This window comes from Diabrotica virgifera, chromosome 1 (genome assembly GCF_917563875.1).
Source record: "Diabrotica virgifera virgifera chromosome 1, PGI_DIABVI_V3a".
NCBI lineage: Eukaryota > Metazoa > Arthropoda > Insecta > Coleoptera > Chrysomelidae > Diabrotica > Diabrotica virgifera.
This window is the reverse complement of record NC_065443.1, coordinates 131,804,017-132,092,374: the sequence shown is the minus strand read 5'-3', so window position 1 is coordinate 132,092,374 and position 288,358 is coordinate 131,804,017. Positions and strand designations below refer to the sequence as shown.

The window sequence follows — 288,358 nt, the reverse complement described above, 5'->3', positions numbered from 1 at the left end:
TTTTTATTTTATTCAATATAATTATAATATTTAGGCCCGGTACTTTATGTCTCGGTTAACAGCCGGTTAGTTAACCGGGGTTTAATCGGGACCTCTTTAGGGTCTCTTGCGTTGTAGTAAATGCTATTACAAGGATTATTATAATTATAAATACGTATAATATTAATTATAATTGCATTTATTACAACGCAAGAGACCCTAAAGAGGTCCCGATTAAACCCCGGTTAACTAACCGGAATTTAACTTAAGTTCGAGACATAAAGTACCGGGCCTTAATATGTAAGTTCGTGCAACTGGATGATTGATTACGTAAGAGGCCATTGAGAAAAAGAAGTTTATGTGAAATTTAGAGGTTACCTCTGTTTTTATTTGCTGTGAGTTTCATCGGCTCTCTTGCGGTTTGAAACTTATACTTTTCTTGTAGAATTATTCAAATTATTCAAATCCCCTCTACTACTCATCGACTCACAGCAAATTCGCACTCTGTACCAATTTTGTAGTCTGTTCATTGATACAATTATTAGTGTGGTTAAATGGCACTGCAAAAGATTTTTTGATTGTCTGTTGTTTCTACTATGTAGGTACTTTAACCCCGGAGTAGTCGCGCTCACTTCTGTAACGAGAATAGTCGCGTGTTAGATTCTATCTCAAAATACGAATTTACAACAAATTTTTATTTTATAGTATTTTTATTTACTTGTTATGTAAAATATTATGTTATGTTATGTAAAATATTATTTCTAACAATTATTAAAACTAATTGGCTCTCCTCAAAGCCATAAATTCCACAAAAAGAAGAAGAAAAAAATAAAAAATAAATAAAAAATTCCTACGCGTACGCATTACTACATTCTTCCTCGAGGTACTTACGAAATTTTTTCGAAATTGCAAAATTTTTCATCAAGTTATCGAGAAAAAGAATAAAATGTGAGATTCTATCTAACGGAGCGACTACTCCCGGGTTAAGACTAACAAGTGATAACAATTTGAGAGCAAACATAAATCTATCAAGATCCTCCTTGACTTAAGTGTTGGTAAATCAAGACTGTCTCTTACCCACTGATAGTCATATTTATTTTAGACCATTTCAATCTGTTCTCTGTATGATCCATACTCTAGAATGGGCCCGGCGACACTACAATAAAGTCTTCTAAATGTGAACAAAGACAGGCCTACAGATGTGCATTGGATAAATCCCAGTACTTTCATCTCTCTGTTACTTGATTGATGTGACTTGAGAATGACAGTTTGGTGTCTAACCAGATTCCCAAGTCTGATACTTCATTTTTGGAGGCTCATGGCATAAACAAATGTAATTGGTTTCTTTGCCTCGAAAATGGCATTTTATAACATTATTTGTTTTTTAAGAGCCATTTTGTTTAAACTGCTCCAATCATAAAATTATGGCTTTTTAAAAGGATATAAACATTAAAGAAAGCTTTATACAATCTAATATTTTGACTTATTTCACTTTTTAGTTCATCAACGTTTCCAGAGTTGTTATATTAAACCAAGATCAAAGAAGACAAAAATTCTATGTGATTAGAGTCCCAAAAAGAAAAAGCAGTAGATTCGAGTGTTATATTTATTTAAAAATATCAGTAAAGTGTTTATGAAACAAAGCAGAATCAAGAAATAACCCTTAAAAACATGCATATTAGTTTAAGCACCAATTACTAAAATAGAAAATATTGCTGATAATAATAATTTCATTAAAATATCCTATGTTTACTATGGTCTAAAGTGATAAGTCATTGATTAGATATACAAGTTACAAACTGTTATCACTACCAAAACAAGAGGTATTGATTATAACATAAGTTCTTTTATTTATTCTGTCACATATAATATGTTTGTTAGATAGAACAAATAATGTTCGTTACATTTGTCTGTATCTATCTATTACACATAATTAAACAATTTAAAAATTTGTAGACAGAATAAAGTAGCTAAGAAAATAAAATTTATGTGCAAAATACCTAAAATGAAAATACTATTATCATAGTCTTACAAAATAATATGCTGGACCATATTAGTCCATCTAATTTGTGTTCTCTTTATCATCTGTAATATATACAGTGATGAGCTCACTAATAACCGGCAAAATAACGCAAAAGATGGAATACATATTAAGTTGTGAGATAAAAAGGGATGAACCTAGTAGAGGTGTTAAATTTAGCGACAATAACTTAAAAATTGACATTATATTGATTGTTTCCCACCTTTAGACGTATCCGACGAGTTTGAGAAATGCCACTGTCAGAGTGATAGTTTTAGTTGACATTTGACATACTCCTCTGATACGTCCAAAGGAGGGAAACAATCAATATAATGTCAATGTATATGTTACTATCGCTAATTTTAACATTTCTACTAGTTTTACTTCTTTTTATCTCACAATTTAATATGTTTTCCATCTTATGCGCTATTTTGCTGGTTATTAACACGCTCATCACTGTATACAGTTATTAGGTGTCAACACCCTACCGGTAGGGATCTATGGAGTTTAGGCTGATCAGACACCAGCCTATTCCAGACCAAGCCATAGATTCTTTAGAATTTTATGCTACTGCGTTAGCCTTTTTTTTTCTATTCGCCGAGCTGGGGCTCAAACCTCGAAACGTAAATCCACAAGATTTGTTGATCGAGTTCCTCAGACCGCTTGGCCGTCTGACCGACATCATCTGTAATTACAAGCTCTAAAATTATAATTATTTTATTCCATGCGTTGTCCTTCTGCCTCAGGGTATGCCCAGTTTTTTTTTTTTCATTATGGTTATGGTGTTCACAGTACTACAGTAAAAAATATGGTGTAACCTCCAATTTCCATTAATACACATCGATTTTGATGAAAGTTTTGAATAAACCTTTATTTACTTCAAAACCTACCCTATGCCAAAGTGTGCTTTTACCTTGGACTGGAATCCATCCTAACTGTAGGGTTGGAACCTTTATATTGAAAATAGCCTCAAGAATCGATAGAAAAGTTTATTCTTAGTAGAAAATGTATCGAAATATTAATACTTAGACTTATTCGTAACTGAAGATTTCAATTTTAACCAAATAATGATTTTATTAATAGCACACTGTTAAAAATGGCAAAACTTTATATTGAATATTAAGAAATATGGATATTTATAGATATGCATTGCAGCTATCTACCTACCATAAAAATCTCAATAACAAACATTATCTCTTCTCGTTGGTAAAAACATGTAACCTTTACGTTTCCCAATATGTTTTTCGTAACAATTTTGCTCTTTAAATTTAAGTAAGGTAATAAAAAATGCGTACATATGCATTTATTTTGGAAATAAGTATACACATCCATTTACACAAAATCCAAATTACCAACGATCAGAACAGAGTACCTAGACTCTTTTGGGTGGCCAACCCTGAATATACACTAAGCAGCAAAATTAATGTACCACCTTAAAAATGGGAAATTTTTGATCTCGTATCTCCTAAACCTGTTGTCCGATTTGAGTGATTTTTTAGTATGTTATTATAGCCTTATTCTTTAAGAATATCGGTGTAATAATATTTTTGCTAGATAGTTGAATGTCATTGTATACCGGGTGTAACAATCATACTGTGTTTTTTCCTCAAAGTTCGGAACACCCTGTGGAATGTTCTAGCATAAATAAAATATTGAAATTAAAACTTAATTGTAGCCTTAGGCTTTCTTAACATATTGTTTTTTTATTCATTTGCTTATGTTGGATAATAAAAAGTTATGTACGTTAACAACTAACCATATATTTCATCAATAAATCCTTATTTTCTGCATAGTTTAATAAACAAGCCTAAAGTAAGCTATGAAAATTTAACAATTTGATAGATGTCAACAGTCAAAAAGTTTCAATTAAGTCCATAATTGTTTTTCTTGGTTGGTGGAAATGAAACGTACGGCAAAGAATTTGATCCTACTGTAGTCGTTCATTTCTCTACTCTAAAGTATTGAACAATACGGGAACTTTATGTATATGAAACACCCAACCTACGATCGATAGCATGGTAGCTAAGCTCTTCGCTGTGTAAGGTCACTGCTTGAATGGGTCAATGTCACCCACTCATAATGGGTCAAATTCCTTGTAGTACATTCCATTTCCACCCAACAGGAAAAACAATTAATTATTGACTTAATTGAAACTTTAAATAATAAATCTACTAATTTTCACAACAAACCAGATACTTTTTGACTATTAACAATTTGACTGACATCTATCAAATTGTTAATCTCTCAAAGCCTACTGTAGGCTTGTTTATTAAACTAAGCAGAAAATCAAGATTTATTGATGAAAAACATGGTTAGTCGTTAACGTACATAACTTTTTTATTGTCCAACATAAGCGAATGAATAAAAAACACAATGTTAAGAAAGCCTAAGGCTACAATTTATTTTTAATTTCAATATTTTATATATACTAGAATATTTCACAGGGTGTTCCGAACTTTGAGGAAAGAACACGGTATGATTGTTACACCCGGTATACAATGAAATTTACCTGTCTAGCAAAAATATTATTACACCGATATTCATAAAGAGTAAGGCTATCACTCAAATCGGACAACAGGTTTAGGAAATACGAGACATCAAAAATGTCCCATTCTTAAGGTGGTGAGTTAATTTTGCTGCTTAGTGTATTAGGCCATATATTATGTAGTTATCAAACAAACCTCATATTATATAGTCGGTTCGCTAAACTCAGACACAACTGGCTAATGATTTTAGTAGCTATTTTTTTTTGTTTTTTGCCAATTTTGTCAAAATTACTGACTATTTAGTAATAACTATTTCGTATTTATTTTTTTGCCAATTTTACTAAATTGGCAAAATTACTTGCTAAAATCACTAGCCAGTTGTGTCTGAGTTTAGTGAACTGACTACACTGTGAGTTCGTACGTAGAGGGGATATTTACAAATTCGCGAGCGCCAGTAGTGAAGTCTGTAAACGTTTACCGGAAATTTGACATAAATGTCAAAGTGATTAATTTAAAATTAAAATTAAAAACATTAATTATAAAAAATATTAGTTGGTCAAAGCTGTGGTATGGTTCTTTTCATGAGCAATTTTCAGTGCGTCACAAATGATAGAAAAAAAGGTTAGTCCGTGATAAATACACATTTATGACATTTATTCTAACATGACATTTTAGTTAAATCTGACAGTTCTCACATTTTATTTGCAATTTGGTATAAAAACAAATCAATTGTGTTTATTGCATTTATAAAATGGTATTTTCTTTGATTCGTATAGTCTTATAAATTGTACAGATTAAATTTTTTTTATATAGAATAATATAATATTATTTAATAACATATTATTAGCGCCATCTATTGTCAACTAGATTAAATGTTATAAATGTCACCGACGAAATGTAATCAGCGACGTGCGTTTTTTTCTGTCACATACAATTTAATACGTTAGAGAGAAATCTAAAAACTGTGACGCACTGAAAAATGCTCATGAAAAGAACCATATATATTTTTACCTTGAATATACTTACGTTTAAAATACTGAATTTAAGTTTTTTTAGGGCCGGTTGTTCGAACGCTAATCAACAATGATCACTATCAAATATTTAATTACTGTCACCAACTGTCAATGTCAACTTTGATTGGGTTGCTGAAAACATAATTGATTATAATTATGAGATTAATTAATCAATTAACATAACAATTATTAACATAATTGATTAACTAATTTCATAATTGTAATCCATAATTATGTTTTCAGCAACCCAAACAAAGTTGACATTGACAGTTGGTGAGAGTAATTAAATATTTGATAATGATCATTTTTAATTAACGTTCGAACAACTGGCCCTTAATGTTCCGTAATATGTAATTATAAATTAATCTATTAATCTTAGCGCCATCTACACGATAATTGTGAAAGTATCCGAAGTAAGAAATTCATATTTTATCAATAAAACGTCAAAATGATTAGCAAAATCTTAAAAAAATCGATTACAATTTAATTACTTTTTTGCGTTGTAAATATTAAGCGATAACAATTAAATAATAAATTTAAAAATTACCGGTGAAAGTTGAATTAGTAATCCGCTAGAAGCGACACCAGCTAAGCTCTGAGTGTATAATAATATTTATCTACTCTATCTCATATTGTGCATAAGTTTTTAGTTTGTGAAAACTGTCATTATAGATACTTAGCAGTGCCTGAAGGATTTAAAGTGTGCGTGAAGTAATAATGTATTTTAAATGGGGTTTACTTTTTCGCACTGTTTTTTTGGCACACTTTGCCCTGCAAAAAATTACGTAGGTATGTTTTGTTTTAATCTGAATTTATATCATTGGTTTATCAATTAATTTTGATTAACATTATAAAACATAAAAGATCAGTCAAAACCTTTAACACAGAACTTTAATCAAAAATAAAAAGAATTAACAAAATTATAAGTAACAATAATAAATAAAATCAAACAATATGCTGTATATGTCCCCCACCAACATCTATACATAACCTAACTTTTCTTGGTAAGTTGACGTACACTGCAAATGTGAGGTAAACTGGAAAGTATATCTGAATTAAGAATAGACATGTACTGTATAGCTATCTCTGTCGTTATAAACAAATATCCTTAACTCGCGTTGTCATGGTGATGACATTTGAGCAATAAATAAAAGTTTTGACAGTTTTGTGGTTTGAAAGAAGTTAGAATGTCAAAGGTCTAAAAATTGTAGAATACAAATGAATTACAGTGACGAAAAGTTACAGTTTTTTTTAATTTGTTTATCGTAGATAAAATATTGTATGAAACTGTGCGTGAAGTACTTTTTGCGAACTTACGCGATATATAGCAATCGTTCCGCTGTCGCTCGTGCTCTAAACACGCGTGCGTTCGCAAAAAACATACTTCACGAACTGTTTCAAATATTGTTCGTCCGCTATAACTTTTCCCATGCGGCAGGATTCAATTTCAAACAAATTAAGTCAAAACATAAAGTGAAACGAACGTTGATGTGTATATACATTTTGTATACTATATACTAACTACACACATCGGCGTATGTTTCACTTTATGTTTTGACTTAATTTGTTTGGAAATTTTTTGCTCAATTAGAAATCCAATGAAATCAATTAATTTGTGGTCACCTGTTTGAATACAACCAACATTATACTGAAAACAGATCCCATGGGCTGTTTTCACTCAATCATGTAGCTATGGATACCTACATTTCGTTTTATTTCGATTTTGACATTTCAAATATTCAATATTTCAAAATGTCACGATTTGGTTGTAATACTGATGAGAATATTAATGAAATTATCGAATCAAATATACCAAAGAATACTGTTTACAGTAAAAAATTTGTATGGAAAGCGTTTATGGACTTTTGCAACGATAGAAAATATGAATTAGATGGAAATCGGACGGTGGAAGAATTGAAATATAACATCATAATAAAATTATTAACAGCATGCGTAGTGGAAATACATCTTCATCAGTTATAGAAACTATTGTCCTTTTCATGATCATTTTTCAGTGCGTCACAAATGATAGGAAAAAGGGTAAGTCCGTGATAATACACATTTATGACATTTATTCTAACATGACATTTTAGTTAAATCTGACAGTTGTCACATTTTATTTTCAATTTAGAATAAAAACAAATCAAATGTGTTTCTTGCATTTATAAAATGGTATTTTCTTTGATTTGTATAGTCTTATAAATTATACAGATTATATTTGTAATATTATTATCTAATTAAAAAAAATTATTTTTTTTAAATTATGGCGCCATCTATCGACAACTAGAATAATCACAGAACTAGAAGTAATCACCGACGTGCCTTTTTTTCTGTCACATACAATTTAATGCGTTAGAAAGAAATCGAAAAACTGTGACGCACTGAAAGATGATCATGAGAAAAAGAATAACATGTCTGGATCTTCATTAAATTTTTCTAATTGTTCCTTTGTTAATTGCACATTTAAATAAATTTTTTCTGCTCTGTATTTTTTTTTTCATAACCAGCAAAAAATTTTCTATCCGAATAACCCTCGAACATTGATAAATGCTCAAAAATTTTTTAACAACTTTCTCAAGCTTGTTGCTTACAGGCAACAGACCTCCGCCTACGGCGTCGGTCTGTTTCCAAGCAACAAGCTTTCGAAATCTGTTATAAAATTTTTTCGAACAATTATCAATGTCCTTGGGTTATTACTACTGAAAATGAATCGTGACGCATGTCAAAAGTTATAGCGGAGGAATAATAACTATTCTTTTAACATTACATCATGTTATCATAATCAACATGCTTTCATATATCTGGTAACTCAGTAGACTATTATATGTATCTATTGTTGCTTAGACAGTGGACGATGCTGGGCAACGATGTACTCCTCTTATGATAGCCGCAAAAAAAGGACATGATAAAGTTGTGAGATCGCTCTTAACAAACTACGAACCTAATTTGGAAAAGGAAGGTATCGTCAGATTTGACGGATATGTTATAGATGGTGCTACTGCATTATGGTGTGCTGCCTTTGCAGGTACGTTTGTGATGAAAAATAAACTTTTACTAATATTGTTTTAAACTAATATTAACGCTTGTTTATATGTTTATGTGCCTGAGGCAGTAGATACGATAGACACCTCTTCTACCAAGATTATTTTGTGCTCATGGTTCATTATTTTTAAATGTTTAGTTTAACTCTTAAGGCCATCGGTACATAATACATATTCGCAAATATTTTACGGCTATCCCTACTTTTTCTGTTTTTACACGGCAAATTACGTGTAGTAAAATTCACACTGGTATGGATATGTAAACATTACTAGAAGGTCATTCTACTTGACAATGTCATCATTAACTTTAAAGAGATGGCTTTGAATGTTCTTGGATAACTGTTATTTGTATAATTGCAAATTATTAATTCAGTTAATAAATGTGATAATTTTTTCACTAACTATGTATTCAGTGATTGTAATAATTTATATGTACAACAAAAACTAATACTCAATCGAGAAAAGAGGAAGTGTTAAAGTGATTTTTTAATAATATATTGTTACTATGGAACGTTTACAATTTTGAACGTCTTTAACAAAAAAATACTTGGATCACAGAATATATCCTGATGTATTCTCTGCTTGGATCTTCCATAAATAATAAACAATAAATAACTTTTTATTAAGTTCACGTCTTAAATCAATTGTTTATCAAATACACTATCAATATTATTTAATCAACAACTCAAAATATTCCCGATGCCATCTCAAATATTTAAAACTGTCACTGTCTTGTCATCATATTCTATTTGACTCAGTGCGTTGTATGACAAAGATAGCGAATGTTCGATTTGGAAAATATCACCACGGACATGGTGTCCATGTTTTTCTAATCTTGAAAAAAAAATAATAAATATTTTTAAAAAAATTAAACGCAGAATGAAAGACTAAATTATTATCGAGGGCCGAAAGTCCCTTAGAATAAATAAAAAGTTGTTTCTTTTGAATGAGATATTCGAAATTAAAAATCACACTACATTTTCTCTTAGTTTTTCACCCCTGTAATTTATTAAAATAAATATTATAGAAGTTTTCAGGGACTTTCGGCCCTCGGTAAAAACGTAATCTTTCAGTCTGTGTTTAAATTTTTCAAAAATACTGAATCCCCATTTGAATAGCATTGCAGCCGAAAATACGTACCCATCCCCTTAAGCACGAATCACCAGATATCTCAAAATTACCCAGCCCACCATAATGAAATATATCACTAAACAACTGTAACGTTATGCTTATTCTTGTTCAGGTGCAAATCGTTCTCCAGGTCTCCTTCATACACGTTTGCGTCCGTCTGGAGATCGTAAACAAAAACGGAAATCGTCAGAAAATATTACAACACTCAATTGCTGAACAGTCCAGTCTCTGTGATCATTCGTAAATTTCATCCTGTTAGCTCGATGAGTCGCTGTTAATTTAGGGCATGGTACTGGCTTATGAGAACGTAACCACTTTCATGTAGAACTCTTCTTACAGTTCGTGCAGGAATATGAGTTCCTCGAGCTTCTAACAAACTAGAGATGGTAAAGAATAGCATTCTTCGGTAATAGGTTGGAACCGAACCTATGCCAAACAAATACCTATTCCAGAAACCTAATGCGAGTTTCTGAACCGAGGTGAAAAGACGATATATCGATCGCCGTAGCTTGTTCCTAGTTGTGCCACTATTGTTTGTGCTGCATCAAATTTAAACGATCAAACTAGTGGGTACCTATAATTTTGTATTTTTAATATAGAGGATGTATTTAATTTGATTTTGAAATATATTTATATTTCTTACCGTGTTTTTCCTACAATTCGTAAATCTATTTAACAACTATAAAAAAAAAATTTTCTTACATGTAATTATGGGTTTCTAAATTACTTAAAGTCGAGGTTGAGGGGAAAATGAAGACACTAAGTTATTACAGAAGATAGGATCGATTAGAGATTAGATTATAGTCATATAAATAAAAACATAATGCGAAAGAGTCAAAATTTTAACAGTTTTAAGTGACAACTATACCCGCCATAAATTAGAAATCTGTTACAAACGTATCGACTTAAAATTCTTTTGAACCCATCAGATTAAACAGATGTGAGATGTTGGAATCGAAACAGACGTCGCCGATTCGTTTCTCTATGGTACCTATTGCGAGAGATCAGTTCAAGTTTCATTTCAATTCTCTTGCCCGGTGGTTCCGGAAAGTGTACTCAACTACGAGAACGGCTGACGCTGGAATCGAAACCGATGCCGGCAAAGTTTTGTCACTTGTAATGCGTGGAATTAGTCGATTGAAACATATTCCGACGTACCCGCTCCAGTTCCATAATGCGATTCCTACTCGATGTCTAAATGGCTGTGCTAAAACCTATTCCGAGCGAGAGCGAGAATCCAGTTCGAGTTTATTGTAAATTGCGGATTGCGGTCGATGCGGCGCCGTTGGAATCGAAACCGATGCCGTCGACTTTTTATCACTGGTGCGTGGAATAGACGATTGGAACCTATTCCGTGGTACCTGCTCCAGTTCCATCATGCAATCTCTATAACAAACGACTAGCGAGAACATTTGACGTTAAAGAGAGTTCCGTAATGCGGAAATTAAAAAAAAAAAAAACGTTTATCATGCTGATCTCTGCACTTTTTTCTTCATGATCGTGGTCTTCTAGTGTATTTTTCAGTCTGACGATATTTCGTAAGAGCATGCAATCGACAAGGTCACATACTCACCAGGATGCTCAAAAACAAAGTTCCATTCCCTCCAGTCAATCTTCTAAAATTGGCCAGAAACGAACTTCCTGATGAGTATGTATTACGAAATCCTAGAACAAATCTCCTTAATATATCGCAGATAAACAAGAGCCGTTCCTTAGTATTAGTAGCAGCTTTGCGTCCTTGCTGATTGGTTTGGGCAAGTTTACGGCAACTTTTCTTCTCCTTCATCTCTATAGCTTCTGCGCTAAAACAACACCACCTTCTAAAGCCCCCGCTTCACTAGCAATTTTGCTCCTGCACTTAAATCATTCTAATACTCACATACCAGTTTACTCATATCGTTTCTTCACTACTGAAAAGGAGTTTCCAGTACCCTGAAGAGGCGCAAGCCTAAACGGGGAATAAATAACGTGTTTCGTTCGTTCGTTCGTAAGAGCATCATGGATGGTACTTTTGGTAATATTCAAATGTTTTGCAATATAACATATATGTACTGCGACAATCTTCATGTAGTGCCCTAACTTTTGCATTATTTTTGGGAGTCATACTAACACGATTTGAAAACATTAATGAACAGTGATCTGAATTTATCAGAATAAACGTGAAACTTATCGTAAATGCAAAAAGTCTGTAGCTTGTAAATAAGATAAAGTATTATTGTTGCCAATTGTCAATAATTTGTTTTTATGGTGACGCAATCATTTAAAAACGTTAAAAGAACCGTTGATATTGTTATGAATGAACTTTTTTTATTAAAATGTGTACTTGTTATTTTACTTAAGTAGAAGCCAGAGACAACCATAATGGCATTAGAAAAAGCCCAAAAACACCTTACTGATCATGGAAGTCGGAAACCAAGATCCGGCAGGAGAGGTACACTTGAAGAATATGAGGCCTCTCAGGTCGTTAGCAAACGAAACCCTCATAATGAGAAGGAAACCAAGAAAACCATTGGTTTAGAAAAAATAGAAAAAGGAAGAACCCTAAGACTGGCCACATGGAACGTGAAGAGTTTATATCAACCAGATAAGCTCGATAACCTAACAGCTGAAATGGATCGCCTTAACATAAATATATTCGGTATCAGCGATGTTCAATGGCCGGATTCAGGAAAACTAACCACAAACAACGGCATGATGTATTATGTTGGTAACAATGATCCAAGACACCGATATGGAGTTGCCATACTTGTAGACAAAGAGACAAACAAATCTGTCGTTGGTTTTACCCCCCACTCAGAGAGATTGATGATGATTCAGTTGCAAACATTCTCTAAGAAGATAAACGTTGTCCAAATATATGCACCTACTGCAGACAAAGATGAGGCCGAGATAGAAAGGTTCTACATGCAATTGAACGAAATCATAAGATCCACAAAAAAAGATGACATATTGTTGGCGATGGGAGATTTCAACGCCAAGATTGGAAAAGGAAAAGTGGATGGATGTGTGGGAGAATTTGGCTTGGGAGAAAGAAATGAAAGGGGGGACAGACTTGTCGAATTCTGCCAAAGCGAGGAGCTGGTAGTAATGAATACATTATTTAAACTACCTAAAAGAAGACTTTATACCTGGAAATCACCGGCGGATTCGGAAGATCACATTGTAAGAAACCAGATAGATTACATTTTAATCAAATCCAGATATAAAAACACTATAAAGTCTGTGAGAACATACCCCGGAGCTGACATAAATTCAGACCATAATCCACTAGTAGGCGTAATGAAGATAAAATTAAAAAAGATCCAAAAACAAACAAATATACCACGATTCGATGTCTCAAAGATAAAAGAAGAACCTATACGTCAGAGTTTAAAACAAGAAATAAATGATAACTTAAAGAAAATCAAACAAGACGTGATAAAGACAACAGATGTTAATGACAAATGGAACATGATACAAGAAACGTTAGTAAAGGCAGGAAAGAAAATATTACAGACAAAAATAAGAAAAAAAACAGAGATGGATGACTTCAGAAATCCTAGAGTTAATGGAGGAAAGAAGAAAACATAAAGGCAGGAATAAGGCAAAATACAAAGAAATACAGAGGTTAATAATAAAGAAAATAAAAGAGGCCAAATCCACCTGGCTGACAAATCAATGCAGTGAAATAGAGGAATATTCTAAAAAACATGATAGCTTTAATATGCATAAGAAAATAAAGGAAATCACAAATACACAGCGAAAAAAGAAAGATGGCCTTCTTAAAGACATAAATGGAAAAATTATTATACAGCGTGTCTACTTGAGTTGGAAACATATGGGAAACTTTTTTATTATTAATTTTACGAAAAAAAGTTATTCTTTATAAAAAGTTCTGCATGCCCCATAACCTAAGATCCAATTATCAGATATCAAATTTTCTCAATATTATACGAGGTATGTCAAAAAATATGAACTTCGTTCAAGAGTAAAGTACCTTTATTTCTCTCAATATCGAAAATTCTTATTATGAAAAGTTGTTTGGAAATAAAATCCAAGCTCAAATATGTAATTACATGCTTCTAATTGGAAAAAAATATTTTCCACATTTTTCTCAAATTTATTCATACTAACTTCGTTTTTATTCATTACACATACGATAACTCTTTTATTATTACTTTTACGAAAAAAAGGTATTCTTTATAAAAATCTCTGTATGTCCTAAGACCGAAGATTCATCCAACAGATATGACATTTTATTAATTTTATACGAGTTATGTCAAAAAATATGAATTTCACTCAAGAGTAAAGTACCTTTATTTTTTACAATATTGAAAACGGTTATTAAAAAAGTTGTTTAGAATTAAAAACTATGTGTCAATATGCAATTACATCCTTCTAATTGAAATACTGTGAAATATAAAGGTGCTATAATATTGAGCGAATTTCATATTTTTTGACACACCTCGTATAAAATTAATAAAAGTTGATATATCATGGTTGTGTCTTAGATTTTAGACCATGCAAAGTTTTTTATGAAGAATAACTTTTTTTCGTAAAATGAATAATAAACGAGTTATGATATTTGTAATAATTAAAAACGATGTTGGGTATCCATAAAATTGAGAAAAATATTTTTTTTTCAATAAGAAGCATGTAATTGCATATTTCATCTTAGTTTTTAATTCCAAACAACTTTTTATCATAAGAATTTTCGATATTGAGAGAAATAAAGGTACTTTACCCTTAGCCGAAATTCATATTTTTTGACATAATATTGAGAAAATTTGATATCTGATAATTGAATCTTAGGTTTTGGGGCATGCAGAACTTTTTATAAAGAATAACTTTTTTTCGTAAAATTAATAATAAAAAAGTTTTCCATATGTTTCCAACTCAAGTAGACACGCTGTAGAAGTCAAAGAGAAATTAAAAAAGTGGAAGGCGTACATAACAGATCTGTTTGAGGATAATAGACAAGAACCGGAAGAAATCGATAGCGAAACGGGACCAGAGATCATAATGGAGGAAATCGAACAAGCAATACGAAACGCAAAAAACGGAAAAACTGTAGGTCCAGACGAAATACCTGCAGAATTACTGAAATGTCTAGACGATGAAACTCTACCTGTACTACTGGATCTGTTTAATGAAGTATATAAAACCGGAAAAATACCAGGAATGGTTGGTGTCCACCTTTGTAACAATACCTAAAACAATATATGCCAAAGATTGTTCAGACTATAGGACAATATCACTAATAAGTCATACCCTCAAAATATTTCTAAAGGTGATTCATGGAAGATTATACAGAAAGCTAGAAAATGATATGGATGATACCCAATTTGGATTCCGCAAAGGACTTGGAACAAGAGAGGCATTGTTTGCATTTAATGTCCTCTCTCAAAGATGCTTAGATATGAACCTGGATATTTATTCCTGTTTCATCGACTTCGAAAAAGCGTTCGACAGAGTCCGACATGAAAAACTAATAGAATTATTGGAAAACTAATCTGTATTGGAATCAAAAGGCCAATATAAAGATAGACGAACAAGAATCCGAGAATATTGATATAAAGAGAGGTGTAAGACAGGGTTGTGTACTGTCGCCGCTACTGTTTAACGTGTACAGTGAAGCCATATTTCAGGAAGCGATAGCGGAACTAAGTGATGGAATCTCTATAAACGGAAGAACAGTAAATAACATAAGATTCGCTGATGACACCGTTATAATGGCAGACACCCTTGAGTCGCTACAAGAATTGTTAAATAGAATTAACGATTATTGCATTCGATATGGACTCAAAATAAACAAGAAAAAAACTAAATTTATGATTGTCTCAAAAACACAACATGGAAATGAAAGGTTAATACTAGAGCAAACCCAAATAGAAAAAGTAAAGGCATACAAATATCTGGGAACCTGGGTTGATGACAAAAATGACCAAAGCAAAGAAATTAAAGTCCGAATTGAAACTGCAAGGCAAGCATTTATAAAAATGAAGACACTGCTTACAAACAAAGACCTTCAGTTGCCTCTCAGATTGAGGGCTCTAAGATACTACATATTTTCTATATTATTATACGGAATGGAAGCTTGGACATTGAAAAGGCAACATATAAGAAAAATAGTAGCGTTCGAAATGTGGTGTTACAGAAGAATGTTGAAAATTCAGTGGGTTCAAAGGATTACCAATGTTGAAGTGCTACGACGTTTAAATAAGGAGTTAGAAATTATGAACAGTATAAAAACAAGAAAACTAGAATATTTGGGTCACATTACCAGAGGAGAGAAATATGAGCTGCTGAGAGTTATTATGCAAGGAATGATCCAAGGAAAAAGAAGCATAGGAAGAAGACGCATCTCCTGGCTGAGGAACCTTAGAGAATGGTTTAACTGTAGTTCATTACAACTGTTCAGAGCAGCAGCCAACAAAGTGACCATAGCCATTATGATATCCAACCTCCGCTAGGAGATGGAACTTTAAGAAGAAGAAGAAGCCAGAGGGTGGCCAGAGTAAGAATGCAGTGTTGGGCTTACGGCGCACGTCGATGCCGCTCATGACGGCACAGTGGTAGGTGCGTGTATACAACCCATATACAACCGATGGCAATTGTTGTGTTCGTGTATACATATTTCAGTGATATGATTCTTAAATCCGGTCCTAATGCACCGCTCGGGGCAAACCGACAACGTGGTCGGCCGTTCTCCGGCAAGAAATACATTGTCCGATGCTACCTGCACTGCTAATCCGGTCAGACATCAAAATGCTTGGCAAATATCAAAAATTGCCGGAGAGCCAAATTTTGGTGGAGAGCTAGGGTATACCATAACAAATAAAGTTTAAAAAGTCCCCATCAATCCCATGTGTGCGTCAAAAGTTATTCGGGGTCAAAGGTCAAAATTTGAGATTTTTTGGATTTTTTTCGAAAACGGTAAGTTTTATCAAAAAAAAAACCTCAAACCAAAGTTGTAGATCTTAACATTCTCTACAAAAATTGTCCTTACAATTTTTTTCCTAAGAGTTACCATTCCTGAGATATCGTGATTTTAAAAGTTACTTTATACATTACACATATAAGCCACGTATACAGTGAGCACGTAAAGGTTGGAATAAATTAATTTTCTAGAGAACGGACAATTTTGGAAAAGAATCCCGAAACAGGTCAATTTTTATTTTTAAATTACGACTTTTTGGCATACATATCATACTAGTGACGTCATCCATCTGGGCGTGATGACGTCATCGATGATTTTTTTAAATGTGAATAGGGGTAGTGTGATAGCTCATTTGAAAGGTAATTTAATTCTCTATTCAGTAATATAAACATTTACATAATTACTTGTACAGGGTGTCCAAGAAAACATTTTTTTAATTTAATTTATTGACATAAAAAGAAGAATGCATGTAATTTATTTAATCCAAAATACATTTTACTGCTCTCAGAAAACAGAAAAAAATGTTTATTTAAAAAATATTCATTGTTTTTCGCTTAAACTAAATGTTCAAACTGTCCAGAGGAAGGTGGGTGGCGGCTTTGATATTGAATTTAAGCAAAAAACAATATTTATTTTTCAGATAAATATTATTTCCTGTTTTTTTATAGCAGTAAAATGTATTGTGAGTTAAATAAATTACACACGTTCTTCTTTTTATGTCAATAAATTTAATTCTAAAATTTTTTTTTGGACACTCTGTATAAATAAATATGTTAATGTTTATATTACTGAATAGAGAATTAAATTACCTTTCAAATGAGCTATCACACGACCCCTATTCTCATTTAAAAATTTTTAAGATGACGTCATCACGCCCAGATGGGTGACGTCACTAGTATGATGCATATGCCAAAAAGTCGCAATTTAAAAATAAAAATTGACCTGCTTTGGGATTTTTTTCCAAAATCGTCCATTCTCGAGAAAATGAATTTATTCCATCCTTTACGTGCTCACTGTATACATATCAAGACAAGTATAAATGCCTATTTGTGTCTCTTTTATATAGTATATTATACTATTCTGAAAATATTTCTTCAACAGGTAATCAGTCCCAAACTGAATTTCCTCTATCCACGTGGCCTTGAAAAACATTTGGCTATACCATTGTTTAAAAAAGAACATATTGTCTATTATAGGCAATGGCTACAGTATTGTCCGTAGGTCTGGTTCATAATATTATCTGTTTCTTTTAGTGCTAAGGTGATGATAAGATTAATTGCCATAAAGCTCGTGAAGTTGGGATTGTTTCGATTGCTAAAATGACAGGTGAAACATTTAATAATATAAAATTAAAACGCTCTGAAAAAGTACTCCCTCTTTTAGCTGCGAGTAGCACCGTGAAAGTTCACGAAGAAGAAGTAGCTATAGATCCTGTATTATTATTTCAACGCATGAGTATCACTGAAACTTTTGAGGATGAGATTGAAAAATTTTTTGAGTATGAATTAGCTCCTTACCCCTTATCACTTTTCGATGCAGCTGGAATGCGTAAAACAACAAAGTCAGCAATTTATGATTGCTTTGAATCAGTCAATACTGAGGTTGATCGTAGAAACGCTACTTACATTATTGATGGAGGGTACCTACTACATCACGTTGTGTGGGATCAAGAAGAAACCTTTAGCGTTATTTTTGATAAATATGTTCAGTATCTACGCAGACATTACGGGCTTACAGTGACAGTGGTATTTGACGGCTAGAATGACTCGACAAAGAATATTAAAGCTGCAGAGCAACGTCGTCGAACTACAAAAACATCATCGGGTTCCGAGATTATCTTTGATGAAAATATAACAGTTCCAGCGAATCAATAATTTTTCGCCAACATTAATAATAAATCTTGTTTCATTTCCATGTTAACTGACAAATTAACAGCTGCGAATATTGAAGGGAAACCAACTAAAAATGACGCAGATGTCCTTATAATTGAGACAGCAATTGAAAAATTTAAGGCAACAAACACAACAATTGTAGTTGGTGAAGATGTTGATTTGTTGGTACTGATTACTGCAAGGACTCCAGTAGATGAAAGTTATTTATTTTCTGAAACCTGGAAGGGCTCAACAGCGAACAGAGATATATTCTTCGAATAGTTTATCGGCTTATCCCAAATGCCAAAAGTACATTTTATTTTTACATGCGATAACCGGCTGCGACACTACGTCCGCAATGTACAGAAGGGGCAAAACGTCAGTACTTAAATTATTCCAAAAAAAAGATTTGACTGACTGCTGTAAAGTTTTTACAGAACTTGATTCTACACCGCAAACAATAATTACGGTAGGAATTCGCTTTCTTCTTGCGGTTTATGGAGCTCCAAAAAATTATTTGTCTTGATAAATACCGATACTTGACTTTTGTAAAAAATACGCGAAACAAGAAACAAGTACAACTATCATGTCTTCCTCCAACATCAGCATCTGCTTTTCAACATTTTTATCGAGTATATTATCAAGTTCAAACATGGCTAGGCAATGAACTGAATCCAGAAGACTGGGGTTGGAGATTAATAGATAATAATCTGGAACCGATTAAAACCTTACTCCCACCTGCTCCAGAAAAACTCCTTACCACTATTTTTTGCAATTGCAAAAAAGGTTGTAGTGCCAAATGTGGATGTAAAAAAGTTGGGTTGCTGTGTTCTCTAGTGTGTACTACAATAATCAATATCAATAATAAGGTAATATCTAGAACTTGACCGGTATTGTTTCCTTAAATTATCCTAAAATTGTCAAAACAGTTAGTGGATGGAGTGGGCCTACAGGGGAAACCACGGTAAAAAAAAACGCGCCGAGTACACTACCTCACAGGTGGTGTGGAAACGTGTGCATATCATGTATAATGTGACTCTTTGAATCGCGATATCACAGGAATGGCAACTCTTAGGAAAAAAATAGATAGACTATTTTTGTAGAGAATTTTAAGATCTACAACTTTGGTTTAAGGTTTTTTGTTGATAAAACTTACCGTTTTCGAAAAAAATCCAAAAAATCTCAAATTTTGACCTTTGACCCCGAATAACTTTTGACGCACACATGGGATCGATGGGGACTTTTTAAACTTTATTTGTTATGGTATACCCTAGCTCTCCACCAAAATTTGGCTCTCCGGCAATTTTTGTTATTTGAAATGTCTATATAGACCGGGTTATGCATTCTAACTACTGTGGCTTATACTTTAGTACAGCGGTTCTCAATCTTTTTGAGTGATGTACCACCTACAGTTATTTTTATTATTTTTGGTACCACCTATATTTTTAAATTGTATTATCAATACTTACTAAGTACTACTATTTTAATTTTTTCTGTGTTTTGTGTACCACCGCTAATAATGATATGTACCACCATTGGTACATGTACTACAGATTGAGAATCTCTGCTTTAATATATAGGGTGAGACAGATAAACGGCCTATTAGAAATATCTCGAGAACTGAAGGCAACTGAATCATGAAAATTGGAATGAAGTAGTTTTGAAGAGTGATCTATTAAATGAAAATATTTTCATCTATTTGCTACTTCCGGTTGTACCGGAAGTTGCTTATAACTTCGTTTTTTTTTAAATGGGACACCCTGTATATTTTTTAATTTTTGGATTCTGCTCGATTTCTCCTTTCTTAAAATATGTGGTTTTGTAATATTATACAGGGTAGTTTAAAAGGTAATTACGTTTTTTTATTAATTTCGTAGCAACTTTCCCACCCTGTAGAATTGTAGTAGCTTGACATCAAAAACTCTTTTTATGTTCAAATGATTTTTAATATAGTCTACTATTGTTAAAAATTATTAGTATAGCTAAATATTTAATTTTAATATACAGGGTTGGTCGAAACTCGTAATTAGTATTTTCTGAGTTTTCTTAAATGGAACACCCTGTATTTTAGTATTGTAATGAAATGATATTTTATGGTATTTTTTTATTTCTTAAGCATTCCCTTTGCCCTATACCTAACTGCTTTAATTTGTGCTTAATTGTTAATTGCACCAACAATCTTAACTACGTAGGTATTTTGATAGATCAACCATTATTGGTAATTTTAAGGATCAGTCTAGCTAGATTAATATGTATTTATTTCCGAAAAATTATTTGTGATTGAGTATTTTCACGGCCAACCTAATAAAATTTGACGTATTTTTTGTTGCGATTAATGTTTGGTTTGAATCACCAATAACTCATAACTCATACTATAAAATATCATTTCATTACAATACTAGAATAGTGGGTTGTTCCATTTAAGAAAACTCAGAAAATACTCATTCTGAGTTTCGACCAACCCTGTATACTAAAATTAAAAATTTAGTTAAACTAACGATTCTTAACAATGGTAGACTATATTAAAAATCATTTAAACATAAATAGAGTTTTTGATGTCAAACTACTACAATTCTACAGGGTGTGAAAGTTGCTACGAAATTAATATAAAACGTAATTATCTTTTAAACTACCCTGTATAACTTACAAGACCTCATATTTTAAGAAAGAAGACGTCAAGGAGAATCCAAAAATATACAGGGTGTCCCATCTAAGAAACGGAAGTTATAAGCAACTGCCGGTATAACCGGAAGTAGCAAATATATGAAAATATTTTCGTTAAATAGATCACTCTTCCAATAGGTAACTTGCATAACATTTTAAATTCGAAAATATTTTATAAATCACACCAGAACATAATTTAAAACATGTATCAAAGATAAAAAAGTTTTGTTTGTCTTTTGTTTGGCCCCTAAAGACGATTAAAAATTCAAATTATACCAGCCAGCCCAAAACGCGTCGTGACGTCATCCGGTTATATGTTTACATTCTACACCAACAAAGTAAACAAAATTGTATATAATTTTAAATTAGATATTATAAACGTCAGTAGAAAATACAGTTATGTGACGTTACAAGTGTTTTTGATCGTTTGAACTATTCATAGAAAACTTGTACTTTTACAAAATGGTTTTATTTTCCATAGTAAACCTTCTTTCCTTTCCTTCAAAAACTGTACCAAACTCCAATCTCAACAAACTGGTGTATATTATTACAATGATATACGATAAATGTCATTAGAATATAAATATTTTTCCCTTAGTCCGCGACAATGAGCTGGCCAAATACCCAAGTAGGTGGAGGCCAAAGAACTAAAGAAGAAGAAAAATATACCTAATTATAATCATAATCATAACTAAGCTTTTATATAATAAAACTATGTGACGTCACGGGTCGTTTGAACTATTTTATACCGCAGAAGACTTTAAATTTGTATTTCTACGAGTTTTTGAAGCGTGAAATTTTGGAAATCTCATTTTTAAACAAAACTGAACATTATTATGTAATAAAAAAAATGTGCAAGTTCCCTATTCCAATTTTCAATAATTCTGTTGATATCTTTAGTTCTCGAGATCTTTCTAATAGGCCGTTTATCTGCCTCACCCTGTATATCTTTTATCATCTTTGTGACACTTTAATTCTTATTTTAGGCCACCTAAGTATTTGTAAATATTTAATAAAAGCCGGTTCCGACGTAAACCACGGAACTAAAACTGATTCTACACCTCTCCGTGCCGCTTGCTTCGATGGCCGATTAGACATTGTGCAATATCTAGTACACCACAAGGCTGATATTAATAAAGCTAATAAATATAATAATACGTGTTTGATGATAGCTTCTTTCAAGGGACATTTAGAAGTGGTAAGTACATTCACATGAATTATAAATATGAACAACTATGTTATTTTTGAAGTGAAAGCTTCTTTAGCGGCGTTGTGCACTTTTTGGATGGGGAAAAAGCATTGAATTGGCGACCGTCATCGCTTCGTCGAAATAAATTCTATAACTTTTTGTTAGTAAATTTTATTTCGTCGGTTATGGTAGGGGAGCCCAAGCGGGGATTTTTGCAGGTACTCGAGCGCGTCATATTATCACATTGGGAGAAACATTTAAATCTACAGCTGGTTCCTAAAAAACTGATACGACTCTTAGTAAGATTTGATCATTTTGAGCAGTGTATTTGATTGGTCTGACATTATATTATATTTATTATGACAGACAAATAATAAAATAAACAAACAACTGACTTCATATTTATGTTAAAATTGTAATAATTATTAAGGTCTAAATTTTGATATTATTTTGAATTCCTGCATTTTATAAAGAGTATATAAATGATAGTTTTTACATAAATTAGAATAAAATATATTTTTTGCTAAATAAAATATTAAAGCCACCATTTTTGAGGTTGAACAGAATAAGTTATCTGACAAATTTTAAGATTTGACAGTGACAGTATGTAAATAATAAGTATTTATCCTTCAAAATACACTGCTCAGTTTTCTACAAAATACGCTTTAAGAGTCGTATCAGTTTTTTTAGAACCAGCTGTAACTCTTCCATATGGCTTTTAATACAGGCAGGCCCGAAAAAAAATATATCCTTAGAAAAACTCGAAATTATAGATTAAGATAAGGTAAGTTAAGTACATGCGAAACAGTCTATATTTCAAAAATCTGACGTGGAAAGTAACTTTTATTAGAGACATTTTTTCGAATTATGGATAGATGGCGCTATGATCTGAAAAAACGATTGTTGGAAATGGAACATTAAATTAGAAAATGGAATGTCCCCCACTTTATGGAAAACTTAACTTTTTTGGTTTTAGGACCTACTCTTCACAACCCAATAGGTCCCCATAACGCTCGAGTAACTGCAAATTTAGCACACTTTCCTCCCCTACTATTAATAATGATTCAGAGTTAAGTGTCCATCAAATCAAGTCAATATGACAACACCGGTAAGTTACACAAAATTTGCGGAGATAAATTTGAACAATCCAAAATATGGAGGTTTTTGGGAAATGTAAACATCTGCCTAAAAATACGATCTCTTCACATTATTCGCAAAATTTTCCAAATATATCCAACCATAATAAAAAAAACCGTAAATAAATTTTATCGACGAAAAAATTCCTACACAATTAAATTTTTTGTACGGTGATATGTAGCGCTTTAAATTTAAGTGTGAAAGATTGATACATTATGTGTTATATATCTGGAGAGTGTTTATGGAAAGATACGATGGATTTATATAACTGTCTTGTTCAGTGGTGTCATGGCAAAATTAGCAGTGCGGGAACGCAGTGCCGGAACGCATTGCTAATTTTTGTTTACAAAACCTAAATTCTCTATTATTTTTTTTCTTTTCTTAACCAGTGTGGGAACGGCGTTCCCACGCGTTCCCACACCATGACACCACTGGTCTTCTTGTTAATATCATGTAATTGGAACGAAAATAAACCAATGCCCGACTGTTATACAGAGTGAGTTTTATGTATGGAAACACTCAATTATCTCGGAAACAGCTTGCACGAATTTTATAAATTTTGGTGGGTAAGGGTTTTATAATGCGGCGGATATTATAGTGGTAATTACACTGTTGTCAGATCTTCCGTTTTTCTGTAAATCGAATTAACTTTCTTATTTCAAATGGAACACTCTGTATATTTTTGCGTGTTTAAGTCCTTAAGAAATACTGATTATTTTCATGTTATATTCCTTATACCTAAATGCCAAAATTTCGGAGTTATTGCTACATTTATTACAAAAAAAAATTCTCAACAGATTATAAAAATCAATTTGTTCGGCCCGGGTAGACATCATTTTAGGTTCTTTGGCTCATTAGGGACAAAAAAGGTCTTTTTTTTCGTAATGTTCAAAAACACAATATATACAATATAACACAATAATTTTCAATGTTCAAAAACACAAATAAAATACTAGTTTTAAAACTATGAAGTGCCTAAATTTAAGATCAATCCTTATTTTATCAGCTACCGATAAGTTGCATGGGCTTATTTCAGTTTAAAATATTGTTTTTTACCGATCGCCCGTCCTGTCATATGCGCTTCATTAACAATTAAAAAAATAATGTTTTAGAATAAAATGTGTCAAAAATTCTTACGTGGAGCTGGTAGAAGAAGGTTAACTTGAATTTAGGTATTTCGTAGTTTCAAAAAGTATATTTTTTACTTGTGTTTTTGAACATTGAAAATCGTGATTTTTCGTTTTTTTTTAAGTTTTAAATTGTTTATAACTCGAAAGCGAATAACTTTAGAGAAAAATTACAAAAGATTTTTTTTTGTTCGCAATGATCCAAGGAACCTAAAGTAACGTCTACTTGGGCCGAAAAATCGATTTTTAAAATTTGTTTAAAATTTTCATTTTTAGCAATAACTCAGAAAATATGGCATCTAGGTATAGGGAATGTAACATGAAAAATAATCAGTATTTCTTATGGACTTCAAAACGCAAAAAATATACAGGTTGTCCTATTTGAAATAAGAAAGTTCATTAGATTTCAGGAAAAACGGAAGATCTGACAACAATGTAATTACCACTAAGATCAGCCTCATTAGAAAACCCTAAAACATATAAGAATCGTGCAAGCCGTTTTCGAGATAGTTGAGGGTTTCCATACATAAAACTCACTGTGTATTCATATATGTACATAATGTATAATAATGTTGGATTAATCATAATAAATTTAATCACAACACAAGCGACTAGGATGTGGAATAACTTAGTTATAAGTAAAATGTTTATGTATTTATGTATAAGCATATACAGAGTGACAGGTCTTTATAGTTTCAAACAGGCTTATGATTCAATTAATTGTGCAACATTATGGGAAGGCAATGATCGAGCTGGGCGTACCCAAGAAACTAACTGCGGTAACAAAAATGTGTGTAAGTAACTCCTTTGCACAAGTTAGAATAGGGGGGAAAATATCAAATGCTTTCTGCGTAAATTCCGGACTGAGACAAGGAGATCCGTTGTCCCCATTGTTGTTTAACCTGGCCCTAGAATATGTCATGCGAAAAATTTATCCAAAAATCAAACCAGACGTTACTGCTCGGGAAGCAAAAATCATACTCGCCTTTGCCGATGACGTAGATGCACTGGCACAATCAACATTAGAAGTTAAAGACATTTTCTTGAGTTTTGAAGAAGCTGTATTAAACATCAGGCTAAAAATTAATACATGGTCGTCTCAAAACAAGAGCGATTACGAATAAGGCAAAACATTACTATAAACGATGATAACTTCGAAGTGGTTAAAGCATTTAAATATCTAGGAGCAACAGTCACAAATGACAACAAAATAGATCGAGAGGTTGAAACTCGACTAATGGCAGGAAGCAGATTTTTCTTTGCAATGCAACATCTAATAAAGTCAAAATTTCTTTCAGGAGGTGCAAAAATCCAGATATATGAGCAGTCGCGTATGGAAGCGAAACAGAGAACAAAACTAACAAAAAGAGAAGTAAATAAATTGCTGACGTGGAAACGTAAAATCCTTCGAAATTCACATACTTAGGCTCCCTGATCACCAATGAGAACGTCATGACGGAAGAAATGAAGCGAAGGCTAATCCTAGCAAACAAATGCTATTTTGGACTGAGTAGACATATGAGAAGCAGAAACTTAAGCCAAATAACAAAAATAACCATATACAAAACCCTTATACAACCTGTGTTGACATATAGATCGGAGACATGGACCATCTCCAAGGCAGACGAAAATCTGCTTATTGAACGAAGGATCCTGAGAGGAGTATTCGGTGGCATCTGTGAAAATGGTGTTTGGAGGAGGAGGTACAACTACGAGGTATACCACAGATATAAACATATATTTGGTGGTAAAGACGTAGTATCTCTTATAAAAATAGGAATACTCAGATGGGCAGGACGTCTAGTAAGATCATAGCAGAACAACCCTCCTAGAATCCTTATGTTACAACCTGTGGGAAGTAGAGATAGGGGTAGGCCAAAACTCAAACGGAAGGATGGTGTAGATGAGGATGGGAGAAAAATAGGTGCAGCAAACTGGCAACGGTGGGAAATGGATGGGACTGACTGGCGTAATAGACTTGGGAAGGTCGAGGCTTTTTCATAGGGCTGTAGCACCATCGATGATGATGATTTGGTCATCCATTGTTGTATTTTGTGACGGGTAGCTCTTTCAGAGCGACATACCCAGTAAAACACAGGTTAAAATAAAGTAAATACAGTGAAACTTGGATAATTCGAATCTCAGGGTACCGTTAAAAAAATTCGAATTATCCAAAAATTCGAATTAAAAAATAAATCTACAAAAACAAGGATTACCTACAAAAACATCTGCAAATGATAAATATCAGTAGTTGATCAGCAAAAAAACAGTAGTTGATCATGTTTATCGCTTGGAGAGGTTTTTGTTCCTATTCTTGCCCGAGTTTTGTCAACCTAATAAAATTGGCTAACAAACTTCGGCCAAAAATACCAATTAAAACATTTGCAAGCTATAAAAAAGACCGACTTTATTTTTTTCCAAAGAGATCCGAAATTTTTAGCTGCTTTTTAGAATTTAGCTTCTCAGCAATGACAAAAGATTCAAATATATTCAGAAAAGATAGCAGAAAAGTTCGAATTATCCAAAATATAATTTGAATTATTCACGACTTTTTACCATTACTTATATAGGAAATGCTAGGGACCAGAATAAAAATTCCAATTAAAGAAGATTTCAAATTATGGAAGTTCGAATTAAGCAGGTTCCACTGTATATTCAATATATTAATATACAGCTCGAAATTAAAATTACAAAATAAAACGTAATTCTATCTTGCGCCATTGCGGAGAATGCCCCTTTGATGGATGTCTGCAAAAGAAAAATAAAATTACAATTATTATTATCAAAAGAAAATATCCTTACACTTCACTACAGTGTAAGGCATAAACAGTGACGCAATTAAAATATTAATAATTATACGGACATCCATAAGACTATTCCTGGTGAAGTATGGAGAGCATTGGGAGAGACAGGAACAAGGTGGCTAGCAGATCTATTTAATAGAATTATGGAAGTTGGACAAATGCTAGACGAATGGAGAAGCAGTATACTGGTACCTGGTTACAAAAACAAGGGAGATATACAACAATGTACAAACTACAGGTCTATAAAACTGCTTAGCCACACCTTGAAAATATGGGAAAGAGTAATTGATAGACGGATACGTGAGGAGACCGAAATATCCGAGAATCACTTTGGCTTTATGCAGGGTAGATCAACAACAGATGCAATTTTCATTATAAGGCAGTTGATGGAAAAATACAGAAGTAAAGAAACAAACGCTCATATGGTATTCATTGATATTGAGAAAGCATATGATAGAGTTCCTCGAGAGATTCTGTGGTGGGCACTCAATAAGGAAGGAGTCTCTGGTGAATATGTAAAGATTGTGAGGGATATGTATGAGGGAGTAGCGACTAGTGTTAGGACAGGTGTGGGAGAGACTGATAAATTTCATGTGAAAGTAGGATTGCACCAAGGCTCTGTGCTTAGTTCGTATTTATTCTCATTAGTTTTGGACCAGATAATAGCGAAACTACAGGGTATCATTCCATGGTGCTTAATGTATGCTGATGATGTTTTAGTAGGAAATAGTGAAAGAGACTTAGAACAGAAACTAGTGGAGACAAGCTCTGGAGCTTGTGGTGTGTTGTGTGACAGAAAAATTCCAATGAAGCTGAAGGGAAAATTCTATAAAACAGCCATAAGACCGGCTATGATGTACGGAACTGAATGTTGGGCAGTGAAAAAGAAAGAGAAACAACGAATGCATGTGACGGAAATGAGAATGCTTAGATGGATGAGTGGAGTGACAAAGAAGGATAAAATTAGAAATGAGTATGTTAGGGGAAGTCTAGGTGTGGCACCAATTGATGCCAAAATGAGAGAGCATAGGTTAAGATGGTTTGCTCATGTTCAACGTCGAGACGTTAATCACCCAATACGAAGAATAGCTGAAGTGCAGATTCCTGGAAAGAGTAGAAGAGGAAGACCAAAGAAGACCTGGGGGAGACGATAAGGCAGGACATGTTGGTAAAGGGGATTAACATTGATATGACCCAAAATAGAATTGTGTGGAGAAATGCAATTAGGGAAGCCGACCCCTTATAGGGATAAGGCAAAGAGAATGATGACATCCATAAGACTCTGATCGGAGCTGTCGGTAGCTGTTAACTCCACGGCTACTGTTCAATAACGAGCAGCGAATCTCTTCAATATGGAGTTTTACCACTCAGGTCGGCCTGTCTGTTCAATCCACTGGCTGGTCTGGGAGCCCAGAGCTGGTTGCTGCAAGACTCATCCTTCTTCGCTCGGTAGTCACCTTAAGTACGCTTTCGGTCTCGAATGTTTCGGAGAAGTGGAAACGAGTGGCGTATCGTGTTGCGCGAACGTTGCAGCGCCAACGGTTCTCTCTGCCGATGTCGTTCTGAAGACATAGTACAATTTTATTTAAGTTTTTTGTAAGATTTCTGTAGCTTTAGGAGATAAGTTCTTTGTAGGAGGCTATTTTGGGAATTTTATGTTTCAGGTAAAATTTTTATTAGAAAATGGTGCTAACGTCAACGAAAGAGCTCTCTGTGGCGGCACAGCTCTACATTTTGCTGCTGAATCTGATCACGTCAAAGTTGTCAAAGAATTACTTAAGTACGATGCTATATTCTCAACCAACGAAGCTGGATTGACGCCCATTAAATCAGCTGCAGAGAAAACGAAAGAGAGGGTAGTGGAATTTTTAATTAGTAGGGAAGATATAACAGTCGAAGATAGAATCGAGGCTCTAGAACTGCTAGGTGCGTCGTTTGCTAACGATAAAGAAAACTACGATATTACTAAGGCCTACAAATATATGCTTTTATCAATGAGACTTAGGTATGTAGCATTTTTGAAATTTCATATTTATACTTTATTTGTTTGCAACTGGCAGCTCCTTAGAGACTATTGTGCGTCCCACCTTGACTTTACAGTACAGGTTCTTATGACCAACAGTGATGCCAAATTTTATCAGAAACAGGTTTTAAGCAAACATACTTTTTTCTATAGGATAACTATTAATAACTTAAAAATTAATATTATTGACATTTTGTGGCTGTCAGGGGTTCTAAAACATTTTTTTTTCGAAAAATACCTTTATGTGAACAAAATAAAAATAATTTTGGATAAAACATTTATATAATAATGTATTTAAGCGCATAAATATGTTAAACCATAATAAATACGTAGGTACCTACAGAAATAATTAAAATACATTTAAACTATAGATTTTAGCTTCTTTCTATAATCCCGTCTTCCTCACTTTCTCTGCCACTGTCGTAGGGTGTAAACACATTAAAATGACATTAATTTCATCTTGGAAATCAGTCATTAAGAATAACAATAAACTGCAATTAGGATCCAAATTTTCCAAATAAGCAATGAGTTACTCAATACAATGTTACCAGTAATAATTTTAAGCTTATTTAATATTCTTTGTTATAATTTAATTTAGGTGAACTGACCATCAACAATTATACTTTATTTATTCTCAACTGTAGGACCTGGTAGGACAATATAAAACTTTACTTAAACTTGACTGACAATCTATTTTATATTTTTTTTGACATTACTTCAGAACTGTCTATACTGTCAATACATAAATTAACAACTATAGAACAACATACACTTTTAATGTTGAATATTCTAACATTCTTAACCAAGAAAAGTCATTACGCATATCGATTATCAAATTGCTGATTACTTTTCCAAAATGACTATCACTCACAAAAAAAAAACAATGAAAAATATTGTTTTACTTGACTGTAATGGGTTAGTTTTAATTTAACATTTTTAGGGGCCTACATTTTTAGGACCTTGGTAATGTCCGATTGAAAATTCTTTTGAAGAAAATCGGCATCGCCGCGCTAAAAACTCCCATAAGGATTGCATTGCCATATGTTCGTGTACTGTAAAATCAAGGTGGGACAGATATTAGGAGCCGGTATAGGTGAAATTTGCTAATCATTTTAGGCACGATAAGACCCTATAACTTAAATAGTAGAACCTAAAAGAAAACGTATGAACACTGTGCCGTCACTTTTTAGTTACACATGCGTCGACAGTGGTGCATCAAACTTTCGACTTATGGACGGCATAAATAAATTAAAAAGTACCCTGTCTTACTCCCAGAATTCATTTTTTTTCATGTTTTTAAGTTCTATGTGATTAAATAATAAGACAGTGTAATTTTAACCCACACCCCCTTCCTCCTTCCCCCACCATCAAAAACTTTATTTTTCGTTTTTATTTTTTTAGGTGGGATGAAATCAATTTTAAAATTTCAAAAAATTCATAGGCATAGTTGAGGCTTTTACAAAACACGTTTATTTTTTATAGATCCGTAGGATGAATGTACATAATCTCAAAAAATTAAAAAAAAAATGCAAAAAAAGTGTAACTTTTTTTTTGAGGTGGCCGGAGGTCTAATTTTTTTTCAATTTTATGTATTTTATCGAACACTATGCTTTTAATTTTTTCAGATTTTTCCGTTAAGTTCGCCACCTTAAAAAATCCAAAAAACTGTTTTTTATGGGGTTTTTGGGGTGTTGAACGTGTTTCTCCCATTTTTAAATGTTCCAAAGGATTCAATTTCTTCAATTTACGTATAGCCTATACAAAAAACATTGATTTATCTATTTTGAAGTCCATAAACTAGGGAAAATCCCCAAAAAGCTAAAAAACAGGTTTTTTTTTATTTTTGAAGGTGACGAACCTTTCACGGAAAAATCTGAAAAAAAATTAAAAACATAGTGTTTGATAAAATACACAAAATAGAAAAAAAATTAGACCTCCGCCATCTCCAAAAAAAAGTTATACGCTTTTTTCCAAAATAAAAATTAAAAATCTTTTAGAGGTTATGTACACTCAAGATACGGATCTATAAAAAATAGACATGTTTTGTAAAACTATGCCTATAAATTTTTAAAATTTTAAAATTGTACATCTCACCTAAAACAAAATTAAATCGAAAAATGAAGTTTTTAAAAAATTAAAATTAAAAAAAGAACTTAAAAAATAAAAAAAAAATGAATTTTGGGAGTGAGGGAGGATACCTTTTAATTTATTTATCCCTTCCATAAGTGGAAAGTTTGATGCGCCACTGTCGACGCATGTGCCACTAAAAAGTGACTGTATGTAACTAAATAAATTAATACATAACTCGTAATTAAAAAAAAACTTGTTGGTTTCAACTACATCCGTAGGCGTAGAGCAATGGTTTATGCCTTGACGGCAACCCTTAACCTCTATTTGAAGATTTGCATTTGTAATGAGCTGTCAGTTGCAACCAAAGATACACTAAGCACCAAAATTAACGCACCACCTTAAAAATGGGACATTTTTGGTGTCTTGTATTTCCTAAACCTGTTGTCCGATTCTAGTGATTTTTTATGTTATAGCTCTATTCTTCAATAATATCGATGTAATAATATTGTTGCTAAACAGATAAGTGTCATTGTATACCCTGTGTAACAAGAATAGTGTGTTTTTTCCTCAAAGTTTGGAACATCCTGTGGAATATTCTGGCGTATATAAAATATTGAAATTAAAACTCAACTGTAGCCTTATGCTTTCTTAACATTATGCTTTTTGATTCATTAGCTTATGTTGGATAATAAAAATGTTAGGTACTTTAACAACTAGCAACGTTCTTCATCAATACAGGGTGTTTCTTCTAAATAAGTGCGACAAACTTTAAGGAGTAATTCTGCATGAAAAAATAATGACCGTTTGCTCTATAAACATATGTCCGTAAATGCTTCGTTTCCTAGATACGGGATGTTTAATTTTTTCTTACAAACTGACGATTTGCTCTAAAACCGGTTGCGATACGCAAATAAAATTTGGTAGGTTTTAAGTGGTAGTTATTGCGCATTTTTTGGCATACAATTAAGAATTTTATATTCACCATTGGCGTGCGTACGGGTAATATGACTGGGTAATATGACCCGTAAGCACGCCAATGGTGAATATAAAATTCTTAATTGTATTCCAAAAAATGCGCAATAACTACCTCTTAAAACCTACCAAATTTCATTTGCATATCTCATCCGGTTTTAGAGCAATAAATAAGTCGTCAGTTTGTAAGAAAAAATTCAACATCCCGTATCTCGGAAACGAAGCATTTGCGGACATATGTTTATAACGCAAATGTTCATTATTTTCTTGTGCGGAATTACCCCTTAAAATTTGTCGCACTTATTGAGAAACACCCTGTATTGGTGAAGAACATGGCTAGTTGTTAAAGTACCTAACTTTTTTATTATCCAACATAAGCTAATGAATCAAAAAGCGTAATGTTAAGAAAGCATAAGGCTACAGTTGAGTTTTAATTTCAATATTATATATATGCCAGAATATTCCACAGGGTGTTCCAAACTTTGAGGAAAAAACACCCTATCATTGTTACACCCGGTATACAATGACACTTATCTGTTTAGCAACAATATTATTACATTGATATTCTTGAAGAATAAAGCTATAACATATTAAAAAAATCACTAAAATCGGACAACAGGTTTAGGAAATACAAGACATCAAAATTGTCCCATTTTTAAGGTGGTGCGTTAATTTTGGTGCTTAGTGTACTTTAGTACTTAGCACTTCAAATAGATTGAGAATGGTCTATCACAAGCGCTACAAAAAGATAACTAAATTTTTATCCTCTCCTTTGTAGGTACAGTGATCCAGATAATCCCATAAAAAAGAAGATCATAAAACCTATTGCTGCATATGAAAACTGGATCGAATGTCAGACAGTCCAAGATCTACTGGCAATAAGTGAAAATCACAACAGTCTTCACATGGAGGCACTCACAATTCGCGAACGGATACTGGGTACTCAAAACGTGGAAGTTCCTTATTCGGTTATATACAGAGGAGCCGTTTTTGCTGATAATGCTCGCTTCGATAGATGCATTGAGTTGTGGTTACATGCTTTACGGTTACATAAAAAGACCAATGTTTCAATAACGAAAGATCTGTTACGATTCGCACAGGTATTTTGTCAGATGATACACGTTGGCGTTACTTTGCCATATAATTACTTAGACGAGGTTCTTTGCTCCGCAATCGAAGAATTAGTAAAAAATAGAGAGAGGCTAAATAAACCAGTAACACATGATGGTCACGATGTGATCACGGTAAGTACAACCACTTATTATGTTTTCTGTATTTCTCTTAAATATTTAGATGCCATTTTTATTGTATTGAAAGACTTAGTCTTTACTAAAAAAATATCAAAGGCCATAAGGTCATTCCTAGCAGCTTCTATTAATGCTACCAATAGGGAACTTGCATAAAATTTTAAATATTAAAATAATATTAAAAACATAAGGTAACATGATATTAAAACGCTTGCATGCGAAAAAAACAAATATTTTTAACTCTTACGCTAATTACGACGCTTTGAAAATGTTGTAAAATTCAAATATCTTAGGACGCTCTTGAACGTCCTTCTATTGGTCTGACGTCACCGACCACGGTCAACCGGGCTAGCAGTCGGAAACAACGCGATTAGGGTAGGTATTACAGGTATTGTGCATTACATTTTAATCGTATGTAAATGGAAATTATCAGTTATTATTTGTATTCTTGCCTAGTTCTACAATCAGTTTATTTAGTTTCAAAGTGAAATTTATAAATCTTTAGAAATTACTAACGTATAAGTACTATTACTCACGAGGGTTTTTCAAAAGAAAGCGATTAGGTTATAGGTCTGGATCCCGCGTATGAAAAAAATAGTTGATTAATAGCAAGCTGAAAATTTGTTAATAGCTTAAGGGTGTCTAGTCGGACAAACTTTGATATATAGGAACATTAGAACAGGGGAAGTTTTAATTGTGGAACAGGTTAAAAATTTGGAACGGTCAGACCACGAAAACGTCACATGTATTTTGTCCAACAGAACTTCCAATTGATTTGATACCCTTTCATTAAACTCTCATGCAAAAATCAGGCTGCTATTTATCACCAAATGGGAATTATAATGAGTGGAAAACGTAGAATATATCAAATGACAGGAATTATGACGCCCAATATTACGCCCATTTGGTGATAAATAGCAGTCTGATTTTTGCATGAGAGTTTAATGAAAGGGTAACAAATCAATTGGAAGTTCTGTCGTACAAAATACATGTGACGTTTTCGCGGTCTGACCGTTCCAAATTTTTAAACTGTTCCACAATTAAAACTTTCCCTGTTCCAGTGTTCCCATATATCAAAGTTTGTCCGACTAGACACCCTTAAGCTATTAACAAATTTTCAGCTTGCTATTAATCAACTTTTTTTTCATACGCGAGATCCAGACGTATTATTCTGGGGATTGTATAGTACATTTTAATCGTCTTTAATTGAAAATTCTTAGGTATTATGTATGTTCATCTTGTAAAGATGTACATATTTTGTAAAGAGTTTAAAACGCATAATATAACGGACGAGGGGTTTTCAAAAGGTGAATCTGACAATTTACCTACCGTTGATGTCTTCATGGTGGCAAATTTTATAAATAGTAGTGAAAGCTATTCTATTGGAGAAATGCGAGGTGTTAAGGCAAATAAGTAAGTATTATTAATAACCATGTTTAAACCGTTTATAACAATAGTTTGGTACCATTATATTATAGTATACGGTTTACCCCGTGGGTTTGAGCTATCTACTAGGGATGGCGGTTTTTGACAAAACACCGGTTTTCGGTTATACCGGTTTTTATTGCTTACGGTTTAACCTGGCGGTTATAACCTTATTGCTTACGGTTTAACCTGGCGGTTATAACCGGCCAAAAAAACCGGTTTTTGGAAAAACCGGTTTTTCGGTTTTTTTAATCCAATAGGTTACAAAGTTACATTTACAATACACTTTAGTTTGCGATACTCCATTCGACTCGATATCAATGTGATCAAAATTAGTACTATCGAAAGAACATGTATTACTTTTAACACGTTTGTATATTTGTAGAATAGGTACGTTTTAACTCATTTAATACTTCCTGTATGAGTGTATCGTTTTGAAAACGTAGCGAAATTCTTGGAGATTCGTATTCATAATCAGTAATTCGATCTTCATAGTCAGAGCATTATTTTTGGTAATCAGAAAAAGTCATTCACCCACTTTCAATGTCAAGAGTTAAGTGTGAAAAATAGATGATGTTTGCGTCTAATTCAACCAGATCACTTCTTATGTAAATATTATGATTACAAATACCTTTTCAAGGAAATATTATAATAAAACTTAATAATTGTTTCTGACTGATGTGAGATTGCACTTTCAGTTTGCTTCTGTATTTTATAAAATAAAATAAAATTTGAATTATTGTTTTGTTTGGAATAATTACTTGAGAATAATAATTATGATTGGGATCCAAAATAATACCTAACCTAATCCTAATCACCGTAAAAACCTAATAACCGGTTTTTACTTTAAAAAGAAAAAACCGGTTATAACCGGGACAAAAAAATAACCGGTAAAACCGGTTATTGCGAAGTAAAAAAACCGGTTTTAGGTTTAAACCGGTAGGTTTTTCCCATCCCTACTACCTACCCCTAATCGAAGGATTTCGTATATCCTAGAAAAGATTACGGTGTAATTTGCATAATAATAAAGAAACTAAATTTTATAAAGTTTATTATATTTTATTGTAATGTTTATTAGTACTTAGCAATTACCATTTCGACTACAAAGGAGCAAGAATGTTTGTTGGATGTTCTGACAGTTGTGATTTTGCATCCCGGCACTATACAGTACTTATATTGTGCAGATTTGTTTTCCATTTTGATAAAGTATATTACACACTAAATACACTAAACTACACTAAATACAATAACATAAATACCGAGCAAACAGCACATTTATTCGACAAGCACAACTGGCAATGGCAAACTGCATTCAATGCAATAGCCCACCGAACGGGAGAACGATACGAGTGGTCTGTGACGTCAGACACCAGCTCGCGCCTTTGAAGTTGTTTGAAACGGAAATATTGAGCGCGGAACTATTATCAGTTGTTGTACGTACACTATTCATTGTTAAGACGTAATATTTTGAATATTATATTTTGAATATTTTGAATAGACGTAATATTTTGAATATGGGGTGTAATGCTAGTTCGCCTCCATGTGGTGCACCCTGGGTAACGCTAAATGAACTAGCAAAAATTTGGCGGCAGACGAACGAAAAACAAAAACAATATCCTGCCAACATCATTAACATCGAGGGCATAAGCCAGGCAAAATGCCAAGTGTTGCAAAAAATCCTACACGATAACGACATTGACCTGGTTGCCATACAAGAGACCCATACTGAAGACAAAGTCCAGCTTGATTTAAGGGGAAAGATACCTGGCTACGATTTACTGGGAGCCACCTATGATAAACATTACGGCGTCGCAACCTACATTCGCTGCAATATAGAAAATGGTTTCCTACTTTCTGCTTCCAATGAAAATAATATACATGAAGTAGTCACCAAGATTGGAGATATTACCGTAGTTAACATATACAAACCTCCAGCCACTACATGGAACCCAGAAGAGCTAAAGACTCATCCACATCCTACTATATACATCGGCGACTTCAACAGCCACCACGAAATGTGGAAGTACACCACGAATGATGAAAATGGGGAGGCACTAGTAGAATGGTCCGAAGAGCAAAACACATATCTAGTTTTTGATGCCAAAGACAGAGGAACATTTAAATCAGCTGCATGGAGAAAAGAATATAACCCAGACCTATGTTTTGTCTCAAAAGATACCAATGACAGACCACTAACAACTGCGAGAAGTGTCCTTGCAGACTTCCCACATACTCAACATCGTCCGGTGCTTATCACCATCGGAATATCAATACCAATAATTAGATCATATCCTCGACCCAGGTGGAATCTTAGAAAAGCAAACTGGAAGAAGTTCTCTGAACAACTAGACCGGACCTTGAGCTGGGTCCCTCCAACCAGCAAACATTATGAGAGGTTTGTGGGCGCAGTAATAAGCACTGCCAAGAAAACCATCCCTAGGGGGTATCGCAAAGAATATGAGCCTGGATGGACTGAAACATGTGAAGACTTATACACGAAGTTTCTCGAAAGTGGTGACCGAGAAATAGCCGATGAGCTTTTACACAACATCGATACAGCTAGACGCCAAAAATGGATAAAGACTGTCGAAAACCTTGACTTCAAAAAATCAAGCCGGCAGGCATGGTCCTTGTTGCGGAAAATTGGAGGAGCTAACCAGCTGGAATCCAGAGAGTCTAAAATGTCTCCTAACAAGGTTGCCTCCCATATAGTATCTCTATCCAGAGCTCCACGAGATCGAACACATACTACCAACGTGAAAAGAGACTTAAGGGCATTAAAACAAATGAACAGAACGAACTCTGAATATTCAGCAAGAATACTTATTTCTGAAATCACACATGCGCTGAAAGAAATGAAATCAGGTAAAGCACCTGGCTTTGATGGTATCCATCCAGAGTTCTTGATACACAGTGGTGCATACACGAAACAGTGGCTTGCAATGTTCTTTAATGATATACTTCAGTCAGGTAACATTCCTTTCTCACTTAAGCGAACAAAGATAATTGCAATTCCGAAACCGGGCAAATCAAACGATAAGCCAGAAAACTACCGCCCCATAGCTCTACTCAGCATGGTATATAAACTATTAGAAAAGCTTCTCCTCAACAGAATTAGTCACAGGATACTAGAAAATGTCCCCATTGAACAAGCTGGCTTCCGCCCTCATCGAAGCTGTACGGACCAAGTCCTGTCATTAACAACTTTTATAGAAGCTAGTTTTCAAAAGAAACAAAAGACAGCAACAGTATTTATAGATCTAACAGCAGCATATGATACTGTTTGGAGACAGGGATTAATATATAAACTGGCCCGCATTATCCCCTGCAGAAAGATAATTAACCTCATTGACAACATGCTGACCAACAGGGCCTTCCAGGTTATAATGGGAAAGGAGACGAGTAGACAGATGAAACTTAACAATGGTCTTCCACAGGGTTCTGTCCCTTTACTTTTCAGCCTCTATATTGCTGAATGCCTGAAACCGAATCTCGGAAGTTTGGATATGCTGACGACTGGACCCTTGCAACAAGCCACCAATCTTTAGAAACTACAGAAATCACTCTCACGAGTGACTTATCCATCCTCAGCGAATACCTTAAGAAATGGAGACTACAGCCAAGTACTACAAAAACTGAAGTATCAGCTTTTCATCTAAACAACAAGTTGGCAAACAGAGAATTTCGAGTGTATTTTAATAACAAGCTGTTAAAACACAATAAATACCCGAAATACCTTGGGGTTACTCTAGACAGAACGCTCACATTCAGAGAACACCTGACGAAAACAGCAGCAAAATTGAAAACACGCAACAATATAATACAGAAACTCTGCGGCACTACATGGGGGTCCACAGCATCAACATTAAGATTCTCTGCTTTTGGCCTGATATATCCGGTGGCAGAATACTGTGCTCCAGTGTGGCTAAATAGCAGGCATACCCACCTGGTCGACACCCAACTAAACCGTACTATGCGTATGATAACAGGCACAATTAAGCCCACCCCTACAATGTGGCTACCTACCCTTAGTAATATAGCACCACCCAACCTACGCCGCGAACATGCATTGGTTAAAGAATATAACAAAATAATGGACAGTCGCCAGCTTCTAGTCCACAACGGCATCCCCGATATTCTTGGAAACCGTCTCCGATCCAGGTTACCCCCTCTACAATCTGCTCAAGCGCTGCAGCAATCCAACTTTGACTTAAATACCCGATGGAGAGAAGATTGGGAAAGTAGGACAGATCCGCATTACCATAGTCTACCGGACATCATAGGGAAACCTGGCGAATTTGAACGTCCCCGTAAGATTTGGGCAGCCCTTAATCGAATTCGAACAAACTGTGGAAGATGCGCCGACTCCCTCCACAGATGGGGTAAACTCCCCTCGCCTTCTTGTGACTGCGGCGCTGCAAGACAGACGATCAGTCACATTGTTCAGGACTGCCCACGCAGAGCATACACAGGCGACCCTATAGACTTTGTAATGGCAACCGAAGGGTCAATCGAATATATAAAAAAATTGGACATCTGTTTGTGATGCATTGTATAATGCATAAATCTAAATATATTCTGTGATATACTTAAGCCATACGCTAAATAAAAATTTTGAATATAACATTTTTAAACATAAATTAACAATTTTATGCAAAAAAATTTTTTAGCGCAAATTCCCTATTGCTTCGCTACCAATAGGAGTTTGTTAGGGAAATAGCCTGGAGAAACCATACAGGTGGTATAGTTTACTATTTTACGTTGAAAATAAGCCACAATAGGGAACTTGCACATTTTTTTATTACATAATAATATTTAATTTTGTTTAAAAATGAGATTTCCAAAATTTCACGCCTCAAAAACTCATAATAACTTAGAAGTACAAATTTAAAATCTGCTGTGTATTTAAACCATTTAAAAACGACCCAGACAGAAGAAATAAAAGAAGCCTTATTAGAATCAAAAAATGGGAAAGCATCAGGACCTGGAAATATCCCCATCGAACTGATAAAATATGGACCAGACATACTGCACGAAATACTGACGGAACTCTTCAGCAAATGCATGTTGCAGGGAGAAAAAATACCAGAACACTGGAATTGTGCATACATTAGCTCGATTTACAAAAAAGGAGACAAGACGTTGTGCAAAAACTACAGAGGTATAAGTATAACCAGTGCAATGGGGAGGTTGTATGGCCGAGTATTAAAGAAAAGGGTGGAATTAGAAATTCAGGACATGGAAGAACAGAGTGGTTTTCGCGCCGGTAGATCGTGGTGCGCAGATAACATATTCGTGATGCAACAAATAATAGAGAAAAGAAGAGCAAGGAATCTGTCTACTCACCTAACATTTATTGATCTGGAAAAAGCCTACGACACGGTACCTTTAAAGAAACTCTTTGACATGTTGACCACGATAGGCATAAGCGAAGCATATGTGCGAGCAATTCAAAATATGTATCAATATCTGAAAAGCTGTATTAAGCAGGGAAAATCTATGTCGAAACCATTCCCTGTTACAAAAGGTTTAAGGCAAGGGTGCTGCTTGTCGCCAACACTGTTTAAAATATACATCCAGAAAGCTCTGGAGCAATGGATGAAAACAGTTGCTGGGATGGGAATAATGATTGAAGAAAACTGCTTAACAACTTTGTTTTTTGCTGATGACCAAGTAATTCTTGCCAACGATGAACATGATATGGATTATATGCTAAGAAAGTTACAGATCGAATATGAAAAATGGGGCCTATGTATGAACATGAAGAAAACGGAATATTTGAGAATAGGAGAGGAAACCGAAGATCCGGAATTAGAGTTAAGAAATATAAGGAAATGTAAGGAATATAGATATTTAGGAAGCATAATATCAGAAGAAGGAACTACAAAAAGAGACATACAGCATAGGATACAGCAAGGAAGGAAAGCAACTAGTATTTTAAATGGTCTACTATGATCTAACAAGGTGAAGCTGAACACAAAGTTAACAATCTACAGAACAATTGTAGAACCTATTATAACTTATGGAGCAGAGTGTTGGCAACTCACAGGAAAGGAAAGGAAAAATATAGAAGTAGCGGAAATGGATTACTTACGTAGAGCATGCAGAGTATCTAGATTAGAACATGTACCAAATGAGGAAATAAGACGACGGACAAATAGTTTATATTCCACGGTTGACCATATAGAAACAAAGAAATTGCTATGGTATGGCCATGTTATGAGGATGTCAGAGGAAAGATGGCCAAAAAGAGCATTAAATTACACACCCATAAATAGAAGAAGAAGAGGAAGGCCTACAGAAACATGGAAGAAAGGCATAGAACAGTCTATGGCAGATAGAGCTATTGACGAAAACGAATGGGTGGATAGAAAACGATGGCGGACGAAATGTGGGATGCGGAGGAGACCGTAGGAACCCCACTACTTATATACAGAGAGAGTCTGTAAAGTGGAATAAATTCAATATCTCAAATACTAATTGTTTTTTTGGAAAATGCTCAGACCCGTCGATTAGTATTTCAAATTGTCCTTTTTGACATTCAATAATAATGTATACAGGGTGTCCCAATTTAGAGATATGACGTCATCGTCGATTTTCTTAAATGGCAACACTGTCATTTTGATAGCTAATTTGATAGGGTTTGTAAAGTTATACATAACTGCAAAATATCAAATTTTTATTCTCTACCATTTACAAGATAATAGAAAATAACAAAGTTATATCTGTAATTTGGAATATATTCAATAATTAAAATACTAACTGTTTTTTTGAAAAATGCTCAGACCCGTCGATTAGTATATCAAATTGTCCTTTTTGACATATAATAATAATGTATACAGGGTGTCCCAATTTAGAGATATGACGTCATCCTTGATTTTCTTAAATGGCAACACTGTCATTTTGATAGCTATTTTGATAGGGTGTGTAAAGTTATACACAACTGCAAAATTTCAAATTTGTATTCTCTACCATTTAGATGATAATAAAAAATAACAAAGTTATGAAAAAGAAGTAATCAACTAATAATTGAATTTAATTATTTCAATAAATTAAGCAAAAACTCATAATGTTGCCCTCAATTATTGTCAAATTGTCAATGGGCAACGTTATGAGCATTTGCTTAATTGAAATAAATAAATTCAATTATTATTTGATTACTTCTTGTTCTTCATAACTTTGTTATTTTTTATTATCTTGTAAATGGTAGGGAATAAAATTTTGAAATTTTTCAGATGTGTATAACTTTACACACGCTATCAAAATAGCTATCAAAATGATAGTGTTGCCATTTAAGAAAATTAACGATGACGTCATATCTCTAAATTGGGACACCCTGTATACATTATTATTATATGTCAAAAATGACAATTTGATATACTAATCGACGGGTCTGAGCATTTTTCAAAAAAACAGTTAGTATTTTAATTATTGAATATATTCCAAATTACAGATATAACTTTGTTATTTTCTATTATCTTGTAAATGGTAGAGAATAAAAATTTGATATTTTGCAGTTATGCATAACTTTACAAACCCTATCAAATTAGCTATCAAAATGACAGTGTTGCCATTTAAGAAAATCGACGATGACGTCATATCTCTAAATTGGGACACCCTGTATACATTTTTATTGAATGTCAAAAAGGACAATTTGAAATACTGATCGACGGGTCTGAGCATTTTCCAAAAAAACAATTAGTATTTGAGATATTGAATTTATTCCACTTTACAGACTCTCTCTGTATAAAAACGACCCAAAAAGCGCGCGAACACTTGTGATGTCACATCATTATATTTTATAATGACATTTATTGTCATTGTAATAATATATGGCTTAACAAAAACACTCAAATATTACTCAGAAATAGCAACTATCAAAATATTTATAACACTGAGTGTCATAACGAATGCCAAACCTAATGAATTAATGGCGAGGACATCAAATACTATAATGATATGACGTCACGACCAATGAGGGCGCGTTTGGGCTGCCTGTTATAATTTTTCTCTCGATTTTAATCGTTTTAGGGGCCAAACGAAAGACAAAAAAACTTTTTTTTTCTTTAATACTGTTTTCTTTGATGATATTTTAAGTTATGTTCTGTTGTGATTTGTAGCATTTTTTCGAATTCAAAATTGTATGCAAGTTCCCTATTAAAAATGCCGAAGAAAAGACAATTTAATAAAAAACCATGACGTAGTAAAAATTTCGTTACCTCCGAGATGGTACGCGTTTTCTATTGACTTCGGCTTCGACTTTTTCAAGTGTTTTTTCGGCTTTGTCTCCTGGGGTAAATTGGATACATTGATTACAAATAACTCTCAACGTTTCTAGACTCCTTCTTTTAGTTTCTTGGCCTCCACCTCTTAGGTACTTGGCCAGTTCTCGTGGAAGGGAATCCTCTTTTCAAAGGGTCTGGATTTTTCCATATTCCCTTCGTTAAATACATTGTAACATGATTGTCAAATAACTATTTTATAAAAGGCAAAGGCAAAATTTTCAACCTAATAGAAACATTAATAATATTGAAAAATATTAAAAATATTACTAAAAGATTTTTAATTGAAAACTTATTGGTCCATTTCTCTGGTAACACCTCCATGGTAACCACATGAAGCGAAGAAGACAAGAGGGAATTCAAAAACTTACAATTCACGACCTCGTCTGTTCAGCTGGTAAATTCCAACGGAAAATGGAGCTAGTTACTCAAAGGAGTAAAGACAAATATAAAAATAAAATAAAAATTCCATTTTTATTCAGTTGCAAGGCGAAGGCAAAACCGTCTTATTTTTCACTTAAAACAGGGAGCGCAAACCAGCACTCTAAATCGACGAATTAGAGTGCTGCTCGACGAAGTCGATTTAGAGTGCTGGCCTTAGCCTTGCAACTGAATAAAAATGGAATTTGTATTTTATTTTTAACTATTTTATATTTTAATTTGAAATATTGTTATACATTGATTGATCTCTTTCTTAAAGTCTGGCCATTAATATTATGTAGGAGATTTTGTATTGAAATGGGGGTTGGACTTCCTATATTAAAAAGTTCCTGATACAGGTAAAATTGATTTGTTTTGTTAATTGGGCATTCAAGTAACATATGGGTTATACTTCCTATTTGTCCACATTCACAAAAAGGAGTATCACTACAATTGATTTTAAACAAATGGTATGGTGTGAGGCAATGACCCGTTCGCATTCTAATAATTGATGTCTAGACTCCTCAAAAATATATATTTTTTAATCGATTCATATATGATTTTTTAATTACTTAATTACGTATTATTTAATTCACTATTTTGTTGGGAAATAAGCCACAATTGAATTTAAAAATGAAATTTATTGACGTTTCGACTTCCACTTCGGAGGTCGCTATCGAAATACAAAATATTAATAAATTGAACAAATCTTGTTGCTTAATAAAAAAAATTCTAATTATTTATTTATTTTAATTTAATATGCCTGAATTGCCGATATGAATGAGTCAGATTAAATTAAATTATTAAAAGATTTTTTTTTACTAAGCAATAAAATTTTTTTGTTATTAATATTTTTTATTTCGATAACGACCTCCGAAGTGGAAATCGAAACGTCAATAAATTTCATTTTTAAATTAATTTGTGGCTTATTTTCCAAAAAAATAGTAAATTGTATAATAAGCCACAAAGACACAATTTCAGAACAACACATATTATTTAGGGTTAAAAGTTTAATTTTAAAATTGTTTTAGGACAACATTGAAAACAACATTACGACGATATTGTATTTACTTACAATTATAACAAAAACAATGAAGAATTTTTCAGAAGAAATAAAACATGACATGGAAAAACTCGTCTTTAGTATAAACCGTTTAAATATGACGTTACGCAATGGACAGTCCCTTCTACATTTGGCCTGTAGTTCAGATACTCCTGTTGATGATTTTCATATAACAGATATTTGCAAGTTAGTAAAATGTTTTTTATTCTATTTTTCGGTTTCAAACTTTTCATGAACAAGTTGATTATTAACGTTTAATAGTGTTACGTTTTTACTGATTTATTTATTAACTCTATTTTAATTGAAAACACTTCTTTATTCATTAATCTTTATTTTTAAACTATTTACACATACTTAATCATACAGGGTGAGTCTGTAATTTGGAATAAATTTAATATCTCATATACTAATTCTTTTTTTAAAAAATGCTCATACCCGTCGATTAGTATTTGCAATTTTCCTTTTTGACATACAATAATAATATATACAGGGTGTCCCAATTTAAAGATATGACATCGTTGATTTTCTTAAATGGCAACACTGTCATTTTGATAGCTATTTTGATAGGGTGTGTAAAGTTATACATAACTGCAAAATTTCAAATTTTTATTGCCTACCATTTACAAGATAATAAAAATAACAAAGTTATGAAAAAAAAGTAATCAAATAATAATTGACTTTAATTATTTCAATTAAGCAAATGCTCATAATGCTGCCCTCAATTATTGTCAAATAGTCAATGAGCAACATTATGAGCATTTGCTTAATTGAAATAATGAAATTCAATTTTTATTTGATTACTTGTTTTTCATAACTTTGTTATTTTTTATTATCTTGTAGATGGTAAGACAATAAAAATTTGAAATTTTGCAGTTATGCACACCCTACCAAAATAGCTATCAAAATCACAGTGTTGCCATTTAAGAAAATCCACGATGACGCCATATATTGGGACACCCTGTATACATTAATATTGTATGTCAAAAATGAGAATTTGAAATACTAATCGACGGGTCTAAGCATTTTTCCAAAAAACAATCAGTATTTGAATTATTGAATTTATTCCAAATTACAGACATAACTTTATTTTTTATTATTGTAAATGGTAGAGAATAAAAATTTGATATTTTGCAGTTATGTATAACTTTACACACCTTATCAAAATAGCTATAAAAATGACAGTGTTGTCATTTAAGAAAATCAACGATGACGTCATATCTCTAAACTGGGACAACCTGTATACATTATTATTGTATGTCAAAAAGGACAATTGGAAATACTAATCGACGGGTCTGAGTATTTTTCAAAAAAAAAAACGATTAGTATATAAGATATTAAATTTATTCTAAATTACAGACTCACTCTGTATAATTTATATGCTTTTGAAAAAAGGCAAACCCCCAACCAACGTGGAATCCTATAGACCAATCTCTTTAATCAACACTCTGGGTAAAGTTCTTGAGCTAATCCTAAAAGAGAAGCTCAATGACTTTCTCGAAAACCACAATATCATACCAAAATTTCAATACGGATTCCAGTCAGGTAAATCTACCAAACATGCAATAACTGATTTCACTACTAAAGTTACTCAAACCATCAACGATGGTTCATTCGCCATAGCCACATTCCTGGATGTGCAGAAGGCTTTCGATCAGGTCTGGCATGACGGACTTGTTCGGAAACTTCTGGACATCGGGCTACCATTACAATTTATCAAAATTGTACACTCATACCTCCACAACCGAACTGTCAGAGTGAAAATAAGTGATCAAAAGTCCACCCCCTTCACTCCACAAGCTGGAGTCCCCCAGGGTTCAGTCCTAGCACCGCTGTTGTACATCATCTACAACAGCGATATCACTAACCAAAATATCCCAGGCACTCGGCTGTTTCTCTATGCAGACGACACGGCTCTGCTCACAACAACCTCTCGATACAACCCAAGACTCCTCTTCAGAAGAGCCCAGGCTCTGTTGGACGGAGTTGGTGAATGGTGTTGTAAGTGGAGAGTCACGCTGAACGCGAACAAAACAACAACAATTGTGTTTCGCGCTCCTTCTGTGTCACATAGAATCATAATTAATGAAGACGACCAATATCCTCTGAGACTGTTAGGAGAAAGGCTTGTTGTTAGTCCGACTGCAAACTATTTAGGAGTTCTGTTCACCAGGACTCTTAACTGGAATGTAGATCTAAAGGCAACTTTAGATAGGGTAAGGAACAGGGCCAGACTTCTCAACTCTCTCTCTGGACGAATTGGCAAGACACACAAGAAGACTCTCATTCCCACTTACAAGACCTTTATTCGACCCGTCATGGAGTACAAATCTTGCCTCTACTCTCTTTGCGCTAGATCAAAGCAAGAGTGGTTGTTGAGCGCTGAACGTAGAATCTTGCGTAGATGTAACTATGAGCACTGGCGATATCCCTCAAACGAAATCCATAACATCTCGAACATCCCCAAAATCACCGAGAGAATAAACTCTCTGAACAGGAACTTCACAATCAAAGTAATCAACGGCCCCCCCTCCGACACACAAGAATCTCTCAAATGTTCCTGTTCATCTTCTGGCCACGTACTCCACCGAAAGCCCAAACGCAAAAAGATTCATTTATCGTCCGCTCTAATGCAAACATGCATTGACGAACTCCCGGTGGAGTACGAAAACATCCTCGAGGCTACCCCGTTAGCCTTCCGTACCCACCTTTAACATCTCCTCTTCCCTACCCCGAACAGGGAGAAGTTGGTTTTTTGCGGTTTCCCAACTTCATTGCACAATTATACCTGTTCGTCCCAAGAAAATAGCCGCAACTATTTTCTCCACTCGAACGCACACTGTCCACACTGCGCTCAAAGCCACCTCCTGACCGCCGACGAGGGACGCAGGTTCGCCTGTCGTTGTACAATGGTTTCTAGGGAGATTGGTCTAGAGCAAAGCACGGACAGTACACGTAAATGTCTATGGAACCAACAACAATCCATCAAACTTTCTTCTCTGTTGACTTCTTAGCCTTCTGGACACCACCGTCCGGCATAACCCAGGATCCAAAAAACACCAGGATACGGCGCTTGCCCCAGTGTGTTTTTCGGACTGTTTGCTTTTGCTGCCAACATTATACATTCACTACAAACCCTGAAGAGGACAAAATCCTAAACGGGGACAATCATTGATCGCATTTCTACATAGCATTATATCTATACACGCAAATCAAACAATGATAGTAGTGTATAATTTATATATACAATTATTTATTTACAATTGAGGCCATGAGAGCTAGAGCGGCCTAACTGATAATAACATTTCTTTATATAACCAAAGACGCAGGTACACAGGTTAACCAGAGAATAAACACAAGAAGACGCGCTGAGCTGGCCACCAGCCGTCTTACACTATCGGCCAAGAAACGCAGATACGCCCAATACTCCACTAGGAGTGATGGTCCAAGAGAGAGAGAGAGAGAGAGAGAGAGAGACAGAGAGAGAGAGATATATATAACCAAAGAATACAATCAGAAGCTAACAATGTCCGATTGTTTTAGTAATTGTATGTTGACCAAGAATCATTCTTGGTCAACATACAATAATTTTTCGGCGATTCCCTCTCAAACATCGAGAACTGCTTTGATCCTTTAAGGGGCAGGTATTATTTGGTACCTGCGTTAAGCTAACTCTCCACTTGAGAGAAAATCTCGAGATTAGTGTCAAGGTGTTGTCAATTTGAGATCAAGCCAGAGCTAAGGTGGATAGATAGCATATGCTTTTTCTCATGAGCATTTTTCAGTGCGTCACAGTTTTTCGATGTCTTTCTAACGCATTAAATTGTATATGGCAGAAAAAAAGGCACGTCTGTGATTACTTTGGTAATTATTCTAGTTCGGTGATTATTCTAGTTGTCGATAGATGGCGCTATAATAAAAAAAGAATGTGTGTGTACTTTGTACGCACGTAAGAAGTTATACTTCTATTATATAATTTAAACGAAATTAATATACTTTTTATTTATATTTTGTTTAAATATTAAACTAATTGATACTTACTACTTCTCAAACATTTTTATTAGAACAGTGCCAAAAATTAAAATAATAAAAGAATAAAACACACACAAACACATTAAACAAGCCACAACTGATGTCTGAACATTAATTCAGGAGCTTGGAGGAGTAAGGGCGAACCTGAAAAATGGTCATTTCAAAAATACTCTCATTTTCCTCACATACTTTTAAAGAATGCGTCTGTTTATTATAATAGCATTTTTCGCCCTTCATACTCCTAAAATTTCGTAAGAAATAATATACCAATCCATTCATGTCAGAAACTGAACTGCATAATCGTCTAGAAGAGTAAGGGCGAACCCACAAGCTTTCGTTGCGTTTCCGTTCAAGGTTCGCCCCTTCTCCTCTGTTAACGCGCCGGTGTTTCTGTGATTTTGTAGCTTACTTAGTAGCTTTAGTGAGATACATAAAACAAAGCAACCGTAGACGATGAAAATCAAATTGAATTCAATTGAAGCTTTATTTGTGAATTTTATTAAAAACACTAGAGATGTTTATTTTTATAGAATAAAAAGTATTAAACTTCTTTTTTTATTTCATAAAAATCTTGCAAAATCCTCTTAAGTTTTTAAGATATACCTGAAGGATTTCCATACCGTAGGAAAAGATTAGGGTGTAATTTGCATAATAGTAGAGAAATTAAATTTGCATAAAGTTTATTGTATATTGTAATTTTTATTAGTACTTGACGATAAACTTTCCGCTTACAAAGGCGCCTTTTATTATTCTGTTTAACGTTTCTGAGAAAAGATTGTAGTGATGAGCCCATGTACTGATAGAACGTGACACCCACAAAAACCATCTTTACAAAGGGAATATAAGGCATATTTTACAATTTTACAAGTTAATACTTTATTATATCAATTAACTATTTTAGTTGGGAACAAGCCATAAAATTAAAATAATAATTCCTAAGATTTACACGTTTTATTCACTTTGTAAAGATTTTTTGTCGGCATTGTAATAATACACATTGTACACCGTATCCCTCGGTAGACCGCACGCTATAGTAGAAATGCGACGATAAACCGCATAATCTAGTAGCATCACTGGTTCGCCCTTACTATTCTAACGTGTTTGTAAACTTTAACTCAGTTTTCCCGAAACATCGTTTTTGCAGTTCGCCCTTACTCCCCCAAGCTCCTGAATTGTCGAAAATTTTTTTAACTAAATACGTATTTTCTGAAAATACAATTATATAATAAATATACTTACAATCATAAAATGTATTAAAAAAAAAACAAAAAAGAAAGTTTCTATTGGGACTCGAACCAGCGCTGATAAGCGCGGTTGGTATTGGAATTCATTCGCCTTCAACGCTTAGCCACGGACACTATGTGTCATTATTTACGAAGATCGACTAACTAAACGGATTAAACTTGTGATATTTTGATATTTTGAAAATTGATCAAATTATTTTAATTTTGAATTGAAATGATTTAGAATTGAAAAAATACAACAAAACATATAGTAAGAAAACAATATATTAGGTGAATATTGATAGAAATTTTGATGATAATCAAATTATATAAATAAAAGTATTACATACTATGTATTTTGGCAGATCAAGTAGGTAGGTTTATACCCATGATACATTAACAATTATTACATACCTGTTGTTTGTTTCTGTCCTAACAACAATAAAACTAATATATTATACATTTGTTTACCTTTACCTTTACCTCCAAACCACAGCTGTCCTACAGCTGCCATATCGGATAATTTTTGACATGTCATTTGAACATCCAATCAGAACAAAGTTATAATGCGCATGCGCCGGGCTGATAGGTTTTAACATATAAAAATTCACCCTCTATCGCCGGTAAAGAAGTATAACTTCAAAAAAATTATTTACTAATTATATAATATATCTACGAATATAATCTGTACAATTTATAAGACTATACAAATCAAAAGAAAATACCATTTTATAAATGCAATAAAGACAATTTATTTGTTTTTATGCCAAATTGCAAATAAAATGTGACAACTGTCAGATAGACAACTAAAATGTCATGTTAGAATAAATATTACAAATGTGTATTTATCACGGACTTACCTTTTTTTTATCATTTGTGACGCACTGAAAAATCCTCATGAAAAGAACCATAACACAGAATGCTGGGAAAATCGGTGCTGCCAACTGGAAAACTCGAGAAAGCTTTATAAGTTGGAGGCCCTTAAAGGGATATAGCGCTGTGATGATAATATGCTAGAGTTGTGTTTTGCTTTTAATTGGTACGTTCAATTTGAGTTGTTAATAAGTAGATATACTGCAGACCCTTTAATAAATATATGCTATTCTGTCTTGTTCAGATATCGTGCCATTTTCTTAGTTAAGCATTGGTTACAGGTTTTTGAGATTTCTTGTCTATTAGACAGTTTATTATAATATGAGAACACCACAATCTAATGTAAACACTTATATCCATCTCTCGGTCACGATACTCTTGACTTTAGTACCGAATTAAACAACACCTGATCGGACCATTTTGTCAGACGACAACTCTTCGACCAGACGTCAAAGATCGACTTGTCATGATAATTATTATAAAAAAATTTAATTCGTATGAACAATAATAGTGATTTATTAAAATTGATAAATTTGTAAAAAACATTGTCTAGTTTCTATGTGCAACACTTTTTCTCTATTTTATAATATAATAATATTGTAGGTTTCCTTGCAAAGAAACAACCAAATTGTTAATTCAATGTGGTGCTAACGTAAATGCTATGGATAATGAAAGAAATACTCCACTTCACATAATTGTACAATACAACAAGGCTGTGTCTGATTTTATCACAATGCACTCGATTATTACAGATCTGATTGAAAACGGCGCACATTTGGATTGCGTGAATAAATATAATGAAACGGCACTGGATATTTCTGCCACAGGTAATTTATATGACTTACAATTTAATCTTATAAATTAATTCGCTGTAAAAAGAAATTAAGAGACATCTTATATTTCAGTTTGTTCAGAGAGCACCATAAAATCCCTTTCTTTCAGTTCTATCTTTACTCAGATTGTGAGTACTAAGAACCATTTATTGTACCTTTTCCTGTATTAAGGAAAAAGGCTCTGTCTCTTCATAGACCAAGAGGCAGCGCTGAAAAATCTATTTGAATTTATTAAAACTAGATTTTTCACAGTTGATTACTGTGAGTGTGTAGAGAAACATACTGCGGTCGGTCAAGCGAAACGTAGAACAGGTGTTACTGAGAGGGTATCAAAGTTGCTTTCCTACGAAGGTAATTAATTCCATTTACTAAGGCTGAAAAAATAGACACGTTCTAAATTAAATATAAATAAAAGTTATTATAGTCGGTCAGCTGTATGACGAGACAGAGCCGGTCGGTCGGCCGCAATAGTCGATTGAGGAAATGAAGCATTTTGGCTCGCAATTTTTTCGTCCAACATGGATTTACTTGAAATTTTCACAGAAGGTAGGGAATAGTCCAAGGATCATTTTATATATCATGCCGCTATCATCTGCTAAAACCTTGGGGTGGTTGCCACCCCATCACGGGGGTGGGAATTTTTAATTACATTTTAACTATGTAATTCGATGGAAAAAGTGATTCTAAGAAAAAAATGTTTTTTACATTTTCTTAGTAAAACTAATATTTTTCGAGTTATTCGCGCTTGAAAATAACAGTTTTTCGACGAAGAAATCGACTTTTTTAGGTTTTTTGAGAATACCTCGAAAAATATGAATTTAATCAAAAAAACTGTAGATATCGAAATTGTATCTTTTAGTAACATAAATCAAATTCTTTTCCTATAATATCTTTAAGACCAATATAAACCGAGATACGGCATGTTAAAGGTTAGCTTTTTTCTTCAAATGCATAATTTGAAATATTCAAGGCCAAATAATGGAAAAAATTTGCATTTTTCGAGGAAAACTTAAATAATATTTTTTCAAGTATACAATTAGACCTTAAAAAAATAATAGAAAGTTTCTAGCATGAAAATTAAGCGACTTATAATCAAAAAAATGTCGGTACCTGCTTTTCTCTACGAAAAAATCAGTGAAAACAACCCCCTAACTACCTTCCTAATTCAAAATTGGTCTTCACCTTTCTGTAGTTCCTTTTATATTAATATTATAAATATACTCAAGGAGTTTGACCTATTTAAAATGCCTAATTTTGGAAAAATTGGAGTTTAAACAAAAATTGATTTTTTGCAATTTGGTATTTTTTACCTTTTACTTCAAAATATCTCCAAAAATACTGAAGATACGAAAAAAAGTAAAAAATACTAAATTGTAGCTTTTTTAATGACTAAAATTACCCTTTACATAGATTTTCATTACAGTAAACCGTTAGAAAGTTATAGCTGTTTAAACCTCTATTTACCAGCAAACACCCCCTTATTCGAGCCCTTTAAACCTGCCCCAATTAAAAACTAAGGGATCTTACGCAATTTAATTTACACAGTCTTACATATCTTTAAAAATCCTACAAAATCATTTTTAAGAAACTTTTTGTCGCCAAAAATGTATAGTATATTTTTCGAGGTATTCTCAAAAAACCCTCTTGATCGAAAAACTGTTATTTTCAAGCGCGAATAACTCGAAAAATATTAGTTTTGTGCTAGATACAAGATGTTTGGCCCAATTTCAGGAAGGATATTAACTTCTGCTTCAGTCGGATGTGCACTTTTACAGATTCTGGCCATATTTTTTTTTTCAAAATGAAATGTTTTAATGTCTTCTTTTTAATTGCAAATTTCAAAAATTTTCTCTCCAGCTAGCCGTTATAGCGAAACGTTTTAGGCCGTATATCGAAAACGTCCTTAATTGAAGAGGGCCGTTATAGCGAAATGCCGTATAAAGAGCAGCCGTATAGCGAGGTATGGGTGTTAGTCTGGGCAGATTATCGGAGAATAGGCCATTTTTGGGAAAAGTTATTTACCAGCAATTTTATTGATGGAATCGAATCTTATGATTGTATATATTAATAATACAGGTATGCAAAGTCCGCAGATAGTGTGCTACTTGTTTTATAAACAAAATGGCGCCCGAAAATCGTATTTTTTTCAATTTTTGCTCTATACTCCAAAGATTTTAACCTTACACCAAAAATACCCAAATAAAAATTCACCGTAATTAAATTCTGCATAGAGACGTGTTTTTCCCGATTTACTTCGACGAAAACTTTCCCCGGAAAATGCGGGGTGTTTCCAACAAAATCTTTAATTTTCAACTAAAATTTTAGATAAGTAATTGTTTATCAATAATTAAATACTTTGGTTATATAAAAGCTCTTTTTGTATAGATTATAATTCCAGAAGCCGATGGAAATTGAATGAACAGTTTAGCAACAATTGAATTGTTAATTAAAAAATTACGGTCGCTATAATAACCACAATAATTATGATACATAAGAATAACTATGATTTTTGTATAAAAAGACACTATAGCTATCTAATGTACTTTGCAGAATTGAAATTGGACTATTTAAGCGGCTTTGGGAATATTTTAAAATTAAAAACAATTTTTTGGCTTATAAACAAATAGAATATCTCGGGATATATTAAATTAAATTAAATTATGAAAACTATATTGGAAAAAAAGCGGCAGGACGCTTCTTTTAAAAGAAAAAAATTTAATTGTGATAAGTGGTTCCTGAGATACAACCGGTCAAAGTTGACCGGCATTTACGGCAAAGATATAAACAATAAGATCATAATTTTCGAACCATCACCTTTTTATTTCGGTCCTCTTTCTGTACACCAATTTTCATATCTTTAAAGTACTCATAACATATATTATTATAATAAAAACTATCGATATTACGAGTGAAAATTGCCAAAAATAGCAAAATTCCAATCAAAAAGTAGGTTGGAGAAAATGTAATCTCAAAGTTGAAAATCGGTATACGTTAAAAAAATGCATTTTCTCGACTTCCCATGGAGCAATTTTCTTCATTCTTTTTTTGTTCGTAAGTAAGTCGAGTAGAGCCATTTAACTAACGCATTATTACTCATTATTAAATGTCAAAGTTGCTTTTGTTTTGTTATAATAAATTTATTTATTTATTATAACAAAAATTTTTAATTTTTTTAAATAAAGATTGTTTAAATAATTATACAGCTTTCAAATGAGAATATTTGTATTTCTAACATTAAAAGGTACACTTGTAGTAAGTTCATCAAAAAAAAGTCTACAACTGAAAAAAATATGTAGTTTTCTTTTCTAATAAATAAATTAGTATATTATAACAAAACAAAAGCAAGTTTGACATTTAATCATGCGTTAAGAGGAAACAGTAGCGATCAACAGGTAGCGAAAACGCGTTCCAAGATTGCGGCTGTAATTTTGAATATTTTTTCGAGATATTTGGCACACGTATTCGTAATATAATAAAGAATGGCGGTACAGAGCCCAATTTGAAAAATATATTAATATGTGGAAATTACTCTGTAATTAATACAATATTAAAAAAACGAGCCTGTACCGCCATTAAGAAGAACAAAAAAATACGCTTTCTTCAAATAAACTTTTTTATCCGATGCTTAGATTTTGTGTCATTTTGGAACTACTAAAATTTTTTATTTCATTAGTAGTTCCAAAATGACACAAAATCTAGGCATCGGATAAAAAAGTTTATTTGAAGAAAGTGTATTTTTTTGTTCTTCTTAATGGCGGTACAGGCTCGTTTTTTTAATATTGTATTTAATTACAGAGTAATTTTTACATTTTAATATATTTTTCAAATTGGGCTCTGTACCGCCATTCTTTATTATATTACGAATACGTGTGCCAAATATCTCGAAAAAATATTCAAAATTACAGCCGCAATCTTGGAACGCGTTTTGGCTACCTGTTGATCGCTACTGTATCACCTTAAGCGTTGGTTTCCTCGAAAGCGGCACCGATCAACTGCGACCGTAACACTGCGATGAATTACGTCAGATTACGGTGAAAAATTCAAGGTTCTTCACAGCGGCAATGTAATGTGCAAACTCAGCAAGCGGTGGCTTCCAACGCATCCTTGGAAACCAACGCTAATATTTTGCGTGGTATAGTTTTCTATGACGTCATTCATCGTAGTGTTACGGTCGAAGTTGGCCAGTGCCGCTTTCGAGGAAACCAACGCTTTAGTTATATGGCACTAAGTACTCGAGTTACTTGGGAACAAAAAAAGAATGAAGAAAATTGCTCGATGGGAAGCCGAGAAAATGCATTTTTTTAACGTATAGCGATTTTGAACTTTGAGATTACATTTTCTCCAACCTCATTTTTGATTGGAATTTTGCTATTTTTGACAATTTTCACTCGTAATATCGATAGTTTTTATTATAATAATATATGTTTTGAGTATTTTAAAGATATGAAAATTGGTGTGGAGAAAGAGGACAAAAATAAAAAGGTGATTGTTCGAAAATTATGATCCTATTGTTTATAGTTTATACGTTTGCCGTAAATGCCGGTCAACTTTGACCGGTTGTATATCAGGAACCACTCATCACAATTAAACGTTTTTTCTTTTAAAAGAAGCGTCCTGCCGCATTTTTTCCAATGTCGTTTTCATAATTTAATTTAATATTTAACGAGATATTCTATTTGTTTATAAGCAAAAAAATTGTTTATAATTTTAGAATATTCCTGAGGTCCCTTAAATAGTCCAATTTCAATTATGTAAAGTACATTAGATAGCTATAATGTCTTTTTATAAAAAAATCATAGTTATTCCTATGTATCATAATTATTGTGGTTATTATAGCGACCTTAAATTTTTAATTAACAATTCAATTCTTGCTAAACTGTTCATTCAATTTTCATCGGCTTATAAAGTTATTTAATTATTGCTAAACAATTACTTATCTAAAATTTTAGTTGAAAATTAAAGATTTTGTTTGAAAAACCCGCATTTTCCGGGGAAAGTTTTCGTCGAAGTAAATCGGGAAAAACACGTCTCTATGCTGAATTTAATTACGGTGAATTTTTATTTGGGTGTTTTTGGTGTAAAGTTAAAATATTGAAGTTGTTTTTGCATACCTATATTATTAATATACACACACCGGCAAAATTTGCCGAACACGTTAAAAATGGGACATGTTTGATGTCTCGTATTTCATAAACCAGTGGTCCGATTTGAGTGATTCTTTTAGTATGTTATAGCCCTATTATTTAAGAATATCGTTCTAATAATATTGTTGCTAGACAGGTAAATACCATTTTATACCGTGTGTACTAATCATACTGTGTTTTTTTCTTAAAGTTTGGAACACCCTGTGGAATATTCTAGCATATGTAAAATATTAGAATTAATACTCGATTGTAGACTTAGGCTTGCTTAACATTTTCCTTTTCGATTCATTTACTTATGTGAGATAATAAAAAAGTTATGTGCGTTAACAACTATCCATGTTTTTCATCAATAAATCCTCATAGTAGGGGAGGAAAGTATACTAAATTTGCAGTTACTCGAGCGTTATGGGGACCTATGGGATTGTGAAGAGTATGTGCTAAAATCAGAAAAAGGTTAAGTTAAGTTTTCCATAAAGTGGGGGACTTTTCATTTTTTAATTTAATTTTCCATTTGAAAACAATCATTTTTCTCCGATTATAGCGCTATCTATCCATAATCCGAAAAAATATGTCGAATAAAAGTTGCTTATTTTTACGTAAAGAATCCAAATCTGCAATAAAAATTGGGGGCTCCTATTTAAGATTTTAAATTAAATCCCCCACCCCACCTCCGTGGGGGCTCGTGACACCCCACGGAGAGGGGTGGGGGGTAAATTAAAAATTATAAATACGAAACCTGCGATATTTTGCGAAATGAACATCAGATCGTAAAACTGCAAAATACACCTAATCAATATTTTTCAAAAATCTACCGAATGGCACCAAACACGACCCCCCACGGAGGTGGGGTGGGGGGTTACATTAAAATATTAAATAGGAGCCCCCAATTTTTATTGCAGATTTGGATCCTTGACGTAAAAATAAGCAACTTTTATTCGCAACATTTTTTCCTATTATGAATAAATGGCGCTATAATCGGAAAAAACGATTGGTGGAAATGGAAAATTAAATTGAAAAATGGAGAGTCCCACACTTTATGGAAAACCTAACTTAACTTTTTTTGGTTGTAGCACCCACTCTTCACAATCCACTCCAGGTCCCAAGAACGCTCGAGTAATTGCAAATTTAGCATACTTTTCTCCCCTACTATGAGGATTTATTGATAAAAAACATGGTTAGTTGTTAAAGCACATAACTTTTTTATTTTCCAACATAAGCAAATAAATCAAAAAAGAAAATGTTAAGAAAGCATAATTCTACAATCGAGTTTTAATTTTAATATTTTATATGTGCTGGAATATTCCACAGGGTGTTCCGAACTTTAAGAAAAAAACACAGTATGCTTGTTACACCCGGTATAAAATGACATTTACCTGTCTAGCAACAATATGATTACACCGATATTCTCAAATAATGAGGCTATAACATACTAAAAGAATCACTCAAATCGGACCACTGGTTTATGAAATACGAGACATCAAACATGTCCCATTTTTAACGTGTTCGGCTAATTTTGCCGGTGTGTGTATATACAATCATAAGATTCGATTCCAGCAATAAAATTGCTGGTAAATAACTTTTCCTTGTATTTTGCTAATTAGCCCAGATTATGTAATGATTTCAATCCCTACGCCCGCCCCCCCCCTTAAGAATAGCTATAACACGATTTTGATAGGCAACCCATGCAAGTCGTATTTGTCTATGTATGAAATTTAATAAAAAAAATATTTCATTCTGAAAGCAAATGGGTGCAGGTCGACCTATATTCGGATCCCGTACTATTAATACAATTCGAAGTTTTGTTTCCGTAGAAATAAAATCTCCAATGGGACTAAATTTATGGTTATCAAACACTAATTTTGTATTTCTTTTAGGAGTTGCCGAGATCATCTTAAAAACCCAAATGAAAATCAGTTTACGATGTATTGCAGCCAACGCTATCAAAGCGTACGCTCTTACTTATAGGGGGCAGGTACCCGAAGCTTTAGAATCCTTCATTGAACTACATGGCTCAGGAGTTAAGAGGAAGAATAAGTAAATAATTTGTATATATATAAATGTGTTCTTTTAATCTAATGTGACTGTTTTTTACTGTGTTGAATAAAAATTTTATTCTTTTTATATTTGTGTTTTAGTTGACATATTGACTCATCAAATATTTACTATTGTTTTAATCTTGTGTTCGATGTTTAGATTGTTTTTGTCTTTAATTTCATATCGTTATGTCAGCTTATCCGCAAGAACAGGCAGATCAATTTTGTGATGAACTATTCGCTCCGTGCATGACTGACGCGACAACTAGCGTAATCGCCTGAAATTTTTGGCGAACACAATTTGACGTTAAACATATGATACACATATGACATATTTGATGTTAATGTAATATTTATTTACCATTTTTGATAAAATTTATTATACAAACAATAAATTCGAGTGTCAAATAAACGTCATATTAAAAAGCGGATATTTGTAAGTTCTCTGAAGCAAATATCAATTTTAACGGATTTTCTTCACTTTTTCGATATAGTTTAGTTGTCGGTGTTAACATTAATTAAGTTTACATCGAGAGCAATTAGGAAGTGTGAATTATTAGTGGTTACTACATTTTAACATTAGCTGGGTCTATTGAAATGGAAATAGATGACGATAGGAATATACCACCAGATTGGGGAAGAAAAGAAAGTCAGCATGAAAATATAAATAATAAAAATCAAAACGGCAATAATAAGGTAAGCGGAATATCTATTGAAAAAAATTATTATTCAATCATTATTCGCCAAAGTGGTCATTTTTCGCCGCTACGGGCGCTGGCATAGTTTCGTTTATCCACACCATGGTCACGCACAGAGCGAAAACAGCACTAGAAAAAGGACGCCCGATATTTTCATAATATATCTGTGTGTGTGTTTTGTGTTTTATTGGCACTGATTTTCACAACCAAGTGGCCAGTCAATTTCATAATGATTTTTTTAGACTATAACTTATCACTAACTCAGGGGAGTAATGTGTAGTGTGTGTGTGTGTGTGTTGAGTAAGTGTCTTGTTATTCTGAAAAGTCGACGTCATTGTCTTTGCAAAGAGACGCTAATTGTATCCGAACGTCTGCGGTCCCTCCGGTGAGTACCGATCCCACAAGAACAGAAACTATTTTCATTTATTAATTTATAATAAACGAAAAATTTCAGACCCTGGTGAGATTCGAACTCACGACCATTCGGACCTTTCCATCCAAAAGTAGGCGCTCTTACCACTAAGTCAGGGAGGTACATAATATATCTATAAACGTCTTGTAAAAATACTATGCAACTTTCTACTTTAAACACAAGTAAAAAATAAAATGCCAAGAATATACAACCAAGAATATTCGTATCTCGTCTATCTGTTACTCTATTAAATGAATTTAACTCTTTTAGTTCTTAGAATGATATTTGGCCCTCAAATAGATGAATTATGACAGGAAAGTGCGAAGGCGCCGTAATGCTGGATTTGTGACTCTGTATGGTACTGAAAACATCGTCAGATATATAAAAGCTAACCGTATATGATGGGCAGGTCATGTGGTGAGATGAGAGGAAAAAAGAGTGGTTAAGACAGGATCTTTTGAGAGACCAGACGGTAGATCAGTAGGTTGCCCCAGCAATAGATGGACGGATGATGTTAAAGTCGATTTATTCGTAGAATTGGGGATATCGTAGAAGATGGAGGGCTATAGTGGATGCTGCGAAGACTCAGAGTTGTTAAGTCAGTCAAGAAGAAGAAGAAGTGTTTTGAGATAGTCCGATACAGCTTGCTGGTTTGGACGAGATGAGAAACATAAATATCCATTTGTATATCGGTTCAGTCCGTAACAGACTAGTGTTCTCTGAATTAAATAGAAGCAAACCAAATACAATGACATTATGTTCTTTTGTTTAAAGTAGAAAGTTGTAAATTATTCTTATATGACAGGTGCTTTCAAATAGTTTATGAAAATAACAGGCGCCATCTAGTGTCATTTAAAGAAAAGGAACAAAAAATGTCATTGTAAGGCGACAGTTCGTAAACGGACAAATGGTAACAGCGACAGTTCGTAACGTCCAAATTGAATTATGTATTCTGTTTATTTTTGTTAACGTGGAAACCAACTGTTATTACTGCCAAAGCCAATTATAAAAAAAACTGTTATTACAGTTATAAAGGAAATTATGTTTGTCCATTTAACGAATCAGTATCAGGATAAACAGTTTTAAGGCATTTCCTATTTCGTGTTTCAGAATGTAATAAAAGTATTTAAACCAAGTATCAAAAACCATGCCTCTTTTCAACTATATTCACACAGGATAGGGGGAGGGTAGTTTTCTACCTTCATTGCACAATGATACCTATACCTAGATGAGGATCTAGCCACAGCTAGACTCCACGCGATTGCCAAAAGAAAATAAAACCCAAAACCTGAAGGGAACCGTTTGTTCATGAGCTTGGGTATTCGTTTCAGGTTTGGTACCGACACTAGGGGAAAAGTAGAAAGAAAAACCCAAAAGAAGAACTCGTCTTGGCGGTAGTACCAATCACAAGATTTATTATATTAACAGGCGATCCTAACCTTTCCTTTACAAAATGTTTACTTAGAAAGTTGGGAATGTCTTAAGACGGTTTTCGGCTTAAAGATTTCACGAATTTCTTCATTATTCCTTTGTCTAGGTATGTATATGCAAATTTAAGGAACAATAAAAGGGATAAACTTTTAAAAATATTGTTAAAAGTTTGTATGTATTTAAATATTTGTTTATGTTTATAAGACTTTTAATATATTCTAAAACACGAAATATAAAATGTGTTAAACATGTTTATTCCCGGTACTGATTCGTTAAATTGATAAACATAATTTCAATTATAACTGTAATAACAGTTAGTTTCCACGTTAACAAAAATAAACAGAATAATTCAATTTTGACGTTACGAGCTGTCGCCGTTACCGAAGTGTCGCTGTTACGAACTGTCGTCGTTACGAGTTGTCCGTTACCACTTTTCCGGTTACGAGATGTCTGCGTACGACACTATCAAGAGAACTGTACTAAACCAATCAATGCATGAGTTTGGTATACTAGAAAAACTTATCCAACTCACGCGAATAACAATGTCTAACTTAACAGCAAGTGTTAGGATACAGGAAGAGATTTTTAGAACTTTCTGAGATATACTCAGACAAGGGGATGCACTGGCTTGTGTCTTATTTGATATTGTTTTGGAAAATGCTTGTCCTAGATACGCGAATCAGAGACGGCGCACGGCGGTTTACTTTATTTACAACTAGATCGATACAAATCATAACATTGACATAATAGGTCGTAGCAAATGTGAAGCTCCCAAGCCCGTTCTCAATCTGGACTCTTCGAATTAGCCGATAGCGAGTTTTATTCTTTTTTTTTCAAATGCGAGGCAAAAACTTGTTTACTCTTATTTAATTTATTCGATTCCTTCCAGAAAATACTAGGTTAACTGTAAATGATATAAATACAAACGATTTGGTATTAGTCATTCAGTCTAGAATAATTTTAAATGTCGGGTGCTAATATTTTCAAAAATAAAACAAGCATTTCTAAAATTATATTAATGTAATGTTAATAAATATTGTAGTTTTTACAACTTAGTCTATCATACGCTAACACTGCATGCAACGTAACAAAATAAACAATGACATTATATGACGGTTAAAATTAAAACATTGTACTATTTTTTGGAATTGTTAGGAATGTGATTGATTGTCCACGGGAAGAAGAAACGACGACGTCTGTGCAACCACATTACCACCACAAGTTGTATATCCGTTATGGAACATTTCTGGAATTTGTACTAACGTTTCGCTTAGCGCGTTTTCGTCCAAAAGAGAGTCTAGAAGGCCCTGAGATTGGCTCAGCTTCTCCAAGGATTTTACGTCGTTATCAACGGCGGCCAGCGCCTTTTCCAATTCCTCCGTTTCTTCCCTAGAAGGTTCATACTCCCCATTTCGATTAACTGAAATAAAAAATATATACGTATTTAACAGAAATAAGGAAATTCTAACTAAAACTATAGAATGAAATATTTGCTCCTATTGAAATAATTATTATCAAAGGAAAGGACAACTGAGAGAACATCATGAACAACATGAGAGACATCGGACAATTTGGACTTGGAGAAAAATGAGCGAGGAGACCGACTGGGTGAATTTGTAGTAGAAGAAGAGTTTGTGGGTACTAAAACTTACTTCAAACTCCCATACAGAAGATTATATACATGGTAATCTCCTCAAGATACTCCAGGCCACATGGTGAGAAATCAAATAGATTACATTATGATTAATAAAAGATTCCGTAACAGCATAACATCTGATAAGGTATCAAGTCAGACCATAACCCACTGATTAGCAAAATTAGGCTCAGGCTAAAGAAGGTTAGACGTGGTGTCAATCCAAAATTCGACATCAGGCTATTAGCCCAATAAACTCGTGTTTAAAATAAGCCCGGAAATGGATAAATTGACTGATTATAAGCAACTTTTGTTCTATAGAGTTTTTTATGTAAGTCAATATTTTTCGAGTTATTTGCGATTGAAAATGTTTATTTTTTGACAAAAAAACTACGTTTAGACGGTTTTTCGCAAATAACTCAAAAATGAAATTTTATAGAAAAAATATTTTTAGCAAAAGTGTAGCTTATAAAAAACTAAACAAAAATGTGTATCAGTAAAGTCGTTAACCCAAGTAAAAGGAAAGTTGTAGTTCATGAAAAATACGTTCTTATTCGTCTAATTCCAAATCGAATATTTCAACGTGAAATCACCAAAAAATTAAGCACTTTTCGGGAAAAACTGATGAACATTTTTTAAAGTGATTAAAAAAGCTTTATTTTTATTTTTTACTAAAGTCTCTAGCATCAAAAATAAACGAGTTACGCTGAAAAAAGTGGGCCCCTGTATTTTTGGTAAAAAAAAAATCGTGAAAATCTCTCTCTATATATTTAGCAGCCTAAATAAAATTAATCGTTACCGTTTTACCATCTACTTTAAATGTATGTATATTGTTTATATTATGATCTGTAAGTTAGACCGGTTTGATGTGCCCATTTTTTAAAAAATTTGGTATTTCAATAAAAAAAATTTTCTAAAAATTTTGGAAATATTTCCTTCTTTCAAAATAACTTAAAAAGCATTAGTGATACGAAAAATCTCAAAGTAAAAAATGTAGGTTTTGCTGTTATTGCTACTTTCATTTTTTTTTCTGTAGGACAAATATTGGTTAAGATATGGCTGCTCAAAGTTTGCATACATTCGTGTTTAGTGACTCGTTTAAGCCCTTTCAACTATAACCCTTTCAAAAATAAGCACTTTAAACGTGTGAAACTGACAGATCATATAAAAAATAGATAAGTAAAGTAAATTGTTTGTAAAGCGATAACGCTTAATTTCATCTAGGAAGCTAAACACAATGTTTTTTTACCAAAAAAAAGGGGGCCAACTTTATTTTGAGTGTAACTCGCTTATTTTTAATGCTAGAAACTTTTATAAACAATTAAAATAAAGCTTTTTTTTAAACATTTTAAAAAAGTTTAAATCGGTTTTCCCGAAAAGTGCTTCACTTGTTGGTTATTTCACGATGATATATTCGATTTGCAATTGGACGAATAAAAACGTATTTTTCATGAGTTACAAATTTGCTTTTGCTGGATCGATAGACTTTACGAATACACAGTTCTTTTTGTTTTTTCCTATGCTACATTTTCGCTAAAAATATTTTTTTCTATGAAATATTTACTTTTTAAGTTATTTGCGAAAAACCGTCTGAAAACGTAGTTTTTTTGTCGAAAAATAAACATTTTGATTCGCAAATAACTCGAAAAGTATTGACTTACATAAAAAACTCTATAGAACAAAAGTTGCTTACAATCAGTCAGTTTATCCATTTCCGGGCTTATCTTGAACGTATGTTTTTTCACCCCCGAGAAGGGGTGACTGTCACCCTTTTAAGTAAAAGCAACCAACGGCACAAATTCAACTTTGAAGTGGAAGGTAAGTAGAACCTAAATCCAAATTTTCATGCAATTCGGAGTTGCCCCTGAAAATTACACGGTATCGCCGTATTTCCCGTTAATTTACTGGGCTATATTAATAGACCAATACACAGAACAGAGTGTAAAACGGCATATACAGAACAACTTAAATACCGCTATTCAATCGGATGTAATGGATCAGGAGCTAGAAAAGTTGCATGCAGTTGCACAAGACAGAGAGAGAGAGAGAGAGAGAGAGAGAGAGAGAGAGAGAAATTCCTCAAATTATCAAAAATAAGGAAGAAATCGTGGATGGCAAACGAGATTCCAAAGATCAGGACATGCCAATAGATAAAGAGATCAAAAAAGCAATTAGAATGGCTAAGGATGCACGACAAGAAAACAGTGTGCGGAAATACAGCAATTGCAACATAAACACGATTCACCCAATATGCACAAAAAAGTTAAAGGAGCTGCAGGCTTATACAATTTATACATATTTGCAGCGGCATAGAACTTTTGATTTACTTTCCCTTTCCCTTTTCCTCGTTCGCCTTCTTTTTGCTCTGACGTTGTATACATATTGTTTGCAAAATTTTAAATTTTTTAATGTGTACTTAATAACTATAAAATTATATTAAGTAGTATAACTCACGCCATTTACTTGGTGTCTATTTCTGTTTTTGTTTTGTTTGTAGTTTTTTATTATTTTTTGTTTTTTATTGTATTTTTTTATTTTGTATAAGCTTTGTCCACAAATTGGTAAACATTTTTGACAATAAAGCATACCTTACTTACTTACTTACTTACTTACTTACAAACCTAGAAGAATTGGGTGTTTGGCAGATAACCAAGGCAAACCACTGTTAAATGTGGAAGAAAAACTAGGCACTTGGAAGAAATATGTCGAAGTAACTTTTGCAGATGAAAAGCAGAATACCATTGAAGACAATGAATGCCAAACAGGACATTACCATTGAAGAAGTCACGGCAGCTATTAAAAAAACTAAAGATAGTAAAGCTGTAGTGCCTGACCATTTTTGTGCAGAATTCCTAAAACTTATGGATGAACAGGGAATAACATGAATAACAAGAATAACAACTGTATTCAACAAAATATACGTAACTGGAACAATATTCCAAAGCTGGTTAAAGTCAACCTTCGTAACTACACAAAAAAAAAATAAATGCCAAAATAAGCGAAGACGACAGAACAATTAGCCTAATGAGCCACTTAGTTAAAACGTTTTAAAAGGAATACATGGCAGAATATATAAAAAAAATGCGAAGAACAAGTATCATGGAAACAGTTTGGATTCCGCGATGCCTTAGGCACCCGAGAGGCTCTATTCACCAAGTGCGTGTGCAAAGATGCAAGGATGTTAACTGTGACGTATATGTTTGTTTTATCGACTACAAAAAGGCATTTGATAGAGTAAGACATGATAAACTCATAAACATCTTGTATGAAGCGGGATTAGATGATAGAGACTTAAGAATTATATATAGGGTGAGGCAGATAACTGGCCTATTAGAAATATCTCAAGAACTAAAGGCAACAGAATCATGAAAATTGGAATAAAGGGGTTTTGAAGGATGATCTATTAAATTTCCGGTTATACCGGAAGTTGCTTATAACTTCGTTTTTTAAAATAAAACACCCTGTATATTTTTACCTTTTTGGATTCTCCTCAGTATCTTCTTTCTTAAAATATTAGGTTTTGTAATGTTATACAGTATATTTTAAAAGATATTTACGTTTTTTTTTAATTTCGTAGCAACATTCGCACCCTGTAGAATTGTAATAGTTTGACATTAAAAACTCTGCTTACATTCAAGTTATTTTTAATATAGTCTACTATTGTTAAGAATCAATAGTAGAGCTAATTTTGAAATTTTAGGATACAGGGTTGGTCGAAACTCGGAATGAATATTTTATGAGTTTTCTTGAATGTGAACACCCTGTATTTTAGTATTGTAATGAAATAATATTTCATGGTACTTTTTTATTTTATAAGTATTCCCTATACCTAATTGCTTTAATTTGTTAGACAGAATAAAGAAATTCGGACTAAGCTTTAAAACAACCTTTTCAGTCATTTAAATTGGTGTTGATGAATCCATCCATATCCTACCAACTATAAAAAAGTTTTTCTACATTTAAAATATTCCTTAGCATTTGATGTCACAACCCCTATTCTTTTGTCTCATCTTCATGCAGCCTTTTTATCAACCATCATGTGTGTTGGTTCACAAATACATATTAATTATCTAATTTTAACACAGACCGTAAAACACGCCAACTCTATTTTGGTTTGCCTATCTTCACTTCATCAATTTATATTCACCTCATTGATGATTTTGTAATTTCAATTTCGCCCATTATTTTATAAATCTTAGATAATTTATTCGCACTAAGTTCTTTTAATTTTATAATTCCAAAACTTTGATGTTAGCTGTTATCATTGCTTGTACCATAAATAACTTTAAATTTAGTAGCTGCGTAACCAAAATTTCATAAAACTTCAATCATTGACAATTGTCGTCCTGACATCAGACAGATTTGCTTTTGAAGTCTCATCTATTAGTTGCCTGCCACCTCTCATAACAGAATGACCTAGTTACCTTTTGACCCACTTACAACTTGTGGGAGTCATATGTTGACATAGGGCCTTATCCTTAGGAATTTTATCCATCCTTTGGATTTTTCGATGTTTTCTTTTATATAAGACTTTTGTCTGTTTTTTGAAAGGCTTTGACCTTTGTATTTTTTGGTTGGCTCACCATGTTCTTGTAAGTATAACCAAACTTTTCTTTTAGCTTGGTCATCATTTTAACTTTAACATTTGCTTTAATTAATGTGGTTATACTTATTTTAGGTAACACTGATGATGCTCTTGTTACAGAGCGAAAACGTTTTGTTCATATGTTTGTAGCCCTTTAGGGCTTTTTAAACTAATATACCTTTTACCAAGAAGAAAATTTGTTATTAAATTTCACTTGTAATTAATGGTATACAGCCAACTACAGGAAGTTCTTCCTTGTGGATTTTTAAAATCTCTATCATCAGATGCTATGTATTTTCTACGTTATTATAAGGAGTAGAGTCCTGGAAACTTTCCGAAGCTTCTTTGAGAAAAATTCGAAGCATTCGAGATGTAGTGTTACACAGGCATTTTACGAATTTCGTGGGTGAATCGTGTGACTAATGTTGAGGTCCTACGTAGAAGCGTACTGCTACGGACAAGGAATGCGAGATTATTAACACTATCAAAGAGCGCAAACTAGAATATCTTGGCCATGTTATGAGGAATAAACAGAGTTATGTCTTGTTGCAGCTCAACTTCCGGGCAAGGTATTTGGAAAGAGATGACCAGGGAGAAGAAGAATATCTTGGCTTCAAAACCTGAGAAAGTGGTATAATACGTCAACCACCGGACTATTCAGAATAGCAGCAAGCAAAGCAAAGTTTAGTCGGCTGCAAGTGTTCCAATAATATACAGGGTGTATCGAAAATACAGGTCATAAATTAAATCACATATTCTGAGACCAAAAATAGTTCGAATGAACCTAATTTACCTTAGTACAAATATGCACATAAAAAAAGTTACAGCCCTTTGAAGTTACAAAATGGAAATCGATTTTTTCGAATATATCGAAAACTATTAGAGATTTTTTATTGAAAATGGACATGTGGCATTCTTATGGCAGGAACATTTTAAAAATTGCATTGCTGCAAAAAAGAGCATTTCCACAACTGAGAAGCAAACCAACAAGTCAGCCTGTCCAATCAAACCAACACTTAGTAGTCCCGAATGTAACCTATGCTCAGGTAGCAACCGCTGGTAATCAAATACCATCAAATACAGCTCCCAGTCTTCAACAATCCACTGACATGCTCGAACTTAAAAATATGATCAAACAATTGGTAGAACAAATGAGCACAATGTTAAACCTCTTAACCGCTATCATTGCTAAAAAACCCTAAGATGGAGGCGTTTCTAAAACTAGCTTCATGGAACGCCAATGGCTTATCACAACATACACAGGAAATCAAATACTTTCTACACCTTCATAAAATAGATATACTGCTAGTATCCGAAACTCACTTTACACAAAAAAGTTACCTTAAAATTCCAAACTATACTATATATACTACTAATTATCCAGATGGATCAGCACATGGAGGCTCTGCTATTATAGTTAGAAATACAATAAAACATCATAATGCTGGCGAGTACCAAACAAATCACATTCAAGCGACCAATATTGTGGTTGAAGACTGGGATGGACCACTTACAGTATCTGCGCTGTATTGCCCCCCACGACACTCTATCACAAACGAACAATTTAAAGATTATTTCAATTCACTTGGGAGCCGCTTCATAGCAGCAGGGGACTATAATGCCAAACATACCAGGTGGGGATCAAGACTAATCACTCCGAGAGGTAGAGTTCTCTTAAATATCATAGAGTCAAATAATATGGATTATTCATCAACCGGCGAACCAACATACTGGCCCTCGGACAGAAATAAAATCCCCGATTTGGTCGATTTTGCTGTAGTTAAGAACATCCCTAGGTCTAATATAAAAGCTACATCATGCTACGAATTATCTTCTGATCACTCGCCTATACTATTCACAGTTGGAACCCAGGTACTTATTAAAGAAATATCCCCCTCACTTTATAACAGACGCACACACTGGCCAAAATTCAGATCTATCCTGGAGAACAAGGTGTCTCTAGACATTCCACTAAAAATCAAAGAGGACATTTTTCTTGCTGTGGAACAACTAACTACAAATATCCAATCAGCTGCCTGGCAAGCAACACCAACAATACAAAATAAATGCATAATAAATGACTGCCCACAAGTTGTCAAAGAAAAAATTTCGCTAAAGAGAAGACTGAGGAAAAGATGGCAACAGACCAGAGATCCTGCTGATAAGCGTAGATTCAATAGTGCATCAAGGGAATTAAAAAAGCTCTTCGAAGATCTCAAAAACCAATCACTTCAGTACTACTTGGAAAATTTAGATTCCACTAAAGATACCGATTATTCGCTATGGAAAGCAACGAGAAAACTGAAACAACCCCAGAAACCGTCACCTCCAATTAGAAAATCGGACAGAGAATGGGCTCGTAGTGCACAAGAGAAAGCAAGTTGTTTTGCAGAGTATTTTTCCGAAGTATTTACTCCCAATCAAGTGAATTCACCTGTGGAAGTAGACGTATTCTCATTTCTTCAAAGTCCATATCAAATGAGTTTGCCTATTCCGAAATTTAAGTCGTCCGAAGTCATCTTGGCTATTAATAATTTAAACGATAAAAAATCTCCAGGGTACGATTTGATCAGTGGAAAAGTATTGAAAGAATTACCTATCAAATGCATAAAACTTATAACGTTTATATTCAATGCCATATTAAACTTAGGTTACTTTCCTGATCAATGGAAAGTGTCTCAGATAATAACCATTCTAAAACCGGGGAAACCTCAAGAAGAAACTACATCGTACAGGCCAATCAGCCTCTTGCCAATCACGTCTAAAGTTTTCGAAAAACTATTAGTAAAAAAACTCGAACCCTGGATCAAAAATCTAATTCCAGACCACCAGTTTGGATTTCGATCCCATCACTCAACAATCCAACAAGTTCACAGAGTGGTAAAACATATAAATGCTGATTTTGAGGCCAAAAGGTACTGTTCAGCGGCATTTCTTGACGTTAGGCAGGCATTTGACAAGGTATGGCATGAAGGCCTCCTATACAAGCTAAAAAAGACATTACCGCACAGCTTTTACATTCTTCTTGAGTCATATTTGTCAGGTAGGTGTTACTTTATTAAATACCAAGATGCAATTTCCAAACTCTATTCTATCAAAGCTGGCGTACCACAGGGTAGCGTGCTGGGACCTACCTTGTATCTCTTGTTTACCGCAGATATACCTCCACCTCTTCAGGAACCACTAGAGGAGAGACCACTTACAGAAGAAATGATGCTAGGAACATTTGCCGACGATACTGCAATCCTAGCCTCACACACAGACCCTATTTATGCCTCGCATATCCTTCAAGCGTATCTAGACAGAGTACAAATTTGGTTTTTGGAATGGAAAATTAAAGTGAATGAAGGAAAATCTATTCAAGTTACATTTACAACACGAAGAGGAACTTGTCCTCCTGTAACTTTAAACAATCACCAATTACCATCAGCCAACGAGGTAAAATATCTTGGTATTCATTTGGACAGAAGTCTCACATGGAGGAAACATATCTGGACCAAGAGAAAGCAACTAGGTCTCCAATTCAGAAATATGTATTGGTTAATGGGCCGTTCATCAAGACTATCTCTGGATAATAAATTGCTGCTCTATAAGGCAATACTTATGCCAATCTGGACATATGGGTTGGAACTATGGGGAACAGCCAGTCACTCCAACATCGAAATCATCCAACGCTTCCAATCAAAAACCCTCAGAACCATCACTAATGCACCTTGGTACATCAACAATAGAATTATTCATCGAGACCTTAAAACTGATACGGTACAAGAAGTCATCACAAAACGTAGCGCTGCTTACATTGCCAAGTTGGAGGATCATGAAAACCAGTTTGCACTTAACCTCCTAGACAATTCCCAAGAACAGCGTAGGTTAAAGAGGTTCAAACCATTGGACTTACCATTTAGAGTAAACTTTTAAACTAATGAGTTAGTAGTTATGAAATGTAATTATTTTGTACAGAACTTTATAAAAATTGTACTTTGATTTTGCCAGTGGGTAAAATCTTGCTTGTCCTTAGTCAATGTAATTACTTTTGTTTATTGTTGACACTCAACAGATTGCAAAATAAATTTAAATATAAAAAAAAAAAAAAAAAAAAAAAAATTTAAATTGGTGTTGATGAATCCATCCATATCCTACCAACTATAAAAAAGTTTTTCTACATTTAAAATATTCCTTAGCATTTGATGTCACAACCCCTATTCTTTTGTCTCATCTTCATGCAGCCTTTTTATCAACCATCATGTGTGTTGGTTCACAAATACATATTAATTATCTAATTTTAACACAAACCGTAAAACACGCCAACTCTATTTTGGTTTGCCTATCTTCACTTCATCAATTTATATTCACCTCATTGATGATTTTGTAATTTCAATTTCGCCCATTATTTTATAAATCTTAGATAATTTATTCGCACTAAGTTCTTTTAATTTTATAATTCCAAAACTTTGATGTTAGCTGTTATCATTGCTTGTACCATAAATAACTTTAAATTTAGTAGCTGCGTAACCAAAATTTCATAAAACTTCAATCATTGACAATTGTCGTCCTGACATCAGACAGATTTGCTTTTGAAGTCTCATCTATTAGTTGCCTGCCACCTCTCATAACAGAATGACCTAGTTACCTTTTGACCCACTTACAACTTGTGGGAGTCATATGTTGACATAGGGCCTTATCCTTAGGAATTTTATCCATCCTTTGGATTTTTCGATGTTTTCTTTTATATAAGACTTTTGTCTGTTTTTTGAAAGGCTTTGACCTTTGTATTTTTTGGTTGGCTCACCATGTTCTTGTAAGTATAACCAAACTTTTCTTTTAGCTTGGTCATCATTTTAACTTTAACATTTGCTTTAATTAATGTGGTTATACTTATTTTAGGTAACACTGATGATGCTCTTGTTACAGAGCGAAAACGTTTTGTTCATATGTTTGTAGCCCTTTAGGGCTTTTTAAACTAATATACCTTTTACCAAGAAGAAAATTTGTTATTAAATTTCACTTGTAATTAATGGTATACAGCCAACTACAGGAAGTTCTTCCTTGTGGATTTTTAAAATCTCTATCATCAGATGCTATGTATTTTCTACGTTATTATAAGGAGTAGAGTCCTGGAAACTTTCCGAAGCTTCTTTGAGAAAAATTCGAAGCATTCGAGATGTAGTGTTACACAGGCATTTTACGAATTTCGTGGGTGAATCGTGTGACTAATGTTGAGGTCCTACGTAGAAGCGTACTGCTACGGACAAGGAATGCGAGATTATTAACACTATCAAAGAGCGCAAACTAGAATATCTTGGCCATGTTATGAGGAATAAACAGAGTTATGTCTTGTTGCAGCTCAACTTCCGGGCAAGGTATTTGGAAAGAGATGACCAGGGAGAAGAAGAATATCTTGGCTTCAAAACCTGAGAAAGTGGTATAATACGTCAACCACCGGACTATTCAGAATAGCAGCAAGCAAAGCAAAGTTTAGTCGGCTGCAAGTGTTCCAATAATATACAGGGTGTATCGAAAATACAGGTCATAAATTAAATCACATATTCTGAGACCAAAAATAGTTCGAATGAACCTAATTTACCTTAGTACAAATATGCACATAAAAAAAGTTACAGCCCTTTGAAGTTACAAAATGGAAATCGATTTTTTCGAATATATCGAAAACTATTAGAGATTTTTTATTGAAAATGGACATGTGGCATTCTTATGGCAGGAACATTTTAAAAATTAATTATAGTGAAATTGGTGCACCCCATAAAAATTTGATGGGGGTTTTGTTCCCTTAAACCCCCCAAACTTTTGTGTACGTTCCAATTAAATTATTATTGTGGTACCATTAGTTAAATTTAATATTTTTAAAACTTTTTTGCCTCTTAGTATTTTTTCGATAAGGCAGTTTTTATCGAGTTGCGGCTTCTTTTTTAATATGTTTACATAAAAATTTTATGGGGGTTTTGTTCCTTTAAACCCTCCAAATGTTTGTGTATGTTCCAATTAAACTTTTACTGCGGTACCATTAGTTAAACACAGTGTTTTTAAAACTTTTTTGCCTCTTTGTATTTTTTCGAGAAGGCATTTTTTATCGAGATATTACTTCTTTTTTAAAATGGTTCAAAATATACCTAAAAATGTAAAAATTTTCATATTATTACCAAGTGTCCATATTCCTACTTAGCCATATACAAATATGTGGTGGATTTGACAAGTATTCAAAATATCTCGATAAAAACTGACTTTTCGAAAAAGTACTAAGAGGTAAAAAAGTTTTCAAAATATTGTGTTTAAGTAATGATACTACAATAATAATTAAATTGGAACGTACACAAAAGTTTGGGGGGGTTTAAAGGAACAAAACCCCCATAAAATTTTTATGGGGTGTCCAAATTTCACTATAATTTTTTCTTAAGATACTACTACCATAAGAATGCCACATGTCTATTTTCAATAAAATATCTGTAATAGTTTTCGATATATTGGAAAAAATCGATTTTCATTTTGTAACTTCAAAGGGCTATAACTTTTTTTATGTGCATATTTGTACTAAGGTAAGTTAGGTTCAATCGAACTATTTTTGGTCCCAGAATATGTGATTAAATTTATGACCTGTATTTTTGTTACACCCTGTATAATTACCTGTGAAGAAATCATCAAATTCGTCCACTTCTATTGTATTGAGCACGTTACTTATGTCATTTTCTTCTAAAAGGTGAGGTTGTGTTTGTAAAGTACTTCCATTCAAACCAAGAACTTGATCGACTATTTGAATATCCTCAACTTCTAGATTTGACGAATCCGCTTCCGTTATATCATCAATATCTAAAACAAAGTGTACTAATCAACTAATGAAATATACAGAGTGATTTAAATTTGCGACAAATTACGTTAGAATTTGAAAACACGTAAAGAAAGTTGACTTTTAGTATAGGAGGTAAATATTTTTACACACTTCAAAGATACCTTTCTTTTCCCATTCATTTATAATTATATTTACCTGAATTAGATGTTTTAATAGACGTATCTAATAAACTATTGGATAAAGATATGTTCATTTCTTCCGATTTTGTACTTGATTTTTTTCGTTTTTTATTTCTTTTTTGTGGTCTAATCATTGCTGAGAGTTTCACTTTTCTCTTGAGTTTCTTAGGTTTTCCTTCTTGAAATAATTTATAGTTGTCCTAAAATTACAAAAAGTTTACATTACAATGAATAATTACATTATACATAGTTTTATGTAAGGAACGTCTTAATTATCTCGGAAAAGGCTTGCACGATTTTTATAGATTTTAGTGAGTAAGGGTATTATTATGCTGTATTATTATGTTAAGGTATATTATGGTGGTATTAACACTGTTGTCAGATCTTCCGTTTTTCGGGTAATCTAATGAACTTTCTTATTTCAAATGGAACACCGAACCGTATATTTCTTGAATTTTGAAGTCCTTAAGAGAAGTCCTTTGCTATATCTAAATGCCGTAATTTCGGGGATATTGCTCTATTTAAAAAAAAAATTAAACAAATATTATACAAATAAATTTTTTCGGCTTCGGCAGAATTTATTTTAGATTTTTTGCATCATTGGGAACAAGAAAGGTCTTCTGAAATTTTTCTTCAAAGTTAATCGTTTTCAAGTTATTAACAATTTAAAACTGAAAATGACGATTTATAATAAATGACTCTTATAATAATATGACTCTTTATAATAAAATTGCAAATTTAGGAAGAAACATCATTATATCATGGATAAAGGGACACGCAGGCATTAGCGGTAACGAAATAGTAGACAGGCTAGCCAAATCCGCCCTAGAAATAGGCGAAGAACTTCCCATGAACTTACTACCCATTTCGGATATTGATATTATTAGTAGACGACACCAAAAAGAAAATTGGCAAAGGTATTATCGAAACCCGAGAACTGGTAGTAATTACAAACAAATGCAGCCTGAAATTCCCATTAAAATATGGTTTCATTCTGTATCAAATCGCCATTTCATAAGAGTTACAAATAGATTGAGATGTAATCGTGCTCTTACCCCCCTTCATATGTACAGTTTGGTTCTCACAGAGTCACCTAACTGTGAGTGTGGAATAGAAGGTGATCTACTACATATTCTCCTCGAATGTTCACATCAATCAGTAAATATAAACAAATTTTATGATAATCTTAATATATTAAAAATTCCAATTCCCGTCTACCTGAACAATTTGATATTTACTGAAGATATTAATACATTAAAAACAATTTACGAACTTATCAAAAACTGTAAATATAGATTGTAGCAATAAAATTTACCCTGTATTTAAGTAATTTTGTTAAAACAAAGCAGGCATGTTTGTTAAAACAAGACAAACATGTTTGTTTTGTCGTTATTTTTTTAAACCCTGTAGATTTAAGTAATTGTTGTATATTATAATTGAAAAAAGAAAAGAACAAGAAAAAAAAGAGAAAAGAAAAAGCAAAAAAAAAAGAGACAAAAGCAAAAAAAGAAAAAAACACTAAGATGTAAACCTCTGAGATGTTGAATCGGGTTTATGTCTTAGCGTAGTAAAAAAAAATTAACTAAAAATATGTAATAATAAAAAAAACAAATTAAAGATATAAAAGAAATACAAAAAAATAAATATGTACAAAAAAAAAAATTTACAACCAAAACAGTGTATTATTTAGATAATACTTGTAATATGTTAGTTTGTTATGTATTTAGAGTTAGAAATGCAGAAAAAATTCCTCTGATTGAAAAAACAGTTTTTAAAATAACAAAATGTCTGGCTAATTAGCTCGGCCAACGCCATCACATTCACACAAAAAAAAAGGCTTAAAAACACAAGTAAAAAAGAGTATTTTTGAAATTACGAAGTGAACTAAATTCAAGTTCAAACCTTATTTTATCATATCCCCATAAGAATTATTGGAATGTATTATTTAAAAACATTTTTTGAAGTTATACTTCTTTACGCGCGATATGAGGGTGAATTTTTATATGTTAAAACCTACGATCCCGGCGCATGCGCATTATAACTTTGTTCTGATTGGATGTTCAAATGACATGTCAAAAATTATCCAATATGACAGCTGTAGCGCAGCTGTGGTTTGGACGGTTGACAGTTTGGTTATGTATGGTTGTTGCGTTTTAAAATTTGTGGGAAGAGAAACAACAAAGGTTAGTTAATAGTTATACTGCCTTTATAAATAGTTTTCATATTATATTTTTGAAGTTATACTTCAAAATGTTTTAATTTATGTATGTATCAGTCCAAAAAAGGTGTGGAAAGAATATATTAGTGTTTTTAAATATATTTTTCTACAAACGTGTTAAAAATGTAATTTTTAGGACTCCAGAGGAGCGTTAAAAATGCTACTTTCAGGCACTAGTGCTTTAAAATTTTTAAGGCACTGCAGTTAAAAGTGAATTGTCAAATTGTGAAACGTCAAAATATTTATATTTAATTTATTTACATTAATGTTTAATTTTGTGATTAATTTTGTGTTAATTTTATTAACATTAATGATTTTGTTTAAAAAATAAAAAGCTTAGTAATTGCCAAAGAACCAATAAGATGCAAATTGGAGTTAGACAATCAAATTATACAACAAGTAATGACTTTCAATTATCTGGGAATTAATCTATCAGCCGACAACAATATCGAAGAAGAGGTAAAAGACCAAATAATTAAAGCCAGTAGAACGGCCGGATGCCTAAACGACACAATTTGGAAAAACAAACACCTAAGATTGGAAACAAAGGCCCGAATATATAAGTCAGTTATTAGGCCAGTTATGACTTACACGGCCGAAACAAGACCAGATACAAGCAAAACACGAAGACATCTGGAAACCAACGAAACGAAGATCTTAAGAAGGATTGCTGGAAAAGGACTACAGGATAGGGTAAGAAGTGAGGAAATCAGACGCATATGTGGAGTAGACAATATAAATACCTGGGTAAAGAACAGAAAAGAAGAGTGAAATGAGCACATAAGCAGGATGTCTGAATCAAGGATAGTAAGAATAGCCAGGGACAAGTCACCGTTAGGCAGGAGAAGTATAGAACGCCCAAGGAAAAGATGGAATGACAACTTAGGGGCACAATGAAAGGCACCGTTGAAGAAAAACAGGCAGTACTGCCTATATAAAAGAAGAAGAAGAACATTAATATTAATAATAGAACTAGCGCAATTTAAAAAAGGTGGTTTAAAAGGTTTTTTATTATAATTTTGTGTCTTTGGATTTGTCTTCCTTGGGCGTAAAATAATAAAACATCTATTTTTATATTTCACTTGTCACCGTGATGTATAATTATGTATATCTGAAAGGTAACTAGCATGCGGCTTGATGGCCTTGTTGGTAGAGCATTGGACCAGAGATAAAAAAATCGCGAGATTGCAGGTTCAAATCCCGGACGATTCATATTTTTTTTAATATTTGGCATTGTTAAGTTTTAGTTCATTTTTGGTAATTATTGTTAATTTTTTGTATTGTAACTGTTAAGTAGGTATATTTATTTCGTTGAAATTATATTATAATAGAAGTATAACTTCTTACGTGCGTACAAAGTACACACACATTCTTTTTTTGAATTGCTAATGGGGTACTAACGAGAGGCTGTATTAACAACTAAAATAAAAACAATTTTTAACCGATCAAATCAGGTTTTGAATCAGTTTTGAATCAAGTCGTGAATTTAGGCACTTCGTAATTTCAGAAATAATATTTTTACTAGTGATTTTAAACCTTGAAAATCGCAATTTTTCGTTTTTTTTCAGTTTTAAATTGTTTATAACTCGAAAACAATCAACTTCAGAGAAAAATTACAAAAAACCTTTTTTGCTCCCAATGATCCGAAGAACCTAAAATGATGCTACGAGATGCAAAGTGGTCTAACCCACAATCCACAATTTTACCAAAACGCTTTTATTACATTAACTTCTTTATCCCAAGGAATAACTTTAATGTAATAAAAGCGTTTTGGTAAAATTGTGGGTTAGCCCACTTTACATCTCATAGCGTCAAATAGTCTGTGCCCGGACCGAAAAAATTGATTTTTATAATTTGTTTTATTTATTTATTTTTAATAAATGTAGCAGTAACTCAGAAATTACGGCATTTAGGTATAGGGAATATTATATGAAAAATAATCAGTATTTTTTAAAGACTTTAAAACGCAAGTTCATAAGAAAGTTCATTAGATTTCCAGAAAAACGGAAGATCTGACAACAATGTAAATATCACTATAATATCGGCCGCATTAGAAGACAACCACCAGTCGTTTCCGAGATAATTGAGGTGTTCCATAAAACTCACTATGTATATGTCAGCAAAAGCTCTCACTAACTGCACTAAATGCGTTTTATTCACCTTGTAAAGATTTTTTTTGTCCTCACTATTTTACATGTTCTCCTATTTCTAGTAACGTTAACATGTTTTTAAATCCACTGTATTCTTTGACTGATGTCCACCATCCCATTAATTTAAATTATTTATTAACATTAGAAAACAATGAGTTGGTATACCGACTATTATATAAACATATTTTAGATATTAAACTTAAATTATAATTGTAAAATATAGAGTAAGTATTTCCTGTAAATTGTTATATTAAAAAAAAAGAAAAAATATATAACAAAAAAATAAAATAAAGAAGGAAAATATATAAAAAATATATACAAAAAAATATATATAAAAAAATAATAGAAAAAAAATATAATAATTAAAAAAATATAATAAAAAAATATGTAGATAAAAATGAATGACGAACTTGGACAGTCCATAGTAAAAAGCTTTCGAATTAAGCAGAGGGCTAAAGAAGAATGTTGCAGTTTTTGCTGTGGAACTCTGAGAACATAATTTAGAAAAAAAAAATACAAAAAAAATATATTATAAAAAATTATAAAAAAAATACAAAAATAATTATTTATTAGTAGAATTGTTTATTATAGATTAATACACTTGCGATCATAAAAAGCGGGTCACTCGATGAATTATTCAAGTTAGATATCTCTATGAATTTTCTAAACCTGTTGTCCCATTTAAGTGATTTTTTTTAGTATGTTATAGCCTTATTATTTAACAATATCACTATAATAATATTGTTGCTAGACAGGTAAATTGTCATTGTATATCGGGTGTAACAATCATAGAGTGTTTATTCCTCAAAGTTCGGAACACCCTGTGGAATGTTTTAGCATAGATAAAATATTGAAATTAAAACTCGATTGTAGCCTTAGGCTTTCTTAACATTTTCTTTTTGCTTTATTTGTTTATGTTGGACAATAAAAAAAGTTAGGCACGTTAATAACTAGCCATGTTCTTCATCAATACAGGGTGTTTCTAAATAAATGCGACAAACCTTAAGGGGTAATTCTGCATGAAAAAATAATGGCAGTTTGCTTTATAAACATATGTCTGCAAATGCTTCGTTTCCGAGATACGGGATGTTGAAGTTTTTCTTACAAACTGATGATTTATTTATTGCTCTAAAACCCGTAAAGGCATGCAAATAAAATTTGGTCGGTTTTAAGAGGCAGTTATTGTGCATTTTTTGACATACAATTAATAATTATATATTCACCGTTGGCGTGCTTACGGGTATACACATTTTATATACATCCCGTATGCACGCCAATAGTAAATATGAAATTCTTAATTGTATGTAAAAAAATGAGCCATAACTACCTCTTAACACCTACCAAATTTCATTTGCATATCGCAAGCGGTTTTAGAGCAATAAATAAATCGTCAGTTTGTAAGAAAAAATTCAACATCCCGTATCTCGAAACCGAATAATTTGCGGCCATACGTTTATAAAGCAAACGGTCATTATTTTTTCATGCAGAATTACCCCTTAAAGTTTGTCGCGCTTATTTAGAATCACCCTGTATTGATGAAGAACATGGTTAGTTGTTAACGTACCTAACTTTTTTATTATCCAGCATAAACCAATAAAGCAAAAAATAAAATGTTAAAAAAGCCTATGCCTACAATCGAGTTTTAATTTAAATATTTTATCTATGCTAAAACATTCCACAGGGTGTTCCGAGCTTTGAGAAATAAACACACTATGAGTTTAAAAACCCGGTATACAATGACAATTTACCTGTCTAGCAACATTATTATTATAGCGATATTGTTAAAGATTACGGCTATAACATTTTAAAAAAATCACTCAAATCGGACAAGAGGCTTAGAAAATTCGAGATATCTAACTTGAATAAATCATCGAATGACCCGCTTTTTATGATTGCAAGTGTATTAGTATTAGTTTTAGGATAAGATACCAAAAAATGACTAATAAAATAAAAAATAGTAAAATTGGCGAATGGATTTAGTGTCCGCAGTCATATACATCCAAATAAACAACAACACTATTCTACATAAAACTCATGACATGCTATTGACATACTGCAAATTTATTAAACTACCAAACAACATAAATTCTTACCCTTTTCCTTGCATGTTCCGCACATAAGGGAAGTTCATGGGATATATCAAGGACCGGTGTAGAACATTGAGTGTTATCTGAAAATTTGGCAGTACAATACTCGAATAGAATTTGTTCGGGATTGAACATAATATGCAAAATGCAATGTTTGGTACAAGGCAACGCTGGCTTTGAACATTTTTTGATTTCGCACATTCTAGGAGCAACTAATCGACTGCTTCCAGATCGATACCCGTTTTTAATGATAGGAGAGACTTCGTCTATGAGCTTCTCAGGTATATTTACAAATAAATTAGGTTTGCCCACGTCACTTCTCATTAATTGGTGGATATACCTTCGAAATTCGTGTCTTGTTATTTCTATTTTTTCTTCCCTAGATCTGTCTTCCAATTTAAATTTCTAAAAAAGTAAGATTTGCATTAGGTACTAATATTATAGTTATACATACTTGTACAGCTCCCGGAGTGAACCGTGGCCGATGAGAAACGCTGTCGTCGGTCGTGCACCTACCTAAACTCTATGCAGAGAGGATTTCTCTGATCAGCCATGGTTCGCTCTGCGAGCTGTAAGTGCCTAAGTACTAATCAAAGTACAGCAAAAATATACAGGAATGAGAATCAAGTAAATATCTTTGAAACGAAAAATTACCAGAGAACGGCAGTTCTCGCCAGTGGCGCACACCTACACCCCCTACACGCGACACTATACACGAAATTTCCGATTTATCTGACTGAATTGAAAATTGGGCCAACACCCATCTTAAAGTTCAGGAAAAGACTCATCCATTCATATGTCAACCATCCATTTTGGTCCAAGGGTGTGGATTTTACGGCCCTTCCTATTTAGGGTCTGTTTTTCGTTCTCGTCCCCAAAACTCCCAGAAACTTCAAAAATTGAACTCCGACCTTTGTAGCTTCTAATAGAAGCGATCATTACCTTTCCAACGCATGTCTAATTTTGAAAATCGGTTATACCGTGAAAATGTTTGTGGATATGTATGTATGTATGTATGTATGTATATGTGTGGAAAAGTTAAACCGATCTGAATTTTTTTTCTGTGCTTGAAGAGGGGGTGAGGGCCGATTCAGAACCGGTGTAGTTTGTGAGTTTTGACTACCCATAAGCCAGCTATGGGACTTGGTAGGTACAAAACGGCATATTTTTTGGCGGTATATATATTTTCGGTTCAAGAAGAGACAGGAGAACAGTAAATACACCAAATCAATAGCGTTGAGTTAAGCTTTCAAATGGTGTCTAAGCTGTCAGGATCAGACATACACACGGCTCAGTATAGCCGAACAACTGAAAAACTAAACTTTGAAAATTTTGGTTTTTCGACAATTACTCAAAATTTCAACATACGAATTACGCCAATAACTGAGCGTTTGTAGAAGGACTCTAGACGAATCTAACGGTGTATACCTTATATCCGGGAAAATTCGAATTTTTAAGTTATAGGCTTCATAAGTGTGATCAAATCTATTTCTTATGGGAAAAACGGTTTTTCAAGCTCAATCATTCCTGTAATAGCTTCAGTTATCATTTTTGACCTTGATGCATAAGATACATCACTTGTCAATACGTTTCAAACTCATGTTTAGTGAACAAAATCGGTTAAGCCGTTTATAAGTTATTAAGCTACAAAAGTATAATCCAATTAACGATTATTCCCTAACTGGTTTATGTAGTTGTAGTGGTTACGACGCTAATTTGATCTGGCAACGGGCAATCCGAGTTCATTTACCGGCCATCCCAATATTTTTTTCAATCTACATATTTCGAATAGAAAAAAAATATAGTGTACATTCGATGGACACTAGATCATTTGGGAGATAATGCGACAAATGCGACCCGTGTAATCAAGAAACATTGCATTCAACTTTATACATTTAATTTATAAATAACTTTGAAAAACTCCTGATACAAGAATAAAAAACCGCTAAACGCCGTAAAAATGAGTGCCGCATACAATATTCCAGCTACAAAAGATCTGATATGAATATTACGTGGCGCGAAAATGTATTTTCATTTTGATGCAAAACAAAATTCTAGTTTTATTTTAAAAGATTTTTTAATAATATTTGCTAAATTTGAAGTACACGCGCCACAAAAGAGTTTCAAAATTCAAACTGTATCAAAGTTACTCTTTTGTCGCGCGTTTTACTTCAAATTGGGCAATTATTATGAAAAAATCTTTTAAAATAAAACTAGAATTTTGTTTTGCATCAAAATGAATATTGTATGCGCCACTCATTTTTACGGCGTTTAGCGGTTTTTTATTCTTGTATGATATTCATGAAACTCTCCATGCATGTAGAATGACACGTAGTGTACCTGACGCCATATTTTTAGTCATTACTCTACTTCCGGTTTCACCGGAAATACCCCAACTTATTTAATTTAAAAGGGATTGCGTGTATATTTTTGCAGATTAAAAAAAACTGTTTCTAATTCACACATGCCAAGTTTGGTAGAAAAAATTGTTAAAACGAGAAATCAATCACTTTACAATTATGTACTTAAATATGTAATAGGTAAATTTATTTACTAAGACCAAAATAAATGTGAACAAGTGATTTAGATCATCATCATCATCATCATCTTGGTGCTACAGCCCTTAGAGGGCCTCGACCTTCTCAAGCTTTCTACGCCATTCTGTTCTGTCCCTTGCTTGCATTTTCCAGTTGCCGACTCCGATCTTCTCGGCATTCTGTGTTACCCCGTCCATCCACCTCAGCTTTGGTCTACCCCGTCTTCTAATTCCCACGGGTTGCGCTGTTAGAATCTTTTTTATCATGTTCGATTCAGGGGCCCGGGCTACATGTCCTGCCCACTGCAGGCGGTTTCGCTTAATTATAGTGATAATATCTTTTCCACCAAATGTATGCTTGTAGATATTCTGCAGTTCAAAGTTATATCTACGCCTCCATATTCCGTTCTCACAGACCACTCCGAATATCTTACGTAGCACCTTTCTTTCATCAAAGTGATTTAGATAACCTCAAAGAAAAAATCTAACCAGTTGAGGTCTGGAGAATAAGCAGACCGCTCTATGAATCCTCTATCTTAACGGAATGCAAGTTAACCTGAGATCGAATACGTTTTTCCCAGCATAGAGAAGTATGTACATGTAGTCATCTCTAAACTATCTAAAATTTGAAATATCTCTAATCTTCTAGAAACACATTTCTGCAGTTCCCTTTGTAGAAGGTAGCATATTACTGGCTATATGTATAATATTATAACTTATAACTGGTGAACAGTCAAAAATTCACTTGTACAAATATTCCTTATAGAAAGAAACAATCATTCAATATAAAACATTTTAAATAACGGGGTGTATTACCTCAAGTCCTGCACTAAACCAGTGTTGTTGATAGTGGTTATGAATATCATTTTCTATGTTCATCTTAAAAAATATCAGTACATTTCCTATTATCTAATCCAATGTTAGTTAAAGCCTCTTGTTCTAATAGATACCTAAAAAAATAGTAAAGTATAATTTTTTCCCTTTTCCCAAACTTATGCAGGGTGTTTCGTTAATAATTGGAAATATTTTAACATTATATCAGCCCGAATGACCAATTTGTTAACAAGGGTCACACTTTTATTGCCCAGTGGTCGTTCTGAGCATTTTTTTAAAACAAATACGGGGCCGACCACGGTAAGGTAGGTATATAATCAGAAGGAAAGACATTTAAGGTTACAAGCCTAATCTAGCTATTCTATGACTTAATAATTTTAGACCTGAATATAAAGAACAAAATAAAATCAAAAGATTCATGACATTGTAGGGACTGTAAACAGTTAAAATTCTTAGATTTTTCCTAAGGATGTCTCACTGATTTGTATATTTGTTACAATTAAAAAATATATTATCAAAATCTGCCATTTCTTTGCAAACACCACAAAGATTATTTCCAATTATACTGTTTTGTATAAATAGGCAAGATAGCAAGCATGTAAAAACTTCATCTGGGATATGGTTGTTATGGATCGTCTCGGATACTTGTAATTAGCAAACCAGTAGTTTTTTCGAATGTCGGGTCCTAGCAATGTGAATTTTATCAAGCATATTATGCCTGTATTGTTTAGATCATTTCTGATGATATAAATAAATTATCCTTGGATATATTGATTCTCTTATCCAATGTTAAGGGTGTCGCAACGTCTTCCAACTGTATGCTTTCTTTAGATGCTTTATTAACTTGTTCATTGTATATGATGCCTGAGTGTCCTTTTACCCAAACAAACATCAGTTTTCTTTTTCTAGTTTCTTGCATTCGAGAGAGCAACATTTTTATTTCAGCTATGTACGGATCGATATATACAGAGTTGATTAGCAAATGAGCTTGTAGACTATTTAAAACTGAAAGGGAATCAGAAAAAATGATGAAGTATGTAGTATTACTCTCTATTATAAATTCTATAGCTTTCATACTTGTAGTGGGACAATAACAGCTGCACCTGTGCCATATGAATCTTTCGATGCATCTATGTAAAAATAATTACTTAATAAACGGTTTTAATAAGTACAAAAATATTATTTTAAATAACATGCATAACTTACTTATTGCAGTGTTAAACTATAACATAAATGCATTAGCATTAACAAAAATCTTCAGTATTCATATCTGTATTTCCATTTCTGCAGTATTTCATTTTTACCACTTAAGTAGACCATATTTTATACTGCACCTGAAATAAAGACATTAATTACAATAAAATCTAAAAGAAAATGAAATAATTCTTTTATCAAAATATAACACATCCTGTTCAAAAGGGTATTAACTCAAAAAAATTTATTTTTGTGTTACAAAAACAAAATGCATTATGGCATCATTGCAACCTTAAAAATATTTCAGTATATGAAGTGAAACGATACAAACAATTAAAAACCAAGGCTCATAGTCATTTAGAAACAGAATGGTTTAAACAATAAGATGAGCTAGTTTCCGAGGAAAATTATATTAAGAAAAGTATTAATTCAAAGAGCTAACACCAAACCGAACACCACGAAAGAGACTAAAAACCAGGAAAAGCTTCCTTGGAACAGTGAAGGATGAACCGCCTGAGTATTTTCCTCCTCACCAGGTTCAATGGACCAGCCAGTCTCTAGACTTTAAAATATGGAAAACCATGAATAGGATAAGAACGGGAGTTGCTCCAGTAAAATCAAACATGGTAAAATGGGGGAAAATTGACCAAGATGATGTGAACTGTACTTGGGAAAAACAGAATATGGAACATTCTTACATGCAGAAACTGTCCTCATCAGTGAACCCTCGAAGATTTGTGGCTCACCAAAAAACATGGAACCGATGTAGTCTGATACTGGGCTGAAATTCTATAAATGACATGTCTGAACACAATAAAGTGTAATGTTTTTAACTTTTTTTTGGGAAAAAGTGTCATAAATCAAATTTTTTTGAGAAAAACTATATTATTTCAAATCAAAATGTGGTTTTTAGTTGTTACTTTCTTTTGACAAATATTTTTCCTATGTTACTCTAGGCCAATTGTGTCGATATATATCAAAAACGCCTACAGTCGGAAAATGAAAGATTACCCATGAACGATCACATCAATAATTTATTTTGTATTTGCTATCTTTTTCTATAAGTACCAAACGTTTGTTATAGAAAAAGGCAGCAAATCTTTATTTGTGACTTACAGTCGGAAAAATGAAACATTTTTCAGATATTGAGGTTTTTTTGTGAGTATGATTTAAAACGTGCGGGTGACTTAGGATGGATTGATAGAATCTATCAACTTTGGCGCTTAATTTCTTTAGGAAGCCGAGGACTTAGGTAGTATTGATATAAACGAAAAGAATCGAAATTTTTTACTGAATTTAAAGAATAGATAATATCTTATATAAGCAATACTGGACTTGGGCGAGTTTAATATCTATCGACACAATTGTAACAGGTAAGATATTGATACAAAAATTGAATGTACACTACCTAATATAAACAATATTTTAGTAGATAATTAAAGCAAATATTTTGTTCTGCTCTCCTGTAAAATTTTAATATTTTGAGTTGCTACGGTTTAGAACGGGATGTGTGATAATACTATATATAATTTTTAACAAGTAATTAGTGAATTGTTTCAAATATAAAATTGTAACTCTTTTTGAATATCGATGGTTAAACTGCAAAACCTCGTAAGTCAGTTTTATGTAACTTTAGAGGAGAGACGAAAAACATTTTGGCTTTTTTTTTAGGTAAGATTCAATTTATTCGCTTTTTGTGTTCTGTTTTGAGTTCTTTTTAGGTAACGATTCCATTACCATTAAGTAAAATTCAGTAATATTGTTTTTTTTTTTGTCAAAGAGCAACTTACGAGGTTTTGTTACTTAAAATCTTAAACTATCAATTAACTTACACGAGGTTTTGTCTCATAAAAATGCAACTTACGAGGTTTTGTAACTTAAAATTTTACTTATGAGGTTTTTGTAGATATCGCTAGTACCATTAAATTTAAATATTAACTTACAAGCTTTCGTAGTTTAAAAGATGTAAAAGTATAAACCAACAAAGTATAAAAGTGATAATGGGCCCAAAAATCGACTTACGAGGTTTTGCAGTTTACCTAACCGTCGATACATTTTTAAATATTCTAATAGTATACCGAAATTTGTTCAAAAAAGTATAAGTAACTTTAGTAACATATTCATTGAAAGTTTGAATGTCACATTAAAATTTAGGTATTCAAAAAGTAAACGTTTGATAGATTTCAATAGAAATGTTATTGAATTCTATTCAGTAAGTCAATAAGATTACATTTAATACAGATATGGGAATGAAATTAAAAGAAAAGGATTTTATTTTTATGCTTTGTTACCTTAACGGATAAAAAGTTGAACATAACATATCATCAAAACACTATAAGCAACGTAGCATTTGATTTTGGGATTAGCTTAAGCCCAAAAGTAACTACAACGGACATATTAGAGATAACACACTTAGAAAATGTAGCAAGCATAAAGTGAAAATGAACTGCATAAGTATATGAAAAGAACAAAACAAAATACAATAGATGTATCAAGTACATGGTATAGTGATTTCATACTTTAACAGTACCTTAATGTAATAGATAAAATGCAATTCGAAAAACTAATTTGGGATAAAACTGCAAACAAGTATACTGAAAATGATTCAGAAATAAATCACTTCAGGTTAGGTATGTGATGATTGATAAACAAGTTATTTGTAAGTATAATATACAATTGACTAGCTTAACAACCCAACTAGAAATTATTTAGATGAGTATTTAGTGTAGTAATAATATTTACAGTTGTTAGTTACTACTCTCTGGGTGCTATTTCAAGACATACAGATAGATGTCTTTTGAGGATTTCAATCACAAATATATATTAAATAATATTAATATTTACCGGTCAAATGGTTTTACTAAACAACGTAACCATATAATTTTAAACAAGTTCCAAATGGTGTACAATATTAATTTAATAAATCTATTAATTAACAATAATATAATGAACAATTGAAAAATAAATAATTTCGTAAGGTATTTGTAATTGTATGCTTCTTCTTCTCATTTAAGTTTGACGTTTCGGTAAACAAAATGTCTTTAGAGCTAACCCTACTTTAAAAAAATCAAATGAATGCAATCAGTTCAGATTATTTAATAAAATATTTTCAATTTTACTATTGTGAGTCTTTCCTTAAATACCCCATGTATATATAAATCCATTATACTTATCATAATTGTTAAAGAATATCTTTATAAAATGGCTAGTATACCTATATATGGCTAACAGTCATAAAATGTTGTTTTGTGATACATGGACATTTGTAGACAAGAATCTACAGGTCGAGCAAGTCTCGTAAATTTCACGATTGCGAGCCACGCTTCACGCAACCGTGTTTGCGTACTTGTGTTTCAAGTTGCGTGGTCGTACGGAGTTATATTTACCAAATTTAAATATAATCGTTTTCAAAATTAAATCAATATGTCAATATGGCTACTGGGTGTAAAAGATAAATCTTATTCTATCTGTTCTTAATGAGTTTTAGATAATTTTAGTTGTATTTCTTTGTAATTTTGTGTTGTACAAAGATTAATTTAACATTTTCTCTGGAAGTATTAATTTAGAAAGATAATATGCTTCATTGGTGTTGTGTTTTGAAGTGTGAAATGTGATAAAGTCAAGATAAAGTTCACTTTTAAACTGAACTAAATAAGGTATCTGAGAGACAACAATGGTTAAATGCAATACAATGTACAGGTTTTACTAGCGAAATGAAAATTTGGTAATTATTTAGTGTTGACTCACCGCTCCCACAAGTCTGACAACTGTATATATGGTATCTGCCTTACCTTCTTATCATTTTAAAATTAACAATTAACTGCGCTCGGCTTTAATTTTTGTATTTATCTCATTTAAAAATGTGAAATTTTCACATCAATTTCAAATTATGGCCGCCATTACAGTATGCGCAGATCGCTTACGTATGGATTGATGACAGTTTATTTCTGCAATGTTTATGTCTGCAATTGATATAATATGCAGTTTATGTCTGCAATTAATATAATATTAATTATTAATAAAATTAAAAAATTAATATATTATGTATTATACAGTACAATTTCTCAAAGGAGGAAGACCTAACCCTTCGGTCCAAACCTAACTTTCGGGTATTAGAGTGTAGAGTGTTTTGTTAATTATTAATAAAATTAAAAAAAAAATAAAGCACCTTCCGTCTTTGCACAAGAAATTATAAAAAATTTTAAATTAGGCAACATTGCAGAAATAAACTGTCATCAATCCATACGTAAGCGATCTGCGCATACTGTAATGGCGGCCATAATTTGAAATTGATGTGAAAATTTCACATTTTTAAATGAGATAAATACAAAAATTAAAGCCGAGCGCAGTTAATTGTTAATTTTAAAATGATAAGAAGGTAAGGCAGATACCATATATACAGTTGTCAGACTTGTGGGAGCGGTGAGTCAACACTAAATAATTACCGAAAATTTTCCTGTCCTGTCTGCTGTAATCATTTTATATCTGGTAAGTTACAATTACAACAGTAACGATTTTTGAAGATGTTAACATTTTAATCTTATAGGAAAACCAGCCGACTTAATAGATAATAACAATCTCCAGATTGGGTTCCTTCAATAAATATGGTCTATAAACACAATGAAATAAGTTCCCCAAAATCTAAAATGGAGTGGTATCAAAGGAGAATTAAAGGGAAAAATATTCATATTGAAATTATTTATAAGGCACTGGACTGTCTTAAATTCTACAATAATACTAGGTGGGTAAATGATTTTAGACATTTTTCATTAAGAGTAGATTAAGATTAAGTAGATTTTCATTCAGTAGATTTAAGACTTGTTTACACGGGTAGAGTAATGATGCAAGTACTTGATAGAGTAGAGTAACTCTACCTGTAAAAATGCTCAGCACAGTAGAATAGCTGGTAGAGTGTATAGTTGGAGTTAAAGTAGAGTGACTAGCAACCTATGGCAAAGTAACTACTCTATGACCACCACTACTGCCAAAATGTCTACTCGGCTGCACACTCTACCCATGGAACACGCTCAATTATGGCAGAATAGAGTAGGTAGGAGAGTACATGGGGGCGCTGTCATTCTGGCTGGAATTGTGTTTTGTGTAAATAGTGAAAATGAAGTTCACCGAAGATGAAACTTTAAAACTTGTAGAGCTATAATACGGCGAATACCAGTGTTTATGGAATTTAGGTAGTGTATACTACAGAAATAAAAGTTTGCAGCAAGCTGCGGAGGATGAAATCGTCGAAAGAATGGCAAAGGGGGCTTTGGAGTAAACAAGCTTAAGCAAAAAATTAAGAATTTAAGGTGCACTTATAATCAAGAGTGTTTAAAAATACAAAAATCGGTTTCACTATACTAGCATCAGTACTATACTTGTACTCTCCTCACGTGAATGGTATCAAGCCATTTTTGGTAGAGTACTACCACTACTCTACTCTCCTCAAAACTCTACCCATGTAAACAAGTCTTTAGAAACAGTGGAAAATGAGGTAGCTAGTAGAGTAGTAGTAGAGTAAAATATACTGGTTTAGCAAATTGCAATGTTTTAAGGTAATACAGTAGCGATAAACAGGTAGCCTAAACGTGTTCCAAGATTGTCACTGTAATTTTGAATATTTTTTCGAGGCATTTGGCACACGTATTCGTAAAATAATAAAGAATGGCGGTACAGAGCCCAATTTGAAAAATATATTAATATGTGGAAATTACTCTGTAATTATACAATATTTAAAAAATGAGCCTGTACCGCCATTAAGAAGAACAAAAAAATACACTTTCTTCAAATAAACTTTTTTATCCGATGCCTAGATTTTGTGTAATTCTGGAACTACTAATGAAATAAAAAATTTTAGTAGTTCCAAAATAACACAAAATCGGATAAAAAAGTTGTATTTGAAAAAAGTGTATTTTTTTGTTCTTCTTAATGGCGGTACAAGCTCGTTTTTTTATATTGTATTTAATTACAGAGTAATTTCCACATATTAATATATTTTTCAAATTGGGCTCTGTACCGCCATTCTTTATTATATTACGAATATGTGTGCCAAATATCTTGAAAAAATATTCAAAATTACAGCCGCAATCTTGGAACACATTTTCGCTACCTGTTGATCTATACTGTTTCCTCTTAAGATAGTTTTAATAGTTATTTATGATATAAGTATTAAATTTTAAGACGCGCATGTGAAAGTTAACTTGAAAAAATAATTTTATTAATGTTTTGACTTCCACATCAGATGTCATTGTCAAAATACAAAATATTCATTATTATTAGGTTTGTTCTAGCAAACGGTCAAACTAGTCAAAAACCATCAGCAAACAGTTGGTCAGTAAAAGAACATAATACAGTCACCAGTGCGATCCCCTCTACTCGCGCTGGTCCACTATTCGCTGATGGTTTCAAACTGATGCTAGAACAAACCTATTATTATTATACATATCATTATCTGTAAATAATATTTCTTCTGATTGTTAATTGTAAAGGATAGAAAAATTACCATTTATTTTATTTTTTTTAGAATCAGCTGAGAGAAGTGGTCTACAAAAAAACCAGGAAGGAAACGGAATATGTGGCTACGAAAGGCAAAAGAAAGGTTTACAAAGCAAATGTGACACATTTTTTTGAAATATTTAGGAATATCAGTAAATTGCATTAAAAAAATGTATGAAAAGATTTTGTTCAATAAAAATGTTTATATTTATCAAGGATGTATTATTTGGTATGGCCACATATCGTCAGTGATGTAATAATACATCCTATCTGTTTTTTCATGAGTTTTGTAAGAGAGACTAAAAACTTGTCTTAGGGTCACCTCCTGTTTTCATATGATATTTTTTGACTTGTTTTGTAGTAAATTAAACTATCTATGAACTACAAAACAAGTCAAAACTTACATATGAACACAGGAGGTGACCTTAAAACATGTTTTTCCATCTCTCATACAAAACTCATGAAAAAACAGATAGGAGGTATTGTCACATCAGCAAGGATGTACAGTGATGAGTGCCCTAATAACCGGCAAAATATTTAGTTGTGAGATAAAAAGAAATGAAACTAGTCGAGCTGGGAAATTTAGCGAAATTAACCTTTAAATTTACGTTATATTGATCCCACCTTTACACATATTGGAGGAGTATGTCAACTAAAACTGTCACTGTGACAGTGGTAGTTTCCAAACTCGTCTGATACGTCTGAAGGTGGTACACAATCAATACAATCTAAATGTATAAGTTAATATCGCTAAATTTCCCAGCTCGACTAGTTTCATGTCTTTTTATCTCACTACTTAATACATCTTTTGTGCTATTTTGCCGGTTATTAGAGCGCTCATCACTGTATTTCTGGTATATCCAGGGAATGTCTACAAAATATATTTTGAATGTCCAGAGAACATTCGTGGACATTCATGGAATGTTCCAATAAGACATTCAGGTAATGTTTAAACACTCAGGTAATGTTTGCTGACACAGGATTTTCCTGGGATGTTCTCAGGGAACATGTTTTTGGGGATATTCCAGGAATTTTTCAATGTCTGTGTACCTTCTATGGACCTATATGGAATATTTTGGTGTTATTACCGCCGCACTCCACTTGCGATTTGTAATCAGGAAGATTGAACACATTGTTTCAAATACAAGTCAATCCATTTGTGACTAAATAATCATGGATTGACTTCTATTTGAAAGAATGTGTTCAATCTTCACAACTACAAATCGCAAGTGGAGTCCGGCGCTTAGGGCTACTTCCTCTTCGGTATTATGTATTATACTACAGAAATCAGGAACTTTCCTTCTAAATATATGTATGCATCTTGGCCATCAAACATATTCTTCCAAACATTTTTTTAAGGGGTCTTGTGGGTAAAAAAAGTGACTTTTTAAAAAAATTATATCTCGAAAACTAAGATTTATTTTTATTTATAATTGGAACATGTAAAAGTATAGTACTTAAGGTAGTCTCAAAAAAAGTTTCAGCCAAAAATATTCATTTTTGTAGAGTTTAAGTTTTTTTGCGTTGGCAGCATAACTAAGTCCAGTCTCATCTGAAATCAAAAAGTTTCTTGTAGTTTATACCTCTGGCTAGAATATGAACGAAGGAATTAAAAAAAAATGAAATTTGAAGATTTTACATAAGTTTAAACACATTTTTGACCCCAATTTTTCTCATTTTTAAAGTAGTTTTTTTTATAAAACAAAAATGACCTCATCTAATAAAAAATCCTTTGTTGATTCACTAGCCAGAGGTATAAACTACAAGAAACTTTGATTTCAGATGAGACTGGACTTGTTATGCTGCTCACGGCAAAAAAGGGCTGTTGTCGAAAAATTGCAGTCAACTCTACAAAAATGAATATTTTTGGCTGAAATTTTTTTGAGAGTACTATACTTTTACATGTTTCAATTATAAATAAAAATAATTTTTAGTTTCCAAGATATAATTTTTTAAAAAGTCACTTTTTTTACCTGCAAGCATTGATTATAAATATTCCTCTGCAAGACAACAACTTAACAAATTGTTGATTTCAAATTGTAACAGTTGTTTTGCAAAGTATGCTGCCCTCTTGTATTTTCTGTGTTATCTTCATCATACAATTACTTCATCTAAAAACTTTCTGCGATATATTCGCAACAACAAAAACAAACAAAACAAAAAAAAATAAAACAAAAGTTTAACCACCTTCACACCACAGAATCAAGCAATCAAGTTACACAAATTTTCAAACACCTCACCTGACACAGCGTCTCAAGTACGATTGCGCGAATTGGTAAATATAACTCTGCACGACCACGCAACTCGAAACACAAGTACGCAAACGCGGTTGCGTGAAGCGTGGCTCGCAATCGTGAAATTTACGAGACTTGCTCGACCTGTAGATTCTTGTCATTTGTAGTATGACTTAGATCGTAGACGTATGTTTCTTTTTTATTTTTATTATTTATTTAGAACATAAAAAGAATCGCAACAAAGATTAATTATTAAAATTATTATGCACCTGGCCTACATGGAGGAAGGTGCAAGGTGCTCTTAATTCTTTAATTCTGTCTAAATCCTGACCCACTACCCTGTGCTGTGTAATTTGGGTTGCCTACTTGATGTACCTATACTGTGGCCAGTGTGCGTCTTGGAAGAGTGTTGCCATCGTATACGCTAAAAGCTGATTGGCTCCGCCATCTTTTGCTCAGATTTCCGGATTCATTTGGAAGGGGTAAACAGATGATCAGTTGTTTATTTTGGTTTTTATTTTTCGTTTACTCTGGTTTAACCTCACTTAACTAGATAGATCGAGAAGTATTAAATTACTATTACTATTATTCAGGTTGAAAAATGCCTTCCTCTAAGGTAAAAGGTTGCGAAGTCGATTGGGGGGAAAAATAATGTGAAAATGAATTCTTTCCCAAAAGAATCTGAACGACGGAAAGTGTGCATTAAAAATATAGGGTTAAAACAAGATCCAAACAAATATGCTGTTGTTTGTGAAGTAAGTTCTTCAAGTAAAATTAATTGAGTATTTGCATTTGATGCATTCTCTTTATAATATTTATATCATTAAAAAATATTGTATTCAATTTTTGAATGTTTAGGAACACTACTTCTGACATGTGGAAAAAAGTTAGACAAGATGGCAGCAGAAAATTAAAATGCAATGCTGTACCAACAATATTTAGAGAAGAAAGCGAAAGTATTTAATTATTTATATTGGTTTTTTGTTTATTCACCAATTTAACACCTATAGATATTTGTATAACAAGAGAGCGAAGTGCACCTTTTCCTCCCAAGAATAAAGTTTACTAGTTTACTACAGTAATCATTCAAGGGAGGAAAAGGCACTTCTTCCATGTTATACATTTTTCCACCTCCCTCAAATAAGTCATTTTTTAAATATTTATATAACTGTCGATTGAATACATGAATCATAATTGAATACAGGAATTTGTGCATTCAATCAACAATAGAAGTAACAAAATTTATTAGAGAACTAAAACTAACAATTAAGTACAGTATAACTATCAAATTATTAATGAGAAATTTTTAAATCAAAATAACAATTTACTGTTTTTACCATTTTGCAACATCTATAAATAAAATTTAAAATGTATGGATACTTACCTAATAGAAAATAGAGTAATAGTATAGGGTGTCAATAAGTTATTTCATCTATGCTATGACATAGTATGACGTCAACATCACTTTTACTTTTACTCCCTAGGGATTAAAAGTACTTTGTTTCCCTAGGGAGAAAAAAATATGACTGCTCCCTACAATGAGGCCAGGAAATGTATACTTTGGATAGAGGTAGGTGGGAAAATCTGTTTTATTCAGTTATTGTGATTTGTTTCTTACAGACAATCGGTTTGTTCTAGCACGAGTTTCAAACGGTCTGAAACCATTAGCGAATAGTGGACCAGCGCGAGTAGAGGGGATAGCACTCGTAACTGTATTATGTTCTCTCACTGACCAACTGTTTGCTGACTAGTTCGACTGTTTGCTAGAACAAACCTATTATTCAAACAAAATGTCCTCTACGTCAGACTGATCAGAATTTTAAAAATGTGTCATATCAATCAAATCAAAAAATTTCAAAAATTGTTCCTGTAACCATTTTTAGTGGAAATAATAACAGTACTTATATTGGATCAGAGAGCCACCCAATTCATTGTTAAAGTATGATAAACTAAAAGTTAAACAATTAGGCATGCACTTCATATTATATTTAATGAAATATAACCCACTGGTACTCGTACAAACTTGACGGCAAGCAAATTCAACAAATTTTTCCTCATTTATTAGTTTTTCACTACCGTTAAGTTTGGAAACAAGCGCTGTTGCCAAATAAAAACATATACAGTCGGAAAAATGAAAGAATACCCATGAACGATCACATCAATCACATATTTTGTATTTGCTGTTTTTTTTTCATAAATAATAAATGAGAGAGATAGATTATTAATAATCTGAATATGTGATTGATGTGATCGTTCATGGGTATTCTTTCATTTTTTCGACGGTATGTATTTACCACAGCAACTACAGGTGACACTGTTTCTCTTTGTCTTTAAGAGTGTGAAACAAAGATAACTACAGTGGGAAAAATAAAGAATACCCATGAACGATCACATCGATCACTTATTTTGTTTCCTATCTTTTTCTATAACAAACGTTTATTATTTATAGAAAAAGACAACAAACATAAATTAAGTGATTGATGTGATCGTTCATGGGTATTCTTTCATTTTTCCAACTGTATCTGTAATATACGCTGTTAATTAAAAAATCGCGAGAGCCAGTAGTGACAAGTCTGTAAACCTTCACTGGAAATTTGACATAAATGTCAAAGTGAATAATTTAAAATTGAAATTAAAAACATTAATCAGAAAAAATATTAGTTGGTCAAAGCTGTGGTATATATTTTTATCTTAAGTATACTTACGGTTTAAATACTGAATTAAGTTTTTTTAAAATTTTGTAATATCTAATTATAATTAGATATAAATCATCTAAGTGCCATCTACACGATAATTGTGAATGTATCTGAAGTAAGAAATTAATATTTCATTAAGAGAACGTTAAAACAGTTAGCAAAATTTTTAAAAAATCGATTACAATTTAATTACTTTTTTGCGTTGTAAATATTAAGCGATAAAATTAAATAATAAATTTAAAAATTACTGGTGAAAGTTGAATTAGTAATCCGCTAGGAGCGACACCAGCGAAGCTCAGAGCGTATAAGTGGGTGTGTTTGGACGACCATAGCGGCTGACTGTCAGCAGAAATCGACTGAGTGGTTGTATCCAGCTGTGATAGGGAAAGCTTAGTAAATCTCTCAGCGGCTGACTTCCAGCGGTGACGTCTGACAGCTACTGCTGGCTCAGCTGTCCAGCCGCTGTGGTCATCCGAACGCACCCAGTGTCAGTCATGTTTTCCTATAGTATAGAAGGCTTAGATAGAAGGTTATGTAAGATTTTTGTTTGTTTATTTTTTCTTCTTCTTTTGTGGCCTTTGGAAGCTGTGCCCATTTAGCCAGCGACATTTCTTAAAATGAATGCCTAACTAAACCTACCATACAAGAAAACCTAAACGACCAATCAAGGATACGGAAGGGAAAGTAAAGTTATTTAAAAAATAAACTGTTGTTAAAATATAAACTAAATAAATAAAATATAAATTGAAAACAATAATTTGACATTATTGGGACCGTGCAAGTTCGGCAAAGCGACCTCTATTTCTTCGCTCTGTACTTTTATTCGCACTTTTAATTATATTGGCCAATTATATTAGTCCTGGTTGCTGGATAATTGTCAAGACCATAGTCCAAAAAAATAATAAGAAGAAAAAATAAGATGCAGGTTATGTTTAGCAAACGTAAACAATTGTATGTAGTAAATAAAATCAGTTATTAAAATACAGTACTGCAAGCAAAATACAATTAATTAAATTTACCTTTATAGAATAATTGCATATCATATCAATATTGTGGAGCAATATATAATTTTTCTGCGTCAATGACAGAAGGTAAGAAATATACGTCAATTTGACAATTTCAATTTTCAATATGAATTATTTAAGATAGATGCAATATTTCTCCGCGACTCGCGCACGGTCGTTTCTCGTTTCCCTTTCCAAGTACTTGCACACCGCGAATAAATGTAACCTCCAATATTATGACAGACGTCAGTTACTATGACATCATATATTATACTCGTCACTAATTCTAGCCAATGAAATGCTTGCTGTAATAGGAATGGCATATCAAAAAAATCTGACTATTCTCTATATATTTTTTCAAATTTAGAATATGGCAACAAGGGGAAAGTTATGTGCATTCCTCATTGTTTGACTTTTCCTATATCTTTAGTATCAGGTCATCGTACAATACAAATACTTCCTGCAATGATTGGAAGTAATGCAGAACAAGAATTGAATTTGGAATCGCCGAGAAAAAGGATTGGTGTACAAAATAAGAAAGTATATAAAGGACAACAAACATCTTCCATAAGCGATCAAAATTGTATAACTGAAATTCAGGAAATAGATTCTGCTCCACCTTTAGGTATAAAAAATATTTTGACATTTTTTTTTATTTAATACACAATTTAATTTACCATCTGATCATGAAGCTATAAGTAAATGGTGTGAATGTTGAACACATGAGGGAGAAGCTGCCATGTGGCAACTCTCCTGTATAATATATTTTATATTAGTTCACATAAATAGTTAATTTATTAAGTCTGTTGGCCATGCTTTCTTCAGTCACCTTTCAAATCCAGGAGGGGTATTTAGCAGTCTTGATTCGTTACTTGGATGATCCGTTGTCCATCAAGGAAGTTTCTTGTGATTATTCTAATTTCTTCCTCTACCAAGGATGTGGCAGAGTCATCTTGTATAGGGTTTTGTTCAAGTGTAAACACTTTTTTGCGCCAGTCCAGAGCTGTCTGCCAGCGCTGTCTTGAATAGAAAGGGGGTCTATTTTTCATGCCACTGGCATTCCAGTGAGACTGGCACCAGTTTCTGGATACATGTAAATGTTACTTTATTTTATGTAAATATTATTTTCATTCTAAAATCAAAGGGAGACTCTTTTAACAGGTAAATGACGCTATCATTCTTTTTGTTCTAGAAAAACTGTAAATAGTATTTAAGGCAACGATTGTGAATGAGTGAGAAGTGTAATAAAGCCACGACGAGTACTGTATTAGAGCGTACGATTTGGAGGTATTTTTGATTAGATAAATTTTGTAAAGTACAATATAAATTAGATTTGATAATGTGTAGTATTTCCTAATAAATTAAATACTATTAAGTGTTTATTGTTCTTGTAAGTTAGTGTGGTAAATAAATAATATGAAGTAAGTCTGTGTATTTAAATTAATATAAGTGTTCTTATTTAAAAATAAATAAAGTCAATTCAAAATAAATATTAATGCCTAAAAATCAAATTAGTAAAGTCGCTCACATGTCACTAGCAAAGAAACTTGTCAGCTTTTTGTTTCCGGTTGATTTGGACAGGTTAAGAATTTAAAGTGGTAACACTACATGTTAAATCAATCATTTTAAATTGTTTACAGTTTTACTTACAGTAGGAGATGTAACATACTTTTGTTTACCAGTATGCAAAAATTAAAAAATCTTTCATAGATATTGATTCACCACTCAAGAACTAACAAATTGTGAAGAGCACAAATATGCCTGTACTTCGTTATCTGTCCAGGGCCGATATCAATTGATTGTCACAATATTGTATAGGTATAGAATAATTCATTTTATTACAATTAACAGTTTTTAGGTTTCCATACTTCTAAAGGAAAAACTGACCCTTATAGGCTCGCTATATACTTATACTATGGCCAAAAAGCGGTAGTGAGAATAGAAGACATAACATCAGAAGAAATAGAAATGAAAAAAAAGGTGTTCGACAAGGGTGTATACTTTCACCAATATTATTTAATATATAGGTACTCGGAAGACATATTAAGTAAGACAATGGATGAAATAAACATAGGCATTAGAATTAATGGCATGATCATAAATAACCTGAGATACGCTGATGATACAGTTCTTTTAGCCGAATCACATGAAAACCTACAGATACTGCTTACTTAATAAAGTGACCGCAGTAAGTGGAGAATATGGACTATCACTTAACATAAGCTTTATTCCAGCAATGTTGAAGAAGAGGTGTTGAAATTTCTGATACATTTCCAGTGGATACATTACCAGCTATTCGTGATGAATAATGAGTAATACAGACTTAAAAATTCATACAGACTTAGCAGTCATTACTTAGCTTTTGATTAAAATTGACAAATCTAAACGCACAAGTGGTCTATTACTTTTCTGTCCAAAAAACGTTTATATGTTTTTTGTCATTTTGAATTAAACACCTATAAGTTCGTTTATGCTTTATGTTTCTAGTTTGATTCTATTTTTGAAGTTATTAGGTGCGATTGGGAGAAATGTGAGTTTTTTATAAAACTAACAGTATGCACTATTGTGCACACAGACAATATAAAGTTAGTTGCTAAATCTTTCAAGTTACGTATCGGTGGAAATTAAGTGTGAACAAAATATATTGGTGTTTTTAGTAAATATATGTTTTATAATTTTTTAATTTGTGCTATTCTTTTAATGAAATTTTTTGGAAAGTAGTAAGTATTAAAATTTAATTTAATATTTAAATAAATTACAAATAAACTGTTTGTTTTGAATCTATTTATTTCCTTGAAATAGTTGAAAGCATATATACAGTAGACGCTCTCTTAACCAACCATGACGGGAGCTGCCTATAGGTCAGATAATCAAAAAGTTGGTTAAACCGAAAATCTTTAAAACCACCCTCAGAAAGACATTACATATGTAACTCTATTAAAAATATATATATTTTATGATCTACAAACAGAAAAGTAGTATGTACATATAATAGTCCGTCCGCTATAACTTTTCCCATGGGTCCTGATTCATTTTTAAACAAATTAAGTCAAAATATAAAGTGAAACGAATGTTGATGTGTATATACATATGTAATTAAGAATATCACTCACAAGACAAATTATGAAACTTGTATGACCTCTAATCTAAAAATAGTATCATCCAAACAGGTGTAGGGTGGGTCGGTTAAGAGGGCGTCTACTGTAAGTATAACTTACATACATAAAAGTACACACACTATTTTTTAATCCATGTTTAAACATTGGTTATGTCACTAGTATTAAAAGAGGCACCTAAACACATTTTGCAAATTATCACAAAAACTAATCTTGTAAGTAACAGACCAGTTTAGCTCCAGCATCCTCATCTGATCTTCCCCCTTTTCTAGCAACAGTTTATGCCTGGGAGAATCCACGTGCAGAATAACTGATAAATGCTTATACTTTTCATTAACAATAACCATACTAACTCCTTCCACGCTATGTATTCTGCTTTACTATTTTGACCAGCTTCTTATCTTCCACACATCCTAACCTAAATGACTTAAACTCATACTCTCACCTTTTCTATAGAATTATCACAATACCGTTTTAGCTTTTTAAGAAGCAAATGATATTTTTACACAATCAGTGTGAAACCAATTATTGCAAGCTCCACTGCAGCCCATCCATAATGAGACCAGAATTTTGTTTACAATGATTTGGTTCAGATTCATTTAGTTTCTGTTATGAATTAACGTCTTTTTTCTCCGAATCAATATTGCACTATCTATAGGCACTTCAGACTTTCTCAAAACAAGCAGTTCTAATAAAAGAACATAACATTAATTTAATCAAAATATAATTTTGCATTTTTTCATTTTTTGCACTGTTTCTATATAACCTCAATCTTCTTTTTACAACTGACAGTTATGTAAAATTTATATTTTTGTGTGCGACTAGGGCAACCAGTGATCACTGAGGGCGGCCATATTTTGCTCTGGTTTCCGGGCTTGGCTACACTCTCCCTGGACGCACTCTGACTGTGGCTTGCTAAAATAGGGCTTTTCATTCACAGTCATTTGTTTCGAGCTTCTGTCACATGTCGTATAATCCGTGTATATTAATATTATACACAGATTATACAACATATGACAGAAGCTCGAAACAAATGACAATCGATGAAAAGCTCTATAAAATAAGGATTAGATATAAAAATAATCACAAATTTTATTAAATTTGGGAAAGTTTTTGGGTAATTTTTTTCTCAATCATCCACTCTTTTTGCACATTGCACATTTTATATTTTTAACTTGGTTACAGAGTTGATGGGTAGTATTTCAAAACTTAAATACTTTTTGTAAGTAGGTATGTATCATAGAGTTATATATTAGCATAGAGAGAGTGTCATTCAGAGCAAAGTGACGACACCATCTTTTTTATTTGGATTAGTGCTGTTTCACTCTTACGCATAGTAAGGCTGCTACAGTTGTCCGCCTCTTCCGTGCCTATATTCACACTGAATGTCATCAAAGATTTTCGATAAAATGTGTTAGAAAGAGATGCTGCAAACCAGTCCATGAGATCTTGTCGTCAGGAAGCGCGGAAGGTAGGCTCCCTCTATGTTAATATATACCTCTATGGCATGTATTTTTAAAGACTTTGAACTTTAGAGTAAAAGGTCCGCTTGCCACTATGCCCCCACCCACTCTTCTATGCACTATGCTAAATTTAGTACTGAAATTAGTACTAAAAATATTGTATCTACAAATTAGATGCACGCGCCGATTTAGTACTAAAAATTAAAACATGTTCTAATTTCTTGTACTGAAATTGACACAATATTAAAAAGTGAGGTTGTATTGTATATTAGGTACTTTTGTTTTGTTTATAGGTACATAATAATAATAGTGATTTCAACTTTCAACATGTGGAGAAAAAGGCAGATTGAAACATTAATAGAGTTTTACAAATCGAATCAATGATCAATGTTTGTATGTGCCAAAGCACCCTCTCTATAAGAATAGGAACGCACGAATTAAAGTTTTGGAAGAAATAAAGGCAGAATTAGCCAAACTAGGTGTGGATATATCTCTAATAGCAGAAATAAAAGCCAAGTTTGCCAATTTTGCAAAAATACTTCTTCCCATCTTTTATTGTTAATAAGTTAATGGCTTGCAACTTGCAATCTCAATTAGTAAAGCTCCTATCTATGAACCTTGAGTAAAGCTCATGTAAATTTAATAGGTAGAGCGCATGCCTATATGCTGATTACAATTCGGATTGTTGCAAACACAAACTTGGCACAAACTGACTTTTTCATACTAAATCGACTCGCGCAACTAACCAATATTTTTAGTACTGAAATCAGTACTGAAATTAATATAATGGCAAACGGGTCTTTAGTATTTAAATGCCAAGTATTTAAATACTCTATAATTATAAATGTATTTAAATGATCTAAAGTCTAAAGTATTTAAATACCTACAAATAAGTATGTAGATTTTGAAATACGGCCCATATTAGCTCCGATACAAAGTTAAAAATATGAAATGTACAAAAAGCGCGAATGATTAAAAATTTACCCAAAAAATTGGGTACATTTTTAGTATTTAAATACTTGGTATATAAATACGTTTCAACATCGGTATTTGTATTTATGATACTTTCCCAAATTTGTGATTTTTTATATCTAATTGTTTTATTTAAGTCGAGCATAGCCACAGTTATAGGTACCTACGGATCACTCTTTATAGTAATAACTTTTCAGTTGCATTTTTAAATACATCTACATAAAAGGTAGATACATAAAAATATTTGATTCATTCATGCCTTGCCTTACAATGTGAATTTTGAAAGTGATTAATACCAAATACTATTGACTGTAATACATCCAACTCCAAAGGACATCTGGAAGCATGTTGCCTCTAGCGCCACTGTCGGCTTGCGGTGAAACTACGTTGTGACAACGTAAAATTTGACGTAAACATTCAAATTTAATTTTATAATTTTTTGAATAACGATCTAATTTTGCAAAATTTAAATAAAAATAGTTTAAACACTTATACAAAAACAAAGCAATTTTATAAATGTAAGGTTAGATTGCTCTGGTTGTCACCGCGGACCACTAGATGGCGCTATTTTTCTCTTCCTCAATTGCAATGAAAAATGTCAAGAGTTGTATGTATTACAGTCAATAGTATTTGTTAATACAGCAAAACTTTATTATTATACAAGGTGTCCCAAAAAGATTGGTCATAAACTATACCACAAATTCTGGGGTCAAAAATAGGTTGATTCAACCTCACTTACCTATATACAATATAGTGCACCCAAAAAAAGTTACAGCCCTTTGAAGTTACAAAATTAAAATCGATATTTTTTCATATATCGAAAACTCCTAGAGATTTTTTATTGAAAATGGACATGTGGCATTCTTATGGCAGCAGCATCTTAAAAAAAAATTAAAGTGAAATTTGAGCACCCCATAAAAATTTTATGGGGGTATTGTTCCCTTAAACCCTTATTATTGTGGCACCATTAGTTAAACACAATGTTTTTAAAACTTTTTTGCCTCTCAGTACTTTTTCGATAAGCCAGTGTTTATCGAGATATTTTGAATATTTTTCGAATCCACCACATATTTTTGTATATGGTTAAGTACGATTATAGAGACCTGTTGATAATCTGAAAATTTATTTATAATTTACATTTTTAGGTTTTTTTTGAAAAAGAAGCCACATCTCGATAAAAGGTGACTTATCAAAAAAAGACTAAGAGGCAAAAAAGTTTTAAAAACACTGTGTTTAAATAATGGGACCACAACAACAGTTTAATTGGAAAGTACACAAACATTTGGGGGGTTTAAAGGAACAAAGCCCCCATACAATTTTTATGTAAATATATTAAAAAAGGAGCCGCATCTCGATAACAACTCGCTTATCGAAAACATACTAGAAGGCAAAAAAGTTTTAAAAATGTTGTGTTTAACTAATGGTACCACAATAATGAATTAATTGGAACGAAGACAAAAGTTTGGGGGGGGGGGGTATAAGGGAACAAAACCCCCATAAAATTTTTATGGTGTGGACAAATCTCACTATCATTTTGTTTTAAGATGCTCTTGCCATAAAAATGATACATGCCCATTTTCAATAAAAAATTTTTAATAGTTTTCGATATATTGAAAAAAAATCGAGTTTCATTTTGTAACTTCAAAGGGCTGTAACTTTTTTTATGAGCACATTTGTACTAAGGTAAGTTAGGTTTAATTGAACTTTTTTTGGCTCCAGAATGTGTGGTATAATTTATGACCAATCTTTTCGGGACACCCTGTATTTATGTCCATTTCGAAGATTCAAGTTCATGTAGGCAACCCAAATTACACGGCACAAAGTAGTGGGTCAGGATTTAGAATCAAGTACTTTCTAGGTTCTGTGGGTTCTGTGGTGCTAATCCAGTGAGTGTCAAAATGAATGCTGTCATTTCTGTAAATACAAGCGTCACTTTCAAATTATTAATTTAACGGTTTTTATTTGAACGTTGCCTTGTATTTGTGTGTGCTTGTATTAAAAAATTACATTACTGACGGTGGCGTGTTTTAAAATAAAAGAAATTAGTGCCCAGTTATTTTGTGTCGAAGAGAATTATGGATCTCTCAGACATTTTCCGAAAAGGACTTCAGAACTTACACAAGGATATTTTTGACAAGAACTACAAGAGAAAAAGTTTGCTTTCACGCAAGGAATCTCTCATGAACGCTAGAAGACAAACTAGAGACACTCTCATGTTTAACAAGCGAAATATAGATATTAATATGTCGCCATACATTACCCCTGAACCAGAGAAGAAAAGAAATGTTGATCCCCCTAAACCTAAAGTTGAACAACCACAACCAAGTAAGAGATATGAAATGTTAAAACAGTGGAAAGAGAAAAGAAATAAACAGAAAGAAGAGGAGAAGAAACGGGCTAAGCCACTTTTTAAAGTATGCCATGTAAATCAAGACATAGGATTACCCAATTTAGACAACGTAAATAAGGAGATTAAGGGTAAGCCTATAAAAACATTTAGCACACCTACTGTACTGTCATTTGCACCCGCGAATCATGCATTTAAACCCCCAAACAACATGCATTCAGTGCAATTTGCCAAGCCAGTTGAAAGGAATAGAAAGCCAAATAACTCATTGTTGTCAAGTCAAAAACCCGCAAACGCTACGAAGTCGCTGATAAAATCAGAGTCTAGAATTAATGTTGCAAAAAATCATCCAAGGACTGAAACTAGAGCTAATGGAAATGTCTCTAAAAATAAATCAATTGAACCAAGGTAAGCTACTTCCATTTAGGGCGAGACCCCTTTAGATTAGTGTGTTGTGCTGAGTTGCTTGTCGCAGTGTTGTCTTCATATAATTTTTAACATGTTCTTTTGTTACTATTACTATGCCACCGCCGAAATAAATGTAGAAACTATAGAACTATAGAAATTGAGAAAAAATTATATGAAACCCATGCTGAATTATAGAGTAAGCCTTCATAATAACACAATTTTGGGGACATGTTGTATTGTATATTAGTGCACCCTAATATTTATGTGGGTATTTTGGCATTGGATCTAAGCTTTACTTGTAACACCGTTGCCATATCCTCAATTTTTTCATACTATCTCATTACATAAAGTTGCATTTAAAAAATAGTTTTGAAACACCAATAAAGTAAAGTTTTTGTGTTGTTGTTTTCACCAATTTTGAAAAAATGTGAAAACGTTGAATTATCCATGTCTGTCTGTCTGTAAACTCAACTTCTCCATCATTATACCAGGTGGAAAGACAAATGTGGCGTCAATGAAAGCTTATAATCCAAGGATGCTACTAAAGGTGAGAAATTTGACCTCGGCTGTCTGTCCGTCCGACAGCGAATATAACCGGATAGAAAACCTAGGTCAAATTTAAGGTCAGCCTTTAGTGTCATCCTTGGATTAGGGAGAGTTCAAGTATTATGTAACGCGATTTTTAAAGATTTTTAACCCCCCCCCCCCCCCCACATAATGCACTCTTATGGGAGTTTAACTATTGCATAACGCAATTTTTGAAGAGTTTTGACCCCCCAACCTGCGTTACGTAATACTTGAACGGTCCCTTATAAGCTTTCATTTGACACCTCATTTGTCTCTCTACCTGGTATAATGACGGAGGAGTTGTGTTTACGGACAGACAGGTGTGGATAAATCAAAGTTTTCACATTTTTTCAAAATTGGGCGAAAACAATTTACACGTTCTTATAAATATTCTATTATTCTTGTAGGTACATTTACCATTGATTGAAATTATGAAAGAAATAAACAAAAAAGTATGACAACACTGTGACGCACAAACATAATATTCAGATGCCACATTAATTTAGGTTAAGTAGGGTGCACTAATATACATGATGTCCCAATTTTAGTGCTACTATATGTAGTCTACCTCGTGGGTACAATCTGCCTGAAGCATTTGCACAAAATAATGAAATGCAAAAAAACTCTTGTAGAAAAAAATATTTATGCAGAAGTAATAAACATTCGGAGCAAAATACATGTATTTCTACAATTATTTGAAAAGAGGAACTGTCCGCCCGACAGCGAATATAACCGGATAGAAAACCTAGGTCAAATTTAAGGTCAGCCTTTAGTATCATCCTTGGATTAGGGAGAGTTCAAGTATTACGTAACGCGATTTTTGAAGATTTTTAATCCCCCCCCCCCCCACATAATGCACTCTTATGGGAGTTTAACTATTGCATAACGCAATTTTTGAAGATTTTTGACCCCCCAACCTGCGTTACGTAATACTTGAATGGTCCCTTATAAGCTTTCATTTGACACCTCATTTGTCTCTCTACCTGGTATAATGACGGAGGAGTTGTGTTTATGGACAGACAGGTGTGGATAAATCAAAGTTTTCACATTTTTTCAAAATTGGGCGAAAACAATTTAAACGTTCTTATAGATATTCTATTATTCTTGTAGGTACATTTACCATTGATTGAAATTATGAAAGAAATAAACAAAAAAGTATGACAACACTGTGACGCACAAACATAATATGCAGATGCCACATTAATTTAGGTTAAGTAGGGTGCATTAATATACATGATGTCCCAATTTTAGTGCTACTATATGTAGTCTACCTCGTGGGTACAATCTGCCTGAAGCATTTGCACAAAATAATGAAATGCAAAAAAACTCTTGTAGAAAAAAATATTTCTGCAGAAGTAATAAACATTTGGAGCAAAATACATGTATTTCTACAATTATTTGAAAAGAGGAGTTGATATTTGCGTATAGGTACCCTGGGAAAAGATTACGATGTTATTTGCATAATAGTAAAGAAACTAAAGGACACAGCACACATTTTATGGAAAATAAAAAGTCACTCAAATGAAATAAAATATACATGAATAGATTTGTCTTGAAATTATGGTAATTTCATATCATTGATAGGTACCAATTTTTATATAAAGTCATACAGTGTTTTACCAATCTTATACAATTGTTATTTTGATTGGGTTTGCAGACTGATAAATCACATTACTTTGTACTTTTAGAATTACTCAAAAGAAACCAGTAACTCAACAACGAGAAATCATTAAAAAACCCACAAATCATACGAAATCATACACTGCTAAGACGAATCTTTTTAGCCCTCAAATGACAGCAAATAATGGACAATTGGCAAAACCATCACAAGCCAGTAAGAATGTTGGATGGAATCTACATGACACATTTGATATGTCAGATGATATATGTGATCAAAAAGTAAGTAGTGTTTTTCCTTAGTATTTAAAAATATTTCCATTTTTTTTTCAGTACTCCACATAAAAAAGAAACATATTTAATATTGTAAATATCTACAGTTTGTATGAATACTATTAACCTAGTAATTGTCTGCAACTCGGCACCCACTTTTTCACAAACTTTGCTTATTTGATGGCAATGCGGCTCCAGCCTACTTCATATGATTTTTGTTGTGGGTCTAAGGTCTAACATTTCGCTGGCATATGGGGATTAATATCTTATTGTGAATGGCCGTCAAAAGGTTAAGATATATTTGATTACACTATTTCATTATATTTAGGGTGCATTCTAATTATTTTGATTTTTCCACCAATCACTAGTTGCAGTGAAATAATTAAAAAAAGACCCTGTTCAGGGCTGTGACAGATCCAGGGATCTAAAGTTTTTTATACTTCTAGGCATGTATAAAGTAATCCTATACCTTTTATGTAGAGATTTTGGCATCTTTCTTTAATTATTAACAGTTTAGTGTAAAAAATGCCATTTTCCAGTTTTTTGCTTACTATTAAAAAGTGTAATATTTGACTTATTACACATTTGTTGTTGTACCTAAAGTTGGGTATTGTGGTCCCTAATAAACCTCTTAAAATTTTAGATCAGTCCATTCATTAGTTTAGAAGTTATTGTATTTGTTTATTCCAGATACCCTTTTTTGGTAGCAGCATTAGTCAAAAAATAATGAAGGTATAATAATTCTTTGCACACAAATTGAAAGTTTGAGTTAAACTATCACTACTTATGTGTCAAAAAAGGGCAAAAAAGCATTTTATAACCAAAAATCGTTTTGCAAAAATTACTGTTATTTTTAACACGTTAAGCGCCAGACACAATATTGAAAAATTGTCCCCCAAGCCAAGGCATTTCATTATAGCAGTTTCGTCAATACACAGCGGTCTCTAGGGACCTCCATAGTGCTGGAGATGAAATATTACCTGGAGATTAAATATTTTTTCATATTTAAAAAGCTGACAATCTTACAAAAATTAAAACGAAACAGTTATTCTAGAACTGTGATGTAAACTGTTTAGGTAAGTAGGGACAAAATTATACTCAGACACATTGTCTGTGAATATTAAAAATGAGGCTGAAATGAAGATTACTTGGACAATGTTAAGGAGGAACTAAAAATTAACACACTCGTCACCAAGTGTAATATTAATGTACACTTGGTATTGACAAGTGTGTAACATTAATGTACATTTGCAGCGTTTTACTAGCGTTTGCATAGTTTTGGCATACGACGAAATAATTTAAAATATCGGCAGCGAGAGTGTAACACATTTTCAACTGAAACCCAATTCAAGATAGTAAATAACATATTTCTATACTTTTATAAAAAATGTTGATACTAATATTTAATTTGTTATATTCCAGGAACGTTCAGGGAAAAAGTATAAAAAAACTCCTATAAAACCAAGGAATCAAATTAATAAATCAATTGAACAACCAACACCTGATGAAATATCTCCCATTGAAAAGAAGGGCAGTGGCTTAAAAAAATCAGTGGGAAAACATGTAACACCGAACAAGAATATATCTACATACAACAAATTAACCAATAAAACACCAACCAACACTACAAAAATGGAGGTTTTTAAAACACCAGTAGGAAAAGCTAAAACTCCAAAAGTCAATAGATCTGTAAAAGGTACACCATCATCAATAGTAAAAAGTAAAATATCAGCATCTCGAGAAAGCAGTAAATCAAAAAAAGATAGTAGTGTAATAGTTATTGACGATAGTGTTGAAGACGATGATCTCGAAGATGAACTAGAAAAGGTAGTTATATATGATGATGAGGAAATCACATTAAAGACTCCTATTAAAAAGAGTCGCATGTCGAGAGTTTCTAGTGTTAGAAAATCTAGTGTTACAAAATCAAAAAAACTGACAAGTAATACCGATAGTATGCTATTTAATGATATAGATAATACTTTTGATGCTGAGTTACAAACAATTAATATGATGGATGGAATACTTAAAAGTGAAAAGAAATCTACTATTAATAACAACAAGGATATAAATTCGGAAAAACGAACTCCTGAAAATAAATCTCTAAGAAATAATAATAAAAGTAATATCCAGGAAGAAATAGGATCAAATGAAAAAACGCCAAATAATAAAAAAAGAGAAAGTACATACATTAGTCCCTTTGTAACAATATCCAGAGGAAAAGAGGCTGCTAGGAAGGAATTTGAAATCAGAAAATCTACAGGTATGTAATCTTATAAAATTTTATTCTAAGTAGGTACATTATGGTAGGGGAGCCCAAACAGGAATTTTTGCAGTTACTCGACCGCATCAGAAAATCACATGGCGAGAAACCTTGTGCCCTGTAAATGTACCCCTACCATATATAGACCCTTAATACAGGGGGTCCGAAAAAAAAATTTCCTTAGAAAAACTCGAAATCGTCAGATTAAGATGAGGTAAGAAGTATACAGGGTTGCGAAAAAGTCTGGCAACACGGTAATTTCTCGGAAACCGCTAGAACGATTTTTATAGATTTTGATGTGTAAGGGTCTTCTAATGCGGCCGATATTATAGTGGTAATTACATTGTTGTCAAATCTTCCGCTTTTCTGGAAATCTAGTGAACTTTCTTATTTCAAATGGAATACCCTGTATATTTTTTGCGTTTTGAGGTCCTTAAGAAATGCTGATTATTCCTTATGGTACATTCCCTATACCTAAATGCCATATTTTCTGAGTTATTGCTACATTTCCCCTCTACCTATGAGCTCATAGCGTATAGGTAAAGTCGATTCGCTTTTCTCAGACACAACTGTCTAGTGACGTTAGTAATTTCTTTTTTGGGAAGTTCAGTTGCTAGTTGTAACTGGAAATTACTACAAAACCAAACATACCTGCTCTTAGCCAATATTATTAATAATAAACAGACATAAATAACATACACCTTACGCCAATCAATAATTATTTATTTACATCATTATAATCTATTGTGATAAGAACTGAGTAAATTATTTATTGCACAAAATAAAAATATTTTGTAGAAATAAATTCCACAAAATTTTATGAGATTAGTACCTATACACTCCCACTATTTCTAATAATTCTTCATTTTTTAATGAAAGATTAAGTTGATTTGAGCAGTTAATAGTGTGAGGTAAGAATTTTTGTGTTGTATGTTTCCTATTCCGAATTTGTCAAAGTAAATCTCGGCAGAGCGAATTCAGTATATATGTAAAGTCTGTAGAAAGTGTGTTATTTTGTTTATAAACGAATTAGCGCACCGAAATCTTCTTTTTTAAATTATTCCTCTGTAACTCAGAAGATTTTAACTTTAAACCAAAAACACCCAAATATAAATTCACTGTAATTTAATTCTGCACAGAGATACTTTTTTTTGATTTCCTTCAACGAAAAGGACCCCGCAGAAACCTTATGGGAAATGGCTCTCTGTCAAATGCTCTGAAACTTTGGGTTCTGGTAGTCCTTGATGTGTAGAACAAAAGACTTAATGGGCGCGTAGCTCCAAAAATCATGCTTTTAAGATATAAGCCTCTGAAGTTATAGGTACAGTAAGGACATTTGAGTTGGAAATAATTCATTTTCTCGAGAATGGGCGACTCTGGAGATAAATTACGAATCAGGTCGATTTTTATTTTTAAATTATAATTTTTTGGCATATATATCATACTAGTGACGTCATCCATCGGGCGTGATGACGCAATCGATGATTTTTGAAGTTATACTTCTTTACGATCGAGAGTGAAATTTTATAATACCGGGCGCATGCGCACAGAGACAGTATGTAGTTTGTTGCTAATCTTTCAAGATATGAATGTATATAATTTTTGCTAATCTTTCAAGATATAGGTATTTGCTGTCAGCGCAAATAAGTCATTAAAAGGATATATTGTGTTTTTAGTAAATGTATTATTTATTATAATTTTTGTTTCTTTGGATTTGTCTTCCTCAGGAATAAGATATTTTATAATAATAGTAAGTAAATTTAAAGTATTTTTGTATACTTCTCTTGGTCTATTAAATTTGTCAGTATGTATGAGAAATCTTGTAACCTGTCAAAGCAAAGGGAATATAGCTCAGTGGTAGAGCGTGTGACCGGAGATCAAGAGGTCCCGGGTTCAAATCCCGGACGATTCATATTTTTTTTGGTATCGTTTTAATAAAAAAATTTTAAAAGTGGTAGGTAAGAAAGTTAGTTTAATATTTAAATAAAATACAAATAACCTGTTAATTATATTTATTTCTTTGAAATTATATAATAGAAGTATAACTTCTTACGTGCGTACACAGTACACACACATTCTTTTTTTAAATAAGAATGGGTGTCGTGTGATAGCTCATTTGAAAGGGTATACAATTCTCTATTCACTAATATAAACATTAACATAATCATTTATACAGGGTGCCCAACAATTTTTTTGAATTAAATTAATTGAGACAAAAAGAAGAATGTATATAATTTATTTAATTCAAAATACATTTTACTGCTGTCAAAAAACAGAAAAAAATGTTAATTTGAAAAATAAACATTGCTTTTCGATTAAATTAAATGTTCAAACTGATAAGAGGCAGGTGGGTGGCAGCTTTACTATTGAATTTAAGCGAAAATAGTTATTTTTCTAACTAGTGCGGAAAGTGATACTTTCACGCACGAGACTGCCGTAGACCAGAACGACGCAATAGCGGATTTCGGACAAGCAGTCGAGTGCGGGGAAGACACTTTCCGCATGAGTTAGGAACAATTTTTTTCTAGGGCCGTACGTTTGGAAATAGCCACAAAGAATAGAGTCATATCAATTTTTATTTAGGAGTGAAAATACACAAACTAATTCTTTGATAAGGTTGTCAAAACCAAACTTTCAATATAATGGGTTACCACGACGACGATATTGGTTTCCACGACGACGATTTAAAACCATTGTAATTGTCTACTGATTTGACTTTTAAATATTGTGTCTAAATAATTTTATTTCATCGAATTATTGCGTTAATTTCATTAAAACATGAACACAATAAGATACATTTGAAATAAATTAGTAAATAATATCTAAATATTAGTTTATTGCATGGATTATAGTATATTATAATGCCATATGAGCAGGTATTCTACTTTCCCGCACGCCGTGCGGGAAAATTTACTTTCACGCACGCTGTGCGGGAAAGTGCAACTTTTGGAAACGAAATGCGTGCTAGAAAGTGGCTGTTTAAGCACAGCCGTAGAAAAACAATATTTATTTAACAAATAAACATTTTTTCATGTTTTCGGACAATAGTAAAATGTATTTCGAATTAAATAAATTATGTACATCTTTTTTTGTCTCAATTAATTAAATTAAAAAAAAATTTTTGGACACCCTGTATAAATAATTATGTTAATGTTTATATTAGTGAATAGAGAATTGAATAACCTTTCAAATGAGCTATCATACGACCCCTATTCTAATTGAAATAAATCATTGATTGCGTCATCACGCCCAGATGGATGACGTCACTAGTATGATATAATATATGCCAAAAAATTATAATTTAAAAATAAAAATCGAACACATTCGTAATTTATCTCTACAGTCGCCCATTCTCGAGAAAATGAATCAAGGACTACCAAAACCCAAAGTTTCAGAGCATTTGACAGAGAGCCATTTCCCATAAGGTTTCTGCGGGGTCGTTTTCTTATAGATTTTCTTAGAGATCATCAGAGAGTGTATATATGGCTATCTCTGAACGAACTGAAAAAAAAACCGAGCCTCAAAAATAGTACCGAATCACAACAAAATAACTCAATATGGATGCTGTAGCGACAGTTGCCTAAAACAGTTCGAAGTATTATTTCTGCAGAAATAAAACTTCTATTGAGACCAAGTTTCTTGTTTAGCCTTCGTAGTTTCTATTACCGAACCAAACGAATGCTGAATTAAATTATTCTTATGATAAGACATTTAAAATATATTCCTTTAATATAGATTTAATTTTGCTGAACATTTTAAAACACTTCTTAATTTTTTGCAGGTGGCACCTTTATTTCACCAGAAGGTAAAGATTTCTCCAACACTACGAGTCCTCAAGCTGGTGCTGACTATTTTGAAAAATTGTTAAATAGTCAGATTACCAGAATTACAGCAAAGTGTGCTGCATGGGAAATTTATCAAGAAAGCAATAACCTATCGGAGGAAACTAACGATATGATCAATGTTGTCGTTGGTCAATCTAATTTGTTGATCACCAAAAAGTTTGAACAGTTTAGAGGCTTGATCTCTGAATGTAAATCCTTTGAGTACAAAGAAAAACCGATAACATGTGAAGACTTACATGGATTTTGGGATATGATGTATAATCAGGTTATCAATTTAGATAATAGATTTGAAAATTTAGAAAAATTGAGGAATAATAACTGGGAGGAAATCCTACCTGAAAAAAAAGTTGTACCAAAACGGGGAAGAGGTCGTCCTAAGAAACCAACGACATCTTCATCGTCTTCAATAAGAGAAATGATTAAAGCAGCTAGAAATAAACGGAAGCAAGATGAAGGGGCAACTTTGGTTCTAAAAACACCAGAGCCTGTTAAGAAATTAACGCATGTTAACAATGGTACAAAAGACAGCCTCAGAGTCTCACTCCTGAAAGGTTCAGCCGTGAAGCGGCTCAGTTCTCCCGGATTGACGATGATGAAAGTTACTCAAGCCATAAAAGCGGGCGACGGAATAACTCCTAGTAAAAGTATTCTCAAGACAAGCATGTCAAATTCGATCAAAAGGCGGCATACAAAATCTGTACTTTTCGCTGATGATCCAAAAGTGGAAAAGGTGTCAAGAAATTTGAGTTTTAATTTGGAGGACAAGGAAAACAACCCCGCAGAAGATATACACGTTAACAATGATGACGGTAAGAATAATGATAATACTACTCCAGTGAGAAGATCATCACGAAGACTGAGTAAAACAAAGTGTAAATCGTCCTTATGCTCGTAAATATTTATTGTCTTCATACAGTGCCCGTCTAAAGTTAATCCCTAAACTATTTTTAGAACTACACTGCACGTCATAGAAAACGGGCACCCTAAAAAATGGGTAATTTTTGATGTCGCGTATCTCCTAAACCTGTTGTCCGATTTAAATGATTTTTTGAATATGTTATAGCCTTATTCTTTGTTAATATCACTGTAATAATATTTTTGCTAAACAGGTAAATTTTCATTCTATACCGGGTGTACGAATCAAACTGTTTTTTTCTCAAAGTTCGCAACACCCTGTGGAATATTCTAACATTTATAAAATACTGAAATTAAAACCCAACTATAGCCTCAGGTTTTCTCAACATTCTGTTTTTTTTATTCATTTGCTTATGTTGGATAATACAAAAGTTAGGTACTTTAACAACTAGCCATGTTCTTTTTCAGTACAGGATGTTTCTAAATGACGGTTTGCTTTATAATCATATGTCCGCAAATGCTTCGTTTCCGAGATACGGGATGTTGAATTTTTTCTTACAAACTGACGATTTATTTATTGATTTAAAGCCGGTTGAGATATGCAAATGAAATTTGGTGGGTTTTAAGACGTAGTTATTGCACATTTTTGTCATACAATTAAGAATTTTATATTCACCATTGGCGTGCATACGGGTAATATGATCGGTCATATTACCCGTATGCACGCCAATTGTGAATATAAAATTCTTAATGCAAGTCAAACAATTCGCAATGACTATCTCTTAAAACCTACTAAATTTCATTTGCATATCTCAATCGGTTTTAGGGCAATAAAATAAATCGTCAGTTTGTAAAAAAAATTCAACATCCCGTATCTCGTAAACGAAGCATTTGCGGACATAAGTTTATAAAGCAAACGGTCATTATTCCCGTAAAGTTTGTCGCACTTATTTACAACGAACCTATACTGATGAAGAACATGACTAGTTGTTAAAGTACATAACTTTTGTATTATCCAATATAAGAGAATTAATCAAAGAACAGAATGTTAAGAAAACCTGAGTCTATAGTTCGGATTTAATTTCAGTATTTTATAAATGCTAGAATATTCTACAGGGTCTTGCGAACTTTGAGAAAAAAACACAGTTTGATTCGTACACTCGGTATACAATGAAAATTTACCTGTTTAGCAAAAATATTATTAAAGCGATATTGACAAAGAATAAGGCTATAACATATTGAAAAAATCACTTAAATGGGACAACAGGTTTAGGAGATACGCGACATTAAAAATAACCCATTTTTTAGGGTGCCCGTTTTCTATGACGCGCAGTGTATAAACTTCTGGGTAACTGAACTATGACATGTACTTTGCATTTATATTTATGTTTAAGTGACAGATTCAAAATGGCTGACGGACGCCATTTTGTAAAACTGATTCATCATTTCAAAATTCTCTCACACAGTATGTTCTTTAGAAAATGAAATAATACTTTCAAATGATATATCACAGGTTTGTTCTAACACAAGGAGAAACCGTCCATGTAACGATCACCGTCCTGCGCAGTAAACAAAATAACCCATGGAACGCACGTTATACAGACACAGAACGCATGGGACGTATTATTTTATAGTAACGTGATCGTGACATGACGGTTCTCGTTGTGTTGGAACAAACCTCACATGTCATATAGGTATTACAAAAATGTCCTTGACGTCATATTTTTGACAAATGTTAAGAAAAAGAAATGTCTATCATTATTTGCAAATTAGAAAAAGTTAAATGATCTCTTAGAGTATTTTCCGCAGAATATAAAGAAAACTAAATTATTAGAGGCAGTTCATACTTTTTTCTACATTGCAGTCCTTGCTTAATGAAAGGTCGCCATTTTGATTGCAGCAGAATCTCACAATATCTAGAAGTTTATTAAATGATACAAGAGGTTCAAATTTTGTAAGATGTATCACATGCCATACATTTTCATTTCAAAAAAATGTCGATAACGTTACATTTTTGGTAGATGTCAATAAATAAACCAACAAGTTATATCATAAAGCGGGAAAAATAAAGTAACTCTTTGAGCATTTTTCATTAAAGCTGAAGGCATATTATTGCCGGTAGTCTAAATTGTTTGTACACAGTCGCCATTAAACTATTGCTATTTTGAAGTGAGGTAATAGAATCCCATAAAAAATTGTAGGAACTTATTGAGTGATGACAGTGCTGTCAAATAAGGTATTACTTGCAACGTAATTCGGTTGAAAATATTTATTCAAAATAGCGTCCGCCTGCTATTTTTAATAATTACGCTACTAAAATTTCATATGAACAATGTATAGGTGTCGTAGTTCAGTTAACCAAACATGTATTATATTAAAGTTATACGCTTTAGAAAATAGTTGGGGAGGTGTACCTATACTTTAGACTCTCACTGTATATCTAGTATGTTACTTATTTTTATCTTTTACTAAATGTACTTTGTATAATTATCGTTTTATTTATAAAAAATATATTAGTTATGAAATGTATTTTTAGGTTTATTTCTGATTTATTGACAATTGCACTGTTTTTGTTGTGTTAGATATATTTCACAATGTTTAGCATGAACAACAAATTTATTCGAGGTGTGCAAGTACTTGGAGGGGATACGAGAAACGATCGTGCGCGAATGGCGGAGAAATATTGCAACTTTCTTAAATAATTCATATTGTCAATTGAAAATGTCAAATTGACGTATATTTCATACCTACTGTCATTGAAGAAGAAAAATTATATGTTCCTCACAATATTGATATGGTATGCAATTATTATATAAAAGTATATTTATTGTATTTTGCTTGCAGTACTGCATTTTAATAACTAATTTTATGGGTGGAGGTAAATTCCTCACCAACCAGTAAAAACATATAATCCGACAGGTATTTTCCTCACCAACTCACTCAGGTAATAAAATAAAAATATGAATTTAAAAAAGATAGAATATGAATTTAAAATATGAATTTAAAAAAGACAGTAAAAATATAGATTTAATTTAAGAATTTCTATTATGAGAGCATCCGAAATCCAAATACAAGACATTAATTTCCTTACATTATAATAATAGTTTATAATATAAATATAGATAATATGCAAGACGTATAAATTATTATTTAATATTTACTATAATAAGACAGACACTTTACAAAATCCATTCTAGTCATTTGATTAGATTGATATCTTATTAATAAATTTACTAAGTACATTTTTCAATTTCAGTTTAACTTGTTTATCTTTGATAGGTTTTGCAATATGCAAACCTTAAATTTTAACATACGTATCTACCTGAAACTCTTTAATTTTTTCAAAGAAAATATATATGGATGGATGCGTATTACAAAACGATAAATTAAAATGCGAATGAAGAGATTCGCAAGCATTCGTAATACGAATAACAGAAGAATTTGCCTCTGTCCACAAATATGGGGAGAATATGGCATTTTCGTCTATATAAGTTTCAACTAAATGATCAACATATCCATCTTAAATTTCATTTCCTGGTGTGCATGACATTAAATCAAACACAAAACAATCTGATTCGTCTTCTGGTTTTATATGTAAGGCCAAAAGTATGTTTGAGCCACTTGCCTCTTTCAGAATCATTTTTATATTCTGATATTAAATCAAGAGACCAAGACATTTCTATACCAAGCTTGGTGTAGGTGAAATTTACAACCATGTATTTCAGTGTTCGGACACATCTCAATGATTGCATTTCTTTTCAGAATCTTCAAAAATTTTACTAGCATTAAACTCAATTTTGAGAGCTTTAAAAATTTCTGATTTTAACAAATAAAAAATATTGTTGTAAATTTCTGTTTTTTTGTTTGGCAGTAAACAGTATAATAAAGAAATATAATGCCCATTAATTAGCCCATGAATAATGAATAATTGAAAATAATATGTGGTACGATAAGAAAATGTACCATCCATATAATAAAATTCAATGTGGCTAAAAGTCTTATATTTGTTTCACCACTAAATACAATTATCCTACTTTTGACACAGTTTATAAAGAGAAAATTTTCCCTCTTGGTTGTTTTTTGAGCACACCCCTTCATAAATTCTTGAACCTCATCAATATTGGAAAGAAGTCGACCAGGCATCATTTTTCGTCGATAATTATATATTTTTTCTTATGTAACTGACAACAATCGTAGTAATTGTTTCAGACAAATTAGCTGCAAGTGCTTGCCGTATAATTTTTGCTGGTTTTTCAGTTCTCTTCGGCTTTACGTTTACAATAGTTAGAAACAATTTTTCGAGCTAACTTCTGACAATCTGGTTCATGATCATGTTGTCGGCTACTTTTAGATATTGTAAAAGTTGCACCAATAGTAAAAAAATTCGCACTACAAGTTGTTTTATCCTCCAGAACACTTCTTCACTTTTTAAAACTTTCACTTTATAAAAAATAAAATTTTCAAATACCAATACCGCGTAAGGTTTACCGCGATCACTTTCTATTAAACAGACCATTTTTGTCAAAATTCCAATTGTGACTAAAAATAAAATACTATAATTAATTAATTCATTATTATAATTATAGGTACCTACTGTAATTTAATAGTAGATAAATAATTCAATTGAATGCCTTTTAGATCTACCTGAAATAACTGAAATAACCATTTTGGTCTTGGTGAGGAAAATACCTGTGGGATTATGGCATACCCTTACAAACGCAGGCAAAAGATTATTTTGGTGAGGAAATTACACCCACCTAATTTTATTTACTACATAGAATTGTTTACGTTTTAATAACATAACCTGAATCCGACTTTTTCTTCTTATTATTTTTTTGGACTATGTTCTTGACCTTGACAATTATCCAGTAACCAGGACTAATATAATTGGCCAATATAATTAAAAGTGCGAAAAATGTTGCTGATCGTAGAAACCAGGTGTCGCTTTGCCGAACTTGCACGGTCCCAATTGCATTTTTTGCATGTTTTATACTTTGTTTCTACAATTGGCTGGAAGTCCAAGATATGGAGATAAGGCAGATACATCTTGAATGGAGCACATGTGAATATTCTATATCTCCTAATAGTTTATAGATTGCTAGTTTAATGGAGATTTGGAGAAAATAATATTTTATAAAACGTATGCACAAGAGGCTGTAGGTGTGTGAGATTAAGAAACATGATTTTCTTGAGTTGAAAATTGAGTTAAGTTCGGCAACTGTATTGACTAGTATGGCTAACACAAACTTGATTACCATGATTGGATGAAGTATTAATATAACAAATATACATTTTTCATAATAAATCATAGAAGAACAATCAGCTTGCATAGGCGTAACCAGGGGGGTTTGGGAGGTTATACCCCCCCCCCCCCATCCCTTTGGATGTATTTTGAGCTCTATACGCTTAACATCGTTACTATTCCATATCCCCCAGAGACCTTCAAGTAGTTGTAACCCGTCCCCTTAGGATCATCATCCTGGTTACACCTCTGTCAGATTGTGTGATTTGTAATAGTATTGATAACAAATAATTAATTTTATCAAGAAAATGTTACAGAGCCGTCTTAAGATGTTATCAATTCGTCAAAATCCTAGGTTCCTCTTCCTTTATATAAGCAATTTCGCTTGTTCATTGACTGGATGTTGCCTCTATGGAAGATTGCCACACCATCTCTTGTGATATTCTCTTATCTCAAAACCTAAAAATCCGAATATCTCGTCCATCCAGGCCTATGTCATTCAAAATAGCAATTTTCTCGTGTTCAACAGTGTCAAATGTTTTTTCGTAGTCGACAAAGCAGGCATATAACATTTACATTTTGGCATATCTAAATGAGAACCTGGATGCCAAGTAACGATCTTGTACCGACACCATTCTTGAAGCCAAACAGATCTGCCAATCCTAAGTAGCACCGAATGGGTTTATTAAGTCTTTTAAGGATGCTTTAAAACTGTAGAATAAAACTAAAATTAAATCCGTTTGGTTTTTAAGTACACCTTAAGGTTGCAATAATACCGCTTGCAGCATAAAAGGGCCCACTCTAAAAGAGGTCAATAAAACCAAAAATAAAAACCTTAAAACTTTGTTTTCTTAAGCTACTGGTTTTAAAGCTGCTGTGTAGGTGCTTTTAAAACCATGTTAAAAGACACTTTAAGTGCAGGCAGTTTTATAGCACACTTAAAAAGGTTTCTTCAATGGAGACTTAAAGACAATTTAGCATATTAAATGATTTTTAAACCCGTATACTCCATATAGGCCAACAAATTTTTACAAGTGTTATGATAGGTACATACGCATTTGTAATCATAAAATAATAAAAAGTACTTGGTTATTTCGGACTGTCAAGGTAGAAAAGCACTTGCGCACCCAACTTTATTGATAATGTTAACAAAAAGAGTTCTAAATAACTCACGCGCCCTAAAATTTCTGACTTTTGGCGATTAAAGAATAAATATAATAAAAAAATTTAAATCCGAAAAATATTAATTTGAAAGAAAATTAATTTTATCTACAATTGTAATGTTTAAATGTTAAAATAAACCGAATTTATATCTTTCAGTCGCTTATTTATAAGTTTTATGAAAGCCTTATATTGTAATCTATCATGGTTTAGCATCTCCAGAAAGCAATATGGCAAAAATCCAAGTAAAACTATTTGGTCTATCGACAGAGAAATGTTAAGATCAAATGGTTTTATTTTATACCTTGCCAAGAGCATATATCCTACATAAAAGCAAGGTTGTCTTGGAATTAAAACCGTTTAGTTTTAATGTGAATCTAACCTAAAATCGAGGCGTCGCAGTGCTGTGTGTGTTGTATTTTTCTTTTAAAATGACCAGTTCGTTTATATTTTAAGTACCTGCGACATATTTCTTCCATACTAACAGTAATTCCACTTTTTACAACACACTACACCACTGTTTCGCTCTAAAACAAATGGGCGACAATTTTGGACATGAAAGAAGAGGGGATGGGTTTAGTTTTATTGTTTCTAATAAGAAGCATAGTTTAGTCATACGATAACCAAATTGATTCAGTTAAGAGCGTTTGGTTTTAATATAGCCTACTAATTGCTTTTAAGAAAGCAACTTTAAAGACAACTAAAAAAAACAGTTTTAAGGCATATGTTTTACCGACATAATAGTCTTGAGATCAAATAGTCTTAATAATAGGTTTTATTAGTCATATTAGGAGAATCTTTAAAACTAAAAGGTAACAAACAAGAATCTAATAAAACCAAACAGTCCGGAAGTTCTTTATAAAACTGATTTGTTTTAAAGTGAACTGAGAATATACCATTTTAAAACTACAATAAGACAAATTATCTATTAAGATTAATTAGTCTTATTTGATACTCTTATTAGATACTTTAAAACTAGTGACAAATGCTTAACAGTTTTATAGTTCTGGCAGTATATCTACAAGGTAACTTTAAAACCATTGTCTTCTTATTTACCACAATAAAACCTTTATAAACCTTAAATAAAACTAAAATGTTTTTATTGTGCTACTTGGATGTTTTCTTCACATCTGTTGAGTGAATAATGTTCAGAAACAACTTAATTACATGGCTCGTTAAACTAATTGTTCTGTATTCTTTGCTCTTAGTACTTGTTCTTAGCCCTTAGCCTTCTTAGGTATCCCCTTTAGGTATTAGGTTGATTTAAGCCAATCTTTAGGAACCTCTACTCACACCACAAACGCCAATTAGGATGAAATTTCAGCATGCAGATTTTATGGACTCAACGACATTAAGTAAATCATGGTAACGAAGCAGTGGCGGCAAGTGACAATGGCATTTAGTACAACCAGAACACTAACACTTACTACCTAAAATTTCACAGATACGCCACTGAATGAATGCTGTGGTTCCGATTTTTTGGCAAATGGGAGAAGTTCGGTAACTGGAGGCGAAAATATGCACAAATGAGTTTGCTGTATTTTAATAACGGAGAATACTCAGCATTTTTAATTAAATTCGATTAAAAAAAAATGTTAGCAAAAAAACAAAATATTCGATGGTAAATTATTTTATTTGTTAGAAATTTGTTTACAATTGTTTTTAATTGGTTTATTATATGTACCTGATTACAGGATCATGTTTCGATGTACAAAGTATGTGACAATAAGTCACACTCATAGGTATAGACATTGTATTTAAACTTAAAGTTAATATAATACAAAATAGTATGATTTTATCGTTTTATTATTTTACTTTTAGTGTATATGTAAAACTGTTTATAGAACTAATTAATAAAATATTTTGTAATCAAAACTGTTGTATTTTTATGCTATTGTATGTCCTTTCTAAGGACTTGGTTTTACAAGGCTTGCAGACGCGGCAAGTGAATTATGACTTGTGGTGAACGAGGAAAAAACCAAATATTTGTTCCCGAAATATCCAATAGAGAATTCAAATTAACAACCATACCCTTGAGCAAGTCAAGGAATTCACATATCTTGGATCTCTGGTAAACTCAATAAACACGACAAGCGACGAAATGAAAAGACGCATAGCAATAGCAAACAGAACTGTTCACGGTCTTCAGAAACATTTAAAAACTAAAAATGTAAAACGTGCAGTAAAGCTCAATATATTATACAAGACCTTAATAAGACCAGTTTTGATATATGGGGCGGAAACGTGGACCTTATCTCAAAATGATGAAATACTTCTTGGTATTTTTGACAGAAAGATTTTTGGGACCGTAAATGAAAATGGGCTATGGTGTCGAAGATACAACTTTGAACTGTATCAGTTATACACTGATCCAGATATTGTGAAATTCGTTAAAGTGCAGAGACCTAGATGGGCTGGACACATTGCTAGGATGCCAGATCAGGAATACACTAAGAGATTTACTGTTTCAAAACCAACGGGCAAAGAGAGGACGATCACGAAGAAGATGGATTTGATGATGTGGAAGAAGACCTAAATATTCTGGGTGTCAAAAGATGCCCTTTCTAAGCATTGTTTTATATATTTTTAATCGTAAACCTCTTCTAGTTTATTCCAAAGGTATCGCATAACTCAAAGGTCTTTCGCATTTCCTATTTTGATTCTCTCTATTAGACCAGAAGTTCTCAAGACAATTCAAATCAGAGAGAGGGGTTAGACAAGATGTTTGTCATATGACTTATTTAATATTTATGGTGAACATACAGAGGAACCCCGGTAAGTCGGCCCCCGATAACCCGGAGCGATTTTTACCTACAAACATTTCAACAATAAAAATGTACTATCCGTTGCAAGATAATTCGGATGGAATTCCCCAGATTATTTTGTGCTTGATATCATAGGCGTAACCAGGATGATCCTAAGGGGGGGGTTACATCTACCTGAAAGGGGGGGGTTACAACTACTGGAAATATCTGAGGGATATGATGTTAAGCGTATAGAGCTGAAAGTACATCCCAATGGGGGGGGGGGGGTTACAACCCCCAAAACCCCCCCTGGTTACGCCTATGCTTGATATTGGCCCACTCTCTTAATCTGCGGAATTCCATCCGAATTATCTTGCAAGGGATAGTATGTAATATAATATTTGAGAGATAATGTGTATTTGTGTAATTTGAACTATGTATACGATAGTAAAAATGACTCATGGCACACGGCGGCTGCGACAGAGCGACGGTCATTGTTTCGGATTTATCGGAAACAACAGGCAGCTGTTATTGCTTTATTTATTTCAAACTGTCTTAAGCCCGCACTTCACTCTCGCCGAAGTCGATCGAGGCTCAACAAGTACGAGAGTGTAGACGGCCACCTTGTGTAACTTTGCCTTACTTCGTTCTACTTTCATTTTCTGTCGGTCTAGTCAAAGGGATCTTTGTCGGTATCGCACTTCGAACGAGTGTGTAGAGAGGGTACTTCGGACTTCGGTCAACTTTAGTCAAAAAGACTAAAAGACTATTTAAAAAATTATTTTTTAAACAATGGTCTTAGTTTTCACTGTTCATAACATCGTTCCGATTGTGACTGTATTGTGTGTAGTACAGTCTTGTATTGTTTGCTTCCGTTTGCTTAGGTTTGTGTTTGCGTGTTTTTAATAATTTAGATGTGTAGGTACTGTGCATATATATTTCATGTTATTTCAATTATAACGGAGTTTATCTGTAAGTATACCGTATTTTATTAATTTTTACCATATTCTCCGGCTAACCCGGATCGGCCGCGGTCCAGATTAATCCGAGTTATCGAGGTTCCACTGTATAAGGATATATACATATATTATCATGTATTATACATAATATGCTCCTGATTATATGATACATTATGATAACATGATACATTATGATACATGATATATTTGCTGATAACACTACAGTTATAAAAGCAAATGAACAAGACTAGTGGGAAACTATGTAATTTTTCATAAAACAATTGATCTGGTATCTTTCAACTCCAAGAACCATTTTATTGTTCAAATTTTCGTGAGTCATTGAGTCATTGCCGCGTTCACAATTGAAAGGCCAGGGGAAAAACGTGATAAAGCGCCAATTTATTAATTTTGAGGTTTTACAAAATTTTGATACGTCTACTGGTCCCTACAAAATGTATAAACTCTGCTGGAAAATAAGTTGTTAAATACCAATATATTGCCTATTAAAAATATGCATACAGAGGAAGAACTTGATATTCATCAGCCGTCCAGGCAAATAACTTGACAAGTCCATTTGATTGTGTCAACGTTAACGTTAATGTTTTATCCATGTCTTCATCCTCAGAGTATTTTTCACAACTCTCCCACAATTGTGGGATAAATATATTATTTTATATTCTTGTGTATTTTGAAAATAATGTTTTTAGTTCGTTACATATTCACACTAATATATGAATATAATTTTCATCATCATCATTAATATAAATTTTCATATATTAACATATTTCTGGTTTCCAAAGTTTATTATTTATTTTATATCCTATATTATCATTAATAAACCTAGAAATCATAATTATTACATATTAGTATAGCAGTTTTTATATTATTATGTTTTGAATCGTTTTTTTGCTCTCCTGTAAAATTAGCAAAATGGCGCTTATCATGTTTTTCCTCTGGACCCTTCAATTGCCTTCCATTCTTGTCGATCTTCTATCACTATTTCCCATTGTATCATACCGTATCACCCCCATTTTCCCGAGATCTCCTCTGATTACATCTTTCCACCCGTTTATAGGCCGTCCTACAGCCATCTGGTCTTTCCCAAATTGGTCACATTGTTTATAAGACGATTGTCATTACTGCATATCACATGTCCTTCCCATCTTATAGTGTATTGCTCTTTATAATTGAAGCCCTTGGCGTGAAAAGGTTATATGCCACATACAATTAGTTTTGAGAAATCCCCTTTAGAAACTCATTTTAAATCCAGGAAATCCAATTTCAATACAAAATTTAATTGAATTTTGGTACAATAGGTAAAGAAGTTTGCCTAATATTTTAGCAATAATAATAACTTAAAAAAAATCACAAGTTTTTTTTTAATGATTTATTTACAAAAAAAAATGTGGCTTGTACCCTTTTACATGAAAGAATAAACGAAACACTTAAAACAAAACGAATACATAAACATTAGTCCTCATCACTTAACGGTAAATCTTCGTCCAAATATTCGACTTCTATTGGTTGTGTGGCCTCTAATGTTTCTTCTTGGCGAACACAATTTTTAGCGCCAATTTCCATATAAAATTGGTGATTGACTTCAGGAATATAAGGAAGTAAAAGCGACAAATTATTTATCTTTTTTTTTGGTTTAGTTTTATTGGATCCAAATATTTCTGTTTGAGACATTCTGTCAAAGATATTCTTCTCATACCCTATTTCCCAATATTCACGTTCTTAAAACTTTCATTTAAATAATGTTTTATTTTGAGTATGTTCGGGTTTTCATTTTCTAATCTGAAGATGATAATTTTGCTGAACGCGACGTTTTCTTTGTCATCTGTAAACTTTTTTTTACTTAGATTCTCCTCCAACACTTTAAAGGATAAGAAGTCTTCTCTCTTTAGTACTGTCACGTGAAATGGATTGTTCACATTACACTTTTTTACTGCCTCATACCAATCTACTGGTTCATATACCACCTTCATTTTCTTCTTATATTTCTCTATAATAGCAAAATCCCTGTCTGACGGAAGATGTGTATGTCCAACTACTAAAAATCTATGTTCTATGGATTCAAATACAGCCTCTGTGACCAACTGCTTCCACAATCCAATCAAGACCCAGTTTTTGTTCTGTCCTCCGCAGTTGTCCGTATAAACGATTAGGTTTTTGGGGAGGTGTTTTTGTTCTTTAAAGTGTTTCAAGAGAATACTTGCAATCTCATCACTGCCTCTTTTCCCATTATTCTCAGACCACATATACATATAGCCCTTGTTATTGACGCAGTCATGAATTCCCAAATTATACACCATGCCTTCCTCAAATAAAAAGCTGTACCAGTTGTTAAAGAGGGCACAGGAAGTGCTTGCTTAAAGTCAAATGGGAACACTTGTGTATCTTTTGAAGCTAACATGCCTATCTCATTTTTTAACGTATCTAACGCCTTAAATGCAACTCCTTTTCTGTCTTCAATTTCTTCAAAGTATCTTCATTTTCTTTGGAATTCTCAATCTTTAGCTCTAGTTCATCACATATTTTACAGGTATCGCTTCGAGGTATCTTGAAACCTATGTTAAATTCTGAACAAAATATCCTTCTATAATTTATCTTGACTAATGGGTAATAGATTTCTTTCAGCACACCAATGTTTGTAATACTCGTGATATAAAGAGGATATATTTAGATCATGATCAATGTATGTTTTATGAGGGTTTTTTTTCTGCTATAATGATTAATGTATTTTGGAATGCTATTAATATGATCCCGAGCCGACTGGCACGCCTCTTCCGATATTTTATTATGACGCTCCAAGAATTTTCCTCTTATATCTGATTTAGGTGTTGGTAAACCTGCAACCATTTGTTTCTGCTGCAGTTTATAAGCGCTTTGGAGAAGTCAAACCATGGATGGACATAAATTATTTTTTGCATACTTTCACATCAAAACCATTGACTTTCACAAAGTAATAAAAACTAAAATTTCGGGAAGATTCAACTTTCTTTGTTTTCTTAGGATATGAACGTTTTTGCCGCTTCATGCTATGAAATAAGTATTCTTCTAAGTAAGTATTCTAAATAAGTAATAAGTATTCGCTGTTTGTTATAATCTGCAATATTCCAAAATCCGTCAAAAATTTGGTTTTCTGTACCTTGAAGCAGCATCCTACAGTTTTTTTTGCATCCACAAGGCGGACCCAAGACTCTCGCTGAAACATTTTTACCTTCCTTGCTTGTATAGGATGAACCAAGATTTCGGCGCATCTTTCTTAAAGTGTATTTATCTACATTTTTCCTTCGCCACCTACTTTTTCAGGGGTAGGAAGTTCGTCACGGCTCATTTTTCTTGGGGTTTCCTGAAAAAAAAAAATGCGTTGTTAATGGCAGTTGGTATTATAAACATATTTTGAATGGTAAAAAATATCTTAATAGTTTTATTGGTTACGCATGTGTAGCATCATAAACTTTATAAAACATCACAGCATGTCACAAACTACTAAAATAGATATAAAAAATCAGAAAAAGGATACATGCCACAAAATAAGCCACATGACTTGCAAAAATATATCCACAAAAATTACGTAAAAGGGTGTATGCCACAAAACCTAAAAAACGTACCTGTTGCTGCTCGGAGGGCGATGAACTATCTTCATTTTCACTTTCAACATAATCCTTGTCTTTTTTGCTATCATCTGAGTCCCAATCACTGTTACTTTTTTCACTTGAATCACTTGAAAACTGATAAACATCACGAGAACATCCGCCACGTGGTTCACTCATGATGGTGGCTTGTAACCTTTTCTTGAAAATGACCGATGTGCTGCAGAAATTGAAAAAATGACACTTCACCACACTAGCGCTACCTGTTAGAGAATCGTCAAAATAAATTTTGTATGGCTAGTACCCTTATTCCCGAATCATTTAAATAGAAAATATCGATTTTTATAGTTTTGTGGCTTGTACCCTTTTCACGCCAAGGGCATCAATTATATCCCATTAGATTTTTGTTTCCGAAGAATAAAAGAACTCGTGTCTGAGCCTACATTCGTTTGTCACCTTATCTCTCTGCAAGGACCATCTATTACTCAGAGAATTTTACGTTCCAGCAATTTATTTACTTCTTTTTTTGTGAGCGTTCATGTTTTGATTCGCGACTGCTGGCGATATCATGATTTTGTATCTGGATTTTTGCACCTCGTGAGAGAAGTTTTGACCTCATTAAGTTGTTGCTGCGCTGCTAGATATTTAAATAAGTACTTTAACCACCTCGAAGTTAGGGTTAATTATATTAATATTTTGCTTTATTCATCGTCGTTCTTGTTTTGAAACGACCCTGTATTTTTTTTTTAGTTTGTTAAGACTCTTTGTTTTTTATTTTAGTCCAGAAAGCCACTGCGCATCCGCTAGGAAAAATATTCTAATTCGGATTTTTTGCACAATCTTACTCAAAAAGGACTCCTTTTAACAAATTTGTATGTTGCCAGGACCAAAAGGTGGTCAAAAAATTTTTAAACGTTTTTCTTTTGTTTTTTTCCTAAAATAATTTTGTTTGCATTGAAAAAAGTTTTTTAGGTTTTTTGGATCATTCCAAACAGAAAAGGTCTTTAGTGACTTTTCTCTAAAAATGATAGTTTTTGACATATAAGCGATTAAAAATTGAAAAATTGCGAAATCGGCCATTTTTAACCCTCAAAAACTATGTGAAAAACTGAAAATTTTAATGTTGCCAAGGTAGGTTGATATTCTTTAAACATCGATCAATGAAATCCCGAAGAGTATTTTGCAATACATTATTCAAAACTCCTTTGTTCTTTAATTGCTAATCAAGCGTGCGCGACACTATTTTCCACCGACAGTATGGTGCAAATGAAAGGAATAAATTCGTTATTTCGTAAACCGACGACTTTAAGGAAAAAATCCCGAAGGCGGTCGATTTTTATTTTTAAGTTATGATATTGTGGCATATATGGTATACTAGTGAAGTCATCCGTATGGGCGTGATGACGTAATCGATGATTTTTTTAAATGAGAATAGGGGTCGTGTGGTAGCTCATTTGAAATGTTCTTCAATTCTCTATTCAATAATGTAAACATTTACATAATTATTTATACAGGGTGTCCTTCTACCTCTTTTTTTGTCAAATAATTTAATTAAATAAATAAATTTTGGACACCCTGTATAAATAATTATGTAAATGTTTATATTACTGAGTAGAGAATTGAAGAATCTTTCAAATGAGCTAGCACACGACCCCTATTCTCATTTAAAAAAATCATCAATTACGTCACCACGTCCAAATGGATGACGTCACTAGTATACCATATATGCCACAATATCATAACTTAAAAATAAAAATCGACCTGTTTCGGGATTTTTCCTTAAAGTCGCCGGTTTACGAAATAACGAATTTATTCCTTTCATTTGCACCATACTGTCGGTGGAAAATAGTGTCGCGCACGCTTGATTAGCAATTAAAAAACAAAGGAGTTTTGAATATTGTATTGCAAAAAACTCTTCGGGATTTCATCAATCGATGTTTAAAGAATATCTACCTGCCTTGGCAACATTCAAATTTTCAGTTTCTCACATAGTTTTTGAGGGTTAAAAATGGCCGATTTCGCAATTTTTCAATTTTTAATCGCTTATATGTCAAGAGCTCATTTTTAGAGAGAAGTCACTAAAGACCTTTTCTGTTTGGAATGATCCAAAAAACCTAAAAAAAACTTTTTCCATGCAAAAAAAAATAATTTTAGGAAAAAAACAAAAAAAAAACGTTTAAAAAATTTTTGACCACCTTTTGGTCCTGGCAACATGCAAATTTGTTAAAATGAGTCAGTCCTTTTTGAGTGAGATTGTGCAAAAAATCCGAATTAGAATATTTTTCCTAGCGGATGCGCAGTGGCTTTCTGGACTATTTATGATATCGTAAACGCTGAAATTAAAAAAAAAATCAATACATACCTACTACTCTTTGTATGTCATTTTTTCCTGTGGTTAACTTTTGGCAAAATTAACCGTTTTGCTTGTATTTCATTCAATTTGCAGAAATGATCAATCTTGGACTTTTATGAAAGTTAAGGTAAAAACTACCTTTGATAAACAAGAAACAATAAAATTATTGAAAATCCAATACTCAAAAATCTTCGAAGAAAATTCAAACACTATTTTGAAAATCATAGTCTATATAAAAAAAATTATGAGTAGGTATTAATAATGGGTGCTGCCGCCTCTGATACTTAGGACTTCTTGGGGCCGGTTCGGTAATCCATTGGGTATTGGGGGATATTGTGTGCCACTTCCCTGCCGCAACCGATTTGAGCTCTCCGAAGGATATAGCGGCTGGTATACTTGCTCTTACCTGTTTGTTCAGGTTGTCCTAAATGTGCTTAATTGAGTTAAGATCGGGACTGCGTGCCGGCCAATGTAAAACTTGAATCCCGACTTCATTAAGGTGTATTCACGGGTGAGTCTTGCTGCATGGCAACGAGCATTATCATGAATTAATCTAAAGTTTTCACCAATGAACGTTACTAAAGGCATGACGCGGTCTTGAAGAACTTCTTTCACGTATCTTTGAGCATTCACACTGCCTCTATCGAACACAACAAGATTAGTACGAGCTTCGTAAGGGATAGCTTCCCAAATCAATATTGACCCTCCACGGTAAGCCACTGTTTCAGTTATAGTGCATGGAACAAACCAACTTCACCCCCATAGACACACTGAGGTCCATCTGAATCTCTTAGGGCTATTATGCTCTCATCCGAGAACAGTGTGTTCTTCCAAAATCCACGAGGAAAATAAACTTCCTGCGTTAGCTGGATGTACACCATAAATCACAAAAATACTAGATTTGTTGTAAAAGGTATATTTAAAATACCCTAAATAAGGGTCACATTATTACAAAACGTTTTCGGATTAAGAAATCCATCATCAGTGTTTCTAAGAGCCAAAAAATAGCATGCCTGAGCCACCAAAATGTATAGTTCGCCATTGAAATCCAATATGTGAGGTTTAATTCTCCAAAAAAATTCCAACCACGTGGGAAAAGTCCTGTGTTACCCTCAGTAATATCCAGGCATATCTGCAACATCTTTAAACTTTTATTTTAACATGTAACATAACATACTTGTTTACATTTAAAGGATTTTTACCCAATACATTTTGGTGGCTCAGGCATGCTTTTTGGCTTTTAGAAACACTGATGACGGATTTCTTAATCCGAAAACGTTTTGTCTTAATGTGACCCTTATTTAGAGTATTTTAAATATACCTTTTACAACAAATCTAGTATTTTGTGTTCTTCCCTTCCGCCACAGTCCAGTCAGCATATATCTCGCGCAAAACCAAGTCTAGCTCTACGGTGTTATGGGAGCAGTTGTGGGGTGCGAGCTCGACGGAAAGCCTTCAAATTTCTTTCTGCCGTTCTTCTTCTAATGGTACATCAACTCACACTAACGTTTCTCACCTCAAAAAGACACGTACGAGCTTCAGGTGTGGCGCAAAAGCGATTTCTCAACACGTTGCTGACAATGAAGCGGTCATGTTGAATTGTAGTGCATCGATAATGGCCTTAATAGACGGAGAGGCAGCCCTGAAAAATCTCTCTGAATTTACTAAAGCTAGATTTTTCACAGTTAATTACTGTGATTGTGTAGAGAAACACACTGCGGTCGGTCAAGCGAAACGTAGAACAGGGGTTACTGAGAGGGTATCAAAGACGCTTTCCTACGAAGGTAATTAAATCCATTTACTATAGCTGAAAATCAGTACACACATTCTAAATTGAATATAAATAAAAGTTATTATAGTCGGTCAGCTGTATGGCGGGACAGAGCCGGTCGGTCGGCCCCAATGATTGTACAGGATTATTCACTATATTTTGACCCCCTTGTAAACTGCTTTATTTACAGAATTAGAAAAAAATGTAAAAATACAAAAGTTTTCGATTTTTTAATTATGATTTTTGACTATAGGTATCGTACTAGTGACGTCATCCATCTGGGCGTGATGATGTAATCGACTATTTTTTTAAATGAGAATAGGGGTCGTTTGAAAGGTTATTCAATTCTCTATACAGTACTATAAACATTAAGAGCATTATTTATACAGGGTATCCAAACATTTTTTTGAATTATTAATTTAACAATTAATTTAATTAAAAAAATTTTTTGAAGTTATACTTCTTTACGCGCGATATGAGGGTGAATTTTTATATGTTAAAACCTACGATCCCGGCGCATGCGCATTATAACTTTGTTCTGATTGGATGTTCAAATGACATGTCAAAAATTATCCAATATGACAGCTGTAGCGCAGCTGTGGTTTGGACGGTTGACGGTTTGGTTATGTATGGTTGTTGCGTTTTAAAATTTGTGGGAAGAGAAACAACAAAGGTTAGTTAATAGTTATACTGCCTTTTTATTTTTAGTTTTCATATTATATTTTTGAAGTTATACTTCAAAATGTTTTAATTTATGTATGTATCAGTCCAAAAAAGGTGTGGAAAGAATATATTAGTGTTTTTAAATATATTTTTCTATAAACGTGTTAAAAATGCAATTTTTAGGACTCCAGAGGAGCGTTAAAAATGCTACTTTCAGGCACTAGTGCTTTAAAATTTTTAAGGCACTGCAGTTAAAAGTGGATTGTCAAATTGTGAAACGTCAAAATATTTATATTTCATTTATTTACATTAATGTTTAATTTTGTGATTAATTTTGTGTTAATTTTATTAACATTAATGATTTTGTTTAAAAAACAAAAAGCTTAGTAATTGCCAAAGAACCAATAAGATGCAAATTGGAGTTAGACAATCAAATTATACAACAAGTAATGACTTTCAATTATCTGGGAATTAATCTATCAGCCGACAACAATATCGAAGAAGAGGTAAAAGACCAAATAATTAAAGCCAGTAGAACGGCCGGATGCCTAAACGACACAATTTGGAAAAACAAACACCTAAGATTGGAAACAAAGGCCCGAATATATAAGTCAGTTATTAGGCCAGTTATGACTTATACGGCCGAAACAAGACCAGATACAAGCAAAACACGAAGACATCTGGAAACCAACGAAACGAAGATCTTAAGAAGGATTGCTGGAAAAGGACTACAGGATAGGGTAAGAAGTGAGGAAATCAGACGCATATGTGGAGTAGACAATATAAATACCTGGGTAAAGAACAGAAAAGAAGAGTGAAATGAGCACATAAGCAGGATGTCTGAATCAAGGATAGTAAGAATAGCCAGGGACAAGTCACCGTTAGGCAGGAGAAGTATAGAACGCCCAAGGAAAAGATGGAATGACAACTTAGGGGCAGAATGAAAGGCACCGTTGAAGAAAAACAGGCAGTACTGCCTATATAAAAGAAGAAGAAGAAGAAGAAGAAGAAGAACATTAATATTAATAATAGAACTAGCGCAATTTGAAAAAGGTGGTTTAAAAGGTTTTTTATTATAATTTTGTGTCTTTGGATTTGTCTTCCTTGGGCGTAAAATAATAAAACATCTATTTTTATATTTCACTTGTCACCGTGATGTATAATTATGTATATCTGAAAGGTAACTAGCATGCGGCTTGATGGCCTTGTTGGTAGAGCATTGGACCAGAGATAAAAAAATCGCGAGATTGCAGGTTCAAATCCCGGACGATTCATATTTTTTTTAATATTTGGCATTGTTAAGTTTTAGTTCATTTTTGGTAATTATTGTTAATTTTTTGTATTGTAACTGTTAAGTAGGTATATTTATTTCGTTGAAATTATATTATAATAGAAGTATAACTTCTTACGTGCGTACAAAGTACACACACATTCTTTTTTTGGACACCCTGTGTAATTAATCATGTTAATGTTTATATTACTGAATAGGGAATTGAATAACCTTTCAAATTAGCTAGCATTCGACCCCTCTTTCCAATTTAAAAAAATAGTCGATTACGTCATCACGCCCAAATGGATGACGTCACTAGTACAATATATAATATGTCAAAAAATCATAATTTAAAAATCAAGTAACTTTTGTATTTTACATTTTTTTCTGATTCTGTAAATAAAGCAGTTTACAAGGGGGTCAAAATATAGTAGTGAATAACCCTGTACATTCACTGGGGCCGACCGACCGGCTCTGTCCCGTCATACAACTGACCGACTATAATAACTTTTATTTATATTTAATTTAGAATGTGTGTACTGATTTTCAGCCTTAGTAAATGGATTTAATTACCTTCGTAGGAAAGCAACTTTAGTACCTTCTCAGTAACCCCTGTTCTACGTTTCGCTTGACAGACCGCAGTATGTTTCTCTACACACTCACAGTAATTAACTGTGAAAAATGACCTGGCCTGCTGGTGTATGAACTTGTCTCCCGGAATCTGATAGTATCCCGTTCCATAGTTCAGCCCCTACATCCTTCAGAGAGCTCAAGACGGCTGCAGTAGAGGAGTGGCGCAATATCCCCCAATCGAATATCAAGAATATTATGATTGGATTGCTGAACGTACTCCGAGATGTCCCAAGGGCCAGTCTAATTAATATTTTTTAATTAGACTGTGATTTTCAAAATACTGTTTGTTTGAATTTTCTTTGAAGATTTTTTTAAACATTGGATTTTTGCTAAGCATTGACAAAACGACTATTTTTTCAATAATTTTATTGTTTTTTTTTTCTTCTTCAAAGGTAGTTTTCAGCGTATCTTTCATAAAATATGGTCTAAGATTGAAAATTTCTGCAAATTGAAACAAATACAAGGTGTGCAGATTTCTTGTCAGACATACATGCACGGTTCTATAAGATTTGTACGCGAGCGTTGAATTTTTTATGATTTAAGTTTAGATTTGCACCTTTTTTATCCTAAATGTTATATCTAGTATTGTCTGTCTACCAAAAATGTCTTGATGGGCCTTAATAATAGAGCCTACTTTTCTTCTATTAATTATCTGTGTATTTTTGTATTAGGTATAGGATTGTATATTAATTTACAAGAATAAAAAACCGCTAAACGCCGTAAAAATGAATGGCGCATACAATATTCCAGCTACAAAAGATCTGATATGAATATTACGTGGCGCGAAAATGTATTTTCATTTTGATGCAAAACAAAATTCTAGTTTTATTTTAAAAGATTTTTTCATGATATTTCCCCAATTTGAAGTAAAACGCGCCACAAAAGAGTAACTTTGATACAGTTTGAATTTTGAAACTCTTTTGTGGCGCGTTTACTTCAAATTTAGCAAATATTATGAAAAAATCTTTTAAAATAAAACTAGAATTTTGTTTTGCATCAAAATGAAAATACATTTTCGCGCCACGTAATATTCATATCAGATCTTTTGTAGCTCGAATATTGTATGCGCCACTCATTTTTACAGCGTTTAGCGGTTTTTTATCCTTGTATCAGAAGTTTTTCAAAGTTATTTATAAATTAAATGTATAAAGTTGATTACACGTTATAATGATTGCTTTATAAATGGTCACCTTTGTCGCATTATCTCCCAAATGATCTAGTGTCCATCGACTGTACACTAGATTTTTTTTCTATTCGAAATAGATTGAAAAATATATTGGGATGGCCGGTAAATGAACTCGGATCGCGCGTTGCCATGTCAAATTAGCGTCGTAACCACTACAACTACATAAACCATTTAGGGAATAATCGTTAATTGGATTATACTTTTGTAGCTTAATAACTTCTAAACGGCTTAACCGATTTTGTCCACTAAACATGAGTTTGAAACGTATTGACAAGTAGTAGGTATCTTATGCATCTAAAGTCAAGTATGATAACTGAAGCTATTACAGGAATTATTGAGCTTGAAAAATTGTTTTTCCCATAAGAAATAGATTTGATCATACTTATGAAGCCTATAACTTAAAAATTCGAATTTTTCCGGATATAAGGTATACACCGTTAGATTCATCTAGAGTCCTTCTACAAACGCTAAGTTATTGGCGTAATTCGTAGGTTGAAATTTTGTCGAATTGTCGAAAAACCAAAATTTTCAAAGTTTAGTTTCTCAGTTTTTTGGCTATACTGAGCCATGTGTATGTCTGATCCTGACAGCTTAGACACCATTTGAAAGCTTAACTCAACACTATTGATTTGGTGTATTTACTGTTCTCCTGTCTTTTCTTGAACCGAAGATATATACCGGCAAAAAATATGCCATTTTGTACCTATCAAGTCCTATAGCTAGCTTATGGGTAGTCAAAACTCACAAACTACACCGGTTCTGAATCGACCCTCACCCCCTCTTCAAACACAGAAAAAAAATTCAGATCGGTTTAACTTTTCCACACACATACATACATACATAACATACATATCCACAAACATTTTCCCTTTTTTAAATAAAAATTGACTCATATTTCTGTGGTTGGTAACTTTTGAACGGTATAACCGATTTTCAAAATTAGACATGCGTTGGAAAAGTAATGATCGCTTCTATTAGAAGCCGCAAAGGTCGGAGTTAAATTTTCGAAGTTTTTGGGAGTTTTGGGGACGAGAACGAAAAACAGACCCTAAATAGGAAGGGCCGTAAAATCCACACCCTTGGACCAAAATGAATGGTTGAGATATGAATGGGTGAGTCTTTTCCTGAACTTTAATATGGGAGTTAGCCCAATTTTCAATTCAGTCAGATTTAGAAAATCGAAAATTTCGTGTATATACATATAGTGTCGCGTGTAGGGGGTGTAGGTGTGCGCCACTGGCGAGAAATGCCGTTCTCTGGTAATTGCAAATGGCTGAATGGGTAGTGTCTATGACAATAAAAACACTTTTAATTTGTTACACCGAATAATATCAGCGTCACACCAAGGTGGATATTTGTCGCTAAAATTTCCATCGATTGAAACGTACATCTTAAGAGAATAATTCTATTAAAGTATCAATAAACTATCAACCTATGTAATAAGATTCACCGAGACAAGCCCAATAGCTTTTGTACGTATGCTACGTACCACACATAAGTAACGTAAGATTTGTGCGTAGCTAAGTACGCTTTTGTAAGTTATCAAGTATCAATCTTGACGTAAAATTATTCATAATAAATGAATAAATTCATTGATGCAAGTCCGAGAATACATTTCTTATACATCTGGGTAGCCCGTAATAATCTTCTAACCGCAGAGGTAATAACAACTTTTACATTCATATACACACACCCAAACTTATATGGAATCACCATGTATTTCAAAGTAATATATATTTCTTTTGAAAAAACTTGTTATTGTTGCGAAGATTAAAGGTTTTTATTGAAAATAAACAAATATACAAGACAATCGGATAGTACAGCCCGGTACGGTATAGATTATTTGCTTGAGTTGCAAGTTGAACGAAAATAAATAAACTAACTTTTGCGTCCAAAAACGAAAATATGCCTCATGTGGGGTTATAGAACTTACAACGAGGAAAGATTATTGGTCTTGTGGAGAAAGTAATGTTCTCAGATGGACATAGCTGCAGAGCTAGACGTAATACAGGGCGTTCTGTCCAAAACATATGCTAGGTAACAGGAACTAGGAAAGCTCAAAAATAAAGCAAGGGAAAGTCGCCAAAAGTAATAACGGCTCTCCACGATCGTTTAATTGTCCAATCAGCTGGAAGACACCCAACCATTTCTCACCTGCAGCTCCAAAGGCAGCTTTTGGAAGCTACATGTGTAACTGTTTCAGTTGAAAGGATAAGAAGAAGAGTTCGTACCAAGAAGTATACAGCAGGTGACAGTTATGGGTTCCTGAGTTATCCAGGCAGCACAAGATTGATCGCCAAAATTGGTGTCTTCACCACCAAAACTGGAACATTGGGAATTGACAAAATGTGCTATTTTCAAAAACAGTCAGAATTTAATGTAATCAGATGGAAAATCAGATGACCCACGAAATCGTGTACTTAGAGGTCGAGGAAAACAAGCAAGAGCGAAAACTGTCAGATCTGTTCACAAATGTACAAGGGGAAGTGTAATGTTCTGGAGAGGAATTGTGATCCGTAAAAAAACTCCTTTAATTTTCATCCAATCAACTTTAACTGCTCACAGGTATGTTGATAACCTGTAGTCAGGCTCTGGAGAGGCGCAACAGGAGAAAATTTAATTTTATTTCATGATAATGGACCTCTACATACCATTAGAGTGACTAGAGACATCATTGAAGCAAAAGGTATCCCTTGTTTGGAGTGGCCTGCTTGCTCACCCGTGCTTAATCCTATAGAGTATTTGTGGGATATCCTTAAAAGAAAAATTAGAGCTTGCCGGGATAATCCACAAAACACCGCACGGCTAGTACAAGCTGCTTTTAAAGGATGGAGCAACCTACCACAATAAAATGTTGATAATTTGATTAGGAACGTGCCCACGCAAACTGAAGCTTGCATAAGGACTACAGGTGATAACACTGACTACCACAAAATACAAAAAAATAAATAAAAACAAGTTAAACATTATTCGTTTTACATTGAAATTTTGTATGCTATTGACTTTAAAACAACTACTTTCAATTTGTTTGTTAAATACGTTATTGTTTTATTTAATTGTTATGTATTTGTTATTAAATTGCTTTAAAATAAATATTGTTTGACTTCGTGTGTTCGTTTTTTTAAAATCGCCCGAAATAATAAGAAATATCAGGTGATTCCATATAAGTTTGGGTGTGTGTAGGTCATTTTAATATTTGAAATATGGAAATTTTCGAGATCATATAAAATAAACAAAAACCACATATTTTTCTAAGGACCATTAAAGTAGGTAATATTCCATTTGTTTGAGGTAAGCGTGTTTTCTGACAAATAAGATTTTTTCAGTAGTAAGAAAAATTATATAAATATTAGTAATAACACCCAAAAATATTATTAGTAATAAACGCCCAAAAAATATTAGTAATAAACGCCCAAATTACAATAAGCGGTACGCATCAAATAATTTCCTTACTTGAAAAAATCTTTTAATATTAATTCAAAGTGAGTTATAATTGAATGTATTTTTTTTTCTTCGGTGAGTACTCAAATCTATGTATTCAAGCTTAAATGACAAAAAACGATGCATTTTTATAACATATTATATATTTATTAAACATTTGTCTAAGTACTCAGAAATATCTATCAAATGAGCTCCAAAAGAAGTAGACAGCATTAAAATTTATGCTCCAAAAATCTTTCAAAATTCATGCTTAAAAATTTTTCCGAAAAAATGTAATGGTTTCTTTTAGAATAACTCCATATTTTCCATACAGAAATACCTAGTCAAAATGAATAGAAAAATCTTCGTATTCACTTTACTAACTTTTTGTAATATAGGTAATATTTACCTAGGTAATACCTTTTTTTTTCAAAATTTATGCTTTAAAATTTTTTCCGAAAAGATGTTACGATTTCCTTTAGAAGAACTCCATATATTTCATATAAAAATAGTCAAAATAAATATATTTCCCTGTACCAACTTTTTGTAATAATATTAATGTTCTTTTATAGGAATGTTGTAGTTGCTTTTATTGTTATTATTGGATATATATGTGATAAAAACTTCAATCAAATGAATCCGTATACACTTTCAGAAATAAGAAGCCGTAAACTTCATTAGTTCTCTAAAAGGAGTAATCAGAGTTCTTCAAATCAGTGATTCCAAACAATGTACGGCTGTATAATATTATGGTAGGGGAGCCCAAGCGGGGATTTTTGCAGTTACTCGAGCGCGTCAGATTATCATATGGGGAGAAACCTGGTACCCTGCAGATGTACCTCTACCATATATTGGCTCGCTCTTAACACAGGGAAGTTCGTTAAAGGGGGCCCGAAAAAATAATCTATCATTAAAACTACTCGAAATTGTCAGATTAAGATAAGGTAAGTTAAGTACACGCAAAAGAGTGTAGGTATATTTCAAAAATCTGACGATTTGAGCGGGGGTAAGGAAATGGGTGAGTCAAAAAGTTGAATCAGATCGAAAAACCAAGAAAAACGTCTTCAATATTTTTCAAAAATCTATCGAATGGTACTAAACATGAACCCCCACGGAGAGAGATGGGGGGTAAATTTAAAATTTCAAATACAAACCCCGCGATATTTCGCAAAATGAACATCAGATCGAAAAACTGCAAAATACACTTTCAAAATGTTTTTGGAAAATCTATCGAATGGTACCAAACACGGCCCCCACGGAGGTGATGGAGGTGAAATCTTAAATGGGACCTCCAAATTTTTATTTCAGATTTGGATTCTTTATGTAAAAATAAGCAACTTTTATTCGAGACATTTTTTTGAATTATGGATAGATGGCGCTATAATCGGAAAAAACGATTGTTGGAAATGGAAAATTAAATTAAAAAATGGAAAGTTCACGCTAAAATGGAAAATTTTACTTAACTTTTTTTGGTTTTAGGACCTAATAATCACAACCCAATAGGTCCTCATAACGCTCGAGTGACTGCAAATTTAGCATACTTTGCACCCCTACCATTAGTGACATTTTACTATACATTAGTATGCAAAAAATATTACAATTTTTATTTCAATTAATTTTAATTTACAGCTAGTCAAATATATCGGGCAGTGATTGAATAATCATGTATCGGGCAGTGATTGCAAAAGGGCATAAAAGCAAAAGAAATTTATGAACGAATGTTGAAAGTGTGTAAGAACTATTTTCCTTCAATTATTATATTAGAAAGATGAGTTGCTCACTTTAAACGTGGTCGTTCAAGCCTTGAAGACGGTTCACGTCACGGACCCCCAAAAACAGCAACAACAGCAAAAATCTTAGAAAAACACAGGTTATGGTATTGGAAACTCGTCGAGTAACTGAAAGTGATTAGTAGAATCCCTAGGCATCTCATTAGGCAGTGTAAGCAATATTTTGGCCGAACTATTTTGTTTCAAAAAGCTGTGGTCACAATGGGTGCCGCATTTGCTGACAACTAAACACATTCGAATGCGACTTTCTCAGCAACATTTATAGGGCGTTTTCGAAAGGATAAAGTAGTTTTGTGCATCCATTAATCACAATGGATGAGACTTAGGTTATAACCATGATCCTGAATCAAAACAAGAGGTTAAAGAGTGGTAGAATTTGGTTTTTCTGCTTCAAAACGAATCTGTGTTCTAAAATCGGCCAAGAATATTTTAGCATCAGTTTGTGGGATGCGAGAAGAATTTTTTTGTGGATTACTTGCAAACTGATAAAACAATAAATTTTGGATATTATTGTAACCATTTAGTTAATCTAAAAGAAAAAATCATGAAAAAAACCCCGGTTTTCAAAGAAAAAAATCCTTTTTCATCAGTACAATGCACCGTGTTATATAAGCATTTTATTCCAGGGCCCATCTGTTTTGAGATGGACGTTGAGAGGTGACTCAAATTTTTTTGCAGAAATTTTTTGAAAATAACTCAAATAATAATATTTGAGTTATCCTCCCTCTCAAAAAGGTCCGGAACATTGTTTAAATAATTAAAATGTCAAAAAATGAAGGAAAAATTCGATTTTTTTCTTCGTTTTTTGATTAGAACTTTAAAAGTATTCATTTCCCAGAAAAGATATACTGACATAAAAGTTGCGTAATTAAATTTCCTACAATATAGAATTAGCTAAAAGTTGAAAAAATAGTCAACCTTGTTGCAGAATAGCAATAATTGCGAAAAAAACCATACAAAAACAAGTATTCGCATTTTACGTTTTTCAACCATTTATGCTACACTTATGACTTTCATATTTCACCCAGAAAAACTTTATGATACAGTAAAACAATACTGTAAATTTCATTAAGATCGGTTCAATAGATTTTGCAAAATAAATTTTGCAATCCAGCTTTCGCAAAAACAATTCATTTTTTCAAAATGTTACAGGACTGAAAATAAAGCAGATAGCAAGTTGAAATTTTTGTTGCGTATAGAAGTGTACTGTACCTTTCATTTGCAATTTGCAAAATTAAAATCGAATAACTACCACGGCGTCAGGAATTTTTTAAATAAACATTAATTATTGGTGCTACGCGCAGGACAGCGGTGTTCGATTCACATGAAGTTGCTTTCCACCAAAATTTCTTCCAATCTTCATCTAATATATTATTTTCTTACTATATATTTTGTTGTATTTTAATATTTTATTTCCACAAAAATCAAACTAATTTTATTATTGTTTGTGAAATATTGTTTAAACAATTGTATATGTTTAAAAATAATAAACTTTTATTCTCAAGTTAAAATATATGATCAAAGAAAATTTTTGCTAAAAAAAGTGTTATTTCAAAGGATAGAGTATGTGTTCTTATTTTGCAATAAACAAATTTATTTATTTATATCGAAATGTAATAAAAATTAAAATGTATCAATAATTATCAAAGGTCATTGGAATGCCCAATCAGAGCAAACTATCCGGTGTCCTGCGCGCAACACCAATAATTAATGTTTATTTAAAAAAATTCCTGACGCCGTGGTGGTTAATCGATTTTAGTTTTGTAAATTGCAAATGAAAGGTATAGTACACTTCTATAAGCAAAAAAAATTTCAACTTGCTATCTGCTTTATTTTCAGTCCTGTAACAGTTTGAAAAAATGAATTTTTTTTGCGAAAGCTGGATTGCAAAATTTATTTTGCAAAATCTATTGGACCGATCTTAATGAAATTTACAGTTTTATTTAACTGTATCATATAGTTTTGCTGGGTGAAATTTGAAGGTCCTAAGTTTAGCATAAATGGTTGAAAAACGTAAAATGCGAATACTTGTTTTTGTATAGTTTTTTCCCAATTATTGCTATTTTGCAACAAGGGTGACAATTTTTTAAATTTTCAACCAACTCTATATTGTAGGAAATTTAATAACACAACTTTTATGTCAATACAACTTTTCTCGGAAATTAATACTCTTAAAGTTATAATCAAAAAACGAAGAAAAAAATCGAATTTTTCCTTAATTTTTTGACATTTTGATTATTTAAACAATGTTCCGGACCATTTTGAGTGGGAGGATAACTCAAATATTATTATTTGAAACATTAAAAGGGTAAACCCTGTAGTTGGCTGTATACCTTTGTTAAGACAACGTAGAATGAAGTAAACACTTCTGTTGTATATAGGTATATTATAATATACCTATATACAACAGAAGTGTTTACTTCATTCTACGTTGATTATTATTTGAGTTATTTTCAAGCAATTTCTGCAAAAAAATTTGAGTCACCTCTCAACGTCCAAATGTACTAATATTTTTACAGATGCGCCCTGGTCTATTTTACCAATGGCTAAAATCCATGAATTAAAGTTCTTATTGTTGCAGCGTCCGCAGCATTAATCAGATTTGGTTCGTAGCGACTTCAATTTGTTTCAATACCTAAAAAAATGTATGCGTTTTTCATCAAATTATGAGTATATAACAGCTCTGAAAGCGTATTTTGCAGCCTCTCCTGATTCTCCCTTCAGGGATAGAATTTATAAATTGAAATCTCGTTGGAGCAAGTGTATTGATGTGCAAGGAGATTAGGCTAAATAATAAAGTGTATTTCAAGTGATAAAATTGTGTTTTTCTTATCGAACCGCAAAACTTATTGAACAACCTAGTATTATACATATATTCGATAATTTAATAATAGTTTTTATATTATATGCTGCTAAATTAATTATTTTTTTCGCGAAGATTGCAACAAACCTTTAGTTTGCATCATATTAATTATTATCTTCTGAACGATCGCCTTACTTCCAGTTGTATTTCTTGTCCGGTATGAATGATGCAAGACATTTTGTGTCTTTAATTTAAAATAAAAGCTACAATAAACTTGAAATAATAGGTATATCGGGTTGACTTAAAGATAAACCTAATACGCCAAAAAGCGAAGTATTTAAAAATCGAAAAATTACTGGCCCCTATTTTTCAACTGGAACACTTTGGGGAAGCGAAAAAAGTGGTACCATCTTGGTATCGAAATTTTTACTGCTTCATGGTTTTTTATTTAATATCATTTAATAGCTTTAAGAAAATATTTTTGTATTTTCAAAAATTGAAGAAAAATATCTTCTGTTTAATAAAAGGTACAGTAGGAAAAATGAAAGAATACCCATGAACGATCACATCAATCACTTATTTTGTATTTTCTGTCTTTTTCTATAACAAACGTTTGTTATTTATAGAAAATGACAGCAAATACAAAATAAGTGATTGGTGTGATCGTTCATGGGTATTCTTTCATTTTTCCGACTGTATATTTATTCGAAATCCCCAATAAAGGGCTACATTAAAAAACACAACGTTTTCACTCTAAAGAGAGCATCATCAGTGTTCTTTGCAAGCTGTACATGCTGAGCCACCAAAATTACATGGGCTAAAACCAATGTCGACTAAAAGTCTTAACATGGACACGTTGTATACTAAATCCCGGCGATGGATTAAATTTAGAGAAATACCTCAAAGCATCATATGACTATTCCACGAGCATATGGGTGGTTGAGTAGATTTCTCTGTCTTCACAAAGAGAAAGGTGAAAGCCAACTGATTACACCTGACACACCTGTCACCTGTAATTAGTTGGCGTTCACCTTTCTCTTTGTGAAGACAGAGAAATCGGCTCAACCACCCATATGCTTCGTGGAATAGTCATATGATGCTTTGAGGTATTTCTCTAAATTTAATCCATCGCCGGGATTTAGTATACAACGTGTCAATGTCACAAAAATGCCACAAGAAAATTTTTTTGTCAATTTAATTGTGGCTTATCTCCCATCTAAATAGTTATTTATTATTTTATTAAATTTGAAAATGATGTATAATGTACCTATATATTATTATACATACTGTGAAGTTATTTTATTTATTTACAGGTCAAAAAATTATTTTGAATTTTAAAATTTTCCTAGGCCCTCCTAGTAGACCGATATCAATTTTTCGAAGTGCGTTTGAAAGTTAGAGACTTTCTTTATAATATGTAAAAAACATCGAATATTTAAAGGGCTTATTTTGGGCTCAGCATAATTTTACAAATTTTTTGCGGACCCTGGCTTACAAAATTATTATGTAAAAACTATTCAACCGATCCTAACGAAATTTAGCATAAGTTTCAGTAGTATTTTAGAGTTTTCTTAGGCAAAATATACAGGCTGTAAGTTATGTTTAAGAGGTCTTAAAAATTTAAAGGAAAAACTACATTTGTTTGCACTGTTTTTCTCAATTATTTTTATGTGTTAAGTAACAATAAACATTATATTTTCAGTTTCTAGCTGGTTAAATAATTGTAAAATTATAAACCGAAACTTGTAAATTTTTTTGTGAGATCAATATCTATTGTGTTGTAGTCAAAAATATAAGCGTAATAAAAGCAAAAATTTTCGATTTTTTTCAGATCGTCAGATATGGCAAATGTCCATTATGGTCTGCTTCTCGACAGATTCCGTCTAGTCTACTAATAATTTTTTAAGTACCACCACAATGTGATTCTTTTAATTGTATAAATCCATCAAGGAAATCATACTAAAACTATTTAATGACCAATAAAACGCAATTAATTTGAAGAATAAAAAATTGTAACGTAGATCTAAAACAAAGAGCTATCGATAGATACATCAGAGATAACTCTATATTGCGTTGTAAATATGGTCACTCAAATTAAAAAAATGATGTAATATTTTATGAAATAACGTCTTAGACATTCAACAGCCATGACTGCATTATAAAAAATATGTATATAAAATTAGACGTAATAATTGAAACAAACTTTTTTCCTAAATCTAATAATTAGCGATAATAATTAGTTTTTTTCTCTTACTTGCCAGTTGTCTTACTGAACAGCTATATCGGAACATTTAAAAAAACCTACAATATTTTTACATTAAAAATGCCTTAAATTTTTTCTTGAAGTACTAGAAATAAGCTACCATTAACTGTTAATAATAAAAACGGTAGTGGCAGAAGACATCCAATAATATACACATGACCTCCATAAGCTTTGAAATCTTCAAGAGTACACTGAAGAAAATAAAACAGTCGAATATTAGAGTATGTGTCGAAAGAAAATTGAGTATGCAGGGTATCTATATATTTGTCTCATTATTCGAAACTCTCCCAGATCTCAGTAGAATCCTCTCGGCTTCAGATTCCCGTAGCGCTTTTCCGGATGCTGTGAATGTGGGTTGGCGTAATATTGCCCCCTCCTTAAGAGATAGTTCCTCCTAAAACTTTGACGGGACTCGAACTGGATTATGGTATCAGCAAGTGAATAATCTTTTACAACTACAACTCCCAGTTGTATAAAAGTGGCAAGGCTCTGCACCAGTAACTATGCGAAATTCAACAAACTAGTAACTGGATTTCGATATCTTTAAAGATTTCATCCACCAAATTTCGGACAAATAGCAGCATTATAGCTTTCGTTTGTGCGTATTCGCCCCTGAATTACATACAGCCAATCAGATGATGGATTCATATTTGTAGTTTTATCTTGTGAATCAAAATCTGAAAACGGCATTGCTATATCTCGAACCATCTTCAAGATAACCGACCTCAAAATCGAAAAAATCGAATTTTTTGATATTATTACCTATACAAATATATAGATAGTAATATAGAAATGATGTTTGCTAACCTTAAACAAAGATTTCCTGATGATAATGCTCGCATTTTCTGCTTGTTTTTACTCTATTAAAAATATTTAATGATGGTTAAGATATAAGGATCTATATTTTTTTCTAACATTACTGGTCATACACAATAACAATATTTCTCTCCTACTTACTTTGAATGTAACTTCTTAAAACATTTTTTGCTTTGTTTTCATTATTACTATTTCTTATTTTTATTTCACATCATCCGACAGCAACATAGCCAAATACAAAATCTTTTAAGTCAAGGTTCTTTTAAGTCATTTCCGATGCATTGTGATTCATGCCAAAGATGGACTTCATTCAATTTCTGCATTCCAAATGGTTGGCCAAAAACCTATTGGAGAATGTTAAGTAAAAGTTTCAATAAGACTTCCTATTACAATCATGACAATTTAAATTTGAAGATTTATTTTCAAGTACACTTTGAGTTTCTCGTTTGTATTTTTGTTGTTGCTAATTTTCATAAATTTGATTTTTTTATGTTAAGAGAGAGTCCGTATTCTCCACTATATCTTAATATTTTGTTTATTATTCTTTCTAAGTCTTCCAAGTTGTCGGCTATTATGACTATATCGTCGGCATGCCTAATGTTATTAACTAAACTGCCATTTTCTTTTATGCCGACTGTCTCGTTTAGCAAAGCTTCTTGTATGATTTCTTAATAATAAGCATTAAATAATAACGGCGACAGTATGCAACCTTGCCTCACCCCTCTCTTTATCTCCATTTCTTCTTTGTTGTAGTCTATAAACTATAAAGCATACATAAAGATCTCGGTTAACATTCAAACATCTTTTGGTCAGCACATTAAAAAAAATAGTGCCTCTCTTTTGTCGACTCCATTTCGAAATCCAAACTGGGAATCACTAATATCTATCTCTAGCTGAGTGTGTATTCTATTATGGATGATTTTAGCAGAGCTTCTAAGGTAAGTATGTGACATTATAGTGTAGGAAACAGAGGTTAACCTCGCAAAATGGACGTAAGTCCGGTTTTATTTTTTTTCTGGTATATCAAGGGGTGCTTATTATGAGACTAACTTTTTCTTAAAAAATTTCGCCTTGGAATCACCCTTTTCATCCATTTAAAGGGGGTAATTTGTGGTTTTTGCGAAACATAGCCCTTCCTGTACCTTTTGCAAAAAATTTACTTTAAAATGAAGAAGCCTATATTTCCTACTATTTACTTCTCGACAGCATATGTCTATCACCCACCGTTTAGCGGGGGGTGGCGCCCCAAAGTTGACAAATTTTTAAAAAGAGTGTTAAAAAAATTATTTTTCCCTAACTGTAATGAAAATTAAGAAGAAACCTTGCGGCATAGGTTTAATTTAACGAAAACCTGCGAGGTCTTTAGGAATTAGTCGCCTAAGTTTGAGCTTGTGCTTTCTTAATGATACATCCCCCTAAATTATTTAAGACATTTTTACACCTCAGTCACCCCATTGTGATTTCTTACACACTTACCTACACAAATTCCAATAGCTACCAATAAGCTAAATAAATTCAATAACTAATTAAATAAGAGAAATTGCCCATATTTTAATTACAGGGTGTTACATTTAAAAAAAACCCCTTTTTATACCATCTGAACCGCCTATGCTAGAGAAAAAAAACTTTCAGCGATTATCCAGGTACTGATGTTATTTACAAATTTCTATAATGCACCCCCATTTTTTTCCAGAATCACCCCCCAAAAAAAGGAGAATTAATAAAGAAAGTGATTTTCTTGAAATCCTTCACACACCGCATGCCCTTTATTAAAATGCTTCATATATCATTTTGTGCACGTTATTATTACCCATGTATGGACACCAAAAGGGATTTCTGGATGCAATCACCGTAGCAAAATAAATAAATAAAGGGGGGTTGAAAAAAAATATATTTTTTTGTTTTTTGACCCATATGCTCCATCAATAGGGTTTTTCATAAATATATATGATTATTGCAACATCCTTGCGGAAACTACCCCATCCTCGAAAATAAACTGCAGAAACTACCCCTATCCCTTGCAGAGCATGTTTTTACGATTTTCTCATTACCTATGTATTTTTTAAAACAAAACTTATACAGAATTAAAGGCCATAATTTTCTCTACAAATAAGGTCCTATTATGCATTTTTTTCGTATAAGCAATCGTTACGGCACAGTGGCGCCGTAAACCTCAGAAATGCTTTGGCGGGCTCCAGTTTTTGTTTTTTTTTTCGTCACCTATCCATTTTATTTGTTAACGTACTTATGGAAAATAAAAGAAGACAATGTCCGCTACACATTATGACCTACATATGCAGATTTTATTTTCTTTGCACCCTAAAGCCACAGTGGTGGCCCAAAATCAATTTTTGATTATTTTCTTTATCAATTCTCCTTTTTTTGGGGGTGGTTCTTGGGAAAATATGGGGGTGCATTATACAAATTTGTAAATAACACCAGTACATGGATAATCGCTGAAAGTTTTTTTACTCTAGCATAGGCGGTTCAGATGGTATAAAAAGGGGTCTTTTAAAATGTAACACCCTGTAATTTAAAAATTTGCAATTGCCCTTAAATGAAACCTATACCAAAAAATCAGCCACTTATTTGTGATTAATTGCCGCAGGGTTAATTCTTGTTAATTTTCATTACAGTTAGGGAAAAATAATTTTTTTTAAAATACCCTTTTTAAAAATTTGTCCTCTTTGGAGCGCCACCCCCGCTAAACGGTGGGTGATAGACATATGCTGTCGGGAAATAAATAGTAGGAAATATATAACTATATATATAACTATAAAGTAAATTTTTTTCAAAACGTACAGGAATTGCTACGTTTCGCAAAAACCACAAATTACCCCCTTTAAACGGACGAAAAGGGGGGTTCCGGGGCGAAATTTCTTAAGAAAAAGTTAGTCTTATAATAAGCACCCCTTGATGTACTAGAAAAAAAAATAAAACCGGACTTGTGTCCATTTTGCGAGGTTCAACCTCTGTTTCCTACACTATTACGCCAGTCAATGGGAGCAAAAATAGAATATTACCTCCGAATTCTATCCTACTGCATGGATTTTAATGACATTTTGGGAATAGCCTCTACTTATCTCCTAATTCAAAGTCTACCCTATGCCGATGTGTGCTTTTATCTTGAGGGTGGTTTCCCACCCCTTTTTGGGGGTAGAAATTTTCTTGCTTAAAATAACCACGGAAGTGACTAGAGAACTTAATTGTAAGCAGAAACTGTTCTATATATTTTTTTGAAAACTCAATATTTTTTGAGTTATTCGTGGTTGAAAATTGGCCATTTTCATTGAAACTTAACAGCTTTTCGAACGGTTTTTTGCAAATATCTTAAAAACTATGCATCTAACTAAAAAAACTATATAAAACATTTTTGTTGCTTATAAAAAAACAAAAAGAATATAGTTCCTTCATAAATATTCTAGTTATAATATAAAAAGAGATATGGTAGGTGAAAATAGTTTGTTTTTTTGGTGCATGCTCAAATCGTTGTATTCAACTTGAAATAACAAACAAACGGTCGATTTTAGGTGTATAGTGTTACCAACACCTTTTGTAGTGCTTAAAAAGATCTTTAAAATGCGCAATATTAAAGGAATATTCCATTCAAACTAAGCGAGATATGCTGAAAAAAAAATGATGATTAATGAATTTTAAGAAAAAATGATAAGTATATTTAACCTCTCATCCACCAGAATTTTAATGCATCATTTTACTTCTACAATACCTTTTATTATAGTATTATGGACGGGTTCAAAAAGTTGGACGGGTTTAAAATGAATGGTTTTTGAAAAAAAAATAAGATTAATTTATAGAGCGCATTTGTGGATTTCCTTAAAAATCCTCTTTTTCTACATGTAACTTGATAATGATAAGAGATACAATAATGAAACACTAAACAAAATTTTTATTCAACAAAATCGTACATTTTTGTGTGATACTTTTTTTCGCATCTCTTATCATTTTCGAGTTACATGGAGAAAAAGGAAGAATCTTAAGAAAATTTAAAAATGCGCTCTATAATTTGATCTTATTTTTTCAAAAACTATTCATTTTAAACCCGTCCAACTTTTTGAACATAGAAATAAGACTATAATAAAAAGTATTGTTGAAGGAAAACGACGCATTTAAATTCTGATGGATGAGGGGTTAAATGTACCTACTTTACATTTTTATTCTATTCATTTTATTATATTTACTTTATTTTATTATTTATTTTATTATATTTACTATTCATATATTCAATAATTACCAAGATATGAAATTAAATTATACTCCCTAATTACTCATGTGGGTCCATTGCTGTATAGTAAGTAGATAAATCAATCAATTAAATAATATCTTGTCTACATATTTTATACTTAATAAAAATATAATAATTATAGACACATACCTACATCTTGCACGTGAACAGTTATTTATATAAAAAAGCTTTGTGAAAAACAAATATTAAATATAACATAAATTTCTTGCAAATTTTAAAACTGCTCGATGCGTGGGAAACATGGCCTCCTAAGAAAAATTACAGACAAATGTTTTATTTAACCAAAAAAAAACATAGTTTAGTAATTTAGTAAAACAGAAATAAATAAAAGCTATTTGCAAAAATGGTGTAATACATAAGTGTCAAACATAAGTGTCTTTCTCAGCTTCCGAACATTAGTTTGTGTGTACCCATATGCCCATGTGCCCATATACTAGGTTGTTCAATAAGTCTTGCGGTTCGATAAGAGAGGGTGTTGCTACTAGAATTTTTATTTTGTTACATTGGTACACTCCTCATATGAATGTGTGTGAAGTTTTATTTCAATATGCCAATTCATTATTTTTTTAGAAGCCATTTAGTGTTGACGTGTCTTGTTGTATTTGTCCCATGCCAACTCAAAACTGCCAGTAAACTAAAAAAGAAGTAGAAGAATAAGATTGTGTAGTAGTCGACAGTTGCCCCGAGAGAAAAAAGTTTAATGTCGTTGAAAAAAAAGTTTAGTTGTTGTATTTGTCCCATGCAAACTCAAAATTTCTACTAAATCAAAGAAGAAAAAGAAGATTGCCCTAGCGTGAAATTTTTTTTATCTTGTCATGTTTGTCCCACACCAACAAAAATTGCCAGTTAACTGAAGAAGAAGACGAAGATGAAGAAGAAGAAGCAAATTGTACAATGTACTAACTCCAAATTGTAAGTGAATGAGGGATTTTTCCCTTATTCCGCGACGATGAGCTGGTCAAATACCCAAGTAGGAGACCAATAAACTGAAGAAGAATAAAATGAATAAGTGTTGATATATCACAGTATTTTTTACAATGGAAATAATCAAGTATCGTACAGTGATTGAATTTTTATTTTTGGAAGGTTTAAAGGCAAAGGAAATTTATGAACGAATGTTAAAAGTGTATAAGGACTCTTCGCCTTCAATTATTACTGTAGAAAGTGAGTTGCTCAATTTAAACCTGGTCCTTAAATCCTTGAAGACGATCCAAGTCAAAGACCCCCAAAAACAGCAAGACCACCAGAAATCGTAGAAAAAACACGGGATATGGTATTGTAAACTCGTCGAGTAACTGAAAATGGTTTAGTAGAATCCCTACGCATCTTATTCGGCAGCATAAGCAATATTTTGGCCAAAGGGCATTTTCTAAAGAATAAAGTAGATTTTGTGCGTCGATTCATCACAATGGATGAGACTTGGTCTGTCACCATGATCCTCAATCAAAACAAAAGGTTAAAAAGTGGTAGAATCTGGTTTTTCGGCTCCAAAATGAGTTTGTGTCCAGAAATCGACCAAGCAGATTATAGCATCAGTTTTTGGGATATGAGAGGAATTTTGTTTGTGGATTACTTGCAAACTGATAAAACAATAAATTCTGGTATTACTGTAACCATTTAGACAAGCTGAAAGAAAAAAATCGCGAAAAAAGACCCGGTTTAAAAAAGAAAAAAAATCCTTTTTTATCAGGACAATGCACCGTGTTAAATGAGTATTTTACCAATGGCTAAAATTCATGAATTAAAGTTCGAATTGTGAGAGCATCCACAGTATTAACCAGATTTGGTTCCTAGCGAATTCTATTTGTTTCAATACCTAAAAAAATTTATGCGTGGAAAGCATTTTTCATCAAATGATGAGTATATAACAGCAGTGGAAGCGTATTTTGCAACCGTTCCTGATTCTACCTTCAGGGATGGAATTAATAAATTGAAATCTCCTTGGAACAAGTGTATTGATGTTCAGGAAGACTACACTAAACAATAAAGTGTATTTCAAGTCATAAAATTGTATTTTTCTTATCGAACCGCAAAATTTATTGAACAACCTAGTATGTGCATTAACAGACAAAAGAGACGAAATAAGGTCAAAATGTAACAATAGATCGATTTAACTTTGAAAGAGTGCAGAGTTTTAAAAACCTTAGCGACAATCACCACAGAAAACAATATCACGGAAGAGATAAAAGGTAGAATGAAAGCATCAAACATATGGATGTATAGTCTCCACAACATTATTAAATCCAAGAGCCAAATATCATCATTGGCCATTTTACATAGGTTTCCCGTAAATAATTTCATTTCATCTGATCTTGGTGAAAGGCTGAACCACCTACGGTTTGCAGATGACATAGTTTTAATAACCGACGACTTAAAGGAAGCCCACGAAATGCTGCAAAAGCTACAACGACTTTATCAAAAAGTAGAGTTGGAAATAAATTTTGGGAAAACTAAAATGATGACCAATTTAGTACCTAGCGGATAATTGAAACTAGAAAACTGCCATATCGGAACAGTTGACAAATACATCTATCTGAGCCACGAAATACAAATAAGTAGAGACAAGCAAACATGCGAATTATCTAGACTAGAAGAATAGCTTTAGGATGGGCAGCGTATGGCACACTAAAGAGACGTGTTCAAGGAAAACATCCCAATAAAGCTAAAAAGAAAAGCATTTAACCAGTGCGTACTTCCGGTGCTTACTTATGTAGCTGAAACACTGACATTGACTAAAGCATCAATACGAAAATTACAAGTGGCACAACGAAAAATGGAGAGATCCAGGCTTGGCCTAACGTTGAGAGACAGAATACGGAATGATGAGTTACGGCGAAGAACTGGAGCGGAAGACATCTTAAAACCCATTACGAAGTTGAAGTGGAAATGGTCAGGACACGTCGCAAGACAGAGAGACAACAGATGGACAAAGAAGATTTTGGAGTGGCGGCCAAGGGCAGACAAGCGAAGTCGTGGAAGACCACCTACCAGATGGACCGACGACATTAAAAGAATAGCGACAAACTGGATTGCAGCTGCGCAGGACGGAGAAGGGTGGAGACATCTTGAGGAGACCTATGTCCGATAGTGGACAAATTTGGCTGTGTGATGATGATCCGATCTTGAGCACCCTGAATCCAGTTTTGCTGTATGTTTTCCGACCACCTTGTTAGAGGACGTCCTCGATTACGATAAGCATTATGTCTAGGTCTAGAGAGCCTAACACGAACATCAAAAATAAAGATATATACAACAGTGATTAGACCGGTGCTCATGTATGGGTGTGAGACGTTTCAGAAGGATCTTTGGACCCTATCATGACCCGAATACTAACCAATACCGAATGAGAACAAATGCCGAAGTCAAACAGATTTATAGGGTTAGCGAAGTGCTTCAACAGGTTAAATCTCAACGTCTACGATGGGCTGTCCACGTCCATAGGCTCTCTAATAACCGCCTTACCAAGTTCATCCGGGACGAAGTCCCGATAGGGAGAAGTCCTTAGGACATCGAATGCGATGAAGAGATAATGTATGGTCAGATTTAGGAACAATGGAGTTACCCATTATCTTCATGGACGACTATTCGAGATGGAAGCGGGTTGTGCAATCAGTCAAGACCTACCCCGGGTTGTAGTGCTACTAGGAGGAGGAGGAGGAGGAGGAGGAGGAGAAACAGGCACTGAGTCACTATAAAAAGAAATGTACGAGAATGGAACCGTTGAGAGGTGATACAATACTCACATTACACTACACATTACGAGATGATCAAATTGATCTTGTGCAGGACATGAAAGGTTTACAATATGTAGGATCAAGAAAACTTGTAGAAGATTAGAAAGTAAGACCTGGAGGTCAACATAAAAACACAGTACCTATAACAAGAAGGAAGAAGAAAAAAGAAAAAAATGAAAAGTGGCAAGGAATACCAATGTTGACATAGCTACACAACAGCTACATTTGCAGATGATACGGCGATATTATGCTTCAGCAAGAATCCACACATCGCATCAGAACTCCTACAAAATAGCATACCTACGTGAAGTCGAAGAATGGTTTAAAAAATGGATAATTAAACCGAATGATCTAAAGTCGATACACTTAACATTTACAACCTGTAGAGGAACCTGTCCTTTCCTTATCAAGAAAATAGAACAAGAGGCCTTTCCTTTTTGCCCCGCAAAAAATGGACAGACGACGTAGGGGAAGCTCTTAAAACCATGAACATCAGGCAGTAGCGAAGGAAAGTATCCGACAGGGCAGAATGGAAGAACATTGTTAAGCAAGCCAAGACGACAAAGGGTTGTAGCGTCATTAGACGAAGAAGAAGAAGAGGAACCTGTCCACCTGTATGTATTAACCTCAAAGAAATACCATGGAAAGATGATGTAAAGTACCTTGGGATTCACCTGGATAGAAAACTGGGTCATAAAGTGACAACTAGAAAACAACTGGGTCATAAAGTGAGAGATATATACTGGCTAATAGGAAAAAAATCCCGGTTATAACAACTCAATATAAATTCACCAGCGGCCAATTCTAATATAGAAATTCTACAGATGTTCAAATAAAGTGCGAAAGTGTAGTGCTAATCATGTTTTCGCCAGAACCAATAATAGTTTAATTAGTAGTATCTCCGATGTGAGAACACGACGAGGAGAATTCTGTGGATCAGACCATCTTTTACTACAAACCAAATTTAGATGCAGAGTTAACAGTGAAAGAAACGAAAGACAACAAAGAACAAACAAACTGGACCTGGAAAAACTGAAGATTCAGGAATGTAGGGCATAGGGCAAATGGAGTAATATCAAAACAGCAGTACTGACAGCAGCAGCGTCCACCCTGGGAAACAAGAAAAAGGAGAGAAGAGGAGCATGGTTTGATGACCAGTGCAAACAAGCAATAGAGGAAAGAAATGAAGCACACAAAATGTACATAACAAGAAGAACACGGGAAAGACGAACATTATTTGAAGTCGCAAGACGGACAGCAGACAAGATATGTAGAAAGAAAAAGAGAGCCTATGAAAATAGACAAATAGAAAAATGGAGGAAAATTTTAAAAACAACGAAATAAGAGTGGCATGCGAATACCTAAAAAAGATAAGAAATGGGTATAAACCTCAAACAAGTCTATGTAAAGATGAAAATGGGCAAATAGAAAAAATTGAAGAAAATTTCAAAAACAACGAAATTAGAGGGGCATACAAATACCTAAAAAAGATAAGAAGTGGGTACAAACCTCAAACAAGTCTATGTAAAGATGAAAGTGTATTATTTTCATACCCTACTTGGAACACAAGTAGACATGGAAGATGAAATGGGTATGAACTCCGTAGAAGAGAATGAAGTAGATAATGGATAAAGTATAGTTTGTCCGATCAATAAAAAAGGAGACAAACTCCAGAGCAAAAACTACCGTGGAATCTCTCTATACAGCATATAAAGTTCTCACGTATATTATAAAACCAGCGGCTCCAACCACTAGCAGAAAATATTATTGGAGAGTATAAGACGGGCTTCCGACGGGGAAGATCGACACTGGATCAAATATTTACAGTCAAACACATCTTGAGCAAATCATGGGAACACGATATTGATGTTCACGACGTGTTTGTAGACTTCAAACAGGCATACGACTCAGTCAAAAGGAACAAACTATACTATATATTGGCTGAATTGGCAGTACCACACAAGCTAATAAGACTCATTAAAGCCACAATGTATTTATGAAACTCAGGCATGTATACGAATACAAAATCACCGGACAGACAAATCAGGAAGATGGGCTGGCCCCAACATTGTTTAACCTGGCACTGGAGTATGTGGTTAGGCAAATGAAAACTGGACGAGGAAACCTACTGACCAACCGAACAGTTCAACTGGCCGCTTATGCCGATGATATTGGGTGCGTTCGGACGACCATAGCGGCTGACTGTCAGCAGAAATCGGCTGAGTGGTTGTATCCAGCCGTGATAGGGAAAGCTTAGTAAATCTCTCAGCGGCTGACTTCCAGCGGTGACGTCTGACAGCTACTGCTGGCTCAGCTGTCCAGCCGCTGTGGTCGTCCGAACGCACCCATTAATATTATGAGTAGAACATCAACAGGAGCACAGGAAACACACGCAGAGTTAAAAACACAAACAAAAATGCTAGGTCTGGAAATTAACACAGAAAAAACAAAAATAATGACACAGACGAGAAGAAATATAGTCCCACAAAACATACATGAAGATGATATTGAAACGGTTGGAAAGTTTACAAACCTGGGAGTAGAAATATATGCCGATGGATCAGAAGATGGAGAAATACGGAAGAGAATAACGCAGGCATACAGAGCTTATTTTGCCCCCTTCCATATATTTCGGTCTAAAAGTGTCCAACGAAATACAAAGATGAGAATCTATAAAAGTTTAATTCGACCAATAACATGCTATGGCAGTGAAGCCTGGGTCCTGAAAGAAACATCCAAAAACAAACTCGGCACATTCGAAAGGAAAGTACTGAGGAGAATACTAGGACCTGCGAGGGAAAACGGAATCTTCAGAAGTCGATACAACAACGAACTTTATCAACTTTATAAGGAAGCATTTCTGTCAGACTTCATTAGAATACAAAGATTGTAATGGGCCGGACATGTGATAAGAATGGGAGAGGTTAGGCTACCAAAAAGAGCACTGCATGCTAGAATGCAGGGAAAGAGACCGGTTGGAAAGCCAAGAAAGCGCTGGAAAGACACAGTTAACAGCGACGCACAAGCCCTTTTAGGAGTTCGTGTATGGAGAAGAGCAGCCACAGACAAGCAAGTGTGGAGGCAAAGAATAAAGGAGGCCAAGGCTAAATTTGGGCTGTAGTGCCGTAGAAGAAGAAGAATAATAGTTTAATATACTAACATTAAGAGCGGCTTATTAATAGATAGGTATATTCGCCACGTGTTAATGGTTTAACCGACATAAATATGAATTGACATAAATATTACTTAATGCTTACTTTGTAAAAAATACGGAGAGGAACAAAACAAGAGTAAATAACAGTCATGATTAAAAGACGGAAATGGAAATGGATTGGACATACTCTAAGGAATGACCGAAATAATATAACCAGACAAGCACTCGAATATCAACCAGACGGAAGAAGAAGAAGAGGAAGACCCGATAATAGCTGGAGAAGAACTGTAACAACAGATCATGAAACAATTGTCCTGAGGTGGAGCACTTTTGCTAAGAAACGCAAGAGGGCCCAATACTTCATAAGGAGGAAAGGCAATAGAGAGAGAAAGAGAGAGACTTTGTAAAAAATGGAGACTGTAATAATTTTGGATGTCAATAAAAATATATGCGAAGAAATGTGAAGTCCCCGATTTAAACAATAAATTTAAAACTTCTGGTGGAACCACTTTCTGGTAACATCCTTAATCTTTACCTTTTACCATTTATAAGACAAGGAGACGACTAATAAAAAAGACGAAAGGGACTCTAAAATATGCAGTCACATTCCGTCTATTCATCTAGGAAAAATTCCAATAAAAGTTGGTTCCTTGTACTCAAAATATGAGTAAAATGAAAAATTAAAAAAATATGATGCACTCGCTTGGGGACACCCTGTATTGTAAATAAAAATTTTGCCAATTATTAGCATAATAGATACACACGTTTAACAAAATTCATTATAAGGTTATCGCTCAGTGAACTGAACTAAAATCTGTACGAAGGAGAGTTTATAAAAAGCAAGGATAATATAAGAAATTGAAAAGGGAGGAGTTTACCAATGCCGTGACGTCACGACGAACAAGTGATATAATAAAGTGCACTGCTATGATCAATTCAGTAGGGGAGGCGATTTTTCGCTTTGTTTGAAAAATCGGCGGGAACACGGTTTGTTTCTTTTCGTTGTGCTGTTCTAGTGATTTTTGTGGTCCAGTTTTGAGATACTACGATGAAGGAAACTAATACAGTATTATTTGAAGAAGAAAAGAAAGAAATTGCGAAAAAAGGTAAACAATTCAGCAACATTTTTTACATTATTGCATTTTTTTAACATATCTATTTAATTTTACTTTTATATTTTACTTCTAATATTTATATGGTACTATATAGAATGTCACACAAGTTGTACGCAATATTTGCTTTAATTTTTTTGTTTAATCCATTCATTTTTTTTGCTTATCTTAAATTTTTGAAGATAAACTGCTGTATATATCGTTCACTATTTTTCTATCCTTAGCTTTTGTTTGAGCAAGTTAGAGATAACTTCATTTTTTATGTTTAACTTGTTTTTTTTTGGTTCGTGAGCTTCTAACTCACAAGGCTGGTAAATACTTCGAATATCTTAACATTTAAGAATAAAAAATGATAAATAATTAAATATTAAATTTGTGCTAATATACATTTAAATTGCACTTGTAGTAGACCTGCAACGATAATCGCCTTTAAACACGTAGTTTTCCCATTATTTTCACTTGCAGTTTGAACCATAAAATATCTGCTATATTTTCACCATCATATATTTTAATTATTGAATATTGTTTGCATATATTTCTGTTCTCATTCTTTTTAATGCTCATGCTAGTGAGCAAGAGCATCCTTAACTAGTATGAAGCAAATTTTCACCTCTAACAGCCTCACCCTTCCCCTCAAAATCCGGCTTCTCAAATGTTATGTATTTCCGGTTTTGTTATATGGAATTTAGGCGTGGACAATGACCGCAACATTAAGAAAAAAGTAGAAGCCTTCGAAATGTGGAATTACCGACGTATGTTACGTGTATCCTGGACCGAGCACGTGGTAAACGAGGAGTTACTATGCCGGATAGGTAAAGATAGAGTGGTAGGAACAGTAGCGTACCGATATATCAGCGGGCCCTGGTTCCAGTTGGGATGCGGGCCCGTCCGCTCAATACAAACACATTGTATATCAAAAGTTTTTAATAAACATTAAATATATCATATTATATTATATCATATATGTATTTATAAAAAACTCAAGCTAATTTATAGTCCATTTACTCACCGTTTTTGCTGTAAATTTTAAAGAACCACTCAGATTGAGATGGAATTTGGCTACACATAGCTAACATGTAACCCGTGTTGAGCTGCCCCCCCCCCACTTGCAAAAATTAAAAAACAAATAGCCCTGATTTATGAGCTATTTATAAGCTCTCATATTCCGCAAATTAAAAATTTTGAGCTCGTTCCACTGAGCAGGAATTTAATATTTTAGTGGGGGGGGGGCACTACTTAAAAATAGGAATATTGAATCGATTTTTGCGGCAGAATTACGAGCTATTTATGAGCTCTTGAAATGATATAGTTTCGATTTTTGAGCTCATCCCCTTCACCCCCAAACAGCCCTTTAATTGATTTAACTTAAGAGAAAAATGCTGAGAAAACTTAAAATACATCGTATTGAGGATATAATTCCTATAGCTTATATATTCTAAGAATAAACTATTAAATCACGTGCATTTCGATTATTGAGCTACAACCCCTTAGCAAGAAAACTACCCCATCTTCCCGACTTAAGAGAGAGTTGTACTTAAAATGCATTAAATTAATTATTTGGCGACACATATCATTTAATAATTTATGAGCTCCCAAATTACGCGCATTTAGATCAGTAAATTGCAATTTATTTTATATAGTGCAGTCACTGAAGGTAAAAACCAACGATTACCTTCAATTTCGGTGAACCTTCATCGATTTTCACGAAAATTGGTCAGTGGTTAGAGAATAGATCAAGAAGCAAAGGTGATATGGTGCCACCTTGCGCCTTTAGCCTGAGGGTGGATACCTCCCCTTCTCGGGGGTGAAAATTATTTTATAAAAAATAACTGCACAAATCAGTAAAAGGACAAATTATAAGCAACATTTGTTATATAAAGTTATTAAAATAAGTCAAGAGTTATAGAGTCAGTTATAAGTCAAGTTATTAAAGATCAAAGATTTTAATTATTCGTGAAAAAAATGCATGTTTTGAAGCGGTTTTTCGTAAATCACTGAAAAACTGTAAGTTTTTACAAAAAAGTTAATAGTAGTTTAATTCGTATACCTTATATTCTAAGAATAAACTCTTAAATCACGCGCATTTCGACTATTGAGCTACAACCCCTTCGCAAGAAAACCATCCCATATTCCCGGCTTAAGAGAGAGTTGTACTTAAAATAATTTAAATTAATTATTTGACGATTACACATCGTTTAATAAACTGTATTTTAAACTATATTGTAAATTTAAACTGTATTATTGCATTTTTAACACGTTTGTAGAAAAAACGAGTTTATGCAACGGTATAATATTTTCGCTAAGAATTTTTAGACATTCCCCTCGAGTGTAGACAACCAGTTCTACCTTTTACGGGTCATAGGTTTCATGGTTTCAGTAATTAACAAAAATATTGTATCTTATAAATTTATAACGTTTGTAGAAAAAATATTGTATGATATACGTGTTAATTAGTATATTTTTAAGGCACTCATGTGAATTGCAGAATTGCAGAAACTTTCACATGCGTGCCTTAAAATTGTACTCATATCATAAATAACTATTAAGTACAACAAACTCTCTCCTAAGCCGGGAATATGGGATGGTTTTCTTGCGAAGGGGTTGTAGCTCAATAGTCGAAATGCGCGTGATTTAAGAGTTTATTCTTAGAATATAAGGTATACGAATTAAACTACTATTAACTTTTTTGTAAAAACTTACAGTTTTTCAGTAATTTGCGAAAAACCGCTTCAAAACATGCATTTTTTTCACGAATAATTAAAATCTTTGATCTCTAATAACTTAAAAAGTATTGACTTGTTTTAATAACTTTATATAACAAATGTTGCTTATAATTTGTCCTTTTATTGATTTGTGCAGTTATTTTTTATAAAATAATTTTCACCCCCGAGAAGGGGCGGTATCCACCCTCAGGGTAAAGGTGCAAGGTGGCACCATGTCACCTTTGTTTCTTGATCTATCCTCTAACCACTGACCAATTTTCGTGAAAATCGATGAAGGTTCACCGAAATTGAAGGTAATCGTTGATTTTTACCTTCAGTGACTGCACTATTCAAAATAAATTGCAAATTTACTGATCTAAATCTCTTTACTGATCTAAAACATAAATTATTAAATGATATGTAGTTGCCAAATAATTAATTTAATGCATTTTAAGTACAGCTCTCTCTTAAGCCGGGAAGATGGGGTAGTTTTCTTGCGAAGGGGTTGTAGCTCAATAATCGAAATGTACGTGATTTAATAGTTTTTTCTTAGAATATATAAGATATAGGAATTATATCCGCAATACGATATATTTTAAGTTTTCTCAGCATTTTTCTCTTAAGTTAAATCAATTAAAGGGCTGTTTGGGGGTGAAGGGGATGAGCTCAAAAATCGAAACTATATCATTTCAAGAGCTCATAAATAGCTCGTAATTCTGCCGCAAAAATCGATTCAACATTCCTATTTTTAAGTAGTGGGGGGGGGGGGTTGACTCAGCCCCCCACTAAAATATTAAATTCCTGCTCAGTGGAACGAGCTCAAAATTTTTAATTTGCGGAATATGAGAGCTCATAAATAGCTCATAAATCAGGACTATTTGTTTTTTAATTTTTGCAAGGGGGGGAGGACAGCTCAACACGGTTAGCATGTCAAACAAAAAAAAGTGATATTGTACCGATGTGTGTTTTTGCCCTGGAAGTGAGTTTCACCCCTTTGCGGGGGTGAAAAACATACGTTCAAGAAAGTCCGGAATTGGAGAAATTGGCTAATTCTAAGCAAGTTAGTTCTATAGTTTTTCACTAAGTCAATACTTTTCGAGTGAATGTGTTTGTTTTTCAACAAGAAAAAACACGTTTTGAGACGGTTTCGCAATTAACTCAAACAGTACCTAAGTATTTTATCGAAAAAATAATATTAGTAAAAATATAGCTTATAAAAAAGTGAAAAAAATGATACATTTACGAAGTCTGTAGACCCAGTAGGGGCAGAGTTGTAGGTAACGAAAAATATGTCCTTATTCGTTCAAATTCCAAATCGAATATTTCAACTTAAAATAACCAAAAAATGAAGTACTTTTCGGGAAAAACTCAACAAAACTTTTTTATAAAAAAAAACTTTATTTTTGTTTTTTTTTTATATAGTTTTTAGCATCAATATTAAGTATTTAACACTTAAAATAAAGGTGGTCCCTTTTGGTGGTAAAAAATTTTTCAGCAAAATTTGGTTTTAAATTATTTTTTTTTAATTTCGAAAAATTTTTTTTTCAAAAACTTAAAAATTATTGGTGATACCAGAAATCTCATCTAGTAAAGAAATATAGATTTTGCTATTGTTACTAAACGACGAGATTTTCTAAAAAAGAAATTAGTGTCTATATTTATCCTTATTATTCTTATGGCCGGTTGTTCGAACGCTAATCAAAAATGATCATTATCAAATATTTAATTACTGTCACAACTGTCAATGTCAACTTTGATTGGGTTGCTGAAAACATGATTATTGATTACAAATATGAAATTAGTTAATCAATTATGTTAATAATTGTTATGTTAATTGATTAACTAATCTCATAATTATAATCAATTATGTTTTCAGCAACCCAACCAAAGTTGACATTGACAGTTGGTGACAGTAATTAAATATTTGATAGTGATCATTGTTGATTAGCGTTCGAACAACCGGCCCTTACACTATTGTCTATATTTTGAATTTAATTTCAGTTAAGTATTACCTAACAGTACAGGCTGAAGGATAAGGGTGCTATAAACACGAGTATCGAGCATCGAGCCTATTGCATTGGAATTATTTTTATGACTCACCGTATAAAACTTGAATATCTCAGTTTCCGAATTTCTGCAACTGTGTTGTTTACGTACAACTTATTTATGGATGGTACTACAGTCGAACCCGCTTATTAGAATACCTGTTAAAGGAATATCCCGCTTTAAGGAATAGAAATTTGCGGTCCCGTAACGTTTCTACTAGCCACCAATGATCGGTTATTAAAATATCCCTATTATAAGAATACTTTTGCTTGGCACGAAGGCTATTCCAATAAGCGGATTCGACATATAAAAAAATATTGTTTGAGTTAGCACGTGTAGGCAGACACCGGCGGTTCGTCTTTAAACAAATATTGAAACAAGGGCTTCAATAAGCAGGTAAAACGAGGAAGAAACTTTACAAAAGCGTTTCTGTGTTTCTTAATAAATTTTGTTTTCAAATTTTTTTATGAATTGGCATTACAGGCGAACAGATGTGGGAAAGTATTCATCCTTGACAACATTTTTTAAATTAATTTAACTTGTTGATGTCGCCTTGTTTAAGTGTTCATGTTTTGCAGACCACATGCACAAGCAGGAACCACATATAACATTTTAGTGTTCTCAGTCTTATTGGTATGGCCAATTTTGGGTTGCAAAGTATATTTCTCATGTTCATGAATCCTTATCTGGCTATTTCAATTTTTTTCTGGATTTTCTTTCTAGATTACTTCTGATTCTTAAAGTTTTCAATAGATAAATGTAAATATTTCACAGTTTTACTTAACTTGGGATTGTGTAAGTATTTAATAGGTGGCGCTATGTACAAACACACTCTTTGTTCAGTTTCTTATGTATTATTATTTTGATTTTATTTTAATTGTGCAATATATTATTTTGTATATTTTTAATAACTTCTTCTTCTTCTTCTTCTTCTTCTTCTTTTTGTATAGACATGACTGTCTGTTTTTCAATGTGCCTCCGGTAAGTTGTCGTCCCATCGTTTTCGTAGTCTTCCCACTTATCGTTTTCCTATTGCGGACCCTCTCTCGCCGTCCTTACTACAATATTTATTGTCATTTGGATTAGGTATGTGGTCATTCCATTCTACTTTTCTGTATTTTTAATAACAATACGCAAAATTCTAAGCACAATTTCTATTAGGTTTTGAAAACTGTGTGAAAAATAAAAAATAAAAAATGGAAAAATAAAAAAATATGCGTATTATTAAAAATAGTATTTAACCAGTTCATTTTTCCTACCCTCACATACGAATAGATCTTCCAAATCCTTTATTAATTGTCCTTGGTTGAATTGATAATCCTTGTTTTAATTGAGTTTTCTTTAACACTTCTTCTTCTTCTTATGCAATCCATTCATGGATGTCTATCATTTTCAGTGTGTGTAAGGTCTCCTATGTTTCTTAGCCCTGTCCATTGTTTGACATTACGGAGCCAATACATTTTCTTCCTGCCCACTCCTGTTCTTCCTTCAATCTTTCAGTCAATTAAGGTTTGCACCCATGTGACCCACGTATGCCGTTTATCTCTGTTTAATTGTGCATAGCAGTTGTCGTTCTGTACCACTTCTTCTCAGGATTTCTTCATTTGTTATTCGTGCGGTCCAGGGAACTTTAAGGATTCGTCTATAAATCCACATCTTTATGACTACGATAAGAAAATTCCATATTATGAGGTCGTTAAAAGCATACTCTTTCTTTTTGGTACATACATTTTTTTTAAACATTTAGCAACACTATTTGTGAAACTTATTTGTCCAATTTTGACATAGTAAAAGAATTGTTTATACTCCAAATTAGTCGCCTTCAAACTACTAGGTATACATTATATTGAATATAAACATCGTAATGTTTTGCGTACTTTCATCATCATTTGCAAATTAAGTCGTTGCATTGTGGTGATTACGATCGGAAATATACCTACATCTCAATTAACTGTATGCATTCTACTAAGTAATTAGCCAGCCTTTTCACATCGGCGTTATCGAAATGCCTCCCACTTTTTCAGGTAAATATTTTCATACATGAAATGCCTCCCAGGTACAATCGAAATGTCTCCGTTTCGTTAATCATTTAGGCTGATATTTTGTCTATTTAATCTCTGTATAATGACACAATGTTGCCAAATCATAATTTAAATAGGTAGTATCTATTTATTTTGAATTTTCTAATTCTTAATGCAGTGTACAAAAAATTTGTTTCACATAAATATTTCGCAGTACGAAATACATATTTCTTTACATACATATTTCTTTTTAGAAAAGAAAGTTTTTACCCGACAATCTAATATCCAACTTTTCTGGATAATTCCAATTCCGATTCTAATCTCTTCCATATTTATAATTCCATTTTATAATTCGATAAATAGGTACTTTTACCTTAATCTTTTTGTTTGTTTATATTCTCTTTTTTAAATTGTGCTAATGGGCTAAATGTTGTATAAATACTTGAAAGTTCCTGCATCAGTTAGTTTGTCTATTTCAAGCTTGTCAGTTCGTCGATTTCAAGATCAAATTGTGTTTAAGTCATAACATCCGAAATAATGGAATCAACAATAAGTGTCAGTCAAAAGGGTAAACCTTTACTATCAATAATTGATGGTTTTACATTCGGTTTTCAAAAAATGTTGGCCAAAGATACAGTAAAACGGTGGACATGTACTAAGAAACCTGCAAAGCATTTGTGAAAACACAGGGATGTGAAAATACGATAATTGAATCAATATTAGATCATAACCACGAGAAGTTGTCTGCCGAAGTTTACAATAGAAAAGCCGTAAGCAATTCAATAAAAAGAGCAGCCGTGGAAGATCTCAGCGAAAAACCAATGAAGCTCATCTGTAAAGAACTTAAGAAGACAAATATAGAGACATTTACTATTAATGATATCAATAGGGTGAGACAAAATTTATATTATCATAGAACCATAAATTCATTAATTAAACTTCCCAAAAAAATATCTGAATTTCATAAAGCTCTCGATTCATCTTCTATTATTACAAATGAAATGAAAATTTTATAATTAAAAATGACAAAGATTATTTCATTCATAGGAGATTCTGACTAATAGAAAGCTACAGAAATCTGAATTAAATCGAAAATTTTTGATAATCTCCCGTCGTTAAGTATATTACGTCAGATGCCCTTCGTTGCTACGAAAAAATACATTCAGTGACATTAATGACAATTAATGTTTTAAAAATTATAAAAGTGATGACTTTCAATCGTCAAATATTTATAAAAACTGTGTGTTTAATGGTACTTACATAAATAAATTACAATAAAATTTTGGTTTTGAACAGTTTTATTCATGAAATAATCGCAACAAATTGCACTCGACCTCTGAAATTAATATAGAATTTTTGCTCTCGTGACACTTTGACATAATTTCACTCGCCTTCGGCTCGTGAAATTAAAACTGTCAAAGTGTCACCCGGGAAAAATTCAATAATTTTAGAGCTCTTGTGCAATTACTACTGATAATCATATTGTTATATTAACATGTTTTTTAAATCTTCGTTTTCTTTCGACTGTTTCCAATTGGTATGTTGATGGAACTTTTGAATACTGTCTTCGTTTTTTCTCTCAATTGTTTAGTATACATGGCTTGAAAAATGGACATTATATTCCTCTTGTCTTTTGTTTACTTCAAGATAAAAAGTCATCTTCATATTATTTCGCTTTTAAATATATCACAGAAGAATGTTTTAAAATTAATTGTCCTGTATCCCCTAAAGTAATAACTTCAGACATTGAAATTTCCATTCATATTGGTATTCGTATGGCATTTCCTGAAGCAGATCTTCATGGATGTCGTTTTCATTTGGGTCAGGCATGGTATAGACAGGTTCAAACACTGGGATTAGCTCCAGAATACCAGAAAAAAGGTGTTGACTTAACCGAAATTACGCATTTTCTTATTTATATTTTTGGTCTTTCATTCTTACATCCTAAAGATGTTAGCGATTTTTTTGCTATAGATTTGGCAGAAATTAAACCAGTCGATGAAAGAGTCACCCAGTTTTGTGATTATCTTGTTGATAATTACATATCTGAAAATTCGACATTTCCTCCACATCTTTGGGCTGAGCACTCTTCATCCTTACAAAGAACAACATACCCATGCGAAAGTTTTCATTCCAAGTATAATTCTTCTTTCTACTGCCCTCAGAAAGAAGAATTATACTTGGAATGAAAACTGACATTAATAATTTTATTGATGTAATTTTACAATTTCAAATAAATACCTACATTAAAATGAATTCTGTTCCGACACCAAAAAAAAACTTGTTGCGGAAAGTACAGCAAAAATAAATTATCTAAATGAAAAAATTTTAGAATTAAGAGACTGTAAAAGAAATAGATTAGAATTTGTCAAAGTAGTATCATATAAATTTAGGAAAAATATTTTGTAATTTTATATTTCTATACACATTTTGTAATATTTTCCAAGTAAGTTTTTTTGTGATGTTATTTTTAATAAATCTTAAAAATACTTAATATGTTTTTGTATTTTTTGTTAAATTATTAATCATAAAAAATAATGGTTATTTTAAAATATATATTATAATGGTTATAAAACTAATTATATATGTATAAGTTAGTTAAAATTTATAAATACCGCCTAGTGTCAATAATGTTTAACACATAAAGGTTGAAAATAAAATAAATTAAATAACAAAATACCAATTTTGCCAAAAATTTACCAAGGGACGAAGATGCGGCAACGTCTCACCTTCACATGAAGATTAGAAGCATGTAATTTATTTAAAGCTTGGGAGGCAATTCGTATGTGACCATTTTAGCGACAGGTAAGAAATCCTATTTCGGGAGGCATTTCATATGCGGCCTTTCACATTATCTTTAAATAGGTAATGCTCTAGAGATGACACAATTTATTGATACTCGAATATTACATTAAAGAAAAGTATTTTAAACTTTAGTATAGATGTTACGGTTAGTATGATTAATTGGGAATTATTAATAATTACCGGTTACTATTAATACAAACCGAATAGCTAGGTAAAAGTAATAAATATGCTAGGATTTATCACATCGACCGGTAATTATTAATAAATCCCGGATTAGAACGGTAAATGTGATAAATTGCAATATCGTTAAGTGAGTAGAAGCTTGCGGAGTATAGGGAGGTTTATTAGTCACTGTGACATACCCAAGTTAAATACGGCGCATAGCGCATACCGCAGTGTTAGTCAATCTGTAGTCGGAAGCAGCCACTGTGTAATACACTATTTAATGTATTAAATACTTAAGGCTAAAGTAGGATTAAAAACATCCTTACCTCCTTGTACTTTATCCGAAATCAGAAGAAGATTGAGAAGCGACAATAGCAGATCATTCTGATGATGCTGATGATGGAACAAAGCACCCTGGTGATATGAATGGAACTCAACAGTTCAACCGAGGATTCCCAGTTAGCGAATATTGAAGATACAGGTAACACTAACAGTCCAATCGAACATATTGCGTATGCGATAATTGCTGTCAATGAGGAAGACAATGCCAATATTGGCGTTAAAGGAAATGAGGGAGACGAAGAACATGGCACTGCAATTATTGACAAAACTTCAAAAGAAAATTCAGAAGACTCGGCAGCTTGCTAAACAGATACTTATAAAAGAATCTGACAGAATGTTAAAACATTCTAATAATAGATTCCCTATTGAAAAAGTAGGTCAAAGTGTTAGAGTGCGAATTCCAGAAATTGATAGAGCTAAAGCCGATAGCCGAAACATTATTGCCATTATTATTTCTGTAATAGATGAAAAGCTATACAAGCTAGGCAATAAGCATGGTATTTTAAACCAACGTCATGCAAGAAACGAATTTACCACCTGCAAGGAAACACTTTTTCGGTAAATGAAGCGCCTGATACTGAAATAAGTCTCAGTGAATGCGTTCGTAAAGATTCGAATTTAGGCAGTCAAGGATTCCGCCACTGCAATTGTAGTGGCCAATAATGCAATTAAAAATGTTGCAAACGCAAAAAATTAAGCGTTTTTTGTAATTCTAAGTGCCACAACAGCCTTTCCTATAAAACAAGTAATTATATTCTAGTAACTTAAAGCCTAATGCGTTTGTATGAGTTTGTTTTTACTTATAAGGTGTCTAGTTGAGTTTTTTTATTGATAAATTCTATTTAAGTGGTTAACTTTATTAACAAATTTCATAAATATACAGTAGTGAAGCCCAAAATGCGTTTTTATTACATTAACCAGAATTGTTAGGAAAGTATTAATAATAACCGGTAAATCTAATTATAAAGGCATTATTAATCACATTGAACAGCTGCTACGGTTATTATTAATATTTACCGGTAATTATTAATACAGACCGAATTTATCACATTAACCGTAACATAGATACCTTTTGACAGTGGTGTATAGACCCACATTTGAAATGTGGGTCTACCGGAGAATGTTGCGCATACCATGGACCGTACATCGCACAAATAATTCAATATTAGCCGAACTTAACATAAAACGAGACTCACCACAACTATCAACCAAAATATACTGCGATATTTTGGACATATAACTAGAAGAAGAGAAGGCATGGAACGAATGATAGTTGAAGGAAACGTAGAGGGCAGAAGATCGAGAGGAAGATCTCAATTACGATGGTTGGACCAAATAAAGGACATGACTGGTTACTCATTCTCCGAAACAAAACAGCACGCGCAGGAGAGAGAGAGAGAACTGGACAGAAATAGTCAAACGACTTACATGACGCCACTCCATCCTTACGAAGGAGAAAAGATAGAGGAGGATAGATACCCACAGTATCCTGTATCAGTAAAAATACCAAAATGAAACTATATTAAATATCAATCAGGCCTGTCATAACGTAAACCTATGCAGCAGAGACAATGTGAATGACTAACAGAGACGAAGAGAAGCTAAGAATAGTCGAAAGGAAGATCCTTAAAAGAATTATTAGACCAAAAAAAGAATGTGTGTGTACTTTGTACGCACGTAAGAAGTTATACTTCTATTATATGATTTCAACGAAATAAATATACTTTAAACAGTTTATTTATATTTTATTTAAATATTAAACTAATTTTAATACTCACTACTTTCCAAAAATTTTTATTAAAACAATACCAAAAATTAAAAGAAAATAAAAGAATAAAACACACGCAAACACACTGAAAAATGAAACAAAGAAATGATTTCTGAACAATAATTGTTGACAAAAATTTTAACTAAATACGTATTTTCTGAAAAAAAAAATATAATAAATATACTTACAATCATAAAATGTATAAAAAAAATTAACAAAATTAAAAAAATTAAAATTTGCATTGGGAATTGAACCTGCGTTTATAAGGTTGTTAGATTTTGAACTCACCGCACGCAGAACTTAACTAGCGAGACATTTGAATGAATTATGTGGGAAGATATAGCAACTAAACGTTTTAAACTTTTTTGACAGTTGCTATTAGTTTAATTAAATAAGTTTGATTCTTGCGTAATTAAAATATTAAGATACAACAAAATATAGACTAATAAAGCAATTTATTAGATATGAAGATTGGTAGAAATTGTATTGGTAATCAAATTATGTAAATCAAAGCATTAAGTACCTACTATAGGTACCTACATTTTCCGAATAGGTATGTAGGTCCTAATATTTTATTACAATACTGAAACATTTAAAATTACGTACCTGTTGCTTTTAAAAACTGTTTAAAAAGTCACTACAATTATAAACTTGCTTTTTGTGTCCGTCCTCACAACAATAAATACTAATATACTACATGCAATTTGTTTACCCATAACCATTGACGTATTAATAAAATAACCGACATATTGAACAATTGTCGACAGGTCATTGTAGGTAATTACCCAATCAGAGGACGTATAACATTTAAGCTGCGCCGGGTACCAAGATTTTGATGATTTCGCGCACATGTAAATTTACTCCCAACGCGTCTAAAGAAGTATAACTTCAAAAAATCCAAGACGGAGAGTTTAGATGATTGTTTAACGACGAGTACAAGACCTAGAGGAAGACTAAAGTACAGATGGGAAGATCAGGTCAGATCAGATCAGAAAAAATCCAGGAAGAAGAGTTTAGATGATTGTTTAACGACATAATCAATATAGCTAATGATATCAACAGAATGAAGATACCTAACAGGGCAAGAAAAATAGAAAAAGAAAGGAATGAAGCTTAATCGCCAATCGGGCAAAATCATACAACAGCCTGAAAAAACAAAACGACAGAGAACAAGAAAATAAAAGTTCCAAGACACATTCGTTTACTTTGCTGCTTATGAAATCATATTCTCTACCCGAATCTGATGATGTAGGGCATATCGAAGCATGTAAGATCCTATTGATACCGATTCTTATACGGAGGGTTTAACGAATTGTGCTCTTGGGACATTTATTTGGTTTATAACCAAAGTGTTGGCAAGGCTTTTGCTGAAGATCTACACGCACGAAACATTTCATACAGCACTTCTTCTTCTTTCTCATAATCCTTAGTGCCCTTCAGAGCGTCGGATGTCGGGTTCCGCCTTTTATCCATTTCTTCCAAGCGCTTCTATTGGTGGCCGTTCTTCATATCCCTCATACTAATGTGTCTCCTTTCACCTATATCCTGGATCTAGTCCATCCATGTTTTCCTCGGCCATCCCTTTTTTCTTTTATTTCCCATTTTGGCTTCATGTACCTTCTTTGTAAGTCTCTTTTGCTCCATTAGTTGTATATGTCCAAACCAGCTTGTTTATTTTCGATATTCCTCATTATCGGTTCTTGTTCCAGCTCTCTTCTTATATTTTCATTTCTGAATCTATCAAACTTCGTAACTCCAGCTATCCTTCCCATGTATTTCATCTCGGTCGCGTTTATCATTGATTCATGTTCCTTTTGCACAATCCATGTTTCCGCCCCATATGTCATTATCGGATTTACTATGCTGTTATATACTCTGAGTTTAGTTTTATGGTTTATTTCTGACTTTCCAAAAATTGTATTATTTAAAGAGTTAGTTGCCCTCTTCAGTTTACTTATTACTTATTATTAAGTCCGTTTTCCCATTATCTTTTATTATATTTCCCAAATATTGTAGATTCATGTTCTATTACTTGTTCCCTTACTGTTATATTATTATTTCTTTCTTTTTCTCATCTTCATTTATTATCATAAGTTTTGTTTTGTTGAGATTCATTTCCATTTTTAAATTCTGTATCTCTTTTTGCCAAATATCTATTAGTTTCTACATTTTCTCTACTGTGTCTGTGATTAAAACAATATCATCAGCGTATAGAAGGGAGTTGATCTTTATTGCATTTAAGTTTTTATATCCTCGTTTGATCCTCTCGTGTGATCTTTGGTATTTTTTATTAAAGTGTCATTGACTATTATAAACAAGAGGGTGCTTAGTCCATCTCCTGGTTTAATTCCCTTATCTCATTTAAAAGTGCCTGATCTTTCTGCATTCATTTGTACTTGGCCTTCTACTTCCATAATATATAGATTTTATGACTTTTATCATCTTTTTTGGTATATTATAACTTTCCAATATTTTCCACATTATTTCTCTGTTTATCGTATCAAATGCCGCCTTCAGATCAACGAACATATGAGAAATAGTTCATCCCCTTTGCGGCGTTGTCTCTCTATTATATTCCTTATAATGTAGGCGTTATCGTTTGTTTGACGGTTTGATCTGAAGTTCGGCTTCCAATTCTTTCTCTATCACTGATCTTAGACGCTTCTCTATAATTCCCGTGTATACCTTGAAGGCGACCGTTGACAAGCATATTGCTCTATAATTCTCGCATTCATTATGTTATCCTTTTTTGTATATTGGCAGAACTATGTTTTTCTTCCAGTCATCTGGGATTTTCTCTGTACTCCATGCTTCCTTGCAGTCCTCTCCTTTTTCACCCATCCATTTTATCATTTCTGGATCTATTTGGTCCTCTCCTGCCGCTTTTCCGATTTTAATATTGTTTATAGCTTCTTCTAGTTCTTCCTTCCTTGTATTCTCTGGTTCCTCTTCCTCTTCCAGTTCTGGTCTATTTCTTCCTGCTTCATTTATTTCTATTTCTTCGTGTTTGAATGTATCTTCGTAGTATTGTTTCCATACTTCTACTATTTCTGTAGTCACTATTTTCAATTGGTTGTTTTTATCTTTGATTCTATACTGCTCCCTAACTTTTTTTCCCTCTTAAACCCTTTTCATTTTTCATACAACACAAAAGATATAAACCGACTCGATTCGTGTGTTATTTCACTACTAAAAAAAGTTGTATCAATTCGACGGTAAAAATTCAATACATTTTATTCAAAGTGTCCTACCGACAAAAATCAATATGCGTTTTAAAGATGAAGAATTCAGCTTTCGTATTCCATTTTTGAATTTTGTTGCAAATAAAGTCAGGTTCTAAAAAGGTGTTAAATAAATAAATGTTACGCGATGTTTGCCATTTTTTACGGTTCTCGTGAGATCAATAAAATTTATTACTTTTTGACAAATTGAAGAGTCTCAATTGAATTATATTAATTTATTACTTTTATTGACAGGTTACTATGGAATTTCCATTATTGGAGCCTAATCTTCAACATATACAATATAAAATTTCAGTTTTGAGTTTTATCAACACATATGAGGCATTTAAAAAACGCTGAATTTAGACTTTTCGACAGCATTCAAAGAAAAAGCTGAACATAAGAAGGACAGTGCCACATGTAGACATATTTGTTACTTTACTCACTCATCTATACCTGCCCGTCTCTGCAACATGAATTCGTTGATTTCCCTTTCCTTTACTTGCCAACAAAGTTGCCAACTAGGGGGCTGTAGCCCCCTAGCTTTTCGGGGTACTTTAAACTATATATTGTCATCATCCTATGTATGCAAATGTACTGTGCAATATATTCACGTAGTATATCACGAAAATAAAAGAGAGAGGTAGTATGTACTCACAATCATTTATTGGATTACTCGCGGTAATTATTGGACGACTGGTTTCGCTGTCTATAATTTGCAGAGCATCATCAGGTCCCCGTAACAGTATACTAAATGATGCCGATACAAGGAATGATTTCCTAAGTCTGCACTGTCATACTTGCTCAATTTTTTCTAATAGGGAACTGATGAAGATGATGGACTATGCTGCATATATTAGCAAATCTTTGGGTAAGTTCTTGAGGGCGTAGGAAAGTGGCGAAAGACAGTCAACAATTATGTTCTTGATATTTTGTTTGTTTCAAGAAATAAAAATTGTGATGTTATTTAGTGCCTCATTGATTATCCTTCTACAACATTATTTTCAACTCTTTGTTATGTCTCGTTTTTTGTGTTCCTGTTTTTATGTTTAGTGTTGATTTTATTTACTTTAACAACTGATTGAAGGTAATTTTTGACAATTTTTTATTGAAATTTTTATTCTTATTTCAGTAATTAAAGCCTCATTCCATTTTTTCCAATCTTTTAACTTATTTTGATCTGACTCCACAACTACACCCTTAATTACAGAGTCTCAAAGCCAGTGTACTTTAGGTTTAATAGTTGTGGTGTTCCCAGTTTCCTTCACTGATTTTAGTACCTTACTTGCTATAATTACGCAATTAATATCACAATCATTTTATTTAACTCGTTCTTTTCCTGTCTCTGATCATTGCCCTCAGTTTAAGGCCAAACATCAAACAAACAAACATTTAAGAGCAAAAATTTTAACACATTTGTCAAAATTGCACCAGAGATAACATCGATTAACAAGCACGGAATTGTTGGTTGTCTTTCGCCACTTTCCCCCCACCCTCAAGAACTTGCCGAAATATTTGCTAGTCCATACTTTCCATCAGTTCCCTATTAGCAACAATTGAGCCTAAAGTTGTGATCGTGCAGACTTTAGGAAACATTCCTTGTATCTTCATCATTTAGTATATCGTTACCGGGACTTGATGATGCTATGCAAATTATAGACAGCGAAACCGGCCATCGGAGTTATACAATAAATGATCGTGAGTACGTCCCTCTTTTATTTTCATTCAATATTTTTAAGTTTGAAAATTAAAAGAGATGCAATTGTTCATCTTAGAGACACGCCACTCAAATTCAGATGAAAGTGATGCCCTTCCTTTTCCGTTTCCGCAAAACGTATATCTCAGAACATCTCTAAGTTGTCCTTTACAGCACATATTAGGGAATGTGTTCTTTGCATTGACAAATTTCCATAAAACGTTTATGGGTTTTTAATTGATATCTACTTGTTTAGATACACATTATTTAATTCTAATTCAGGATACATTCCTATTAAATTATTGAAACAAATTTATAAAAACCGGCACTTAGTTGTCAAGGTTGACTAATTTGTAGATAACTCATTTAATACATACTGACAAATTGATTTCTGCAAATTATAGTGACAGAGATAAAGAATGCCAATAATTCCTGAAATAATTACAGAAATCTTGTATTTTATTGTATGGAATTCAGCGTGCAATAATAAAAAAACTAATGATATAGTAATGAATTAAGACTGAATGAATTAAAACCAGTAATATATTTTCTAATTCCAATCACGTGTACCGGTGTATAGTCTGATCAAATAAAATTATAAAAATATCAAGTTTACACAATTTTTTTAAATTTTTGCAAATTTTACACGTAAATCGAAATGTAATTTGGTTCAGGTTGGAGCATATTTTATATCAAAATTTAGGTGAAAACAAAAGATATTTTCAAGAAAGTGTATGATTTACATAACGGGATAATTGTTTAAATATTGAAAAATGGGTTAATTTTGCAAACAATTTCCATTTTTTAACTGCTGTGCTAATTCATGTTTTTATCAAGGTTTTACGATTTTTTTCTGCAAAGTTGAAGGGAAAAGCATTAATTTAAGACTTTAAATTGCATTTGACCCTTAATTTATTTAAACAGTGATAAATAAAACTTGAAACAAAATTTGCAAAAAAAATTATTTAAATTATTAATAAGCACTATAAATTTTTTATTTTGCAGGAAATGTTGCGATATGTTACCCATATAATGCAAAAAAGTAGTTGAAAAATATTCAGTAGTTTATGAGATATTTAATTTGTTTATTAAATGTTACTATTTTTTAAATTGCAAAAAGGCGGTTGTTGTCGATAGATTAGACACTTTTATAGGGTTTCATTTTTTTGTTTATATATATATTTTCGACAAATGCATTGAGAAATCAAAATTTGAATTAAACTCCCCTCCAAAATGGCGTTTGAAAATTGCTCTAATTTGTTTATAACTTGTTTTTTTAATAACATCGCTGGGAGTTAAATTTAGAAATACCATTCCGATATTCAGTTTAATTTTTTATAATTTTATAAAATAAGAACACAAACAATTTTATTCGACAATCGGTTTTCATACTTTAGGTTTTTAATTAATTTAAAAACTTCACCCTGTGTTATTCATAATAGACCCTATTACCTGATATAGATTATTGAGATTAATTTATTAGGCGGCTTTTAAAAAATACAGGGTGTTCTATTAAAAATAAAGCTTTATGGACTATGTTAGGTGTGCGTGAATCACCCTGCATATCACAATTTTTGTGATATACCTATTTATATACAGTGATATTGCACTAAGCAACGGTAAAATAAAGCAAAAGATGGAAAACATAATATGTTGTGAATAAAAAGAAATTAAACTAGTGGAGGTGGGAAATTATCATTACAAACCTATAAATTTACATTAATTACATTACCTACCAATATCGATAGTTTTCACCTTTAGACGTTAGCTTAAGAGCTAGTTGACTTCAGTCATAATTGAGGGGGTCAAACGTAAAAAGGTTTAAGTGCAGTTTTGATAGTTCTGAGATAATCAGCTTTAAAGTTATTTGAGTTTTATAAAATTTAGGAGTCAATAAACTAAAATATGTCTAGTGTATAATTAGTCCGTTCTTTAACGGTAAAATATTGCAAAACCTCTAAATTTTAAAGAACCGCTTGGATTGACATGAAATTTGGCATACACATAGCTAACAAGTCAAAGAAAAAAAGTGATATTGTGCAGATATATGCTTTTGCCCTGGGGGTGGTTTTCACCCCCTTGTGGGGGTGAAAAAATATTCGTCTAAAGTAAGTCCGGAAATGGATAAACTGACTAATTTTAAGTAACTTTTGTTCTATAGAGTTTTTTCACTAAGTCAATACTTTTCGAGTTATTTGCCAGTGAATATGTTCATTTTTCAACAAAATAACCACGCTTTTAGATGGTTTTTCGCTAATAACGCAAAAGTATTTTGTCAAAAAAAAACATTTTTAGCAAACATATAGCCTGTAAAAAAATTATGTATATATCACGTCTCTATTCCTAGTAGAAGCAGATTTATAGCTAATGAAAAATAGGTTCATATTCGTCAAATTCCAAATGGAATACTTTAACCTGAAATAACCAAAAATGAAGCACATTTCGGGGAAAACTCATTAAAACTTATTTAAAGTGTTTAAAAAAAGCTTCATTTTTGTATTATAAAAAAGATTTGTAGCATCAAAAGTAAACAAGATACGCTCAAAATAAAGTTAGTCCCTTTTTTTTTGGTAAAGAAATCGGGAACTCAAATGAACTAAATCGTTACGGCTTCACAAGTTTTTTGACTCGTATATGTATTGTTTATATGATCTGTAAGCTTCATCGGTTTAAAGTCCTTATTTTTGGAAGGGCTGTACTTAAAATGGGTTGAATGAGTCACTGATCACGAATGTATGCAAATTTAGAAACACCAAATCTTAATCAATTTTTGTCTAACAGAAAAACAAAAAATACATGATATTCAGAAAAGTAATGCTGACTTTTTTTGTTTTTCGAGATTTTTGGTATCTCTAACAATTTTTAAGTTATTTTGAAAAAAAGCATATTTTTCAATTTTAAAATTTTTAAAAATTTTACTTTAAAACCAAATTTTTTTGAAAATAAATACATTGAATCGATGAAACTTACAGATCATATAAAAACAACATAAGTAAAATAATTTGTGGAGCGGTAACGATTAATTTCATTTAAGTTGCTAATTAGGGGGTGGTCTTCCCGATTTCTTTTTGCCAAAACAAAAGGGACCAACTTTATTTTGAGCGTAACTTGCTTAAATTTAATGCTAGAAACTTTTTATAAAAACAGAAATAAAGCTTTTTTAAACACTTTAAAAAATTTATAATAGGTTTTCCCCAAAAAGTGCTTAATTTTTTGGATATTTTACGTCGAAATATTCTATTTGAAATTTTTTGAATATGAATCTATTTTTCATTGGCTATAACTCTGGTACTGCGAGGTCCAGAGATCTAACGCGTACACCATTTTTTACTTTTTTACAGGCTATATTTTTGCTAAGAATGTTTTTTTTTTCGGCAAAATACATACTTTTTGAGTTACTTGCGAAAAATCGTCTAAAAATGTGGTTATTTTGTTGAAAAATGAACATATTCACTCGCCAATAACTCGAAAAGTGTTGACTTGGCGAAAAAGCTCTATAGAACAAAAGTTACTTAAAATTAGTCAGTTTACCCATTTCCGGACTTATTTTGGACATATATTTTTTCATCCCCAAGAGGGGGTGAAAGTCACCCCAGGGCAAAAGCACACATCGGCACAATATCACTTTTTTTCTTTGACATGTAAGCTATGCGTATGCCAAATTTCATGTCAATCCAAGCGGTTCTTTAAAATTTAGAGCAAAAACTGTGAAAGAATGTACTAAATGTACTAATCACTATAAAATGATAAAAATATAAGGATATATTCATATCCCAAATATAAGCATATACCCATTCAACATTTGATATATTATTAGATTCTCTTACTATACCCTTCCTTTTTTTCAATTATTAAAAAATGTACTTGAATCGGTACATGGAGTTGATAAATGTTACTGGTAAAATGGTTCACGTGCAGATGTTAACTATTACTAGATAATCATGTTTTAGGTGTTATTCACAGTGTAACTACAACTGACACGATGCAAAATACTTAATTAGTCTTCAAAATTCGTCAGAAATCTAATATTTATTTACTTGAAATTAATCCTGTATTAACATGAATTTTTACACAATACAAAAAATAGTTTTGTGGTAAAATGGTTCAAGCGCAAGTAAACCCGTTTACTACTATTTGTTTTTAGAGAATACTAAAAACAGTTTTGTGGTAAAACGGTTCAATCGCACGTAAACCCGTTTAAAACTAATGCAAATTGCAATTGTTTTCATAAAATTAAATGTAAGGGCTATATATGACGAGTGTAGGGCGAAGTATGCTAGAATCATTTTACCACTAAGTTAAATAGGTACCATTTAGTTATTCAAATCTGTACTTCGATCATATTTTTAGAAAAGTCCACTTAAGACTTTTTACTTCTAACCTCCTCAATTATACGTATGACGTTGAATACGTCACTTTTTGGATTTTTGCTGTTCTTGGATCCACCTATTCAATGTTAAGAAATATTTTTTGATTTATTAACCACTCCGTATTTCGAAAACGTTTTCCGATCTGCAAAAGATAATCAAGATTAAGTATTTACACTTTTGTATTCTGATTAATTACTAATAATAAAAATACATAGTAAAATAAGACGCAAAGAAAAAAGAGCAATAACACTATTAAAAATTTAAATCTTCTAATACTTATTTTATTATATCAAAAAAACTAAAACAATAATTAATATTTACAACGTTCAAGATAATGTTTATTTAGCTGATACAAATAAATTGTTAAATTTTCTTTCAGAGCACATTCTACTTAATTACTGAAAAACCTATAACGATCTAGTAAAAACGATATTATTATCTTAATATGTAACCATTTATATTTATTGTAGTTTTATGCAGTAACAAAATATAATTAAAAATGAATATATTACGGGTAGTCTACTTATAACATCAGTGATACCAAAAGTAAGTATTTCACGGTTGAAATCGTAATTACCCAATATAAAGATTCGCTGTATTTCAAGTTCCTTGAAAAATGTAGGAGAGCGGCCAACAAGGAGTCCAGATTTAAATCGCATTGAATACATTTGGGATACACTCGGGAAGCGCTTGAAGGATCGTCAGCCACTAAAAGACCTACAACATGTCGAGGAAGTTCTAATGAAAGAATGGGAGAAAGCTAGATCAAGAAACTGTTCGAAATGCTATTGAAAGCATACCTAGATGCTGTGCAGAAGTTCAGCGACTTAGAGGAGACCGCACACGCTATTAGTTTTGTTTTAAAATAATTTTTAGCAACGCTAAATGCTGAATGCCAAGTTCCTAGAAAAATATAGGAGACTGGCCAGCGAGGCGTCCAGATTTAAATCCCATTGAGCACATTTTGGATACACTCAGGAAGCGATTAAAGAATCTTCAGCCACCAAAACCTACAACATGTCAAGTAAGTTCTCGTGAAAGAATGGGAACAGCTAGAAGCTAGATCAAGTCAAGAAACTATTCGTAATGTGATTGAAAACATGCCTGAACGCTACGCAGAAGTTTGGTCAGTTGGAGAAGTCCATACACGCTATGAGTTTTGTTTTAAAATATTTTTTGGAAACCTTTTATTCAAAAAATAAATCGAATTTTTCACATTTATCATTTTTTTTTACTATTTTTTTTTTGACAAGAAAATTTACACATCAGTAACAAAAACTTTGCAATATTTATAGGAAAATCCTTAGATGTAATTAAATAAAAATAATATATTCATAAAAAGAATTCTCATACTACACTCACCGGCAAAATTAACCGCCCATCTTGTATTTCTTTCAATTTACAGAAATTGTCAATCTTGGACCGCATTTTATGAAATATATGGTGAAAACTATCTTCGAGGAAAAGAAAACAATAAAATTATTGAAAAACAAAGTAGTTTATCAAGGGATAGAATAGAATAGAATAGAATAGAATAGAATAGAATAGAATAGAATAGAATAGAATAGAAATATGCTTTATATTATTGTCACTGAAAATTTTTACAATTTTATGGACAAAGCTTACATACAGTCAAAAGAAAATATAATATCAATAACAAATAACAACTACAATTTACTAAAATTAGATTAATCGTCAATATATGTACAGTATAATGTAAGATATAAAAGCCAAGACAAAAACAATTTATTGCAAAATTTATATAAATTGCAAATTGAACATATAATACATACTTACAACAAATAAAATAAAATGCTACTGACAAGGAACTGACAAGTTTATGCTACTGCGTATGAAACCCAATTTTCTTAGTTACTCATTAAGAAATTCTTCTATTGAATAGTATGGTCTTTTGGATAGATAGGCTTTTGTCATTTTACGGAACTTTGGGAAAGATGTTGCAGATTTAAGTTGTAACGGGAGATGGTTGTACAGTTTCTTTACGGAATATAATATAGATTTCTTTATTAACTCAGTGGATGGAATCGGTAAATAAATGTCAAAGATTGAATTTCTGGTGGAGTAAAGATGATTGGGCCTTGCTGGAAAGATATGAAGGTGTTTACGAATTAAACAAACTGTTTCTAGAATATATAAAGATGGAAGTTGAATGGGTTCATTTAAAGATGGAAGTCTTAAAATTCCGTGATCTCTGAAGTAACTTCTGCAATGTGTAGATCTTCTGAGGCCAAACAGATATCTTATTGCTCTTTTTTGCAATTTAAAAATAACATCAAATTGAGCAGCTATACTAGAACCCCAAAAAGGAAGACCATATCGAAGATAAGACTCGAACAACGAGAAATAAGTTATTTTAGAAGATGCTAAATTGAGTTCCCTTGAGACAGATCTTATTGCATAGCAAGCTGAGGCGAGTTTCTTACTTAACGAATCGATATGAAGGGACCATTTGAGGTTGCTGTCTAAAAAAATACCAAGAAATTTTACAGAATCAACGGTACTGATCTGGCTGTTATTAAGAGGCAAAGGTTGAAGAGCTTCTTTATAGGATAATGCTACTGTTTTATTTACGTTAAAAGAGAGTAAATTAGAGTCAGACCAGGTCTTTATCGTCAGTAGATCCGAAGTTATAGTATTATGAAGAGATGCAATAGTTGAGTTGCTCCAAGTGATACTGGTATCATCAGCAAAAAGAAAAATTTTCCCATCAATTTTTAAATTAGCGATGTCATTTATAAAGATAAGGAACAGAAGAGGACCCAATACTGAACCTTGTGGTACTCCACATATAATGTTTTTGAGACTAGAGTCAGTATCATTTGCTCTAACTAGTTGTTTCCTATTATTCAAGTAGGCAGGCTTGGAACCAATTTAAAGAAATACCTCGAATTCCATAGAAATTAAGTTTTGTAATCAAGATATCGTGATTTACACAATCAAAAGCTTTGGCATAGTCACAGAAAACAGTGGCAGTATAAAGATTATTGTTTAGTGCTTGGTAAACCTCATGTAGTACAAAAAACATGGCATCAGATGTACAATTATTTGTACCTCTGATGCCATGTTATGCCTAGCAAAAACCCAATGTTTAAAAATCGTCGAAGAAAATTCAAACAAATTATTAAAATTGTGGAAATCATCTTCTTCTTCTTTAAGTTCCATCTTCTATCGAAGGTTGGAAATCATCATGGCAATGCGGACCCTGTTGACTGCCGCTCTAAATAGCTCTGCACTACTGCATTCGAACCATTCCCGTAAGTTCTTAAGCCAGGATTCGGATTTTGCCTTGCATAATAAGTTGTAATAATGAGTATTTTTGCCCTCTCATCACATGTCCCAAGTACTCAAGTTTTCGTCTTTTGATAGTTAGTATTATTTCCGGTTGATTTCCTATCATTCTAGTTACTTCCACGTTCGACATTCTTTGAATCCATGATATTCGTAGGATTTTTCTGTAACACCAAAATTCAAAGGCGGCCAATTTATTCAAATGGACTTGTTTCAACGTCCACGCTTCCAAGCCATAAAGAAGAGTAGAGAACACGTAACATCGAAGCATCCTTAGGCGTAGTTCTAAACTTATATCCCGACAACAAAGAAACTTTTTAAGTTTAATGAATGATGCACGTGCTATTTCAATAAGTGTCTTAATTTCTTTGGTTTGGTCTACATTTGATGTTATCCATGTTCCTAAGTATTTGTAGTTATCCACATTCTCAATCACAGTATCTGCAATAGTTAATTGGATGTTTGCATGTGCTGATTTAGTTATTATCATGCATTTAGTTTTCTTTAAATTCATCTTCAGTCCGTACTCATGACAGCGTTCATTAAGGCGTTGCATTACGTTCTGTAAATCATTGTTGTTATCCGTTATTATTACTGTATCGTCTGCAAAACGTAAGTTGTTCAAAACTTCTCCATTGATAGATATACCTTCTATTGAATCTGAGAGCGCTTCTCGAAATACCGCTTCACTGTAGACATTGAAAAGTAGTGGAGACAGCACGCAACCCTGACGGACTCCTCTCTGTATTTTGATATCTTGGGTGTCCTGGCTGTCAACTCTTACCTTGGCAGATTGATTCCAATATATATTAGATATAATTTTCATGTCACGACTGTCAATATTTTTGCTTTTTAATATATCTACAAGCTTTTTATGTTGAACTTTATCAAATGCCTTTTCAAAGTGTACAAAACATAAGTACATATCCTGATTCATGTCCATGCATCTCTGGGCCAGCATATTCAAGCCGAACAAAACATCTCGTGTGCTCATACCATTTCTAAAGCCAAATTGTGTGTCACTGATTTCATATTCGAGAGTTTTAACAATTCTGCTGTGTATTATTTTCAAAAATGTTTTAAGTGTGTGACTCATTAAAGATATTGTTCGGTGATCCGAGCAGGTTGTTGCACTTGACTTTTTGGGAAGTGCTACAAAGGTCGATTGCAGGCATTGTCTGGGGATTGTGGCAGTCTGATATATTAGATTAAAGAGTTCAACCATTATATCAATACCGTCTTCATCAATAAGTTTTAATAATTCGATGGGCACATCATCTGGTCCAGTAGCTTTACCCTCTTTCGTGTTTTTAATGGCATAGATGACTTCTTCTCTTAATATTGGTGGTCCGGTATCCTCTGTGATTTCTAATGACAGTTCTCCTCTTTCATCATTAAAGAGTTGTTGGATGTAATTGGTCCAGTGACACAATCTCTCCTTCACGTCAGTAATAATATCCCCTTTATCATTTTTAAGGGTACTCGCTCTTGTGTTTTTCCTAGAACCTGTCATTTCTTTGATTTTTTGTGTAAATTAAAGCTGTCATACTTTTTATCCAGGTCTTCTATTTCTTTGCATCTGTCGGAGAGCCACCTCTCTTTTGCCTCTCGAATTTTCTTTCTGATGTTTCTCTGAATTTCTTTGTATTTATTCGGGTTTTTTGTTTTATGTTTTCTTCGTTCTTCCATAAGTTCAAGAATTTCTACTGTCATCCAAGATTTTGTTTTTTCTCCAAGTGGTTTGAGGGTTTCTTTTCCAACTGACACTAAGGCTTGTTGAATTTTTTCCCATTTTTGGTCATCAGTCAGAGTTTCCGCACTATCTTTTTTGACTTTCCTTAAGTTCTCGTTTATTTTAAATTTCGTTTCCGCATATGGAAACGCTATGATTTCGTGCAAATCATAGTCTAATTAAAAACAATTATGGGTATTAATAATGGGCGTTGCCGCCTCTGACCCTTCGGACTTCTTAGAGCCAGTTCGGCTTTCGATTCATGATATTCTGGATATCTGATTGGGAATATTGTGCCACTCCTCTAGGCAGCCGTCTTAAGTTCTCCGAAAAATGTAGGGGCTGGTACACTTGCTCTTACCCTTTTTATGAGGTTCTTTCAAATGTGTTCAATTGGGATAAGATCGGGATTGCGTGCTGGTCATGGTAAAACTTGAATCTCCACCCCATTAAGGTACTCACGGGTGAATCTTGTTGTATGGCAATGTGCATTGGCATGCATTAATCTAAAGTTTTCACCAATGAACGGTGCGTAAGGCATGACAAGGTCTTCGAAAACTTTTTCCCCGTATCTTTCAGCATTTACACTACAGCTCCCGGAACGAATCATGACCGGCGAGAACCGCTGTCGTCGGTCGTACGCACACCTAAACTTTAGCAGAGAGGATCTCTCTCATTGGCCATGATTCGCTCCTGAAGCTGTACCTCTATCGAACACAACAAGATCCGTACGAACTTTGTAAGAGATACCTCCCCAAATCATAATTGGTCCTCCTCGGTAAGCCTCTGTTTCGATTATAGTGCAAACGTTTCATTTTGATGCCTGTAGACACTTTGACGTCCATAGGTCTATTCTGCTCTCATAGAGTCTAATCAGCATATTCTCACACAAAACCATGTCTAACTAGCTCTACGGTTTTGTGGGGGTGCGAGCTGGAGGGAAAAACCTCAAATTTCTTTCCTCCAATCTTCTTCTAATGGTACGTTCACTTAAACTAATATTTCTCAGTTCAAAAAAACGTGTACGAGCTTCAGGAGAGGTGCAAAAGCGATTTCTCAACACGTTGCTGACAATGAAGTGGTTATTTTGAAGTGTAGTGCATCGATGTCGGCCTTGCCCTGGCCTGCCGGTATATTAACTTGTCTCCCGAAATCGTCTGACAGCATCCGTACCGTATTTTAGCCCCCACATCCTTCGGAGAGCTTCATACACCTGCGGTACAGGATTGGCATAATATCCTCCAATTATATCCAAGATATAAGGTTTTTTCCAACTCGATACAAAACCGTTCCTGAACGGTTACGAGTATGCGCAGTAACAAAAAATGTGTTACTGCGCATAATTATTGGTTATTGCGCATGCGCGTAACGATTTAAGAATGGGTTTGTATCGAGTTGGAACAAACCTATAATAGGTATCATGAATGGATTGCCCAACCAACTCCAAGAAGTTCTAAGGGGAAGCTAGGACAAATAATCCCGGACAAAAAATCCCCACAAATTATCCCTGGACAAAAATCCCCGGACAAGAAATCCCCACAAAATACCCCGGACAAATAATCCCCACAAATTTTTTTTGGACAAAATATCCCCACAAAAAGTCCCGGACAAAAAATTCCCAAAAAATATTTGCTGCTGAATAGTTCTCTAAAAGTTTTCCTGAAATTCTAACAAATTTCGAATTCCAATTCCATGCTGAAAACGTTAAATTATGCATGAAAAGTCTGAGTTTTTTTTCAAAAATATTGGAAAATATGGGGAATGAGCTAAGGCCCGTTTTAATGACAGGCGCTTAACGCGCGATTACAACTACATACATTTAACTTGAGACTGTTCACATGCCAACGCTCGTCTTAATGACCTAAAACGCGCGTTAGCCTGTGAACGGTCTTCAATAAAATGTACGCTGTACTTAAACTGCCGTCAAACGGTCTTGCACTATAATGCCGTTAGCAGCTATGACGTCATTCGTATGATGCGTTTGACGGCATTTTCTTCGGCCGCCGTTCGCTTTCACGTAATGTTTTAAGACAAACACAAAATATAAAATGTGTTAAACATGTTTATCCCGGTACTGATTCATTAAATTGATAAACATAATTTCAATTATAACTCAGTTAATTTCCTCGTTAACAAAAATAATCAGAATACTTCAATTCTGACGTTACGAATTGTCCGTTACGAATTTGTATAGTTACGAACTGTCGCCGTTACGAAGTGTCGCTGTTACGAACTGTCGGCGTTACGAGTTGTCCGTTACCACTTTTCCGGTTACGATTTGTCGCGTTACGAGATGTCTGATCACGGTCTATATCATTGACCACACAAGGGTATCGACCACCAAGTTCCTATGCACAAAGAAGAAAAAAATGTCTTTTGTTATGCAATGAACTAGCAGATTTAGCTGCACAACGTACGGGCATGTTATTTGAGCAAAGGTTTAATCTATTAAAAAAATCTCAAAACACTGTGGGCCAATGATACTGCTGCTCTACGTACCCCTATAGATGTTACAGACGAAAATGACACGCAAGTTATTATTGACAGTAATGATGAAGTTGTATTTGAAAATGACACGCAAGTTATTATTGAAACTAATGATGAAGTTGTATTTGAAAATGACACGCAAGTTATTATTCACAGTAATGATGAAGTTGTACTTGAAAGTGAAAATAAGCTGTGTGGTGAGGTGGTTCGTCAAGAGTTAAGTAGGGTAGATAACGTAGAGGGGAATATACAAGACTCAAGTCCAGAAAATGAACTTCCTATTACTCACCAAACTCTTTAAGTGAACGATGTTGCTTTGTCGACAATTAAAATGCCAGTGTCAGTAAAGAAACGAGGGCGCCCAAAAGGACAAGGCCTGACAGCAATAGGACTACCAAAGAAAAAGAAAAGAAACCCCAAAACATTTCCAAATAAATCCAGGGTTCCATTCCAAAGAAAGGATTCTTCTTCTTCAGCCTGTGTTCGTCCACTGCTGGACATAGGCCTCTTCCATTTGCTTCCATCGATTTCTACTCTTGGCAATTCTCATCCACTGCTTGCCCGCGACTTGTTTGATATCATCTGCCCACCTCTTCTGCGGTCTGCCTACTCCTCGCCTGTTCTCTCAGAAAGGATTAAATTTCTATAATTAATTTTTTTCTTAGTTTACAACAGGTTTTACAATAAATAAAGACTAATTTAATTATGTATTTATCATTACCCATAATTAAAATACGTTTTAATGCTTCACTTTGTTTTCTTTTTCGTTTATAAGAAAATCTTCTAATATTAATAAATTCTTTATCAGAAATTGATACTAAGATGGCCAGCCTCCAAGAGAAAGGCAGCCGAAGAAAATGCCGTCAAACGCATCATAAGAAAAGCGCCTGTCATGAAAACGGGGCCTTAGCTCATTCCCCATATCTTCCACGATTTTTGAAAAAAACACACTGTTTTTTCATGTAAAATTTGAAGTTTTCAGCATGGAATTGAAATTCGAGATTTGTTAAAATTTCGGGAAAACTTTTAGAGAACTATTCGGCAGGAAATATTTCTTGGGGATTGTTTGTGGGGATATGTTGTCCAAAAAAATTTGTGGGGATTATTTGTCCGGGATTTTTTTGTGGGGATTTTTTGTCCGGGGATTATTTGTCAGGGGATTTTTTGTCTGGGGATTTTTTGTCCAGGGATAATTTGTGGGGATTTTTTGTCCGGGATTATTTGTCCGGGGATTATTTGTCCGGACCCCCCTAAGAGGTCCACATTATTTGCCCGGGACAGAGGCGACAACACCCATTATTAATACTCATAATTATTAGACTATAATCTTCAAAATTATGTTTGAATTTTCTTCGAAGATTTTTAAATATTGGTTTTTTTCTAAGCATCCTTTGATAAACGACTTTTTTTTCAATAATTTTATTGTTTCCTCTTCCTCAAAGATGGTTTTCACTGTATCTTTCATAAAATGTGGTGCAAGATTGACAATTTCTGCTAATTGAAAGAAATACAAGGTGGGCGGATAATTTTGCCTGTGAGTGTATAATAGTTCAAAACTACGAGCTCTTTATAAGTGGCTTCTTTTTCGTTTTGATCAGTGTTTTTCCCGTACTTTTGTACTTATCCTCTAAGAATAACCACAATCAACAAAGGCAAAGTTGCAATTATGCAAATGATCGAAAAATCATAAAAAATGTGGGCAAAGACCGAAGAACATGGAGTATATAGGTATGCAAGAAATCCCCATCTCAGTCACTCGATTACTTTACGTCATGTATGATTCCACGAATTAAAGTGTGGTTAGTTCGACCTGCAGTCCGGTAGTTAACAAAGGAGGTTAAAAAATTATATACCTACGTGTGGAATAACCCAACAACTCCGGCCAAATGATTCAATTAAAAAGAAACAAAAATACTTAGAATGGTTATATCTTCTTAGTAATTTAGTTGTAATTAGTGGTAACGATGATTTTATATTTTAAATATTATTTTACATAATCTATGAGATCAAACAAATGAGAATTTTTAATAATTTTAAAAACTGGTTTTAAATTTAAAATACATTGTTGTAAATTTGATTTGAGTTAAACAACAAAAATAAATAATTTACAAAAGCTTTATTAACGGTTATTTTTTTTTAGAAAATGATTAAGACTTTCTAGGCCTGGATCCCGTGTACCAAAAAGAAATTTATTAATACCTAGCAAGCTGAAAATTTGTTAATAGCTTAATGGTGTCATGGTGTCTAGTGGGACAAACTTTGATGTATGGGAACACTGGAACAGGGCAAGTATTAATTGTGGAACAGGTTACAGGTTTCGAACGTCAGACTACGAAAACGTCCCATGTATTTTGTCGGAGAGAACTTCCAATTGATTTGTTACCCTTTCATTAAACTCTCATGCAAAAATCAGACTGCTATTTATCACCAACATAATTCCTGTCATTTGACATGTTCTACGTGTCGGACTTTAAATTTTTAGATTAAAATGCCCAACATATTTGTCGGACAAACATTTTTTCATATATTATTATAAAGCTTGCTATTGAATAAACTTAAAAACAACCTGCTAGTTTTCACGTTTCACGTTCCACAATTAAAACTTCCCCTGTTCCAGTGTTCGCATACATCCAAGTTTGTCCGACTAGACACCGTTAAGCTATTAACAAATTTTCAGCTTGCTTTTAATAAACTATTTTTAGTACACGGGATTCAGGCCTATTCATATGATATTTTCTTTATTATTCGGGTAAATTGAATAATATATTATAATATATTAAGAATAAATAATTTAAACACTAATAAAATAAAAAATCAAAAAAGGCGTTAGACGGGGCTGTGTCTTGTCGCCATCACTGTTTAATGCATACTCCGAAGAAATATTCAAAAAAGCATTAGAAGATGAAGTAGCAGGCATAAAAATAAATGGACTACTCATATGTGAAATTAGATACGCCGATGACACAATACTAATAGCAGAAATTATTAGAGATCTACAAAGAATTTTAGATAAGGTTGTTGCAACGAGTGAAGAATTTGGTCTGTCACTAAACATAAAGAAAGCGAAATTCATGGTAATATCAAAGAAAAATATTAGAAACATAAATCTACACGTAAATAATAAGACGATAGAACGAGTTCAGAATTATAACTATTTAGGGACAAACATTAGTGAAACAAACGATTATACCAAAGAAATCCGAATTAGAATAGAAAAGGCTAGAAGTGCATTCACTAATATGAAACAAATATGTAGTAGAGACCTCAACCTAAATCTTAGAAAGCGAGTACTAAAATGTTATGTATTTTCTGTTCTTTTGTATGGTGTGGAGACACGGACTCTCAATAAACAATGCCTCAATAGATTGGAAGCATTTGAGATGTGGACGTATCGAAAAATGCTGAGAATCTCCTGGACAGACAGAATAACCAATGAGGAAGTTCTAAGGAGAATACAGAACAGCAGGGAGATACTGGATTCCATCAAAATAAGAAAACTTCAATACTTGGGTCATATAACACGTGGTGATAGATATGAACTCCTAAAATTAATTATGCAGGGAAAGATTCAAGGAAGGCGCAGCATAGGTAGGAGAAAAATGTCCTCGCTGAGAAATCTCAGAGAGTGGTTTGGGTGCAGCTCAACTGAACTCTTTCGCGCTGTAGTGTCAAAAGTGAGAATAGCAATGATGATTGCCAACCTTCGTCGCGAAGATGGCACGTAAAGAAGAAGATAAAGATATAAAAATTATATAAAAAAACTTTAAAATTCAAAAACGGTACAAAATCTGTAAAAAAAATGAACATTTAAAGAAAAATGTGCTATAGTTTACCTTCATCATCATCAAATATCAGCACTGATTTGTCCATTGTTAAAAATAGGCCTCCTCCAGGTATGGCCAGGTGGCTGTATCCTCCCTATGGACAGGTATAATTGTGCAACGAAACCTCCAGGTGAGGTCAGGTGGCTGTATCCTCCCTATGGACAGGTATAATTGTGCAACTAAACCGGGAAACCACAAAAAACCAGTCTTTCCCTGTCCTTTGCTCTAAGTGAGCTATTTAGCTAACGATAAAAAAGTAGAGTTGCTTCCAGGATATCAATGTATTCCTCAGGATGTTCGTTGCTGGCAAAGGTCAGCAATTTTGTCGGGAGGAAGGGTAGTTTTCGTTTGGGTTTGCTGATGAATACTTTACCAAAGGATGAAAGGATGAACAGGTATTTTATAGAACATTTTGGGCTCAGAAGTTTTGATCACTGATATTTTCGGTTGTAACATGATCGGTAAAAGAGATGTAGTAAGAAGATGAACCTCCTGGTTACAAAATGTAAAGGAGTGGTTTAGTCTGAGCTCTAACTATTTAGAGCTGCTGTAACTAAAATAAGAATTGCCATGTTGATATCCAACCTTCGATAGATGATGGAACCTTAAGAAGAAGATTGATCGGTCCATGGTATTTTCAAAATTCTCCTAAAAAGCCACATCTCAAAAATTCCTTTTATGCATTAAAGTCTGTCACCTTTTTCGACTTTATACTTTAATATAGAGATAAAGTAGATTAAAACTTAATATTCAATATCACAGCAGTAATTACTTTATTTAAATACCGTGAAATCTAAAATGCACATTTAAATCTTATTATCTAAGGTCATATTTACCAACACACAAATGAATAACTATGCTACAACCAATTAAAAAATAATTTTGCGTAACAATTTATTATTGCCAAGCCGCAAAGAGGATATGTCTAAAAGAAGGTTATCTTTTAGCAAATTTTCAGATGATCACGGTCAAGGAGATAATATAGACTAGCAGTTTACTTTTACCTGCGTGGCGCAAATAGATCAGGATATGAGATAATTCTTTTGTGTAATATACAGTACGTCCCAATTAATAAGTTTTTTTAAATATAGTGTTTTATTATTCTTCTTCTTCTTCCTCTTTTTAAGCAATTCTGCTTGTTCATTTTACGGATTGATACCTCCAGGGGAGGATTTCATTCCATATTTTGCGCGATCGACCAATACTTCTACCGATTAGTGATTTATCTCTTACTATTTTACGAGTCTCCATCATTTTGCTTATATGGTTATTTCATTCTTTTTTTGTATTTAGTTTCCATTCGTGTTTATATTGTACGTTACATTTTCTTCTAATGTCTTCACTTCTCCTCAGTACTTTCATCTCTGCTGTTTCGTAGTTTTTTGTGTTGTAGCTGTATCTTCTTCTTCTACGGCACTACAGACCAAATTAAGCCTTGGCCTCCTTTATTTTTTGCCTCCACCTTTGCTTGTCTGTGGCTGCTCTTCTCCATACACGGACTCCTAAAAGTGCTTGTGCGTCGCTGTTTACTTTGTCTTCCCAGCGCTTTCTTGGTTTTCCAACCGGTCTCTTTCCAAGTCTGACAGGGGTGCTTCCTAATAAAGTTAATAAAGTTCGTTGTTGTATCGACTTCTGAAGATTCCGTTTTCCCTCACAGGTCATAGTATTCTCCTAAGTACTTTCCTTTCGAATGGCTTCACTGCCATAGCATGTTATTGGTCGAATTATAGTTTTATAGATTCTCATCTTTGTATTTCGGTGGACACTTTTAGACCGAAATATATGGGAGAGGGCAAAATAAGCTCTGTTTGCCTGCGTTGTTCTCTTTCGTATTTCTCCAGCTTCTGATCCGTCGGCATATATTTCTACTCCCAGGTATGTAAACTTTCCAACCGTTTCAATGTCATCTTCATGTATAATGTTTTGTGGGACTATATTTATTCTCGTCTGAGTCATTATTTTTGTTTTTTCTGTGTTAATTTCCAGACCTAGCATTTTTGTTTGTGTTTTTAGCTCTGCGTATGTTTCCTGTGCTCCTGTTGATGTTCTACTTATAATATCATCGGCATAAGCGGCCAGTTGAACAGTTCGGTTGGTCAGTAGGTTTCCTCGTCCAGTTTGCATTTGCCTAACCGCATACTCCAGTGCCAGGTTAAACAATGTTGGGGTCAGCCCATCTCCTTGCTTTAGTCCCTGCTAAATTTTGAAAAAGTCTGTCCGGCGGTTTTTGTATTCGTACCCATGCCCAAGTGTCATCCATTGTAGCTTTAATGAGTCTTATTAGCTTGTTTGGTATTGCCAATTCAGCCAATATATATTATAGTTTGTTCCTTTTGACTGAGTTTGCCTGTTTGAAGTCTACAAACAAGTTGTGAACATCAATATCGTGTTCCCATGATTTGCTCAAGATTTGTTTGACTGTAAATATTTGATCTAGTGTCGATTTTCCCATCGGAAGCCCGTCTAATACTCTCCAATTCTGCTAGTGGTTGGAGCCGCTGGTTTATAATATACGTAAGGACTTTATATGCTGTACATAGTAGAGAGCTTCCACGGTAGTTTTTGCACTGGAGTTTGTCTCCTTCTTATAGATCGGGCATACTATACTTTTCTTCCAGTCGTCGGGTATTTTCTCTTCTTGCCATATGTCTTTGATGAGCGCGTGGATGTGACTTGCTAGGTGGTCGCCACCTACCTTATACAGTTCTGCTGGTATTTCGTCAACTCCCGGAGCTTTATTGTTTTTCTAGGCCTTAATAGCTTCGAGAACTTCCTCTATAGTTGGAGCTTTTACTCCATTATCTATTTCATTCTCTTCTACCCAGTTCATACCCATTTCATCTTCCATGTCTACTTGTGTTCCAAGTCGGGTCTGAAAATAATGCTTCCAGGTTTCTGTGTCTTTCTGTTGGTCTCTGATTATTTGCCCACTTTCATCTTTACATAGACTTGTTTGAGGTTTATACCCATTTCGTATCTTTTTTAGGTATTCGCGTGCCACTCTTATTTCGTTGTTTTTGAAATTTTTCTCCATTTTTTCTATTTGTCTATTTTCATAGGGTCTCTTTTTCTTTCTACATATCTTGTCTGCTTTCCGTCTTGCGACTTCAAATAATGTTCGTCTTTCCCGTGTTATTTTTGTTATGTACATTTTGTAGCTGTATCGGATCTTGATTATGGCGCATATGTTATTATTGGTCTTAGACTGGTTTTATAAATTCTTGACTTCATCTCAGGTTTCACCATATAGTGTCAGTCTATTTGTAGTCTAGGCGCCAAATAGAGGTCACCGTGTCATTTTCAATTCTGATGGACAAACTCAACGGTTTCTTATGGATTTTGGGTTGCTGATTACGAATTTCGAGGGGGGATTTCGATCCGAGTGGTCAAAAAATTGTTATAAACAATTTAATTGTTTATAAATCGTTTATAAGGCTCTGGCTCATAAACTAAAAGAGATAAAAAAAATGTTTTAAATAAAATTTGTTACCTAATAAAAAACGAGGAAACAACCGTTTACTAAACTTAAATCCGACAATTAGAACTCAAGATATTGTAAAATTAGTGCACAATGTAAATTGCAAATTGCAAAATAAGTATTTTTCGAAGCTTTACCGATCGTAACTCGGCTTCTACGCATGCAAATTAGCCTTATAAGGTGTCCTTTTAAAGCTTAATTAAGAGGCTTCCAATAAAAGTTTGTTAAATTATTTGATCTTCATTTGTTTTAAAGTTATACCCGTTTGAAGTTATAATTTTCTTAAAAAAATTGTACATTAATTTGTTTATAAAGGTTTCAAGCAAACTTGAGCTTTAAACATTTATACTTTAATTAACAATAATGATAAAACAACTCAAAAGGAATAATTTGAGCTTAAGAAAATGTTCGTAAGTTTATTTTTGGCTAAGATGTCGATATTTTAATGGCGCGCTATGAGGCGCAAGATAGGCTCACAGTCAAGTAAGTATGTATTCTTCGACGCTTTATCGATCGTAACTCGGCTTCTACGCATGAAAATGAGTCAATATGTGATATCCATATAAAAATGGATCGAGTTCTTTTGCAGCATCATCATTGCATATAAAACGAGCATTTATGATGTGGCGGCATACACACAATTGACGGGCCTTGATGATGCTTCAAAAGAACTAGATCCACTTTATATGGATATCATATAGATAATTAGACTCTGAAGCCTCAAAAAGTTTTAGTTTTACTGCCTACAAGAACAGACTTGTACCACCATATAACTGTTAAAATTTCGCTAAGAACTTATGCAGATGTAAAAAAGCTGATATTCCCTGTATATCTCTATGCAGATTTGCAGATGCATGAAAAAAATGTTTGTAAAAATAGTATTAATAAATAATATCAACTTACTTTTTAGTTAAACTTCTGAAATATTAGTTTTAATGTTTTTTTCTCATTTAGTGCAAAAAATAGAAGACAATGTAAATAGAATGAAAGGTGATACGAGGTACAGTATGATGATTTAATTATAAGAATTATATGATAAAATTTTATTAGGATCTTCAAAAATGAAAAATGAAGATAACGTATGTATACATAGAAATTATAATTTGCATCGAGAAGTTAGCGCGTGAACCTTTACGCGGTGAGCCGATCTTGCGCCTCATAGCGCGCACCATTAAAATATCGACATCTTGGCCAAAAATAAACTTATGAACATTTTTGTAACCTCAAATTGTTTCTTTTGAGTTTTTCTATCATTATTGTTTATTAAAGTATAAATGCTTATAGCTCAAATTTGCTTGAAACGCTTATAAACAAATGAATGTACAATATTTTTAAGAAAATTGTAACTTCAAACGGGTATAACTTTAAAACAAATGAAGATCAAGTAATTTAATAAACTTTTTTTGGAAGCCTGTTAATTAAGCTTTAAAACGACACCTTCTAAGACTTATTTGCGTGCGTAGAAGCCACGTTACGATCGATAAAGCTTAGAAAAATACCTATTTTGCAATTTGCAATTTGCATTGTGCACTAATTTTACAATATCTTGAGTTTTAATTGTTAGATTTAAGTTTAGTAAACGGTTTTTTTCTTCGTTTTTTATTAAGGAACAAATTTTATTTGAAACATTTTTTTATCTCTTTTAGTTTATGAGCCAGAGCCTTATAAACAATTTATAAACAATTATATTGTTTATAACAATTTTTTGACCACTCGGATCGAAATCTCCCCTCGAAATTCGTAATCAGCAGCCAAAAATCCATAAGAAACCGTTGAGTTTGTCCATCAGAATTGAATATGACACGGTGACCCCTCTGGCGCCTAGACTATTGCTTTTTGTACTTGATTTTTCACTTCTTTGTCCAGATCTCCGTAGTTGGACAGTGTAAATCCAAGGTATTTTATTTTCATTACTTGTTCATTACTGATGCCACAGGGCCGCCGAGAGGGATGAGCGGACCCCGGTAATAAGTAAAAAGCGGACCCCCGGCAAAAAGTGACGAGCGAAAAAAATTGTTCAATTCTTATAGAAATGTGATAATAAAATTATAGGAATGTGATAAAATAATAATAGTGAAAATTTTTATAATACAGGTGCCTTCTGAGTTTTCTGATTGGCAAAGATGTCTATAATTTTCGAAAAATCGCATGATTTTATCAAGTCATTCTCAATGCACGAAGTTGCTAGAAACAAATTAACCGATCCTGTTTGATTGTAGATTTCAATTCTCATTTTTTATGCGAGAAAGACAACTAAAGCATCTTTCCTTTTCAACGAGTGTCACCGGTAATGAGCAAAATATTCTTAAGGGGGTAGGCGCAAAATCTTAAAAAAATTTTCGAATCCTGAGAAAACTAATAAGTATTTTTGAAAAATTTACACGCAGAATGAAAGATTACATTATTACCAAGGGCCGAAAGTCCCTGAAAACTTCTATAACGTTTATTTGAATAAGTTACAGGGGTGAAAAAAGAAAGATAAAATTTAGTGCGATTTTTAATTTTAAATATTTCATTCAAAAGAAACTTTTTGTTTATTCTAAAGGACTTTCGGCCCTCGGTAATAATGTAATCTTTCATTCTGCGTTTAATTTTTTCAAAAATATTTATTAGTTTTTCAGGATTCGAAAAAAAATGAATGGATTTAAATAGCATTGGACCAAGATTTAGCACCTACACCCTTAACGCAATAACGACGTTAGGAAATAATGATTCCAATTTGAGATATTTAATTTTATTAACTAAATCTATTGGAGAAAGTTGAGATTCACCAATATTATCCTTGTATATCGCTCTAAAATGAAAAATTTCATTTATCAATTCTTCACTGATGTCTTCTTCATAAAACTCGCGCAATATAATATATCAATTGTTTTATCTTCATTGCCGCATTAAACCTTCTGGTTAAATTGCTTATTATATTTTATTATACAATCTATGATAACATTAAATATTTCACAGTGAAATATTTCGTCGGGATCAAAATTTTATCAGTCGTGTCATTACTAGGCCCAGGCAAATCATTAAAAAATCTCACAGACTTCTTGCGCCGTTTTTAAAATAAAACAATAAAATATATTTCAAAATAGAGGTAAATGTCATATTAAATAGCCGAGTATTAATTAAACCCACTATGCATATAAAGTGAAGAGCAAATAAAAACGGAAAAAATTACGTCTTTGTCCTGGTCGACGTCGGGCCCCTTACATCACCGGGCCCCGGTACAATGTACCGGCTGTACCCCCCTCTCGGTGGGCCTGGCTGATGCCATCAATTTCTATTTTACATTTGATTGGTTCTTTGCTGATTACTACTGTTTTAGTTTTCTGAGATGAAATTGCCATATTCAATGGCAATTTCATTTGGTTTCTTTTGCTCTCATGTTATATATTAGTCTGTGGACTAATTTTTAGCTCTTTGAGTATTTTTACTTCTTTATTTCCCATTCTGTATCCTCCTCCTTTGTTGACGATTTTGAATATTTGATCCGTGATTAAATTGAAAAACATTGGGCTTAATTACTCCTATTCTGTAGTTGTCCATCTATTCTGACTACTATTTTGTTGTGTTGTTTTGATAGATGTTTTCAATAGTTTATATGATATCTAGGGGAAATTCTCTATTATACAGAAGATGGATTACATCTTTAAGTCTTACTCCGTCAAATGCTTTCTTCAAGTCAATCAGATATAGAAAGGTCATAACTTTTTATGCTGTATCTCACCTACACTATTCAAAATATACCTCGAAGCAGCACCCAACAAATAGAAGAAAAAATGTACGAATATGGGCATACCACTAACGGACTTAACTTCAGTGGTGTAACCAGGATGATCCTAAGGGGGGGTTACAACTACTGAATGGTCTGTGGGGGTACGGAATAGTAATGGTTTTAAGCGAATAGAGCTCAAAGTACAACCAAATGGGGGGGGGGTTACAACCCCCCAAAACCACCCCCTGGTTACGCCTATGCTCAACTTTGTACACGCTGTACTTTGCGGATGACCAGGTGATCATCGCACAGGACTCTGAAGATTTTAGTTACATGATGCGGAAACTATTAGAAGAGTTTACAGAGTGGGGTCTAGAAGTGAATATGGAAAAAACTGAATACATGAGTATCGGAGGAAACCAACATAGCCTCCGAGTAAAGGAAAATCAAGAAATAAAATTATGTGAAGACTACAAATACCTGGGAGTAAAGATCACTCAAGACGGAAAATTAGATGCAGCTATTAAGGAACGAAATATACAGGGAAGGAAAGGTAATACCGTTACTGAACAGCGTACTGTGGGATAAAAATATTTCTAAGGAAAATAAAAACAGAATATATAACACTATAATAAAAAGCATCACAACATATGGATGCGAAGTTTGGCCCCTAAAAGACCGAACAGAGTAAATGCTTAGAGCAACAGAAATGGACTTATGGCGCTGTTCGGCGGGAATATCTAGACGAGACAGAATAACAAACGAGAGAGTCCGAGAAATCATGGGGGTTACACATACTATTGTTGACGACATCAGGACGAAACAACTCAGCTGGTACGGACAAGTAAGGAGAATGCCGTAGAATAGAATCCCAAGACAAATCCTCGAATGGCAACCAAGAGGAAAGAGCAGACCAGGAAGGCCTAGAAGAAGTTGGAGTTGATAGAGAAGTCAGGGACAGAGAACTCGAGGACGATCTATGGAATGACAGAACGAGATGGAGATTGGAAATCGAAGACGTCGAAGAACGTTGTAAACCGATATTATATATTATACATAACTTTTTAACCTGAAATGATATCAAAACCAGAACTAAATATTCGAGCTCAAATATTATTTATTCTCGTCTTGCTAAGGCGCGGCGAGTAATATATTGCTTGAATTTGGGGAATAGCCCTAAAAACAGACCCCAAATGGAGAGGGCACTAAAACCCACACCTTTGGAACAAAGTGGATGGTTAACATATGGGTTACATATGGAATTAGCGGGTTGTTTCGTAAACTTTAAGGTGGGATTTGGCCCATTTTTCAATTCAGTCAGGTTGGCAGAATCGCATGTAGGGGGTGTGCACCACTAGCGAGAACTATCGTTCTCTCGGATAAGTAAAGAAATAAACTAATTGTAATATTGTAAATAATTGTAACAAGAATAAAATACCGCTAAACGCCGTAAAAATGAGTGGCGCATAAAATATTCCAGCTACAAAAGATCTGATATGAATGTTACGTGGCGCGAAAATGGATTTTCATTTGATGCAAAACAAAATTCTAGTTTTATTTTAAAAGATTTTTCCATAATATTTGCTAAATTTGAAGTAAACGCGCCACAAAAGAGTAACTTTGATACAGTTTGAATTTTGAAACTCTTTTGTGGCGCGTTTACTTCAAATTTAGCAAATATTATGGAAAAATCTTTTAAAATAAAACTAGAATTTTGTTTTGCATCAAATGAAAATCCATTTTCGCACCACGTAACATTCATATCAGATCTTTTGTAGCTGGAATATTTTATGCGCCACTCATTTTTACGGCGTTTAGCGGTTTTTTATTCTTATATCAGGAGTTTTTCAAAGTTATTTATAAATTAAATGTATGAAGTTGAATGCAATGTTCCTCTATTACACGTCAAGCTTTATAAATGGTCACCTTTGTTGCATTATCTCCCAAATCATCTAGTGTCCATCGAATGTACACTAGATTTTTTTCTATTCGAAATAGATTGAAAAAAAATATATTGAGATGGCCGGTAAATGAAGTCGGATTGCCCGTTGCCAGATCAAATTTAGCGTCGTAACCACTACAACTCATAAACCATTTGGGGAATAATCGTTAATTGGATTATACTTTTGTATCTTAATAACTTCTCTAAACGGCTTAACCGATTTTGATCAGTAAACATGAGTTTGAAACGTATTGACCAGTAGTATCTGATGGATCTAAGGTCAAGTATGATAACTGAAGCTATTAGGTACAGGAATTATTTAGCTTTCGAAACCGTTTTTCCCACAGAAAATAGATTTTATCATATTTATGAAGCCTATAACCTAAAAATTTGAATTTTCCCGGATATGAGGTATACATCGCTAGATTCGTCTTGAGTCCTTATACAAACGCTAAGTTATTGGCACAATTCGTACGTTGAAATGTTGAGTAATTGTCGAAAAACCAAAATTTTCAAAGTTTAGTTTTTCAGTTTTTCGGCTATACTGAGCCGTGTGTATGTCTGATCCTGACGGCTTGGACACCATTTGAAAGCTTAAGTCAACACTATTGATTTGATATATTTGCGGTTCTCATGCCTCTTCTTGATCCGAATATATATACCCCCAAAAAATATGCCGTTTTGTACCTGCAAAGTCCTATAGCTGGCTTATGGGTGGTCAAAAGTCACAAACTACACCGGTTCTAAATCGGCCCTGACCCCCTCTTTAAATACAGAGAAAAAATATCAAATCGGTTAAACTTTCAAACACACATACATACATATCCACAAACATTTTCCCTTTTTTAAATAAAAATTGAGTCACATTTCTAAGCTCTATAACTTTTGAATGGTATAACCGATTCTCAAAATTAGACATGCGTTGGAAAGGTAATGATCAGTTCTATTAGAAACCGCAAAGGTTGGACTTAAATTTTCGAAGTTTTTGGGAGTTTTGGGGACCAGAACGAAATAGGAAGGGCCGTAAAATCGACACCCTTGGACCAAAATGGATGGTTGACATATGAATGGGTGAGTCTTTTTCTGAACTTGAAGATGGAAGTTGGCACAATTTTCAATTCAGTCAGATTTAGAAAATTGAAAATTTCGTGTATATAATAGTGTCGCGTGTAGGGGGGTGTATTTCTGCGCCACTGGCGAGAACTGCCGTTATCTGGTAATCTTTCCGATATAAAACTAACAGCTTCGATAACTAGTAAATCGAAAACTATTAATTTTATCAAAAAAATGTATAATGAACATTTTTTGTTTATAATTAATATTTTTACCAGCATTTGCGGTCAACATATAAAAAAAAAAATTTTCACCCTCGAGATGAGGTGGCAACTACCCCCTTGGTAAAAGCGTCTTTCGGCATCATATAGATTTTGATCCTTGGACTATCCACTACTTATTGTCAAATTTTTAAACAAATCTATCCATTCTGTAAAAATTGCGAAGTGAAAAATTTCAGTTCCTGGACTAATTATACCTTTGGAGCTCTATAATTTCTGAACGGCTTACCTGATGTTGATCACTAAACATGAATTTGAAACGTATTGACAAGTAGTATCTGATGCATCCAAGATCGAGTATGATAACTGAACGTATTACAGGAATTATTGAGCTTGAAAAACCGTTTTTCCCATAAGAAATAGATTTGATCATACTTATGAACCCTATAACTTAAAAATTCGAATTTTCCCAGATATAAGGTATACACCGTTAGGCGCGTCCTGAGTCCTTCTACAAACGCTCAGTTATTGGCGCAATTCGTAGGTTGAAATTTTGAGTAATTGTCAAAAAACCAAAATTTTCAAAGTTTAATTTTTCAGTTTTTTGGCTATGGTGAGCAGTGCGTATGTCTCAGCTTGATCGCTTAAGGGCCATTTAAAATATTAACTCAACCCTATTAATTTGGTGTATTTGCGGTTTTCCTGTCTTTTCTTGAACCTAAGATATATACGCCCAAAAAATATGCTATTTTGTATCTACTTAGTCCTCTAGTTAACTTACGGGTAGTCAGAAGTCAAAAATTAGACCGGTTCTGAATCGGCCCTCACACCCTCTTGAAACACAGAAAAAAAATTCAGATCGGTTTAACTTTTCCACATACATACATACAAACATACATATCCACAAACATTTTCCATTTTTTAAATAAAAATTGAGTCATATTTCTGAGCTCGATAACTTTTGGATGGTACAACCGATTTTCAAAATTAAACATGCGTTGGAAAGGTAATGATCTATGCTATCAGAAGCCGCAAAGGTCGGGCTTAAATTTTTGAAATTTTTGGGAGTTTTGGGGACGAGAACGAAAAACAGGCTTTAAATGGGAAGGGCCGTAAATTCCACACCCTTGGACCAAAATGGAGAAGTAACATATGGATGGACGAGTCTTTTCGTAAACTTTAAGATGGGATGTGGCCCAATTTTCCATTCAGTCAGGTTTAGAAAATCGAAAATTTCGTGTATATATAGTGTCGCTTGTAGGGGTGTTGTGCGCCACTGGTGAGAACTGCCGTTCTCTGTGGATTCAAGTAATAAAAGTACAATAATACATGATATACATGAATGTGCTTTTCTAGTCAGAGTGTAGTGCTTTCACTTTTAATAAAAACCTTTTTTTTCCCTTTCTGAATTTTTTTTCTCTCGTCGTTCATTCTCCAAACAAGTTTTATTAATTTATTTCAAGAAATAAATTCTATAATGAACTCGTAAATAAATAACGTAGAACTTTCGGTTTATTATAAATATATGTAAATACGATCATCTTGATATTTATGATTTGTCATCACGATAAAGTTAAAAAAACCTGAGAACTTCATTCAGATTTCATACATATCTATTGGTCTATAATGAGAGTCGGCTACCGCATGAAAAAACGTCTGATTTGTTTTTTGAGGATTCCTTTTCAAAAATGTCCCCTTTAAACAAATCAGAAGGGTGTCGGGTGAAATTTTTGAGCAGAAATTATTTAAATATTTTTTTACACAAATTCTAAAGATAACCTTTTTTTATCCGAAAAATATTTTATTATATTTTTTGTGTACCTAGTTAAAAAAATCTGTTCTCATTTTTCTCAAAAGTTGATAGTTTTCGAGTTACAAACCAATTAAAATCTGAAAAATGCGAAAATACACCTTTTTTAGGCTTTCTAAACTTTTGAGGTTTGATTTATAAGACTGTGGACACTTCGCCAATTTTTGAGGTTGGTAAGTTTAAACATTTAGTTTCAAACTCACAGGAGGGATCGCAGACGTTCGGATACAATTAGCGTCTCTTTGCAAATACAATGACGTCGACTTTGCAAAGTAACAAGACACTACTCAACACACACACTGGACATGACACTATGTACCTAACTGCAAAATTTCACCGTACCTACCATGCCAATGGCCATTAGTTGTCGAGGCATTACTTACTTACTTTACTCCTTTTGATTCCATTTGGAACATAGGGCCTCTACAGTCCCCCTCCATTCATCTCTGTTTCTGGTCAAGGCTTTCACCTCTTTCCATGTTAACCCATTGTCTTCTAGCTCTCTGGTAATATTTCTTTTCCAGGATATCATTGGTCTGCTTTGTTTTCTTTTTCCAGTTGGTTGGTAATTCAAGGCTTGTTTGGTTATATCATATCATCTTCATTTTTCCTTAATGTGCGTCCAATAAACTTCCATTTGCGTCTATTTATCGTTTTGGCTATCGGCTCTTGATTAGTTTTTCTTCAAAGTTCCTTGTTACCTATCCGATTTGGCCAATATATTTGCAATATTCGTCTAAGGCATCTATTTACAAATGTTTCAACCTTTTGTATAATCTTTTTCTCTATTTTCCAAGTTTCTGCTGCATATAGCAAAATGCTCTTTACATTTGTATTAAATATCCTGATTTTGGTTTTGGTTGTTAATTTATTGGACTCCCATGTTTTCTTCAGAATATAGAACGCATTTTGGGCTTTAGTTATCCTTCCATTAATTTCCTCTTCTATTCCACCGCTAGCATCAATTATGCTTCCCAGATAGCAAAACTTCTGTACATTTTCTACTTCTTCTCCTTCAATGAATATACCCATTTATCTTTCCTTATTTATCTTGATAAGTTTGGTTTTTCTTGTGTTAACCTCTAATCCTATTTTTCTTGCTTTTTTTGTCACCTTTTCTGTTTTTTCTGCATATGTTGTCTTTTTTCGGACACCAGACATATATCATCCGCAAAGTCTAGATCTTCAAGCTGACCGAAAGCATTTCATCTAATTCTTGTTCTATTTTTCGTTGCCTTCTTCATGACCCAGTCGATTAAGATCAAAAATATGGTTGGAGATAGAATACACCCCTGTCTGACTCCACTGTCTATGTTGATTGGTTCTGTGCGTTTCCCACTGTGCATGATTTGTGCGGTATAGTTTTCATAGAACATTTTGATAATTCTTATGTATTTTAATGGAATTTCATATCTCTTTAATATTTCCCACATTTGTTCTCTGTTAATCCGGTCAAAGGCTTGTCTAAAGTCAATGAAATTTATATAGATTTTGCTCTGCCATTCTATTGTTTGTTCTACAATGTTTCTTAATATGTTAGTATGATCCGTGCATTCTTTATTACTTCTGAAGCCCGCTTGATTTGGTCTTAACAACTGGTTTATAGTTTCTTTCATTCTTTCTAGTATCATCCATGTCATGACTTTACTCACTGTAGAAAGTAGTGTTATTGCTCGCCAATTGTTGCAATTCGTTTAATCTCCCTCCTTGGGTATCTTTACAATTATACCTTTTTTCCAATCATCAGGTATTCTCTCCTCCTGCCATATTTTGTTTATTAGTACATGCAGGATTTCTTCCGATGCTTCTCTATCTGCTTTCAGTAGTTCTGTGGTAATGTTATCTATTCCAGCTGCTTTCCATTTTTCAGCTGTTGTACCGCTTTACTTACTTCTTTCTTGTGAATTCAGATTCGGTGAATCTTAGTTCTTCCTTTATTTCTTCATTTTCCATTTCGTGTTCTATTATTCTGTTGGCATATACTTCTCTAAAATGTTCGATCCATCTCTCAACTATTTCCTTTTCATTCTTCAATATTTTCCCGTTTTTGTCTTTTACATGCTCAACAATCATTTTTCCGCGCGAGCTTAGTTTTTTCATCGTTTTATATAGAGTTCCCATGTCGTTGTTTTTTTGCTGCTGTTTCTGTTTCTATTAACAGTTCTTCGTTATATTGTCTTTTGTTCTCTCTTCATTTGTTCCCTATCTCTTAGATCATTTTTTACATTTTACATTTAAGTAGATAGTTTCCTTTCTTATATTTTTTCCCACGTGCTTCTCGATAGCCATGGTTTATTACTTCTTTTTTGTATTCCTATCGTTTCTTTTGCTGCTTGTGTATATATGTTATAGTCAAAGCCCGAATTTCAGTCACTCCTAGGTTTGACTAGGCAATCCTCAGGTCTGACTGACGGTTTTAGTCAAAGCCCGAAATAAATTACAGTTTCGGCCTTTGACTAGTCAAACCTAGGAGAGACTAAGTTGGTCAGGCAAAGATCGAAATTTAATTTTATGAAATCGGGGTTTGACTAGCCAAACCTCGATCATCTATTAAAATGTCGTAATTTGTTAAATTAGGTTTAATAACACGTCATTTTTTTATTTTAATAAAAAATTAGTGTTTATTCTCACATGTTGAGGCAGTATGGCATTTAGTGATGAACAATACGTTGACCTTTTACACTTACATAATTTTGAAGAGCATTTCTTATTGCAGTAGCGTTTTTAAAAGTCTTGTCCTCCAAATTTAGAATTAGTGGAGTCACTGAAGGTTTTCACCTCCGATTTCGTTGAACCTTCATCGAATTTCATGAAAATTGGTGAGTAGTTAGAAGATACTTCAGGGAACAAAGGTGACATGATGCCAACTTGCGCTTTTACCCTGGGGGTGGATGCCACCCCTTATCAAAGGTGAAATTTTTTTTATTAAAAATAATACCAGAAATCGATAGAGGGGCAACTTCTAAGCAAAATTTGTTATATAAAGTTATTAACGTAAATCAATACTTTTTGAGTTATTAAATATCAAAATTTTATTTTTTCTCTAAAAAAATGCATGTTTTAAAGCTGTTTTTTACGTATTACTCAAAAACTATAAGCTTTTGTAAAAAATCTATTATAACCAAAATTAAAGACAATAAAAAAATTAATACACTCCCCACTTAAACAACTAAACTAATGTTATTTCAAAGTGAGTGATGGGTAATTAAATGTATATTTTTTTCGACGAGTACTCAAATCTAAGTATTCATTCATTTATAGAATATACTTGTAAAACACTTGGCAAAGTACTTTGGAATACCTATCAAATGAGCTCCAGTAGAAGTTAATAGCATCAAAATTAAGCAAGTTATGATGAAAATAAGAGAACCCTTTCGATTTTTTAGAAAAAAATGAAAAATAAAACCTACGCCATTTCCAAAAAAATTAAAATTTGTAGTAATCCTCACAAGAATTTCTTCAGGTTACCATAGTAAATAATTTCAACAGTTTTGACCGGTTTAGAATGCATATTTTTGAAAAAAAGATATAATTTAAAAAAATCCGAATTTTTAAAATTATCGTACATTTCATTTTTTTTTATAATGACTCCAAAAATACTCAATATACGTAAAAAATTACTTATAACTAAACTTTAGTTTTTCTGTTCCAAATACTTTACTCATTTTACTATTTCCGTAGAGTAAAAAATAACCTGAGATAGAAACGTTTACAATTTCAATTTTGCTGCGAGAACCATGTAACCGGGGCCATTTAACCTTTTATTTTTAAAAAAGTAAGAGGTTTAAAAGACTATTTTCATGGTTTTTAATAGCTCTTGGAATCAACTTTTAATTAGCTATTAGGTGAAACTGATATCTTAAAAATTAACTAATATTTACAAAAAAAACAATAACATTTTTTGGAAAAATTTTTAAAAGATACATTTTGAAACATTTTTGGTGCATAAATTTTAATGATATCAACTTGTTCGAGGGCTCATTTGATAGATATTTCTATGAGCTTTGACAAATGTTTAATAAGTTTATGTTATAAAATGCATCGTTTTCCCGGTATTTAAGCTTGAATACTCAGATTTGGGTACTCGACGGAAGAAATATACATTCAATTACCTATAACTCACTTTTAGTTACCATTAAAAAGTTTTGCTAGTAAGGAGTTTATTTAGTTTTTTATTAGCTTCAATTTTGATAATAATAACTTTTTTGTAAAAACTTATAGTTTTTGAGTTATTTATGAAAAATCGGTTAAAAACATGCATTTTTCTCACGAAAAATTAAAATCTTTGATCTTTAATAACTCAAAAAGTTTTGATTTATTTTAATAACTTTATATAAGAAATTTTGCTTATAATTTGTCGCTCTATTGAATTGTGGGGTTATTTATAATAAAATAATTTTCACCCCCGAGGAGGGGTGGCATCCACCCCCAGGGTTAAAGCGCAAGTTGGCACCATGTCACCTTTATTCCTTGAGATATCCTCTAACCACTCACCAATTTTCAAGCAAATCGATGGAGGTTCAACGAAATCGGAGGTAATAGCTCATATCCACATTCAGTGACTGCACTAAATATTTTGTACTAATTTCTCTTAGAGACAGCTTAATTAGAGACAGCTGTCTGGAACATCTTTGAAAAGATAATGCTCTTTGCATTCTCTTACTTGATTTCTTGAACAAAGTGTGTTTATTGTTCCGTATTTCGTACCAACTCTATATAAACCGTAAATTGTTTTATCTTGTATGATACCCAAAATATTTCGGCATCTCCTTTGGCTCTATCAAAGCTGGTGAGAGATATTGTTACAACTTTTTCGATCGAAATTTGAGGAAATTACACCAAACAAATGTGTGTTACACCATAACAAATGAGAAAATTATTTCATTAAATATTTAAAAATATTAATAAATTTTTTACACACAATAAAAACATTTTAAGGAAATAGCTTCCACAGAATTGTATGAGTTTAGTATACACTCCCAATATTTAAAATAATTCTTCTTTTTTTTTTAATGAAACGTTATTTGAGCTTGTAATATTGTGAGGCAGGAAATTTTGTGTTGTATACGTTTCCCACTGTGAATCTATCAAAATCCGTCTGAGTTGAGCGAACGGAGTTTGAAGCTTATTTACACGGAATTTGGTAATTTCTTCAGATGTGGTTTGTTGTATTTGCCAAAAAGAGAGCTCTGACGTATATACGTGCATAATTTGTAATCAGGTGGTACATGTTGTGTGCGCTTGCACAATTGGTGCATACTGTGGAGGTTTTGAAAGAAAAGTTACATGCATGCGTTGTGCACAGACAGAAAAAATTAAAATAAATACAGGAAAGGCAAATGAACGTTTTCCTGTGCAGGCTAATGCTATGAAACAATATAGCGAAAAAAAATTTCCTCCAATTTCGATCGGAAAAACTGTAACAATACCTATCCCCAGCTTTGATAGAGCCAAAGGAGATGCTCTAAATATTTGGGGTATCATACAAGATAAAGTAATTGACGGTTTATATAGAGTTGGTATAAAATACGGAACAATAAACACCCTTTTTTCAAGAAATCAAATAAGAGAATACAAAGAGAATTTTCTTAATTTCGAAGATGTTCCAGACGTTAAGTTGTGTCTCTAAGAGAAATTAGAACAAAAGATTCTAAACTTGGAAGACAAGGCTTTATAAAATGCTACTGCAATACAATAAGAAAATTGCTCTTCAAAATTATGTAAGTGTAAAAGATCTAACGTATTGTGCAACTCTAAATTCCATACCCACTCCCTCAATATGTGAAAATAAACACTATTTTTTTTATTTTAATTACGACAATATACAAATAATAAACATTAAATTAAAAACTGACGTTTTATTAAACCTAATCTAACATTTACGACATTTTAATAGCTGATCGGGGTTTGACTAGTCAAACCCCGATTTCATAAAATTAAATTTCGACCTTTGCCTGACCAACATAGTCTCTCCTAGGTTTGACTAGTCAAAGGCCGAAACTGTAATTTATTTCGGGCTTTGACTAAGACCGTCAGTCAGACCTGAGTATTGCCTAGTCAAACCTAGGAGTGCCTGAAATTCGAGCTTTGACTATAACATATACATACTTGCATTTGTCCCACAGCTCTTCTATCGTGGCATTTTCTGTGTTGTAAGTTTTATTATATAATTCTCTTAACTTGGTCTTATATTCTTCAGTACTTTCATTTCCGTATTTGAGCCACTGAACGTTATATCTTTCTCGTTGTTCCATTGGCTTTTTCTTACTTCTGGCTAGTTTAAGTTTGATTTTGGCTCTAATCAAGATATGGTCGGACCCTATGTCTGCCCTCCTCATTGCTCTAATATCTAACAGTGTTCGAGGCATTAGCTAAATAAAAAAAAAGAATGTGTGTGTACTTTGTACGCACGTAAAAAGTTATACTTCTACTACATATTATGTGATTTTTAAGACAATACCAAAAATTTTAAAAAATAAAAGAATAAAACGCACACAAACACATTGAAAAATACCACAAAGAAAAAATGATTTCTGAACGATAATAATTGTTAGCCAAAATTTTAAATACGCATTTTCTGAAAAAAAAATTATATAACAAATATACTTACAATCATAAAATGCATAAAAAAATAAACAAATAAAAACTTGCATCGGGAATCGAACCCGTGATTTTCGAGGCGCTTTGATTCGTAATCGAAGCCTAGACTCACTCGTCCAATTCCACATTATTTGTCATGTGGAAAAATAGGGTAACTGAACGTTTTACTTTTGACAGTTCTTTTGAATATAATTAAATTATGTAGTTTAAATTTTGTGGAAGAAAATATTAAAATATAACAAAACAGTAAAAAAACAATATATTAGATGAAGATTGGTAGAACTTTTGATTTTTGAAGATTTACTAGATAAATAAATCTACGCCAAAAAAATCATAATTTAAAGATAAAAATCGGACCTAATTTGGGATTTCTCTCTAAAATCCCCATTCTTGAGAAAATAAATGTACAGTAGAGCGTCGATTATCCGAACGTCTATCAACCGAACGACCGCTTATTCGAACTATCGACTCCCGCGTCCCGCACTCGAATACCGAGCAAGCGTTAGTAATTGACGCTTAAAATATCTTCAATTTTCTTCAATATTGTATCCAAAAATAATTATGTTTTGCAAAGACTGCACTTTTTTGTTTAGTTGCTAGTTGTCATTATCAAGATATAAATAAATATGTAGGTATATAAATATGGCTTTTATTCACTTGTGGATAAATATGTATGACTATAAATACGTATCAATATATTGTAGTTCGATTATCCGAACAAATCGGTTTTCCGAACACCTATGCCCCCCAATTAGTTCGGATAATCGACGCTCTACTGTATTTCAACCTAATCCAAATGTATAATTACAATATGATTATAATAAAAACTACTTACCAAATTAGAATGAGTTTTCCTTATCCAAAAGTCCAAAAATATAGGTATATGAAAACTATTTAAAAAGGCTGTATAACTATTAACTAACTTTTGTTTGTTGTTTCTTTTCACACAAATTTTAAAACGCAACAACCATAAATAATCAAACTACAGCTCTGCCACAGCCGCCATATTGAATAATTTTTGACATGTCATTTGAACATCCAATCAGAACAAAGTTATAATGCGCATGCGCCGGGATCATAGGTTTTAACATATAAAAATTCACCCTCATATCGCCGGTAAAGAAGTATAACTTCAAAAATAGTTACAAGATTCTGAAAAGTAGGTACTTGGAGCTTATTTCAATTTAGACCATCCATTTTCTGAGAGTAATAAATTGTGATTTTTTTGTAGGATTGTTTGATAAAAATACTTAAAATTTACTGGTAACGTTGTCAGACAAATTTTTAAGGGTACTCCAGTTGTCGGACGCTCCAAAGTTTAGAAACGTCTATATTTACGAAACGTCCCCCTCCCGAAAATTTTCCGAAATAGAAAAGTTGTCCGACTCGACTTAAATAACTAAATAGAAAAAAGTCTCACGAGGGAGGTAATAATATTTTTTAAGTGTGGGCTCAAGGTATAGAACGCTTCCTATAGCCATTAGGACGCGTGCGTCGTGTCGAGGTTGAGAGCCACTTCCCTCCTAGTATGTTTCCAAGAAATACTAAATGGCACTTACTCAATTCAAAACTCCTTCTTGATAACTAACAACGGCACGAAGAAAATCAGATACTTACAGATTTATAAGAATGTATTTAAAAAAACTATATACCGATTAAAAACCTCCAATAAAAACAGGTTATAAGCTACCCAAGAATTCCCAGTTACAAAAAGTTTACGACAGGGTTATTGAAATAAATATTGTATTTATGTGGTGATTAATATACATTTAGTCCATATGGCATCTGTCGAAAAGCAGTCCATAATGAACATTTTCTACAGGAGTCTATTTTTTGGTGGAGTCACTTCAGATACGTTGTACCAATTATAACGCTGCAATGCGCCAGTCGAAAAATCGAAAATGTGTGCTTATTATTTGCGACTATTTTGAGTGCTTATTTTGGCCCAACATAACTTTTCTAATTTAATTAAAATGCGGAGCATTTTAGCATGGCTGTTTTCTTTTTATTTAGTTAGGTGTTCCAAAGTTTATTAACAAATGATGTGTTAGCTGGCCCAAAACCGGGGATTGTAGGCAAGAAAAGGTAAAATATGAAACTTGATGGAAGAACGCTACACTTATATGTCAAATATTTATCTCCTTGGATTACATCTAATAATGGCCTAGAACACTTGGCTCCTACCTTTTACCCAGGCGACCCGGGTTCGATTCCTGGCGTTGGATTTTTTTGTTTTTAAAATTGACATTTTAATTTGAAAAATAATTATTTTTATAATACCTCGTTTTTATTATTTATACGAGACAATATAAAAAGTCTGTATGTCTTTTATAGAATTGTAAACTATGCATTTGATCATATTATTATGGTTGAACTTAATAAGCAAATTTGTTGTACATGAACCCCTGAAGGTTTCTGAGTTGGTACGACCAGGGTTGCCCCCCCCCCCGACATTCTTTTTTATGTTTTTGGACAAACTGTTTTTTCAACATTTCAAACATTTTTCAAACAATATTTCCAAATACATATTTTAAAATTCAAAACGAGTTCCGGAATTGAAATTTAAACGTGAATACGAATGTAAAAGGTAACTCTCATTACAACCAATTGTGGTTTAAATTAATTATTAATCCTCATTACAATAAACTACAAATAAAATAGTAAGTAAATTGTGGTTTAATCCCATTAAATACAATATAATACAATACAAGTATATAATTTAAACATGCTGTAAGACTAGCTAACAGATAGTTGAAGTGCCATTGTAGAATAGTACTTCAATTATTCACTATGGGAGCCCACCGTATTCGCTTTGCCTAGCTCAGTCTCTCAAGTGTAAGTTCGTCTTGTCTTAGTCAATGATATTAAAATGAAAATTCAGATTCAGACAAATAAAACAAACAATTAACTAATTATATGTATTTATTTATCATAAAATACATAGTAAAGTGTTAATATGTACAAGCAAACTCTGCCTAGGCCCTTACAATGAAATGAAGTGATACTGATGGCATCGATGGATTGCTTGTTTCTGTGGAGGATGAAATGGATGAGCTGCTGATGATGTAGGTAGGCCTCAGATGTGGACCCTATCTTTAAGCGCCCATAGTGTTCTTGAAGACAGCTAGGTGCTTTTATTCCCACGATGCTATCGTCGACGATGAAGAGTTGTTATTAAAGTCCTCCCGAAGGAGGATTCAGAAAACTTTAATTTGTTTAAAAAAAACCCAACATTAGATTGTTGAAATATATAAATGGATTTTTCAGAGTGAACCTGGACTTAAATAGATATCAACTTCTATATAAAAAACAAACTGTTCTAACACTGTTCAATTGGAAGGGGACATGTCACTGAAATCAAGTGTATCACAGAAGAAGGTATAGAAAATTAATATACATTAGTTAAATTAGTTGTCTTTTGAATACGGGCAAAGTAAACATATAAATATATTTAGCTTATGAAAAAGAAAGATAGAGGGCGCCAACTATTTTTTAAAGAAAAATTGTAAAACTAACACAGGAGGTTACGAAATTAATGAATTCAATAGAAATTAAAAAAAAAATTAATTTAAATATAAATTAATAAAGATGTGACGTTTATATCGTTGAGATGTCACAAAAAACAGTTTCATAACACCTTCTTAGATTCCATTATAACTTTTTAAAATATGTACCTATATGTTATACATATTTTAAAAAATGGGTATTTATTTTTGGATATTCGCCACCCCCTTCTCTGTAGGCTAATTTTCAACTATTATCTCATCTTCTTCAACTGTCCAGTTGTATACTGCTTTACTCTTCATATCCACGTATAACAAATATAATAAAATGTATTTGGTGTCAATGTTAGCATATTCTGATGTTACGGAAACTCTTTCAATACTCACAATACTCATCAATTTGCTGCTGTTGTAGATGCCTCAGAAAGGGTAAACCATTTCACCGCTTCAAAGATAAAATAAATATTTTTGATTAAACTGGTAATCCCGTCATGATTATTCACAAAAAAGCAAAAATATTATACAACACAACATCGGTGCAAGAAGGCTACAGAGTACTATCTTTTTACTCGAATAACTCTTCAGCAACTCCCAGACAAAGGCTTTCTATTTTATTTGATTCAGAGTTGGATCTCCATATAGCTATTTCAGCATCTATGCATCATCACTGAAGCTATGCAGTCACAAGTCTAAACCAAATATCAACACCCTGCATATTTAAGGGAAAACATCGCGATTGAATGATTCCACCTTTTGAGACGCAAAACAGCGACATCTCTCGTAATACGAGGAAGACGAAAAGCCCTAGATACAAAGTTTACTACATTTAAACAATTAGAATAATTGAAATAAAAATAATAAATAATATTTTAAATCCAAGACTTTTCGTTAAGAAACTGCTTTCTGGCTGCATCCTGTATCTCCGGCTTTTACAATATATAAGCACAAGAGACGACGAATATATAAGAAAGCAAATAAGGGGCACTACCCACGTATTTACCTTCTTTTCGTCTAGAGTCTAGGAAAAAGACCGAAAGACAGTTTCAGGTACTCAAATCTGAGTAAAGATGAAAAAGATAAAGGCAGGTTTTGTTTTTATTTAATTCAGAGTTGGACCACCATCTCCATATAGCTATTTCATCATCTATGCATCATCAATGAAGCTATGCAGTCACAACTCTAAACCAAATATGAACACCCTGCCTATTTAAGGGAAAACGTCGCAATGCAATGATTCCACCTATTGAGACGCAAAACAGCGACATCTCTCGTAATAAGAGGAAGACGAAAAGCCCTAGATACAAATTTTACTACATTTAGGTCCGGTTTCACCAACAACAAATAAATCAATGAATAGCTATTCGTCGAATAAAATTTATTAGACGTTTATATTAATATTTCGTTTCAATATAATTTTGACAATTTAAAGTTAAACTGGCGAATTTTCTTTCTCATTAATATTAACGGCGAGATTTACTTACCAATTTGTTGGAACAGTAAGTATTTATTTGATAAATAATTAAAGTAAGTCTTATTTGACGTTAGTAAAATGGAGAAATGTCAGTTTATTGGTCGAATAACTTTATTCATAGAATAAACTACTATTTGTCGTTGGTGAAACCGGCCCTTAAACAATTAGAATAATTGAAATAAAAATAATAAGCAATATTTTAAATCCAAGACTTTTCGTTAAGAAACTGCTTTCTGGCTGCATCCTGTATCTCCGGCTTTTACAACCGTAGTTTTTAACTCTACGAGTATAATGAGATTAGGTAATTTCCTATCACAATGGAAACTAGCACAAATAACAATTATACTAAAGCCTGCAAAAGAACCAGAAAATGTACAGTAATACCCTCCCATTAGTCTTCTTTCAGTGGTATCCAAAGTTTTTGAAAAGCTGACACTTACTTGGCTAATGCCTATAATAGAAAACAAAACACTAATACCACCACACCAATTTGGCTTTAAGGATTTTGAAAATAATAGGTACTGCTTGGCAGTATTCCTGCATAGATTATGTAGAAAGAGTAAACCATAGCACCGCTTCAATCATAACAAAAATTATTTTGAAAAAAGTTTTTAATCTTATAGCACATTTTATATCTTACCAGATCAAAAACAATGGAAAACCTTCTATGGTTACACTATCCGAGGCTTCTAAAAATGCAAGCCATATGGATTCTGAGGCTATAGGAAGATGAGGGAATTTTACAATTTATAATTTACATCCCATCTGCTCAGGCGGTAAATTTCCAGAGAGAATGGTTCCCTTAGTACTTCAAATAGAGTAAAAATATAAATTAAAAATGAATAAACATTTTCAAAAGCCTCAACGCTTTTGTACATTGTTTCCGTGATGGTCCATGCTTCCATCCCATAGAAAAAACTGCTGAACACACAGCAGCGTAATAAGCGTATTCTTAACGTACTTTTTAGCTCTCTATTGGTTAGTACCTTTTGTATTTTCCCAAATGATGTTCTCGCTTGCTCTATTCTGCATATGATTTTCTGTGGTAAGTCCCATTTTTCATTCACCCAGCAGCCTAAATACTTGTATACTTGTACTCTCTGCATGTCTCCATTTATTCTAATATCTGCCAAGTTATTAGCTATATTTTTGTTTTTGCTGATGACCATCCATTGGGGTTTCTTTATGTTTATTTTCAGACCCATTTGTTGGCTATGGTCCATCACTGAATGTAGGAGTGCCTGCAAATCATTCTTGTCCGTTGGTAGCAGAACTGAGTCACAGCGTACCTATCTGAGATTGTTTATGACTATTCCATGGGCAATTATACCCTCTGCTCTCTCTTCTACTGCTTTTCTGAAGATATTTTCTGCATACAAATGAAATAGAAGCGAAGAGCACGCAACCTTGTCCAACTCCTCTCAGAATATAAATTTATTCAGATGTCTGGATGTTAATTATGTCAGCTTTTTGATTACAGTACAAATTGTCTACTTTCCGATGGCTCGTCCATTCAGGTCTATCTCTTTTAGTATACCCATTAACTTATCGTGTTGATTAGTGTCTAATGCCTTCTCATTGTCAACAAAGCAGGGATATACATCAACATTTACATCCCGACGTCTCTGTATAAGAACCTGAATACTAAACAGTGCCTCCCGTGTACCGACCACTCTTGAAACCAAACTGAGATTTGTTGATGTTTTCTTCACATTTTGGTATATATTCGTAAATGAACGATTTTTAGAAACAACTTGGCTAATTAAACTAATTGTTTTGTCAAAAATGAATAACCATTTTCAATTTCGTTGCAACACGAAACTACAGCCGTATCATTATTCCAGTTCAATCAGAAAGTGCAGCAAGCACCTCTACCGGTTTCGAAACTTATTAGTCTCTCATCAGGAGTCACATATGCTGCTCTCTCTGACAAAACTAGGACAAACCCCGGCGTGCAGTCGCGTATTGCAACGAACGAAATGGCAGGGATGCCCTACCGGCAACTGCTAGCAAAAGCAAAAGACTAAGTCTTCAATCTAATCAGAGCAGTGCGGTACATCTTTTCAATATGATGCAAGTCTTCGAAATACCGCCCCTTAAGTATTATTGAAACTTTTTTATTTTTACAAATTTACGATTTCGACACGAAAACTTCCTTTTTAAAAACAAAATATACCTTAAATTAAATGAAGTTTGTATTAACATTAGATAACATTTACAAAAATTACAATTTTACCCTTCTGACTTTAATTTTGGCAAACTGTCAATCAGATTGGTGTAGTCTAAAATAGCAGCTAGTGACGACTCTTTTGAAATGAGTGCTACATTTTTTAGTTTTGTCTGTCTTATCGACCTTCGTAAAGAGTTTTTAGTAATTTTTAATTTTGAAAAAAAAACTTCTTTCTCCATTAGCTACCGAGACAGGCAGTGTTAGTAAAAACCTTAGTGATAAAACTACATTTGGGTATAAAGAAATTAGGGTATTTTGGCACAGTTTTGGTAACAGTTCAAAATCTCAAAACCTTAAAAAAGGTTTCTGGAGTATGGTATCATTTGAGATATATCACGCAATATTATTTGAATCTATATCCAATTCTTATTCTTTTTCTATTGAAAGTATTGAATGAAGATTCATACAATATTTTTCTAGTGTTTTATAGAAGCCAAAAACGGCCAATCAAAGAATTAATGGTGACTTTTAAAACATAGATTAAAACATTTATTTTAAATTTATCTTCCTCTGTTAACAACTCATCCACAGATTTTTCGTAATCAAATTGGCGCTTTTTTTCTCCTGGCTCGAATTTCATTTTCAGCTGGAAATTCGGAACTTATATCAAGATTTTATGCAATTTCATTAGCAGTAATTTTCATTTGGTCATAGCTAGATTATCTGTAACTTTTGATTTTTTCTGACAACATTTTTACACAATCAGACAAATTTATAATTACATATTGCAACATCTTTATACTACACCGCTTTTCCATAACTTTTCAAAATTTGTCAATAAGTTCTGTTAAACCTTCACCGGTTGAATCACTAGCTTAAAAAAACAATGAAAAATTCTTCGATCAGCTGTTCAATATGACTTACGTCTGGGATACAATCGGCGATTATCGAAAAATATTTAGCGATTTTTGCTATTTCGAAAATTTTGTTTAAAATAATATTACCCATTAAACTTATAAATTCATCTTGTCTACTCTTGCTTCAATAAGTCACAAACCACTTATCAGACTCTCGTTAAACTCCCCTGATATGTTCTTCCATTACTGGATCAAACTCAGAGAGCAGTTTGTTCCTACTAACTAAATTTTCCATTATTAAGTTGAAACAAATGATCAGTTATTCCTCGAAAAGCTAAACATTGTGAGGCCAAAAGTCTAATTTTTTTCAGAACTTCGCTCCAATCTTGAATTATCCGTTATTATATTAGATTTTACTTATTATGCCGCCCCCTTGTGATGCCGCCTGATGCGACTGCCTCACCGCATCACAGCACTGCACGGCCCTGAAACTAATAGCACATAAAACAACACCAAAAAATGTTGTTTCACATCCTACCAGACTGAAAACAATGGAAACCTTCTCTGGTAACACCTCCGAGGCTTCTACAATTTGCAAGCCATAACGGATGCTGAGACTGAGGAAGATAAGGGAATTTTACAAATTATAATTCACGTCCCATCTGCTCAGCGCGGTAAAGTTCCAACGAGAATGGTTCTCTTAGTACTCCAATCAGAGTAAACATGTAAATAAAAAATGAATAACCATTTTCGATTTCGTTGCAACACGAAACTACAGCCGCATCATTATTTAAGTTCAATCAGAGATGCAGCAAGCACCTCTACCGGTTTTCGAAATTTATTAGTCTCTCATCAGGAGGCACATATGCTGCTCTCTATGACAAAACTAGGACAAACCCCGGCGTGCAGTCACGAATTGCAACGAACGAAATGGCAGGGATGCCCTAGCTGCAACTGTTAGCAAAAGACTAAGTCTTCAATCTAATAACACATAAACAACACCAAAAAATGTTGTTCCACATCCTACCAGACTGAAAACAATGGGAACCTTCTCTGGTAACAGCTCCGAGGCTTCTACAATTTGCAAGCCATAACGGATGCTGAGACTAAGGAAGATGAGGGAATTTTACAATTTATAATTCACGTCCCATCTGCTCAGCGCGGTAAATTGTTCTGTAATAAATTGTTCTTGTATTCTTTGCAATACTTGCTATTGACCTTTTTTGGTATTGCATCAAAAGTTGATTTAAGCCAGTCTTTAGGGATAATTCCTGTCTTTTATATACAATTGAGCAAAAACAGAAGTGCGATAGGTCTATGTTCTTCCAGAGTTTTAAAATCTCTATCTGTATTCCGTCTGGTCCCGATGTCTTTCCATTTTTTACACCTGTCATGGTGCGTAAAAGTTCTGCAGTGATATCTATTCCGTCATGTGGAGTAATATCATGTGAGACGCTTCTATTATCTATAAAGAGATTTTGAATATATCTTTTCCGTTCCTTCAGTTGTTCTTCTGTGCTATTAAGAATCTGCTTTTGCTCCTTTATAAAGATGTTCTTATTATTCTTTTTATATTGACCAGCTATTTCTTTGATTTTCTTATACATATTAAATGAGTCGTGTTTGGCTTCAAATCGAAATTGTGGTCGACAGATTCGACACTATTCAACTGACTAACATGTTGCAGGAATACCAGATAGTAAACACCTTTGTCTATCTCGGGTCTAGTATAACTAACGATGGTAACTGTGAAGCAGAAGTTCGGAGACGTATTGGTATGGCAAAGAATGCGATGAATCGCCTAACTAAAGTTTGGAAAGACAGATCTATCTCTCAAAATATCAAGATGAGACTGGTGAATGCCCTTGTATTCTCAATATTTCTATACGGAGCAGAGACTTGCACTCTTCGCGCATGCGAGCGCCAAAAAACTGATGCCTTTGAGATGTGGTGCTGGATAAGAATGCTGCGCATACCTTGGATAGCTCATAGGACAAACGTTTCCATTCTAAACCAACTCAAGATTAAAAAAAGGCTGTCCACAATATGTCTGCAACGAATTCTGCAATTCTTTGGTCACGTGATTCGCAGAAGTGACGACAGTTTGGAGAGATTCATTGTTTCTGGAAACGTTCCGGGGAGAAGATCGAGAGGACGATCACCAACTAGATGGTCCGACCAAATAAAGAATTAAGCTGGAAACTCATTCTGCGAAGCTCTTAGAACAGCTGAAGATAGATACCAATGGAAGAAACATTGTTAGGAATATTGGAAGAAATCACGATCCATAGTAATGGAGAAACAACAAGAGAGCATTTTATATTTATATTCTCTGCATTGTCCCGTTAGACACTCTTCGTTTGCTTGTCTAATCTTATTTCTAACTTCTTTTAGAATCCTACTCGGCGGTATTCCTGAAAAGATCCTGCAGAAAGGGTAAACAATTCTACCGCATCAAAAATAACATAAATATTTTTGACTAAACTGATAATCCAGTCATGGTTATTCATTCTAAATTTTATTTTGATTAATATTTAATGCTACGTAGTAAAATTGGTGACGTTTAACATTCATTCAATTTAAAGAAAACTAAAACTGGTCTCATTCCCGCTAATGTAGATTACATAGATTATTATAATATCCATCATATCTGTTCAAGGAAAATATAATAATTTTCAAGGAAATTCCTATTGCTACCGGATTGACGAAAATCCCCAAAGAGAGAGAACCGAATAACCTGCAGTATATAGGCAACGAATCCTCCATTTATCGGCCAGTCAGATTCTTGCTCGCGGTGAGAAGGTTCGCGACGGTCTACGTGCCGAATATCTAAACACGTGAACAAGTGAAAGTCTTATTTCAAATCGTAGATACCATGGCTACCGTGAATGGTGATCATACTACAAATAATATCAAGGCGAAGAAACCAAGACCCTTGTTAGCAAGAACTTGGTCGGAAAATTATGAGATTAAAGATGTTGAGGTCCCTGGCTCACCTCAGACACCTCGCACATCGACAACTCCAGGTATTGTGATCATTTATTAATAGTATTGTTTTTTAAAGTATTTTATTTTAAATGCTGTTTGCATAATATTAAATAAATTGCTAATATTTAAATAACAATGAAATGAATATGTAATTTTCAAATGTTATACATAAATGTAATAAAAAAACTTGAACCGTTTGATGATGCAAATTTTGTTTAATGCTTCTTAATGCAAGAATATTTTGGGGGGAAGAGCATCTTTTTTCACTCTTTCACAAATTACTTATAACAAATTGCGATTACTCTGCCCATTATGTGTATTATGTTTATTATTTATTATACATCGCAGTTTTAGGTACTTCTTATTTTGAGTAAATGCGTTCCTTTTTAATATATATTCTCCTGCTCTGTGTGTAAACCTTACTCTCTGGTTTTTAAGGTCCTTTCAATAAATTATCATTTAATTATTTTCCTGGTCTTCCCACTGATCATCTTCTGTCTTTTCTATAATTTGTTTTCATTCGGCTTGTATGATCATTCCATTCTACTCTTCTTGTTCTTACCCAATCCTTGATCTCCTCCACCTTGTACCTCCATCGTATATCTGTACATCTAGCTCTGTCACATGGTGTCTTACCATCGATTTTTCTAAGGGTTTCCATATTATCTGCTGTTTTTAGCATTCTTTTTGTCCACTCTGTGTCAGGTCGTGTTTTGCCACAAAAACCTCGGACATCGAGAACTCCAGGTATTTTGATCATTTATGATATTATTGTTTTTATAGTATTTTAAATGCAGTTTCATTAACATTAAACAAATTGCTAATATTTAAATATTGATTATGTAATTTTCTTTTTATTTTTGAGAATCATACAAAAAATTATAAATTATTTCACATTTTGTTTAATGATATCATTTATTTATGTTTCGGCGCGTAATAAAAATTTTAATAATAAAAATAACAATTAAAAAATTGCAAGTTTATTTTAGAGGGCAGAATATCTGTTTTCTACTTTTTTTTACAACACATTTCTATTACTATGTTTATTATGTGCATTGTGTTTATTCTTCTTAAAGTGCCCTATCAAGTCCCCTTGACGTTGGCGATTTACTTACTTACTTACTTACTTACTTAGTCCTAAGCCTTTCTACCTTTAGGTGTAAGGCTGGTGGAGTTGAGTTTGGCATTGCAGTCTCCATGCTTTCCGATCTTGCGTTAGGTTTCTTGCACTTTCCAATGTTAATCCCTTCTTCTCGACTTCTTTCCTGATTTCATCTACCCACATAACTCTTGGTCTTCCTCTTTTGGTTTTCCTCTTCACTCTCGATTCGAACGCTTGTTTTGTAAGCCTCTCGTTCGACATTCTACACACGTGCCCGAACCATCTAAGTTGTCCCTCCACTATTTTTTCATTTATTGGTTCTAGTTTTTGGTTTTGTCTAATTGTTTCGTTTCGTATTTTGTCTGTCCTCATTCTGTTTGCTATTTTCCTCAGGAACCTCATTTCCATAGCATTGATTCTGGATTTTTGTCTCCCCGTTGATGTCCATGTCTCGCTGCTATACATGATTGTTGGTCTAACTACTGATTAAACGACTGACGTTTTTACTTTCTCCGGTATCTCATTTTTCACCAAAAATGTTGTTTTCATAGCGTTAAATAAGCTTCCTGTTCGTCCCATTTTCTCGTTTATTTCCATGTCTTGTTTACCATTTGGTTCGATTATTACTCCTAGGTATTTAAAATATTCCACTTGCTCTAGTTCTTTCCCGTCTAATTCTATTGCTTGTGTCTTCCTCGTATTTGAAATTATCACTGTTATTGTTTTCTCTGTATTAATTTTCATGTTTATGTTTGATAGTTCTTCTAGGATTTCAAAAGTGTTCTGTAAGTCTTCTCTGTTTTCTGCTATCATTACCATGTCGTCTGCAAATAGTAGCTCCGATAGTTGAGTCCGTTTCATTAGCCAGTATCTTAATGTTAGTTTTCTCATTCTTCTCTTGGCTTTCTTTATCGCTTTATCCAGTACCACTAGAATAGCAGTGGACTCAGCACGCATCCCTCTTTGACGCCTTAACTTGTAGTAAATTCTCTGGATTCCTCGTTATTGGTTCTTACTCTATTTGTATTATTTTTGTACATATCCTTTATTACTTCTATTATGTGTCTGTCGACTCCCCTTTCTTTTAGTGTCTTCCATACGTCCTTTCTTCGGATTCTGTCAAACTGTTCAAACGTAGTTTGACAGACGTTGGCTATTAACATGGCGAAACTGTCCCTGTCTCGAGCTATTCTAAATAGTTGTTCTGCTTTCTTTATTCCTGTCCACTCCCGGATATTCTTCAACCAAGAGGCATGCTTTCTACCAATTCCTCTGCGTCCTTCGATTTTACCCATCATAATAAGTTGAAGAATATTATACCGGTCTCTCCTTACTACGTGTCCAAAATAGGCCATCTTTCTATATTTGATGTTATCAAGCAGCTCGCGGGTAGCATTTGCTCTCTTAAGGACTGCCACATTTGTCATCATAGCCGTCCATGGTATTTTCAAGTATACGTCTGTGCAGCCACATTTCAAAGGCCTCCAAACGGTTAATGGTGGATATTTTTAATGTCCATGCTTCGACACCATACAAGAGGACTGACCAAATGTAGTATTTATTCATGCGCTTTCGAAGTTGAAGTTTCAAGTTATCATTGCAGAAGAATGACCTCATTTTTAAGAATGTCGTGCGGGCTATCTCGATTCTACATTTTATCTCTTTATCTGGATCTAGTTGTTCAGTAATATGGCAACCAAAATATTTAAAACTAGGTACTCCTTGAATTATATGACCATCAACATATAACTAACATTATATGACCATCAACATATAAATTGTGTTTATTATTTATTATAATATATCATGGTTTACTTATGTTCTTATTTTGATTAAACGTTTTTTGTCTGGTTTTCGCTGTGCCCCCAGTAAGTTGTCGTTCAATCATTTTCCTGGTCTTCCCACTGATTTCTTCCTATTATGGAACCGTCTTTCAGCGTCTTTACTACTTTATTTGTTGTCATTACAGTTGCTTACAGTTCTTGATCTTCTTCATCTTGGATTTCTGTCGTATATCTGTACATCTAGCTCTGTCTCATAGTGTCTTATCATCGACTTTTCTAAGGGTTTTCATATCTTCCATTTCTTTCTAGCACTCTTTTTTTGTCCTCTCTATGTCAGGTCGGTGTTCTGTCGCCTATGCCATTATTGGTCTGATAACTGTTTTGTAAATTCTGCCTTCCATTTCTTTTCCCATATTTTTATTTCTCCATATTGTTTCATTCAGGCAATCTGCGGCTGTGTTTGTTCTATTCATTTGACCTTGCACTTCTATTTGGAGCTTTCCATAACTAGATAGTATGATGCCACGATATTTAAACTCCATCACTTGTTCGATTATCTGACCCTCCAGCTCTAATTTCTTTTTCTTAAAGTTCCCTCGCCTATCGGAGGTTGGATATCATAATGGCTATAGTCACTTTGTTGGCTGCTGCTCTGAATAGTTGTAATGAACTACAGTTAAACCATTCTCTAAGGTTCCTCAGCCAGGAGATGCGTCTTCTTCCTATGCTTTTCTTCCTTGGATCCTTCCTTGCATAATAATTTTCAGCAACTCATATTTTTCTCCTCTGGTAATGTGACCCAAATATTCCAGTTTTCTAGTTTTTATACTTTTCATAATTTCTAACTCCTTATTTAAAAGGCGTAGCACTTCAACATTGGTAATCCTTTGAACCCACTGAATTTTCAATATTCTTCTCTAACACCACATTTCGAACTCTTCTATTCTTCTTATGTATTGTCTCTTCAAGCTTATGTCCAAGCTTCCATTCCGTATAGCAATATATAAAATATGTAGCATCTTAGAGCCCTCAATCTGAGAGGCAACTGAAGGTCTTTGTTTGTAAGCACTGTCTTCATTTTTATAAATGCTTGCCTTGCAGTTTCAATTCGGACTTTAATTTCTTTGCTTTGGTCATTTTTGTCATCAACCCAGGTTCCCAGATAGTTGTATGTCTTAACTTTTTCTATGTGGGTTTGCTCTTTCATTAACCTTTCATTTCCATGTTCTGTTTTTGAGACAATCATAAATTTAGTTTTTTTCTTGTTTACTTTTAGTCCGTATCGAATGCAATAATCGTTAATTCTATTTAGCAGTTCTTGTAGCGATTACAGGGTGTCTGCCATTATAATGGTGTCATCAGCGAATCTTATGTTATTTACTATTCTTCCGTTTATAGAGATTCCATCACTTAGCTCTGCTATCGCTTCCTGAAATATGGCTTCACTGTACAGGTTAAACAGTAGCGGCAACAGAACACAACCCTGTCTTACTCCTCTCTTTAAATCAATATTCTCGGATTCTTGTTCTTCTATATTTATATTGGCCTTTTGATTCCAATACAGATTGATGAAAATTCGTAAATCTCGTCTATTTATATCTCTGTTTTTCAATAATTCTATTAGTTTTTCATGTCGGTCCCTGTCGAACGCTTTTTCGAAGTCGATGAAACAGGAATAAATATCCAGGTTCATATCTAAGCATCTTTGAAAGGACATTAAACGCAAACAATGCCTCTCTTGTTCCAAGTCCTTTGCGGAACCCAAATCGGGTATCATCCATATCATATCCTAGCTATCTGTATAATCTTCCATGAATCACCTTTAGAAATATTTTGAGGGTATGGCTTATTAGTGATATTGTCCTATAGTCCGAACAATCTTTGGCATATATTGTTTTTGGTATTGTTACAAATGTGGACACCAACCATTCCTGAGGGATTTTTCCGGTTTTATATATTTCATTAAATAGATCCAGTAGTACCGGTAAAGTTCGACAACGGCCCAGACATAACAGAAGATGAGGTATTAGAGGCGATAAAGCGAACAAAGAACAACAAGGCAACAGGTCCTGACCAAATACCTGTAGACATAGATTATGTGAGGTCGTTAAGGCTATGGAGCCTCTCAGCACTTCGACCTATAGAGATCTTTTGTGCATACCTTAATCTAGTTAAACTCTAGGATGCCAATACTTCTGATACCTGTAGACATAATACGGTTAATAGAAGAACAGCAAATTGGAATATTGGTCGACTTATTTAATACAATATACAGTACAGGAATCATTCCCAGAGATTGGCTGCTGTCAACGTTCATAACACTGCCAAAAAAACCAAACGCAAAAGAATGCCAAGACCACCGGATAATAAGTTTAATGAGTCATACACTCAAAATATTTTAAAAAATTATACACCGGAGAAATACATAACAAACTTGAGCAGGACATAAGCGACACGCAATTTGGATTTAGAAATGCAATGGGAACGAGGGAAGCCCTGTTCGCTGTAAATGTACTTGTGCAAAGGTGCATGGATGTTAATCAGCCAGTATATATGTGTTTCTTGGATTACAACAAAGCCTTCGATAAGGTCAGACATAACCGCCTTATCGATTTACTTGAAAAGAAAAACTTAGATATGAGGGACATCAGGATCATTAGTGCTATCTATTATAATCAGATCGCTGTGGTAAAAGAGAACAACGCCTTTTCAAATGAAATACATATTGAGAGGGGCGTCAGACAGGGCTGTGTCCTGTCTCCTACTTTGTTCAATTTGTATTCAGAGGAAATAATCCAGGAAGCACTAGAAGACCTAACCACGGGAATAAAAGTAAATGGCCGACCAATCAATAATATACGGTCTGCCGACGACACTATTTTATTAGCCGAATGTCTTGAAGATTTACAACAAATGGTTGACAGAGTGGTAGAAGTCAGCCAAGAAAACGGATTGTCCCTAAACACAAAAAAGACACAATTTATGGTAATCACAAAAGCTCAACAGCGCCAAGAAAGCATAACAATACATGGAGAACAAATTAAAAAGGTTGAAAAATATAGATATTTGGGTACAATAATTAATGAAACTAATGAGTACACAGAAGAGATTAAAGCAAGAATAGGACAGGCAAGAAATGCTTTCAACAAACTGAAAAAAGTACTCTGTAGCAGGGACATTACAATTTCTTTAAAGATAAGACTTCTGAGATGCTACGTGTTCTCCGTATTATTCTATGGGTTGGAGGCTTGGACATTAAAGAAGGATGTTTCGGACAGATTAGAAGCCTTCGAGTTATGGGCCTACAGAAGAATATTAAGAATAAGTTGGGTGGATAGAGTCACGAACATCGAGGTGTTGAGAAGAATGGGAAAAGATAAAGAGGTTTTAAATACAGTTAAAGTCAGAAAACTACAATATCTGGGACATGTTATGAGGGGCGAGCGTTATAACTTGTTACAATTAATAATGCAAGGAAGAATACAGGGTAGAAGGAGTCGCGGAAGAAGACGCATCTCCTGGTTAAACAATTTGAGAGCTTGGTTTAATTGCACTTCTGCTGATCTCTTTAGAGCAGCGGTATCGAAAGTGCGAATTGCCGTGATGGTTGCCAACCTTCTTAGAGGAGATGGTACATGAAGAAGAAGTACCGGTAGAGTTTCATCGTCTAGACATGACAGCTCTAATTTACATCTTAGTAAAGGACACTTGCAACTGAAGTTGTTACAGTTGCTCAGTTGCTACTCACCGTTTTTAATGTGGAGACATATTGTCAATTAAGCAATACACCTACCTTGTGGGGGCCATAGGATGCCAAAGGCCATACCCTTACGGATTTTTACCTATCACTTACAATTCCAATAATAATGTTATTGTAACACATTTTGTTAACATTTAAAGGGTTTTTTAGCGCTGTATTTTTGGTGGCTCAGCATGTGATTTCCCTGTAACAGCGCTGATGATGATCTACCTATATCTAAAACGTTCTATGATAAATGTGGCCCTTTTAGGGTTTTTTTTTTAAATAAATATACCTTTTATAAAGGATTTTTTTTCATACCTAAGTATTGGCATTATTGGTTCAAACTGTGTCATTGTAGATCTTAAATACAACGTCAAGATAATACATAGTTTTTGTTAGAAGGCAGTTATGTTATAAATATGTTATGACCATATAGCGTAAAAGATAAAAACTTTCAACACACTCGCATTGGTGTAATCGAGTATAGAGGTCATCAAAACAGCATTCCCTGATTATTGATTTACTACTACCTAATAAGTACTAGAAATTTGTGATGGAATTAAACAATTACTTTCATAATCAATAACATACCTTTAGTATAATTACATGACTATTACTTTTCACTTCCCCTTTAAGACGAAATAATAAATCAAATGGCAGTTTAATTTAGTTTTTAAGTGCTATCTTTGTTTATTGAATACAAATCGTAACATCAACATTAAATTATTAATAGTTTCCAAATATTACCAAACAAAAATTACAAAATACATAATCATAAATAGACAAGGCGAAAACGGCGGGTTCGAAGGGAAAAATATTCCCATGAGATTTTTTTGCATAATCACATTCGTGAGATATCCCAGAATAAGGTTCAAGAAGTCGCCCAAGTGAAAAGTGGGCCAATTTTTTTTTAACAATTTATTTTTTAATCAAATTGCAAGAATCAATATTTTTGGCCCGAACAATTTTTTCTTTAATTTTTTGGACCATTCTGGACAAAAAAGGTCTCTTATAATTTTTCTTTAAAGTTGATCGTTTTCGACTTATAAGCAATTTAAAATTGAAAAAAACGAAAAATAGCGATTTTCAAGGCTTAATAACTCGGTTAAAAGTTATTATTATGAAAGTCAATATATGACTAAATCAAAGTTTGAAGCCCCCCCTACAAGATCCTGAAGAAATTTTTGTCAATATTTTATTACTAAGCTGTTATTTTTAAGTAATAATAATAAGCGCCATGCACGTGTGCGGGGCTGTAAATGCTGAGTGCGAGAGAGAAGCTATTCCAGCAGTCCAATTGTGCATCTTACTCGCACTCACATTTACAGCAGCGTCAATAGGATACAGCCACTCATTGTTATTAATTAAAAATAACAGCTTAGTAGTAAATTAATGACACAGATTTCTTCAGGATCATGTAACGGCGACTTTAAACTTTGATTTAGTCACTTTCTGACTTTCAAAATAATAATTTTTGACCGAGTTATTAAGCCTTAAAAATGGCCATTTTCGCGTTTTTCAAATTTTAACTTGCTTATAACTCGAAAAAGATCAACTTCAGAGAAAAATTATAAGAGACCTTTTTTGTCCAGAATGGTCCAAAAAACATAAAAAAAAATTAGTCCGGGCCAAAATATTGATTTTTGCAATTTGATTAAAAAAAAAATTGTTAAAAGAAAATTGGCCCACTTTTCTCGTGGGCGACTTCTTGAAACTTATTCTGGGATGTCTCACGAATGTGATTATGCAAAAATATCTCATGGGAATATTTTTCCCAACGAACCCGCCGTTTCCGCCTTGTCTAAAAGTATCGATAATTTTTGTCCGCATCATGAGTTCGTCTTGGATACTTGTTAGACAAGGCGAAAACGGCGGATTCATTGGAAAAAATTTTCCCATGAGATTTTTTGCATAATCACATTCGTGAGACATTCCAGAATAAGATTCAAGAAGTCGCCCACACGAAAAGTGGTCCAAATTTTTTTGAACAATTTTTATTTGTTCAAATTGAAAAAATCAATATTTTCGGCCCGGACTAATTTTTTTAGGGTTTTTGGACCATTCTGGACAAAAAATATCTTATAATTTTTCTCTAAATTTGATCGTTTTCGAGTTATAAGCAATTTAAAATTGAAAAAAAAAGAAAAATGGCAATTTTCAAGGCTTAAGTAATAACTCGGTTAAAAGTTATTATCATGAAAGTCAGAAAGTGACTAAATCAAAGTTTAAAGCCCCCTAGAAGATCCTGAAGAAATTTCTGTCATTATTTTATTACTAAGCTGTTATTTTTACGTAATAATAATGAGCGAAATGCACGTACTAGGTGGCCGTCAATTGTGAGTGCGAAAGAGATGCCATTCCGGCAGTCCAATCGTGCATCTTACTCGCACTCACATTTACAGCCGCTTTACAGTCAATACGATCTTACTGCTCATTATTACTTAAAAATAATAGCTTAGTAATAAATTAATGACAAAAATTTGTTCAGGATCCTGTAGCAGGGGCTTTAAACTTTGATTTAGTCACTTTCTGACATTCATAATAATAACTTTTTAGCGATTTATTAAGTCTTGAAAATCGCCATTTTTCGTTTTTTTCAATTTTTAATTGCTTATAACTCGAAAACGATCAACTTTAGAGAAAAACTATAAGAGATCTTTTTTGCCCAGAATGGTCCAAAAAATCTAAAAAAAAAATTTCCCTGGCCAAAAATATTGGTTTTTGCAATTTGAACAAAAAAACTTGTTCAAAAAAAATTTGGACCACTTTTTGCGTGGGTGACTTCTTGAACCTAATTCTAGGATGTCTCACGAATGTGATAATGCAAAAAAATCTCATGGGAATATTTTTTTAACGAACCCGCCGTTTTCGCCTTGTCTATTGCAACAATTAAAAAAATACATTTGAATTTTGAAAAATAGATAAAATCGAATAAAAAACGTTTGATGCTATAGAAATGCAAAAAATGGTCGATATTATGGATACATATTATGGACACATCTCCTAAGATACACGGAAACCTAAAGAAATATAAAAAAAGGAATACTTAACATTATAATGTAAAAAAAACTGAACTATTTTGGTCACATACTAAGAAATTCAAAATATGAATTGATGCTATTGGTTGTACAAGAGAAGGTGAAAGTAAAGAGAGTAGACAACATGCTTCCTCGTTGAAAATTTTAAAGCAGTGTCAAATCAACAATGTTGTTAAAGGATGAAGCATACTAAGAAGAAGAAGAAAAATAAGTTAACAGGTATAACGTTATCCTCAGCTCTTTTTAATTTAATCTTGCATATGAAATGAAATACGATTTTGAAGATATATTATTTTAATCCTATAATCATTAATCATATGCATATAAATATAAAAACACAGAAGACTGAATTTTTTTAATAATAGATGCTATCAAGTTGAATATCTTTTAAATTGCCAATTTTATGTACATCAGTTAAAGAATCTGCAATGAAAACTTGATCACTTCCCCATAATAGAATTAATTAATAAACAGACTGGTCTAATATAATACATAAAAACTATAAACTACTAAAGCAAGGTTAAAATATTTCAAACAAAGAAATTGCTTAAACTTTAGCCAAGGTTGTTGTTCTAGTGTTTCTTCTGCACTTTTAACATATTTGTTATAAGTATGATGTTATACCAAACTCGATCCCCCACGGAGAGGGGTAGGTGGTAAATTTTAAATTTTAAATAAAAACCCCGCGATATTTCGCGAAATAAACATCAGATCGAAGAACTGCAAAATACACGTTTTCAATATTTTTGAAAAATCTATCTAATGACACTAAACACGACCCCCCACGGAGAGTGGTGGGGGTAACTTTAAAATATTAAATAGGAGTCCCCATTTTTTATTGCAAATTTGGATTCCTTACGTAAAAATAAGTAACTTTTATTCGAGACATTTTTTAGAATTATGGATAGATGGCTCTATAATCGAAATAACGATTATTTGAAATGGAAAATTAAATTAAAAATGGAAAGTCCCCACTTAAATGGAAAACTTTACTTAACTCTTTTTTGGTTTTAGGACGTATTCTTCACAACCCAATAGGTCCAGATAACGCTCAAGTGACTGCAAATTTAGCGTACTTTCCTCCCCTACTATAGAGTTTTACCCTTTGGAACGCGTAAATATTGCAGAAGCACTTTCCAATACTTTGAAGCACTTTCCAATACTTAACTCACAAATCACTAAAATTCAGACGTGTTCTCTTTGGAACTGGTGTATCGATATTGTTGATTTAATCTAAACCTAATTCATAAATATGTTCTTGAAAATTTATTCCAGTGCAGAAAAAGAGTGCTATTGGTTTTTTCGTGCCACTTTATTAGATTTTTAGTTTGATTACTTTTCTATTATTACGAGATGAGTTTTCCCAAGGTGTTAAGTGTTCGTGATCATCTCACTAAATCCCGAACAGACAAATTTTATTGGTCCATAGATTTTCGCAATAAATCTTAGAACTTTTTCTCTCTGTTCCTTAAATTATTCATCCCGGATCTTTCTGTCACATTTAAGTTACTGGGAGACTTATGTATGCTTTATATTATTAGCCCACATTTTGTCTTTGGTGATTATGCATTTATTTTTTTCTGTTTTTTATTTATCACAGCAGCGTGCCGTTATTTTCAGAATCTGGTGATTACTGTTGAGGTATACTCGTATTAGAACAAGAATAAAAACCGATAAACGCCGTAAAAATGGATGGCGCACTCAATATTCCAGTTACAAAAGAGCTGATATGAGTATTACTTATTTAAAATGTATTTTCATTTTGATAGAACAGAAAATTATAGTTTTATTTTGAAATATTTTTTCATAGTATTTGCTAAATTTGAAGTAAAACTCGCCACAAAAGAACCTTAAAGTTAAAGGAACTCTTTTGTGGCGAGGCTTGTAGAATATGTAGGTACTATGAAAAATACTTCAAAATAAAATTATTATTTTATTTTCCATCAAAATGAAAGTATATTTTATGCCTTGTAATATTCATATCAGCTCTTTTGTAGCTGGAATATTGAGTACTTATTTTGTTTTTTACCGCGTTTAGCAGTTTTTTGTTCGTGTATCACGAGTTTTTCAAAAGTTTATTTTATAATAAATCATGAAAATTGGAATAAAGGGTTTTTGAAGGATGATCTATTAAATGAAAATATTTTCATCTCTATGCAACTTCCGGTTATACCGGAAGTTGCTTATAACTTCGTTTTTTTAAATGGGACACCCTCTATATTTTTACATTTTTGGATTCTATTCGATGTCTTCTTTCTTAAAATATAAGGTATTGTAATATTATACAGGGTATTTTAAAAGATAATTACGTTTTTTTATTAATTTCGTAGCAAAATTCACACCCGGTAGAATTGTAATAGTTTGACATTAAAAACTCTGCTTACGTTCAAGTGATTTTTAATATAGTCTATTATTGTTAAGAATTATTAGTATAGCTAATTTTGAAATTTTAGTATACAGGGTTGGTCGAAACTCGGAATGAATATTTTCTGAGTTTTCTTAAATAGAATACCCTATATTTTAGTATTGTAATGAAATGATATTTCACAGTACTTTTTTATTTTATAAGTATTCCCTATACCTAACTGCTTTAATTTGTGAGTTATTGGTGATTCAAGCTAAACATTAATTGCAACAAAAAATACGTAACATTTTATTAGGTTGGCCGTGAAAATATTTAATCACAAATAATTTTTCAGAAATAAATACATATTAATCCAGACTGATCCTTAAAATTGCCAATAATGGTTTAGCTATCAAAATACCTACGTAGTTAAGATTGTTGGTGCGACTAACAATTAAGAACAAATTAAAGCAGTTAGGGATAGGGAATGTTTAAGAAATAAAAAAGTACCATAAATTATCATTTCATTACAATACTAAAATACAGGGTGTTCCATTTAAGAAAACTCAGAAAATACTCATTCCGTGTTTCGACCAACCCTGTATATTTAAATTAAAAATTTAGCTATACTAATGATTCTTAACAATAGTAGACTGTATTAAAAATCATTTGAACGTAAGTAGACTTTTAGTTGTCAAACTACTAGAATTCTACAGGGTGTGAATATTGCTACGAAATTAATAAAAAAACGTAATTATCTTTTAAAATACCCTGTATAACATTACAAATACTTATATTTTAAGAAAGAAGACATCGAAGAGAATCCAAAAATGTAAAAATATACAGGGTGTCCCATTTAAAAAAACGAAGTTATAAGCAACTTCCGGTATAACCGGAAGTTGCAAAGAGATGAAAATATTTTTAGTTAATAGATCATCCTTCAAAACCCCTGTATTCCAATTTTCATGATTCTGTTGCCTTTAGTTATCGAGATATTTCTAATAGGCCAGTTATCTGCCTCACCCTGTATATAAATGTATGAACTTAAATAATAATGTTTCTCGATTACACGTTAATTCTGGTGCCACAGTAACGTCTAATGTCGTTAATTAACGCATTATTTGCATTACATAGATGGCAAATAATGTGTTACTGCTACTACTACGATGTAATATCTTCTCAATATTATACTACGGAGTTGAACCCTGGACACTCATTGAAGCGATAGAGAAAACACTTGAAGCCTTCGAGATATGGCTATACAGGTGAATGCTGAGGATATCATGGACGGGCAAGATTACCAATTAGACCGTACTACAAATAATGGGGAAGGAAAGAGAAGTGATGTATACGATTAAAAGGAGAAAGTGAGAATATCTCGGACACATAATGAGAAAGGCACTAAATACAGATTACTGAAAATAATCCTTCAAGGCAAAGTATTCGGAAATCGAGGAATTGGGAGAAGAAAAATATCATAGTTAAAGAACTTAAGGAAACGGTTATCTACAAAAAACAACTAACCTATTTAAAGCATCAGTTAATAAAATAATTATGGCTAGAATTATCGCCAATATTAGAAACGAATAGGCACCAAAAGAAGAAGATGATTCAATACAATTGCAACTTCAAAAACATCAGTATTCTACAACTAGGGAAGTCGTAAAGGAATCTCTCCTAAAGATAATTTGGGGAACATACCTACTCATTAAAACTTTACAATTTAGATAGGTACTTAAGATATTTCTTAGAATAAACTTATGTTTATTGTCATTAAACAGAAGTAAACTATACCGAGTAAGATTTCAAGGAAAGTTAGTTGATCGTTTCCGTTTGGTTGTTACCTTGAATGTAATAGAAATATTGAACGCGGAACTAGTTTAAAAGAGGGATAGGTTAGGTTTATAATACTTAATTTTATTAACTTACCACGTCCTACAAGGTAAAATGGTAGAATAAAGCTATCTTAAAACTGTAAATATTCTGAATAAATTAATTTTTCTCATTACCAGAGAACGGCAGTTCTCGTCAGTGACGCACGATACTCCTACATCTACATGCGACACTATATTATACACGAAATATTCGATTTTCTAAATCTGACTGAATTGAAAATTGGACCAAATCTCATCTTAAAGTTTAGGAAAAGACTCGCCCATCGATATGTCAACCCTCCATTTTGGTCCAAGGGTGTGGATTTTACGGCCCTTCCCATTTAGGGACTGCTTTTCGTTCTCGTCCCCAAAACTCAAAAATTTTAAAAATTTAAATACGACCTATGCGTCTTCTGATAGTACTGACTATCCATAAGCCAGCTATAGGGCTTGGTAGATACAAAATGGCATATTTTTTGGGCGTATATATCTTAGGTTCAAGGAGGGACAGGAAAACCGCAAATACACCAAATCAATATCGTTGAGTTAAGCTTTTCAAATTCGAATTTTTTAAATTATAGGCTTCATAAGTATGAACAAATATATTTCTTATGGGAAAAAGGGTTTATCAAGCTCAGTAATTCCTGTAATACCTTCAGTTATGATACTTGACCTTATATGCATCAGATACTACTTGTCAATACGTTTCCAACTCATGTTTAATGATCAAAATCGGTTAAGCAGTTCAGAAGTATAAAAGCTCAGAACTCAAAAAGTATAATTCATTTATCCATTATCGCCGAAATGGTTTATGTAGTTGTAGTGGTTAAGACGCTAAGATTGATCGTGCAATCCGAGTTTATTTGCCGGCCATAATTATTAGGATGGCTGGGATATGAACTTAGATTTTTTTGTCACAAGTCTGGTGTCGTAACTACTAGACCATTTGGGAGAGAATGCGACAAGGGCGACCATTTATAACGCTTAACGTGTAATCGAGAAACATTACATTCAACTTCATACATTTAATTTATAAAAAACTGAAAAACTCCTGATACAAGAATAAAAAACCGATAAACGCCGTAAAAATTAGTGGCGCGTACAATATTCCAGCTACAAAAGAGCTGATATGAATATTACGTGGCGCGAAAATGTATTTTCATTTTGGCGGAAAATAAAATTCTAGTTTTATTTTGAAAGATTTTTTCCATAATATTCGCTAAATTTGAAGTAAAACGCGCCACAAAAGAGCTTCAAAATGCAAGCTGTATCAAAGTTACTCTTTTCAGTTATTCATATCGAGTCAGAGAACTTTTATATTTTGGAAAATTTTCGGGAAGGGGATTTTTTCTAACTGTAGAGCTTTCTAAACTTTCGTACGTCTGACAACGGAGTACCTTTCCTTAAAAATTTTTCGAACAATAATACCAGTAAATTATAAAGAATTTTTATCAAACAATCCTGCAAAAAAATCCATCCTTCGAGACCTTCGAGTCTATTTTATATTTATTTATATTAGTATTTTTTATTAATATTTAGTATTCTCTTAACATTAAAGTTTTATTTCACATAAAGATTTTCACGTTTTCTACATTAACAGCAAAGCAGAAATTATATAATGTAATGCATTATTAATTATCAATTATTTATACTCCTACTTATTTGATATATATTTATAATTATCTTAAGTTTTTGTGGAAAATCCAACTTTTTAAAATATATTAACAAAGCTATAATTACTCAGAGCATTAAAAAATGACAAAGCCATTTAAAAGAAAATTATTTTTATATTAGTAGATACCTACACTATTGAATACTGGGTAATAAACCTTATTAAAAAATCTTATTAAAAAAATGTACAAGTTAGTAATATGCTATAATAATATTTTTACTGCCTAATATAAAACAAAGCCAGCCCCCTTCCTGCATATTTCTTCTTTCTGCAAATCTGCCTCTATTCCTTCTCCCTTTCATGATTAACTCTGTTATTCTGTTTATCCAACGTTTTTTGTTTGCTCGTCTGACATGTCCGTACCAGGTTAATCTCTTCTGTTCTATGTAGTCTGTTATATCTCAGTTCATTCCCATTCTTTCTGAATCTCTATGTTATTTGTTCTATTCTTAGGCATTCTATCTCTGTTCCCTTATTTTGTTTTTGATTGTCTTATTTATTATCCAATTTTCACACCCATAAGTCAGGATACTTCTTGTCCTGGTGTTATATATTTTTCTTTTTGTTTTTATACTGATGTCCTTATCCCACAGTACCGGGTTCAATTATTTTCGTATGCAGTCTCTTGTTTGTTCTGTCCTATTTTAATCTCTTCTTCAGTTGTTCTTTTGTTTGATATTATGAAACCGAAATACTTGTATTATCCGTTCTTTTGATTTGTTTACTTTCGTTTATTTCAGCTGTTTTATTTCTGTATTTTCCGTTTTTAGACATTCAGTTTTCTTTAGGTTTATTTCCATACCTTTTTTTATATATTCCTGTTCCAATTTTCTCATCATAAAGCTGAGGTCATAGTTCATTCTTTCACGGTTTTTGCTCTAAATTTTAAAGAACCGCTTGGATTGACATGAAATTTGGCATACGCATAGTTTACATGTCAAACAAAAAAAGTGATATTGTGCCGATGTGTGCTTTTGCCCTGGGGGTGACTTTCACCCCCTATTGGGGGTGAAAAAATATATGTCCAAAATAAGTCCGGAAATGGGTAAACTGACTAATTTTAAGTAACTTTTGTGCTATATGTTTATTTTACAACAAAATAACCACATTTTTAGACGGTTTTTCGCGAATAACTCAAAAAGTAAGTATTTTGTCGAAAAAAACGTTCTTAGCAAAAATATAGCCTGTAAAAAAGTAAAAAAAAAATGGTGTACGCGTTAGGTCTCTGGACCTCGTAGAACCAGAGTTATAGCCAATGAAAAATAGATTCATATTCACCAAATTTCAAATAGAATATTTCGACGTGAAATATTCAAAAAATTAAGCATTTTTTGGGGAAAACTCATAATAACTTTTTTAAAGTGTTTAAAAAAATCTTTATTTCTGATTTTATAAAAAGTTTCTATCATTAAATTTAAACAAGTTACGCTCAAAATAAAGTTGGTCTCTTTTGTTTTGGCAAAAAAAACTTAAATGAAATTAATCGTTGCAGCTCCACAAATTATTTTACTTATGTTGTGTTTATATGATCTGTAAGTTTCATCGATTCAAAGTGCTTATTTTTGAAAAAATTTCGTTAAAGTAAAATTTTTAAAAATTTTAATTTTGAAAAATATGCTTTTTTTCAAAATAACTTAAAAATTGTTAGAGATACCAAAAATCTCGAAAAACAAAAAAAAAGTCAGCATTGCTTTTCTGAATATCATGTATTTTTTTGTTTTTCTGTTAGACAAAAATTGATAAAGATTTGCTGTTTCTAAATTTGCATACATTCGTGATCAGTGACTCGTTCAACCCCTTTTAACTACGCCCTTTCAAAAATAAGGACTTTAAACTGATGAAACTTACAGAACGTATAAACAATACATACACGAGTCAAGAAACTTGTGAAGTCGTAACGATTAAGTTCATTTAAGATACTAATTAGGGGGTGATTTTCCCGATTTTTTTACAAAAAAAGGGACTAACTTTATTTTGAGCGTAACTTGTTTACTTTTGATGCTAGAAATTTTTTTTATAAAACCAAAATGAAGCTTTTTTTAAACACTTTAAATACGTTGTAATGAGTTTTCCCCGAAATGTGCTTCATTTTTGATTATTTCGCGTTAAAATATTCCATTTGGAATTATACGAATATGAACCTATTTTTCATTAGCTATAACTCTGCTTCTACTAGGTATAGAGACGTGATATATACACTATTTTTTAAAATTTTTTATAGTCTATATTTTTGCTAAGAATGTTTTTTCGACAAAATACTTACTATTTGAGTTATTTGCGAAAAACCGTCTAAAAGCGTGGTTATTTTGTTGAAAAAATGAACATATTCACTGGCAAATAACTCGAAAAGTATTGACTTAGTGAAAAAACTCTATAGAGCAAAAATTACCTAAAATTAGTCAGTTTATCCATTTCCGGACTTAGTTTGGACGAATATTTTTTCACTCCCCAGAAGGGGTAAAAACCACCCCCAGGGCAAAAGCACATATCGGCACAATATAACTTTTTTTCTTTGACTTGTTAGCTATGTGTATGCCAAATTTCATGTCAATCTAAGCGGTTCTATAAAATTTAGAGGTTTTGCAATATTTTACCGTTAAAGAACGTAATACCAACTTCGTCTTTTGTAATCACTATTTAATCGTTTGTAAAACTTAGGCTATATTCGTTTCGCATAGTGTGTCATAAATTAATTGCTGTGTAATTCTCTGGGTCCCATTTGTCTCTCTTTTTGAAGAGAGGTATAAGGATGCTTGATCTCCATTCTTGTGGTATTATGTTTTGTTCTATTATTATTTTTTTATAAGAGATGATTGTTAACTTAATATTTTGTTTCAGGTCACGAGAACTGCACCTTCCACCACGATTTAGAATTAGACCACCGTCCTCCCACCAGAGAAGACATGTTACCGGAAATGTCGAGATCTTACAAATTGCTACTGGCATCACTAGGGGAAAATCCAGAGCGACAGGGTCTATTAAAAACTCCGGAAAGAGCTGCAAAGGCCATGTTGTTCTTTACCAAAGGTTATGATCAAAGTCTTGAAGGTAAGTTAAAGTTTTAGCTGCATAACTATTGTTCATTATGTGCCATCTCCTCTAAGAAGGTTGACAACCATCATGACAATTCGCACTTTCGATACCACTGCTCTAAAGAGATCAGCAGTTAAACCAAGTTCTCAAATTGATTAAGAGATGCTCATTCTTTCATGACTCCTTCTAGCCTGTATTTTTCCTTGTATGTATATAATTAATTGCACAAGTTATAACGCTCGCCCTTCATGACATGCCCCAGCTGTTACAGTTTCCTAACTACATCTCTTTTATATCTGGAATAAATCCAGATCCTGGTATCTGATCCAACATTTTTTTACTATTTTCCGTGTTTTTCTTCTTTACGTTGGCGTCATTTTTCTTTTGACTCGTTTAAAGTTTGGTAGTAATTTTGGCAGTCCCGTATGCCTTTCTTTTTTGTTGTATTTCATTTAACTGTGTTATTTTGTACTTCCTTTCTACTTTAACATTAGTTAACAAGATATAGGTATTTTAACAAGAGAATAAGCATAAAAATCCTTAATTTTATAATTTGCTTAACGTCTGGAAAAGCAATACAAGTGATAGATATTAGTACTTGTATACAAATATAATCTAGTACCTATATGATAAAATATGCCAAAAATCTCCATCACCCTCTGATTTCGATATGAATTTATAAAGATTTTCTTTATTCCGTTCCATTTGTCGTGTAAAATACTTCAAATCTGTTCTACAAAATGTGATTTTACAGCAAATTGGAGCAATCCGACCTTTTTCAATTGACATGAGCGGCACATAAAATTTTAGAATGCCAGAACCGAATTATGGATTCATTCTGTAAAAATACCATAATCATAGTCAAAAGATACAGATATAGCAGATTATACAATATGCAGACTTTATGATCAAAATGTAATTAAACTAAAAAAATCAGTAGTAGACATAGTAACAATAAATAATAGATAAATGAAATCGGGGGTATTAATGGATGACCATATAGTGCCCATACACTGACCTAAAGTACCTTTCCAAATTGGACATTTGCTCACGAGAGGGAAAGGGTAGAGGAAACTGTAGAATCTACAAACGCAGTTGAGTCTGGTGCAGAAATATTCAACAAAATATTTCAGTCCAGATCCAATGTGCCAAAAAGCATCTTCCGCAACCTTTAAAAAAGCCTAAATTCGAAGGCAATACAATTCGCAATTTGAGAAAAACATGCCTGGTCACATGGCAAAATGCTTATTGAAGGAGCTGTATTACTAGAGCTGAAGTATTGCGAAGAATAAGTAGGAATCAGGTCAGAGTCATAACAGGCTTCCTTACTAGACATGTGTCAGTTAAAGGGCTGCTGCAAACAGTGGAGCTGTTTGATGGAGACTTATGCTGTAGACTCTGTAGGAGAGGACCTGAATAAGTCAACCCTATCTTGTATCTTAAGATAAGCATATTTCGAAAAAATCACTCATCACACAAATCAAAATAACTTTCGTCTTAAAGCAATTTTTTATAATTTGTTAAAAAATTGCTATAAATAAATAGGTTGCCGTGGAAAATCTTCGGTAAACTTTTAAACTTTAAAAATAGCATATTAGTATCCTGGTCCATACGTTAATACTAGTAAAACAAAATATATGATTGTGAAAAACAATAAACAGGTATTCAAAAATGGTTGGACTAGATACCTACATTCGAATGATTAAGAGACTTCCAGAATTCATATATCTAGGCCAGGGGTCACCAATTATGTTCTCTGAAGGTCCGTTTCGAAAACCTGAGACACTTCCGGGGTCCGGGTTTAATGCTACCTGTGTCTGATTGTTCTGATTTGGTTTCTTTGCAGATTCTTCCAAATCCGCGGTTCTATAAACAAATCAGAAGGATGCCAGGTGAAATTTTTAAGCAGAAATTGTTTCATTTTTTTAAACAAATTCGAAACATTACCTTTTTGCTCCCAAAAATATGTTTTTAGCATTTTTGAGTCATCTTAAACAAAAATGATCTTGTGCCATTTTGCTATAAAGTTGATAGACTTCGAGTTTTAAACGATTTAAAATTCATGTGTAAATTATTATTTGTGAGGAAGTGCCTAAATTGAAGTTTAATGAGTAATCGGAACTTATTTCAATTTAGACCGTTGTTTTTAATTGTTAATTAGGCGCGTTTACTCGACCCTTAAGCCACCGCAACGGCGGCGCGTCGCACTATATGGTGCGTATCGCACTATATGATTGGCGTATTTAATTAGCACATTGGCGATAACTAATTGAATAAATAATTAATTATTAAACAAACCATGTTAATAATAAATTATAAAATTTTAATAAATGTCAAGTATTTGTTGGGAATTTTTCGCATAAGTTATTGCGAAAAGTATTGTAATTATTACTGAGAAATTTTTAGAAGTAAGATATTTATACTTTGAATGTTAATGACGTCTCTCCTAAGTTTTTCTTGATCTTCAGTTTTGTACATAGTTATTAATATGTACAATCTTTCTGAAGTTTGGAATGAGTTTAGTGCAACTGATTCTCATTAGGGAGTTGAGATATTCATCTGTTGGCTGAGATCTGTATCGATTTTTAATAAAGTTCATTCTTGAAAAGCCGGCTTCGCACACATAAGTTGAGTCAAACATAGAACACAATTTCATAGCCAAACATTTTCAAAATTCCCAACACTATATTCTGAATTTATGACGGTCCGCAGAAATCTAGCTTACGGTCCGGATGCGGACCGCGGTCCGCCAATTGGTGACCCCTGATCTAGGCTAACAAATCAACCAAAGTAGTACAACTGCAGAAATCAACAGACTTATATATCTATCAAATAAAGCAAGCATACTATGGATTAAAAAAGTTTTAACATCATAGTCGCAAAAACAACTAAAGTATTACCGAAATGTAATATAATTAAAATTAAGAATCTATATCCTAAAGTAAATTTTAAAACAGCCTTTATTACCCTTGGAACTTTCGAACCGTACGCTTTGGGCCGATAGAAATAAAAGATAATATTGAGATGATTGTCTGATAATGATAGCGCCGATTTAGTTGTCAAGTTGTTGCTATGGTTATGACACGGTCGACGTGACACGTGCGTCAACGTTTTGATTTTAAAGAGGAGGCGATGGCAGGTTGTAGTCATTGAATAATGGGACCCTCACAGTTTTATTAGTTTAAAATCATATTTACAGGGTGTTTGGTAACGAATGGGTCATACCTTAACCAGATTCCTGAGTTTAAAATAGGTCGATTTAAGCTATTTTACCTAAGTACGAAAGTTGACAATAACCGAAATACAGGGTGTCAAAATTAAACCTTTATTTGATTTTTTCTTCAATATTTTCTGACAGGCATGGGATAACAACACGAAATTTATTAGGCGGGGGTTCTTTGGGACAATAAATCTAAATTCTTCACCAAAATGGGTGTATTACCCAGAGGGCACCACATACGTCCTTTAACGCTAATTTAATACGTTAAAATTTTTTATCCCCCACTCTACATACTGTCCATAGCATCATCGGTGGTCATCTCGTCTTCTCTTATCTTCACTGGGTCTCTATTCCAACACTTTTTGAGTCCACCTATCATCGCTGAGTCGTGCTACATGTCCTTCAAATCTCCATTCTAGCATTTATAATTTTTGTAAGATGTCTTTGATTCCCGTTCTTCTGCGAATCTCATTGGTTCAACGTGTCTGTAAGTTTAATTGCTAATATTGATCTTTACATTTTCCTCTGTGCAGTTCTCAGTTTACTAGTATTATTTTCAGTGAACGTTAGTACCTATTTCGGATCCACATGTATTTTTGAGAATTAAGAATTTTCACAGGGTGATTGATTAGTGTCGTAAAGCTCAATAGATCCGCTATAGTAATAGATAGCAATAAAAGTTAATAACAAAAATTGTAGCCAATTTTGAGCTTCACATTACAAAATTAGTTAGAATGTTACAGGGTGTTCGATAACATCGTGGCAGACCAAACTTATGTTTTTTTTAATGGAACATCCTATATTTTATCTTATATTCGAAATCTTCTTGACTTTCTTATTACAAAAATATAAAAGTCTGTTATGTTATACAGGGTATTTACAAAGTTATAGCCAATTTTCTATGAAAATCGTAAGTTCAGCTCCCTGTATAAATAAAAATAAGCACAACGGCAATGGTTTATTAATGCCATATTCTTTTATTTATTGTTAAAATTTTTAAGAATTATTGACATTACTAATTTTCTGTATATCAAATACAGGGTGAGTCAAAACGCAAGTACATTAGTTTCTCAGTAATGTTAAATGAAACACACTGTATTTTGTATGATTATTGAAAAGTAACATTACCGTACTTTAATTTTTATATAATATTCCCTATGTCCAAATTTATTAGTTTTCGAGGTATTTTCATTTTTCAAGGCACATTATTTTAGGTGTCTAAATTTATCTAAATTTTAAGTAAGCCATGACTGAATTGACAATTGACGATTACTGATTATCAATCCAGTAATCAATGTAACAATGTAGCAAATAAAGAAATAAAAATAATTTATTAGTAAGATATTTTACAAAAAAAACACAACCACAACATGCAACATTTTTGAAACAATTAAAAACTACTTTTTTATGCAAATGTAACAAATAAAGAGAGAAAATTAGTAATAAATTTTAAAAAACAACACATAAATACAAAATACAACATTTTGTGAGGACAATTAAACACTACTTCTGTATGTAAATGTAACAGTGTAACAAATAAAGAACGAAAAATAATTTATCAGTAATACATTTTGCAAAAAACATGTTTGAAAAAATTAGAAACTACTTTTAATAAAATACTTTTAATATTTAATTACATAAGGTGTTGAAAATTACCTCCTAACACATTTATGCACGCCTAAAAACGATCATTGAATGAGCTACTTACTCTACGAAGCATTTGTAAATTAACACATCGAAATACACTTTGTATTCTATTTGTCATCTCATCCCTTGTTGTTGGAGGTATTTTATAAACTTCATTATTAACGTAACCCCAACAAAATCAGTCCAGTTTATTAAATTCTGGTGATTTGGGTGACCACGCTACTGGTCCATTGAAAAATGAAAATATCTCGAAAACTAATAAATTTAGACATAGGGAATGTTACCTAAAAATTAAAGGACGGTACTGGTACTTTTCAATAGTGATATAAAATACAGGGTGTTCCATTTAAAATTACTGAGAAAATAATGTACTTGCGTTTTGACTCACCCTGTATTTTATATAAAGAAAATTAGCAATATCAATCATTCTTGAAAATTTTGACAATACGTAAAAAAATATGGCATTAATAAACCATTGCTGTTTAGCTCATTTTTATTTATACAGGGAGTTGAACTTGTTACGATTTTCATATAAAATTGGTTATAACTTTGTAAATACCCTGTATAACATAACAAACTTTTATATTTTTGTGATGGAGAAGTCAACATAATCTCGAATTTAAAATAAAATATAGGGTGTTCTATTTAAAAAAACAAAAGTTTGGTCTGCCACTGTGTCATCGAACACCCTGTAACATTCTAACTAATTTTGTAATATGAAGCTCAAAGGTGGCTAAAATTTTTGTTATTAACTTTGATTGCTATCTATTACTATAGCGGATCTATTGAGCTTTACCCCACTAATCAATCACAATGTAGATAAAAATATTAATTAGTTACACACATTTGAACCAAATTCTGCTTAATTCTTAAATTAAAATTCGTGGTTAATAATCCGATCAACAACTATTAAAATTTAGGTCATTCCCTTACCCTCCCAGTGATTAATTACGGTGAGTTGAAAGATTTTCGATATTATTTCTGTCATTCAAGATTTCCCAGGAGATTTGCTTCATAGCGATCCTACAATGGCTTTGCAGAACGATTATTCAGGACGTAAGAATTGAAAGTAGAACAATGTAACTTAACTGGAAGATTTGTTTTATTTAAATTTTTGTATACGTAGACCAGGGCGCATCTGTAAAAATATTAGTACATTTGGACGTTGAGAGGTGACTCAAATTTTTTTGCAGAAATTGCTTCAAAATAAATCAAATAATAATATGTGAGTTATCCTCCCTCTCAAAAAGGTCCGGAACATTGTTTAAATAATCAAAATGTCAAAAAATTAAGGAAAAATTCGATTTTTTTCTTGGTTTTTTGATTATAACTTTAAAAGTATTCATTTCCGAGAAAAGTTGTACTGACATAAAAGTTGCGTAATTAAATTTCCTATAATACAGAATTGGTTAAAAATTTAAAAAATAGTCACCCTTGTTGAAAAATAGCAATAATTGAGAAAAAAACATACAAAAACAAGTATTTGCATTTTACGTTTTTCAACCATTTATGCTACACTTAGGACCTTCATATTTCACCCTGAAAAACTATATGATACAGTAAAACAATACTGTAAATTTCATTAAGATCGGTTCAATATATTTTGCAAAATAAATTTTGCAATCCAGCTTTCGTAAAAAAAATTCATTTTTTCAAAATATTACAGGACTGAAAATAAAGCAGATAGTAAGTTGAAAATTTTTTGCGTATAGAAGTGTACTGTACCTTTCATTTGCAATTTTGCAAAATTAAAATCGATTAACACCACGGCGTCAGGAATTTTTTTAAATAAACATTAATTATTGGTGCTACGCGCAGGACAGCGGATAGTTTGTTCTGATTGGGCATTCCAATGACCTTTGATAATGATTGATACATTTTAATTTTTATTACATTTCGATATAAATAAATAAATTTGTTTATTGCAAAATAAAAACACATACTCTATCCTTTGAAATAACACTTTTATTAGCAAAAACTTTCTTTGTTCATATATTTTAACTTAAATAATAAAAGTTTATTATTTTTAAACATATGCAATTGTTTAAACAATATTTCACAAACAATAATAAAATTAGTTTGATTTTTGTGGAATTAAAATATTAAAATACAACAAAATATAGAGTAAGAAAATAATATATTAGTTAAAGATTGGAAGAAATTTTAATGGAAATCAACTTGTGTGAATCGAACACCGCTGTCCTGCGCGTAGCACCAAAAATTATTGTTTATTTAAAAAAATTTCTGACGCCGTGGTAATTAATCAATTTTAGTTTTGAAAATTGCAAATGAAAGGTACAGTACACTTCTATAAGCAAAAAAAATTTCAACTTGCTATCTGCTTTATTTTCAGTCCTCTAACATCTTGAAAAAATGAATTTTTTTTGCGAAAGCTGGATTGCAAAATTTATTTTGCAAAATATATTGAACCGATCTTAATGAAATTTACAGTATTGTTTTACTGTATCATAAAGTTTTTCTGGGTGAAATATGAAGGTCCTAAGTGTAGCATAAATGGTTGAAAAACGTAAAATGCAAATACTTGTTTTTGTATGTTTTTTTCTCAATTATTGCTATTTTGCAACAAGGGTGACTATTTTTTAAATTTTTAACCAATTCTATATTGTAGGAAATTTAATTACGCAACTTGTATATTAGTACAACTTTTCTCGGAAATGAATACTTTTAAAGTTATAATCAAAAAACGAAGAAAAAAATCGAATTTTTCCTTAAATTTTTGACATTTTGATTATTTAAACAATGTTACGTACATTTTTGAGAGGGAGGATAACTCAAATATTATTACTTGATTTATTTTCAAGCAATTTCTGCAAAGAAATTTGAGTCACCTCTCAACGTCCATCTCAAAACAGATGCGCCCTGGACTAACGAGAGATATTACGTATCGCAGCTTGTAGATTTAATAAAAAGCAAAAATATTGTCAGTCGTGATATGAAGGTTATATCTAATTTGTATTGGAATCAAACTGTCAAGGTAAGAGTTCCAACTACCAGAACATCAGAGATATCAAAATACAGAGAGGAGTCCGCTAGGGTTGCATGCTGTCCCCACTAATCTTGGATGCCTACAATGAAGCGGTATTTAAAGAGCTCTCAGCTCTTTAAATATTTTTCAGCTAATTTTTACAACTTATTATACAAGGCAAAGTTCGAGGCGAGCGAAGTGTGGGAAGACGAAGAATATCGAAGTTTTCAATTTTTGTTAACCTGACTGAATTTAAAAATGGGCCAAATCCCATCTCAAACTTTAGGAAAGACGCGCCAATTCCATATGTTAACCATCCATTTTCCTCCAAGGATGTGGGTTTTACGACCCTCCCCATTTTAGGTCTGTTTTTCGTTCTCGTCCTCAAAGCCCTCAAAAACTTCGAAAATGTATGTCCGACCTCTGCGGCTTCTGATAGTATTGGTCAATACCTTTCCAACGAATGCCGAATTTTGAAAATCAGTTATACCCTTCAAGGCTTGAGAACTTGAGGAAATGGTTTGAATGCAGTAGTGTAAAACTGTTTCGAGCTGCAGTCAACTGTGTCTGTATAGCCATGACGATTTGCAAACTTCGATAGAGGATTGGTATATCGATAGAAGATCGCAGCATCCATTACTTACACTTTACTAAAAAACTTTGGCAGAAATTAGCATTTTTGTTGATGATATTCTTCTCTTTTAGTTCTACTAATTTATTATAAAAGGTATAACCAACATTTTGATACTGTATCATACATGTAGTCAGAGATTTCTTTATGTTTCTACACTTTACCCACGCACTGTATATTGTATATAATTCCCCTTTTTGTCCTTTTTTATGTAATTTCGTATTAATTACTGTATAACCTAGTTAGAGTCATTTATGTAACGTAAATAGCCTACAAATTTCTTTTAAACACTTTCTTAAATGCGCCAGAGGCAAATAGAGTCTCCATCCTTGCCTGGAGCTAACTAAGTTAGACCTGTTGAATGAATATCGAATCGGAAGTTCTGTAGGAGCAGCTTGCTTTATACCCACTCAACGAGTTCATTCGAGAGGCGGTAATTTTGTTTTAGAGTCAATTACCAGAGTCCAATTAGTCTTGCAACGTTTGAGTTGAGCAAGATCCTTTCGGGCTGCTTTTAACACTTGGCTGGAAATCTGAACGGATAAGGCCAATTTGAAGCTTTTAGACAATGACAGTTGAAATGATTGTGGACGAATGATAATTTTAGGTAATAAAATATAAATTATTTTTAGTTCTCATTTATTATCAATATACACTCACCGCCACAAAATTCCGCCACCCAAAATTTTTGATTAAGTTTGACAATTTATAACTTTATTATTTGTGCTCCGATTTTCAAGATTCTTGCACCAGTTTGTAGGTACATGTATTGATATCGTTTGGTATTATTGTGGTAACAAAAAAATTTTGCTTGCATGGCATTAAACAGGGGTGAATGGAAGCGTTGTATTTTCTCCTAACTTAAAAAAACTTCTGTGGAAAGATGGAATAGCTGATCTTTTTTCATAGTGCTGTCATATTATCCCGGAGGCATCACTAAAATTTTGTTTTTTTGAATTATCCGAATATCTCTTTTCTTGTAAAAGCTGTACCATTTTTTGTAAATAAAAACACTGCTTGACTCATAAAATAGAGGTTGGATTGATAATATTAGAATGGCCCACATGCAGTCCAGATCTCAATCATATTGAGCATTTATGGGATGAATTGAAAAAAGATATTCGCCGTCATCCTAGGCCTCCAGTAAATTTGGTACAGTTATGGCCCTGGTAGAGGAATATCGGGCTATTCCTCAGGCAAGGATAACACATCTTTATTCGATGCTAAACAGATTGCGAGCAGTCGTTGCTGCAAGAGGTGGACATACCCGCTATTGAATTATTTTGTTTTGCTGTTAATTTTGTTTTGTTTTGTTAATTTTAGTGCGTTTGATATTTTTAATTAAATAAACCTTCAAAGCAGTGCAGTGTTTTTGTTTACAGCTCTTACAAGAAAAGAGATATTCAAATAATTCACATTTGTACTAAGGTAAGTTAGGTTCAATCGAACTATTTTTGGTCCCAGAATATGTGATTAAATTTATGACCTGTATTTTTGTTACACCCTGTATATAATTTATTATATAAAAAAATAAAAAGTTTATAAGGAAAAATTGAACATACTTTTGCATAATTATTTATTACTAATAAATGCATTTTTTATTAACTTTTTTTAAACCAATTTTGAATAAAATTTAAATAATCGAATGAATCGCTTTGACATTTTTGTCACATTTTAAGCACTGAAGAACCCCCATTTGACAACAATTTCAAAGCTCTATACTTATTTTTACAATAGTTATTGCGAAATTAATTTTTTTGAAATTTCGACCTTTTTCGCATTTATATTAACAATAAATGAGTGTATTAAACTTTGCAATACGCCATTTTAAGCTCTTTCCATTTTCTCGAAGATGTCTGTACTAAAAAAAACCACAGTCTTACTGTTTTCCATTAATTTGAAAAAAAAAGGGAAAATGGCCGTTTTTTGACATTAAATTGTTTATAAACAAAAATGGCTGCCAGATCCTACGCAGGAAATAGTTACAATTTGTTCTTATAGACCTGTCGAAAAAACGCTTCAGTACCCTGACTGTTGAAGTGTCACGAACAGGGTATATTTTTGTCTTATTACTCTGGCCTATCAGACCAATAACGACATACGCGGCAGAAACACGACCTGACAAAAGATTGCTCTAAACAGCGCAGATGAAAACCCTTCGAAAAATCGATGGTAAGACACTATGGGACAGAGCAAGAAGTACAAATATATGTCGAAGGTGGAAGGTGGAGAATATTAATAACTGGCTAAGAAACAGAAGAGTAGAATAGAATGACCACATAAGCCGAATGACAACAAATAGAGTAGTAAGGACAGCTAGAGACAACTCCTCAATAAGAAGACGCTCAGTGTGCAGACCGCGAAGACGATGGAACGACAACTTACTTGTCATTGAGTCATGTGTATACAAAAAGAAGAAGAAGAAGAAGAATTGTTTAAACATAAAGAAAAAGATTGAGATAGACTTTATAAGACATTATAAAATGAATTCTGACTGGAATATTCGAACATTCTGAAATAACCACTACTGATGATCGTATTTCTAAAATTATAAAGGTTCTTACAAAAATATTGTGGTTGATTACTTATTTTTTGTGAGGATTAACACGTCTGTTGGTTTTGTCGGTATTAAAAATATTTTCCGGAAATCACCGTTTATATTATTAAATTTCAATACCGTCATTTTTTAGATAAGCACCTTCCTCTTATTTTTTAGTCTTGAACTTGATCTTATATCCTTACAAATTATTGATATTTTAATCGAATAGTGTCAAATATGAATCACGCAACCTTGCTTCAAAGAAAGAAAAATAATGCATTTGTATAGAGATAAGGGACTTAAAGATACTTGTTAGCAGTTTTTAATATCGTTAAGATTTGATTATATTTTATTTAAATGTTTTTGGACTCCCTGTATAAATAATTATGTTAATGTTTATATTACTGAAAAGAAAATTGAATAACCTTTGAAATGGGCTAGCACACGACCCCTATTCTCATTAAATGAATCCTCTGTAAATGATATATATGCCAAAAAATCATAATTTAGAAATAAAAACCGACCTGTTTGGCGATTTTATCCAATGTAGGTATTTTAATTTTCATGTTTAATACATTACTTTCCCGAAAAATTGTAATTGCTCGTAATAATAAGTTATTGACTACCAAACCGAGTTCGACAAAGACAAAGAGTTCTATACCTACTATAATTTATATCATTCCTGATGATAATTTTAAATGTTAAATACACTCACCGGCACAAAATTCCGCCACCCAAAATTTCTGATTAAGTTTGACAATCTATAACTTTATTATTTGTTCTCCGATTTTCAAGATTCTTGAATCAGTTTTTAGGTAAATGTATTGACATCGTTTGTTATTATTCCGGTAACAAAAATTTTTTATATAGTAATGAAACACAGACTTACTCACAATCATTTAATTATACTTTGACGACCGGTTTCGATCTCTACAATATACAGATCATCTTCAGGTCGGCGTTACAAGTAGTTAAATGCTACAATAAGAGAAAACTTGTGTTAGACCAGTGTCTGATTGAAGAGATGTTAATAGAAAGCCAAATTTAAAAAATTTTTATAAAATTTTTTGACATAAAGGTTTGCAACTGTTGACATTTCAGAATATTGGTATATACAAAGTCAAACCTATGAGTAAAAATGCTCATAGTCATGTATGTGCAAATGGGTGCATACAGTTTGAATTTGTTGAAATTAAAATTTTTAACCATTAAAAAACAAAATAAACATAAACTGACTTAAATATGCTTCCAAATTCAAAGTAGTAATAATAAAAGAGATAGTAATATTGTTCTAATCTACTTACATGCCGTTACAAGGATTGCGTTGCAACTTAGTTGTTGTCATATTAGTACGTCCAAATTATGCTAATTGGTTTGTTGGGATAGTGATAGGGTAAACAGACATGTTACGTAGGTTAAAACACAGTAAGATTTCGAATTTGGAATGGATCCTGAAGGAAGATGCGTATGTGAAACGGGTGATGTTTTGTTAGAATGGAGAAAGACAATGCTCCAGGAGTTGCGTATTAATTGTAGCAAAGTATGAAATGTTATTCTAGGCTCTTGTACAAATGTGATGGTCTTAGCTCGTAGATGTTATACGATGCGGGCAGAGGTCAAAGCATAGGAAATGACAAATAGGAAAATGTTGTCATAAATTAATCTAATTTAAGATATGTTGTTCTCAGTAAGTTAACTGAGGGATGTCATAAGTATAATAATATCATAATATTATGAAGTAGTAAGTGCCATACACTGTGAAACTATGAAGTGTATAGAAATTAAAGGAAAGCTAGTTAGTTAAATGAAAAAATGAAAAAATATTAATATCAAAACATCGGTTAAGAAACTTTAAATTGAAAAATTGAAAAAGGTAAGAAATTGATAAAATTAAAGATTATTTTGTTTGAGCTATTGTATAATGGGATATGTACAAAGAAAAAGAAAGAAACGAAATATTAATGGAAGGGTGTAGGCACTTACTTGAGAATAGTTTTTAACTAAATAAATAAATTAACACATAACACATAGGGTTTAAAAGCACAAAGACATAACAATTATTGGTAAAAGGTTTTTTTTTTTGGTAAAAGGTTTTTTGGTAAAAGGTTTTTGGTAAAAGGTTTTTGGTTTACCAATAATTGTTATGTCTTTGTGCTTTTAAACCCTATGTGTTATGTGTTAATTTATTTATTTAGTTAAAAACTATTCTCAAGTAAGTGCCTACACCCTTCCATTAATATTTCGTTTCTTTCTTTTTCTTTGTACATATCCCATTATACAATAGCTCAAACAAAATAATCTTTAATTTTATCAATTTCTTACCTTTTTCAATTTTTCAATTTAAAGTTTCTTAACCGATGTTTTGATATTAATATTTTTTCATTTTTTCATTTAACTAACTAGCTTTCCTTTAATTTCTATACACTTCATAGTTTCACAGTGTATGGCACTTACTACTTCATAATATTATGATATTATTATACTTATGACATCCCTCAGTTAACTTACTGAGAACAACATATCTTAAATTAGATTAATTTATGACAACATTTTCCTATTTGTCATTTCCTATGCTTTGACCTCTGCCCGCATCGTATAACATCTACGAGCTAAGACCATCACATTTGTACAAGAGCCTAGAATAACATTTCATACTTTGCTACAATTAATACGCAACTCCTGGAGCATTGTCTTTCTCCATTCTAACAAAACATCACCCGTTTCACATACGCATCTTCCTTCAGGATCCATTCCAAATTCGAAATCTTACTGTGTTTTAACCTACGTAACATGTCTGTTTACCCTATCACTATCCCAACAAACCAATTAGCATAATTTGGACGTACTAATATGACAACAACTAAGTTGCAACGCAATCCTTGTAACGGCATGTAAGTAGATTAGAACAATATTACTATCTCTTTTATTATTACTACTTTGAATTTGGAAGCATATTTAAGTCAGTTTATGTTTATTTTGTTTTTTAATGGTTAAAAATTTTAATTACAACAAATTCAAACTGTATGCACCCATTTGCACATACATGACTATGAGCATTTTTACTCATAGGTTTGACTTTGTATATACCAATATTCTGAAATGTCAACAGTTGCAAACCTTTATGTCAAAAAATTTTATAAAAATTTTTTAAATTTGGCTTTCTATTAACATCTCTTCAATCAGACACTGGTCTAACACAAGTTTTCTCTTATTGTAGCATTTAACTACTTGTAACGCCGACCTGAAGATGATCTGTATATTGTAGAGATCGAAACCGGTCGTCAAAGTATAATTAAATGATTGTGAGTAAGTCTGTGTTTCATTACTATATTTAATATGGACTCACATATGCAACCCATTCAATATTTAAAAATTTTTTACTTAGATGGCATTATACGGGGGTGAAGGAAAGGGTTGTTTTTTCTCCTAACTTTAAAAAATTCTGTGGAAAAATTGGAGGGCTGATTTTGTTTCATATTTCTTTTGTATTATCCTGCAGGTATCACTAAGGTTTTGTTTTGTGAATTATTTGAATATCTCTTTTCTTGTAAGAGCTGTAAACAAAAACACTGCACTGCTTTGAAGGTTTATTTAATTAAAAATATCAAACGCACTAAAATTAACAAAACAAAACAAAATTAACAGCAAAACAAAATAATTCAATAGCGGGTATGTCCACCTCTTGCAGCAACGACTGTTCGCAATCTGTTTAGCATCGAATAATAGCATACGTTGGTAATATACATAAACTCATTTTATTGGTATTCATAAAAATGGTATCCGATTTAACCTTTCTCTGCAAAATTTAATCCCTCATATAATTTAATTACATGACACCAATTCGTATCGGTAATACCAACAGAAATACGACTCTCGGGACTCTATGGCTAATACCGAGAAATATGTGTCAAGTGGCTAAAACACATTTCATGTAACACTTCTTTTTAATGAAATCCCATTCTCTCAGTATTTTCACGATGGACCATTAATCTAAAGGGCAACAGGTTCCACGTTTTACTGCGAATAGTAGCAGAATAAATGCATGAGGGCTCACAAAGGCGTAGCAGACGTAATAGATTATATAAAAAAGAACGTAAAATATTACTCTCATAACTAGAAAAGGTATAAGTAATTGAGATTAGATACTTAATATTCATATTTTGAAATAAACCTATTTGAGAATAAGATTAGTAGAATAAGGTTCTGAAACCATGACCAACGATTGGCAAAAAGCCGTATACAACGATAAAATAGATAAAAGAAGGGTTAGACAAACTAACAACTTTAGCTTTAGAACACCGTCTCTACAGAAACATGTTCTTTCTTTTCACGTATTTTATACATAATGTCTCGAATTTCAAACTTACAAACTCTCATGCAGATCTTTAGTATTAGGGTGTGGTGTGGTCTGGGTTTATATTGTACGATCTCTACTTCGCTATTTAAACTTTTTATGATTTTCAAAACTGACTTGAGTTTTGTCTTACTAATGCACAATCAGGGGCGGCTTTACCTATTGTGCAGGGTGTGCGGTGCACACGGGCGCCGGGATGTTGGGGGCGCCGAGCGCCAAAGACCAGGCCTTTACTTTGTTTTTCAACATAAAATATGCTTTAAAACGATTAATGAAAAATTACATTGGATTCTACTACACCTTTGGATATTTTAAATTACTTGTATACAAATAAATTACTTTCACTGTTCCCAAATTTGTTCACTGCTCCTTAGAATTTACCTCACATTGCCAGTGACAGTAGCGCACAGTGAAAAATCATATTAAAAATTATCTAAGGTCAACATTGTCGCAAAGTTGATTGACAAATTTATCACTAGTAAGTATTGAACATCTAGAACCTCTAGATGTCATAAAAACTATTGAGAACATCTACCAAAACAACAAAATGAAAGTCAGAAAGATGGACAACTTACAGAACCTATAGATATAGGCAGCGGAATAAGACAGGGAGACTCATTGAGTCCTATGCTTTTCAATTTAATCATGGATGAAATCGTCAACGTCAACAAAGGAAGAGGATATAGAATGGGAAACAAAGAAGTAAAAATACTCTGCTACGCAGACGACGCAATATTGATAGCCCAAGATGAAGATAGTCTGCAAAGATTAGTCCACAGATTTAACATAAGAGCAAAAGAATTCAATATGACAATTTCGTCTCAGAAAACCAAAACAATAGTAATCAGTAAAGAACCAATCAGATGCAAAATAGAAATTGATGGTATCAATCAGTATTGAACAAGTAATGGAAGTAAAATACCTTGGAATTACATTATCAAGTTACGGAGACCTAGACAAAGAAGTGAGAAATCAAGTACAAAAAGCAAATAGATTGGCAGGATGCCTTAATAACACTATATGGCCAAACCGATATATTAACACTGATTCAAGATGAAGTCAAGAATATATAAAGCCAGTGTAAGACCAATAATGACATATGCATCAGAAACAAGACCCGATACAGCCACAACACAAAGACTACTGGAAACGGCAGAGATGAGAGTACTGAGAAGAAATACAGGAAAAACACTGAGAGATCGAAAGAGGAGCGAAGGTATTAGAAGACAATGTAACGTACAGTGTATAAACGAATGGACACTAAATAGAAAAAAAGAATGGAACAACCACATAACCAGAATGGGGGATACACGTGTGGTCAAAATAGCACGAGATAAATCACCAATCGGTAGAAGAAGTATCGGCCGACCGCGCAAAAGATGGAATGACAACCTTCCATAGAGGTATCAATCCGCCAATGAACAAGCAGAATTGCTTATAAACAGGAAGAAGAAGAAGTATTGAACATGAAATAAAAATTGAAGTAAATGATATTATTCAAGATTTTGCTACTGCAAAAGCACAGAAAGTATCTTTTTTATAATATGTTGTAGTATGTGCGTCCTGTAATAATTCGTTAATAAATTATTTTTTTTAATAATCACAACATTGTTCTTTTTTATTTATTTAACCAATTCCTTCCTAAAAGTACTATTTACTCGTGGACTCAAACCTGTCAAATTTCCTCAACCAATTTTTAACCTTACCTCAGGGATAAAAGTTAATTTTTTATTAAATATTTTTAACAGATTTGGGTAGGTTGATCTGCAACCTGTAAATTGCAATATTTGCATCTGGATTTTTGTTTATGTTTTAAGCGTACCTAATGCCTTTAATACCCCATGTGCTAGTACTAGATAGGTACCTATTCGACTATTACAATTTGACTGGGCGCCCGGGCATCGCCTGCACACAGGCGCTACATGGGCTAGAGCCGCCTCTGTGCACAATACATCACATACACGTTTATGTACAGATTGAACTGGTTGCAAAGGGTCTCCATTGGCTAACACACAAAGAAACTCTTTCCAATCACAAGTACTACTATGACAAACTTATTAGGGTATTATCATTAATTTGCAAGCGGTTGAGGTGCTAAAGTAACGTAACAGTTTCTGTGAACAAGAAAAAAAAAGAGAAAAAAAGCAAAAAAAAGAAAAAAAAGCAAAAAAAATTGAGAAAAAAAGCAAAAAAAAATAGAGAAAAAACTAAGATGTAAAACTCCGAGATGTTGAATCGGGTTTATGTCTTAGCGTAGTAAAAAAACAATTAATAAAAAAGAATAAAAAAATAAAAAAAACATTAAAAATATAATAAAAACCCAAAAAAAAATAAATATTTACAAAAAATATTTACAACCAAAACAGTGTATTATTCAGATAATAATAATTGTAATATGTTAGTTTGTTATGTATTTAGAGTTAGAAATACAGAAAAAATTCCTCTCGATTGAAAAAAATTTGGTTGTTTTTAAAATAACAAAATGTCTGGCTAATTGACTCTGTCAAAGCCATTAAATTCACACAAAAAAAAAGTTTCTGCTAATGGTCAAAAACCTAAAAGTACAGTAGTTTATGAGGGTTTCAATTTCTCAAAGGTAAAATTAGAACCACATTAAATTCTAGAAGAAATACTTTGCAGGTAAATATAAAATAAAAATATGTTCCAAAAATATAAATCTGCTCCTAACCTTGTTAACCTTAAATCAACTGGTTCCTAAAATGGTGCTCTGGGCCTGCCTCTTCTCCTTACTCCATCCGATCTTTGGTTTCGACGGCTCCATCTCGTTCATTCTCTCTAAGTGGCCTATCCACTGCGGCCTGTTTATTTTGATAGACCTACCAATATTAGGCTCACTATAAAGACGGTAAAGCCCGAAGCTAGATCTTCGGGTTTTGCTACTTGTTTATTGTTTGTGACCTTCATATCTTCTTCTTCTTCTTTTGGCATCATAACCCTGGATGGGTCTTTGCCTGTCTGGTTATGTCCTTCCATTCAGATCTCTCTTGTGCATTTCTCCTCCATTGTCTTATATTCATGGTTTTCAGGTCGTCTTCCATGTCATCCAACCATCTCGTCCTGTACCTTCCTTTTTTTCGCCTTCCTACCGGCTTCCACTGTGACCTTCATATACTTAGTTTTAATAGTACTAACGTGTAGCCCCATTTTTTTGCTGCTGCTTCCAATGCCGTGAACGATTTAACTTGTTATTCCGGATTCTCTAATAGATTTCTCTAGGGCAATGTTGAATAGAAGGCACAATAAGCTATCTCCCTGTCGAAGTACTGTTTATTTGTGGAAAATTTGTGATAGTCCGGTCTGTCCTCTAACCTTACACTCGAATGTGGAGAGGGTTGCTTTCACCAATTTCACTAAGTATATTGGGATATAAATAGTAGGTGTATCTTTTGTTTTTTTCCCAAATACATAATAGGAAAGATTGATATATGGCATAATAAATCCTAGCTGTTTTCGTTTAAAAACATATAATATGTTGATGCATAAATATTTTTTCTCAAATTCTATTTTAGTGTTTGTTCCAAAACGACATTATCAACAGACTTAATTCCAGAATTTTGATCATTTTCCGTATATCTGGGATAACCTGCTTAATTCTTAGAGTAACTATTCTGAAATTAGATTTCTGTTAATAAAAGAATACAACAATCTATCTACTATTTGTTACGACTATGTGTAAGAGTGGTAGAATAATGCATGAATGTGCAGATACTCTTTCGAAAGAGTATGAGCAAAGAAGCTACAATAAGGAGGATTGCAAATATAATTTACAAATGGTTTCTATTCGTCTTGAGTAAATTTCCTAGCTTGAAACACAAAAGATTTTTTAAGAGGTGGCTACAGAGTGACAAAGATAATTGCATTTGTATTTAACAAATTAATGGGACCACTATATACACTTCTCCGAGAAATTAACGCACCATCTTAAAATTGGAACATTTTTGATATCTAGATTTTTCTAATAACCGGCATTATAGTGCAAAAACTCACTAGAAAAGGAATCACAGCATTACTACAAATTTTTAACGCAATGCTAAGGCTGAGCTACTTTCCAAATCAGTGGAAAGTAGCAGAAATAATAATGCTTCCCAAACCAGGTAAAAACCCTAATGAAATATACTCGTACAGACCCATCAGTCTCTTGCCAATCTTATCAAAAATATTTGAGAAACTTCTACTCAAGCGAATGCAGCCAATATTAACGGAAAAAAAGCTCATACCAGATCATCAGTTCGGCTTTAGAGCAAAACATGGCACAATAGAACAAGTCCACAGAGTCGTTAAACAAATTAGCAATGACTTAGAAAAGAAAAGGTATTGTTCAGCCGCATTCATATATATTAGCCAAGCTTTTGATAAGGTGTGGCATCCTGGACTATTGTATAAAATAAAAAAAGGTTTACCTCACAACTTCTATCCATTATTAAAATCATACCTAACTAACAGATTTTTCTTAGTAAAACAGCAGTCTGAATATACTAACATCTACCACATAGAATCTGGAGTACCACAGGGTAGTACCTTGGGCCCAATATTATATTTATTGTACACGGCAGACATTCCCACTACAGAACAAACAACAGTATCAACATTTGCTGATGATACAGCAATACTAGCCTCCCATCACAATCCTGCAGGAGCTACAAGAAACCTACAAACAAACTTGAACAAAATAGGAGTATGGCTAAAAAAGTGGAAAATAAAAGCGAATGAATCCAAATCAATTCACGTTACTTTCACGATGAAAAGAGATCAGTGTCCACCAGTGAAACTAAATAACAGCCAATTAGCACAAGCTGATAGTGTGAAATACTTAGGCATGCACCTAGACAAACGCCTCACATGGCGAACACATATATTCAACAAGCGAAAACAACTAGGACTTAGACTGCAGCAACTATACTGGATTATCGCCAGGAAATCAAAACTGACCATTCAAAACAAAATACTTGTATATAAATCAATTCTAAAACCAATCTGGACATATGGAATCCAGCTATGGGGCACAGCGTCAAATTCAAACTTAGAAATACTTCAAAGGTTCCAAAATAAGGTTTTAAGAATAATAGTCAATGCCCCTTGGTACGTGCCAAATACAGCAATAGAAAGAGACTTGGAAATCCCCACCATCAAAAGTGAAATAAAACGACATAGTGAAAAATATCGGGATAGAGCAAATACGCATGTGAACCCCCTCGCGAGTGATCTATTTAACACAGTAGGTGAGGTGCGCCGCTTAAAAAAATTTAAACCAACGGACCTGATAAGCAGGTTTAACTAAGTGTACTCAGAATAACAAACAAATAACGGTTTTAAATAAATAGGTTAATTATGTAAAGGAAATAATTCACTGGAAATATTTCCTACATGTCCAATGTAAATATCCGACCATTTACTTATTGTCCTTCAATATTATATATGTGACAGATTGTAAATATACTGGGAGTTAAAAAAAAAAAGATTTTTCTAAACCTGTTGTCCGATTTAAGGGATTTTTTAATATGTTATAGCCTTTGTTTAACAATATCACTCTAATAATGTTGCTAGACAGGTAAATTGTCTATCTCTCTCTCTCTTCAATCCTGACCTGCCGGAGGGAGTGTAGTGGTCGACGTGATGTCGTGTATTATCCGTCTCCAAAGATCTCTGTCTCTGGTCATTTCTCTTAATTCATGCATAGGTCTTTTGCATATTCCTATACTTTGATCGATCCATCTTGTTGGGGATCTTCTTCGTGATCTTCGGCCTTCCACCTTTCCTTATATAATGAGTTTTCCATGTTTTCTGTGCTTGCTCTCATAACATGTCCAAAGTATTTTAATTGTTGGAGATGGACTTTACTGGAGAGTCGTTGGCTAACTTTTAGCTCTCTTAAAATTGAATTATTGTCCTATAGTCGGTCCAAGGAATTCGTAGCATTCATCTCCAACAGAACATTTCAGTGGCGTCTATCTTTCTTCTTTCCGAATTTCTCAGGGTCCAAGATTCACATCCTTAGGCCAGTATTGGGAATATTAAGCAGTTGATCAACCTTATCTAACGCTCTTGAAATTTGACAGTTCTTCCATATTGTGGTCATTTTTGCTGTGGCGACTTTTGCTAGATCACATCTACGTTTTATTTCTTCCTGTAGTGACCCTGTGTTTGTGATTAATGATCCCAGATATAAGTATGAGCTCACAACCTCAAACCGATCAATTGTGGTTATGTGTGGATGATTGTTATTTAGTCATCCACTATAATGGTCTTTGTCTTTGATATGTTTAATTGCAGACCAAATATTTGACTTTCGATTTCAACCAGTCGTATTAGATCAATCAGCTCTGCTTGGCTATTTGCAAGAAGGGCTGTGTTGAAGTTTAATAAACACCATTGGTGGCACCTTTTGCGTCATTCATAGGACCTAATTTTATGGATGATATTGCACTCCCCTCCCTTTCTACAGCTGCCTTCAATGCGTAAAGAAAAACAATAAATTCAAGAAGTATAAAGAATATCTAAAGTATATATAAAAACCTAAAAAAGAACATAACCATTACAGCAAAACTAAACCTCCCCTATTACGAAAACAAAAACCTAAAACAAAATCTATCAACAAATATAACAAAATAAAAAGTTTAAGAGCCAAATAGCGTAAATAGGAGCCAAGGGAAAAAGAATATTAAACCATGTAAGAGAATCATGCATAACAATATGATTTAAAATGATCAATAAGAAATTCAAAATTAACACCAAAAGTGCTATAGTTTGGCAATAAATTTTGTAAATAGCAATTTTATTTATTTACATCGCATTCACATATCTATAAAAAAAAGTTTTTAAATAGAATCTCCAACACTCTGTACGTTGACAATCTTTATGGTACAGTGGGAATAATATGAAGCGTTTATTCTGACTGTCTGAGAGCTTTCGACCTTATTTCTGGGCCCCGCAGACTTTTAGGGCTTTATCCTTTTAAGTTGCGGAAACCGAACATTTGCAGAGCTGAGAAGGTGTCTTTAGTTTTCAGTCTGCGTGGGTTTTATTCATTTGAGCACTTGACAGGGATTTTAAATCTCATTTTAAGACTTTTGCAAAGTCAGCAGAACAAAAAATGATAGGAAATTAAAAATGAACTTTTATTTTACTTGGATTATATATAATATCGGATCAGATTTTAAAACAAATAAAATACAAAGCCAAATGGCAGACAAAATTATTATAAAGCACTTTTAAGAAATGTTTTCCTTCATCCTTATGAATCCGTATTTACTTTATAATATATGTAAAGCCATATTTTTTACTATTCTGTATATTTAAGTACATTTCTTTTTTCTTTCTTTCAACCGTTTTATTTATTCAACAATTCGAAGTTGTATTTCCGGAGAAATAAACATATCTCTATAAACAACCTCTTCCGTCCACTGCTAGACATAGGTCTCTCCCATTTTCGCTATTCTCCACGGTTCTGTGCTTCTTGTTGCCATTTTTTGGACATTCGTTTAATGTCGTCCATCCAACGTGTTGGTGGTCGTCCTCTGCAGCGTTTGTCTTCTCTTGGGCGCCAGTCAATTAGTTTTCTGGTCCATCTTGAGTCTTTTATTCTCGCTACGTGACCTGCGCAATGCCATTTCAGCTTGGCTATACGTTCGACGACACCAGTGGTATCTGTTCTTTTCCCTAGGTCTTGGTTCCTTATTTTGTCTTTATTTGACACGCCGAGAATCGATCTTTCCATGCGCCTGTCTGCCACTCGCATTATTATTATAGTGCTGCTGTTTTGTGAGCGTGAGAGTTTCTGCTCCGTTTGTCATAATAGGAACCAACGCATTGGTCAAATATCTTCCGTTTCATAGCTATCGGGATGTTGCTCTTAAAGAAGTCTCTTAGTGAACCATACGCCGCCCAGTCACTGCCTATTTTACCACTAGGCCCGTGAGGCACCTGCCTCGGGCCCGTATTTGAATGGGGCCCGGAAAGATCACCAAACAAAACATGTTTATTACAATAACAAAACAAATTTTCAAAAGTCTTTCATTTTACGAACATTCAATGATAAATGATAACCATAAGAGTTACATATATATGTAATTAAGTGGATAGGCGCAAACTTTCGGCTTCAATGCTCTTTAAATGCATTCATTTTTTCGAATTCTCCAAAATGTAATAAATATTTAAAAAAAATTTAGACGCAGAATGAAAGATTACATTATTACCGAGGGCTGAATGTCCCTTAGAATAAATAAAAAGTTTCTTTTGAATAAGATAAGTCGAACCCGCTTATTGAAATAGCCTTCGTGCCAAGCAAAAGTATTCCTATAAGCGGGATATTCTAATAAACGATAAACGATCATTAGTAGCTAGCAGAAACTTTTTGGTACTTTCAGAATTCTTTTAACAGATATTCTAATAAGTGGGTTCGACTGTATTTAAAATTAAAAATCACACTCAATTTTCTCTTTTTTTTTCACCCCTGTAACTTATTAAAATAAACATTATCGAAGATTTCAGGGACTTTCGGCCCTCGGTAGTAACGTAATATTTCATTCTGCGTTTAAATTTTTCAAAAATACTTATTAGTTTTCTCAGGTTTCGAAAAAAACGAATGCATTTAAATAGCATTGAAGCCGAAAGTTTGCGCCTATCACCTTAAACAATGTTTAATTGTTTAAATATAAATTTTATTTATTGTTAATAAAAAATTTATTTTCTTGTGCAACTATATTTCTATTAAACAATTAATATATTTAACACATTGAGTGCCACCATGGTAACACAAAAATAGGGTTCCACAGGCCAAAGTTGTCAAAATGAAGAAAACAAATATAAAACATGGTCTTAGTATGCCAGTTTAAGAAAAACCTGTAAAAACATGATTTGATTTTTATATGACGTCATTTTTAGTATGTATCCGGATTGGATACACGCGGCCACATGTATCCGGCCACACGTTTTTATGTATCTAGAAACAGTTTCATTTCGTTCATTTTATCATTGTTCATCATTGTTGTATCATTGTTTTTTAACCCACAAATTTTTTATTATATATATTTTTTTCCTGTATAAAATAAATAAATTGTTTCATTTCCCCTTATTTTGTTTAAAAATATGTCTAGGCAAAAATTATCGCAGTACCTGCAGGCCAACCAGAGTTTTGGATTTCGTAGGCCACTACTTACAAGCACCCATAAAGCTATTTAGACGGTGTGTATCTGGTGCGGATGTACACGGCTCAAAATACAAAAATACATGTGCATCCACATCGGATACACGCGGCCACTAAATCAGTGTGACGCGTGTATCCATGTTGGATATATACGGCACTGAACGTGTTAAAAAAGTTATTATTATTATTAAATTATAATATTTAGGGGCCCAAAAATTGTGTAGTGCCTCGGGCCTGATTTGAAGTAAAATAGGCTCTGCGCCCAATTAAGTGCTATTCGTCGTTGAAATTCTCAGATCTGATTATCCTTGCTTATTCTGATTTCATAACCAAGATAAATATATGTATGTACTTTTCTGTCGATTCGACCACTTGATTTTGGATGGTTAGGTGTTCGCTGGGAACTAAATTTGTCATAAATTTGGTATTACTGAGGTTCATTTTTAGACCTATTGTTGAACATACGTTTTCTAATTCTTGTAGCATTTGTTGTGCTTCACCCAGATCTTTGGTAATAAGTACTATATCGTCGGCAAAACGCAGATGGTTGAGCAAACAGGTTACACTACCTGTCTATTCACCAAGGTAGAAATTCCAGCGAATTCTTGGTCCCTGTACTCAAATATGAATAAACTAATATAAAATAGAAATGAAATGAAAATCTTATATTTTTTCAATTTGTTCAGAGATTACCATAAATCCCTTGGGGATTATATGGTTACTTCTTAGGAGGAGATGTAACCATATTTACCCTCCAATGATCCGTAATGAGGGTGAAACCTGTGTAAGGGGTTTATGGTCCTCTCTGAACGAATTGAAATATAATATGTCTCTCATTTTCATTTCGTTTTACTTATTATTGAAACTGCTTATACGCTTTTCCTTTTACATTTTTAGATTTTTTTCACTAAATTTTGCCCGGTAGTTTTTTCAACCTTTCGTTGTAAAAATTTTTTGTAATAGTGGAGTCACTGAAGGTTTTCACCTCCGATTTCGTTGAACCTTCATCGATTTTCATGAAAATTGGTGAGTAGTTAGAAGATACTTCAAGGAACAAAGGTGACATGATGCCAACTTGCGCTTTTACCCTGGGGGTGGATGTCACCTCTTCTCGAGGGTGAAATTTTTTTTAATAAAAAAAATACCAGAAATCGATAGAGGGGCAACTTCTAAGCAAAATTTGTTATATGAAGTTATTAACATAAATCAATACTTTTTGAGTTATTAAATATCAAAATATTTATTTTTTCTTAAAAAAAATGCATGTTTTAAAGCTGTTTCTCACGTATTACTCAAAAACTATAAACTTTTGTAAAAAAATTATTATTACATAAATTAAAGATAATAAAAAATGTAGTACACTTCCCACTTAAAGAACTAAACTAATGTTATTTCAAAGTGAGTTATGGGAAGGTAATTGAATGTATAAATATTTTTTTCGACGAGTATCAAATCTGAGTATTCAAGCTTACATAACCTAAAAACGATGCATTTTATAGAATATACTTTTTAAACACTTGTCAAAGTACTTCGGAGTACCTATCAAATAATCTCCAGTAGCAGTTAATAGCATCAAAATTAAGCAAGTTATGATGAAAATAAGAGAACCCTTTCGATTTTTTTTTTAGGAAAAAGTGAAAAATAAAACATACGCCATTTCCACAAAAATTAAAATTTGTAGTAATCCTCACAATAATTTCTTTAGGTTAACATAGTTAATGATTTCAACAATTTTCACCGGTTTAGAATGCCTATTTAAAAAAAAAGATACAATTTAAAAAATCATAATTTTTAAAATTATCGTACTTTTCATTTTCTTTTGATAGTAACTCCAAAAATACTCAATATACGTAAAACATGATATTGAACTAAATTTTAGTTTTTTCTGTTTCAAATTCTTTACCCATTTTACTATTTCCGTAGAGTAAAAAATAACCGAGATAGAACCGTTTAAAATTTCAATTTTGCTGCGAGAACCATGTAACCGGGGCTATTTAACCTTTTATTGTTAAAAAAGTAAGAGGTTTAAAAGACTAGTTTTAACACTTTCTATAGCTCTTGGAATAAACTTTTAATTAGTTTTTAGGCGAACCTGATATCTTAAAAATTAACGGAGTTATTTACAAAAAAACAATAACATTTTTTGGAAAAATTTTTAAAAGACACATTTTGAAACATTTTTGGTGCATAAATTTTAATGCTATCAACTTTTTCGAGGGCTTATTTGATAGATATTTCTATGAACTTTGACAAATGTTTAATAAGGTTATGTTATAAAATGCATCATTTTGCCGGTATTTAAGCTTGAATACTTAGATTTGGGTACTCGACGAAAGAAATATACATTCAATTACCTATAACTTACTTTTAGTTAACATAGAAAGGTTTTTCTAGTAAGGAGTTTATTTGATTTTTTATTAGCCTCAATTTTGATAATAATAACTTTTTTGTAAAAACTTATATTTTTTGAGTTATTTATGAAAAATCGGTTAAAAACATGCATTTTTCTCACGAAAAATTAAAATCTTTGATCTTTAATAACTCAAAAAGTTTTGATTTATTTTAATAACTTTATATAACAAAATTTGCTTATAATTTGTCCCTCTATCGAATTATGTGGTTATTTTTAATAGAATAATTTTCACCCCCGAGGAGGGGTGGCATCCACCCCCAGGGTAAAAGCGCAAGTTGGCACCATGTCACCTTTGTTCCTTGAGATATCCTCTAACCACTCATCTATTTTCATGCAAATCGATGTAGGTTCAACGAAATCGGAGGTAATAGCTCATATCCACCTTCAGTGACTGCACTATAAGTAAATTTTGTATTATCTTACATTGCATTTATGTTATTGCAGTTTTATTTTATGGTATGTGTAATCAAAAGATGTGTAAATCTGATCAAGATTTATTCATTTTTTATACCTGCCCATGGCCTTGCTTCATAAGCTTTTTTTATTTATTTGTAGGGATATTTATAAACAGTAAAATCTATGTAAGCGACCCCTCATATGAAGTGACCAACCGCGTATAAGGACCGTTTCTGAATTCCCGGTCTTAAGAAATTGAAATCCCATTTTTTTATACCTCTTTATACTTTTATACTAAATATACTAAAATTCGACCATTCTTAAGATATATAAATAGGGTAAAAATCGGGTTTTACCAGTTTTTCAGTTTTTTAACACTTTCAGTTCAATATTTTGTTTATAGGGAATTAGCCACAGTTGATTGTAATGCCGATTACATTTGTCCTAAAAGATTTGACGTTTCAATTTCCACTCTGGAAATCGTTTTTAAAAAAGATTATTTAAGAGGAACGGAGCAAAATGCTAAATTTTGACGCATGTCAAAATTTTCAATGTGTTTTAAATATATTAATTTTTTTCGAATCCTGAGAAAACTAATAAATATTTTTCAAAAATTTAATCAGAATAAAAGATTGCATTATTACCGAGGGCCGAAAGTCCCTGAAAACTTCCATAATGTTTATTTTAATAAGTTACAGGGGTGAAAATAAAAGAGAAAATTTAGTGTGATTTTTAATTGCAAATATGTATTTCATTCAAAAGAAACTTTTTGTTTATTCTAAGGGACTTTCGGCTGTCGGTAAAAAAGTATTCTTTCATTCTGCGTTTAAATTTTTCAAAAATACTTACATAGTTTTCTCAGGATTCGAAAAAAATGAATACGTTTAAAACACATTGAAAATTTTGACATGCGTCAAAATTTTGCATTTTGCTCCGATTCCCTTAAGAAATATAGCGTTGAAAGAGTGTATAACAGCCAAGGGGTTAAGGAGATGGCTTGTCAAAATTGAGGTTGATATACTTGGCTATGGTGTTATAGGCAACAGCCATACTTTGGCTGAAAAGATATGAGGGTGGATGCTTTATGCTCTATGATACATCAAATTCTGATATTCTGTGTATTTCTACATTATTTAGGCTACATCGTTGCTCTCTCTTTTTGCTTTGTTTACTCTTGCTGATACATTTTTGTCTCACTCGAAGCTATAGAATGGATGGTCTATTGCAGTGAAGTCCTGAATGCCCCTAGAAGGCTAATGAAACCTGAATATCGACATCGACTGCTATTTTATTTAGCGTTAACTCCTGAGTTATTCCTAACTTTACTGAGTTAACTCCTCTTTAGCTAATTTATAAATTTTCTGCAGATATAGAAGTGAGAAGTCCCAGATGTAAACAATAAAACTGAAATGAAATAAAAATGTAGGTATACCATTTTTATTCAGTTGCAATGCGAAGGAAAAACTGTCTTATTTTTCACTTAGAGCAGAGAGCGCAAGCCAGCATTCTAAATCAAGGATTTTCGACTCTACTTGGAGTCATCATCAGAGAGGAGTAGGCCTGCTGCTCTCTGTCCCAAGTGACCAATCTCCGAGAGCTCCGAGAGAGTTGCAATCTCCATTGCAACTGACGTTTATGGCGTAGGTGTCTAACGACATCTGGTAACTTAAAGCCAAAGTTTTAAATTTTTCCACCTAATAGTAATATTAAAAATATTGAAAAATGTTAAAAATATTACCAATCTCCGAGAGCTTATCCCCGCAATTTAAAGCTTTAAAACTTTAGAACTTTAAAACTTTGACTTTCAGTTACCAGATGTCGTTAGACACTTACGCCATAAATGTCAGTTGCAATGCGGGGATAAGCTCTCGGAGATTGGTCACTTGGGGCAGAGAACAGCAAGCCTACGCCTCTCTGATGATGGCTCCAAATAGAGTCGAAAATCGTCAATTTTCGACTGATAGTGCTGGCTTGCGCTCTCTGTTCTAAGTGAAAAATAAGACAGTTTTGCCTTCGCATTGCAACTGAATAAAAATGGTATACATTTTTATTTCATTTTATATTGGTTTTACTCATTTGAGTAACTAGGTCCATTTTCCGTTGGAATTTACCAGCTGAACAGACGGGGTCGTGAATTGTAACTTTTTTGAATTCCCTCTTGTCTTCTTCGCTTCAGCATCCATCTGGCTTGCAATTTTCAGAAGCCATGGAGGTGTTACCAGGAAAGTGGTCCAATAAGTTTTCAATTAAATATCTTTTAGGAATATTTTTAATATTTTTCAATATTTTTAATATTTCTATTAGGTTGAAAACTTTAAAACTTTGACTAATAAATCTGAAAATTTTCGTGGAACCACTTTCTGGTAACATCCTTAATCTCTACCTTTTACAATTTATAAAGCAAAGAGATGACGGATAAAGGAGACGAAAGGGACTCTACAATATGCAGTGACATTCCGTCTATTCGTCTAGGAAAAATTCCAAAGAAAATTGATTCCGTGTACTCAAAATATGAGTAAAATGAAACATGAAAGACAGCTTATGTTTCATTTAGGTTCAAAGGTGATGCACCATCCCAATACGGCCGTTTATGTCTCTCCAGACGTCTTCAGTGGGGCTACATGAACACCTCGGAATCTAAACGAAACTAAGCTGCCTATTTAAGCAGAATTATAAAAATTCTGCGGTCGGTCTAGACGGTCCAGTTGGCAAAGGCGCAGTCGATCGACAAGTATAGTGGTTTGCGATCGATGGTTCGAGCCTCAGCCAGGTCAAGAAATTATTAAAAGGCCAACGCCGTAGTATAAAACTCAATAGAGTCTACGACTTGGTCTGGAATAAACTGGCGTCTGATCGGCCTATGGAGGAGCGGTACGGGAAGGGATAAGGGCTTCCGGCTTGGTGATACTCCTCCATAGATCCCTACCGAAGGGCGTTGACGCCTAAGAACGGTGTATATATATATAAATTCGCGTATCCGACGCTATAGCGACATCTATTAAAGAAATGAGAAGTGCCAGTAGTACGTTCTTTAACAGTAAAATATTGCAAAACCTCTAAATTTTAAAGACATGAAATTTGGCATACACATAGCTAATAAGTTAAAGAAAAAAAGTGATATTGTGCCGATGTGTGCTATGGCCCTGGGGGTGAGTTTCACCCCTTCTCGGGACTTTTGTTCTATAGAGTTTCTTCACCAAGTCAACACTTTTCGAGTTATTTGCGAGTGAATATGTTCATTTTTCAACAAAATAACCACGTTTTCAGACGGTTTTTCGCGAATAACTCAAAAATCAAGTATTTTGTCGAAAAAAATATTCTTAATAAAAATATAACTTATAAAATAGTGAAAAAAATGGTGCATATAAGAAGTCTGTAGACCTAGTAGAAGCAAAGTTGTAGCTAATAAAAAGTAGGTTCTTATTCGTCAAATTCCAAATCGAATATTTCATCGAGAAATATCCAAAAAACGGAACACTTTTCGGGGAACACTCTATACTACTTTTTAAAGTGTTTAAAAAAAGGTTTACGTTTGTTTTTTAAAAAAACTTATAGCATTAAAAGTAAGTGAGTTACGATCAAAATATTTTTGGTCCCTTTTATTTTTTGGTAAAATGAATCGCGGAAAGCACCCCCTAATTAGCATACCAAATAAAACTAATCGTTACTGCTTCATAAGTTACTTTATTTATTTATTTTCAAGTTTTCAAGTAAGTTTCATCGGTTCAAAGTGCTTATTTTTGAAAAGGCTGTAGTTAAAATGGCTTGAACGAGTCACTAATCCCGAGTGTATGCGAACTTTGAACAGCCACAGCATAACCAATTTTTGTCTAACAGGAAAACAATAAATCCAAAATATCCAGAAAAGCAAAACGTACATTTTATTACTCCTTAAGATTTTTATTATTGCTAATAATTTTTAAGTTATTTTGAAGAAAAACATTTTTTTTCAAAATTAAAAATTTTAGAAATGTCCTTTTAAAACCAATTTTTTTCAAAAATAAGCACGTTGAATCGATGAAATTTACAGATCATATTATAAACACAACATAAATAAAGCAACTTGTGAAGCGGTAACGATTAATTTTATTTAAGTTGTTAACTAGGGGGTGATTTTCCCTATTTTTTTGCAAAATCAACAGGGACCAACTGTATTTTGAGCGTAACTTGCTTACATTTGATGCTAGAATCTTTTTTTATAAAAATAGAAATAAAACTTTTTAAACCCTTTAAAGAAATTGTAATGAGTTTTTTCCAAAAAGTGTTTCATTTTTTGGTTATTTCACGTTAAATTATATTTATTTGAAATTTGGCGAATATGAACCTATTTTTCTTTAGCTATAACTCTGCTTCTATTAGGTATAGATACTTCATGTGTACCTACACCATTTTTTCACTTTTTCACAGGCTATATTTTTGCTAAGAATAGTTTTTTTGATAAAATACTTAGTTTTTGAATAATTTGCGAAAAATTGTGTAAAAACGTGTTTGTTTTGTTAAAAAATTAACATGATTCACTAGCAAATAACTCGAAAAGTATTGGCTTAGTGAAAAAGTCAGTTTATCGAAGAATTCCGGACTTATTTTGAACGTATGTTTTTCACCCCCTACAGGGGGTGAAACTCACCCCCAGGGCAAAAGCACACATCGACACAATATCAATTTTTTTCTTTGACATGTTTGCTATGCGTATGCCAAATTTCATGACAATCCAAACGACGGTTCTTTAAAATTTACAGCAAAAACCGTCAAATAATGTACTACAGATGTAAAAAATAAATCTGACAATTCTCGTGGAACCACTTTCTGATCACATCCTAATAATACTAGATATGTTGTCTTTCTGTTTTCCTCTACGTTAGTTGATATGATAACGTTTATTATTTTTATTTAAATAAATTTTTTTTTATTCCAGAGGTGCTCAACGATGCTATATTTGACGAAGACCACGACGAGATGGTAGTTGTAAAAGATATCGAAATGTTTTCCATGTGCGAGCACCATTTAGTACCTTTCTACGGAAAGGTTTCCATCGGATATTTACCATGTGGAAAAATTTTGGGACTTAGCAAGTTAGCTAGAATCGTCGAGATTTATTCCAGGCGGCTACAAGTACAGGAACGACTCACCAAGCAAATCGCCGTTGCCGTTACCAAGGCAGTGCAACCTGCCGGGGTTGCCGTAATCGTAGAGGGAACGTAAGTTTTTTAAATCCAGTTTTATTTAAACTAATCATAATTTATCTTAAGAGTTTTTACTTATTTTAACTTCTTCTTTGCTCGATCGAACGTCCTCTATCTTGCGCGGCATGTAACAATTCTTCTACTGATAAGCCAGTCTATTGATGAAGGTTTCGGAGCCATGAATATTTGAAAATCTACGGTTTCGTTTTGATTTAAATCTGTCTCCTGCCATCCTCCGATAGTACGATTTCTAGGTCTACCTGTTGTCAAGGAGGCTCTTCAGAAGACAAATTTACTCCAAAACGTCCGTAGTTCTCAGTACAAAAATAAAACTATTTATACCGTAGTATGGTTAGAACGCCCTCTAACGGGGATTTAGGTTCTCTGTTTAATCCAGATATGACAATATCAAAAGGCACCGCTAGGAAAATATTCCAATATGCGGTTCAGAGAACCTTTCTGAAACGAGTCTTTGTAATCCAATACAGAGTATGGCATTAGTAAAATTAGAAAATCTACGGTTTCGTTTTGATTTAAATCTGAATTTAAATCAAAACGAAACCGTGGATTTTCTAATTTTACTAATGCTATACTCTGTATTAGGGTACAAAGACTCGTTTCAGACAGGTTCTCTGAACCGCATATTGGAATATTTTCCTAGCAGTGCCTTTTGATATTGTCATATCTAGGTTAAACAGAGAAGTTGGATCGAGTCGACATTTATTCCATGAATATTTTTTCTTCCTAACAATTACTCTTTTTCCGACGATCTTTCCGTTGAGTATTAACTGCTGTATCTAGTACCTGCTGCCTCTCATTATATGCCCCAGATATTCAAGTTTTCTCGTTTTTATCATCTTCATCAAGTCACCTTCGCCTTGACCTATTCTGTTTAAGACTTATATGTTTGAAATGCGTTGAATCCATGAAATTTTGAGCATTCTACGATATGACCACATCTCGAAAGCTTCTAATTTGTTTAACATATTAACCTTCATGGTCCAGGTTTCACATTCATATAATAATATAGGATACACATAACATTTTACGAACTTGATTCTTAGTTATAGTCTAAGTTCAGCTAAGAATTGCTCAGTATACCTACATCTAAGTTTCATAAATGCTCCTCTTGCAATTTCTATCCGAGTTTTAATTTCTTCATCAGGATCTAGGGTCTCGTTTATCCAACATCTTAGGTATTTAAAATGGTTAACTTTTGTAATCGGTTCATTGTTGACAGTTAGTTGCGTAGGGCCGACGTCTTAATATGTACTAACCACAAGTAACTTTTTTTTATGTATTTAAGTCCGTTATTGGAGCATTCTCTAGTGACTCGATCTATTAGAAATCAAAGATCTTGTTAATAGTTTCTCCCCAATTCGAACTGCACATTGCCCTTCCAAGGCTTTGTTAAATATTATTTCTGAGTAAACGTTAAACAAAGTTGGGGATAACACACAACCCTGTCTGACACCTCCTTGAATGCTTGCCTCCTTGACTGATTTTTAATTTATTTTAACATTAGTACATATAATATTATATCACAAATTCGAATATACACTAGCTGTAGCTGTAGAATCATATAGTGGAGCTGATCCTTTTCAATATGGTGACTTAGACTTAGGAGACGAATGGATCCCTTGGCACAGCCATGTTGAGGATTAGGATGTTCAAACTACGAGTAATATGTTATTGATAGTATTCGCCTTTCCGCTTCAAAAGTCTTCAATTCTACTCTACAATTTTCCGAACTGGAATTTAGGTTTCCCATAATTTTTTAATCGTACCACGTTCAAATTCACCTAATAGTTCAGAGAAATAAGAAAAAAAATATCCTGTTGGTGACACAACCCCCTCCAGCCGGAAACCAAATTTTTTGAGCAATATGGACATCTATAATAATAACCTATACAGTAGGAAAAATGAAAGAATACCCATGAACGAACATATAAAACACGCTGTATTTTCCTGTCACCGTGTCACAAAAAAAATTGTCCAGTGCAAGTACATGTAATAATTATTGTTACATGTATTTGCTCTGGACAATTTTCTTTGTGACACGGTGACAGGATAATACAGCGTGTTTTATATGTTCGTTCATGGGTATTCTTTAATTTTTCCGACTGTATGTTTCCTGCAGCCGATTTTGATGATATACATAGTTATAAACAAATGAAGATCAAAAAACGGTAAATTTTCGCTTTTTTCGTCTATGTATTACCAAAAAGTTAAGCATTTTAAACAAATTTGAGAGTAAGAAACTCATAAATCGTATAAAAATTTCAATATGGCGTTCGCTGAATATGTCTATCCTTATTGGTTGCTTAGAAAATCGCAAAATAAATAATACATTTTGAGTTTTTATAAATATTCATAACTTATGTAAAAAATTAACTTAGAACCTTCTTATTACACGGAATGTTGAGACTTCTGGTGCTTAAATCATACCCTAAATTTCAAACCAATTGGTCAAATAGTTTAAAAGTTATTTAATTTGTTTATCCCAAATTAATTTTTTTGCAACACTATAAGTCAGAAAATGATGAAGTTACAGTAATACTTTGGATAGTTTATGAAAGAAGAAGATTTACACTATTAATTTAATTAGAATAAAATGACAAAAAATAATTCTAAATATTGCAAAATTATTTTGCAAGAACATGTGAATTAAAAAAGGGGGGCTAACTTCGTCCCTAATTGTCCTACGCCAATTGCTTTTCTTTCTAAATGTGTATAAAAATTCATTCTTTCTAAATATGGAAAAATAATTTTTCTTCGCGTAACGGTTAAAAAGTTATTCCAATTGTTTATAAGTAAGCAAAAAATCGACATGTTTTTGCAAAATAATTTTACACTGTTTAAAATTACTTTTTGTCATTTTTTTAATTAAGTTAATAGTATAAATGTTCTTCTTTCATAAACTGTCCGAAGTATTACTGTAACCTCATAATTTTCTGACTTATAGTGTTGCAAAAAAAATGAATTTGGAAAAAACAAATTAAATAACTTTTAAACTATTTGACCAATCGGTTTGAAATTTAAAATATAATTTAACCACAAGACGTCTCGGCATTCCGTTTAATAAGAAGGTTCTAACTTAATTCGGCATTCCGTTTAATAAGAAGGTTCTAACTTAATTTTTACATAAGTTATGAACATTTATAAAATCTCAAAATGTATGACTTATTTTGAAATTTTCTAAGCAACAAATAAGGATAGACATATTCAGCGAACGCCATATTGAAGTGTTTTATATGGTTTATGAGTTTCTTATTCTCAAATTTGTTTAGAATGCACTTTTTAGTAATAGACTAAAAAAGCGAAAATTTACCGTTTTTTGATTTTCATTTGTTTATAACTATGTATATCATCAAAGTCGACTGCAGGAAACATATAGGTTATTAATATAGATGTCCATACTACTCAAAAAATTTGATTTCGGCCTGGAGGGGGATATGTCACGAGAAAAATCTTATTTCTCTGGACTATAATTTATTAAATCTAAAAATTATTAGTTAAAAACAATATTATATTATTATACAAACAAATACAAACAATAAAATGTAGGTATATTTATTATTTGCCAAATTTTTTTTCATAATCAATATTTTTTTCAACTAATCTTTCTCCATTTCTAAACGAAAGGTTTGTGACAATTACGCTATAAGTATATTTTGTTAAAATGGGACTCCTTACAAAGTCCCTCGAATCTTTAATATTGAATTTAAGTTAGATGTTTTCAGTAACTAGTACAAAAGTATAATATAACATATGGTACATCACAAAAAATTTTCACACTTGGCAATATAAAAGCTAAACGATTGCCGCTAGTAATGTCAGTTTCTATTTTCGAACCTATTGTGAATGATTTCTACTCCTTTTGTGCTTTTGTTGTTGTAGTGACAGTAATAAAAAATTCTAAGCAATTTGTATACCAATCCGGGTCTGCGTTATTTCTTAAACATTAACATGGTTAAATTATGTATTGTATCTTATAATTAAATTTTTATTTGTATTCCACTGGAATCACTGGTTTATCAAATAAAATATATTGTTATCAAAACTTACAAACTCACATCTACCAACTGTAGATTGGAGATTACTCAAGAAAACATTCAAGGAAAAATACTGAAAAATAAGCGAACGGTGGCAAATTTTTAAAAGACACCTCAAAATATATCTCGACAGCGTTACCTCAAGGAATGTTATTTCTTAAACATTAAACATAGATAAATTATGTATTGTATCTTATAATTAAATTTTATTTGTATTCCACTGGAATTACTGGTTTATCAAATAAAATATATTGTTATCAAAACTTACAAACTCACATCTACCAACTGATGAACACTTTAGTTAAACAAACAGGAAAAAATGTAAAATGCAATACATTAGGCCGGGTACACATATGCGAACCGAACTGTTTGCGAGCTGCTCGCATTCAGTTCGTTGAAAATATATTTACAGCGAACTCATCGCAAACTCATCACGACCCATGGAACGAACCAACTTGTGCGAAGTTTGTGTAAATGATTCATTTAATTTGTAATTTTATCTCAGTCGCGTTCTAAATGTAAATAAAGACAGCAATTATTTGTTTATCAACTATAATATAAATATTGATTGCATCGTGTTTCTCACGTTTCTTAAATCTAGGAACACGTCATTCATTCAATCGCGACGCGACGACAACGAAAAGACAATATCGCTTCGTACGCGGTTCAAATTAAACTGCGAAAATCCTTGTGTGCGTCCCAAAAACCTACAGGCCATGGTTCGTGACGAGTGACGAATGAACAGCTCGTAAGCGGTTCGTCCTGTCACAGTATAAAGAGGGACAGTAAAACCTCTTCTATGTCGGCACTTTGATCTCAAGGAGTAATACCGGCAGTACGCAATTGGTAATTCACCAGTGGTGGATGCGGGTTTTTCCTGTTAAGACCCGTACGTTTCTACTCGACTAGCAATGCAAGAGTGGTGGTCTAGCGACTGGGAATTTTGCGCGGTCGCCATGCGCGTTGAAAGATTTTACTTCCAATTTTTCGGAGAGTAGTTCTACTGTCCCTCTTTATACTGTGGTCCTGTCGTACAAATAATACGAATATAGCTTTCGCATAGAGCTCGGCTCGCATATGTGTACCCAGCTTTAGAAACAAATCCTATGTTTCTTAGTTGCGGAATAAGTCCGTTGAATAGACATAAATTTAATTACCTACATTGATCAATTATTATGATACCAGAACAATGCAGAAACTTGTAATTAAAAAAATTTTTTGTTGCATTGCTTTGCCTTTGTATTGAATTTTAAAGCACTAAACAATAACTACATGTTATAATGGCTTTAGGGATTGGTATTTCAGTGACATAATATATAATTAAATATAATAATGTCTTTTATGTGTAGAATATCTATTTAATTATTGTATGTTGTACACCTTTTATTTATCTTCTAAACATTATTAGTAGATTGAGTCAGCTAAAAATAATAAGTTTCCTCGATATGACCATTTCTTAGTATACAACTTAGTAAATATTATACAACAAATGTATACAGTGAGCACGTAAAGGTTGGAATAAATTAATTTTCTCGAGAATGGACGATTTTGGAAAAAAATCCCGAAACAGGTCAATTTTTATTTTTAAATTACGACTTTTTGGCATATATATCATACTAGTGACGTCACCCATCTGGGCGTGATGACGTCATCGATGATTTTTTTAAATGAGAATAGTGGTCGTGTGATAGCTCATTTGAAAGGTAATTCAATTCTCTATTCAGTAATGTAAACACTAACATAATTATTTATACAGGGTGTCCAAAAAATTTTTTTTTGGATTAAATTTATTGACATAAAAAGAAGAATATATGTAATTTATTTAATTCAAAATACATTTTACTGCTCTCAGAAAACAGAAAAAATGAATATTTGAAAAATAATCATTGATATTGGCTTAAATTAAATGTTCAAATTGTCACGAGGCTGGTGGGTGGCTGCTTTAATATTGAATTTAAGCAAAAAACAACATTTATTTGCCAAAAAACATTTTTTTCTGTTTTCTGATAGCAGTAAAATGTATTTTGAATTAAATAAATTACACACATTCTTCTTTTTATGTCAATAAATTTAATTAAAAAAAAAATTTTTTAGGCACCCTGTATAAATAATTATGTTAATGTTTATATTACTGAATAAAGAATTGAATTACCTTTCAAATGATCTATCATACCACTTCTGTTCTCATTTAAAAAAATCATCGATGACGTCATCACGCCCAGACGGGTGACGCCACTAGTATGATATATATGCCAAAAAGTCGTAATTTAAAAATAAAAATTGACCTGTTCCGCGATTTTTTTCCAAAATCATCCGCTCTTGAGAAATTGAATTTATTCCAACCTTTACGTGCTCACTGTATAATGTTCTGATAAAACTCTAAATATAAATAATTTGTTTAATTTCACATCATTTGTTGCTAAAAATGGGATAAAATTATTACTTTTACATGTAAAAACTACTAATTTTAAATGTTTGTTATCAGTGCTTTTGTCAAAAAACATGTCCACATGTGTAATAATATTTTGCAATAGAGAAGGTCAATCGGTTTAAAAATACAGATTTTCTTTCTAACATTGTATAAGCTACTTTCTTTACAGTACTAAATAAATCTCTCACTCCTATGACGCTACAGCCTAAGAGAAGCTAGGACAAATAATCCCCGGACAAATAATCCCTGACAAAAAATCCCCACAAATTATCCCTGGACAAAATATCCCCGGACAAATAATCCCCGGACAAAAAATCCCCACAAAAAATCCCGGACAAATAATCCCCACAAATTTTTTGGACAAAATATCCCCACAAAATATCCCGGACAAAAAATCCCCAAGAAATATTTGCTGTCGAATAGTTCTCTAAAAGTTTTCCCGAAATTTTACCAAATTCCGAATTCCAATTCCATGCTGAACTTCAAAATTTACATGGCAGAAGAGTGTGAATTTTTTTAAAAATCGTGGAAGATATGGGGAATGAGCTAAGGACCCGTTCTCATGACAGTCGCATATCGCACGTTTTGATAACGCGCGATTACAACTACATACATATGAACTAAAACGCGCGTTAGCATGTGAACGGTCTTCAGTAAAATGTATGTAGTTGTAATCGCGCGTTATCAAAATGCGCGTTAAGCGCCTGTCATGAGAACGGGGCCTTAGCTCATTCCCCATATCTTCCACGATTTTTGAAAAAACTCACACTCTTTTGTCAAGTAAAATTTGAAGTTTTCAGCATGGACTTGGAATTCAAAATTTGGTAAAATTTCGGGAAAACTTTTAGAGATTTATTCGGCAGCCAATATTTCTTGGGGATTTTTTTGTCCGGGATTTTCTGTGGGGATTTTTTGTCAAAAAAAATTTGTGGGGATTATTTGTCCGGGATTTTTTGTGGGGATTATTTGTCCGGGGATTTTTTCTCCAGGGATAATTTGTGGGGATTTTTTGTCCGGGATTATTTGTCCGGACCCCGTGGGCTTCCCCAGCATTCGCCTCCAAGTATCTCTGTCCGTCCTGGCTGCTCTCCTCCAGTTATCCTTAATAACTATTATTATTAATTATTAATAAATTTATTTATATTATCTAAATAAAAAAATCATACTTATTTTCACCAAAAAATGAAGGTGGAAATGATTGCTGGTTGTGACAAAACAAATATTGTTTGGCTTAATACAGATGTCCATAACTGTATATCTTCTTCTCTTCTTTTTCTGCTCCCCATATCTTCTCCGACATGTCGGAGTGTGATTCCAGTTTATAATTTTTCGATTTTTTTCTATTCTTTGCTAATTCCTTCATCTCCTATACGGTTCTTCTGCTTTCCCCTTCATATTCTTGTATTTGGTCCAGCCACTTCTTTCTTGGTCTGCCTTTTCTTCTTTTCGTTGAGTTTTCGATTTCCATTATTCTCTTTACCAGCCGAGTTTGATCCATTATTATCACGTGACTGAACCAATTCGTTTGTTTCTTTTTGATTTTTGCCAATATTTTTTCTTGGCCAATGCTATTTCTTATATCTTCATTTCTCACTCTGTCCCACTTGATCTTGCCTGGTATTTTCCTAATATGCTTCAATTATTGCATTTATCTTTGAACCTTGAATTATCCATGTCTATATATTGTCTACCATGTCTGTTTGTCCGTCGTAAATAGAACTCCGTTATTACAAGAGATAGAATGACAAATGAGGTGTCGAATGAGAGCTTATAACTCAAAGATGCCATTAAAAGTGATAAATTTGACCTCGGACTTCCGGTTCAAGAGTTGTAACCGGAAGTTTCAGAGAGTGATATATCAATTGACGCATATTGAGTTTTATCATGTCTAGACTTTCATTATCTGCACTTATTTTAAGAAGTTTCTCATTTATTCGATCATCTGGGAATGGTGGAGCACCATCCAGATCCAGATGATCGTCGTCAAAAGTATCAGACTACTTATATTCTTTCTATCCCTCCAGTTTGCCTTATTACATATTATTATGTCTTAATATGGTTGCTTGTCCCTTTCTGTGTATATCTGCCATTTCTTTCAATTTTTTATGGACATTACGGTGTCGTATTTTTTCCTGAAGTTGTTCAATTTCTAGGTATTTTGTTGACATCCAGTTTTCTGTAGCTTCTCTACACTTTTTTCTAATTATTATATTGATTGGTTTGTACTCTATTGGGTTTGTTGTATGTTTTCGTCTTACGTCGATGATGTCTATAATCTCTTGCGTTACCCATTCTTGTTGCCTGTTGTTTACTTTAACGTCTGTCTATACCAAGTTCACTATCGTTTATATTTCCATCTCAACCTTGATATTCTTTTTTCCAGTCAGGGTTTTTTAATTGTGACATATCTATTTTTCTTTTCACTTTTTCTCTTTTAACTTTCAGAAATCTGTTAGTCTAAAACTGGATTGTGGTCGCCATGAATGTCATCACCAGGATATGTTTTAGTAGATTTTATGTGCTTCTTAAAGTTTGGATCGAGCAATATGAAGTCAATTTGATTTCTACCAATTCTATCTTCTATAGAGTGCGACAATGGGAATTAGTGACACATGACCGACAAACCTGGAAGGCAATAGTAAACGCGGCAAAGATTCACGAAGAGTTGTAAAGCCATTGATGATGATGAATTCTATCTTCTGTCTTCAGGTGATTTCCAAGTGTTCCAAGTTCCAATGTATACCTTCCAGGATGTTGTTTGAGGAAGGTATTGCTATTAAAAGATTATTCTCTACGCAGAATTATATAAGTCTATCTCCCCTATTGTTTCTGATACCGACACCATATACTCCTATATATCTACTTCTACATCACGACCAATTTTGACGTTAAAGTAAACCACGATCATTGTTACCTCGTCTCTTTTTGTCAGTCGCATTATTTCATTTATGCTGTTATAAAATTTTTTATTTTTTGCTCTGACTCATCACTTATTAAAGCATAGACCAGACCTTTAGACCTGAATAATATTTAGGCTTCCATGGGTTGTTCCTAATCCAAATTCATGCAGCACTAATATTACTTGCAGAGGTTTCCATAGCATTCATGATCGGATGTTATCGAATTATTTTCTAAATTCGAGTAGGAAAGATACGTCGAATTGTTGACAAAATACTATCTACTTCTAATCTGCTATATATTATTGAGTATTTACGTTAATTTATTCTTTCAGACACATGTGTATGGTTATGAGAGGAGTACAGAAAATCAACAGCAAAACCGTAACCTCAACTATGCTGGGAGTCTTCAGAGATGATCCTAAAACCAGAGAAGAATTTTTAAACTTAGTCCAGTCAAAATAATTGCATGATTATATAGATATTAAACTTACAATGTATTATTCCAGTATGCAAGAGTAACTATAAAATACTTAAGATGTTAAAATATTTATTATTACAAATTTATAAAGATTTACATATTTATATATTTATTTTTACACGTATTTTCGCATAATAAATACACAACAGAATCCCAAAAACTGCAATTGTACTTTATTTGTTCTCCGTATTTATAATTGGAGAAAAGTTGTCTATACTTACTGTGTTCGTTTCCAAGATAAACCTCATCAAATCATAAGCACCTCTAAGCTATAGAACAGGGAATTTACACAAAAAATAATTCGATTTTTTTAATACAGCAACGATTATTGACTTGCAATTTTTTGCATTGTGTTTGAGATGATGCATGACGTCAGGAAAAAAGTCTACAATAGAAAAATGGGTTGAAAGGCATAATAATTGGATTTGTAGTGCATAAAATGCATCCAAAAATGCATTAAAATGTCTATGTCAAAATCAATAAATTACGGGCCAGGTTACTCAGGGGTTTTTGGAGTAGTTGAACATGAATACGTCATCAGAATCGACCACTGAAGCACCTAGTGTCCAGGGTTACTAATAAAGCACGTCATCTGGGATTTCGAGGGTTTTCAGCACTAAAACAGATTACTCAGGATATTTTAGGATTTCTGAACACGAATACGCCATTAGGACCAACCCCCGGAACATCTGGTGCCCAGTATAACTGCTAATGTACATCATCTTCTGGAGTTTTGAGGGCTTTTGGCACTCAATTGACGCATGCAGAATACTAGGTGGGTTTTTGGTGTCGATAAACACGAATACGCCATCAGAACCAACCCCCGTAACATCTGGTGCCCAGTATAACTGCTAATGTACATCATCTTCTAGAGTTTCGAGGTTTTTGATACTACATTAATCCAAACAGATTACCCGGCGGTTTTTAGGGTTGATGAACACGAATAAGTATGACATCAGCACCGACCCTCGGATTGTGCCCAATGTGACTGCTATGCCCGAGTACTCTATTTACATCAATTTAGTGACGGGAAGCCTCTAAATCGGACACCAGGTGCTCTGGGGGTCGGTTCCGATAATGTATTCGTGTTTATCAACACCAAAAATACACGAATAGTTTGTTTGCATCAATTTAGTGCAGAAAACTCTCAAACCCCAAGAAGATGTGCCTTAGCAGTGACGCTGAGTACCAGGTGCTCCATGGGTCGGCTCTGATGAGTAGCAAAATCTGGCCCTTAATATACTGATAACGATTAATTTATATACAGTGTGTCTGCGTAAATTGGAACCATATGGGAAACTTTTTTATGATCAATTTTACGAAAAAAAGTTATTCTTCATAAAGTGTTCTGCATGATTCATAAAACCCAAGATTCAATCATAAGATATCAAATTTTATCAACAGTATACGAGATATGTCAAAAAATATGAATTTCGCTCAAGAGGAAAGTACCTTCATATTTCACAATATCGAAAATTGTTCTTCAGAAAAGTTATTTGGAATTAAAAATTTGGTTATAATATGCGATTACATTCTTCTAATTGAAAAAAAATGAAATTTTATTTCAAATTACGGATACCCAACATGATTTTTATTACGATAACTCCGTTATTATTAATTTTACGACAAAATGTTACTTTTTATAAAAAGGTCTGCATAGTCTAACAACTAAGATTCAATTATAAGATATCAAATTTTATCAATTTTATACGAGTTATGTCAAAAAATATGAATTTCGCTCAAGAGTAAATAACCTTTATTTTTCAATTAGAAGGATGTAATTGTATATTGAAACATAGTTTTAAATTCCAAATAACTTTTTATTATAACAATTTTCAATATTGTGAACAATAAAGGTACTTTACTCCTGAGTGAAATTCATATTTTTTGACATACCTCGTATAAGATTAATAAAATTTGATATCTTATAATTGCATCTTAGTTGTTGGACTATGTAGACCTTTTTATAAAGAATAACTTTTTTTCGTATAATTACTAATAACTGAGTTATCGTAATAAAAATAATGTTGGGTATCCGTAATTTGAAAAAAACAATTCAAACAATTATTTTTTTTAACTAGAAAAATGTAATTGCAAATTATAACATAGTTTTTAATTTCAAATAACTTTTCTTAATAACAATTTTCGATATTGTGAAATATAAAGGTACTTTACTCTTGAGCGAAATTCATATTTTTTGACATACCTCGTATACTGTTGATATAATTTGATATCTGATGATTGAATCTTAGCTTTTAGACCATGTAGAGCACTTTATAAAGAATAACATTTTTTTCGTAAAATTGATAATTACAGACACACTGTATAAAGGGATATAATATGCAAAACGGATTTTGAAAATTTCAATATTCAGGGTGACGTTTCAAGGTCACAATTACTTTATATTTTTTCGTTAATCCGCACCTAGATTTTTTTATGACTAGTAGTTGGGTGGTGTGGGCTATAAATGAGAGATACATATATGTGTACCAAATATCAAAAAAGTATACAAGGTTGATCTAAAGTTATGGATCCAGAAAGAAATGGACAAAATCGATAAAATCCTAACTCGGGATTAAAAATAGCTGGGGAAGTAAATGCCGTACATTTAGAACCACCCAGTGACCTCTATTCAGCATTCAAGTATTTCCGTTTCCCAATAAAACACCCTGTATAAATATGTTGGACACCTGAACTGAAATCCACAAGCATACAAGCGTAGTAAATTGATTGAAAGTCGTTGAAAGGCTCAAGCGAAAATAATGTGTGTAGGACTGACAACTTATTGTGGGAAACGGTAGTGAATTCATATTGAGTTGACAGGAAAATGAGAAAATCTCATATTTGTGTTTGATCTGTTTATTTGACACAACGTTATAAAGGTCCGAAATGTTGTTTAAATGTAAATGTAAAATTTATTGGTAACAACTATCCTACAACGTCGCATACGGAATAAAAGATAACTGTTGCTTGTGCTCTACGATGTAAAAGATTACAATATCACACACCCCCGTTCAAAAGTGTTTTTTAAGTCAAAAAAGTTCATTTTTGTGTTTATCTCGCCAACAAAATGCAATAAACTAAAATACTGTAATATTGCTTATAGTCCAGGAACCGAAGCTTTTCACCTCGCAATTTCTACAGAATGGATCGATTTGCTTGAAAATTTGAGAGTAAGCAGTGGATAGTCCAAGGATCAAAATCTATATGATGCCGAAAGGCGCTTTTACCATGTGATTGCCACCCCATCTCGTGGGTGGAAATTTTTTATTATATTTTGACCGCAAAAGTTGATAAAATCGTTCATTCTAAGCAAAAAATGTGCTATACATTTTTTTGATAAAAATAATAGTTTTCGATTTATTCGCTGTCGAAAGTGTTAGTTTTATATCGAAAAAATCAATGTTTGTTTAATTCAATCATTTACGATTCACTCAATTTCTGCCGTAGAAAAAATTTTTTCAAACCACATTCTTGGGAATTAAATAACCTACAATTTCATTTTTAAACATTTTTCCGTGTCTCTGATGCTAATCTGTCTGTTCTGAAGAAAATGGCATTCTTTAACAAATTACCAAAATTCGTTATTCGTTTAACTCCAGTTTTTTTTTTTTAATACTAATCATTCTAAGCCAATCAAACTTCTAGAATCTATTAATAATACATAAATAAAGAAGAATAAATAAGGTCAATGACTAAAAGCTCCGCTAACTTACATTATTATGCTTCCAATTAGATTTCTCATTTTTTTTTTTTTTCAAAAAAATACATCGATTTCTTAACCATAACTTTTTTATTTTTTATCTTAGAAAGTTTCGTAAAAAAGAATTTTATACGTTTTTACAAGATCTGTAAGGTTATTAATATTATATCCTTTTAAAATCCTCAGTCGCAAAAAGAGGTGACTTTGAAAGGGTTGGTAAAGGTGGTTTTTTCATGTTATTACAAGATTTAATTGCCAATAGCTGGCTCAATTTTTGCCGAAGAAAAAATTTTTGTAAACTATTTTCTTGGGAATTAAATAATATCTATTCTGAATAAGAAGGCATTTTTACCAAACTACAAAAATTCGTTATTCGCTTTTAACTCCATTTTTTCTTAACTAATCACTCTAAGCTGGTCAAACTTCTAGAATCTATTAATAATACATAAATAAAGAACATCTAATAAGGCCAATGACTAATTTTAATTAGGGTGATGATTAGGGGCCTGTTTCC

General features: G+C 32.9%; 4 protein-coding genes across 6 annotated transcripts in view; 3 read left to right on the top strand and 1 right to left on the bottom strand.

Moving 5' to 3' along the window:
* Window positions 1-59,106, top strand: part of LOC114327026 (protein fem-1 homolog B) — a 64,984-nt gene extending 5,878 nt beyond the window's left edge. The window contains exons 2-8 of the mRNA XM_028275524.2: window positions 8,343-8,523; window positions 22,111-22,322; window positions 29,046-29,386; window positions 33,225-33,690; window positions 44,852-45,069; window positions 51,612-51,835; window positions 58,860-59,106. Coding sequence (XP_028131325.2) covers window positions 8,343-8,523; window positions 22,111-22,322; window positions 29,046-29,386; window positions 33,225-33,690; window positions 44,852-45,069; window positions 51,612-51,835; window positions 58,860-59,023 — 1,806 coding nt within the window. The 3' untranslated portion in view covers window positions 59,024-59,106. The remainder of the gene's footprint in view (window positions 1-8,342; window positions 8,524-22,110; window positions 22,323-29,045; window positions 29,387-33,224; window positions 33,691-44,851; window positions 45,070-51,611; window positions 51,836-58,859) is intronic.
* Window positions 59,107-62,560: 3,454 nt separating this feature from the next.
* LOC114327027 (INO80 complex subunit D) lies at window positions 62,561-89,051 on the bottom strand. 2 transcript variants are annotated; one of them, XM_028275525.2, is made up of 7 exons: window positions 88,989-89,051; window positions 85,787-85,914; window positions 84,563-84,696; window positions 81,217-81,615; window positions 74,772-74,955; window positions 74,414-74,596; window positions 62,561-62,979 (listed from the first exon to the last, which is right to left on the bottom strand). In XM_028275525.2, the coding sequence occupies exons 3-7, from the start codon at window positions 84,623-84,625 to the stop codon at window positions 62,711-62,713; spliced, it is 1,098 nt and encodes a 365-aa protein (XP_028131326.1). In that variant the 5' UTR covers window positions 84,626-84,696; window positions 85,787-85,914; window positions 88,989-89,051; the 3' UTR covers window positions 62,561-62,710. The 2 variants fall into 2 exon arrangements, with proteins under 2 accessions (XP_028131326.1, XP_028131327.1); XM_028275526.2 differs by lacking the exon at window positions 88,989-89,051 and adding an exon at window positions 88,619-88,785.
* A 16,594-nt stretch (window positions 89,052-105,645) lies between these two features.
* Window positions 105,646-118,455, top strand: LOC114327029 (guanylate kinase-associated protein mars). The gene is made up of 4 exons (XM_028275527.2): window positions 105,646-106,506; window positions 108,762-108,972; window positions 110,386-111,226; window positions 115,008-118,455. Exons 1-4 carry the CDS (start codon window positions 105,827-105,829, stop codon window positions 115,964-115,966), a joined length of 2,691 nt encoding a protein of 896 aa, XP_028131328.2. The 5' UTR covers window positions 105,646-105,826; the 3' UTR covers window positions 115,967-118,455.
* Window positions 118,456-160,682: 42,227 nt separating this feature from the next.
* On the top strand, window positions 160,683-284,301 carry LOC114327030 (GTP cyclohydrolase 1). Of its 2 annotated transcripts, none has more exons than XM_028275529.2 (4): window positions 160,683-160,857; window positions 241,551-241,760; window positions 274,010-274,292; window positions 283,996-284,301. In XM_028275529.2, the coding sequence occupies exons 1-4, from the start codon at window positions 160,800-160,802 to the stop codon at window positions 284,123-284,125; spliced, it is 681 nt and encodes a 226-aa protein (XP_028131330.1). In that variant the 5' UTR covers window positions 160,683-160,799; the 3' UTR covers window positions 284,126-284,301. The 2 variants fall into 2 exon arrangements, with proteins under 2 accessions (XP_028131330.1, XP_028131329.1); XM_028275528.2 differs by lacking the exon at window positions 160,683-160,857 and adding an exon at window positions 222,931-223,194.
* The last annotated feature ends 4,057 nt before the right edge of the window (window positions 284,302-288,358 follow it).

Excerpts from the sequence above, each read along its gene's own strand:
- LOC114327029 (XM_028275527.2), top strand. The coding sequence starts at position 105,827 with ATGGATCTCTCAGACATTTTCCGAAAAGGACTTCAGAACTTACACAAG. Across the intron at positions 106,507-108,761 it reads AATAAATCAATTGAACCAAG|AATTACTCAAAAGAAACCAG; the intron begins GTAAGCTACTTC and ends TTGTACTTTTAG. Across the intron at positions 111,227-115,007 it reads TGAAATCAGAAAATCTACAG|GTGGCACCTTTATTTCACCA; the intron begins GTATGTAATCTT and ends AATTTTTTGCAG.
- LOC114327030 (XM_028275528.2), top strand. The coding sequence starts at position 223,044 with ATGGCTACCGTGAATGGTGATCATACTACAAATAATATCAAGGCGAAG. Across the intron at positions 241,761-274,009 it reads TTATGATCAAAGTCTTGAAG|AGGTGCTCAACGATGCTATA; the intron begins GTAAGTTAAAGT and ends TTTTTATTCCAG. Across the intron at positions 274,293-283,995 it reads GCCGTAATCGTAGAGGGAAC|ACACATGTGTATGGTTATGA; the intron begins GTAAGTTTTTTA and ends TTATTCTTTCAG.
- LOC114327027 (XM_028275525.2), bottom strand. The coding sequence starts at position 84,625 with ATGAACATAGAAAATGATATTCATAACCACTATCAACAACACTGGTTT. Across the intron at positions 81,616-84,562 it reads GGTTTAGTGCAGGACTTGAG|AAATTTAAATTGGAAGACAG; the intron begins GTAATACACCCC and ends TTACTTTTTTAG. Across the intron at positions 74,956-81,216 it reads CGGAACATGCAAGGAAAAGG|GACAACTATAAATTATTTCA; the intron begins GTAAGAATTTAT and ends TTGTAATTTTAG.